Here is a 265609-nt window from a genome sequence, read left to right on the forward strand (position 1 = left end):
TTCCTTGCGTTTTCTATAAATATACGAACTTTTTTGTGTATTAATAACTGCCCTAATTACTAACAAACAAATACATATTTAGGATCACTATAAAAAGCTAATTTTTGTATGTAATGTTATCAATAGTTAGGCTCTTATGCTTTCGTTATTGACAAGGATCGTTATTTACTTCCCGTTCATTATTATGAAGAATTTTTTTGTTACTCCAACCAAATCATATAGAAAAATTCTTAGTGGAAAACTGGAAAGGGGTCACTCAGTCACAAATTAGAACTTATATTTTCCTTATTAAGGATCAAAATCTACTGACAGGCAGCCAACAATGGGGCAACACACATTTTTTCATGGTTTTACCGTATTCTGCTCTCATTCCTTTTTCCTCATAATTACTTTATATTCCCAAATTTCAAGGGGGCCATGGCCTCCCCCTGCCCCTCTGCCAGTGCCCATGTTGAAAATACTCCATTTGGTATGCTAGGCCTATCCCCCGTATTTTGTCCCATAATGAAAAATTGACATGATATCCTATTTGAAAATATATTTTATTATCATCCGACTAATACTAATTCCTATAATTTATGTATTTTATTTCTTTATCCATCTTTTTAAGAGTGAACTATGATATTGTTTTCCTTTTAGGGTGTTCTAATGATTCTATGGACAACATAACCGGAACCAATGATACCGAAGGGAATGCCAGAGTTGATTTTCTCGCACTGATAATGTCAGATACTCTTATCGTGATCCTGAAAGGCATTCTAATGGGAACTATTATAATTGCTAGTGTCTTCGGAAATCTCTTAGTAATTATTAGTGTCAGTCGATACAGAAAGCTGCGCACCATCACTAATTACTTATTAGTATCACTCGCCTTTGCTGACTTCCTTGTTGCTCTGGTAGCAATGGTTTTCAACGCAAGTGTTGTAATTTATGGAAAGTGGCTATTCGGTTTTCGAATGTGTGATGCTTGGAATAGCTTTGATGTATATTTTTCAACTGCTTCCATTCTACATCTGTGTTGCATTAGTGTTGATCGCTATTATGCCATTAGTGAGCCTTTATTATACTTGCAAAGAATAACACGAAAAAAGGTTGTAATTATGGTAATCAACTGTTGGTTATGGCCAGCCGTGATAAGTTTTTTGCCTATTTTTCTGGGCTGGTACACGACTGAAGAACATTTGAAACATAGACTAAGCCATTTAGAGGAATGCGAGTTTGTTGTGAATAGAGTATATGCAATTATTAGTTCTAGTATGAGTTTCTGGATACCTTGTTCAATAATGCTGTTCACTTACTATAGGATTTATAGAATGGCAAATCACCAAGAGAAACTTCTATCAAAGGACGCTGACACAGCCCAAGTATTAAAGAGACAATATGTCAATGACGTTGATAATCTATCACCTGCAAGCTATCCAAAACCACCGCTTGTTAATTCTAAAAAGAATTCCAAAACGTCTGAGGTTGATGGAAGTGACCTCCAATTAATGCCGCTAAAAGATAAACGACTTTCTAAATTAAAACGAGAGCATAAAGCTGCTAAGACTTTGGGTATAATTATGGGAGCGTTTATTTTGTGTTGGCTTCCATTTTTTACGTGGTATATTACAATGTCGCTTTGTGGTCAACAGTGCTTTAGTCCACCTATATTAACGGATGTTTTGTTTTGGATCGGATATTTTAACTCTACATTAAATCCAATCATATATGCCTACTTTCATCGTGATTTCAGAGAAGCCTTTAGACGAACCCTATTGTGTATTTTTTGCGTCGAACGAACACGGGACATTGACCAGAGAAATATTATTAGAATTAACTTTGCTGAAAATAGTGAAATAAGACGCAATAGAAGTTTAAGTGTTGACACAAAAAAGATTGAGTTAATGGTTGAAACATCGAGTTTAAGTCGAGGAATCGATGAAGCTAAACTATGATATTTTAGTGTTAGGGCTTTAAAATGCTGAGAATTATGTAGTTTACTTTTGAAAATTATATACACATGTCAAACTTGAGCCTTTATTGATAATTTACATTATTCTAACCTTTTTTGTCGGTAACCCATTGCTGTTATACTATCTTTATAAGTAAGGAATAGTTGTATATGTATATATTTTTTCTTGAAAACGGTTCGATATTTTTTCGGGAAAATCTGTATCTTTTGTTATATTCTGGCCAAAAAACGATCTATATAGATCAGAAGTTTGAGGAAAGTCGTTAAAAGCCTCAGTTTTGGAAAAAAAGAGTGACGTTATTTTTGTACACCTTAGTATTGCAATGACATTGTCAGACTCATGTAAAAAATTGAAGATTTTTATGCATGGAGAAGTTTACATTAAATTGCTTGAAGAAGAAAAAACTGAAGAAGAAAAAAAGAAGAAAAAAAGTAAATGCAAAAACATTTTTATAAATTTTGACAAGGGATTACAACTATTCAGAAACCTTGAAAAAGTAAACCAAAAGTTTGAAGCTTAGTAGAAATTATTGTTAAAAATCGGAATTGAATCAATAATAAAATATCTTTGAAAAGATTCAGTTCAGTTCAGAGTCACTAAAGTTACTATGAAAACTGCTAAAATATTTACGGTGCCAGAGCAATAATTTTAAAGTTTTAATTTAAAATAGAAAAATACCTGTATATTTTAGAGTTAGTTTGTTTTTTGTTAGATAAAATTGACTCGCTAGGTGATTATACTTACAGGTCTAAAAGCAACCAGTTAAATAATGTCAGTAGGAAGGCATAAAAAACGAAAATTTGGATTTTACAAATGATTCTCTATTTTGAAAAGAAATTAAAGCAATTCAAAAACCTTAAAAGAGAAAACCAAAAGTTTCAAGCTTCGTATATATCGTTGTTAGAAACTTAACTAGCTTCAATAATAAAATATTTTTAAGGAGAATGCAGCATGAAATGACATTGAACTGCGTAAAGAGCAAAAAACTAGTAGTTGAAAAAATACTTAATATATTTTAACATGAGATTACAACAAGTCAATAACCTTAAGAAGGAAAACCAAAAATTGAAGCTTAGTAGACATCGTTGTTAGAAATCGGACTTGCGTTAATAATTAAATATCTTAGAAAAGACCCTTAGCATTAAAAGACAGCGAATTGCCTGCGGTTAAAAGACAAGCGACAGTTAGAATATATACATAGAAGCCAGCCAAGTGCCGGGGCTCGGCAGCTGGTAATTTCGAAAACTTTTTTAATTATTTTAACAAGGGATAACAACAACTTTCACCGAGCTCCCGGTACTTTAATTATATTTGACGTTGAAGTAAATAGAAAAGGACGAACAACGGTTGGTTTTAATTTAATGTTGTTTTTTTTTTGTTTTTTTTTTTACCTCATGGATGGTTGTAAAGAACCAATGGTCCTATAATATTTCTATCCGCCTCATTCGAACGAAAATTGGGAGTTCTTCTGCCCTCTTATAGTAGCCAGAACGAATGGAGTGTAACTAGCCCACCTCCAAGTCCTCTTTTTCCCCAAAGACATGTTGATTCAGAATAATTAGAAGGGCCAATAAATAAGGCCTTGGCATCAACCTCTTAAGTATCTGGAGAACAGGCTGTAAGTTGTGCAATTTGCCTATTGTTCACAAACAGTATTTGATATTGGGAAATATCCGGATTTTCTAGGGGAGAGCAGTTTTTTTGGAGGAGAGAAATTTTCTGCGAGGAGAATTTCCTGCAGGGGAAAGTCCCCAGGTAAAAATTTCACCTAGGGGAAAGTGGGGGCAGGGTATCCTAGCATGATGTGAAAAACGGCCAGAAATTAAATCAAAAAAAGATTTTACGCCGAAAGTGGGGAGCAACACCAAAACCTAAAACAAATGGATAATATTTCTTATATTGGGAGGCAAACCTTAATTTGCACAAAGGCGAACTAAAGTTTATCTTTTGCGGTAATCCACCCCCTCGAATATGGAATATTTTTTTTGTTTTAATGTTGCTCCCTACTTTCAGCTGAAAAAAATTGTTTTTTTTTATTCGGCTATTATTTGGCTTGAGTGTCAAAAACAGTTTTCATCCAAATGCTAGTTCAAGGTGTCAATCTTGAGGTGGAGTATCTGTTTATGGGTAATTTAAATTGCAATGGCACAATATTTTGAACGTAAATGGCTAAATTAAAAGATAACTAAATAAATATAATATAAGTCTGGAACACCCAGAAGATGTCAAATGTGCTGCTAGTTTACGCATTTACTCAAAAAAATATTTTTTTCAGGGGATGGATACGTTTATTGTATAAGTATATTGGCTGTTAAGATATTTTGTTAATCCAAACTGTTGCTAAATTTAACAGCCTTTTTCGGCAAAGCAGTTATTTAGTTATTTGGGTGGTTAGCTTTCTTATTTCAAATGCCTGAATTTTAGTCTTCGGAAAAACTTTCCTTACTTGAGGCGGTTGGAAACAAGTTTTCCTTTTTCTATATGTGGCTAGGCTTGGCAGTTATCATTTTCTTGAACGATTGAAACTTCTCTTAAATTTGAAACTCCGAAAGATAACATCCTGGGGTTCTATACATCTATGGGTCGGAAGATTTGTGCATCTAAGGTATCTTCTGAACGGTTTGAGTATCGCTTTGGCAATTGGAACTTTTGGTGTCCACGTAAAGACCTAGTCTTAGCCTTGAGCAAATATTTGACTCCCCTTTATTTCGGAATAGACTAGGAAAAAAATTGCTTTCCAACTAAAAAACATATATTCAAAATGACTGAGACTTTCCTGATTAAACAATGAAAAAATATACAATTGATGTCTTTTTCAGACAATTTTAAAGCAGTTAATTTTGTAGGATAAACTTTAATGACTTTTCAACGTCAATCAGATACGTAAATTGACAATCAGAAAGTGATTTCGTTCAATCGTTCTTATTTGAATTAAATAAAAAAAAAAGGTTTTTTTTTAATTAAAGTAAGGAGCAATAATAAAACTTAAAACGAACAGAAATTACTCCGTATATGAAAGGGTCTTTTCCTACTCAACACCCCGCTCTTTACGCTAAAGTTTGACTCTTTCTCTCAACTCTACTTTTTAAAACAGTAAGAAACTTTAGCGTGAAGAGCGGGGAGTTGAGGAGGAAAAGCCCCTTTCATATACGGAGTAATTTCTGTTTGTTTTAAGTTTTAATGCTGCTCCTTACTTTAATTTAAAAAAACTTTTTTTTTAAATTTAATATCTGGACGTTTTTGAATTAATGCATGTTTTGATCTTAGCTCTCCGCACATAAATAATTAAAACGAAATTTGCATATTAATTAATTGCAATTAATCGAAAGATTTTGAGAAAAAAGGAGTGAGGGAGGAGGCCTTGTTTTCCTCCAATTTTTGACTACTAAAAAAGGCAACTAGAACTTTTTAACTTTTTGCGAACGTTTTCTTTGGTACAATATATACGTAACTTACGAATTAACTTACGTAACGAACTTCTATATTCGTATGTTTTTATTGCGTATATAAGGGGGTTCACCCCTCGTCGATACCTCGCTCTTTACACTAAAACTTAAATTTTGTCCCAATTCCTTAAGAATGACCTCTAAATCACGAAGGCCGTAGAATAAATATTTGAATTTACTAAAAATACTTTAGCATAAAGAGTGAGGTATTACGAGGAAATAAACCCCTCATATGCATAATAATTTTTGTTGGTTTTAAGTTTTAATGCTGCTCCTTACTTTCAGTAGAAAAAAACTTTTCATATTTATTTTTTCATTGTTTTTTTCAAATAATGCTAGAAAACCCTGCGCCCTCTTCATTGAAATTCTCTTCCCCCATGAGAAGTTCCTCCATGGAAATATCCTCCCACGTAACCCCCTTCAAATATCCCCCCTAAACCAAAAAACCCCCATGAAAATGTCTGTGCACTTCCCAGTAACCATTACTTTATGTAAACACAGGTCAAAGTTTGCAACTTGGAGCCCCTCCCACGGGACTGCGGGGGAGTAAGTCGTCCCCAAAGACATAGTTCTTAAGTTTTTTGAGTATGGTGAACAAAATGGCTATCTCAGAATTTTGATCCGGTGAATTTTGGGAAAAATGAGCGTGGGAGGGGGCTGAGGTGTTCTCCAATTTTTTTGGTCACTTAAAAAGGGCACTAGAACTTTTAATTTTCGTTAGAATGAGCCCTCTCGCGAAATTCTATGACCACTGAGTCGATACGATCACCCCTGAGAAAAAAAACAAACAAAGAAAAAGACAAAAACAATAAACAAATAAACGCGCATCCGTGATCTGTCTTCTGCCAAAAAAAATGCAAAATTCCGCACTTTTGTAGATAGGAGCTTGAAACTTCTACAATAAGGTTCTATGATACGCTGAATCTGATGCTGTGATTTTGTTAACATTGTATGACTTTTAGGGGGTATTTCCCCCTATTTTCTAAAATGAGGCAAATTTTCTCAGGCTCGTAACTTTTGATGGGTAAAACTAATCTTGATGAAACTTACATATTTAAAATCAGCATTAAAAATCGATTCTTTTGATGTAACTATTGGTATCAATTTATTTTCGGCTACTATTGAGCCGGGTCGCTCCTTACTACAGTTCGTTATCATGAACTGTTTGAAAAATTTACCATTTTCGTTTAGCACTGAGCAGTATCGTTGTATCTTACAATACCACATCTCCCTCCTTCGGGAAAGCTATGAAATATTGGACCTCCTATTCTTTGATCGTACTATTCCTTGTCAAAACAACATTTTTTTTGCAACAATAGCTTTGCTACTTCTCTAAACTAGGCTAAGAATAAGTCTCATTACTAAATGGCGTCTTTGTTTGTGAGCCTTTTTAAGGTTTTTCTTAAGACGCTACAAAAAACATGAATATCATTGTTGTGAGATAACCTATGGTTAAACATGGTGGAATTAATGCATATATTTGTAACAGGTAGCAGTTGAAACTAAAATTTATTATTTTAGTCGTTGTATTATTCAATGCAGGTGAATAATGTTTTTATAATGAGCACCCATTGCCAGCTGATATTAAGATTCGTAGCTGGTTGCTAATAACCAGGTATGTAATAAATGTTTAATAGCTTGCACCTAATCTATGTTCAATAATGGAAATTTCCTTTAATGAATAAGCCCTGGGAAGGTAGTCAAGATTAACCCCCCCTAAAATCACTAAAAGACGTGACTCTTGACTGTATAAAGGCAAGTTATAACCTTCTCTATAGATTAAAAAACCCCTTAATGCTCTTCCTCTTAGGATACAGGTTTGATTCCTTCCCACTGATTTAAAACTATATTGTGCCCTTGGGTATTAGTTTCATACTTTATAAATTTTAATCCCTCTAAACCCCAAATTGGGCTCAAAGAGAGCTTATTGTCTTCTGGCCGACTTTAAAGTGATATTCTCAAGTCTATCGACTAAATAAACCACAAGGCGCAAGAAAAGCTACAAAGACCTCGGTTAAAAAAAAAAAAAAAAAAAAAAAAAAAAAAAAAAAAAAAAAAAAATGCAGTAGGTACTAGAGAAATAACTTCATATAAAGAAAAAGAAACATAATTTATAAAGACAAAACAAAGATGTATCAAATATTTTGTTTTGGGACAATTTTTTTAGAAGGGGAGGGGTTTAAAAAATAAACTCCAAAACTGCATCAAAAAGTTGTTTGTATGCCTTTTTTCTGCGTTTTTACAAGTCATCCATAAACTTGGGTGTGTGGGGGGCGGTTTAAACCTGATAAACCTCCATTGTCCTGTGCCTTGTAGATTTCAAACTATTTATCGATACAATTTAATCAAATATAATCAAACAAACAGAAAAGGTTTTTCCACTAAAGTAAGGAGCAAGTTTGAAGCTTAAATAAAATTGAAATTGCTCTTTATATAAGGGGGACTGACCCCTTCTCAGCACCTCGCTTATAAAAGAACAGTTTCTTTTAGTGCTTTGAAAAATCTTTTTTTTCCAATTACAAACTTTCTTTAAAAGTGTGGACAAAAGCCAAACTTCACAGCAAAGAGTAAGAAGCTAAGGAGAAGACAGCTTCTTCATATAAAGAATATCGATTCTTGATGAATTAAATAAAAAAAACAAGTTTTTTAACTGAAAGTAAGGAGCCACATTAAAACTTAAAACGAACAGAAATTTACTTCGTATATGAAAGGGGCTGCTTCCTCACCAACGCCCCCCTCTTTACGCTAAAGTTTGACTCTTTCTCTCAACTCTAATTTTTAAAACAGTAAAAAACGTTAGCGTAAAGAGCGGGGCGTTAATTAGGAAGCAGCCCTTTTCATATACGAAGTAATTTCTGGTCGTTTTAAGTTTTAATGTCGCTCCTTACTTTCAGTTCAAAAAACTTGTTTTTTATTTAATTTCTGAACGTTTTTGAATCAATGCATGTTTTGATTTTGGCTCTCAGCAGATGAATAATTAAAACGAAATTTGCATATTTTTTTTTTTGGGCTAAATGGCTTTCTCATAGTTTTGATAGAATGATTTTGAGAAAAAAAGGAGCGGAAGAGGAGGCCTAGTTGCCCTCCGATTTTTTGGATACTTAAAAAGGCAACTAGAACTTTTAATTTTTTACGAATGTTTTTATTGGTAAAAGATATACGTTACTTACAAATTAGCTTACGTAACGATCTTTTATATTCTCATGTTTTTGTTAAGTATATGAGGGGGTTTACCCCCTCGTCAGTAAATCGCTCTTTACACTAAAGCTTAAATTTTGTCCCAATTCCTTAAGAATGACCTCTGAATCACAAAAGCCGTAGAATAAATAGTTGAAATTACTAAAAATACTTTAGCGTAAAGAGTGAGGTATAAGGAGGAGATGAGCCCTCATATGAGTGAAATTTCTGTTCGTTTTAAGTTTTAATGGTGCTCCTTACTTCCAGTTGAAAAAGCCTTTTCATATTTATTTTTTCATTGTTTTTTTAATAATGCTAGAAAATCCTGCGCTCCCTTCATTGAAATTTTCTTCCCCCATGACGAATTCCTCGATGGAAGGTTTCCCCGACATATTCCCTTCTCCTCAACCCCTCCCCCAACCAACAAATCCCCCTGAAAACGTCTGTACACTTCCAAATAACCATTACTATGTGTAAGCACTGGTCAAAGTTTGTAACTTGTAGCCCCTCCAACGGAGACTCTGGGGGAGTAAGTCGTCCCCAAAGACATTTATAAGGTTTTTTGACTACGATGAATAAAATGGCTATCTCAGAATTTTGATTCGGTGACTTTGGGAAAATAATGAGCGTGGGAGGGGGCCTAGGTGCCATCCAGTTTTTTCGGTTACTTAAAAAGGCCACTAGAAATTTTCATTTCCGTTAGAATGAGCCCTCTCGCAACATTCTACGCAACGCATCCGTAATCTGCCTTCTGGCAAAAAATTCAAAATTCCACATTTTTGTAGATAGGAGCTTGAAACTTCTACAATCGGGTTCTCTGATCATTGAATCTGGTGGTGTGATTTCGTTAGGATTCTATGACTTTTAGGGGGTGTTTCACACTATTTTCTAAAATAAGGCAAATTTTCTCAGGCTCGTAACTTTTCATGGGTAAGACTAAACTTGATGAAACTTATATATTTAAAATCAGCATTAAAATGCGATTATTTGGATGTAGCTATTGGTATCAAAACTCCATTTTTTAGAGTTTTGGTTACTATTTAGCCGGGTCGCTCCTTACTACAGTTTGTTACCACGAACTGTTTGACAGAAAGGGGTCTAAGGTTTATTTTGTCTCTGTTAGCTTTGAAACTTAAAGGGCAAGTAGATAAGGCCTGATAGACCTCGATGGAGTCGTGGTTTTCTTGATTTGTTCGACGTTTAACTTGGCCAGTAGATTTTGTTTTTTCTTGCTTTTCTAATTTTACAGGGGATATTGACAGGGACAAGTAATCTACCTAAATACATGAATTTTTGAAAACGATTTTCTATATTGATTCCTGATGCCTATTATAGGCCCAAATTTGTTTTTGTCTCCGATTGGTTCGAAAAGTACCGAAAAAATGTATTACAAAGGAGAAAACACTTGGGAGAAAGGATGGTATCGATTTATGGCAGCCCAAAATTGGTCTAAGGGTTTTATTAAACCGGAACAAAGGGACTTAAATGAGAACAAATAATTTGGAATAAAAGATTGGTTGAGTCGTTTTTTTCTTTGCTGATCAATATGGAAATTACATGGTTTGTAGCGAAGGCCAAGAGAGAGAAAACAAATAAGGAAACAAGTCTGGCAGTATTGACATGTAATGTCGATCTTTTTTAGACAACAAAACAGGGCCCTTTTTTACAAATCAATTTTAAAGAGTTTTAACAAAATTATTTGTTCAAGTGTAGGTATGGAGCTGCATTTGATCAAAGACGAGCAGAACTGAATTCATATACAAATCTAAACTTAACAAAAAATGTTACCAATGAACAAATGAAGCCCAAACAAATAACAAATTTATATATATATATATATATATATATATATATATATATATATATATATATATATATATATATATATATATATATATATATATATATATATATATATATATATATATATATATATATTAAAAACGAACGTAACAGATACTGCTGTGAACAAATAAATGAATCCTAAAACCAAATGAAAATTGAGACGAATAACGAAGTTATACTTAAAACCAACATAAGTTACCCCAAATAGAATTATGCTATCGTTTCCTGCATTTTCAAAAAGCAAGAGCGTTTGAAGGCCAGAACGTTCCCTAGATATTATGGGCAATGCTGCGAGATGCTAAAAGTTAGAGGGTCCAAGGCCCAGAGTGTCCCCAAGAAGATTGCAGACATGTCATTTTGATAGCAGGGATGCATTGTGTCTTTTAATTTTCTTCCCCTCCCCCTAAATGAAGATATGAGTTTTAATTAAACTTGATTTCCCAGCTGCTCCTGAGACACCGAATAGCCTACTACTACAACTACTACTATTACTACTGCTAACAACTTTGGCAATATGTCATCTTTCACCCGCAGAGCGTAACCTAGCCAGATCAACCTTTCTCTAATTGTAACAATAAAAAGTGGGATTGAACCACACTTTTCTTAATATAGATTAAATAAAAAGCTTTTTCCACAAAATAAATTTTAAAAGAAGAGTAGAGAACTCCATTAAACCAAAAATGAGCAAAATTAGAATGAAATAATCTACCAAGCATAAAACTACCAAAAATCAGCTTCGATAAATAAATGAAATTCAAAACGAACAGAAATTACAATAAATAACCGAGTCACAATCAAAACGAACAGAAACTAAAATGCGTATGGCTCAATACCCCTATGCCTTCCCAAGGTCAGAATATAATTTGCACTTTACTGAATTTTTTTTTTATGTTTTCGGTTTTATAACATTAATAAATGAAATCTTATTAATATTTTAAGGAATAAATATCAGCATATGCATATTAAACTGACAATACACATTCATTTTTATTTTTTCATTAAAGTGCAAATTATATTCTGGCCTTCTTGATTCTATTTTGCTCATTTTTGGTTTAATGGATTTCTTTCTTCTTCTTTGAAAAACTTATTTTGTGGAAAGAATTTTTTTAGTTAATTTCTGTTTGTTTTATATTGACATAGTCTTTTCAGGGAAAAAGAAAATAGTAGCTTATATATTTTCAGTTTTTGTATAAGAATTTATAGGTTGGGTTGCTATTTATATGCTTGAAAAACTTTTTCAACAATTTTCAACAGCAAACCACCCTTTTAAAATCTGGACACAAATAGTAGTGTTGAATTTAGTTTTATATCTCCTCTAGTTGACTTAAGTTATCACGGTTTTTCTTCTGAACGTTCTGATTACCAATCCAATAAGCTTACAACCGTTGCCCTGAGGGCTGTGGGGGGTATTGATCCTCAAAGACATGATTTCCCGGACCTTTCAATTACGCTGAACAAGATGGCTATCTCAAAGTTTTGACCGGATTTGTATGGAGAAATGATGGACGTGGGGGAGGGGGGTAGATTACATCCAATCGCTTCGACTCTTAAAAAGGGCACTAAAACTTCTCATACCAGTCCAATAAGCCCCTCCAAAGCTTATATGACCACTGTTTTATAAAATCTCATATGCTGCCCGGGCATAACTTACCATGCCCCGAGGGCTGTAGGGGAGGGGTTAATCGTCGAAGACATAATTTCCGGATCATTCAACTACGCTGAAAAATATGGCTATCTCAAAAACTGTTGTCGAATAAAGCCTGGTTTTGCTAAACATTGATCAAAACATAAATGTTTACGGTCAATGATTATCGTGCAAGTGGCTTACCACTGACGTCTCACCGGTGGCAGTGCAGAAAAATTTTGCACCCGCCGCCGTTAGCCTTTCCTTATCGGCGCGGGACCGGGGACGGCGCGGGTAATTGTAGTAGTAGCAGCAGGATTGCCAAACATGGTTATTTGTCACTATTACAAGTGATTTTTTTTATGTGGCCAAATGATTTTCTTCTAGCTAGTGATTTATAGTGATTTTTGTTCTAAAACTATTGATTTTTCATAAATATTGTGATAGTTCATGATATAGCGCGTAGATTCATAATTAAATCGAATAAATCATACAAGAAGCTAATTATTTAAACAAAACAAAAAATGGTGGTTCACTACAGTTCCTAATACGTTCCAGATTAGCATTTATGCAATACCACCTTTGAAACTTGAGATTTCCCACCATATTTCCAGCTCATAAATACACCCAGAGCTAGGCAAGTCTAGTTCATCGCAAAATTATAAAAATGTTCTTAACTTCTTATTTTACAAAATTTGTTCTTGTCGAATTTTTGTCATCATATTTTTTCCCTGTAATCTATCAGTTCTGAATTCGATTTTTTTTTCCTTTAAAACCTTTGAAAGTGGAGTGAACGGTAGATATGAATACACTCTCTACATCTGCAAGTATAGAACAGAAATGGAGTAATTCAAAAATAAGAAGGTAGGTATACATTAAATATAATTTTCTAACTAAAATAGAAATCATTGAAATAGAAAATGAGACATAGTGCTGTTTATAATCCGATTTATAATATAACTAGATGGATTGAATCGATTGTAGTTTGATGATTGAAGTCGGTTGGGAGTACTGGGGGAGGATATCTACTCTGGGAATTGTCTAATGACTTATTTTTTATATATATAATCGAAACTCCAATAATTCTCCAAATTCACTTATTTGTAATTGAAACACCTAATAAGCAAAGATAACGTCCTATTTTTTAAGTTTTTTTTATTTATGTGCTAACATGTCAAACAGTTTGTGGTAACGAACTGTAAGAATGGAGCTAAAAGGTTCAATAGTAACCAAAACTCTAGAAACAGAATTTTGATATCAATCGATGCATCATCGGCTTATTATGCTGATTCCAAATATATAAGATTCATTAAGTTTAGTTTTACCCATCGAAGGCTAAGAAACTGTGAAAATTAGTCTGATTTGAAAATAGGGTGGAAACATCCACTAAAAGTAAAAGAATTTTAACTACAATCAAACGTTTGGATTTAGCGTGTCAGAGAACCCTACTGTAGAGATTTCATGCCCCTCTTCACAAACATTTTGAATTTTGTATTATTTACAAAATTCAGAGATGATCTCTGTGAGCTCAGCCAGAGTCGACCCAGCTCTAAATGGGTACCTGGAGAAATCTGGGGAAGGTAAGCAGGAAGGGCGTGTGAAAGCATAGGATGGTTGGCCCCCAGCCCCCCATTGCACTTCCTGGCTGAAGGGCCATTAAACGGAGATCAGGACCGCCAGATTGGACCTTAAGGGTCTAGTGCCGTCTTACTTACTTACTTACTTTGTATTATTTGGCAGAAGAAAAATCCCGGATGTGTGTTAATTTGTTATTTTTTCCTCGGGGGTGATCTTATTGAACTAACGGATCTAGAACTTCGGGAAAGGACTCATTGGAACGGAATCTAGAGTTTCTGGTATCTCATATATTTGACCAAAAAGATTGGACGATTACTAGCGCCCTCTCAAGTCCCTTTTCCCCAAGAAATTGTTTGATCAAAAATTGGATATAGCCATTTTGCTAATCATAGTTGAAAGGCTCCAAAGCTATACCTTTAGGTTTAACTTAACTCATACAGTCCTTAAAGATAGGTCTGGGGACCAAAATATACTAATGATAAGCTGCTAAGGATAATAAGGATATTACACGATCCATGAAAACCAATGTCATAGCCACCAAGACAAATGACGGGTGACAAAAGGCATTGAACTTGTATAACTTGGGCCAAATATTTGCATATTGCAGGGGGGCTTAAGGTTAGGCTATGTACCCCCACACCGCCCTATTGTGCACATATATAGCCCAAATTTTATTACTATATAAGCTAAAGTATCATATTTTTATTATATTTTTACACATTTCATTATGATTAACATAAATTTACTTCTGTGTATGTTCCGCATAATTAATAAGTACCTGTTTTCAGTTGCGTACCACAAAAATCCGGCAATTTTTGGGGAAAACATCTGGCAATTCTTCCTCTGGTTTTCGAAGCGCCCACATTCTAGAACCATACTTGACCACTGGAATTATTATAGCCTCCAATATTCTAATTTTTGTTTGCAGACTTGTTTTCCTATTTATCACTTTTTGCCATTGCCCTTGACTAGTTTCCTTCAAACCCTTCCCGTTTAGCCCTTGACGGTTGGTTGAAAAGGACAATCTTCGCCAATATGTCATCCTTCTTCTACAGAATATTCCCTAGCCATCTCGACCTTTCTCTCGTTATAGCCCTAGAAAGTGGGATTGAACCGCATTTTTCGCAGAGCCTACAGTTTGAAATACGGTTAGTCAGCTGGGTACCCAGAACAATCCGTAGCCAATTTCTCTGGAAAACAATTTTTCTAGCAAATCTTCATCTGCTTTTCGGAGCACCCATGGTTCAGAACCATACTTAAGCTTCTGTCCTCACTATAGCTTCCAACATTCTAATCTTGGTTTGCAGACTTATCTTCCTATTCTTGCACACTTTTTTCAAGTATGAAAACTTTCACAGGCCTTGGTTATTCTGATTTTAAGATCTTCACTGCACCCACCATCTTCACTAACAATGCTACCTAGGTAAGTGAAGTTTAATTTAGCTCTACCCTTTCTCTCAAGCTAAACTTCAACCTCCACTTCCCCCCACCCTTGACATTCACTGAAAGTTCAACTTGGTACCCAGAGCTGTTTCTGACGTTTTGCAGATACTTCATTTTGATAATCTGGCGACACTTAGTGTCTGTTGATTCACCTTGCCGCTTAACTATTTGTAGATTACAGGTCATATAAGGATTTGGAGGATATGGGACATAAGTACACGTCCCCTCTCCTTTCTCCCAAAATAAAGCCTAAAGCTATACTTTAACAACTTTCGACGTTTTCAAACATAGTGACTGTCTCAAAATTTTGATGTTAATTTCATGGGGCCTATAGGGGGTTGGAAAGCAAAAAAGTGCACTGAATGAAGGCTTGTCGCTCTCAAATCAGTTTCTGCTCTTAAAGTGTACTAGAACTTCAAATTTCCCATCGACTGGGTCACCCCCTCTACCATGTTTCTACAACGCGCTCCTTCCAAATGACAGGGGAGAAAAAAAATAATACGTTGAAGGCTTATAACTCTTTATCATGAGTACTACTAGAGCACTTTCGATGATGACCTTGAAATGTATTCATTTCTACAAAAAAAACTTACATATAAGCATATCAAGAAATGATTCTTAACAAAATTTGGGGGTAGCGGTAATGATTGGTCCATAATTGACAGTTTCCGCGTTATGCGGATAGAGATGGCTTCACTCTTATTGAAGACCAGTTGCTATAATAATTTTAACCTATATGAATGAAAATTCCCCTATGCGTCTAACCGAAAATCTATAGTAAAATATTATTAAAAGGCTATTGAAAAAACTTAAGTTTATCAAAAGTTTTCACTGAATCTTCTTCTTTTACCAAAACCTAAGTTAAAATTTAACATCATAATTTTTAAGCAGAAATGTGAAAACCTATAAATATTCCTACAGCTAACCAAAAAAATACTGCTATTTCAATAAAAATAAGCAGCAAATATCTACTTAATAAACCGGATAAAAAAAATCAAATAAAAGTAAAGAGCCATGTTAAAACGTAAAACAAGCAGAAATGCATTAAAGTGATAATTCAAATTTTAGACGAACATAAATCAAAATGAATAAACGAATGAATAATGAAGTTACACATGAATGACCGAAAATTACAACAAAACAAGCTTAGACCTACCATCATCCCCCAGCCTCCAAACCCTCCTTCCAAATTCCAGAGCGTCATTTGCGATTTAACAAAAACAATTTACATTTTAAGCAATTTCTCTATAAACCCTATAGCCTTAGCTCCATTTGAGACTTACGACCAACAAATCAGATTTAAATAGGTTGGCTCTTATCATTATGGCACCGAAAATAAAAATTTGTCAAATCCTCCTAGAATTAACATCCTTATAATTTAAATAATCGGTCGTGTTTTATCAGTCTTGATTGTAATCAATTTTTAATTATGTTTTCTTCTTTAAAAACATTACTTTCAAATGCATAAAACATCAATTGATAAGCCATTTATAGATATTCAGTTCAAAATATTGCTAATGAGCTAAAAACATTGCATCAGAAGTTACCGATGTTCATTTAAACGCTTTATTTAAGCATTAATTTTCTACATGTGTGACCTCAGCTCACACATCAGAATCAAAATCGGAAAGTTCCGATAAAAGGGTGGCCTTTCAAGGTAAAAATTTAGCTGAAAGTCAAATTTGTAGTAATTGTAAAAAAAAATTTCTAAGAATTACTAAGTTATAATTTTGTTTATAATCGTATTTTTTTTCTTTTGATATTGTTGCAGTTTTGACAAATAAGAACCATGTTGTTCAACATTGTTTTCAATAAATTGCAAAATGACAATTATGCCTTTTAGAACAATCTGTCTCAAGAAAATTGTATCTTAAGTTCTTACTGTATTTTATTTACTTGTGATTTGTGTGTTTATAATTGGGACTTAAAAGTGTGTTTTAGGTATCAGATTCCATCTATAGTAAACTAAAATTACCAAGCTTGAGCTAATGTTGCTTTTGCACTGATATAAAATTTATTCGAAACATATTTCAACCACGAATGAGATTTGACCATAATATTGCCTTTTTGTACAGTAAGCAATTGCCTACACTCTCACTTTCTTTTATCTCGAAAAAATTATGTCTCTAATACTTACTTTATTGCTTTTTTTTATTAGCTAATATTTTTGAGTCAGAAATAAGTTTGATTTTGCATCGTTTGTACACTTAGAGAGCGTTGTCACTTAGAGAGCGGTGTCATACGTCATTGCAGGGAAGCCAATAACTCTTGTATGATCGATTTCTCTGGGCTTGAATGTTGATACTAAAACTTGACACAATGATATAACCCTAAGGCACTCTTGAGGATCAATGAACTTTTACGTAACTGATTTCTCTGGCCTCAGAATGTTAGTTGTGCAATAGATACTGATTGTTTTATGACTCCTCCCCGCAATGAATTCTACGAGTGTCATGCATCATTGCGTCGTATGGATAAGAGTGGTGTCATGCATCATTGCAGAGGAGCCAATAAACTCTATTGCACGTAATTGTATGTCATATACCATCTTTCATTTATATAACTCCCCTCCCTACTTGTTATTCTTAAAGTTTTGAATTTAGTCCATGGATTATTTTTGAAGACAACCCTTAACATGATTATCAGTAGAATAGGTGTTATGAGTACGACAGGCTCCATCTCCCCTTAAAATATTTTTAGTGGTTGTGAACAAGAAATGGACAGACACAGTATCGTAATGAATGTGACTGGGTCCCTATCCACCCCCCCCCCATTTAAAAAAATTGTAACCAAGAAAAAACGTCTCGAAATTAAAAAGCTTCACGAAGAAGAAACGTCTTGCACTTAAAACACGTCTTGAAGCAAAAAAACGTCTTGAGGTTAAAAAAAGTCACGAATAAAAACGTCTCAAAGTTAAGAACAACGTCTCGAAGAAAGCATATCTCGAGGTAGAAAATGTCTCGAAATAAAAAAACATCTCAAAGTTAAAACAAAACTTTCAAAGTAAAATAAAAAACATAACGAAGAAAAAAGTCTCAAAATTAAAAAAGAAAAATCTTTAAGTTTTAAAATTGTCACGAAGTTAAAACAAAACGTCTCAAAGTTGAAAAAAAAATCACCAAGAAAAAAATGTCTCGAAGTTGAAAAACAACATCTCAAAGAAAAACGTCACGAAGAAAAAACAGCATTTCGGAGTTGAAAATGTTGCGAAGAAAAAATGTTTGGAAAAGAAAAACGTCTTGAAGAAAAAATGCCTCAAAGTTAAAACAAAAACGTCGTAGAGAAATAAAAACATCCCGAAGTAAAAAAAAATTCTCAAAGCAAAAACGTCTTGAAGTTAGAACACAACGTCTCGAAGTTAAAAAACGTCACGAAGAAAAAAATGTCTCGAAGGTAAAAAACACCTTGAAGTAAAAACGTCTTGAATTAAAGAAAAACGTCTCAAAATTTAAAAATGTCACGAAGAAATAAAAACGTCCGATAAACAACATCTGGAAAAAAAGCGTTTAAAAATTGAAAATCGTCGAAGTCGAAGAAAAAAGCGTCTAAAAAGTCTCAAAGTTTCAAATAGTCACGAAGAAAAAACATCTCGAAGTTAAAAAACGTCTCGAAGAAAAAACGTCACAATGAAAAAAAAATGTCTCAAAGTTAAAAAATGTCTCGAAGAAAATACCGCCTCGAAGGTTGTCTTTTGATGCCACTTCATAGATAGAAAAGCTTGGAAGTATTTAACGATATCATCATTGCAACAATTATGCTCCAAAACCCATAACAGGTGGGTCGCGAGATCCCCTTTCCTATATTCCTCCTCCAAGACCCCCTTAATAAGCTACTCGGTTATGGTACAAATACTAATATATCAAATTAGATTGTTAGAGGTGTGGTTCTGTTAGTACAGCGTTCAACTTCGAATTGGAGTGTCTTGCGTGCGATTCCTGCTTGGTTTTTTTTTATCATGGTTTTCTCCCTTCTATACGATTATTTTCAGTTAATGAGACTTTTTTTTTTAATGTGTTGCACACATTTTTATGAGTGCCAAGTATGTCCAAGGAAGATATTTGGTCAAACGTTTTGATTCAAAAAGGAATAAGGGGCATCCAGTTCATGGTTTGAAATGACACTCTGAGTAGATCACTAAATGCTTAACCCAACAAATTTTGGTAAACCGGGGTCTGGGGGAAAACTGAGGTCTGGGAGGGCAACTCTGCGTCATAGCAAATTACGCCCTTGATCCCAGCTCCTTGCCACTAGGTGGTTGGAGAAGTGCAGTTATGTGGTTCAGGAACCACTCAAAGTTGTATACTAAACGAAGGATTACTTATTGTTATACTTAGCTATTAAAATTATTTATTTGACAATTCCATTGCAATATTCCTTCAATATGTAAGATTGTGCATTAAATAGGAAGAAAGAAAAATAAAAACCGTTCTGTATGAGAATTCAGGTAATTCTTCTCAAAATTTTTGAAATGAAAACAAACTTAGTTTATAGTACCGTCTGTTGTGCCACCACAAAAAATGATCTTTTCTTGAAATTGTCATTCATTTCTGTGTAATAAGTGGCTTTATATTTAGGGAGAGGTCAAATAAATCCCTAAGCCTAAAGGCGCATTTCTGTTAAGCTAGCAAAATTTTCCACAAGTATGTCGATTTACAAAAATGTCCGTTCAGTTAATCTTTTCTGTCGAAGCTACTCTCCTGGAGCTACTTTTTTAAGTATGACTAAATTTAATTTCTAAAAAAGAAGAATTAAACATATATATCTTTTTTAAAAAAAAAAATTCAAGAAGAAACGACCCTATGTTTTTTTCCACTCTAAACCTATTTTTTCTTCAATTCTTGAGTGGCTTCTTAGTTCAGCTCCTTAATGAGGGCTGAAGCGTCTTATCTCCCAAAGATTGGAGGTGATTAGAAATTAAATACAAAAATAAGTTTTTAACTGAAACTAAGATCCATTAAAACTTAAAACGAACAGAAATTATTCCATACAAATAAAAAAGGTCATAGCAGTGTTCGTTTCTAAATTAAATTTTAATCAAAAACCAGCATAGATTAATTAAAAAAACTAAGTTTTTCCGAGGAAAGTAAAGAGTGAAATTGAAACTTAAAACAAGCAAAAATTATTACTTCACAACCTAACATGTATCAATAAACTAATCAAATAAATCAACTGGTGATATTTTCCTATGTTTGTAGGACTGCAGAAAACAAGCGCTTTACTGAAAACACAAAACCCAAGTATAAAAAGTAAGAATATTGATTTAGGAGTCAAATCTATAACGTTTTTCAGAGTCCTACAGGAGGTGCTACATCAGTAACTTTCAGTATACAATTACCTCAAAAACTTATTTAAATAATGAGTTGATTTATCTAGTAACATCTTGGTCTTGATTCGTATTACTAAAAAAAAAAAAAATATTAACCGTAACATGAACTTTGGAAATCTAGTTATTTTTCTTCAAAAAACGGAGAATTTTAAGTAGTGATACATATTCTAAAGCGAGTCTGTAGTCCTAATACTAATTAAATAAAAAACAAGTTTTTTTTAACTGAAAGTAAATAGTGGCATTAAAACTTACAACGAACATAAATCCGTATACAAAAGGGGTCGCCCCCTCCTCACCGCTCGGCTCCTTAAAGGCTTAAGGTTTTAAAAAGTATAATTGTGACAGAGAGACAAACTTTGGCTTAAAGAGCAGAGCGTTGAGGAGGGAACAGCCCCTTTTATTAATAAAATAAAAAAAATTGTTTTTTAAATAAAAAAACTAATTTTTTTTTAACTGAAGGTAAGGAGAGATATTACAACTTAAAATGAATAGAAATTACTCCGTATATGAAAAGGGCTGTTCCCTCCTCAATGCCCAGCTGTTTATGCTAAAGTTTTTTACTATTTTAAAAATAAGAGTTGAGAGAAAGAGTCAAACTTTAGCGTAAAGAGCGAGGCGTTGAGGAGGGAACAGCCCCTTTCATATACGGAGTAATTTCTGTTCGTTTTAAGTTTTTAATATCGCTCCTTGCTTTCACTTAAAAAAAAACTTGTTTTTTTATTTAATTTATATATAGCACTGGTTATTGCTAAGCATACAGACGTTTCCAGTGGGGATTTTTTTCAGGTTGGACCGGGGGGAGGAGGTCATTTGGATTGACTTACGTCGAAGGATCTTTCCATGAAGAAATTTTTCATAGGACAAATCAGAAATTAAATTTTAAAAAAGCAAGTTTTTCAACTGAAAGTAAGGATTAATATTAAAACTTAAAACAAACTAAAACTATTACGTATATGAGGGGGTTTGTTCCCTCGTCAGTACCTTGCTGTTAACGCCAAAGTGTTTTTAGTAATTTCGAAAGAGCTATTTATTCTAATTATACGGCCTTTGTGATTCAGAGATCATTCTTAAAGAATAGGAACAAAATTCGAACTTTTGGATAAAGAGCGAGGTATTAACGAGGGGGATAACTCCTTCATATTATGTATATGAGGAAATTTGCCACCTCGTCAATACCTTGCCCTTTACGCTAGAGTTCGTTTTTTTTTTATAAAATAATGGCAAATGTAAGCAATAACTTGTCTGTGTTATTTCCCTGCCAATCTTAGCATTTAATTTTACCTTAAGCAGATTCATGACTATGATTGTTGTGTGATAATAAACCAAAGATATTGTACGTCTATGGCCTGTGGTTGTTATCAAATGAAAACGCAAGCTTTTTTCTAACTGAAAGTAAGGAGTAACTTTAAACTTAAAACGAACATAAATCATTACATATATTTTTTCAAGATCGTTTTTTCATTCATTTCTGTCATTTGAGAATTACTCAACTTGCGACTCTCATCAAACAGTTCGTGGTAACGAACTGGCTCAATAGTAACCAAAACTCAAAAAAATGGAATTTTGATACCAATACATACATCAAAAGAATCGCATTTTAATGCTGATTTTAAATATATAAGTTTCATCAAGTGTAGTCCTACTGATCAAAAGTTACGAGCCTGAGAAAATTTGCATTATTTTAGAAAATAGGGGGAAACGCCCCCTAGAAGTCATAGAATCTTAACAAAAATCACACCATCAGATCCAGCGTATCAGAGAACCCTACTGTTGAAGTTTGAAGCTCCTATCTACAAAAATGTTGATCCACAAGTCCTAACAGGTCTACAGGAACTTAACAGTCCTAACAAGTCTACAGGAACTTATCCACAAGTCCTAACCTCCGCCTTGGATATGGCCTTAGTGGTCACCATGAATAATATTCAAATATTAAAAATATAATACTACACTTGAAAAACATTATCACCCTCATAGATTTCTCTACAAGCATATGCAGATCAATACCCTGGATCAAGCCAATTTTGTCTCTGCTGTCCAATAATGTCAACAAAACACTTGATAAATTAAGTTTACTATAATCGACTGTATTTTTGAAACAACTCTTTCATCTAACTTTTTAGTTAGTATGGTCTCTTTCTTTATCTTAAGGTCATGATGTGAATCGTAGAAAGAATCAACAGAGGAGATAGTTTCTTTACTTAATCTCAAAAGACAACTATAGTGAGAATAAGAATATTCACACCATCAGAATCACACCATCAGATCCAGCGTATCAGAGAACCCTACTGTAGAAGTTTGAAGCTCCTATCTACAAAAATGTTGAATTTTGTATTTTTTGCCAGAAGGCAGATCACAGATGCGTGTTTATTTGTTTTTTTGTTTTTTGTTGTTTTTTTTTCCCAGGGGTGATCGTATCGACCCAGTTGCCCTAAAATGTTGCAATAATATTAAATAATAGTTGCATTAAAATATTAAAAATATAATACTACACTTGAAAAACATTATCACCCCCATATATTTCTCTACAAGCATATGCAGATCAATACCCTGGATGATGTTCCTGAACTTCATTGCCGCCTTTGACTCTGTCGCTCGCCAGAATTTTTGAAAGATCCTAAAGAATGACGAAATGTCGCTGAAGTTTGTTGAACTGATGAAGGCCTACTATGATGCGTCAGTGAGCTGAGTTAGAGTCTATGGCAAAGAAACCGAAGAATTCCTGGTTGAGTTTGGAGTAAAACAAGGGCGTGTCTTCTCTCCAACTCTGTTCAATTATTGCATCGATTGGGTGCTTGAAAATGCCCTGTTGTCTTATCCAGGAGCACATATTGGACAGAATCTCTCACTGACTGACCTCGATTTTGCGGATGATGTTGGACTCCTATCAGACCCTGTAGAAGCCCAGAACATGCTTGAAAACGTGGTGGCCTGGGCAGACCTGATCGGCTTGAAAGTCAGCACAGAGAAAACGAAATTCATGGCTATTAACCACGACACAGGACCATTCTTACTAACTGTCAACCAAGTTCAGCTGGAAATAATTAACCGTTTCACATACCTAGGCTCCCAAATTTGTACTGACGAATCTTCCGACGCTGATATTCAACAGAGAATAAAGAAAGCGCAGAGACTCTTTGCCTCCCTTCGGAAACCCTTTTGGAATCGCCATGAAGTCAGTGTTCAAACGAAAGTTCGAATCTACATGGCACTAGTCCGCACCGTTCTCCTTTACGGATGCGAAACATGGTCGGTAAAACTACAGCATGAGAAGACACTGAAGGTGTTTGAGCATACTTGTCTGCGAAGAATTCTCAGAGTACAGCTACGTGACCGTATCTCTAACGCAGATATCCGTCGAATGTGCAATATTCAGAGAGATGTTGCGCTCACTATTATTAAATAAAAAAAACAAGTTTTTTTAACTGAAAGTAAGGAGCGACATTAAAACTTAAAACGAACAGAAATTACTTCGTATATGAAAGAGGCTGCTTCCTCATCAACGCCCCGCTCTTTACGCTAAAGTTTGACTCTGTCTATCAATTCTTCTTTTTAAAACAGTAAAAAACTTTAGCGTAAAGAGCGAGGCGTTGATGAGGAAGCAGCCTCTTTCATATACGAAGTAATTTCTGTTCGTTTTAAGTTTTAATGTCGCTCCTTACTTTCAGTTAAAAAAACTTGTTTTTTTTTTTATTTAATTTCTAAACGTTTTTGAATCAATGCATGTTTTGATTTTGGCTCTCCGCAGAAGAATAATTAAAACGAAATTTGCATTTTTTTTTTTTTTTGGCTAAATGGCTTTCTCATAATTTTGATCGAATGATTTTGAGAAAAAAAGAGCGGGAGAGGAAGCCTAGTTGCCCTCCGATTTTTTGGTTAATTAAAAAGGCCACTAGAACTTTTAATTTTTTACGAATATTTTTATTAGTAAGAGATCTACGTAACTTATAAATTAGCTTACGTAAAGAACTTTTGTACTCTCATATTTTTATTACATATATGAGGGGGTTCGCCCCCTTGTCAGATCCTCGCTCTTTACACTAAAGCTTAAATTTTGTCCCAATTCATTAAGAATGACCCCAGAATCACAAAAGCCGTAGAATAAATAGTTGAAATTACTAAAAATACTTTAACGTAAAGAGCGAGGTACTAGGAGGAGGTGAGCCCCTCAAATGGGTAATAATTTCTGTTTGTTTTAAGTTTTAATGCTGTTCCTTACTTCCAGCTGAAAGTACTTTTTCATATTTATTTTTTTATTGTGTTTTTAAATAATGCTAGTAAATCCTGCGCTCCCTTCATGGAGATTTTCATCCCCCATGACAAATTATCGATGGAAAGTTCCCCCAGCATATCCCCCTCTTCTCAACCCCTCCCCCAACCAAAAAAATCCTCCTGAAAACGCCTGTACACTTCCCAATAACCATTACTAGATGTAAGCATTGGTCAAAGTTTGTAACTTGTTGCCCCTCCCATGGGGACTGTGGGGGAGTAAGTCGTCCCTAAAGACATAGTTATAAGGTTTTTCGACTACGTTGAATAAAATGGCTATCTCAGAATTTTGATCCGTTGACATTGGTAAAATAATTAGGGTGGGAGGGGGCCTAGGTGCCCTCCAATTTTTTTGGTCACTTAAAAAGGGCACTAGAACTTTTCATTTCCGTTAGAATGAGCCCTCTTGCAACATTCTAGGACAACTGGGTCGATACGATCACCCCTGGGAAAAAGAAAAAAAAAACAAAAAAAAAAACAAAAAAACAAATAAACACGCATCCGTGATCTGCCTTCTGGCAAAAAATACAAAATTCCACATTTTTGTAGATAGGAGCTTGAAACTTCTACAATAGGGTTCTCTGATACGCTGAATCTGATGGTGTGATTTTCGTTAAGATTCTATGACTTCTAGGGGGCGTTTCCCCCTATTTTCTAAAACAAGGCAAATTTTCTCAGGCTCGTAACTTTTGATGGGTAAGACTAAACTTGATGAAACTTATATATTTAAAGTCAGCATTAAAATGCAATTCTTTTGATGTAGGTATTGGTATCAAAATTCCATTTTTTAGAGTTTTGGTTACTATTGAGCCGTGTCGCTCCTTACTACAGTTCGTTACCACGAACTGTTTGAAAAGAACGCCGTTTGAAATGGTTTGGCCATGTATTATGGGAACCACCAGAGTGCCTGCCTTGCCAAATACTTCTAGTTGAGCCTATTAGCTCCTGAAAGAGACGCCAAGGAGGACAGAGGAAGAACTGGTGGAATCTGGCCAAGTCAGACCTTGAACCTATCGTGGGTTTCAGAAAGTTCGGTCACAGATGGTCAAATCAGTGGCTCACTTTTGCAGAGCAGCTGGCAGAAGATCGAACAACATGGTCCAAAAAGGTCTCCAAGATCATCGATTCCGGGTGAGGTGGAAACGCCTAATTCCCGCCACAAGTACAAGTACAAGTAGTACTGCTGATCAATTATCCAACAAAATAATGGCTACACCTATTACGGCATGAAAGCATTTTAGGCCCTTACTCTCAAACTTTCTATGAGACGCGATTCGTATCGATTGATTTAATACTCAGATGAAGGTGGATTTATCCTTTGACCTTCCTCAATTAGGAAGAATATAAATGTATATGAATATATGATGAAAAGTTCGGAATAGGTGATGAAAAGATCAAAGTTCACCTCTTATTCAGGAGGTGGTAGTTCACATTGGAAAAGCAAATTTCATTTAAATAACTAAATGCACTTAATGAGCTTTTAATCTCGAAGATTTTTTCTGCAAAAGTGTGAAATTTTGGTACAAAGATAGGCCTGTGAGAAGTTGGTGATGTCCTTATATTAAGGATAAACTTTGGTATGGTGTCAAAACCGAACAGAAATAAAATAATTTTTTTATCCAATGAAAGTAACGAGTTACATGGAAACTTGAATGTGTGTATAAGGGAGCCTCGTTTTTTAGCCCCACTCCTTATGACAACATTTTAGAGTGCTCTACTGAAAGCATTTAGGAGTGCAACAAATGTAGTTAATAGGCAAATGTAAGTGTTGGATTTACAAATTGCCTCTTAAACGATTTGAACTTAAAATCCTATCGTAAAGCCAGTGCAATTGAATGAACTCTTCTATTCTTGAAGCATTTTAAAAAACATTTTCCATTCCAACTGCCCTTGCATTTGAGTATTCGTTCTTAAGGTGCTGAGGGGAAGGCAAAAAGACAATTTTTAGCTTAAGGAGTTGTAGCTAAGGAGGGCGAAGTCCCCTCTAATGTAAGAAATAATTTCTGTTTGTTTTAAGTTTTAAAGTTTTTATGGACTTTCATTTGGAAAAAAAATTCTTTTCTTATTTAATTTTAACAGGGACTTATAAAAGTAAAATTTTTATGAAGGAAACAGCTGTTTTCCAGAACTATTTTCAAAAGTCCAAACTTCAAAATGGCAATTATGCTCATATAAATATTGTCATGTAATCTAATATGCAGCTCCAATAATAAAACATCATTGAAAGAATTTAAAAAAGAATGCGGTACACGCACGTGTATTTGCGAACACTAGTGTAAAAAGCCAAAATTTGCAAAACAGTCCAAGCACTGGCAGCCCAAGTGAATAATGCTGCCAACAAATAATTCAAAAATCCATAATTAGGAAGCTCACTTATGAAAAAGATTGTGCTAATTCCTAAATTTTATAATAATAAAAGAATTAACAAAAATTAACAAGCAAAAAAAATAGTTTCGTGCTTCTGCGTGAAAAATTACCTTTTTTAATACCAAAAATGAAAGCTTGAGATGGTCATGACATTAAAGCTGTCTTTTGAATAATTATGATTGAGTAACTTCACGACCACACCAAGCTTTCAATTTGAGTACAAATTTAAATTTGAAAGGTATCCAGAAATTGCAGTTAAAGTAGAATTGCGTATTAAGACTCAGTCAAACCCGTATGTTCTTAATTTGATGCTTCCCACCAGATGAAAATTGCCTGAAAATGAAAACCAGGTACGAACTTTCCTTTTGAGTATTTACAATGTTTGTTTTTTTTTTTACTCATAAAATAATCATCAATACAAATATTTTATCACAAGGTATACAAAATAAATAGTTAGATAGATTTATTATAAGCCAAAAAGGTCATGCAACACAGAATTGGATAATTTAAATTACAAGATAGTAACATAGATCTACCCTCCCTCCCGACAAAAGCTACAACAACAAATATCAACAATTTAAGCTCCTCCCCTGTCCTTGCGACATCAATAACATGCATTCAAATTTATTCATTTTCTATGCATTCTTTTTATTTCTCATCATAAACCGGCGAAGGCCATATAAAACAGTATTCTGTAATAAATCATATACATAAATAATATAAATAAATATTCTAAGAAAATAACATAAATAATAATCACCTCTCCACTCCTTTTCAATAAAAAAAAATGAGTAACTATCCCTTTTTTACCACTTGATTAACATATTTGTATACCTGAGTAATTGTCTTTTTTACAGTCTTCTACTAGATCCCCGGGAACACGAGGGTATCACCTTGAGTTTTTTAATATTAAAAAATAAGTATCTCAAAATGTACAATTTTTTTTCTTGCTCTCATGGAAAATTCAAATATTTGTCTTAGAATAGCTATGAGCCTGACGACTGTCCTGAAAATTAATTCGTGCCATCAGGAAGAACTAAAATTTTCAAGACTAAAATGAAATCTTACGAATGTTATTACACAAGTTTAGCTTTGGAATTTTTATGAAACGTTATAATCACCCAAGGCAGTATCCAGAAGACTAGAGGGTTTAACCGCTCCCCCATAAATGCTTGTCCGTCTCGTATAAACAAAAAAATGCATATAAACAAATTCTTGTTTATATAACTCCCCTCCCTACTTGTTATTCTTAAAGTTTTGAATTTAGTCCATGGGTTATTTTTGAAGACAACCCTTAACATGATTATCAGTAGAATAGGTGCTATGAGTACGACAGGCTCCATCTCCCCTTAAAATATTTTTAGTGGTTGTGAACAAGAAATGGACATACACAGTATCGTAATGAATGTGACTGGGTCCCTATCCACCCCCCCCCCCCCCATTTAAAAAAATTGTATCCAAGAAAAAACGTCTCGAAGTTAAAAAGCTTCACGAAGAAGAAACGTCTTGCACTTAAAACACGTCTTGAAGCAAAAAAACGTCTTGAGGTTAAAAAAAGTCACGAATAAAAACGTCTCAAAGTTAAGAACAACGTCTCGAAGAAAGAATATCTCGAGGTAGAAAATGTCTCGAAATAAAAAAACGTCTCAAAGTTAAAACAAAACTTTCAAAGTAAAATAAAAAACATCACGAAGAAAAAAGTCTCAAAATTAAAACAGAAAAATCTTTAAGTTTTAAAATTGTCACGAAGTTAAAACAAAACGTCTCAAAGTTGAAAAAATATCACCAAGAAAAAAATGTCTCGAAGTTGAAAAACAACATCTCAAAGAAAAATGTCACGAAGAAAAAACAGCATTAAGGAGCTAAAAATTTTGCGAAGAAACAGTGTTTGGAAAAGAAAAACGTCTTGAAAAAAAGGCCTCAAAGTTAAAACAAAAACGTCGTAGAGAAATAAACACATCCCGAAGTAAAAAAATTCTCAAAAAAAACGTCTTGAAGTTAGAACACAACGTCTCGAAGTTAAAAAACGCCACGAAGAAAAAAATGTCTCGAAGGTAAAAAACACCTTGAAGTAAAAACGTCTTGAATTAAAGAAAAACGTCTCAAAGTTAAAAAACGTCATGAAGAAATAAAAACGTCCGATAAAAAACATCTCGAAAAAAAGCGTCTAAAAATTGAAAATCGTCGAAGTCGAAGAAAAAAGCGTCTAAAAAGTCTCAAAGTTTCAAATAGTCACGAAGAAAAAACATCTCGAAGTTAAAAAAACGTCTCGAAGAAAAAACGTCACAATGAAAAAAAAATGTCTCAAAGTTAAAAAAAGTCTCGAAGAAAATACCGCCTCGAAGGTTGTCTTTTGATGCCACTTCATAAATAGAAAAGCTTGGAAGTATTTAACGATATCATCATTGCAACAATTATGCTCCAAAACCCATAACAGGAGGGTCGCAAGATCCCCTTTCCTATATTCCTCCTCCAAGACCCCCTTAATAAGCTACTCGGTTATGGTACAAATACTAATATATCAAATTAGATTGTTAGAGGTGTGGTTCTGTTAGTACAGCGTTCAACTTCGAATTGGAGTGTCTTGCGTGCGATTCCTGCTCTGTTTTTTTTTTATCATGGTTTTCTCCCTTCTATACGATTATTTTCAGTTAATGAGACTTTTTTTTAAGTGTTGCACACATTTTTATGAGTGCCAAGTATGTCCAAGGAAGATATTTGGTCAAACGTTTTGATTCAAAAAGGAAAAAGGGGCATCCAGTTCATGGTTTGAAATGACACTCTGAGTAGATCACTAAATGCTTAACCCAACAAATTTTGGTAAACCGGGGTCTGGAGGAAAACTGAGGTCTGGGTGGGCAACTCTGCGTCATATCAAATTACGCCCTTGATCCCAGCTCCTTGCCACTTGGTGGTTGGAGAAGTGCAGTTATGTGGTTCAAGAACCACTCAAAGTTGTATACTAAACGAAGGATTACTTATTGTTATACTTAGCTATTAAAATTATTTATTTGACAATTCCATTGTAATATTCTTTCAATATGTAAGATTGTGCATCAAATAGGAAGAAAGAAAAATAAAAACCGTTCTGTATGAGAATTCAGGTAATTCTTCTCAAAATTTTTGAAATGAAAACAAACTTAGTTTATAGTACCGTCTGTTGTGCCACCACAAAAAATGATCTTTTCTTGAAATTGTCATTCATTTCTGAGTAATGAGTGGCTTTTTATTTAGGGAGAGGTCAAATAAATCCCTAAGCCTAAAGGCGCATTTCTGTTAAGCTAGCAAAATTTTCCGCAAGTATGTCGATTTACAAACATGTCCGTTCAGTTAATCTTTTCTGTCGAAGCTACTCTCCTGGAGCTACTTTCTTAAGTCTGACTAAATTTAATTTCTAAAAACCAAGAATTAAACATATATATCTTCTTTAAAAAAAAAATTCAAGAAGAAACGACCCTATGTTTTTTTCCACTCTAAACCTATTTTTTCTTCAATTCTTGAGTGGCTTCTTAGTTCAGCTCCTTAATGAGGGCTGAAGCGTCTTATCTCCCAAAGATTGGAGGTGATTAGAAATTAAATACAAAAATAAGTTTTTAACTGAAACTAAGATCCATTAAAACTTAAAACGAACAGAAATTATTCCATACAAATAAAAAAGGTCATAGCAGTGTTCGTTTCTAAATTAAATTTTAATCAAAAACCAGCATAGATTAATTAAAAAACTAAGTTCTTCCGAGGGAAGTAAAGAGTGAAATTGAAACTTAAAACAAGCGAAAATTATTATTTCACAACCTAACATATATCAATAAACTAATCAAATAAATCAAACGGTGATATTTTCCTCTGTTTGTAAGACTGCAGAAAACAAGCGCTTTACTGAAAACAAAAAACCCAAGTATAAAAAGTAAAAATATTGATTTAGGAGTCAAATCTATAACGTTTTTGATAGTCCTAAAGGAGGTGCTACATCAGTAACTTTCAGTATACAATTACCTCAAAAACTTATTAAAATAATGAGTTGATTTATCTAGTAACATCTTGGTCTTGATTCGTATTACTAAAAAAAAAAAAATATTAACCGTAACATGAACTTTGGAAATCTAGTTATTTCTCTTCAAAAAACGGAGAATTTTAAGTAGTGATAAATATTCTAAAGCAAGTCTGTAGTCCTAATACTAATTAAATAAAAAACAAGTTTTTTTTAACTGAAAGTAAATAGTGGCATTAAAACTTACAGCGAACAGAAATTATTCCGTATACAAAAGGGGCCGTCCCCTCCTCACCACTCTGCTCCTTAAAGTTTTAGTGTTTTAAAAAGTATAATTGTGACAGAGAGACAAACTTTAGCGTAAAGAGCAGAGAGTTGAGGAGGGAACAGCCCCTTTTATTAATAAAATAAAAAAAATGTTTTTTTAAATAAAAAAACAAATTTTTTTTAACTGAAGGTAAGGAGCGATATTACAACTTAAAATGAACAGAAATTACTCCGTATATGAAAAGGGCTGTTCCCTCCTCAATGCCCGGCTGTTTATGCTAAAGTTTTTTACTATTTTAAAAATAAGAGTTGAGAGAAAGAGTCAAACTTTAGCGTAAAGAGCGAGGCGTTGAGGAGGGAATAGCCCCTTTCATATACGGAGTAATTTCTGTTCGTTTTAAGTTTTTAATATCGCTCCTTGCTTTCACTTAAAAAAACTTGTTTTTTTATTTAATTTATATGTAGCAGTGGTTATTGCTAAGTATACAGACGTTTCCAGTGGGGATTTTTTCATGTTGGACCGGGGGGGGGGGGGGGGTCATTTGGATTGACTTACGTCGAAGGATCTTTCCATGAAGAAATTTTTCATAGGACAAATCAGAAATTAAATTTTTAAAAAGCAAGTTTTTCAACTGAAAGTAAGGATTAATATTAAAACGTAAAACAAACTAAAACTATTACGTATATGAGGGGGTTTGTTCCCTCGTCAGTGCCTTGCTGTTAACGCCAAAGTGTTTTTAGTAATTTCGAAAGAGCTATTTATTCTAATTAAACGGCCGTTGTGATTCAGAGGTCATTCTTAAAGAATAGGAACAAAATTCGAACTTTTGGATAAAGAGCGAGGTATTAACGAGGGGGATAACTCCTTCATATTATGTATATGAGGAAATTTGCCACCTCGTCAATACCTTGCCCTTTACGCTAGAGTTCGTTTTTTTATAAAATAATGGCAAATGTAAGCAATAACTTGTCTGTGTTATTTCCCTGCCAATCTTAGCATTTAATTTTACCTTAAGCAGATTCATAACTATGATTGTTGTGTGATAATAAACCAAAGATATTGTACGTCTTTGGCCTGTGGTTGTTATCAAATAAAAACGCAAGCTTTTTTCTAACTGAAAGTAAGGAGTAACTTTAAACTTAAAACGAACATAAATCATTACATATATTTTTTCAAGATCGTTTTTTCATTCATTTCTGTCATTTGAGAATTACTCAACTTGTGACTCTCATCAAACAGTTCGTGGTAACGAACTGGCTCAATAGTAACCAAAACTCAAAAAAATGGAATTTTGATACCAATACATACATCAAAAGAATCGCATTTTAATGCTGATTTTAAATATATAAGTTTCATCAATTGTAGTCCTACTGATCAAAAGTTACGAGCCTGAGAAAATTTGTGTTATTTTAGAAAATAGGGGGAAACGCCCCCTAGAAGTCATAGAATCTTAACAAAAATCACACCATCAGATCCAGCGTATCAGAGAATCCTACTGTAGAAGTTTGAAGCTCCTATCTACAAAAATGTTGATCCACAAGTCCTAACAGGTCTACAGGAACTTAACAGTCCTAACAAGTCTACAGGAACTTATCCACAAGTCCTAACCTCCGCCTTGGATATGGCCTTAGTGGTCACCATGAATAATATTCAAATATTAAAAATATAATACTACACTTGAAAAACATTATCACCCTCATAGATTTCTCTACAAGCATATGCAGATCAATACCCTGGATCAAGCCAATTTTGTCCCTGCTGTCCAATAATGTCAACAAAACACTTGATAAATTAAGTTTACTATAATCGACTGTATTTTTGAAACAACTCTTTCATCTAACTTTTTAGTTAGTATGGTCTCTTTCTTTATCTTAAGGTCATGATGTGAATCGTAGAAAGAATCAACAGAGGAGATAGTTTCTTTACTTAATCTCAAAAGACAACTATAGTGAGAATAAGAATATTCACACCATCAGAATCACACCATCAGATCCAGCGTATCAGAGAACCCTACTGTAGAAGTTTGAAGCTCCTATCTACAAAAATGTTGAATTTTGTATTTTTTGCCAGAAGGCAGATCACAGATGCGTGTTTATTTGTTTTTTGTTTTGTTTTTTTTTTTCCCCAGGGGTGATCGTATCGACCCAGTTGCCCTAAAATGTTGCAATAATATTAAATAATAGTTGCATTAAAATATTAAAAATATAATACTACACTTGAAAAACATTATCACCCCCATAGATTTCTCTACAAGCATATGCAGATCAATACCCTGGATCAAGCCAATTTTGTCTCTGCTGTCCAATAATGTCAACAAAACACTTAATAAATTAAGTTTACTATAATCGACTGTATTTTTGAAACAACTCTTTCATCTAACTTTTTAGTTAGTATGGTCTCTTTCTTTATCTTAAGGTCATGATGTGAATCGTAGAAAGAATCAACGGAGGAGATAGTTTCTTTACTTAATCTCAAAAGACAACTATAGTGAGAATAAGAATATTCTCCCCTCCATGTCAATAGATCATACATTTTCATTGTCTAAGAAACGCTGTTTGAGAAAAAGAGAAACCATTATGGCGACCTTTCTTTTGCACTAGGATAACCCCACTCAGAGGCTTAGGCAGAATACTATATACATTTAAAACCCTATTTTATTTAAAAAAAACTTACCTTTTTTCAGTATACCCCCAATCGAGATCCATAGGAAGAAGTTTCTCCGATGACTTTGGTACTATGTTATAAGAAAAACTATCCCTCTCTCATAAATTACCCGTCAACTCCATCCTATTAAACTAGCGAGGCAAGCATTGGGAGCATAAATTTCAAATAATAATTTAATTTATGGGTAAAATCAGGAAGAAAAAGTTGTTTCACTTTTAAACTGCTTTAGTCATGAGCCGACCCCCTTTAATTACTTCCTCGTAGAATTAGGATTTAATATGTGATCTTGACCCTTCATCCCGTCACAATCTATAGCAATCTCTTTGAAGCAAACCCAATATTTTCAACCGGAACGAACAGTCTAGTTATCACCATCAATTAATACTATTGGGCTAAATATATATCTCAATCTTGAAAAAGACTTTTTTGGGGTCATAGTCGAAGTTTGCACACCATTCACTATCCAACCATCACCCGTTGTCTGAAAAATCTCTAAGAATTTCATAACATTTTGACAAATCCCTTGGGCATGACCATTGGCAAAAGATATTGTCTTATTTACCTTGATAAGATTAGAACTCGACACACCGTTATAAATATCCTTCCGTTTTGGTTCACAACACAAAATGACTTTGTCACTCTGTAAAAGGGAATTTCGAACATTTATAATTTTTGAAATAGTTTTTTCACCAGATGTCATCTCTACTAATTGAATACCGTGTCTTTTAAAATGCTTTAACTCGTTATTTAAATTAATTTCATCGTTGAAACCTAAGAGACACGTGGGAAAGTATTAACGTAAAGATTGTTCTTCCCTTCGGGTAAGAGTGTACTTGCACACACACAAATCTACGCATGAAGTCAGAAACAAGTGAACAGAATTGTTAAAAAGTCACACGCACGAACATAATTTACAAAAAGTCAGAAACACGTGAAAATACACAAATTGATTTTTTAAAAGTCAAAACATGCAAAAAAAACTTTTCTGTATATAAAAAAAGTAAAAAAATTAAAGAAGGTCTTATCATGCACGAACAGATTCCTCAAAAAAGAAATAAGTGAATGGATTATCCGAATTTTCAAAAATTACAAATATTCGGACAGTATTTTCAAAAGACTGAAAAGCCTGATCATGCGTAAAGAGATTATTTGACTAAAAAAAGAAAGACATCCAACAGAATCTTCAAAAATCAGAAAGTGGCGAAGAGGATTATCAAAAACTCAGAAACACGTCAAAAACTATGTATATATTTTTCAAATGGATAGAGACAAGCGAACAGACGAACAGAACTTGAAAGTTAAAAACAAAGGAGCAGAACCTTGAAAAGATGAAAAAAAACACTAAAAGAAATTTCAAAAAGTGAGAAACACACAAACAGAGTCAGAAACACGCGACCAGAATTTTAATTAATTAGAAATGTGAAACGAGTTTTCAAAAAGTGAAAAACACGTAAACATGCACGAATAAATCTGAATCTCAAGAAAGTATGGAACACACACACAGAATTTACCAGAGTTCAAAAATACATGAATATACGACAATACATTAAAAAAAAAACATAAACCAGTGAACAAAAAGTATTTCGCTAGTCTCGATAAGCCTCTAAGCCTCGATAAGGGTGGCTGTGTGGATATGCCTCCTGTTTTTATTGCACAAAATGTTTCTTGTATTTATTTTTAAGTTTGATTCACCCAAAATAAGTGATGTGTAAGTGCACATTAAATATATGAAAGAAAGGTGAAGAGCAGATCGCTCAGAGAGTACATTTCAATGCTCAAATGTTCTAATTATCATTGGAACTTCATATAAATATAGAATAAGTTTTGGGGATGGACAGAAAGGTAGACATTGATATATAATCTCTCTTGATGCCTGGGAATATTTTTGGTCTTCACATTTATTATTGGTAATAGGGATGTTTAATAGTATCACTCTCATTGCTACAAAATTTTTCTACTTACTACAAATATTGCATTCACATACCTATTGGAGCAGAGGGGGAAAAGATAGCACACAAGGCTTCATGGGTCTTGCCAAGGAATTCTACGGGATGGGAGGGAGATGACCAGTATTACCAGGAATTTTGTTTTCACATATTTAAATGGCCATTTTTCATCTTTTCCTACATATAATGTTTATGTGTGCTTAAACATATATACACAAGGTATTTCTACATCATAAAACACTATTGTAGAGATCGTGGTAGCTTTGGCAAACCACGTCAAGCAGAACTTCCGCATCGAGCGAAAATACCCATCTCTGTCCACCTAAATTTTCTTGGTAAAATTATTATTAAGAACTTATTCGACAAAACTAATTTTCATTGAGAATTTCGACTACATAATAAAATCTTGTCCCAAATTTTACCTACAATCTAATGTTTGAATTCTCAAGCAGAAAACTCCTTTCTCTGGCAACTGCTTGAAAAGCAGGCTAAATCTACAAAAGAGCCCTGGAATTTTTATTGCCAATTGAATAAGCCCTTCCAAAGTTTATTTGACCATCCTCAGGAATAAAAATCTTATATCTTAATAATTATCATCTTCCAGAGCTTAGAGCCCTTCCCCTGGGGGCTGTAACAGGGTTTAACCAATCCTGATGCATGGTATGCCACCTTTGGACTAATTTTGAAAAATAGCTATCTCAAAATTCTGGTCAAATTAGTTTCGGAAAAATGGTATTGGGGTGGTTTGTTGCCCTCCAGTCTATTTAACTCTTAAAAACAGCACTAGAAATTTCAATTTACAATTTAAAAAGCCCATTTATAAACTTATACTTTCAGCCCTTCCATAAAAAGTGCGTCTTGGAAAAAAAATAATTTTTTTTATTACAATTATGGCAACACTATACGAATGCCTCTGACTTAGACAGGAGAGTAGAATTCGGCATGGTAGAAGGCAATAGCTATTGGCTCATATGCCTTGATAAGATTAGAGCTCGACAATTACCGTAAACAATTACCAGTATCGCTTCACAACAAAAAATGATTTTGTCACTCTGCAGATGCACATTTTTGAAAATTTATAATTTTTGAAACAGTTTTTTTAGCCAGATCAATACCATGTCATTTATAATACCTCAAATGTTTATTTAAATCATTTCGCTGTAGAAACCCGAAAGACAAGTGGGACAGTAGTAAGGTGAATATTGCTTTTCCTTAGCGACAAGAGTCGACTTATATCTGTGATTAGGAAAGAATTACCGTAAAATGTTTTGTCTTTTGCAGGCTCACAGAAGAAACATACCCAGGATTTTACATTGTCAATGGATAGTCCTCTTACGGAATATAGGGCACTCTCCTTATTCTTACGCCGAGTCTTTTTAACCTCAGTGTCATACTTTAAATCTGTTTCCCCAAATGCCAAATGTTATTTTCTCTTCTCGAAAAGACTAATATCCTTCATCTACACTGGATGACTACCATCTAATCCTTTGAGATTTTTTTCAGAATATCTTTACTCCTCCTACGACCCAATTCATTGAGACACTTCATTGAGGCTTCGATGAGCAGCGGATTGTCTGACAAAATTAGAAATGCATATTGTATATACTGTAAAGCTGTATCAAAATTTATGATCTTAATTGCCCCCTGAACATAAACTTTCTATTTGATATTCATAATTTCAATTCTAAATTTTCTACGTACAGAATTACTAATCCACTCCCTCTATTATCGAAACTATTGGTAGTTGTGACTAGTTTATCAATCCATCTCAAGAAATTGTCTTCATTTACATGCATTTGCTTGTGGAATGTCTAACTTTCAGAAGTATGTATAGTAAACTTTTTCCCATTTTTCATTCAAATAGTGTACATTTTGACATATATAGGACCTCATGGAGTCACCCTAAAACTTAATTTCTCGATTTCATGAAGAGGTGCATGTAGTATATTAATAGGATTTGACATACCAATAGCAACGAATTATTTTGACTGTCAATGGTTTGAACCTGAACATAACCTAAAACCAAATTAACTAAATAAAACTGAAATAATCCCTTCACCTGTGGAGACCTTCCATCAAGTTTTTCCGGACTTTTTGAAATTGTTCGAAATGTCAGTCCTTATGAAACTAGAAACAAGGATGATGTGCTAGTGCCATCCACCCCTGCAGTGCGCTCGGACTTTGGTCTGATAGTTGCTGTCGGACGTGCCTGGAATTCCATTCCTGTTGGGATTCGACGGTCCTGTAGCATAGGATCCTTCAAGAAACGGTTGAAGAATTTTTTAATAAAAAAAAAAATAAATTAAATTATAATATTGATCAGTTATTTATATTGTTTAGTTATCAAGATTTAATTTATTCATTTAATTATTTAGATTGAATTTATTTATTTAGATTTGGGTGGTGTGAGTGTTGGATCCTTGATGTATATATATTTTTTTTTTTTTTTTTTTTTTTTTGTAAGTAGGTGGTGCGGAGACCGGTTGTACTCGGGTGAGGATTGGTGAGTAGACTCTAAATATATTTTAAGTGTCAATGTAATTAATAGTTATTTATGTTTTGTTTTGTTGTTCTTTTTCCAAATAACGGGCCATTCAGCCCTTTGGGATATTTTTTGTTTATAAATGGATGGATATTGGTAATAAAAGGAACTTGAACTTGAACCTACAGAATTGAAAATCTTAACTCCTATCTCACCTTGTTTCAGTTACGCATTTTTCTTCTTTCGTTTAATGCTCCGTTCTCCTGGCTAGATGTTGCTATTTAGAGGGCTATCGTGTAATATATACCCCGAAGAACATACCAAACATCAAAAGAAATAAAAGCTAAGAAAAGAAGAAAAAACATCTTAACTTCTATCAAGAATCAACAAATTTCGCAAGACTAAAAGATATCATTATAGTTCGTTTTAACCGTTTTTGAACAAGTGAAGTCGAATAGGGCTACTTCTTGGGAGAGTTGGTTTGTCGCATCGATTAGGGTTTGAGTTAAAATATGAATAGTTGGACTTTTATCATATTTGCTGCAGCAGCTACCACTTAGTAAAGAGTAACAGTGACTGAAAATAAAAATAGTTTTCAAATAAGATTCGAGAGTACTACGCTCATTCGAGAGTAGTAACTATAATCGAAACTAAGGTGATAAGTAAAAAAGTACACATCAAAAATAAACTTTGTCTGAAATGACTCTTTTTATATAGGTAGTCAATAGGTGGAATGAAGATCTTTCAATAATGATAACAGAAAGGCTGCTGTTAGACGGTGACGTTGGATATTACAAGCTTGAGCACATTTCCCTTAGTTAGCAGTTACATTTAAATATTTTATTTTGGGTGTTATCATGGTTGCTACAATAGCTACAGCTTAGCAAATGACAACAGTGACTGAAAATAAAAAAAAATAGTTTTTAAATAGATTTTTAGCATCAATATATCCCTCATTCAAGAATAGTAACTATACTCGGCGCTAAGGTTGAAAATAAAGGTGTGGCTCAAAAATAAATTTTGTCTGTAATGACTTTTTTTTATATCGGTAGGCAATAGGTGTAATGAAGATCTTTCGATAATAATAACCGATCAGATGTTGTAAGGTGGTGAGATAAGATATCAAACTAAATGTAAGCTTGAGCATATTTACATAATTTAACAGTTGCATTTAAATATTGTTGTTTTTTCATACGGTTTTTTTTCCACGCCGTCCTCTATTTGTTGTTGCAGTGGGGCTACTAAATTGACAAATATCAGGCAAAAACATACAAACATCAAAATAAAAAAAGGTTAAAAAAAGATAAACATCTTAATTTTCTATCAGGAATCAACAAATTCGCTATGCTAAAAGACATCTTTATTCTTGGCTTTAACTGTTTGGAACAAATTAAATTGAGTAGGGTTACTCCTTGGGAAAGTCGATTTATCGTATTGATTACAATGAGAACATGAACAGTTGAGTGTTATCATGGTTGCTGCAACAGGTACAACTTAGTAAAAGGCAACAGTGACTGAAAAAAAAATAGTTTCTTTTGCGGTGGATACTGGCTAACGGCCTTAATGTCACGAAGATTCACTGAGCCCTCCAGTTTGACCAAAAGCCATATATGACGACGTTTAATGGTACCTTTTTCAGTCAGCGATCAAAGGCAAAAATAAAGGTCGAAAAAAAACCTTTTAGGTTTCTTTTTAGCTTTAATTTCGGCCTTTGGTAAGATGTACAAGAGTGTGTGCAATAGGAGTCACTGTGACGTTGTGACCAACCCAAAAGAATGTGCCCCAAACATTGCATTACCTAATATGGTCCATTTGCATAGAAAAAAAGAATCGTAGTTTCAAACAAAAACATTACCGCTGGCTGTGCCATCCTGAAAATTTCGAAAAAAATTCATGTTGAAATATTATTGCAATATGTGCAAGCTCTAATGGCCGGGGGAGGAACAAGTTCAAGTTAATTATCTGGGCAGTGATTAATCGTTGTTAAAAGTAAAAACTGATAATTTATTAAGAGATTTGGAAATGGTAAGCACAGTTGCTCTCAAATGGACTATACCAACTGAGAAGAGTCCATTTACCCGAAGCTAGTGAAGTACCAGGCCCCAAATAAGTTGTTGTTTTGAAAATCCAAGTCGGGTAGCAACTTGATGATATCCCACAGTGTACTTACATGTTCAAAGGTATGCTGTGTGTAAACGCACAATGAGAATATCAAGAAAGTCTGCAAGGAGATGCCATTACACTATTTAAAGGAAAGTTTCGGTATGAGTGTTTATAGGGACTGTGTAGAAAATAATTCAATTCCAACAGCGAAGGTCATAGAGATTCACTTCTTAGAATTTACAAACTATACAGTTAGAGTTGAAAAAATGACACGTCGACCATATTGAATAAACTCTATGCATGCACCGGTGGTGTGAAGGTACTACCACACGGTCATTATCTTACTTCTAATCGACACGTAAGTGTAGAGTATAGATGACGTCTCGGTCTGGCGAAAGTTTAATAGTTGGTGGGAGGAAGGTTCGACTAGTATCCAGCTCGGTACTGTGTTTTTTAGTCGTTTTCTAGTTCTTTTTTAATATTTTAATATTTTCTTTATTTATACTCATTTTGTGGAAAGCGGAATCGTTTAATAAGTGCTTGTTATTATGCTATTGTTTTAACATTATCGCACCACCTCGGCGTCTTCCAGTCACCGTTCTTCCCACGTCGCCTTCCAGGCCTGGCCCGGCAGCCCCACCCAGTGACATGTCAAAGTGTTTCTAAATGTAAATATATTCCAGGGCCTACTTAAGTTGTTTTAAAAATGTAATGTGTTTATTTATGTATTAAAAAAACCATGGATTCTATTTTTTTGACTATTTATTTGACTGATTAAGGTTAGGCTCACTCAGTTGTATTTTGACATTGGAGGAGTATGTATCAATTTAAAACGCCATTCAGATCATTTCTTTGCGGACAATCAATGTCTGGCAAAAGAACACTTTTCATGAAATAATACAAAATCGTGATAAAATGTTTTTGAAAAATCCGAAGAATCTAGTATTGCTATAGTGTGTGGCAAGAGTCCTATGACAAAATAAAGATTAGTGCACCCAACATAAAATTTATACAGGGACTTGACGTGTTTAATATTATCTAATCAAACTCATTTTTGATTATTGATGATTTAGCTGAGTCCATTGAAGAATGTTCTCAGGAGATGTTGCAATTATGCAGGGTCCGGTCTCATCTTGAAAAAATTTCCGTAACTGTTGTTCTCCATAATCTCTTTCATCATAGTAAATAAATGAGAACACTTGCATTGAATTTTACTTATTATATCATCTAAGGGTTGCTCGTGATTCAAGTTCTCATGTAACACTAAACAAGTCAAAATATCCCAATGAACCGAAATTTTTACTCTCGGCATACAATCAAGCTACTAATAAACCTTATTGATGCATTCTATTGGGTCTTAACCAAAATACACCCAAAGAGTTACGCGTTGTAACGGATATTTTTGATAATGAAACTACCGTATGTCTACCCGTGAACAGTAAAGAAGGTCATTAGTCGCTATCATAACGCTGAAGAGGCTACATGAAAATAAACATTTATTTTCAATCCTAAGTAATTCAAAACCACAGCTTAGAAAAGCTATACTCAAACATGGCGTTGACGATGAATTCACTAATCTCCAATCTGAGCTTTGTTTAAATTTAACTGAAGGCAATACTCAACTTTCAGAAGGTGCTAGGCAACAAACAAAGCAACATCGTTCATTTGTACGTGCCCTAGCTTGCAAAAAGAAAGGAAAGTATTTTAAAAGAAAACAGCTTGTTCAAGCTGTCGGTAGTTTCTTTTCAATTTACTACCGATAATCGCAGGACTTGTAAATACTATTCTCTTGAAATGGCCAAATCTTACAAATTGACGCCAATTGAATTCACTCGTTCACCAAAAGAGCACTTTGAAGATAACTTTGGTAAATTTGAAAGTTGTTAGCATTAAGAAAAGACTTGTTACTATTAAGAAAAAAGTCTGTTGCTATTAAGAAAATATGCTAATTTTAACAAAACTTGTTTCTATTAACAGAAAACTTGTTACTATTAGGAAAAAATTTTTGTTAATATTGAGATAAATTTTGTTATTCAGAAATTAGGAAAAACATGATATTATTCAGAAAAGCATGTTACTATTAATAAAAGCATGTTGCTATTAAGACAAAGGTTCTTATCAAGAACAAAATGTTATCATTACTCGTTACTGTTAGAAAATAAATTAAGTATTAAGAAAAAATATGCTAATATCAAGAAAGAAAAAAACTTGTTAGTATTAATAAAATTTTTTTACCAAGAACGCAATGTTATCATTATTCGTTACTATTAGAAAAATTTTTGTTAGTATTAAAAAAAAACTACTTTTCAGAAGAAACTTGCTACTATGAGAACAAATTTGTTAGTATTAAGAAAAAACTTGTTGCCATTAAGGAAATAATTGTTATCATTCATCAAAACTTGTTATTATTAAGAAGAATTTTCTTATCAAGAACTAAAAATTATTATTACTCGTTATTATTTAAAAAAAATTAGTATTAAGAATGACATGTTACTATTCTGAACAAACTTATTACTATTAGAACAAAATTTTAGTATTAAGAAAAACTTCTTCCTATTAACGTTAAATTTGTTAGTATTAAGAACAACCTCTTGTTCTTAAGAAAATTTCTTGTTAGTATCAAGAAAAACTTGTTACTAATCAGAAAAAAGTGTCACTATTAGAAAAAAATTGTTAATATAAAGAAAAAACCTTTTGCTATTAAGATAAAACGTTTTATGAAGAATAAAATGTTATTATTACTCCTTACTATAAGAATTTTGTTTAATATTAGGAAAAACGTGTTACTCTTCAGAAGAAACTTAGAAAAAAATTTATTAGTATTTGCAAAAGACTATTGAAACTTGTTGCTAGTAGGAAAGATCTTGTTACTATAAAAAAATTGTTAGTATTAAGAAAAACTGGTTACTATTAAGAGAAATGACTTAATGAAGAATATAATGATATTATTACTCGTAACTATTAGAAAAACGTTTGCTACTATCAAGATGAAAAGTTATTACTATTATGAATAAACTTGTTACTCTGGCAATTGAAAATTAAGGACAAGTGGAAAAAAATTCAAACTGATTGTTCCGCAGACAATCATGAATCAATGACTTTTATTTTCCGATGTTGTGGGTATTCTTACTGTGAATTTCCTAGCATTTATGGTGATAAACCTTGATTGAACGACTTTGTAGTTGAAAATAAGCTTACATACCTGTATAATATAAATTTTAGTGCCCGAAGAATAAAATAATATAAAAATGTCTAAGAATTTGTTTATTAATAAAATTTGTAAGTACAAAAACTCTGTGTCCTTTAGGTTTCTTCTTCCACATATTAGTAACCATCGCTAATGATGAGTGGAGGCAGTTCGTCAGGACTCAACTTGTATTTATCTTGGAAAGCAATGTCAGGGTCACATTTTCTACAGTATAACTTAACTTCGTTTTTGTTATATCTCTTCCTAAAGTCAATAATGCTATTCTGATCCATATTTTAAAATTCATCTGTTTCAATTTGCTTATTTGGATCCATGGCGCACACAAAATTCTCATGAAGAATCATTTTCTGTGATTCTTCATATTCTTCAAGAATCACAACATGCAATAGTGAACATTCTCTATGATGTGCGCCTGATGGCTCCCATGGAATGACGGGAAATGGTGTCTTTGAAAACGAGGGATGTTTTTAAAATCAGGGATAGGGGTGTCTTTAAAAGTATTAGGGGAATACTTTTGACCCTGTAAGCTCAGCCTCAATTGACCAAGATCTAAATGAGTAACTGAAGAAATCCTGGGAAAATAAATATTAAGGTTGTGCGAAATCACAGGATGGCTGGTCCTCTAACCTCTGTTGTACATCTTTGCTGAAGGGCCATGAAACAGAGATTAAAACGTAGGTATTTTAAGTCCAAATCTGTGTTCTTTACCGTACCTTTACCTTGCGAGACTTGATTTGTCGCATCGATCAGGCTTACGGCTAGGTTATCTGTTGTTATGGTTGCTGCAAAAGCTACAACCTAGTAAATAGCAATATTTTCCGAAAAAACATTTTTTAAGCAGTAGAAAACGGCTGACTCAAGAATAGTGACTATATTCGATACTAAGCTTGAAAGTAAAAAGTTGGGAAAAAATTGTGTATCTAGTGAGGCACCGAAACACGATTTTTTTGGTACGGGGGGGGGGAGTGAGTAAGATGATTTTGTAATTTGAATAAGAAGGACGGAAAACTTGAGAAATTAGTATTTGAGGAACACAAACCCCAGGGCTACTTCCCGCTGTGTATGTTAGCGGGAGTTTAACTTTCAACTATGTGTTTTATTACAGCAATAGGCTCCAAATATACTATTGGGGAAACTTTTGATAGTATCGATGAAGCTCTCTGATGCTTAGGGTTTTTGAATGTTAGTCAGTTGGAAAGGTTTGAAATAGGGGATTAACAGGTACCCTCCATTAATTCAGTAGTATCAAACAGATATAGGGATATACAATCCCAAGGGTGCCCGTATGCCGCCAAGGGACACTTCTTTTCTGCAATACAACCTAACAGAGCAGTGGAGCTAAAGTGAAGTAAACTATGGCGTGTTTAACAAAAGTTAGGACTGTGCAAATTTAGTAGGAATGGTTCTTTACGGGGCCAAGAGATATATATAATATTCCATTGCTATAAACCCAATGGGTTCAACACATACATGATTTATTCCATCGCTACGGCCTCTCTATGGACAAGGGATACCTAATTTATTCTGTCGCTAAAGCCTCAATGGGTGCAACAGAGAGAAGACAATAACTACACTATCAAGAGACATGATGAATTACTTTATGGAACAGATTCAAAATGTCCAAAGTTGTTGAATAATATTAATAATGCGTAATATTGTATGTAATATTGTTTCAATAAAAATATTCATTTGTATTTTGGTGTTATGATAGGAATTTTTTTACAGGTTCAAATTAGAATTGCACATGATATGGTGATAATGAGGTTGGCATAGACAATTTGAAATGTGTTTTTCATAGACAATTTGAAATATATTTTAGTTGCAAGCTGACTACCAGAAGTTTAATAAATGCACTTTTGACTACAACAAACTCAGATAGTAGGTACGTTTTGAGTGTCTTAGTTGCTGACTGAGTATAACAAATTTAGTAAAAGCAGTTTTGAGCACAACATACTCAGCTAGTTGGTAAATACCATGTTTTTTAGTTGCTGACTGAGCAGCAAAAATTTAATGAAAGCACTTTTGAGTACAAGAAATTCAACTAATTGATAAACTCCGTGTGCTTTAGTTGCAGGCTTTATATAAAAAAATTTAAATCACTTTTGAGTACAGCAATCTCACCTATAGTCTTTTGGTTACTAACTAGGATTTCAAAAAAATTAGTAAAAACGCTTTTAAGTACATCAAACTCAGCTAATTGGTATTAGCTGGATTGGATAAAAATATTTAATGAAAGCATTTTTTAGTACAACAAAATCAGCATGTTGATAAATTCCGTGTGTCTTAGTGATGACCAACTAACAAAAATTTCATAAAAACACTTTTGAATACAACATTCTTAGCTAGTTGGTAAATTCCGAATCTTTTAGTTACCGACTGGATATCAAAAATTTAATAGAGGCACTTTTGAGAGCAAAAAAACTCAGCTAGTTGGTATATTCCGAGTGTATTAGCTGCTGATTGAGAAACAAAATTTAATATAAGCACTTTTTAAATACAACAATCTCAGCTAGTTTGTAAACTAGAATCTTTTAGTTACCAACTGGATATCAAAAATTTAATAAAGGCGCTTTTGAGTACAGCAAACTCAGCAATTGGTATATTCCGAATATTTTAGTTGCTAGTTGATTAACAAAAACTTAATGGAAACACTGTTCCTTACAATAAACTCATCTAGTTGATAAATTCAGAGTGTTGTAGTTGCTGGCTCAAAAACAGAAATTTAATAAAAGCGCACTTGACTACAGGAAATTCAACTTGTTGATAAATTCCGACTGTTTCCATTGCTGACTGGGCACCTAAAAATCTAATAACACTTAATAGTACCAAAACAAAAAACACTAAAGTACCAAACACTTAATAAAAGAGGTTAAGAGTATAACAGTCTCAGCTAGGTGGTAACTACCGAAAGTCTTAATTACTGACTGAGAATAAAAGCAATTTAATAAAAGCCCTTTTGACTACAGCAAACTAATCTAGTTGATAAATTCAGAATGTTTATGTTACTGACTGGGTGTCAAAAATTTAATAAAAGTAGTATTGAGTGCAATAATTTCAGCTTGTTGATAAATTCTAAGTTTTCTAGTTTATGATTGAGTAGCAAAAATTTAATTATGTCACTTTTTAGTACAGCAAACTTAGCTAGATGATAAATTCCTTGTGTTTTACTTGCTAGCTGAATACAAAAAATTTAACAAAGGTATTTTAGAGCATAATAAACTCGGCTATTTGGTAAATTCGAATTGTTTTTGTTACCGACTGGGGGAAAAAAATAAATAAAAGTGCTTTGAATACATCAAACTCAGTTAGTTGATAAATTCCGAGTGTTTTAGTTGCTGGCTGAGTACCAAAAATTGAACTAAAATTACTTTTAAGTGCAACAAACTCAATTAATTGATAAGTGCCGAATGTTTTACTTGCAGGCTGAGTACCAAAAAATTATTAAAAGCAATTTTGGTAAAACAACCTCAACTAGGTTTTAACTTCCGACTGTCTTGTTTACTGACTGAGTATCAAAAATTTAATAAAAACACTTTTGAGTACATCAAACACAGCTATTTGAAAATTCTGTGTGTTTTAGTTGGAGGCTGACTACCAGACATTTAATAATTGCATTGTTCAGTAGAAAAAATCATTTAGTAACTTCAAAAAATAATGACCAGCATACACATGCCACTTTCTGGATTTTTTCAAATAGCTGAGTCCGTTGTACACAAAAGTGCTTCTATTAAATTTTTGTTACTTGTCCTGTAACTAAAACACACGGAATTTATCAACTAGCTGAGTTTGTTATGCTCAAAAGTGCTTATATTAAATTTTTGATATTCAGTAGGCTGCTAACATACTCGGAATTCAACAACTAGTTGAGTTTGCTGAACCCAAAAGTGCTTTAATTAAATTTTTGGTACTCAGCCAGCAACTAAAACACTCGGAATTTACCAAGTAGCTGAGTTTGTTGTACCCTAAAATGCTTTTATTAAATTTTTATACCCATTCGGTTGCTAAAACATTTGGAAGATGCCAACTAGCTGAGTTTGTTGAACTGAAGGTTTATTTATTAAATTTTGATTCTCAGCAAGCAAGTATAACATATGGAATCCATCAATAAGCTTAATTTTTTGTACTCAAAAGTGCTCTCACTAAATTTTTATTACTCAGTCAGCAACTATAAAACGCGGAATATACAAACTAGCTGAGTTTGTCTTAATCAAAAGTGATTTTATTAAGTTTTTTACCCAGTCGGTAAGAAAAACTCAGTCAGCAGAAAACACTTGGAGGGTATCAACTAACTGGGCTTCCTGTACTCAAAAGTGACTTTTCAATTTTTTTTATATCCAATCGGTAACTAAAACACACAGAAATTATCAACTAGCAGAGTTTTTTGTACTCAAAAAGTCTTTTATTAAATTTGTTAGTCGGCCAGCAACTAAAACACTCAGAATTTACGAGGAAGCTCAGCTTCTTATGCTTAAAAGTTCTTTTGCTAAATTTTCAATATGAATTAAGAAACTAAAACACTCAGAATTTACCAACAATTTGCGTTTGCTGTGCACAAAAGTGCTTTTCATTAAATCTTTGATACTCAGCCAGCAACTAAAACACTCGAAACTCATCAAATAGCTCATCAACTAGTACTCAAAAGTGTTTTTATTTGGTTTTTATGTTCAGCCGGTAACTATAGCACTCGGAATTGACGAGCTAATCGATTTTGCAGTACTCAAAAGTGTTTTTACTAAGCTTTTTATACTCAACCGGTAACTAAAGAACATGGAATCATTCAAGTAGCCGAGTTTGTAGTACTCGAAAGTGCTTTTATCAAATTTTTGATATCCAGTCAGTAACTAAAACATCCGGAATATATCAACTAGATGATTTTGTTCTACTCAAAAGTACATTTATTAAATTTCTGGTACACGGCCTGTAGCTAAGACACACGAAATTTATCCACTAGCTGAGTTTAATGTACTCAATAGTGCTTTTATTAAATTATCGATACTCAGTTTGCAACTAGTACACTCCGAATTTATCAACTAGCTCTGTTGTACTCAAAACTGCTTTCATTACATTTTAATCCTAAGTCGGTAACCAAAGCATTCAGGATTTATCAATGAGCTGATTATGTTTTACTCCAATGTGCATTTAATAAATTTTTGATACTCGGCCTGAAACTAAAACACACGGAACTTATCAGCTAGCTGAGTTGGCTACATTCAAGAGTACTTTTATTAAATTTGATACTTATTTAGCGACTAAAACAATCTTAATATAGCAACTAGGTTAGTTTTGAGTAAAACAAACTCAGCTAGCTGGTAACTTCAGAGTGTCTTAGTTATCGACCGAGGACTAAAAATTAAATAAAAGCACTTTCATTAAATTTTTGGTACTTAGCCAGCAACTAAAACACTCGGAATTCATCAACTATCTTAGTTTGCTGTACCCATAAGTGCTTTTATTAAAATTTTATTACTCAGTCAGCAGCTAAAACACTCGGAATTTACCAACTAGCTGATTTTGTCGTACTCAAAAAGGGTTTTTATACCCAGTCGGTAAGTAAAACACTTGGAACTTACCGACTAGCTGAGTTTATAGTATTCAAAAGTTCTTTTATTAAATTTTCAGTAATCAGTCATTTAGGTAAACATACGGAATTTATCAACTAGCTGAGTTTGTTGTATTCAAGAGTACTTTCATTAAATTTCTAGATACTCAGTTTGTAACTAAAATATTCTAGAGAAAGTGATTTTATTAAACTTTTTATTTTCAGTCAGCATTTAAAACACGCGGAATTTATCTAGTAGCTTGGATTGTTATGCTCAAAAGCTTTTTTCTTAAATTTTTCGCTACTCAGCCAGGAATTAAAACACTCGAAATTTTTCAAGTCTTTAAGTTTGCTGTACTAAAATATTGTTTTATTTAATTTTGTTACTCGGTCAGCGACTAAATCACTCTGAATGTACCAACTTCTGAGTTTTTGCGATTAAAAGTGCTTTTATTAAGTTTTTGCTTCTCAGTCATCAGTTAAAAACTTTCGGAATTTACCAACTAGCTGAGTTTGTTTTACTCGAAAGGTCTTTCATGAATTTTTTTACTTAATCAACAACTAACACAGTCGTAATATACCGAAAAACTGAGTTTGTTGTTCTCAAAGGTGCCTAAGTCGGTAACTAAAAGGTTATGGAATTTAAAGGTTAAAAATACCTAGAACTTATCCACTAGCTGATTTTGTTGTACTCAAAAGTGCTGTCATTATTTTTTTTTACTCAACCAGGAGCTAAAAGACTCGATATATACCAAATAGCTGAGTTTGTTGTACTCAAAAGTTTTTTTTTATTAAATTTTTAGATTTCCTGTCGGTAACTAAAAGGCTCGGAATTTACCAACTAGGTGAGATCATTGTAGTCAAAGGTGCAACAATTCAATTTTTTGTCTGCAACTAAAACACACGGAATTTACCAACTAGCTAAGTTTGTTGTACTCAAAACTGCTTTTACATGATTTCTGATATTCAGACAGCAGCTAAGACACCCAAAACCTGCCTACAAGCTGAGTTTGTTGTAGTCAAAAGAGCATTTAGTAAAATTCTAGTAGTCAGCCTGCAACTAAAACACATCGCAAATTGTCCATGTCAACCTTATTATCACCATATCAAGTCCAATTCTAATATGAATCTGTTGGAAATACCTATCATAACTTCAAAATTCAAAGGAACATTTTGTTGAAACAATGTTACATACAACATTACGCACATTACAGCTGGTTTTTTTTTTCAATCTACCGCACCGGTAGAATAATTGTAATCCAATTTAAATCATACGGAATTTTTACTGTGGTGTCACTTACAGGCTCAATATGCGTTTGAACGTTGGCATTATTGAGTTCATTGACTATATCTGTTGGAAAACGATGAATGGTAATAATAATATTCACATTTGCTTTTTTTCTTCCATTTGTTTTTACATTCCTTGGTGATATTACCTGCCCATACCTTTTTTATTTTGCCTTCAATTTCACTGTCTATTAATTTTTTTTTGGACACAGGTAACAGTTCTAGCACGTAGACAAAATATGGTTTATGATATTGGTGCAGAAGTAGCCCTTTCTTTTTCCCTTTGCTTTCATATGAATACTAATAATAGAAAGGTGGTGATAGGATATATCAAAAGGTAATATGTTAACAAAAGCACTAGCAAAAAGTTGCCTTTCATCATCGACTGTTATTCTTAAGCTGGCATTTGCTTTGAGTGTTGTCATCTCTGGAAATGTCACTCTCGTATATCCACCATCAGCAAAGTTGAATTTCTTGGTGGTCCAATGGAGTCTAATCGCTCACTGTCATGTCAATACACGCAAACGTTTCCTATAGTGTTACCACTATTACTTTTTTCAAAGTTCAAATATTTGTCTTTGTGTAACGCAAGGATAACTTTATCACGTGCATGCACTCTCTTGAAATATTTCACCTTCACTTCTTTTTAAAATATGGTGCAAGTGTTTATCCTTCCAATGTACAAAATACTGATTAAAAACGTGCAATAACCTAGGTAGTGTCGATGACCAGCCATAAAGTACCAAGGGGGCAGCCACATAAAAAAAAAATTCAAGAAACCATGGTCACCAGTCTAAAGAAATCATATAGGTCCCCAAACAATTCTAAAGCCAAATAAGTCTAAGTCCAAAAACCTCTAAGCCCCAAAAAAACTCCAAGTCCAAAAAACTTTAAGTCCAAAAAATTCTTAGGCCAAATAAAATTCCAAGTCCGAAAATGGAGGGTGAAGTTGGGGGAGGGGTATTGGGGTGTCCCTTGGATGTGGGCCATGGATTACCATAAGCTACCTCTAAAAATATCATAGCTAGTGATTCATTGGCGAACATAAGTTCACCGGTTTTCTTTACCCAAGCGCGTGACATAAGAAAAAAGGGGTAGCAGATTTGTCATTTTTGATTAATTAGAATTTGGATCGTATAATAAAATGCACCCAGTTTACTTTACCTTCTTAATCACGTCTAGGTAGGTATATGTAAATGAGATGCCAGATGTATTTTGATAATGATTTAGGTTATTCCGTAATGAGGCTTAGGTTATAATCTTTAGAGCCTCAGGCACCCCTTTTGAAGTGTTGCCCCCATCACTACTGAAGTGACAATATAGAGAACTCGATGCGTTCATCTAGGAGAATGCAATGCAGGCATATGCAGAATATCTGAGACACTAGGGGAAACTTTACAGAAACACAACTGCGATGTTTATATTTTCCCGAATACTTCAATTCTCTTGCAGATCCTTATACACCTATCTGGCAGTTTGTCGTCTGTTGAAAGAATTTTATCTGCCTTGAGAAGATCCAAACCTAGGTTAAGAATTAACCCACGTCCCCGGACTTACTCTTCTTCACCGTTCACTGTCATAAGTGTAGAAAGCATTATTGACTGATTTCCTAATAGTAGAAATAGGAGGCGAAAATTTATTATATAATCTTGATAGTGTTTCTATGAGTGTTTTTATTTATTTATTAGTACATCAAACGGTAAGCAATAATGCTTGTCGCTACATTTATGTGGATAGCTTTACAGAACTGAGAGCTAAATGACGGATAGAAGCAGAGGTATACAACTTTCAATATCGATAAGAAGTTAGGCTTAATTTGGAATGGGAATTTTTCGCAACGGTCAACCACTACGGCTCCTAATATTCTTCATCTGATACTGCCCTTGCCATTAATTCCATATTTCATAAGTTTCAAGTTGATTGTACAGAAATAAAAATTTTAGCGCATTTACGCTTTTTGGAAAAATATTACTTGCGCTTTTAAGATCCTTTGCCGAAGGCTACATGGATTTGGCATTTGAAGTTTTAAGCTGACAGAAAGAAAAATATGTTCATCGAAAAAATTTTGTTCCGTCGAAAATTTCCGGTTTTTGATCGTTTTTTACTGTTTTAAAAAGTAGATTTGAGAGAAAGAGTCAAACTTTAGCGTAAAGAGCGGGACTTTGAGGAGGGAACCGTCCCTTTCATGTACGGAGTAATTTCTGTTCGTTTTAAGTTTTAATGTCACTCCTTACTTTCAGTATAAAAAACATGTTTTTTTTATTTAAGATATACATGCATCCTATTCCAGCACTTCATGAAAACAAAATGAAATGTTAAATTTTGTTGCGATTGCTTGTTTATTTATTAATGCATGCCAGGATTAATTATCAAAGGAACTCTGTTTTATTATTAAAAAAAATGGACATCATGAATCTATACCCTAGAACCAGATGTTTTTGTGTATTTTAATTGAGGGTCCCTTGATACTGAAATTTTATTTGGATTGTCTACATGGCATATATATATATACATATATATATATATATATATATATATATATATATATATATATATATATATATATATATATATATATATATATATATATATATATATATATATATATATATATATATATATATATATATATATATATATATATATATATAACCTGATATTAGATTAAATGGATTTTAGAGCGTAAGATTAAATGGATTTTTTAGCGGTAAAAATTGAAACAAACTAACAGCATGTCAAACAGTTCGTGGTAACGAACTGTAGTAAGGAGCAACCCGGCTCAAAAGTAACCGAAACTCTAAAAAACTGAATTTTTATAACAATAGCTACCCTAAAAGAATCGCTGATTTCAAATATATAAGTTTTATCAAGTTTAGATTTACCCATCAAAAGTTACGAGTTTGAGAAAATGTACCTTATTTTAGAAAATTGGGAGAAACACCCCTTAAAAGTCAGAGAATCTTAACGAAAATTGCACCATCAGATTTAACTTATCAGGGAACCCTAGAGTAGAAGTGTCAAGCTACTATCTACAAAAGTGTGGAATTTTGTAATTTTTGCCACAAGAGAGATCACGGCTGCATGTTTATTTGTTTTTTGTTTTTGTTTTTTTTCCAGGGGTGATGCGCGAGAGGCGGGCTCATTCTAACGGAATTAAAACTTCTAGTGCCCTTTTTAAGTGACCAAACAAATTGGAGGGCCCCAAGGCTCCATCCCACGCTCATTTTTCCCCAAAGTCATCGGATCAAAATTCTGAGATAGCCATTTTATTTAGCATAGTCGAAAAATCTAATAGCTATGTCTTTAGGGACGAGTTACTCCCCTACAGTCCCCGTGGCAGGGGCTGCAAGTTACAAGCTTTGACCAGTGTTTACATATTGTAATGGTTATTGGGAAATGTACAGACGCTTTCAGGGGGATTTTTTTGGTTGAGGGAGGGATTGAGGGGAGGGATTTATGCGGGGGAAATTTTTAATGGAGGAATTTGTCATGGTGGAAGAAAATTTCCATGAAGGTGGTGCAGGATTTTTTAGAATTTATTTAAAAACAATGAAAAATAAATATCAAAAAGTTTTTTCAACTGAAAGTAAGGAGCAGCATTAAATCTTAAAACGAACAGAAATTATTACGCATATGAGGGGTTCACCTAGCCAAAAAAATAAATTAATATGGAAATTTCGTTTTAATTATTCATGTGCGGAGAGCCAAAATCAAAACTTACATTAATTGAAAAACGTTCAGAAATTAAATAAAAAAAAACAAGTTTTTTTAACTGAAAGTAAGGAGCGACATTAAAACTTAAACTGAACAGAAATTGCTCCATATATTAAAGGGGCTGTTCCCTCCTCAACGCCCCGCTATTTACGCTAAAGTTTTTTACTGTTTTAAAGCGTAGAGTTGAGAGAAAGAGTCAAACTTTAGCGTAAAGAGTGGGACGTTGAGGAAAGGTTTTTGGGCCCCTCGGCGGGCTCGTTTGGGGGGAACTAATATTTTTTCTGTTTAATCTTCTACATTGGCATCCTCTCAGCCCAAAGACTTAATGATGTAAGCTTCAAACCAATCAGGAAAAAACCCGGCCCCTTTCCAGGAAAAATTATTTAGCTAGGAGCCGTGCCCAGAACCCTTTTTTCATATATTCTATGCCTCTTGGTCATAAGAATTAATGGCTTTAGGTTTTAAAATGATTAGGGACAAAGTCTTTTGCCCATTTCTGGGCTTCCACCCCCTCCACCACAGAGCCCTTTTAATCCAGAAAAGGATCCTTCATAGTTTCGACACAATCGCATACCCTAAATAACACACGTCACTATTTTCCATTGTAAATCCTTGCCCCAGGGGCCGTGGGGGTCATTTCGTTCCCGGATTCATACTAATTAGACCCTCTTACAAAGTGAGCAGAATGCCTATCTTAAAATGTGATCGGATGTGTTGGGGGAATAAGGGGGCTCGGTAGCAAAAAAAGCTACGAGAGGGTGGCTGGTTATCCTACAATCACTTTTGACTCTAAATAAGGGCACTAGAACTTTCGATTTGGATTCGAATAGCCCCCCTGTCCTCCTCTTCAAATATTCACAGCCATCCCTGCCACACGAGGTAGTGGGGGGGGGGGGGATAAACATTACATTGAAGGCTCATTGCTGTTTAGCTAGGCAAGTGCGCTGCTTCTAATTTTGAAGCACTTTTTTTTATTTAATATGTAAATAAACCGACATTTAAAATTAAGAATACAAAAAGAAACTAATAAAAATCAATATATCAATTATGCATATGAAAAAGCTATAAATACTTTATTTCTTCGGGCGCTATTTTATGATAAACAGCGTTGTTGTTATAATCACTCAGAATTTGTTTTTTTTTTTTATTGGAAAGGAGTGGGGAGGAGTTGTAAATTAATTTATATAATTTGGAAAAATTCTTAACGTAAATTTTGTGTAATTGAAAATTTCAATCTGATTTTGTCTAGTGCTCTGTTTTGTTTTGAATGATAATTTATTCGAAGCACCACAAATTTACAAAAAATAATTTGCAGCAACTACTGGTGTAAGTAAAAATATAATTTAATTTGTCATGTACGATTACATTAGAAAACTGATCCAAATATTACAAACTACAATCGCCGACAATAGCCGAATTTCAAAAGAAAAAAAAATGAAATATGATTTGTAGGGTAAACGACGGTGACTACCTTCATGGGGAAGGTGTATATTTAATTTATTTTTAAGTCCAAGTAGAAATAACAGGTCAGTATGTTTGCCTCTTTGTAATTTTTTGTATTTCTTTTTTTCTCTGTTTACCTAGTCGCCACAAAAATAAACTAATCTTTAAGTCTATTTCTTGCGTTTTGTGCTCTAAACTACTTTAATTAAATTTTAAATTTAGTTCAATACTAAAGCGGAAATATATAAATATTCAATAGGACTTATAAGTAAATTTATTGCATAAACTTACAAGTCTCAAACCTCTGACTGTCAAGCAAGTTTTCTTGAAGACTAAAAATTTATGATATTGCTTTTCCCAGCCCTTATTTGAGCAGATCGAAATCCCTAGTAAAACCAGAGAAGTGAAAAGTTTAACGAGAAACAAAATGAACTGAACTGGAACAACGAGACTGGGATATGACGGGAAATGCTAACCCCAATGCAATCATCTCTTTTCATTTTCCTTAATAGTAGAAGCTCAGACATAATATTTTCATAGTCTTGATGGCTTTTACCGTCTCTAGGCCAGACGTGCTCTATTTCTCATTCTGTCTGTAGTTCTCATATACTCTTTACCATCTATAAGCTATTTATTGGACTAGAGTTTTTTTCCCCAAAAAAATATTCATGTAAGCTAAAAAAAAATAGAGAAAATTTGTGCCACCATTTTAGCTGGATAATATGGCTTTTTCTATTTTTTTCTTTTTTTTGCTCGGATTTTGATATAAGGTAAATGTGTTTTGCATTTTTAAGAAGGTTTCTTGAAGTTTAGTTTTTACGGGCGTTAAATGAATTAAAACCATTAGATGTAAACACCTTAGAATTTCCTCGTTTTACATTTCAGCTGCTATTCTAAGAACAAAAGCAATATCACTCTCAAATGTGATATCCCCTAGAGATGTAATCTTAATTAAAAAAAATTTAAACATTTATTTCAAAATTTAATTTATTCTTATTTCCTCTTTATTATTTACTAAATTATGCAACTTGAATTAATTTCCCTGAATTATTAGGGTTTCAATAAAAGCCCCTGGTTTTCCGAAGGTCCCTTCGAACTTGTTTGAAAGATACTTCTCCTTCAACCCCCCCCCCCCCAAAAAAAAGGCCCAATGGTAAACTTTAATGTGTAACATGGTATTGCCAGTCCAAATCCTTAAGGACCAAAGGAGGGCTAATTTGTAATTAAGCTCAAGGGACACATTTTGTGAGGCATAATAAACTGTGGAAGAAGAATGCAAGCATCATGTTTGCTCCTACAGTGCTATCTAATTATATCAATCAATCTTGCTTTAGATAAGACAAAAATCCTGAGAAAGAAACAAACAATCTTGGGATCTTCCGGGCCACAAAAAAACTAGCAAATTACATTTTTTCTTCGGTTTTCCACCTATTATGCAAAGTTGTAGGGAAAAAATTAATGTGGTAGAGGCAGTGCCTTAGTGTTGCCTAAATAAAGAGCAATCTTTTTAAGGCCAAAGAATATCCTGTTCAAAAAAGAAGAAAAAAACATTGTGACGTGAAAGTATAAAGAAGAAAGTAAATAATCCTAAAAGAAGAATAAAAAGCAGTACAGTAAATTTCGACAAATAGGCCTACATGTTGAGAGAAATAGGGATCAGCAATTTTAATTGGCTGATGCAAGTCATAATTAAAATGAAGGAAAAATACTGAAGTATGGATAAGATTTTTTTGGTGGGCTTTAATGGGCTAAAAAACCTTTTCCCAGATAAATTGTTTATTACGGGCTACCTCCATTCCCGCTGATATCTTATACTTGTAGGCATGAATATTTAATGAATCGAATATGTGATATGAAAATTGCAATTCCGAACGTTAAAACAACAAAAAAACTATTGTTTTTGCATTTTAACTGACGAATTCAGATGTCTTGAACTGGACTTGTTAGAAGTCTCAGAAACCCATATCCCAGATGAAGGCAACATGATATTAAGGTGATAAATGATTTATTTACTCTGGCAGAAAGGATGGGTTGCATATATAGGGAGTAGGTCTCATTATGATTAAGGAAGCTTCTACATCTTGCTTAGGTTGGTATGATATCAACAAAAGAACTATATTTGCTCATTTTACTACTAAAGAATACTATGTGGTCATCGTAGTATATACCCCTGTAGAACAGACAGATGGAAACAATACTGACACGGATAGATTGAACTTACACCTACAGGAGCAAATAGACAGGATCGCTGGTAGACATATAGTATCTATATTAGGGAATTTATATACTCAGCTTGATCGAAATAGGGATATATAGTTTTGGGGTAAATTCAGTGTCGGACAGAAAAATTGCAACGGTTATCGACTGCTGTCCTTTTGTAGGTATAACAGTTAATTTATAACTAATGCATTATTCGGTCACATTTGCCTCATGAGTTAGTCTGGTATACAGATGATGGTAAAAAGTCTAACAATTTTGATTATATTATTATAAATCGAGGACTGGCTAGATCGCTCCAAGATGCTAGGTCAAACAGTTCGTGTTAACGAACTGTAGTAAGGTGCGACCCGGCTCAATAGTAAACGAAACTCTAAAAAACGGAATTTTGATGCTAAAAGATACATCAAAAGAATCAGATTATCATGATGATTTTAAATATATAAGATTCATCAAATTTAGTCTTTGTTATCAAAAGTTACAAGCCTGAGAAAATTTGCATCATTTTGGAAAATAGGGGGAAAAAACCCCAAAAGTCATAGAATCTCAACGAAAATCATACCATCGATTTTGGCGTATCAGAGAACCCTATAGCAAAAATTTCAAGCTCCTATCTACAAAAATGTGGAATTTTGTATTTTTTGCCAGAAGACAGATCACGGGTGCGTGTTTATTTGTTTTTATTGTTTTCGTTTTTTTCCCAGGGGTCATCGTATCGACCAGGTGGTCCTAGAATGTCGCAAGAGGGCTCATTCTAACAGAAATGAAAAGTTCTAGTGCCCTTTCCAAGTGACCAAAAAATTGGAGGGCACCTAGGCCCCCTCTCACTCTCATTTTTTTCCCAAAGTCAACGGATCAAAATTTTGAAATAGCCATTTTGTTCCAAATAGTCGAAAATCATAATAACTATGTCTTTGGGGATGACTTACTCCCCTAGAGTCCTGGGGGGAGGGGCTGCAAGCTACAAGCTTTGACCAGTGTTTACATACAGTAATGGTTGTTGAGAAGCGTAGAGACGTTTTCAGTAGGATTTTTTTGGTTTTTTTTTTTTGGGGGGGGGTTGAGGGGAGGGGGCTATGTGGGAGCATCATTCCTTGGAGGAATATATCATGGGGGAAGAGAAATTCAATGAAAAGGGCGCGGGATTTTCTAGCATTACTATAAAAAAAAACAATGAAAAAATAAACATGAAAAAGTTTTTTCAGTTGAAAGTAAGGAGTAGCATTAAAACTTAAAACGAACAGAGATAATTACGCATGTGAGGGGTTCTAAAAATACTTTAGCATAAAGAGCGAGGTATTTAGGAGAAGATAAATACCTCGCTCTTTATGCTAAAGTATTTTTTAGTAATTTAAACTATTTATTCTACGGCCTTTCTGATTCAAGGGTTATTCTTAAAGAATTGGGACAAAAATTAAGATTGAGTGTAAAGAGCGAGGTATTAACGAGGGGACAAACTCTCTCATATACATAATAAAAATATAAGAATATAAAAGTTTACGTAAGTTAATTCTTAAGTTACGTGTATTTTTTACTAATAAAAACGCTCGTTAAAAATTAAAAGTTTTAGTTGCCTTCTTAAGTAACCGAAAAATTGGAGGGCAGCAGGGCTCCTTCCTTACCCCTTATTTCTGAAAATCGTTTGATCAAAATTAAGAGAAAGCCATTTAGCCAAAAAACGAATTAATATACAAATTTCATTTTAATAATTTATGTGCGGAGAGCCAAAATCAAACATGCATTAATTCAAAAACGTTCAGAAATTAAAAAAAAAACTAGTTTTTTTAACTGAAAGTATGGAGCGACATTAAAACTTAAAACGAACAAAAGTTATATGAAATGGGTTGTCCCCTCCGCAATCCCTCGCTCTTTACGCTAAAGTTTGACTCTTTGCCACAGTTCTACTTTTTAAAACAATTAAAAACTTTAGCGTAAAGAGCGAGGGATTGCGGAAGGGACAACCCATTTCATATACGGAGTAATTTCTGTTCGTTTTAAGTTTTAATGTCGCTCCTTACTTTTAGTTAATAAAAATAGTTTTTTTATTTAATTATATAAAAGTACAGCTATTGATGTTAAAAACAAAGTTCACCGTTTATTAATGACTTGGGTTAATCCAATGCTGAAATTGAAGAAGACTAATAACATTTTGAGAAGTCATGACGTTGGTAAATTCTAGGATGAAAATTTGAGAGGAACTTTTCAGGAGCAATTAGATATTAAACCGCAGAGTCAAAGATTTCACGATATAGAAGAATGATGAAATATTCATAGAAAATAGTTTCTGGAGTAGCAAACGGTGTTTTAGGGAGGAAACTTAGAAATCATCAAGGAATATTAGTGAATACGCTTTAAGTTTGGCAGAAAAGACGAGGGGTTCGTATAAAATTATTTGAGTGATAGATCATATGAGAATAAGAGGAAATTAAGAACAGTAGAGAAAGCAATAAAATACGGATTAGGAAGGAGTTAAGAGTGGGCCAGGGATAAACATCCCGACAATCTGGAAGGTGCAGCCAGATGGCATAATAAGAAAGTATCGTGGTTGCATGGACAACATGGAAGTGAAGGATGATTTATTTTGCGAGGAAGAATTAAAGACAGTACTAAAAGGAATAAGAAATAATAAGGTCTAAGGTGATAATATCATGTTGAATGAGTTTTTGGCAGGTTTTTTGTGATGTCAGAGAATAAGTACAGAAGATTATGAATATGATTATGATTTATGAAAAAGAGAAGTAGTTAGGAATTTTAGGTAAACTTTGAATAAGCTTTTTTATGAAGGAGATGATATGATTAAGTGTTATAATTAAAGAGGCCTTAGCCTGGTTTATGTAGAAGGTAACTAATTACTATGATGACACTTTTTAGACTTAGAGATGCTGTCGATAAACTTTTATATAAGAAAAAGAGGGTCTTAGGAAGGAAAGAGGATGCTTTGACTATCAAGTAGAGTACCGTCCCAATGCGTAAACGACAAATAATCATATCAAACATAAAGATAAAAGATACTTATATAGACGAATAAATAAATCCTTAAAAAGGAAAAAATAATTGAATATACAAGTCAAAATAAAACGAAAAAAATTACAAAAAGCGGGAGTTGGATCACTGCCGCCTTCCCTCTCCCAAAATTACAAAAAGCGGGAGTTGGATCACTGCCGCCTTCCCTCTCCCAATCCACAAAAGTCCTAAGGCCTTTTAAGTCGCTTGCACTGTACTGAAAACAAAACATGTTAAAAAATTTCTACATTTAAAACATTGAAAAATAATAACAAGATACAGCGAAATAAAATCTTAAATTGCTGATCAGGAGTTAATACCATTATATATTAAATGTCCAGTTAATTTGTATCAATCCTCCCCTATTATCTTGATTATGATAGTATATTCAGTTTTTATTTATCGTTGTTTTTTTAACATAGTACGTTCTTCAAAATAGATTTGATTTTCAATAAAACGTAAATACAGTAATAGGCCTTTAAACTTTTACAGTTACGGGAGAGGAAATGGGGCAGTAGTAAAATTCCAATTTGTTGAAATCTTTGTTCAATTGATGTTAGACTTGAAAATTCAATTTAATTTTTACTCGTTTTAAAATTTAAGTACTCCTTTAATAGTAATTTCTAGTCGTTGTTACTTATTATTATCACAGAAATTAATTTCTGCTATTCTGGAGCGATTTGGCACGTTACTTTCCTTAAAAAACATCTTATTACGGACAGTTTTTTCTTCTTAATTAATTATCAAATTATATAAAAATTTCAGGATGAAAGAATGTATGTTCAGCCAGAGCCGAAACGAAAGTTTCAGGAGGCTTCCTTAATTGTAGGGTTTTTCTATTGAGTTGCGATGCTCAATAAATTGTTGGTAAGTTCTACCATTATAGAAATTTCCACAACAACAAGGAATTTTATAGACCCCACTAACTAAATCTCCCCGGATTAAGTCCTTCCCCGAATTAAGAAAACTACCTAATGATCTCACGGATTGGAAACAAGTATCAATGTTTTGTTTAAGCAAAATTATTTTAAGAATCTCCCCCAAATTCGGTACGTAAGGCAAAGAAATGAAACTTTTCGGTATATTTAATTCTGTACACAGCGAAACCCCAATAACTCTATTGTTGTGTTTAACACGTCATTTTTCATTATTTTATTAATGAATACAATCGGGTAACTATTACAAAATAAAATATCCCTCAAATACAACAATTCAAAATCTAAAAACTCCTGGGAACAAATTCTGAAAGCTCTATCAACCAGTGCAATTACAACCCCTCGTTTCACTGAGATAAGGTGGCACGAATGAAAGTTCAAATACCTATCACTGTGTGTAGGCTTTCTATATACTGAGAAAAGTAAATGGAAATCATTTTTAATCAATAGGATATCAAAGAAAGGTAGTTTGTCATTTTCTTCAAACTCCACTGTAAATTTTGCATTTTTATCAAAACTATTTAAATGTTCATGGAAAAGGTCTAAGCACTCTAAACCGTGTTTCTAAATGCAAACCACATCATCCATGAATCTGCCCCAGAAACAAGGGGAGAGCCTAAAACTGTGTATAGCAGAGGTTTCAATAGAGTCCATGAAGAGATTTCCCAACAAAAGAGAGAAAGAGATGCCCCCATAGCCAAACTAAACACCTGATTGTAAAATCCACTTCTAAAACAAAAATAAAGAGAATATTCATTTGCAAGGAAAACCAACTTCATAATTACTTCAATCTTCAAACTAGCCATGGTCACATCTTTTGTCAAATCAAAGTGCTTTTGTAATTTAATCCTTAATATACTTTCGCACTTTTGCACATCACAGTCTGAATACATGGAAACCACATCAAAACTACAGAGAACTGAATTCTCCTCCAATGTGAAATTTTTCAACTTATTAATAGGACCAATGAAATATTTTAAATATGATTTTTGTGTTCCTAAGAGTGAACGCAATACCACCGATAACCACTTTCCTAATTTTGCCACAGGTGATGAGAAAGGTGATACAAAATTATGAGTTTTGAGTAGGTAGTAGATCTTGGGTGCAGAACAACCTCTAAGTTAAAATTTATTATAAAATTGTGGGGTAATGTGAAATTATTTTTCAATTACTCCAATTCCTTTCTTATCGACTTTACATATTTATCCGTAGGATCGATATCCAGTTTTTTGTAAGTAGTGGTATCAGAAATAATTGTATTCATTTTACGATCATAATCATTCTGTTTTCCAACGCCAATTTCTTATTCAAAAGTAATTTCTAAGGTAGAGTCAGGAATTATGGCTTGTATTGATAAAGTCGAGGCTCCTCAGGAGCTTAGAGCTGAAATCGTAAGGAAACTAAACACTTTTAACATGAAACAAATTGAAAATGATATCACAAAAAATGACATTAAAATACTTTCCGATTTGAAAAAGGATAAGGTCCTTACAAATCACTAGGGCAGACAAAGGCAACACTATTGTAATTATGGATACTGACGATTATGATCGTAAAATGAATACAATTATTTCTGATACCACTACTTACAAAAAACTGGATTTCGATCCTAAGGATAAATATGTAAAGTCGATAAGAAAGGAATTGGAGTCACTGAAAAATAATTTACACATTATCCCCACAATTTTATAATAAATTGTATCCAAGAGCTTATTCTGCACCCAAGATCTTTGGACTACCCAAAATTCATAAGACAGGAGTCCCCCTCCGTCCCATTCATCAACTTTCTCATCACCTGTGGCAAAATTAGGAAAGTGGTTGTCGGTGACATTGCGTCCACTCTTAAGAACACAAAAATCATATTTAAAAAATTCCACTGATCTTACTAAAAAGTTGAAAAATTTCACATTAGAGGAAAATTCAATTCTCCGTAGTTTTGATGTGGTTTCCATTTATTCAAACTATAATGTGAAAAAGTACGAAAATATATTAAAGATTAAATTACAAAAGCACTTTGATTTGATGCAAGTTTACCCGACCATGGCTAGTTTGGAGATTGAAGTCATTATGAAGTTGATTATCCTTGCAAATGAATATTCTCTTTATTTTGGTTTTAGAAGTGAATTTTACAAACAGGTGTTTGGTTTGGCTATGGGGGCATCTCTCTCTCCTTTGTTGGCAAATCTATTCACAGACTTCTCCGCTATACACAGTTTTAGGCTCTCCCCTTGTTTCTGGGGAAGATTCAAAGAAGATGTGGTTTGCATTTGGAAACACGGTTTAGAGTCCTTTGACCTTTTCCATAAACATTTAATGATAAAAATGTAAAATTTACAGTGGAGTTTGAAGAAAATGACGAACTACCTTATCTTGATATCCTATTGATTAAAAGTGATTTCCATTTACTTTTCTCAGTAATAGAAAGCCTACACACAGTGATAGGTATTTGAATTTTCATTCGTGCCACCCTGTTTCAGTGAAACGAGGGGTTGTAATTGCACTGGTGGATAGAGCTTTCAGAATTTGTTCCCAGGAGTTTTTAGATTCTGAATTGTTGTATTTGAGGGATATTTTATTTTGTTATAGTTACTCGATTAAATTCATTGATAAAATGACTAAATACTAGACCAAAAAGAGTTGGTTCAATATTAGCTAACAAGAGGATTATTTCGCAACAGAATAGTTAACTTAGTTTCAAGTTTCATAATTTTTCCTCAGTTGCTTTGAAGTTCTCATTGAAGTAACTCTAATAGCTTCTTTTCCCTACGTGGATCAGTAACGACAGTTGTATTTATTATTATTGGTGATTTTTTTTATTTGTTTTTAGTTTAGTGTTTTTGCTTTTTATCTTGTGCAGAGGACGCCTAGTTTAGATACAGGCGAAATATCCGCGTTATTTTAGTCTTTTCTCTCTACTGGCCACAGTCATGTTTGAGTTTCTTTTTGTGGAGTTTTTTGTTATTTGATCTCAAGAATTGATTTGGGTATTAAGTAGGAACTTTCAGAGAATGCTTCAAGGGGAAGATCATCCCACCAAAAGGTAATATGCGCGCACTACTGCTAATACTGCTTTTACTGCTGCATTTACTATTACTATTACTACTACTGCTTTTATTGATACTACTTGTAAGGCTAAGAGTACTGAGAGGAAAATTTGATAACATACAGGTTATCAAATGGACATATCAGCAATGCCATAGCAACGGCTAGTTATTTTAAGTTGATACATCTAGGACTTTATGAAAGAGATGTTCTGCTGATCAAAAGGCAATATCTGAATTCTATTACAAGTAATATCAATTCTACTACCGGACTAATATTACAACTATGCGTAAGGGTGTGCAGGTGAAAATTTCAAAGAATTTTGAGAGGAGAAGGTGAACTGAATCACAACATGCCGTCTGTATGAAAGTTGTCAAAAGGGTGTAACAGCAATATCTTAAGAACAGTATTAGGTTAATGCTTTTGGAGCTAATAGTAACCCTACTTATACTCTTACAACTTAAATAAATAAAAAGAGTGTATGTCTATCCAGGTTGTAAAAGAGCATAGATTGAATTTTGTGGGAAAGATATTAAGTCTCATTTTTCAGGTCAACTTCAGGGGTTATAAAACTAAATTAAATTATACTGTCTGCCAGGATTAAAAATTGTTGAAAAAGTTTCTCCAACATACATATAGCAACCCAAACTATAGATTCTTATAGAAAAAAACTGAAAAAATATAAAATAGTATTTTTTTTTTTCATGAAAAAGACTATGTCAACAAAAAAATGAACAGATATTAATTTAAAAAAAAACAATTTCCACATAGCACATTTTTGAAAGAAAAGTAAAGAGCTCCATTAAGCCAAAAATGAGCGGAAATAAAGTCGAATAATCTTCCAAGTATAAAAATACCACGAATCTTAATCAATAAATTAATAAAACTAAAAAAGAACATAAATTACAATAAATAGCCGGGTCAAACTCAAAACGAGCAAAAATTAACATTAGCATGGCTGATAACCCCTTGTCTTCTCTAGACCAGAACATAATTTGCACTTTGCTGAAAGCAAAACATGTTTTTAATGTTTTTACTTTTTTCTTTTATAAATATAAAAATTATTGAAACTTAAAGAAAAAGTATCATTATATGTTAATTAAGCTGACAATCCATAGTTATTCGGTTTTTTTAATCTTTCAGCAAAGTGCAAATTATGTTCTGGTCTTGAGAAGGCATGAGGGTTATCAGCAGTACTAATGTTAATTTTTGCTCGGTTTAAGTTTGACTCGGTTATTTATTGTAATTTCTGTTTGCTTCGAGTTCCATTTATTTATTGATAGTGGTTTGTGGTAGTTTTACGCTATGAAGATTTTTTTACTTTTTTTTCTGCTCGTTATTGGCTTAATGGGGCTCTACTTTTCTTTGAAAAACTTGTTTTGTGGGACTTTTTTTAATCAATCACTACTAAAAACCATTGCAGTACCGAAGCACTTGAGGCCCATAAAGCTGCAAAAACTTTTTTTGCCTCAGTCTATTGAAACCTTTCCTCCTAACACTCCCTCATGAACTTTCAATTTCCTTTTAAATCCTTCCTAAATTACTTTTTCTAACACCATCCAAAGACAACCAGATGTTAATTCGGCTAAGTATGGATGGCGAAAAGTACAGTCTTTGGCAATTTGATATTCTAAATCGTTAAATGTGGCCTAGCCATCTTAACCTTTATTTCATTATAGCCATGAAAAATGGGGTTGAACTACATTTTGTACAACTTATTGTTTGATATAGGGTCATCCATACCATAAAATATTCTTAGAAAATTCTTTTAGAAAACATTTAACATTTTTTTTTCCTTCTTTTGAAGCATCCACCTTCCACAACCATATTTGAATCCTGTCATCACCCCTGCTTCAAACACTCTAATCTTATCACTTTTCAAATGTGAAAAGACTCCTGACACTTTGCCGAATCTACTTTTTACTTTGATTACGTTTTTGTTACATAACCTCATTACCCTCATTTATTCCAGTAAGTTCGTAACATTAACTTTCAAGCCTATTATTGTGCCCTCAATCATTTCTTAAACCAGACTGCTTTTCCATTTACGAAAAATTGTGAAAAAATGGGTTTTAATTTCAACAAAGCAGTGAACAAAAAATAAAAACAAAAAACTTTAATTTAAAAATAATATATTCCGAATATTTCAGCCTCACCTCAGGGAGCCTTTCTCAACGAAAAAAACAACAACAACGAAACGAACAAAAAAAGTTGTTTTTAAAAACTAACATACAAAAAGCGATAACTAAACAAATAGAAAGAAAAGAAAAAAAAAATAAATATGAACAACTCACATCACAAACAATCTTCCAGCACTGATGTTAAAACATAGGACTAAAACCAAAGCGAATTTCTAACCATGGGTTACTTTCCTTCCATTATTCAGTGCATAAATGGGAATGTATTAAAAGTGAAGACTATATTAACTTGAACAAGCAAAGAAGTTCACCGAACCCTAGGTCAATCACTCCTATTACCCTCATTTATTCCAGTAAGTTCGTAACATTAACTTTCAAGCCTTTTATTGTGCCCTCAATAATTTCTTAAAACAGACTGCTTTTCCATTTACGAAAAATTGTGAAAAAATGGGTTTTAATTTCAACAAAGCAGTGAACAAAAAATAAAAACAAAAAACTTTAATTTAAAAATAATATATTCCGAATATTTCAGCCTCACCTCAGGGAGCCTTTCTCAACGGAAAAAACAACAACAACGAAACGAACAAAAAAAGTTGTTTTTAAAAACTAACATACAAAAAGCGATAACTAAACAAATAGAAAGAAAAGAAAAAAAAATAAATATGAACAACTCACGTCACAAACAATCTTCCAGCACTGATGTTACAACATAAGAATAAAACCAAAGCGAATTTCTAACCATGGGTTACTTTCCTTCCATTATTCAGTACATAAATGGGAAGGTATTAAAAGTGAAGACTATATTAACTTGAACAAGCAAAGAAGTTCACCGAACCCTAGGTCAATCACTCCTATTACCCTCATTTATTCCAGTAAGTTCGTAACATTAACTTTCAAGCCTATTATTGTGCCCTCAATCATTTCTTAAACCAGACTGCTTTTCCATTTACGAAAAATTGTGAAAAAATGGGTTTTAATTTCAACAAAGCAGTGAACAAAAAATAAAAACAAAAAACTTTAATTTAAAAATAATATATTCCGGATATTTCAGCCTCACCTCAGGGAGCCTTTCTCAACGAAAAAAAACAACAACAACGAAACGAACAAAAAAAGTTGTTTTTAAAAACTAACATACAAAAAACGATAACTAAACAAATAGAAAGAAAAGAAAAAAAAAATATGAACAACTCACATCAAAAACGATCTTCCAGCACTGATGTTACAACATAAGAATAAAACCAAAGCGAATTTCTAACCATGGGTTACTTTCCTTCCATTATTCAGTGCATAAATGGGAATGTATTAAAAGTGAAGACTATATTAACTTGAACAAGCAAAGAAGTTCACCAAACCCTAGGTCAATCACTCCTAACTAAATCTCACAGGTTAATAAACAAATTCATGAATTATAAATTAGGTTGATTCTTTTTATTTACTAGTTTAGCTGCATTTTGTTTACTTTTACCTGCTTTGACCTTATTCTGACTTTTTTTCGCAAGGTTCCAGGATAATTATGTAAATCACTACTGGTTGACTATTTAACCTGCTCTCTAGTTAAACTATTATAAATTGAATTTATATTAAAATCCCCTTCTTCTCTATTAATACTAATACCCCCATGGATAATTTTGTTTATTTCTATAATTTATTCTGAAACTTTGCAAAAGGCCTACAGACATAACTATAATTTTTCTTTAATTATATAGTATATTCTGATGAGGAAAGTCAAAAACTTCTTCTGAAACAGCTGATTCAAACGTTTCCGGTTTTTGAGTATGTTTTAGCGAGCAATCTATGTCATTTTTGTGTTGCTGTAGCCTATTTTCTAAATTCCGCTGTGTACTTCCTACACAAAATTTACCACAAGAGCATGGTATTTTGTATATTCCCATTTGTATCTTTCTTAATTCCACTGTTAGCAAATATTTATGTAGAGGACGTAGAAACTTTAGCTACAGAAAGGCATCTTTTAAAATCTAAATTTTGGAGCAGATATATGGATAACACTTTAGTTATTTTGAATTATGAGGAATCGCAAATTAAAGGTTTTCTGAAACATTTAAATAATTTTTTTTTGGGGGGTAGATTAATTCTTACAACTGAAAAAAAGACAGAGAATAAGTTACCGTTTCTGGATATTTTAATTCATATTAATAATAATGAACTAGCTTTTTTAATTTATCGTAAACCGGCTAACAACAACCGTTATTTGTTTTATGCATCAAATCAGCTGATTTAGTTGATACGGTATAAAAATCAGTATCACCAGAATACATGAGTAGTAACTTATTTTTCATTAAGGATATTATAATTGGTAATGGATATTTCGAAAATACGATTTCTCGAATAATTGAAAAAAAAGTTAATGGAAAATGTAAAATTAGAAGAAGATAGGTCAACTCAAAAAACAAATTACACAAATTTGCCTTATATCCGAATGTTGTCAAATAAATCAAGAGGAGAACTAAAAAAACATAATATAAAAACAGCCTTTAAATCAAGCCAAACTATAAGCTTTTTGCTAAATAATGAAAAAGACAAGGTTCCAAGAAAGATACAAAGGGGAGTATACAAAATTCCATGCTCTTGTGGTAAATTTTATGTAGGAAAAACACAGCAGAATTTAGAAAATAGGCTACAGCAACACAAAAATGCCATAGATTGCTTGCTAAAACATAATAAAATAAACGAAACGTTTGAATCAGTTTTGCCAAACACATTTTTGACTTTCCTCATCATAATATCTTATTTGATCAAACAAAAATTGTAAATACGTCTTTAGGGCTTTTGCAAAGTTTCAGAGAAAATTATAGAAATAAAAAAGATTATCTATAGGGGTATTAGTATTAATAGAGATGAAGGTGATTTTAGGATTAAATTTATAATAGTTTAATTAAGGCGGGGGTAAAGTCGTCAACTAGTAGGGATTTACACAATTGTCCTGGAACTAGTGATAACCTTGCGAACCAAATTCAGAATGAGTTCGAAGCTGAAAAAGTCAATGGACTGCAGCTAAACTAGCAAACAAAAAATCCACTTAATTTATAATTCATGAATTTGTCTGTTAACCTGTGAGATTCAGTTAGGGGTGATGGACCAGGGGTTTGTCCATCTTTTTTGTTTGTTTACGTAAGTATAGTCTTCACTTGTAATAGATTCCTATTTATACACGGAGTGCTTAGGGGAGAGTGACCCATGGTTTCACTGAAGACATTTACTTTGGTTTTATTCTTATCTTGTAACATCAGTGCTGAAAGTTTGCTTATAATGTGAGTTGTTCTTATTTATTTTCTTTTCGTGCGTTTAGTTGTCGTTTTTTGTGTGTGTTATTAAAAAAAAAACTTGTTTTTCCTTTCTTTTCGTAGTTTTTTTTTCGTTGAGAAAGGGTCCCGAACGTGGGGCCGAAATATTCGGAATATATTTTTTTTTAATTAAGGTGTTATTTTGTTTTGTTTTTTTCATTGCTTTGTAAAGATTAAAATCCGCATTCTTGTACCCTAAATTCTATCAGTCTCCTAAATTCACTCACTTTGCAAACGTTTTTATCTAGGAAACACAAATCATCTGTAAAATCCAAGTCTAAGTGAGTTTTGCACTTTAAATTTGACTCCATGTTTTCCCAAAGCCTTTTCAGTGTTGTTTAGGACAAAGTCCATAAAAAAATATCTCGTATAAACGGGGTTAGGATACAACCCTGCTTAAAACCTGATTCAGCACCAAACCAAATACTAATATCACTTCCTTCCTTAACTGCTGCAACACCGTTTTCGTATATGTATTATCTTTACATATATGTACTTATCGCATATGTATCATTACTTCAATATACTTATCTGATGTACCACAAAGGGACAAGACCTATAAAATTGTGGACTAAAGCTGTCTGATGATTCAAAAACTTCTCAATTGTTAATCTAAGAGTGAAATTTAGTCGACCCATCCACTTCTTAATTAAACCACAATGTTCTCCTCTTAAAAATTTCTTCATAAAATTTTTTTGTCAAAGAAGTATGATTATACTAAGTAATTGGCTTCCTACAGAAATCCAACAAATACTTCTGAATTTACTTAGCTCAGTCTTTTAACTATCTTATGAAGGGATTTAATTGTAGATTTCCTGAAACTACTAAGAAATTTCCCTTTTCATAAATAATTTTCATAGGCTTCTGCAATTTAGCTCTTATTTAGGAACCCTCATATTTGAAAAACTCATTTACCGCACTATAAGCACCCAAGGCCTTGTTATTTTTGGTCCTTTCAGTACTGCCTCTAAATCTTCTTTGCCAAATAGATCTTCCTTCAAATCCATGTCACTGAAACGAATAAATATTTAAAATAAACATTGTTTTAATTGAAAAAATTCTTTTTATTTTGTCTCAATTTATGCTCTAACTCAATAAATAAAAGATTGATGGTTTCCTGGTAAATAAAAATCAAACGTCTTCCTCCTATCCTGGCTTTTAACATTTTCTCACTGATCTTCCCTGTTCAAAAATTCCTGAGAACGACTACAGTAACATTACTGAAAATCAATTTTTACTTCATAAAATTACTTGTATTTATGAATACAACTTAGTTGCTAGTAAATTTCCTGTCTGTTCGCAATATAAAGCTAAGAAAAAAAAAGTTTAGCAAACAGATGACAAAAAATAATAACCATACTGTTTTGTTTTTTTTATCTTGCTCTGACAAAGCCAAGGAAGGCAGAAACACTCCTTCCTGTACTTAAATGTACATCTGATGAGACAATTTCAAAGGTTCTTGAGAACCTAGTTGTCTATCTTGGTGATTTCATTTTTTCCTCGTTAAATGACACCGGGAGTGAGTACTCTAGGGAGATTACGGTCACAATTACTTTTTCAGTGGGTCATTATGCAGAAACAACAAATGAGGTGAAAAAAAATTCAAGTATTGACCATGAATTATAGTTCCCTTTGAGATTGCAAGAATAACTTTACAAAGACACGACATAACGAACCGAACTTTTTTTTTGACAAATTGTAAATACATAATAAAAAATGTATATAAATTACTTCTATAAAAAATTAATATTAATTTTAGGAAATAAAGAGGTAAAAGGGCAAGTTCTAGACCAACCAAATGTCAAAAGTACGATGATAACATTTTGGAATTATGTAAATGGTTTGCTACAGCAGGCTAAAAAGAAAAGACAATGCCTGTTAAAAAGAAAGTGACATGCCTGTTATTGATGATGCGATGCTGCTTCTATAGTCTTACAACTAAACAAACTCAATCGAAAAATTAACAAGCATATCCAGGCAAATACGAAGAGTGAAAGTGTCCGGCTTTCTTAAACCTCACACACTTCCCGATCAGCTCTAGCGTAATTCGAAACCGCCTATTTATAACGCAGTTTGGAAGAACTGTCCCAACCTCTTTTCGAAACAATAGAGGAAGCAATTTGTAGACCGTATACACACAGTCGCTTCGAAAGATATTGAACAGCTAGAGTACTGAATGGAAAGTTATTGTATGAAGCTAAAATGCTGCCAATTTTATAGCGAAGTATGAGACAGCCCCAGCAAAATATAACTGTGTCCGTGAACTCTCTAGCTTTCATTGTACTCGCTAAAATACTCCAATAGAAATAGATGAGTCCGAGCTCATGACACGTATTGCCTACTGCTCTATAGTATTTCAATTTGGTATGTCTAAGGCTTTTTTTGAGAAGCAGCTCAATTTGCAGGAATTCTGAATAAATCTGTCAAAATAAGCTACGAAAGACTGCCTGCTCAACAGTTCATTTTCATGCCATAAAGGTGTTCTAATTGTGAACAAGCCGGTTACAAAGCTACAGAGTGCGAATATGTTGTTTTGTGTCAATGATGTGGTTCTGTCAAGCATTTCTCATCCCAGGATAACTCGTACTCCACACCTATATTCTGTATTACTTGTAAGGCTTCTAGTCACAGTTATCACAGCGTTAAGTGTACGCCTAAACTAGCTAGCGCAAAAGAGAATTTGTAATGTATCCACATAGATTTTTACCAAACAATATCGAGATGTGATATTTGTTTCATGGTACATAAACAGTAATTTGTTGAATAAAATATGAGCATTGGAAGGTATACCTGCTGCATAACAATTAAATATGTATACAAGAATATTTCTTCACAAATTTTAGTCTTAGCTTATTACAAATGAGTAGGGGACTTCATACCTTTTCCGCTCTTACTATGCTTTTTCATCCCCGAGGTTTTTGATTTCGAGGACTGGCAACTGAAGTGTCAGTAAGTATTCAGTCAAGTTTTTTTTTTTAGTTCTAGTCATACTCTTTTAGCAGTAAGGGTAGGGTATTTTTTAGCAGTAACGTGTATTTACTGTAATTCTTTTGCCGCCTTTGCAAGAATGATGGAACGAAATGATTATTTGCGCAAGCTTGCGAGAAATCGCACTAGTGTATTAGACAGATTAAAAACTTAATTTCCCTTGTGTTGTTGATAGTTAGTTTAATTGTGATAAAATTTTTCTGAATCAGCAGTATCACTTCGTGCTTCTATTCCCCATGGCATTGTCTTCCGATGAGCTGATTGTGCAGACAAAATCTGAAAATTTATATACACTCACGCTTCATGTCATATATCGAATCTCGAATATGTGGTTACCCTCCAAATATCTCTGTTTGAAAACCTTCTAGCTATTGGGCCACCTTCAATAGTAGTGTCTTTTCAATTAGATTTAACACAAACACCTATAAACCAAGATACGCCAAACCTTAATGGAATTTGAAAGATTTACAGGAATGAGATTCATTGGACCTCGAAAAATCCGACCAGCAGTCAATTTTCTGATTGGTCAAAAACACAAGACTCTGTGAAGCTTGCTCCCGTGCGAAGCTTTGATTTTCTATTTGTAAAGATTACGGTAGTCCTAGGTTGGGTGTTTTGAATGATTTTAGGCTCTATACAAAAAAACCTTTTCGCAAGTGAGCTAGTTTGTCACCGTGTAGACATTGTTGGTTCATATTCTCTTAAAATTTCTGCGTCTTCTAATTCCATTTGGAAATCCCTTGCTTCCCAAAACATCATATCTTCAAATGGTCTGCAGGCTTAAGATATCCCCCTATCGGAATTGAAAATTATTTGCTTGAATGAATACACCGCACTAGATTTGATTTTACAGTATAATTATGAATCTGAACTTCAGAAATTTCTATTTGTTCACCCGGAATCTTACTGTATTATTACAATGGAAGCCATAATAAATGCAGTCTTCAAGCTGAAACTGATGAATTTGCTTGGTAGAGATAGCATTAGTGTAATAGATGTTATCCTTGGATCCACCTTGCTCATGTCACATCAAGGCCTGCTCATGCAGATGATTTTTGATAATTTTAGAATATAATCATCTTTATGCTTCGGTGATATCACCCTTATCCCCAAAAAAGGCATATCTAACGTTCAGTTTTAGGCCTATAATAATCTCAACTACATTCTGTGAACTTTTTGACCTGCTTTTTCCTGATGAATCCTAATGGAAGCTGAACTGCCCAGAAAAACTCTTGTTCTAGCAGCACATGATGTTAGACATGTATTTAACTCATTGGTACATCATGCCATTCTCCTTTACACGGTAAAAGTGGGGTTAATTCTTTTATTATTTATACCTTGAAAAACTTATATTCACGGCCTAAAATACGCATTAAAATTCCACATTCACTTCGATTTACCGTTTTCCAATTCATCTAATCTAAAATATGCTCAACAAGACAAGCTACCTTGTCCCAACATCGAATTGAATTACCTGGATAGTTTTGTTTCTGCTTATAAAGGTACACCTCAAGGTGCTATTATTTCGCCGTTTTAATAGTGACATCTTAGACGTTCAATGAAAATGTATATTCTCATGAATTGACATAACAACAAACGTGACACATGTCTACTATGCGGATTATGTCCTTAATCTTAACAGCTCGACAAAGTATATCGAAGAAAATTTTCATATACTTGAGAGTCATAACACCAAACGGAGTAATAGGGAGTAATTCAAAACTATTGAATTGGAGAAATTTAGGCTTCACTCTGTCAGTCCAGCTGGGGCATTTTTTGTAAGGCCAGTTGAGAAATTTGCCTACTTTGGTCTTCCAATTCATCCTTAAAGCTACCCCGGTTGCTGCTGACTTCCCACCTTGAAAAAAGTGTGGTATGTCTTATTCTTCTGTTATCCGAAATAAATAACTTTTTAACCAAATAATCCTTGCTAAATAATATGATTCGAGACCGCTACCACATCTTGTATACACTTTACCATTTTGGAAGATTTTCTCCCTAGCAGATGAACATAAAGATGAACATATTACTGTTTATGATAGATTTTGTGATTAATTTGTTTACCATTCCCGTCTTTCTTTTGTCGCTTTGTCTATTTAAGCCATACAACGTAATTTGCTTCCTACTGAAACCAAGAAAGAGTATGATGTAGGTACCACAGTCTTGTAACCTTTTCTTATAAAATGTTTTAGTTGAAGTTTTCAACAAATAATCGTGAGATGCTTCTGCTTGTTTAAAAATCATATTCATAACTTTGCAGCCACTATATTTCAAAAACTCATTTACCACACTATGAGCAGCTAAGGTCATTTTATTTTTTCATCCTTTTAGTACTGTCACTATCTCTTCTTAAGAAAATAAATCTTCTTTCACTTCCAAATTGGTACAATTTTTTTTATTCTTGTTTATGTTATTTCGGGTAATTAAGAAAAAGCTTTAGTTTTTAACAACTCTTGGACAAAATTTTTAATTTGAGAAGTCGAACCATCAGCTTTGTCCAGTGCTTACAGATTTTTACCGGAAAATATACAACAAATTTCTACTAAAAATAAAAATAAAGTTTATATATTCATTAGAACAAAATAAAAATATATATGACAATTCAGGCTCTTGACTTTAAGTAGAATCAAAGAATGCTACACCTTCGGCCCAGTGAGAGGTTCTATGACGTTTCGATCCATCCATCTAAGGGGCACACGCCCAATGCATTTCCATTGCAGCTTTTCAGATAGTTAATTGTTTCTTTTACCGGTACAAAAACTATTGACTAAATAATAAAAACTAAAAACTATAAAGAAAAAATATCGATTCTTCTCAACCGAACGATCATCCATGTTGAATACAGATAAGTTATACATAAACCCAAAATTTGGGGAAAGAATACATTAAATTATTCCTACAAATCTACGTCAAAGCGCTGGCAAAGATAACTACTTTATAGGTAGCGCTTGAGATGAAACATCCTAATACTTTAGTAAGTTTCAGTGAATCGTCCTTTTACTGTTTTAGATAATTAGTTTTTACAATTCGATAGCTTATTTAACACTAATTTCCCCATCTCTTCAATATGATGCATTCGAATTTAGTAGTGTGACCTATTTTAAATTATTAAAGTCTATATTTAGAAACTTTCTGCACAAAAGGTGGAGAGCAAGGACACCTTCAAAGAGCAAGACTTGTCTGAAATACTCTATCACGCTTGAAAAAATGGAAAGCAAGTCCTTAAATTTAATTTTTAGCTTTTCTGGTGCAGCAAAGACATCCTCAAACAGAAATAGTTGTCTAAAGTACCCCCACCCCCACCCCATATCCTTGAAACATTGAAAGAAATACACGAAGCTTCGGTTTTGACGTGTGTTTTAAAATACAAAATTTTTGCATATTCGCATATTTTTATCTCAAAGACAGGTGATCCCCAGACTATTAAAAATACGATACATGTGTGTGTGTGTGGAAAAGAAAAGTTCAAAGATCAATTTTGCATGCCCCAAAAATATAAAGAGTAAGAAAATACAAATAGAATGTGTGTGTATGTTTTAATTATGGTAAACAAGTCATATGGTGATAATATGCACTTCAGAATCGTTTGGTGTTGGCCCTACTTTTACATGATAATATAACTTTATATATTTTTTTAAACCATGTTTTCTTGTAAAACATTTCAAAACTAGACATCAAATAGTAAAAAAGTACTAAGCACAAAAAAAAATTAAACAGGCAGTTCCTCCTCCAGTTTTTTATTTTCTATAAAAAACGAAATCGCCAGTAAAACGGCAAGAACATCTCAAACTTAAAAAAAGTATAATTTAGCTTATAACTATGAGTGAGGAAATGAGACTTATACAACAGAAATTGCCACCAACAATGCAGTCAAACCTAAAGCATACAGAAATTACTGAAAATAATGTTGGTTTTTCCTAGCAGACTGTGTTCCAATTTATTTGCCAAGAAATTCTTTTCCGTATCAATATGCATGTGAAAATTTATTTGGTTTTATTATTTTGAAGACGGCTTTATTTGTGACTGTTTTCTTTCTTTTAAATTCATTTATTTTAACAATTCATAACAGTCTATTTGAACTGTTTCTTAGCTTTTAAAAATGTGCAACTGACATCCTAACTTTCAAAAGCTAAGCTGAGGGTTAAATAGCTGAGCTCAAGTGTTTAATAACGGTTTGTTATAATTTTGGCTTTATTGTTTATTGTTACGTCTGTTTTTTATAATATAGAACCAATATAATTTATAATTTTAAATAACTTAGTTTTGGCTCATTATAAAATAATCCTTTATTCAAGTTGTGTGTTTTATTTCTCATAATATCGTAAAATAAACACAAATTATTTTAATAAAATCTATTCTTTCAAAAATCTGAATACAAATAGGATATTTTTATTTAGTTTACAGCCCACATTTCCCTGAAAAATACAGCTTAGTATTCCTATTATTTCCCAGGACATTGTATTTATGCTACTTTGACAACTGGGACGCACTTAAACCCTTTTAATTCAGTCCAATAATTATAGCAGAAGTATTATTACAAGGAGCTCTGAAAATTTAAACTTAATGCACTTAGTTGTTGTAACATTGGTAAGACGTCTTATTGACAACCAAATGTACTTAGTACCTCTTGATTTAGCTTTAAAGTAACCGAAATTTTCCCTGAAAGTTTTTACTGTATACCTTATCCAAGTCTTAAGATATCCAGCTAAGATATCTTGACAAGTTGGTCTATTTTGACAACAGGGAAGCGCTTGAAGTATTCTGTGTTAGTTCAATAGCAGCAGTAATTGCAGCAGTAGCAGTAGTGGAAACAGCGGTAAAATTGGTAATAACTTAGGTATTCCTTAAAGTTTCAGCTTACATTAATAGGCGTTGCTGGCATATTGCTAATTCCCCTCTTTGATTACCAACATGTTCATAGTATGTTTCGATTCGTTTCAACAGCCCCCTCAACATTACCTGACAGTTTTACTAGTACTGTTAGGAATTAGCAATAGTGGTGATCATAGTAGCACAAGTAAAAAAAGTAAAAAAAGAGGCTCGGGAGCAGTATTAGTGAAAGCAGTAGTGGTAATAGTAGTTGGAGCAGTAATGGCATTTTCATTGTGACTTTTTGGTCTACTTCAATGTCCCCTCTCTTGTCCTCATAGTTTCAACTCAATAGTTTCGTCTTTTTCTGAGATATTGCTTATTCGAAACTTATGATAACCATTATGAAAAATTGTGTGCTCTGGTTTTGCCTAATTTCCCCTGCAGCTACAGCTTTTAGTACTAGTATGTACATAGTGCATTTTTATTAGTAAAGCATAGAACTCAATATGCTTTACTTAATACTCTAAGCCATTGTTGAGATACTGCTGACAGTCTTTTTCGACAGTACCATTAGTCGCAGTAGTAGTCTGCCTATATTGCTTTTTGGTTAGTCGAACATTCCCCTTCTCTTCCCCTAGAAGTTCCAACTTAATTCCCTATGGAGTCCCTATGATATTGCTGATGTACCCTTTTGACAACTGGTACATCAATAGTGTGTTTATTAGCAGCTATAGCAGCGTAAATATATTGTCTTTTATCATTTGATCACCCCCTCATCATTTCCTGAAAGTTCCAACTTAATTTCTTATGCTGTTCATGAGATACACTTTTTTTGCCAATCTGTCTGCACAGAATGTATTTTGATTTAGTTGAATTTTCCACTCAAACTTTTCTAATCTTTCCACCTTACTATCCCTATAGTACAAGAAGTGATATTAGTAGTAGTATTCTTAATAGAAGTAGAAGTAGTAGTAGTGAGGAAGAAAATTTGTTTCCCTCATGATAAATTCCTCCATAGAAAGATCCTCCCACGTAACCCCTCCCTCTGACCCCCTATCTTTAACGTGAAAAAGTCAGATACGGTGAGCCAAAATCAAAACTTGTATTAATTTAAAAACTTTCAGAAATTAAATAAAAAAAAAAAATTTTTTTTCAACTGTAAGGAAGGAGCAACATTAAAACTTAAAACGAACAGAAATTATTCCCTATATGAAAGGGGCTGTTCCCTCCTCAACGCGTCGCTGTTTACGCTAAAGTTTGACTCTTTCTCAAAACTCTATTTTTTAAAACAATAAAAAACTTTAGCGTAAAGAGCGAGGCGTTAAGGAGGGGCAACCCCTTTCATATACGGAATAATTTCTCTTCGTTTTAATGTCGCTCCTTACTTGCAATTAAAAAACTTGTTTTTTAATTTAATTTCTGAACGTTTTTTCATTAATGCTTGTTTTGATTTTGGCTCGCCGCACGTGAATAACTAAAACGAAATTTGTATATTAATTTCTTTTGGCTAAATGGCTTTGAAATGGTTTCGATCGGACGATTTTGATAAAAAAAAAGGTATGAGGGAGAAGGCCTTGTTGCACTCCAATTTTTGGCTACTTAAAAAGGCATTTAAATAATAACAATAACAATAATTTATTTGTGACCCACTTGAATCAGCGGAGTATAAAAACAAACACACAGAAAAAAAAAACAAAAAAACAAAAAGAAAACAAAAAAACAACTTCTGATAACACATTAAATTACTGTAGAAAACATTTTAGAGTTGGATAGTTTCTGGTGTAGCACTTTGAGTTTATCTAATAAATCTGGAGCCCCGAAATTTGTTACCATTTCACTGTTATTGTACCAGGGAGGGAGATACAACAAAACACGGAGGAAACGAAAATAAGATGACTTGAAAGCCTTAAATCTTTTCTTTTTAAAACAGAATACAATCCAGAAAGATATAAAACCGAGTGATCCCAAAAGCAAGAATAAATTTGTGAAAGGGCTTTGCGGTTGTATTTCCCCCTATTCGCAACAATTTTAGAATAACCCACTTGAAGTTTAACCTTAGCATCAGAAACAATTTTATTACGAAAAGAGACTAAATTGCTTGTAAAGGTAATACCCAACCACCTTAAAGAAGTCACGCAAGGAGTGCTAAATTCACAACAATTATGTCTAGAAGATTGGCTAGGAGAAGGACCAAAATGAAAGAATTCATATTTATCAGGGTTAAGGGTTAGACCTACATTCGAGAAAGCAGTAGAGATAGAACAAACAGAAGCCGAAAGCCCAGATTTAGTTATACTAATGAGAAGAATTTCGTCTGCATAAGCAAGATATGATACATTTGAACTACCTAAAAGGTAAGTTGTTGGAAGACTATTTAAAATATCAGCAATACAAATTTTGAAAATTGATGGAGATAAAACTCCACCTTGTCTCACACCTTGTCTTACAGAGATCTTTAACATAGAAGGATCAGAAGGAGAAGATTTAACATGAAGGATTGAATGACGATACCAAAATTTTAATAAAGAAACAGTAGGAACATTCACTCCACATTTAAGCAAAGAAAAAAGGGCTTGGGAGTGAACTACAGAATCAAAGCCTTAGATAGATCTAAAGAACAAAAATAAAGATCATAGCCCTTCTCGGAAGCATCAGAAAGCAGAGTAGAAAGAACTTTATGGGCATGCTGACATCCCAGACCACGCTGAAAACTGAACTGGTTAACTCCAAAATTTATGTTATCTGTTATAGAATGGAGAAGTAAATACTCAAGGACTTTGCTTAAGGTACAAGAAACAGTGATAGGACGATAAGATGAACATGAAAATGGATCTTTCCCCCTTTTTAAAATAGAAGTAACTGTGCCACACAAGAAGCTGTCCGGCACGACAGAACAACACAAACACATTTGAAAAAGTAGTTGTAAATGCGATATTAAAGGCCGACAATCAGGTTTTAAATGATTCACTGATATTCCATCAGTGTCAACTGACTTAGACTTATACCTTTTAATAGCCAGGTAAATTGAATAAGTGGATATCGGTAATATATCCTGCTGGGATAGAGCAGTTGGTAGCATACGTTTCAAAACAGCCGAAAAACGTGAATGAACTGCATAATTAATCCGGGAAAAAATAGCAGTATAATGTGATTCCCAAGCTGACTTAGAAATATAATTGCCAGGACCATCACTAATGATTCTACTAGAATTTAAAACATTTTTCCAATCACTTGAATTTGATGGAAAATCAAGACCCCGAAACCGGACTGCACGAAGGTATTTCTTATAAGCAGATTTAGTGCGACTTTTAATACTGAAAACAATACCAGAAGCAGGCCTTCCGCATTCTGACCATATACGCAACCATAACTTTGCACGGCTCTGAATCATTATTCCACACAGGTTGACGAGTCCCTAACCTAACTCGTTCACAAGGGAAAGCACAAGACTCAGCGTTTTTCAAACACGAAATAATTTGAGAATGGTACAGGTTAATATCAACAACCACATTTTTCACAGGCACCTGCGTCTGGAGCAAATGAAATGGAATACAAATAGAACTAAATAGTGTAGCAAGTGTCACACTGTAAAGGACAATTGCACGATTCCAATCATACTTGTCGAAACACCGCGAGGGCTTAGGAATAGAGGAATATACAGGAACATCAGATAGGGAAAACGTAAATGACATCGGCATATGATCAATGTCTTCTTCATCCGTAAGGACATGCACTTCAGAAATACTGAGACTTGGCGAACAGATTACATGGTCAATATTTGATACACTTCCTGAATGATGAATGTAAGTATAGGACTGATCCTTTGGCACAATTTTATAATCAGGAACTAAATCTAACAAAAAGTCAGTTCTGGCCGAGTTATCTAAAATATTGCAGTTCAAGTCGCCAGCAATCAGATATGTAAGTTTGGAATCAGCGAATTGCTTCACAGCTGAGCATAACGAGGAGCAAGCTTTAGCGAACCGTGTCATAGAATCAATTCCGTGTGCATTGTGTGGCAAATAAGTGTTAATTATAACAGTATTGCCTAACTGGATGGCAAGAAAATGATCATTCGAGCATAAGCAAGTGGGATTTAGACCACTTAAACTCCGCTTCACAAAACATGCAAGCCCTCCAGAGGGTCTGCCAAAAGTTGTGCGGGCATTTATAAGAAATAACTGATGTGATGTATTTCGTTATAGGAAACTGGAACTGGTGGAAGAAAGCATGTGTTCTTGTAAGCAGACTATATCGTAATCATTTATGAACTCGTCGATCACAGATGCTTTATCCTTAGTGCCATTAATATTAAAAGAGAGTAGAGATATCGAGCGAGCCATCACTTGGCAGCAGATATCACTTTTTTAGGGACTTGACATTTTAGGCTAAACGACACATGCGGACCACCACAATACGCACATTTCGCAGGGAGTTTACAGGGAGAACTTCTTATTTTTTTACGAACGTTTTTATTAGTAATATATATACGTAATTTATGAATTAACTTATGTAGCGAAATGCTATATTTGTATATTTTTATTACGTATATGAGGGGGTTCTCCCCCTCGTCAATACCTCGCTCTTTACACTAAAGCTTAAATTTGGTCCCAATTCTTTAAGAATGACCCTGAATCACAAAGGCCGTAGAATAAATATTTGAAATTACTAAAAATACTTTAGCGTAAAGAGTGAGGTATTGTGGAGAAGACTAATCCCCTTATAAACGTAATAATTTCTGTTCGTCTTAGGTTCTAATAAACCCCCTTACTTCCACCTGAAAAAAATTTAGTTATTTTTTCGCTTTTTTTTTTTTTAATAATGCTAGAAAATCCTGAAGCCCTTTCATGTAAATTTTCTCCCCTTATGATAAATTTCTCCAAGGAAAGATCCTCCCAAGTAAATTTCTCCCTCCGACCCCCCTTTAACGTGAAAAAGTCACCCAGAAAACGTCTGTACACGTCTCAATAACCATTACTATGTGTAAACAATGGTCAAGGTTTGTAACTTGCAGCCCCTCCCATTGGGACTGTGGGGGATTAAGTCGTACTGATAGACATAATTACTTTGTTTTTTGACTACGCTGAACAAAATGGATATCTCAAAATTTTGATCCAGTGACTTTGGGGAAAAAATGAGCGTGGGAGGTGGCCTACGTGCCCTCCAATTTTTTTGGTCAGTTAAAAAGGGTATAAGAACTTTTGATTATCAATAGAATAGGCCCACTCGCAACATTCTAGGGCCACTGGGTCTCCACAGGGAAAAAATCAAATAAACACGCACCCGTCAGCTGCCCTCTGGGAAAGAAACAAAAAACAAAATCCTATATTTTTGTAGATAGGAGCTTGAAACTTCTTCAGTAGGGCTCTCTGATACGCTGAATCTAATAGTGTTATTTTCGTTAAGGTTCATTGACTTTTAGAGGGTATCTGCCCTTATTTTATAAAATAAGGTAAATTTTCTTAGGATCGTAACTTTTGACGGGTAAAACTATACTTGATAAAACTTATATATTTAGCATCAGCATAAAAATTCAATTCTTTGAATGTAACTATTGGTATCAAAATTCCAATTTTAGAGTTTTGGTTACTATTGAGCTGGGTTGCTCCTTACTTACAGTTCGTTACCACAAACAGCTTGAACAATGGTTAAAGTTTGTAAATTCCAGCCCCTCCTCCGGGGACTGTGGGGATTAAGTCGTCCCAAAAACGTAATTATTAGGTTTTTGACTATGCTGAACAAAATGGCTTTCTCAGAATTATGATCCGGTGACTTTGGGAAAAAATATAAGCGTTGGAGGAGGCCTAGGTGTCCTCCAAATTTTTTGGTCCTTAAAAAGAGCACTAGAACTTGTAATTTCCGTTAGAATGAGCCCTCTGGAGACATTCTAGGGCCACTGGGTCGGTATGATCATCCCTGGAGAAACAAATAAACCCGCATCCGTGATGTCTTCTGTGGAAAAATGCAAATTTCCACATTTTTGTAGATAGGAGCTTGAAACTTCAACGATATGGTTCTGTTTGGGTGCAGGATTTTCTGGCATAATTTAAAATCAAAACAATGAGAAAAAATATAACAACTTATTCAGCTGGAAGTAAGGAGCAGCATTAGAACCTAAAACGAAAAGAAATTATTACGTATATAAGGGGGTTCGTCTCCTCCACAATACCTCACTCTTTACGCTAAAGTATTTCTAGTAATTTCAACTATTTATTCTACGGCCTTTGTGATTCAGGGGTCATTCTTAAAGAATTGGGACAAAATTCAAACTTTAGTGTAAAGAGCGAGGTATTGACGAGGGGAAAACCCCCTCATATACGTAATAAAAATACACAAATATAGAATTTCGCTACGCAAGTTAATTCGTAAGTATATTACGAATATAAGTAATATACGTATATTCCGTATTACGCATTATATAAAATCTTTTTATATAATAAAAAGGTTCTTAAAAAAATAACATGTTTAAACAAAATCAAAAAAAAAATAATATGCAAATTTCGTTTTAATTATTCATCTGCGGAGAGCAAAAATCAAAACATGCATTGATTCAAAAACGTTCAGAACATAAATAAAAAAACAAGTTTTTTTTAACTACAAGTAAGGAGCGACATTAAAACGAACAGAAATTATTCCGTATATGAACGCCTCGACATAATGCCTCAACACCTCGCTCTGTACGCTAAAGTTTTTTATTGTTTAAAAAAGTAGAGTTGGGAGAAAGGGTCAAACTTTAGCGTATGAGCAACGCGTTGAAGATGGGACAACTCCTTTCATATACGGAATAATTTCTGGTCGCTTTAAGTTTTAGTGTCGCTCCTTACTTGCAGTTAAAAAAAAACTTTATTTAATTGAAAAGAAGGAATGTCGTTGCTATGACCTGAAGTCAGATGGAGTGGTTTTGGATGTAAAATTGAAAGATAGCACAGCTGCTTGTTTAGCAACAAACCACGACTCTATAGGTTTGCTTCACCAAGAAAATCGTAGTTTTGTTCACCTGGACGAAACCTACGGTCCAGGTCATGGTGGGAACACGGTTTCACCGCAGATCTACCCTAAGAAAACAATTTCTTAATCGTACTGTTTAAATCATAGAAGTAGGATTGATGCCATGTATGCGGAAGGAAAACCACGACTAGAGTGCAGAGAGCGCCACACTTCACTTGCAAATATTCTTAATTTATCTTATTTCATTTTCCATTTTATTTTATTTTTTTTCATTTTTCATTTTTTTTCATTTTTCTATTTTATATTTTCATTTTTTCTATTTTTATAATATTTATATTATATTTTCATTTTTTGCATTATATAATTTTAATTTATCTTACCTAATCTAACTTTAAAATTTTAATTCTTTTTTAATCATGACAAAAGATATGTATCCATATTTGTCCATCAGTTCTCAAGACAATATTAAGGCCCAACATTCCCATATGGGAACGTAGCTCCATGGTTACACCATTGGTGGGAAAAACTTAACTAAGCTATTCATATAAATACGTTCTGAGACCATACTGGGTATGCATGACATATGAAAACAAAGAAAGGAAATAATATTTTATTATTTATTTTATATGATTTTTTAAAATTAAAAGAATAAAAATCAAAAAGGTGAAAAAATGAGAATTTCATCAGCCAGTAGCAAAATATGAAAAACAAGCAAATATTTTCAGAAGGACCTCCACCAAGTCGTCCTCAGTGCTCCAAAAAAAAAGAAAGAGGAAAAAGAAAAAAAGAAACAAAGAAGAAACAACAAAAAAAAAATCTAACCTTCTTAAGTGAACTGTACGAAGGGAAAAAAGACACTGAATGAAACAAAAAGAAAACAACTTGAAATCAATGAAAAAGAAGTTATCAATTAGATTGAATAAGTATCCTTTGCCTTGTAACAGATTTCGCCTCTCTACAATCTTGGTTTTCATTAGATATTCGGACAGGTTGTCTTAAATTAGACTGGACAAAAATATTCATAGAGTCTTTTAATATTAAATTGTTATAAAATGGGCTTAAGGGATCTCCCGCGTCTCTATTTTTAGCCAAATTTCTATTTATGTTTTTTTTTTCTCAGTTGCCTCTTTAAAAGATTGAGGTTGGCCATTTAAGGAAATATTAAAGTTGCCTCTTCAAAAAGAACTAAATGGTCAGGATTTTTGTATATATGCTGGGCCAGAGCTGAATCAAAGTTGTCATTTTTATTTTCTAATCTTAGGGACTTATCTATTGAAATTTTGTGTTCATGCACTCGTTCCCCTAGCTGTTGATGGGTCCTGCCAATGTAAAATTTTCCACATGAACAAGGGATTCTGTAGACACCACTACCTAGTATAGGGTCCGTTTTATCCTTTCCCGAGCTGAAAAAATTCTCAACCTTTTGTTCAGGTTTGAAAGAAATGGAGAAATTATGTTTTTTTTAAATTTTTCAAGTTTGTCGCTGAGTTTCGGGACGTATGGTAAAGTAGTGAAAGTTTTTTTTCTCAATTAACAGTGTAACTGAATCAAGGGGGACGGGCCCCCTATTTTCCTGTTTTACCTCTTTTAATCGCCTATCTATTATATTTTCAATGAGATTGATTGGGTTGCCATTGCAGAATATAATATCTTTAACATAATCTAACTCAGATTTTAGATGATTACGTGAACATATTTTTAAAACCCTGTCGACTTAAAAAATTACTACCCCTCTTTTTACACAAGGAGGGTGATTTGACTAGAAATGTAGATACCGATCATTATGGTTCGGCTTTCTATATATGGAAAATTCAAGGCTAGGAATATTTTTTATGATTAAAACATCCAAGAAAGGGAGCTTCCCGGAATCTTCCAGTTCTATTGTAAATTGAAGATTCGAATCAAAAGAATTCAAATGTGCCAAAAAAATCTTTTAGAGAGTCCTGACCATGTTCCCAAACAGCAAGAATATCATCAATGAAACGAAACCAGAGAGAGGGTTTAAAGGGGAAACTACTCAAAGAAGACTGTTCTATGAAATCCATGTAAAAATTTGCCGAAAAAGGAGACAAAACAGTGCCCATGGGTAGGCCCTTGACCTGAAGGAAAAATTTTTCTCGGAACATAAAATATAAAGAGAACTTGTTGCAAAGACGTACAAGCGTCATTATTGTGTCAATTTCCAAGGTTTTATAATCTGACCAAGCAGAATTTTCCTCTGATTTTCTTTGTAAGGCCTGATCACATATATGGACATCGCATGAAGTGTACATGGAAACTGCGTCAAAACTAGATAAGATTGTTTTTTCTGTTATACTATGATTTTTCAGCTTCTCAACAAGATCTATGGAATTTTTTATATAAGATTTCTGTGTTGTTAGAAGAGACTTGAAAATTGTAGCTAAGAATCTTCCTACGCTTGTAGCTGGAGAACTATAACATGCTATAATAGGACGTAACGGAGTATCCTTCTTATGAATTTTGGTTAGACCATAAAATTTTGGGGCTGAACAACCTTTTGAGTAAATTTTTTTGTACATTTGAAGGGTGATAAGTCCATTGTCTTTTAAAATTTCTAATTCTTGTCTCATCCGCTTGGTGTATTTATCTGTGGGATCAGTTTTTATTTCTTTATAAGTATTTTTGTCCAATAAAAGGGTATTTATTTTATTTTGATAATCAGCTGAATCCATAATCACAGCTGTGTTTCCTTTGTCCGCTCTTGTAAATACTGTATTTTTTATCTTTTTTCAAAGTTTTGAAGAATTTTATTTCTTCCTTTGATTGAATTGTAAGCGACCATGACGGCTTATAATCAAGAAAACTCTTTACTTTTTCTCCTCTTAGTAGGTCTGGATTTTCAACTTCACCATGAGAGCTAAAAATACTGGACTCCACACTCGTAATAGTTCCCGATATATTTACGTGTGTCTCAGCAATTGCAAATTTAGGTCTTTTTGATAGAATACTTAGCTCCTTGGATGTGAAAACCTTGGAGGATAGATTTTCCAAAGGAGGGTCAGGACAAAATCTAGGAAGGAAAATCCGTGCTTGTTGAAAATGTTGAAATTCGAGTTTTGAAATTTTTTCCGATAAGCGAGTTTTCGCTAAATTGAAAACGTGTCGGAAAGACTTATGTGATATATTTAAAATTTGTTGAAAATCTGGAATGGATAAAGTCTGATGTAGCACGATTTGAAATTAAATATTTTATTACTAAGGACATATGTTTTGAGTCTACGGTCTTTTAAAATATGTGTTAGAGTTTTGAAACCCATTCTCTGGCTAAATGGGCCTTCAAATTGTGTACCTAAGTGTAAATTGTAACGTAAAGAAGGAGGAATTTGCAAGTTTCTAAGTAATTGAATTGACAAATAAGATTTGTGTGTTTTTTAACACAGTTTAAAAAATCTAAAACAATATTGGTCTAATGCTCAACGTAAGCTTGACGTAAATACGTTGTGAGACCATACTGCCTATGCATGACGTATGAAAACAAAGAAAGGAAATAATAAATGAAAAGAGAAAAATCAAATAGGTGAAAAACGATGATTTTATCAGCCAGTAGCATAATATGAAAAACAAGTAAATACTTCGACAAGGACCTCCGCCAGGTCGTCCTCAGTGCTAAAAAAAATAAGAAAGAGGAAAAAGAAAAAAAAGAAACAAAGAAGAAACAACAACAAACCAACTTGAAATCAATGAAAGAGAAGTTACCAATTAGATTGAATAAGTATCCTTTGCCTTGCAACAGATTTCACCTACATAAAATTTCTGTTTTCGTTAGATATGCGGACAAATTGTCTTAAATTAGACTGGGCGAAAATATTCATAGAGTCTTTTAATATTAAATTGTTATAAATTGGGCTTAAGAAAATATCTCCCTTGTCTCTATTTGTAGCCAAATTTCTATTCATATGTTGTTGTTTTTTTTTTATCTCAATTGCCTCTTTAAAAGATTGCGGTAGACCATTTACGGTAGATATTAAAGTTTCCTCTTCAAGAAGAACTAAATGGTCAGGATTTTCGTATATATGCTGGGCCAGAGCTGAATCAAAGTTGCCATTTTTATTTTCCAGTCTCAGGGATTTACCTATTGAAATTTTGTGTTCATGCATTCGTTTCCCTAGTTGTTGATGGGTCCTGCCAATGTAAAATTTTCCACATGAATACAGGACTCTGTAGACACCACTACCTAGTATAGGGTCCGTTTTATCCTTTTCCCGAGTTGAAAAAATGTTCAACTTTTTGCTGAGTTTTGAAAGAAACAGAGAGATTATGTGTTAGATTAAACTCTAACATATATTTTGAAAGGCTATAGACTCAAAAGATAGGTCCTTAGTAATTTAAATAAAAAAACAAGTTTTTTAAACTGAATGTAAGGAGTGATTTAAAACTTAAAACGAACAAAAACCACCCCGCTCTTTGCGCTAAAGTTTGACTCTTTTTCTCAACTCTACTTTTTAAAACAGTAAAAAGCTTTAGCGTAAAGAGCGGGGCGTTGATGAGGAAGCAGCCCCTTTCATATTCGAAGTAATTTCTGTTTGTTTTAAGTTTTAATGTCGCTCCTTACTTTCAGTTATAAAAACTTGTTTTTTTATATTTAATTTCTGAACGTTTATGAATCAATGCATGTTTTGATTTTGGCTCTCCACAGAGGAATAATTAAAAAGAAATTTGCATATTTATTTTTTTGGCTATATGGTTTTCTCATAGTTTGGATCGAATGATTTTGAAAAAAAAGGAGATGGGGAGGAAGCCTAGTTGCCCTCCTATTTTTTGAAGACTTAAAAAGGCAACTAGAACTTTTAATTTTTTACGAATGTTTTTATTAGTAAAAGATATACGTAACTTATAAATTTGCTTACGCAACAAGCTTTTGTATTCTTATGTTTTTATTGCATATATGAGGAGGTTCACCCCCTCGTCAGTACCTCGCTCTTTACACTAAAGCTTAAATTTTGTCCCAATTCATTAAGAATTACCCCTGAATCACAAAAGGCGTAGAATAATTAGTTGAAATTACTAAAAATACTTTAGCGAAAAGAGCGAGGAATTAGGAGGAGGTGAATCCCTCATATGCGTAACAATTGATGTTCGTTTTAAATTTTAATGCTGCTCTTTACTTCCAAATGAAAAATTTTTTTCATATTTATTTTTTCATTGTTTTTTCTTTTAATAATGCTAGAAAATCCTGCGCTCCCTTCATGGAAATTTTCTTCCCCCATGATAAATTCCTCGATGGAAAGTAGTATGTAAGCACTGGTCAAATTTTGTAATTTGTAGCCCCTCCCAAAGCGACTTTGGGGCAATAAGTCGTCCCCAAAGACATAGTTATAACGTTTTTCGACTACGCTGAATAAAATGGCTCTCTCAGAATTTTGATCCGTTGACTTTCGGAAAATAATTTGCGTGGGAGGGGGCCTAGGTGTCCTCCAATTTTTTTCACTTAAAAAGGGCACTAGAACTCTTCATTTACGTTGGAATTAGCCCTCCTGCAACATTCTAGGACCACTGGGATGATACGATCACCCCTGGGAAAAGACAAAAGACAAACAAAAAAATTAACACGCCGCCTTCTGGCAAAAAATACAAAATTCCGCATTTTTGTAGATAGGAGCTTGAAACTTCTTTGATGCGGTTCTCTGATGCGCTGAATTTGATGGTGTGATTTCCGTTAAGATCCAACGACTTTTAGGGGGGTTTCCCCCCTGTTTTATAAAATGAGATAATTTTCTCTGGATCTTAGCTTTTGATGGGTAAGACTAAAATTGATGAAACTTATATATTTAAAATCAGCATTAAAATGCAATTCTTTTGAAGTAGCTATTATTACTACAGCTCCTTACTACAGTTCGTTACCATGAAATGTTTGAAAATATCTAATTTCAAATCTTTATTACATCAGACTTTATCCGTTCCAGATTTTCTCCAAATTTTAAATATCTCACAAAGGTCATTCCGACACGTTTTTAGTTTAGTGAAAACTCACTTCTCAGAAAAATTTTCAAAACTCGAATTTCAACATTTCCAACAAACCCGAATTTTCCTTCCTAGATTTTGTCCTGGCTCTCCTTTGGAAAATCTATCCTCCAAGGTTTTCAGACCCAAGGAGCTAAGTATTGTATCAAAAGGACCTAAATTTGCAATGGTTCAGACGCACGTAAATATATCAGAAATTATTAAGAGTGTGGAATCCGGTATTTTTAGCTATCATGGTGTAGTTGAAAATCCAGACCTACTACAAGGAGAAATAGTAAAGAGTATTCTTCATTATAAGCCGCCATGGTTGCTTACAACTCAATCAATGAAAGAAATTAAAATCCTCCAAAATTTTAAAAAAAGATAAAAATACAGTAATTACAAGAGCGGACAAAGGAAATACAGTTGTGATTATGGATTCTGCAGATTATCAAAATAAAATAAATACCCTTTTATTGGATAAAAATACTTAAAAAGAAATAAAAACTGATCCCACAGATAAATACACCAAGCAGTTGAGAAAATAATTAGAAATTTTAAAAGACAACAGACTAATCACCCCTTAAATGTACAGAAAATTTTACCCAAAAGGTTGTTCAGCTCCAAAATTTTATGGTCTACCCAAAATCCATAAGAAGGAAACTCCGTTACGTCCTATTGAAGTATGTTACAGTTCTCCTGCTAAAAGTGCAGGAAGATTCTTAGCTACAATTTTCAAGTCTCTTCTAACAACACAGAAATCTTATATAAAAAGTTCCATAGATCTTGTTGAGAAGCTAAAAAACCATAGTATAACAGAAAAAACTATCTTATCAAGTTTTGATGCAGTTTCCATGTACACTTCATGCGATGTCCATAAATGTGAACAGGCCTTACAAAGAAAACTAGAGGAAAATTCTGCTTGGTCAGATTATGAAACCTCAAAAAATTACACAATAATGATGCCTTTACGTCTTCGCAACGAGTTCTCTTTATATTTTATGCTTCGAGAAAAAAATTTCCTTCAGGCCAAGGGCCTACCCATGGGCACTGTTTTGTCTCCTTTTTTTGCAAATTTTTACACAGATTTCATAGAACCGTCTGATTCGAATAGTTTCCACTTTAAACACTCTCTCTGGTTTCGTTTTGTTGATGATATTCTTGCTGTTTGGAAACATGGCCAGGACTCTCTAAAAGATTTTTTGGCACATTCGAATTCTTTTGATTCGAATCTTCAATTTACAATATAACTGGAAGACAGGCAGGAAAGCTGCCTTTCTTGGATGTTTTAATTATTAAAAATATTCTTAGCCTTGAATTTTCTATATATAGAAAGCCGACCCATAATGACCGGTATCTACTTTTCTCGTCAAATCAACCTCCTTGTGTAAAAAGAGAGGTAGTAATTTCTTTAGTCGACAGGGTTCTAGAAATATGTTGACGTAATCATTTAAAACCCGAGTTAGATGTTAAAAATATTCTATTCTGTAATGGCTACCCAATCAATCTCATTGAATATATAATAGATAGACGATTAAAAGAGGTAAAACAGGAAAATAGGAAGCCGGCCCCCCTCTTAATTCAGTTACACTGGCAATTGAGAAAACAAACTTCACTACTTTACCATACGTCTTGAAACTCAATGACAAACTTGAAAAAAAAACATAATCTGTCTGTTTCTTTCAAAACTGAACAAAAAATTGAACATTTTCTCAACTTGGGAAAGGATAAAACGGACCCTATACTAGGTAGTGGTGTCCACAGAGTCACACGTTCATGTGGAAAATTTTACATTGGCAGGACCCATCAACAACTAGGGGAACGATTACATGAGCATAAAATTCCAATAGATAAGTCCCTGAGATTGGAAAATAGAATTGAAAACTTTGATTCAGCTCTGGCCCAGCATATATACGCAAATCCTGACCATTTAGTTCCTTTTGAAGATGCAACTTTAATATCTACTGTAAATGGCCTACCGCAATCTTTTAAAGAGGCAATTGAGATAAAATAAACATATTAATATAAATTTGGCTATAAATAGAGAAACGGAGATATTTCCTTAAGCCCAATTTAAAATAATTTAATATTAAAAGACTCTATGAATATTTTTGCCCATTCGAATTTAAGACAATCTGTCGGCATATCTAATGAAAACCGAGATTGTAGACAGGCGAAATCTGTTGCAAGGCCAAGGATGTTTATTCAATCTAATCGGTAACTTCTCATTCATTGATTTCAAGTTGGTTTTTGTTGTTTGATTCAGTGTCTTTTTTCTTCTCATAGAGTTCACTTAAAAAGGTTAGATTTTCTTGTTGTTTTTCTTTTTTTTTTCTTTTTCCTCTTTCTTATTTTTTAGAGTACTGAGGACGACTTGTTGGAGGTCCTTCTCGAAATATTTGCTTGTTTTTCATATTTTACTACTGGCTGAAGAAAATGCTCGTTTTCACCTATTTGATTTTTCTCTTTCCATTTATCATTTCCTTTCTTTGTCTTCATACGCTATTCATATAATTATGTTGCTTTTTCTCCAAATTGAGCTTATGTCGCTAAACATGGCATAAGTTTTGGGGGGCCTTAAAAAAACTTCAACTAAAATCTCAAATTGAATACTTTGATCCTATGTCCCCATTCGCGGCACTAGGGTAAAATGACTGTAAAGAAGTCACTGAGGCACCCTCACAATTTTGGTCACAGAGAAATTATTTTCCGTCTTATAATTTTGAAATAAACTGCCCTCCTCCTCTTCTAACTTTCTATAACTTTATTTTCTATTAGACAAAAACTCTAAAAATAAAAATAGGGCTATATTACTCTTTTCCAGTCCTAAGCTTTATTTACTAAGGTAAATAAATAAAAGTAGAAAAAACATGACTCAGAAGAATTTGGGCAAACTTTTTGAAACGTTTAAATTTCCTGGCTCATTTCTTATGTCCGTTAGTGTCAAAACTAGGCAATTTACAATGGTAGTGGGAAAGGATATCAAGAAGGTACTGAATGATATTCGTAACTTTTTAGAGCCTATTCCTGTAGCTCTGTTTTCACAAGCACCCCCTATTAATAGCTATTCAGAAAGAAGGAAGTTTTAAAGAGTCACATAGTTATGCAATTTAGCTTTGCTATAAGGTTTCGCAATAGTGGAATTACATCGGTATCCAAGAGTTATGTCTTCCCCTCTTTTCCTGCCGCACCGCTCCTATCATAGACATAGAGATCAGATTATATAATGACAAAATATTTCTTTTTGCAGGCGATGCATCAAAGAAATCAACCGTTTAAAAAAAAATACCACGATTTCGGGAGCATCCAGAGGTCATGCAAAGTTTATCCACGTACGGTTTCCACAGAAATTCTGACTTGGAGTTATAAATTAGTCAACCCTTCAAGCATAGAGAATTGAAGATGGTCATTGCACAAATAATTTTTAAAGTATTTGATTGCTTTCGTATTAAATGTTCCAAATGAGAAATTTTAATTCACCGGAACCAGTTGTATGACCTGATTACAGTATTTTGTGGATTGGAGTAAGTTTGTAATGCCTGCTGAATTATTATTTTTTTTATATTTTAATGTCTTAGCGCCTGCAAAAAAATATAGTAAACAGCAGCTTTGGCCCAAAAGGAATGAGGGATATTTTCCCATACAGTTCAAGCCCATTTACTCATGTACGTTGATAGTTCAAGCCCATAATTTATCTTAACATTACGTTTTAGTTTTTCGTCCCTTTACCCTCCCTTTACTTCTTAATTTTATGTTGAATCCCTACTAATTGAATATCTATTTTCACTTATTTAGTGAGACAATTTAAATCACCGAATCGAAAATTTCAAAGGTAAAGCTCCGAGGCTTAGAAGCTATTGCGTAAAGAATAATGTAAAAATTACAAGTGTTCTAATACGAGCCATTGTTAATTTGAGCAGGAGAGTGAACTCATTCCTTCTAGGATCCCCTAAATTACATAAGTTTGTTCATTAGAAGTTTTTTCTGTTTCCATAATTTATCTATTTTTCGCAGCTACTGCCCCTCTACTCCCTTAAAAAAATATCAGATATTTTGTCAACCAAATTTGGATATCTTATATACAAATTTAGTTATAGAGAACACACTGTTGTGTATTATAGAGAACATACTGTTGTTCTTGATCTGTTGTAAACCAATTTCTCTGTGCGTACTTAGAGATAATTAGCTTAGCCTGAGTTACCACGGAGATACAATTTAATTTAATATTTAATTATGGAGGCTGGTTAGGTTAGGTATTTAATATAATTAAATACAAAAAAGAACAAGTTTTTTCAACTGAAAGTAAGGAGCAACATTTAAACTTAAAACTAACAGACATTGTTACGTATATGATGGAATTCGCTCCCTCGTCAATACATCGCTCTTTACGCTAAAGTTCAAAATTTGTTCCAATTCTTTAAGAATGAACCCTGAATCACAAAGGGCGTTTAATTAGAATAAATAGCTCTTTTGAAAGTGCTAAGAAAAACTTTAAGTTTTTTTTTTAATGTAGTCGCTATAATACCAAGTACCCAAATTTAACTTTTATTATGTTATTCAATGTATTTTTCCTATTCAATTTTGTATAATAAATTATATTTTGAAAGCAAAATGTATTTGCTTTGAATAAACAAACAGCTGAAAACAAAAATGTATTTTGATCTTTTTTTGAAAGCAAAAGGCTTACTTGTAAAGTTTTTGCAAAGTGGTTTTGATTTTTTTGCGTATGTGTGTGTTTTTTTGCATTTGGTTTTCATTGGTATTTGAGCAGTGTCAAATATGAGTTTCGAAAAAAAGCTAAAGTAGGGTAGACTATGGCATATAGAATTATGTTTTGAGGCATCGGGTTTAAAGCGTGTTTTGAAAGTGTTTGACAAAAATCATTTTCAGGGTATCAATGATCAACCCAGCATAACTTTAAAGATTTTTCATTTTTACGGTTTCCAAGCTTGTTGGACAAGGATTCCTAAGAATTATAACATGCCATAATAGCAGGGTTTAAAATGGGTTCTGAGCAGACGTTCGCCCATGTTCAACACGGCTCAACCCGTGTCAAACTCCGTGTTGGATGAGGTTAGCCTGAAAGCAAGGCTTAGGTTATCTAATGTATTCAGGGGTTTATAATTTTCATTTATGTAGAGGAGAATGACGTCTACTATCTTGTATTTCATTTGAAAAGTTTTGAATTTTCCTAAACTCAAACTAAAACTATGTGTAATGCTTTATAGGGACCCTTTGAGATTGCTATTTTTTGAAGGAAAATCGAGGTTAGTCAACATAAGTAGTCTTATATTGCAGCCGAGTTTTTATAATACAAGTATTATACTTCATATATAATACTGGTGTTCAAGAGGAAAAGCTGCCCCTGTGCACTTTGACGCAGGTATCATTGTCCCAAAACAATAATTTTTCTTATGACAATTAATTTTCGCTTGTAACAGCTATGTACAAAATTAAATTTGTTTATTATTATTATTATATTTGTTAATATTTTTATTGTTATTATTATTACTACTATTATTACTTTTGTATATTATCATTATTATTATTATTATTATTATTATTATTATCATTAATATTATTATTATTATTATTATTATTATTATTATTATTATTATTATTATTATTATTATTATTATTATTATTATTATTGTTATTATTATTTATTATTATTATTATTATTATTATTATTATTATTATTATTATTATTATTATTATTATTATTATTACCATTATTATTATTATAATTATTATTATTATTATTATTATTATTATTATTGTTATTATTATTATTATTATTATTATTATTATTATTATTATTATTATTATTATTATTATTATTATTATTATTCTATTTTTTTTATTGTTATTTTCAATAATTGTTTGGGTTCCATTTCAGCCGGTCAAGTTTCTTACTGAGTTATTAGTAGGAATTCTTACATATCAATGGTATCTGTTCTAATCTTTCTTGTTTTCTCTCTCTCTCTTTTATTTTTTATTTATTGATTACATATTGCAGACAGCGTCGAGCCATTCTAGGGATTAGTGCGTTGAATTAGTCTTATTTTCGTTTTTTCTTGTGAATATATTATATGCCTTATTTTGCTTTATTAATAATCACAAATACTTTGTCATCGTGTATATCTCATCAACTGGAAGTTGATGTAAATAGGTGAATATATCGTGTGTCTCATTTTGCTTTATTAACAATCAGAAGTACTTTTTTTATCGAATATTTTACATCAACTGAAAGTTTAGTTTAATTTCTCCCTTCTATTGATAAATATTATCATGAGCTTACTAATTTTAACTGGTTCTTTTATACCAGAAATACCTAGATTTTAGACCTTTACTTTTGGTTCAAAAGAAAAATCTCAATAGATCTATTGTTTTGTCAAAATCAAGTTTGTCGAAAGAACTAGAAGAATTCATCGTAATGTCTTGGGGCCTTCAAACACGTTTTGGACAATATAAAGATTCAAAGCTATTAGCCTCTTTTTCAAAACTATTATACTGTCTGATAGATAAAATATTTGTGTTTTCTTCTTTGTGTGAATTAGTTAAAAAAAAAATTAAAAGAAAGAAATTCTCATTGGACAAAAAATGTAGTGGAAATTAGAAGCCAGTTGTGAAAAATGTAAGCTACATACTCCGTTTTTCTTTTAGGACGTTTGTATTGTATTATTAGCCTAAATTTTAATAGTTTCTAAAAACGAAAAAAAATCACCGTTTCGAAAAAAAGCAAATAGCAATGCTGAAGCCTAACATAAGGAGAAATAAAATAATACCAGCAACACGCATTCTAATAAGTGTATAGTACAACGTATAATAAGTCGAACTTAGAAAGAACAGAAATCACAATCGAATAGATAAATGAAACCTAAAATAAACAGAAGATAAACACCGATAATCGAAAAAAAGCAAATAGCAATGCTGAAGCCTAACACAAGGAGAAATAAAATAATACCAGCAACACGCATTCTAATACGTGTATAGTACAACGTATAATAAGTCGAACTTAGAAAGAACAGAAATCACAATCGAATAGATAAATGAAACCTAAAATAAACAGAAGTTAAAATGAATTGTCCACTTAAACTTGTCCCTTTAACAACAGATAGTTTTCTATCTCGCATTTGTGTCGCTGGGATCTTAAAGCACCAAGTCTCATTCTTCCAGCGAATCAGCGAAACTCTGCAGCTTGCACTTAGCTCTTACATTTGAGAATAGCTATTTGTTTTTTTCTCAGTGAAAATTGTAGAAAAAAAAAATATACACACTGATCTACAATAGTAACGGGTATAGAACACAACCCAGCTTAACTCACGATTTTATACGAAACCGACTACTAACCTCATTTCCCACCTTAACAGCAACTATTTTAGTCTCGTACACAATCATTTTAGTTTATTTGTCTTGTATCAAACAGTTCGTGGTAACGAACTGTAGTAAGGAGCGACCCGGCTCAATAGTAAACGAAACTCTAAAAAACGGAATTTTGATGCTAAAATATACATCAAAAGAATCAGTTTTTCATGCTGATTTTAAATATATAGGTTTCATCAAATTTAGTTTTTGTCATCAAAAGTTACGAGCCTGAAAAAAATTGGCCTTATTTTAGAAAATAGGGGAAAACGCCCCCTAAAAGTCACAGAATCTTAACGAAAATCACCATCGCATTCGGCGTATCAGAGAACCCTATGGCAAAATTTTAAAGCTCCTATCTACAAAAATGTGGAATTTTGTATTTTTTGCCAAAAGACAAATCGCGGGTGCGTGGTTATTTGTTTGTTTATTTTTCCCAGGGGTCATCGTATCGACCAAGTGGTCCTAGAATGTCACAAGAGGGCTCATTCTAACAGAAATGAAAAGTTCTAGTGCCCTTTTTAAGTGACCAAAAAATTGGAGGGCACCTACGCCCCCTCCCACGCTCACTTTTTCTCCAAAGTCAACAGATCAAAATTTCGAGATAGCCATTTTGTTCCGCATAGTCAAAAACCATAATAACTATGTCTTTGGGAATGACTTACTCCCCCACAGTCCCTGGGGGAGGGGCTGCAAGTTACAAACTTCGACCAGTGTTTACATATAATAATGGTTATTGGCAAGTGTACAGTCGTTTTCAGGGGATTTTTTTTTGGTTTTGGGGGTGGTTTTGAGGGGGGCTATGTGGGAGGATCTTTCCTTGGAGAAATATGTCATGAGGGAACAGAAATTCAATGAAAAGGGCGCAGAATTTTCTAAAATTACTATAAAAAAAAATGAAAAAATAAACATGGAAAAGTTTTTTCAATTGAAAGTAAGGAGTAGCATTGAAACTTAAAAGGAACAGAGATTATTGCGCATATGAGGGGTTCTAAAAATACTTTAGCATAAAGAGTGAGGTATTTAGGAGGAGATAAATACCTCGCTCTTTATGCTATAGTATTTTTAGTAGTTTCAACTATTTATTCTACGGCTTTTCTGATTCAGGTGTCATTCTTAAGGAATTGGGACAAAACTTACGATTTAGTCTAAAGAACGAGGTATTAACGAGGGTACAAACCCCCTCATATACATAATAAAAATAATATTTTTTAAAAATAATATTTTTTAAAAATATTAATATTTTTAAAAAATAATATAGATATGTAACCGAAAAAAATTGCATGGCAACTAGGCCTCCTTCCCCATCTCTTATTTCTCAAAATCGTCTGATCAAAACTAAGAGAAAGCCATTCAGCCAAAAAAGGAATTAATATGCAAATTTCATTTTAATAATTTATGTGTGGAGAGCCAAAATCAAACATGCATTAATTCAAAAATGTTCAGAAATTACATAAAAAATAGTTTTTTTAACTGAAAGTAAGGAGCGACATTAAAACGAACAGAAATTACTCCGTATATGAAATGGGTTGTCCCCACTGTAATCCCTCGCTCTTTACGCTAAAGTTTGACTCTTTGCCACAATTCTGCTTTTTAAAACAATTAAAAGCTTTAGCGTAAAGAGCGAGGGATTGCGGAGGGGAAAACCCATATCATATACGGAGTAATTTCTGTTCGTTTTAAGTTTTAATGTCGCTCCTTACTTTCAGTTATAAAAACTGTTTTTTTATGTAATACCATACAAGGATAGGATCTTCGCTAAAGCTCCTCTATCACGGAATCCAACACTTGCTCATAACCTATCAAACAGTTGGTGGTAACGAACTGTAGTAAGGAGCGACCCGGCTCAACAGGAAACGAAACTCTAAAAAACGGAATTTCGATACTAGTAGATACATCAAAAGAATCGAATTTTTTATGCTGATTTTAAATATATAAGTTTCATCAAATTTAGTCTTTGTCATCAAAGGTTACGAGCCTGAGAAAATTTGCCTTATTTTGGAAAATAGGGGGTAACACCCCTTAAAAGTCATAGGATCTTAACGAAAATTACACCATCGCATTCAGCGTATCAGAGAACCCTATAGAAAAAATTCCAAGGTCCAATCTACAAAAATGCGGAATTTCGTATTTTTTGCCAGAAGACAAATCACGGGTGCGTGTTTATTTGTTTTTTTTTGTTTTGTTTTTTCCCCAGGGGTCATCGTATCGACCAAGTGGTCCTAGAGTGTTGCAAGAGGGCTCATTCTAACGGAAATGAAAAGTTCTAGTGCCCTTTTTAAGTGACCAAAAAATTGGAGGGCACCTAGGCCCCCTCCCACGCTCATCTTTTTCCCAAAGTCGACGGATCAAAATTTTGAGATAGCCATTTTGTTCCGCATAGATGAAAACCATAATAACTATGTCTTTCGGGATGACTTACCCCCCACAGTCCCTGGGGGAGGGGCTGCAAGTTACAAACTTTGACCAATGTTTACATACAGTAATGGTTACTGGGAAGTGTACCGACGTTATCAGGAGGATTTTTTTGGTTTGGATGTGGGGTTCAGGGGAGGGGGCTATATGGGAGGATCTTTCCTTGGAGGAGTATTTCATGGGGGAAGAGAAATTCAATGAAAAGGGTGCCGGACTTTCTAGCATTACTATAAAAAAAACAATGAAAATATAAACATGAAAAAGTTTTTTCAATTGAAAGTAAGGAGAAGCATTAAAACTTAAAACGAACAGAGATTATTATGCATATGAGGGGTTCTAAAAATACTTAAGCATAAAGAGCGAGGTATTTAGGAGGAGATAAATACTTCGCTCTTTATGCTAAAAATTTTTTAAATAATTTCAACTATTTATTCTACGGCCTTTCTGATTCAGGGGTCATTCTTAAAGAATTGGGATAAAACGTAACGTAAGTTACGTAAGTTATGTACGTTTGTTACGTAAGTTAATTCTTAATTTACGTTTTTTTTACTAATAAAAATGTTCGTTAAAAATTAAAAGATCTAGTTGCCTTTTTGAGTAATCGAAAAATTGGAGGGCAACTAGACCTCCTTCCCCACCCCTTATTTCTCAAAATCGTCTGATCAAAACTAAGAGAAAGCCATTTAGCCAAAAAAAGAATTAATATGCAAATTTCATTTTAGTAATTTATGTACGGAGAGCCAAAATCAGACATGCATTAATTCAAAAACTTTCAGAAATTAAATAAAAAAAAACAAGTTTTTTTAAATGAAAGTAAGGAGCGACATTAAAACTTCAAACGAACAGAAATTACTCCGTATATGAAAGGGGCTCTTCCTCCTCGACACCCCGCTCCTTGCGCTAAAGTTTGATTCTTTCTCGCAACTCTACTTTTTAAAACAATAAAAAACTTTAGCGCAAGGAGCGGGGTGTCGAGGAGGAAGAGCCCCTTTCATATACGGAGTAATTTCTGTTCGTTTTAAGTTTTAATGTCGCTCCTTACTTTCATTAAAAAAAACTTGTTTTTTTTTTTATTTAATACAATTAAGGACTAAATATGTTTTGTAAACCAGGCACTTCTTAATCATTAATATAAGAGTGAAAACATGGTTGATGCATCGTCTCCTTTTCCTATAATCACACCATTTTTCTTTTAATACTTAATATACAGCATCTCTAAGTCTAAATGCATCCTCATACGAAGTAATTTGCTTCCTGCAGAAACCAAGCTACTGCAATATAATAACCACGTTCACTTTTATCATCTTTCTTACAGAGGGGTAATTAATGCTTTCTGAAAATCGCCAGGTACTTCCACTTTGTCAAACAATCCTCAATAATCTATCTCTAACTGGTAAATTTATAGCAAACAGTATTACTGGCTTTTGTATAAAGTAAATATACCACTCGATTCCTTTTTTTATATTCTTTACAAATACAAGAATTGCTTCTACCGAAAATTCAGATTTAAGCACTTTTTGACCTCTTAAAAATGACCTAATTATGGGGTATAAAAAAGGCTTAAAACATTGGTCTCAGACTTTAAAACTTTGGACTCAAACTTGCCGTTTCATTATAAATCAATTTTTTTAATGTTATATTTTCCACAAGCACTGATTTTCCACAATTAAGTTGGATAAATAAATTTTATCAATGTTATGGTGTTTTCTTCTTCCTTGTTGCCAAAATTTAAATTAAAGCATGCGTTTTCGGTCGTTTTTTTGCAATATAAGAGGATATTTGAAATTGCAAATCTGTAATAGTTTAGAAACAAATTTGGGCTATATATTTGCACATCAGGGGGGTGGAGATAAAGCATAACATATATTAAATACGTAAACTAACCATTGCTGTATTGAATATAGGTAAATTTATAGCAAACAGTATACCTGGCATTCGTAATAGCCGACTTTCATATTTTCAACCAAAAACGCATGCTTTTATTTAAAATTTGATCTCAATGAAAAAGAAAACATCATAACATTGGAAAAATTAATTTATTCAAGCTAACATTAGAAAATCAGTGCTTGTGGATTATATAATATTAAAAAAATGGATTTATAATGAAACAGTAAGTTTGAGATCAATGTTATAAGGTATTTAAAGTTTGAGACCAATTTTCTTAGCCTTTTTTATAACCCATATTTAGGTTATTTTTAACAGGTCAAAAAGTGCTTAAATCTGAATTTCCGGTAGAAGCAATTATTATATTTGTAAAGAGCATAAAAAAAGGCATCGACTTGTATATTCACTTTATACGAAAGCCAGTAATACTGTTTGCTATAAATTTACTTCATAGCATCCCTATTAAAAACTCATTTTTGAGAGAGAGAGAAAGATGGTTTATTAATATAAATAACAAAACAAAACAAGCAAATGGCCCGAAGCAAAGCTTGTTTGGGCTTACAACCCCAATACACATACAAATAAAAACAATACGAAAAAGAAGAAGAAAATAAAAAAGAAAAGAAAAGGAAAAGAAAAAAGAAAAGAAAAGAAGAAGAAAAAAATGCAATTACCCTGCATTTCAATCGATACGGAACTACACTTCTAAAAAGACAAAACTAAAAGAAACTAAAACCACTTGACCATTATCGCCCAAAACAAAACCAACACCTTGGCGCCACTTGAGGTCCACTCAACTATCAAAACCATAAATATTAAGGCAATAGCTTTAATTCCCGCCAAAATTCAAGAAATGTTTCTCAAAGTCGTAGGTAAACAATTCCATGCATGGGGTCCTAGATGCCGAATATAAAATTGAGATCTACGGGTAATAGCAAGCGGACGACGAATTATATCGGACTGTCTCGTAGAATGCGTATGAATATCACTTCCTAATTCAAACATACTTTTAAAACATATTGATAAACAATTTTGAAAATATTTATACATAAACAGGCTTCGATAAAAAGTAATAAGTCCTGCTAAAGGCAAGATTTTGCAATCTATATACCTCTTTTGTACCGAGTCTTTAAAACCTACACCACATAACACTCGAAGTGCTTTATTCTGCAAAACTCGAATATGATGGAGATGAGAAGGAAATGTACTACCCCAAACATTACAACAATATAGCAGATAAGGACGAATTAAGGAATAATACAGTGCTCTTAAAATATCTCTTGGGAAAATATACTTCAACTTCCTTATTTTATTTCACTATCTGCACCTGGTGCCTTATTGTTTTTAATCCTTTAAGTACTGTCACTAATTTTTCTTTACAAAATAAATCTTCCTTCTCATCCAAACTGTCACAAATATTTGCATTCTTTTCATTATTTTCTCTTGTAAATCTGTCAAGGTTCAGCACATTTTCAAAATGCTCGACCCATCTCTCTTTAAATCATCGTTTGTCACTAATTGTGGTCCCATTGCTATTTTATCTGGGACACGTCTAGATTGACCATTCCCTTTCAATTTACTAGTGTTCCAACACAATATCTTATTTTTATGTTGTCTGGCTGCATCCTCCAGATCTTCGGTAATTTTATCTATGGCTTCCGTTTCACAGCTTCTTAATTTAGATTTTAAAGGTATTTACACTTTCTTTACCTTCTGTTTGTTTTCATCACTATTACACCTTCCATTTTCTATCCCTCAACTGTTTCTTGCACAAGTCCCTCCTTTCTATAAAACATAAGACATCAATAAAAATATTAGCAGTCTCCAAGACACTTTCACCGAGTTCATATACTATTTACCTGAGATTGTTCAACCCATCGTCTACATTATCAAATTTAAGACTCTCCAGTTAAGTATTCAACCATTTTGGAAAGTTTCACTTAAATTCACATCAGGAGTCTACCAACATTATAGATTTTCGGAATGTAGTAACCCATCCAAAATTTTAGCTTTAGATTGACCCTAGACACTACTAGATGGTGATCTTTACTTATAACATCAATAACAGAACTCCTGTATAACAACGCACCTTGTGCCGATCCTTCCAGTCTTCGTTTTACAATAAGATAATCAATAAGATTAATTGTCTTTCAATCATTTGGATACCATGTTAACTTATGGGAGACTTTATGCCCAAACACTGTATTGGTTATAACAATATTGTTATACCTATAATAATGCAACGATCTGTTCTTTAACCATTACTTCTCTTTTTCTACACCAAAATTTACAAGGGCCAGGATACCATCTATATTTATTTTTTTCAGATATGCTTTACCCTGTATTTGAGAAAAATTGCCCATTGAAAGAAATTAATCGAAAGAAAGCTAAACCGATAAAGCCGTGGATTAATGATGACATTTTGAGTTTAATAAGCCAAAGAAATAAATTGTATTGGCAATATCTTGATAACCCATCTGAAATGATTTTAAACGAGTTTAAAGAGTTGAGAAATTATGTAAATAAATCAAAAAGAAATGCAAAGAATGGGTATTATTTAAACCGTTTGAAGAGTAAGGAAGGTAATATAAAAGATACTTGGGGAATTGTCCGCGAAATGATAGGATGTGAAAAAAAGATACAAGTATAACCGATTTAAAAACTAATAATAGAAATATTGATGATAAATTGGAAATAGCAAATTATATTGGTGATTAATTTTCGAATATTGCCGGTGATATACAGAATAAAGTGTCTAGAGGTGGTTAAAGTGTCAACGAGAGGTTCCGTTGACCGCTTCCGAAGTGTCGTAACACCACTGCCGTGCCACCACCAGCCAAGATGTTGGGCATTCCGCTGGCTTTGAATTAATTTGAGCCGATCATTTATTGCGTCAACCGCAATGTTGGAGCTTTTCTTTTCTCGTGTGGATAAGAATTTCAATTTTACTGCTTATAAATCAAGTGCAGTTTTCAAAGTTAAACAAAAACATGCCCACACAAATAGTTAGAAAGAACTCCTTCCTCCGCTAGGATTCTTTTATTAAGCACTAGTTCTTGCAGCATATCCATTGAATAGACAATTGTATCAAGTAAAACGAAATTTCTATATTAATTTTTTTTTAGGTTAAATGGATCTCTCGTAGTTTTGATCGGACGATTTTGATAAAAAATAAGGAGGAGGAGGACGAGGCCTAGTTGCCCTCCAATTATTGGTTACATTAATAGGCAACTAGAACTTTTCTTTTTTATGAACGTTTTTATTTGTAATAAATATACGTAACTTACTATTTAGCTTGCGTAACAAACTTGCATATTTGTATATTTTTATTACGTATATGAAGACAAAGGTTCGGCAATATTTTATTTATAATTATAGAAGACCAGCCAAGGCAAAAGTTAAAGTCCAATTAAAAATTGTATTATACAATGGCACTACTTCTAATTGAGGGTCCATTTGGACGTCACAATATAAAGAAAAGGTTTAAATTGTCTGCGTTTAGAAGACAAGTGACAGTAAGAATCCATATATAGATGCCATACATAGATGCCTATAGGTGCCGAGCGCTGGGACCCGGTGGTGAAACCTCCAGGCCCCGGATACGATATATATATATATATATATATATATATATATATATATATATATATATATATATATATATATATATATATATATATATATATCCCTTTTTCTCGAGACATGGTCAAGCAAAACTACACTCCTGATTCAAAGCGTCAGGATTGAGGGGTCTTCATATTCACGAGACCCTGGGTGTGCTATTATATAGAACAGAAATTAGATACAAAATATTATGTTTTTTTCAAGCTTATCAAATAACGACAATAAAACTTGATTTGAACAGAAATCAATTCGTATATGTGGGAGCTGCTCTTTGCTCAACCCCCCCTACCACTATCTACACTAAAGTTCAACTTCTTGTCATTATTCTATAAGACCAGCTCAAACACAAGCACTGTTGAATTGGAATTTGAAGTATTTTTAAGGCACTATCTAACTTTAACGTAAAGATTGGGTGTTGAGAAGGGGGCAGCCCTCCTTATGTATTGAAAACAATTCCATTCAAGTTTGTTTTTAATGTCACTCTTCACTTTAGTTTGAAAACGTTATTGTTTTAACTGATTCAAAGAAGAATCAATCGGAAAAATAAAACTAATCGCATTTTAAAAAAAAAAGGTGCGAATGAGGAATAACAAGATGAAAGTTTATTGGTTGTCTATTAATTTCCTCAAACCATATCCAGCAGCTCCATTGTTTTAATATTTTTTCTAAATTGGACTCAGGGCAATAAACAAAGTAGGCTAATACCATAGATGGTAGGGACTGTATCTAGGTTAGTTGCTAGTAGGCTTAAATCTCAGGAAGTTCAGGTTTGGCAAGCTGAGAAGACTACCTCGCCGTCCCTTGGGATATATGCGGAGGTCAAGGAGAAATGGGGCGAAGAAATTTTATCTAAAAATGGGATTGACTCCGGATGATTTGAAATGGGTAATGTATGTAAGGGGAAATTTTATGCCTCTTGGAGAACGTAGGAAATATTTAGGGAGAACTACATTGAGGGATGGTCCTTACAGTTGCCCTATGTGTGGAGAGATGGATGAGTCTTTGCAACATTTTTTAGGGGATTGTAGGGAGTTGAGGGATTTGCACTTGGAAATATTTGGTAGGGAGGATGGGGGAGAGATTGTATTTCGGAAATTTTGAGAAGTAGGTGTTACTTAACTATAAATATTATTGGAAAGTTCGCCCGGGTAGGTATGAGGTATCGTGATGTTTTCTCAAATAATTAGTTTAATGTCTTTTCAGTCTATGTTTGTTGCTGTATTTTTTACACTTGTTTTGTGTATGTCACCATGGCCTAATTGGGCTTTTCGTGTGAATAAATCTATCTATCTATCTATCTATCTATCTATCTATCTGAAACTACAAATAATGACATCTCATCAATAAAAAAAATAATTATCAGAGAATTAAAAACCTTTTGACGGAAACCCTGTTAATGGGCCTTTTTTTCTAGCCCTTACCCTATTCCATCACACAAAACAGCCTTTTTAGGATTGTCCTTCGCCGATTAAATTCATTCAGGTATCCCTAGTCTAACCTTTGCACCAACACTTTTTCCTGTTTGGGACATTCTCGATTTGAAATGAAAAGCCCATGGATTTCGTGCGTCATCGGTGAAAATCTAGTTTCAGTTTAAAGGCAGGATAAAGATCTATTATGAAAAGGATTGATGTTCCGTGATAGCAGAGAGAACATCATTAAAAATCTTTCGTAGAATAGAGAGGAGAACGTGCTATGAGAAACATAATTTTACCATTCCTAGACCGATAAAGCTTGCAATTTTAACCGAAATATTATTCAAAACTGTAAAAGATTTCTTAGGAAGAACATATTTTGCACTTTACTGAAAACAAAAACTTTTTAAATATTTTGACTTTGTTAACATTAAGGAATCAAAAATTACTAAGACCTAAAGAAATAAATATCAGTAATATAAAACTGATAATCCACGCTCATTTGTTTTTTTTAGTGAAGTGCAAATTATGCTTTGGTTTTGAGAAGGCACGGGGGTTGTCAGCCCTACTCATATTAACTGCAACTTGGTTTGAGTTTGAATCGGTTATTCATTGTAGTTTCTGTTCATTTTGGGTTTCCTTTATTGATTAATGGTGATTTATGCTAGTTTTTTTGCTCGGAAGATTATTCGACTTTGTTTGTACTCATTTTTGGTTTAATGGAGATCTTTATTATTATTTTTTTTAAGATTTTTTTTGTGGAAAAAATTTATGTTAATTAATCAAAAAATCGCTATGGGTTCTTAGAAGACTTTTATTTTTTATTCCTAAATTCCCAGTACAAGACTTAAATATTTGATTCGCCACTAGCCTTATACATGATCCCATCCTCATGTAAGATTTTAGACGATTGCTGAATCTTACTTTCAAGGAGTCGGCAGAGAAACTTATAAAGATAACGTTAACAAGAATAGCGTTTCAAATCGAAGCACCACGTCAAATGAAGCTGCTTTTCAAGTACTCTGTTCTCGGTGTCTCAATCTTAAACTAACGGAACCGAACTGTATGTCTTCATGCCTATCCAGTTGGTTAGACAGAAAGGGGCAGAATACGAGAAACTGTTAGAGAAGGATGTGAATATATGCACTCGTAGAAACACAGCCATCAACGCTACTTCAAGCCTTCCACTAACAGACTGGAGAGGGTCATGATAAATGACTAAATATACCTTATTATCCCTATTTGCATCTTTGGATAGCATTTGAACTACGTGTTTCGAGCACCAACATACAACAAGCCCCTATGCTCGGGGACGTAACTGATGCAAGACTTTTTAAGTGGGATGATCTAGCTCGATGGAAGAAGATTTCGCAGCGAAAAGTGATCCCCAGCTTTCTTTCACATGCGGCTATTATCCGATCAAGGTAGATTTTACAAGAGAGATAAGTCTAGAATTGTATTCCGAGGAGAGGAATATCGTCAACTTTCTGAATAGTTTGATTTGTGAAGATGAACTTGGGGGCTATGCGTTTCGATCGAGCGCTTCGATGCACTTTCGATCGAGAGATCCACAGCTACTGTGTTTTGACGCACTGAAATTGACCATCCGTGTTTCAGGCCAGTTGTTAATTTCCAAAAGTTCTACCTGTCGGGGCAGGGGAGTCTTTGGCCAGATCTTCATGTTTTGGGATGGCTTCATGTGTTGAGGTGTTGTCAGCAAAGTGATTCAGAGGGCTTGCAAGGTTTTCTCCCATATCATTTATATAGAGAATGAAAAGCAGAAGTCCCATGGCGCTATTCTGGGGCACTCCAGCCCTTATGAGACACTCATAAGTCGTGATCCCACCCAAACCAACCCACAGTGAACGATCAGAAAGGAAGCATTCGATCACTTTTAAAAGGCGTCATTGGACACTACACGTAAAGATTTTTCAGTAGACCGTGATGTCATGCTCCGTTGAAAACTTCTATTGCTTGATGTTATATTTCATATTCATACTCAGTATCAAATAAAATAAATTTGATGTCACATTTTTTTTTCTTGAATTTCTATCTACTCCGATGCCGGCCAAAAAGGTAGTTTAGCGTTGAACATTCCTGGCCGAATTCATATTGGCGGTCGGCTAAGAAAACGAATTGATGAAACTGTTTTATGAGTTGTCTCTGAAGCCGGTTGAAAAGTGTGATTTAAATTGGTTATCTTGCTTCTTATTATATTACTATGTTTTACCAACCCCCAAAACCTTTGTTGGAAAATCGAAAGATGGGATTTAAACTGGAGTAGCCGTTTCTTAGCGTGAAGGTGTCCTTTGGCTACTGATGCAAGAGGTTATCTCTCCTCTACGCATCAATCTTTACGCTAAAGCATGACTCTTTGCCATATATCTACTTTTTAAAGAAGGAAAAACTCTAGCGTAAAGAGCAATGCGTTAAGGAGGGAACAGCCCATTTCATATATGGAATAATTTCGATTCGTTGTAATTTTTAATGTCGCTCCTTAATTTTAGCTAAAAGATTTGTCTTTAATTTAATTTGGGATTTTTTTCGACTAATGAAGGGCTAAATTTGGCTCACCGTACATGAAGAATTAAAACAGAATTTGTATATTATTTTTGGAAGATTTATTCTGTATATGAAAGGTTGCCTCCTCCTCAATACCTTGCGCTTTAAGCCAAAGCTGTTAGCACTTTAAAAACTTCCCATCCTAATTAAATAGCCCCTGTAATTTAGTTAACATTCTTTAAAATTTTGAATAAACAGTCATACATTAGTGTAAAGAGCAATTTATTGACGGGGGGCAACCCTTCACAAATGGAATAATTTTCATGTATTACTCAAGTAGTGCCGGTAAACCTGGCTCACCTTCTATGAAATATACCCAACCCCTCACGGAAAACTCCTCAGTGTAAATTTCATTCAACGTAAATTGCACCCCTCACAAATTCCACCCACCCCTCCCTCAAGATATTTATATTCTTGCTGAGAACCTCCCCCCACCCCTGCAGAATTGCTTACGGCTGATATAACCTGAAAAATTCTCCTTGGCATGACTTCAGCTCAACAAAACTTTAATCTCTGATTGGTTTCTCGATCACTCAAGAAATGACCCTTCCGTGGGAATTATTTTCTGGAAATTGAAAAACGCGGAAAAAAGTCCCTGGAAGATCTTCACATGAAAAATTTGGTTAAGTATATGCAAGACATTGAAAAAGAATATCGTATACTTATTCTATGAAATCCCCCTAGAGTAATATCTCCCCTGGAATATTCACCACCCACCCAGAAACTACCCCTAAAGAAATTCCCCAAGGAAGATTCTCTCTATAGACTTCTACCCCAAGCAAAACCCCCCAAAAAATTTCTGTATACTTCCCAATAACAATATATATACGAAAACAATTGGTGGTCATAACTTACATACCTCTCCCCACGGATTGTGGGGGTCATTTTACCCCTCAGGACATAGTTGTTTGATCTTTCAACTATACTGAACAAAATGAGTATGTCAAAATTTTGATCAGATAATTTTGCGGGAAAATGAGCATGGGAGGGGGCCCAGTTACCCTCCAATATTTTTGTTGAAATTCCCTCCAGGCAGTTTTATCCTTGCCGAGAATCTGCCCTCCCTGTAAAGCTGCTTGCCGAAGAGTCAGCCTAAGAAATCTCCTTAGCCTTCTTTCATTTGAATAAGACTTTAATCTCTAATCGGTTTCTCGTTCACTTCAGAATTGCCCCCTTTCGTGGAAATTATTCTCGGAAATCAAAACACACAGAAAAAAGCCCCTAGATAATTCTCCCGCAATATGTCCACACGAAAAATTTTGCATAGAATGTAATGTAAGACATTACATTAAGCAACATTATATAAGTAATGTATGACAATCCTTTTTCAGACCAAATTGTACCCCTGTTGATTTTGAAATCAGCAGGCTAAACAGGTCGATCATTAATTTACTTTGTAAAATAGTAAAATAGAGAGTTTACTTGTGAAAACTCCTGTAGCTCAAAGCTCAAAACAATGCGTTCTATAGAATAGCTTAAAGTTCCACACAGGAGAGCAAATCAGCTGGAACTTTGCAGACGGCTTTTGCGTCCCTCTAGAAGCAAGGAGTAATGCGATTGGCTTACAAGAACCGACAAAGGCACACACCAACAAAATCATAGCCAGCTATTTGAGGCGAAACTATTGGTAAGCAATGTTTCGGTTTCTCGCTGTAACCATTTTGCTTGAAAATCATTTCCAGCCAAAGTCATTTGAAGTTTTTAGTGTCGATATTTGCTTCCAGAGTTGTACCGTTTCAAAAGAAGAAGATTTCTAAACAAAAGAAAGAAAATAAGAAAGGAAATTAAAAAAAATATATATAAAAAATTTGATAAATTAAAAAAAAGAAACATAAAAAGGGATGAAAATTGAAAAATTAAACTTCGACCGCATATTAGTCAGGCGTCAGTAGACAAAACGACGCTTATTTTTAGTTCGTCATTATACAATTTTCACTGGTGGCCTGAAGGTCTTTCCAGTTCTGTCAAACCTATTTTATTAGAACCCATTTGGATATAAATTCCTCTGAGTTTTGCTTCAACCTCAATAATGATCTTAAAGATCAATTAGTGTGATATAGGTTCTAAAAATATGTGACCTTACTGACATTTCTCTTTCATTGAATTTGAAAGGACTTAATTGTCACATGGAAATCACTGATCAAAAATAGATCTAGGAGTAGAATCCTTGGAATTGGACTTATCCCGACAAAGTAAACTGAAAGATTAAAAAGTGCCTTCCATGAGCATAGATATATTAGTTCATTGAGGCCTCTTTTTTGTACGATTTGAAGGCATCCATAATTTATCGGTTTTAACATCGGAAATCGACGTATTCAGCTATGAACTTGTATAACATTTTGTTGTGTTACCTTAAAATTTGTGTCTAACCCTGAATATCGTAGTGTGTCTGCGACTATAGGTTTAAAAGTCAAGAGTTAAAACTGATTTTTTTTTTTTTTTTTTTTTTTTTTTTTTTTTTTTTTTTTTTTTTTTTTTTTTTAATCTCTCGGCTCCAGTGGGTTCCAAGCTATTTGTGTTTATTTGTATTCATAGTAAATATTGTAGAAGAAATAATATTCTACGATAATCGTTCGAATTTTGTTCCAGTTCCTCTGAATCACATAAGAAGAACTCTGAATCACAAAAGCCGTTTGATTAGAATAAACAGTTCTTTTGAAAGTACTTTAAAAGCTTTAGCGTAAAGAGTGAGGTATCGACGAGGGGGGTAACCCTCTCATATAAATAAAAATTGCTGTTCGTTTTAAGTTTTGATGTTGCTCTTTACTTTCACTTGAAATTTCTTTTAATTTATTGACTGATCGTTTTTTAAGTTAATTAAAAAAAACTTTCCGAAAATAAAGTTTTTTAAAAAAAAGTAAAGGCTATATTGAGCTTAAAATCAGAAGAAATAAAAACCTACAATAACTCAAACTCAAAACAACCAGAAATTACGATTAAAGAATAAATGAAACCCGAAACGAACAGAAATTAAACAAACAGTCATAGCGAAAAAACATAGAGCTTTCTCAAAACGAGTAAAGTTTAAGATGAATATGCGATTCCATCTTAAAACGAAAAAATATATTTTGCTATTGAGGCATAAATGGAATCCAAAAAAAAACTGAAATTAAATTAATAATCATAATAAACAAACCAACTCTAGTTACTAATATAAATGAGCAAATAAATCTTAAAACGAGTGAAGCTTAAAATAACTACTACTACTACTACTACTACTAACAGCTCACCACAGCACCAAACAGCCTGAGGCCAACACAGCTACACAAGCTCCTCCCCCATCCCAGTCTATTAAGAGTCTTCCTCTTCACTACTTCCCAGGAAGTTCCCATTTCCTTTAAATCTTTCTTTATGACATCCTCCCACCCCCGACGTAGACAACCTGCATTCTGTTTAGCCCTAGACGGTTGGCCTAAGAGGATAATCTTCGGCAATCTGTCATCCTTCATCCGCAGAACTTGCCCTAGCCATCTAAAACCTTCTTTTTATTATACCCATGGAATGTGGGACTAAGCCACATTTTTCGTACAACCTACTGTTGAAATACGGTCAGTCAGCCGGGCACCCACAACAATCCTTAGGCAATTTCTCTGGAAAACATCTAGTAAATTTTTATCCGCTTATCGGAGCGCCCATGCTTCAGAGCCATGTTTGACAACTGTCATCACTGTACCTTCGAATATTCAAATCTAGGTTTCCATACTTATAGTTTTATTCTTCCAAAGTTTTTTTTAACTGTTAAGAACCCTGAACTTTTTTACCCTGAGTTTTGGCTATTCTGCTTTTAACATCTTCACTGCTTTCACCGTCTTTAATAAAAATAATTTCTATAGGCAATACTAATTACAATTAAATAAGAAAAACAAGAATTTTTAAGTGAAAGTAAGGAGTGACATTAAAACTTAAGACGATCAGACATTATTCCATATATGAAAGAGGATGTCCTCTCCTCAACGCCTTGCTATTTACGCAAAAGTTTTACCCTTTTTCACAATAAAGCTTTTGCGTCAAGAATGAGGTGTTGAGGAGGCGACAGCTTCTTTCATCTGCGTAATAATTTTGGTTCGTTTTAATTTTTAATATCGCTTCTTACTTTCAATTACATTTTTTTTTTCAATTTAATTTCTGAACGTTTTTCAACTAATCGAGATTCGAATTTGGCTCACAGTAGGCTACGTGAAAAAATAAAATAAGATTTGCATATTAATTTTGGCAGATCTATTCCGTATATGTAGGGTTGCCCCCTCCTCAATATCTTCCTTTATACCCTAAATCTGTTAGCGCCTTAAAAAATAGCTTCCAATTCTAATTAAAGGGCCCCTGTTTTCTAGTAAATACTCTTAAAAAATTGGGACGAGCTTTCAAACCAAAGAGCAAAAAGCAAGGTATTGAGAGGGGACCCTTCATATACAATATAATTTTTGTTCCTTTTTCAAATAATGCTGATAGTTCTGGCTCACCCTCTATAAGATATAGCCCTCCCCCTCGCAGAAAACACCTCCGTGGAAATTTCATCTAACGTAAAGTGCACCACCACGGCCGTCAAATATCCTCCAGGAAGTTCTATCTACGCCGATGATCCATCCTCCCTGTAAAATTGCTTGCGGACGATTCGGCCTGAAAAATTCTCCTTAGCATTCTTTCATTTGAATATGTCTTTCACCTCTAATCCGTTTCTCGATCACTCCAGATATGCCCCATTTCGTGGAAATTAATTCCGGAAAATTGAAACACGTGGAAAAAAGCCCCTGGATAGTTCTCCCAGAATATCACCACAGGAAAAATTTGACAAAGAGAACTTAGGACAATTAAAAAGAATACCGTAAAGTAGTTCTGTCAAATCCCCCAGTTCAACACATCTCCTGGAACCCCCCCCCCCAGAAATTTCCCTTCCCAAGTAAGATTCTCCCTATAGCAATCCAACCCAAGCACACAACCCCCTTCCCTCCCCCCGTAAAATGTCTGTGTACTTCCCAATAAAAAATTCCATTACGTAAACTAAGGATGAATTTCTTGAACTGAACAAAACTAAACTGAACAAAACAATTGGAGGGCAACTTGGCCACCTTCCACGCCGATTTTTTCTCCAAAATTATCTGATCAGAATTTTGAGATAGCCATTTTGTTCAGTAGACCCCCAAAGAAAACTGTGGGAAGAGGCCTGTAAGGTATGAGATTCGTCCATAGTTTACGTAATGAAATTTTGTGTAGTGGTGTTGGCCTCAGGCTTCTTGGTGCTGCGATGAGTTGTTAGTAGTAGCAGTAGTAGTGTTTTAAGTTTCACTCGTTTTAAGAATCATTTGCTCATTCATATTAGTAACTACTGTTGGTTTGTTTACTATGATTGTTTATTTAATTTCTGTTCGCTTTGGATTCCATTTATGCCTCAATAGCAAAATATATTTTTTACGTTTTAAGCTTGATTCGCATATTCATCTTACCCTTCACTCGTTTTGAGATAGTTGTATGTTTTTTAGGTATGATTGTTTATTTGATTTCTCTTCGTTTTGGGTTTCATTTATTCTTTAATAGTGATTTCTGGTTGTTTTGAGTTCGAGTTATCGTGGGTTTTTATTTCTTCTCATTTTAAGTTCAATGTAGCCTTTCCCTTTTCTTAGAAAATTTCACTTCTTTTCGTCTTTTTACTTCTTTCCCGAAACTTCTTTTTTGGATAATGTTTGTTTTTATTTGGAATTGTTTTTTTTTTTTTTTTTTTTTTTTTTTTTTTTTTTTTTTTTTTTTTGTTAATAAACAAACATTCAAATGGTTTTTATTTTTTCTGCTTAAAATAGCAAATTGGCTTGCTATTTATATTGTAGACAAATTTTAATAAATACTTTACTATAAAATTTGGAAGGGATGGGAATGGGGAGATCATTCAAGTAGTTTCAAAATTTGCATAACTTCTGGACTTCCAGAGGGCTGCAGCCATCCTGACCCACAACATACCATAATCCTAGATATATACAAATACTGATTGATACTTTTATTATAAGAATGCTACTGTGTTTTATTTTATTTAATTGTTCTTTTTAAATAAACAGTCTTTTGCAAGAAGAATCAATAGGTCCACATTTATCTTCTAAAATTTATTGTCATTTGTAAGTTCCCCATGGTCCCTCCAAGTTAAAACTTAAAGTCTACTTGACATTACCTCCTCATATAATCCCTCGAAGTCTTAGAGGGGTCCATTAGGCCGTTAATTCCTATCAATCTACTTAACGAGAAGATTAGTTAGGAACGCAATATGACGAAAAAACGATTGAGATGACTAGAGGGCACTTTCTATTGCTGACTCTAGGTGGGAGCAGGGGGCAAACTAAAGCTGGAAATTTGGGTGATGGGGGTAGAGTTCTAAGAAACGAAGCTTGACCCTCCATCCTAGGTAGCATAAAAAAGCTATCAGCGCACCTCAACCCAGCAAAGGAGTGTAAACATCGCTAAGCTTTGCACTGAGCAGGGTGATGGTGGGTGTTATCGGGTTGAAAAGCCTTTTCCTAGCTAATTTGTCTACTATGGGCTGCCTACCCCTTGTAGAATAAGTGTAAGCACTAACTTCTAATGCATTGGAGGTAACAGGCTTGAGATTGCCTGTGCAGGATTTCGACTCCTGTTTGTAGAATAGGATGACCATGTGCTGGAAGTCCTGTTATGACCGAAATGGGCCCATAAATTCACAAAGCCTCCATTGAATAAACGTCGAGGAATATACAATAGGTGTTATTTTTCAGGCAATTGATTCTAGATTTAAAAATACAGATTGTATGAAACGTAAACTTTTGGGACAAAATAAAATATTACTAGTTTACCTACATGGCGCAATTTAAGGCAACAATTAACTAGGGGTCCTTCTCAAAACCAGACCATAATTTGCACTTTACTGGAAAAATAACTCAACAAATATGACCGTGAAATATCAGTTTGATATACATACAGAGAAATTTATTCCTTAATATTTAATAATTTTTTATTTGTTAATGTAAAAAAAGTGAAAAAATTAAAATATATTTTGTTTTCTGTAAAGTACAAATTATGTTCTGGTATTAATATGGCATGGGTTTTATCACCCCTACATATGCTAATTTTTGCTAGTATTGAGTTTGACCCGGTCATTTACTGTAATTTCTGATTTTTGTTGTTTTTTTTTCATTTATTTATTAATGGCGATTTGTGGTAGTTTTAGGCTCGGGAGATTATTTGACTTTATTTCTTCTTATTTCTGTCTTAACAGAGCTCTTTACTTTTCTTTGAAAAATCATTTCTTGTGGAAATAGTTTTCAATTAATTTCTGTTCGTTTGTTAATGACGTAGTCTTTTTCATGGGAGAAAAACCAATGTTTTATGTCTTTTTATTTTTTCCCCTGTACGATACCGCAGATTCGCTTGGTATTTGTCTGTGGAGAAACAATTTTTAATCTTGACACAAATAGTATTGTTTAATTTAACCTTATATCTCCTCAAGTTGACCTGAAAAATACTACTTAATGTAATTCCCAGAATATTCTGTCAATTTTCTTTTACAACTTGAACAAGCTTGAATTCTTTTCATTCATTTAGTTTGTAAGAGAGGAAGTAGTAATAGTAGTAGCTTAGATAGTTTCAACTTATTACCTAAGATTAAATAAAAAAAACAAGTTTTTTTTAACTGAAAGTAAGGAGTGACATTAAAACTTAAAACGAACAGAAATTACTTCGTATATGAAAGGGGATGTTTCCTCCTCAACGCCCCACTCTTTACGCTAAAGTTTGACTCTTTATCTCAACTCTTTTTTTTAAAACAGTAAAAAACTTTAGCGTAAAGAGCGGGGCGTTGATGAGGAAGCAGCCCCTTTCATATACGAAGTAATTTCTGTTCGTTTTAAGTTTTAATGTCGCTCCTTACTTTCAGTTAAAAAAAACTTGTTTTTTTTTATATTTAATTTCTGAACGTTTTTGAATCAATGCATGTTTTGACTTTGGCTCTCCGCAGAGGAATAATTAAAACGAAATTTGTATATTTTTTTGGCTAAACGGCTTTCTCATATAGCCCTCCGCCCTCTGCCCAGCCTAGTTGCCCTCCGATTTTTTGGTTACTTAAAAGGCAACTAGAACTTTTAATTTCTTACGAATGTTTTATTAGCAAAAGATATACGTAACTTATAAATTAGCTTAAGTAACGAACTTTTGTATTCTCATGTTTTTATTACATATATGAGGGGTTCACCCCTCGTCAGTACCTCGCTCTTTACACTAAAGCTTAAATTTTGTCCCAATTCATTAAGAATGACCCCTGAATCACAAAAGCCGTAGAATAAATAGTTGAAATTACTAAAAATACTTTAGCGTAAAGAGCGAGGTATTAGGAGGAGGTGAGCCCCTCATATACGTAATAATTTCTGTTCGTTTTAAGTTTTAATGCTGCTCCTTACTTCCAGTTGAAAAGACTTTTGCATATTTATTTTTTCATTGTTTTTTTTTAATAATGCTAGAAAATCCTGCGCTCCCTTCATTGAAATTTTCTTCTCCCATGACGAATTCCTCGATGTAAAGTTCCCCCAACATATCCCCCTCTTCTCAACCCCTCCCCCAAACCAAAAAATCCCCCTGAAAACGTCTGTACACTTCCCAATAACCATTACTATATGTAAGCATCGGTCAAAGTTTGTAACTTGTAGCCTCTCCCACGGGGACTGTGGGGGAGTAACTCATCCCCAAAGACACGTGTATAAGGTTTTTCGACTACGATGAATAAAATGGCAATCTCACAATTTTGATCTGTTGACTTTGGGAAAATGATTAGCGTGGGAGGGGGCCTAGGTGCCCTCCAATTTTTTTGGTCACTTAAAAAGGGCACTAGAACTTTTCATTTCCGTTAGAATGATCCCTCTCGCAACATTCTAGGACCACTGGGTCGATACTATCACCCCTTGGAAAAAAAAGACAAAAAACAAACAAATAAACACGCATCCGTGATCTGCCTTCTGGCAAAAAATACAAAATTCTACATTTTTGTAGATAGGAGCTTGAAACTTCTAAATAGAGTTTTCTGATACGCTGAATCTGATGGTGTGATTTTCGTTATGAGTCGATGACGTTTAGGGGGTGTTTCCCCCTATTTTCTAAAATAAGGCAAATTTTCTCAGGCTTGTAACTTTTGATGGTTACAACCGATCTTGATGAAACTTATATATTTAAAATCAGCATTAAAATTCGATTCTTTTGATGTAACTATTGGTATTATTAGAGTTTCGGTTACTATTGAGCCGGGTTGCTCCTTACTACAGTTCGTTACCACGAACTGTTTGATAGTTTCAACTTATGATGTTTCCTATAAACAACTACACAACTTTCTTTCAAACAGTTCGTGGTAACGAGCTGAAAGTAAGGAGTGACCCGGCTCAATAGTAAACCAAAATCTAAGAAAAGGAGTTTTAATTCCAACAAACACAACAAAAGAATTAGAATCTTTTGCTGGTTTCAAATATATAGGTTTCATTAAATTTAGTGTTACCCATCAAAGGTTACGAGCCTGTGAGAATTTGCATAAGGTTTGAAAAAAGGGATAAACAGTAGTAAGGGCCTTTCAGTTTACACCGGGGACCACGTTTTCAACAAGATGTTCAAACTTCTTCAAGATGTAGGTGCCTGTTACGTAATAGGACTTGTTGGAGTTCAGGATCCTTCAATTAAGATGCAAAAGTAGGCGTTTCATCGTAGTTTTTTCATTGATTGTATAAAAAACCTTCAAAGACCAGGGAAAAACCCAAAGGGTCCTCCCAAGTAGGAACACAGACCATGTTCATCGTAGCCGATTTGAATAGTTTTTTTTTCTACTTTACACGCAAGGCTTTTGTTTTTACTGTTGATTGCAGACAAAGAATTTTCCCGTTATTTCAATGAACAAAAGGCGCGGCGTTATCAAATCCTGTATTGATTTTTCAAGAACAAAGACGATCCGTTATGCAATGGTTTGTTTACTCTCATGGTAGGATCGGGTAATTTTTTTGTTCTCTGGGGACTATAAAACCTGGTGCTACAGGGAGAATTTTATCAGTCTTACATTTGACATGGAATGCACACTTATAAATTTTAAAAGGGATAACCCGAGTTTATATTCAGGTAAGCCTTTATGTGTACTAAGGATATCCCCCCACCAAAAAAGGGTGAGATTATACTCAAATAAAAACTAATGGAACTAACAACTAAGACCCCGTTCCCCCTACCTTTGCACGGCTTTCTAAACAATAAATTAATCTTATTTCCTCGCATATTTTACTATAAAATTCCTATCCCCTATTAAAACGCTTTGAAGCATATGTCAACAGCTTGGTAGAAAAAGATAAACAGATATTTGCACTAACCCTTAATGACATTTACCGACGGACTTTAAAAAGTGTCACTTTTTAGGCAATATCTGCCATTACATTAATGGATAAGGGTTCATTCTTGGCAGCCGGTAAATTTGAATGCTCTTATAGTACGCTCGATTTGTAATTTGAAAATATTTTACTGATCAAATTGACTAATTATGGTTAAACATAATCTTTAATTGGTGAGAGGGGGTGGCTTATTTTCTTAATCAAACTATGAGTAGCTCCACTCTAGCCGGTAAGGGGGGAGCAAACATAACTTATTGCATGCTAGTTAATTGCCAAAATGGGACGCTTTTATAACACCTTTATAGTATGGTGAATTCTTTTTCCAAGAAAATTGTTTCTTTGCGTTAAATGGTTATGTAAAAGTAGCTTATATTTACGCATTAAATGAAGAGGCTGAGAATATTTTTTTCCATATGGTAAATAAAAACAGGTAGACATGTTTCTTTTTGGGTATAATAATAAATTCTCGTATAAGGCCCCTACTCCCTGATAAGCATGAGGGGGAATATGCAGTCATTTTGAAGCCATATTTTTTTATTATGCATGGCTTATTAAACTTGAATTTGAAAAGAGGTGCCATGATGAAACTAGGAGAACTAGAAATTTGTTCTTGCATTCAGAATGTTCTTCTATTGAATTGAAACGCTTTTGTATAAAACTTTTGTAGCTCAAAAACGGTGTTGTATGAAATTTTTGAACCTCAAGTGCAAAATAGGTATAATGAGTAGAATTTTTTTCTTTACTATAACATATTATAGAAAGAAATACAAACATAAAGGCAAAGAAAATATTTGCAGTTAGCGATATTTGTTGATTTAGGTTTTATTGTCAAATATTCCATTTTTGCCGTATCCCCTTACTAAGGTTGAGGAGGAATCCCCTTTAGTCTCTATTAAAGTTTAAATCCCACTTAGACCATTGGTGTTAACCATCATTTGCTAATGTTTGCCTCCCCCCCCCACAGTCTTGGATTATTAACGTATTCTTCCTACCTGTGGTCCCATTGAGGTGGGTAGGGACCATTGGGGGGATTAGCTATTTCTGAAAACTAAATTCCTCGTTTCTTCAATGTTCACATATTTCTATGAAAGTAAGATGTATTTTAGCCATATGCGTCCTTTTTATGAAAACTAAATTTAAAATTTCTTAAATAATCAAGTGTTTCTAATGAAATGAAATGTAATTTTAGCCCTTTTGTTACATGAACAACTAAATTTCATCTTTATTTCAAGTAAACCCCGACAAGGAAGAGATTCCTGTTCCAAAAAAGTGCAAATGTGTGTGATGAAGGGGCAACAATCCAAAGCGAGAATGCTACCCTCTCAGTACCTTTGATAAGCAAGCATGGTGAAGACTCCGGCCCTTCAAGATCTGTCCCCCATGTCAGTGAAGTTATGGGGCCTTCTCCACAAGGTGCCACTGATACTGCCTGTCTTCAAGTATGCGTAAATTATTTAACACATCAGAGACATTTCTTGAAAAGCTTAATGTTTTAGTAGTTAAATCGAAATATTTTTAGCATGGTGAGATCATTCTATTTGAGATTTACTCTACCTTTTGAAGAGAAGATGTTCTTAAATTCACCTAGAGATATTTTGTATGCCAGTTGTATCTAGGGCTAACTTGAAATTTCACCCATTTTTATTTTAAGAAAGCCTAACTATATGAACAGTAATTTAGTAGCGTTTTTTTTAGTATTTTAGTATTTTAGTTTTACTGTTCAAGGGAAATATTGGTCGAAGAAGGAAATTTTAGGACGTTGCCCTAGGTTTTTCATCCCAGTGAAAATGTCACATTCTTTTTTAAAAAGAAAATATTTACGTCAACTCAGGGGCAAGGACCATTGAGCTTAATAATGTGTTCTTTTTTACAAATTAAAATCATAAGGTGTTTCATGTGAATAATAAATTTTTCTTCTATTTCAGAATCCCGAAAACAACCATCCAACATGGATCGATCAGCCACTAACCGATGATGATTAATGGCTATTGGTGGTACCTCTCTAAAAAAAAAATGCCTTAACCTTAGCGGTTCAAACTTAGCTGTTAACGTTTCAACTATGTTTATTCAAATTTAATATGTAGGCCTACATACTTAGAACAATTTTTTGAATTTTCTTAAATGAAAATTCTTGAGACATTAATTTGGGAATCGTTTACCGTTTTTATGGCACTTGGAATTAACCAAGTGACATATAGCAATCGTAATTTCTGGCGGTCTGTCTGTCTGTCAGTCTGTCTGGCTGTCGGTCCCGGTTTTGCTATTTTAGGCACTTCCAGGTAAGCTAGGACGATGAAATTTGGCAGGCCTATCAGTGACCGGACTAAATTAAATTAGAAATAGTTTTTTTTCCCGATTTGACTGTTTTTTGGGGGGTGGGGGAGAGTGGAGGGCCCGTTAATTCGGAAAAAAATAGAAAAATTGAAGTATTTTTAACTTACGAACGGTTGATCAGAACTTGATAAAATTTAAAATTAATTAATTGATTTAAAATTAATTCTGAAAAACTAGAAATAATGAGGTATTTTTAACTTAAGAACGGGTGATCGGATCTCAATGAAATTTGATATTTAGAAGGATATCGTGTCTCAAGGCTCTTGTTTTAAATCTCGGCTGGATCTGGTGACATTTGGGGGGGGGGGAGTTGGGAGGGGGAAACCAAAAATCTTGGAAAACACTTAGAGTGGAGGGATCGGGACAAAACTTGGTGGGAAAACTAAGCAAAAGTCCTAGATACATGATTGACATAACCGGAACGGATCCGCTCTCTTTGGGGTAGTCGGGGGGGACTAATTCTGAAAAATTAGAAAAAATCAGGTATTTTTAAATTACGAACGGGTGATCGGATCTCAATGAAATATGATATTTAGAAGGATATCGTGTCTCAAGGCCCTCATTTTAAATCCCAACCGGATCTGGTGACATTGGGGGGAGTTTGGGGTGGGGAACCTAAAATCATGGAAAACGCTTAGACTGGAGGGATAGGGATGAAACTTGGTGGGAAAAATAACCAGAAATCTTAGATACGTGATTGACATAATTGGAACGGATACGCTCCATTGGGGGGGGGGGGGTAATTAAAAAATGATAATTAAAAATACGTCATAAAAATGACGTATTTTTAACTTACGAAAGAATGATCGGACCTTCATGAAACTTCATATTTAGAAGGACCTCGTACTCAGATCTCTTATTTTAAATCTCAACCAGATCCAGCGTCATTGGGGGGGGGGGGGGGCGTTGGGGGGACCGGGAATGTTAGAAAATACTTAAAGCGGAGAGATTAGGATGAAACTGGATGGTAAGAATAAAAACCTGTCTAAGATATGTGACTGACATAACCGAATCGGATCTGCTCTCTTTGGTGGAGTTGGGGGGTAGTTTTGAAAATTGAGGTATTTGTAAATAACGAAAGGGTGACCCGATCTTAATGAAATTTGATATTAGGAAGGATCTTGTGCTTTAAAGCTCTAATTTTAATTTCCGACTAGATCCTGTGACATTGGGGGGAGTTGGAGGGAGAAACTGGAATTCTTTGAAAACGTGAAAACTGGGGTATTTTTATCTTAGGAATAGGTGATCGGATCTTAATGAAATTTGATATTTAGAAGGAATTCATGTCTCAGAGCTCTTATTTCAAATCCCGACCAGATCTTTTGATATTGGGGGGAGTTGAAGGGGGAAATCTTGCAAAAAACTTGGAGTGGAGGAATCGGGATGAAGCTTGGTGGATAGAATAAGCAAATGTCCTTGATACGTGATTTATGTAACCGTACTGAATTCGCTCTCTTTGGGGGAGTTGTGGGGAGGGGTTCAGTAATTTGATGAGTTTGGTGCTTCTGGACGTACTAGGACGATGAAAATTGGTAGGCGTGTCACGGAGCTGCACAAATTGACTTGATAAAGTCGTTTTCCCAGATTCATCTGGGGGGCTAAAGGGGGAGGAAAAATTAGAAAAAATTAGGTATTTATAACTTACGAGTGGGTAATTGGATCTCAATGAATTTTGATATTTAGAAGGACATCGTGACTCAGAGCTCTTATTCTAAATCCTAACCGGCATTAAGCCTCTGATTTTCCTTTTAAATCAATCTATTGATTCCTTTTAAATCAATCTATTGATTCTTAGAATTTTGTTATTGCTCATACAATATGAGCTCTTGGCTCTTAGCTCTTCTTGCCTCTTCACAAGTGCCATATGAGCTTTTAGCTCTTGTTTAATTCTTGAGATACACTCTTTTGACAACTTGCACGCACGAACAATAAAATTAGCTTCCTCTAAAGCTTGTTTGCCCCCGGGGCATAACTTAAAACCCTTCCTACAGACTCTAAGGGGGGGTGTGTCAACCCCGAAGGTCGCCAACCTGCCTAAGACCATAGGTAAGCGTCCCTTGTTTACCTCTCATTCCAGGCAATCTAATGGTCCTATGTCAATTTTAAATTCTTGGTCAACCTGCCTGAGGCCTTAGGCATACGTGACTTTCTAAAAGATTTTTCTAAAATTTTGATATTTAGAAGGACATCGTGACTCAGAGCTCTTATTTTAAATCCTGACCGGCATTAAGCCTCTGATTTTCCTTTTAAATCAATCTATTGATTCTTAGAATTTTGTTAGAGCTCATACTATATGAGCTCTTGGCTCTTAGCCTTTCTTGCCTCTTCACAAGTGCCATAGGAGCTCTTAGCTCTTGTTTAATTCTTGAGATAAACTCTTTGACAACGTGCATGCACGAACAATAAAATTAGCTTCCTCTAAAGCTTGTTTGCTCCTGGGGCATAACTTAAAACCTTTCATTCAGACTCTAAGGGGGGGGGTGGCAACCCCGAAGGTCGTCAACCTGCCTAAGACCATAGGTAAGCGTCCCTTGTTTACCTCTCATTCCGGGCAATCTAATGGTCCTATGTCAATTTTAAATTCTTGGTCAACCTGCCTGAGGCCTTAGGCATACGTGACTTTCTAAAAGATAGCAAACCATGCATTGGTCCAATAAGAGACGCATCTGCATACTTTCACCGTTTGACCAAGCCAAATTAACCAAACACTTAGAAAACTATAGGCTCTATCACTATCTTAGCTCTATGACTATCTACCTTGGTTCTACTGCCCTAGCAATGATGCATGGACGGATAATAGACAGATATATCTATTAAGAAATGAACTAACCTCTTATTTATACAATCCTAAAAAGGGGGGGGGTGTAATGCCAAGTTTGCTTCTCACTCAATTGGACTATCTGTCTTGGCTTTTTCTACAATTAGCCATGATTTAATGCCCACAACTATTCTACTTTAAATCAAAATGGCAACTCTAAAGTTGCCCTCCAATCATTTTAACGTTTAAAAAGGGCGCTAGAATTTCTAATTTTCAATTCCAATGAGCCTTCTCCAAAATTTATGCTACCACCCTTCCCATTTAAACTTTATATGTTCCCGGAACATAATGTTCAACCCTTGCCATAAGGGTTTTTTTGGGGTGGGGGCCATCCCCAAAGACATAGTTAATCGAGCTTTCAAATATGCTTACAAAATGACTATCTCAAAATTTTTAGATTGGTTTGGGGAAAAGATGGGCAGGAGCGGGTTTGTTGCCCTTCAATCACTTTTGACTGTAAAAAAGGGCACTAGGCCTATCAATTTCTGATCCAATGAAACCCCTCTAAAATTTATGTGAACACCCTTTCCATAAAAATCTTATATGCCGCGGAGGCATAATTGTTAACCCTTGCTTTGAGGGCTTTGGGGAAGATTAACCTTCAAAGACACGATCACGAGACCTTTCATCTATGCTGAACAGATTGGCTATCTCAAATTTTGATTGGGTGCATTTAGAAAAAGATAGACGTAAAGGCGGGAGGGGGAGGGTATATTCCAATCCAATGAGTTACCTCTGAAGCGTATGTGACTACCCTTTTGCTAAAAATTTTGTATGTTCTCGGGGTTAAAACCCTTACCCTAAGGGCCCTTGGGGGAGAGGATGGGGTCTTAATATTCAAAGATACAGTTACTGTGCCTTTCAAATATGGTGAACCCATTGTCTATCTAAAAACTTGATTGGATGTATTTGAGGAAAAGACGGGCATGGGGTGTTAGCTGCCCTCTGATCCTTGTGACTGCTAAAAAGGAACTAGAAATTCTTATTACAGGTCCAGTGAGCCCCCTCTGAAGTTAATAGGACCACCCCTTTCTATAAAGACCTTAAATGCCTCCATGGTATAACTTACAACCCTTTCCCTGAGGGCTGTGGGGGTTGTCATCATCAAAGACGTAATATCCGGGTCTTTCACGTACGTTCCACAAAATAGCTATCTCAATTTTGATTGGATGTGTTTGGAAAAAATGATGGGTGTGGGGGGAGGGACTTTTTGCCCTCTTATCACTTTAGACTATTACAAAGGGCACTAATTCTTTCAAATTCTAATCGAATAGACCCCACTCGATGTTTCTACGACAACTCCTTCAATATGAAGTGCCTTGATCTGAAAAAATACATTGTGCCCACATCGGTCTTTACTTAGGCAGCGCTATTGCGCTGCCTGTGATATGAAATAGCAGATTTGAGCAATTTTTATAGGACAAGTTTACGCAGCTAATTAGCTTTAGATATATTAGCATGCTTAAGCACATTCACTCTAATACTAAAATTTTCTTATTTTTATTTGAGCAGTAATGTATGGTTTGCGAGATCGGGTTTTTTAAATTTGAGACAATGTCAATGACAGTAACAATCATCAATGTCATCTCGTTTGGAGTTTTCTATAACAATATCGTTTTCTATAACAATATCGTTATAATCTCGTTTTCTCATTTTCTATAAAGTCTCGTTTTCTATAACAATATCGGTTCAATTTCGCCAAGAAGTAAGAAATGAGTGTGAGAAATTTGCCTTGTTTTAAAAGAAGTGGAAGATACCTTCTGAAGTGGAGTCATCTTGGGAAAATAACACCATCACATTCAGGATATTAGAAAACCCTCGAACAAAAACTTTGAATTATTACCTATAATGATGTTTCTTTGTTCCATGATAGCCAGGCAGTTTTCATCGGCTATATAAGATTTAAAATAGAAAGAACCATTATTAGAGATGGGTCGATTAGGGAATACAGAAAAAGTACGATTAAAGCTCTAAATAGACTTAATTATTAAATTAAATAAAAAATTTATTTTTTAAAAATTATTAAATATATTTGAGGAGGTTGCCTCCTCTTCAACAAAACACTCTTAACGCTAAATTTTTTAAGTACTTTTGAACAAAGCTTCTTATTGTTTCAATTAAATGAACATAATGCTTCAGAAATCATTCTTAAAGAATTGACACAAATTCCTAACTTTAGCGTAAAGAGCAAGGTGTTGAGGAGGAGGTGGACCCCTTCATATATATAATAATCTCTGTTAGTTTTAAGTTTTAATGTTACTCCTTGCTTTCAGTTGGAAAACTTGTTTTTATATTTTTAATCGTTTTTTTTTTAATAATCCCAATAAATTTAGTTCCACCTCCACGAAGAAATATTCTCAGAATGGATGTATCATCTAGAAAATTCAGTCCCGGTAAAAATTCACCCCTGACAATTACCCTTAGTAACACCGCGCATAAAATTGAGACGGAAAAGAGAAAGCAAGAAATATATAAAGAATGTTATATAGGAATTCTCGCAAATTCCCCCAGTGTATATTTTCCTTTGACAAGTTATCCCCTGGAAACTTACCTCCCCTTGAAAATTCCCCACCCCGTTAAAAAACAGCAGCAGAAAAGTCGTTTTCCCACCCTAAAATGTATGCATGCTTCCCAATAACAAATACTATGCGTAAGAAATGGACACTTTTTATAACTTGGTGACCATTCCCCTGGGGATGTGGGGGAGCGGGTATTATATGTCCAAAGGCATAGTTTTTTGGGCCTTTCAACTTCGATGAACGAAATGGCTATCTCAAAAATTAAACCAGGTGATTTTAAGAAAAAAGGGTGGGGGAGGGGACCTAGTTGCATTGTCATCTTTTTGGTCACTTCAAAAGGGCATTAAAACTTTTAATTTCCTTTCATATGAGTCCCATCACAATGTTTTAGGACCAATCGGTTTATATGATCACCCTGAAAAAAAAAACTAAACAAACATGCATCCATGATCTCTCTTCTGGAGAAAAATTAGAAATTTCCACATTTTTGCAGATAGAAGCTTGAAAGCTCTACCAAACAGGTTCTCTAATACGCTGAAACTGAGGGTGTGATTTTCATTAATCACACCGTCAGGGGCGCTTCCCCCTTTTTTCGAAAACAAGACAAATTTTCTCAGGCTCGTAACCTTTGATGGGTAGATTAAACTTAATCAAACTTTTATATTTGAAATCAAAATAACAGTTCGATTCTTTTTATATAACTACTGGTGTCAGAATTCCGTTTTTTAGAGTTTCGGTCGCTCTTGATCTTGTTCGATTCTTTTGATATATCTACTGGTGTCAAAATTCAGTTTTTTAGAGTTTCGATCGCTACTGTTGATCTTGGTCGTTCCTACCATACAGTTCGTTACCACGGACTGTTTGAAAACGAAAATGGCAGCTTTCCCCTAAATGGGTTTACAGAACTGGTGAGTTATTGAAAGTGTGCATATTAGAGCACATCATTTTCAAGGGTATAATGTCCATTCGTTTTAGTATATTTTTATCTTTTAAATTAAGGGAATTACAGAATGAAATCTATTTTAGATGATTACCATGCCTTACTAAGAAATTACTGGCATTCGGGAATTTTCAGAGGACAAAATAGGCTCTATTATGCGATTGCTGGAGGGAAGAATAAGGTTTTTGCGATTATTCAGGGTTTTGGATTCGTTTATTAATTTTTAAATATTGTACTAATCTTTTAGCTTTGTATTTTGGGGCGACAAGTACCAGCCCAAGTCTAATTCCCACTCCTGTTTACGTGTCTTCTCCAGTCGATGCATTAACGCCCAGATTTTAATATCATCACAAAAATTGACGTATGAATAAAAGTTCAATAAGGAAAACACTTTTATTAGACAGTGACCCACAATAAAATAATCACTGGATATTTCGATCACAGGCAAATAAGAGCTTCTTGGGAGGGGGGAGGTACAGAGGGTGACTTTGAATGGATTTTGATAGAGAAGGAGAGTATTTAGCTGTGTTGGGGTCGGGCGGCTTGATGCTGCAGTGAGTTATTGTTAGTTGTAGTAGTACTGGTGATGTCAATTTTGAATAGGTTAACAAGTGATTTTTTTTCTTTCGAATGGCGTAAAAATCATGTTTGTCGGTCCTTGTTCAAATTCTACTCCTTTTTTGTTATATTTTTGTTGTGTTAATTTTGTATTTAAGTAGTTAATTAACAGTCTTTAGGCAGGCTCTTTCAGGGCTCTTAGCCAGTCTACTACATAACGGCTACTGTTAATGTGACGTAAACATTTAGAGATTATTTTGTTGTGGTTGACTGTCTAATCAAAGGATTTTCCCCATTAACTTGTTATTTATACAGTATGGAAAAGCAGTGTGTTCTTCGAAAACACCTATTACAAAAATTGTATTGCCCATTCCGCTTAGCACATCAAGCACGTCAGATACGTCGCTAGTCTTTTACCTAGTTATATTGCTAGGTCTATTATCACCTTAACATTTGCTTGGGGAAATTTCCACCCTAGCTGGACGTTTCTAAGCTTTTATTTTCAAAGAAACAAGGGGAATGAATTTTTCATTCCTCTCGAATTCTTTTTCGAATTCTTTCATTCTTTTTGAAAAAATCAAGATTTTTTTTTTAATATCAGCAGTAATGAAAGCAGTGTTTCCTGGAACCTCAATAATACTAGAATAGAAAACGTCATTTTCTTAATGAACTATTAATTTGAGCAGGGTAAATGTTGATGAAATTAGCATGAACATTCACTTGTTTACTAGGGCAAAATACATTGCAAATCAAAAGGGCTTGTTACATTTCCGTCTACGACACAAGTGCCAGGAAACGGAAAGGGGGAATTGTAATCAATCTTAGTGACAAACAGATGGATTGACCCTTAAATATATTGGAGATCTTTCAGAAACTCCTTTGATTGGATGATCAGCAATCAGGATGTCTTTGCGATTGGGTCCGTCAGCGATCAAATTATTTCAAATCATAAAACAACATATAAAGGTAAAAAATAGCAATAATATAACATGTTGTGAAGCATATATCTATTATCGTTTGCTTTTATTAATTAAAATTAGTTTTATTTCTCGGCTTTTCCTCCTTGGTCTTTTGATTGATTACTTTCTAATAAACATTTTTATCCATCCCTAAAAATGATCGTTAATATTTTCTTACAGCGAGATCTCGGGTATTCCTGCGTAACCCCCCCTTTCTCGCCCTCCCAAGAAAATTTAAATATTTTTTAACACCCAAGATACATTTTTATCCCGATAAAAACACCAATCCAAATTCTATAGAAAAATACATGACTAATTATGATTAACCTTTCAAGAAAAAGCAAAAATGCTTATAGAGCAGTGTAGCTCATAGTTAACTTAATTTTTGTATTAACTTTCATTTAATTTTATTTACTTCTAATCCCTCTTTTTCTTTTAAGGATAAAAACTGATGGGTAAATAAACCGATAACTGTCATAGTTAGAAGGAAAAAAATAGTAATAATAATAATAAAAAAACAAGGCAGACTGAGCATCTGGCTCAATTAATGGGAACTACTTTCCTACCAAATTTGAGTGAGTGAATCTTTACGAAGATTAAACTATCAAAATTTACATTTTGCATTTTATTCAAACCCGCATTTGCATTTTATTCGTCCCTAAACATGCTTATAGTCCATATGAATAAATGGTTAACATAGACACTCCTTCAAAGCTTTATTTAACCAAGTCAATTCATTTCAGGCTTCGTAAAACTGTCCAAATAGAATTGTACGCTGACGAATCAGCAAGTACGGGGTAGGTCTAAAAAGATGTTTTTTTAATATTTCAGTATTGTAGCTTTCAATGAGACTTAAGATAAATATAGAAGGAGGGTTGGGGAAGATAAGATTAAAGATTTAATCCTTAATATCACTTCAATCCTAGAAATATATTTGGGAGCCTTTAATATGGATGCAGTGGGATGATATATTCCCTTTTATAGATGAAATACTTCATGTGGAAAATAAAGGATTGCATTCAAATGGTTTCGAGTACAAAAGGGGAAATGGTGGAGGAGTCTTTGATTATGAAGCCTTCATTTTCCCTTACGTTTAAGAATGCCTTAGATCAAAGATTTAACAGCAACAAACTGTAGGAAAAGAGCCATCCTTTTCATTAGAAAACAAAGTTCTAAGAAGTAAATTTCACATTGCAAAATATGAAACAAAATATTTAGTCACGTTTTTTGGTCCAAAATTCGCGAAATTTGCTTATTTTAAAAGCCACTCGTCAAAAGCTATTTCAATAGAAAAATTTTAAACTTAAAGAGAACTGGATCAAACTCTCTGTGAACAGAAAAAGATCTTAATAAAAATTACGCATGAAGCTTCACATGTATGAAAGACCCAATGCCACCATGTACAAAATATAAAATGTCTTATTTTTCTAAAGAAGGATGGTCATACATGTGTGTTGAAATTTGTCCAGGGGTAATATTATTGAACAAGTAGAAAAAAATTCTTGAAAGTGGGTTCACATGAACAAAAATTAAAGTATTTTGTGACCTTTTTAAGCAATTGAAAGGAAAATCCACAGAAAATTACCAAATTCTTCCATTTTGGCCTGTAGAACAGAAGCGGAAGCTAAGACGTTGCCAACATATTTGTGATCAAAATAATTGAAACCATTGAAAGACATTAAAATAGCCTCCTAGTCTCTGAGGTCATAACGGCGTGCAATAGCCCCACGCATAATTGCGTAATCTTTAATCATAGTTGCGTAGTCTTTGAATATACATGCTGTCTATAAAAAAAAAAATTACCTGCCCATAAAAAGTATTTATTTGATAGAGCTAATGGCTGTTTCATAGTACAACAGTGTACAATATTTAATAGGATACAGGAATAAAATTTTTTTTGTATAAAGCCTCTACAAAAACCGTAGCTACATATTCACAAACTTTACATAAGATTTACCTCCTATAAGGAAAATTGAATAAAATCTTCAGGTGATTGCTGATTCATTAGGAAGAATTTATTTAAGAACCAAAGTTTTTCTGAGGGAAGTAAAGAGCTAAGTTGAAACTTAAACAAACAAGAATTATTGAACAAAAAGAATTACTTAACAGCCTATCTAATATATTCCAATAAAACTAGTGGAAATAAACCAACTCGTGATACTTCCCTATGTTTGTTGGAATACAAAATTAGTGCTTTCTTGAAAACACAAAAACCAAAATATTGATTTAAGAGTTAAAGTGAGTGCATAGCTTCACAACAGTAAACAAATCTATAACGTTCTTCATAGTTTTACACGAGCAGTAACATCAGGAACTTTCAGTATACAATTAAGATTACCTTAAAAACTTAGTTATAAAGACAAATATTATCTTCAGAAGTGGGAAGTCATTAAACAGCATACAAAGATAATTAGTTATAAAGACAAATATTATCTTCAGAAGTGGGAAGTCATTAAACAGCATACAAAGATAATGGATTGATTTATCAGGTAACATCTTGGTCTCATCTAGTATTACTCGGAATGAAGAACAAATAAATCATAATATAAGTTCCGGAAATCCGGCTATTTTGCAGAATAGAGAATCTTAAGCAATGATAAAAATTCTGAAGCGAGTTTTGAGTCCTAATACAATTAAGATTGGTTCACATCGAGCTTCTCTACAAAATAATTATCTAGTATCCTTTTCAGATACAAAACGACCGTCAATAATTGGCCTGAGCTCATTGTGCAGAAGTGATGCCAAATTAAAAAAAAAGAAACAATCCGAAAATTCTTTATTTTTATACTGTTAAAAGTGTGCTTAAATTGTTTACTTTTACTGTGAAAAATATCCTGTAGGCCTATTATTTTGTGTCTTCAGTAAAGCACTAGTTTTCTATAATTCGACATTTACAAGGAAATATCACCATTTGCTATATCAAACAGTTCGGGGTAACGAACTGTAAGTAAGGAGGGCCCCGCCTCAATAGTAACCGAAACTCTAAAAGCGGAGTTTTTATACCAGTACATATATCAAAAGAATTGTATTTTTTTATGCTGATTTTATGTATGCATAAGTTTTGTTAAGTTTAATCTTATACATCAAAGGTTGAGAGCCTGGAAAGTTTGCCTGATTTATGAAAAAAAAAGAGAAACAACCCTTAAAACTCGCAAAATTATTAGGAAAATCACACCATCAGATTCAGCGTATCAGAAAATCCCTCTATAGGGTTTCAAGCTCCTATCTTTAAACATGTGGAATTTTGTAATTTTGCCAGAAAAAAGGTCACCGATGCGACTTTATTTGCTTATTTGTTTTTTTCTGCGGGTGATAGTATTGACCCAGTGGGCCTAGAAAATCGAGAGAGTGCTCATTTCAATGGAGCACTCTCCTCCAATACCACTTTTTTTCCAAAATTATCTGATCAAAATTCTGGCATTTCAATTTTGTTCAGGATAGTTGAAAGGCCTAATAACTATGTCTTTGGAGATAACTTGACCCAACATAGCCCCTGGTGAAAGGTTTTTAAGTTATTAAATTTTTCCGTTGTTTACATATAGTATTTATTATTAGAAAGCATGCACTCATTATTCGGATGGGGAGAGGATGACGAATTTTTGCTCAATGGAAAAATTTTCCATTGAGAGGGAGTTTTCAAAGGGTTGAACTTTTCAGGGGAAATTATATACTGGGGGAAATAATAATCTCTATTCATTTTAAAATTTAATGTTGCCCTTTACTTTCAGTTGAAAAATTTGTATTTCATTTAATTTGCACTAGTTCTATTGAAATGTATTAGATGGGCTGTGAAGTAATAATTTTTGTTTGTTTTAAGTGTCAACTTTGTTCTTTAGCTCCCTCGAAAAAACTATTTTGAAATAAATCTTTGCTAGTTATAAATTAAAAAAAATTGTTAATTAGAAATTTCATTCGCCCAGTTGTTCGCAAATCCTGTGGACATGGTCGATCATTAATCTTTGAATCTTTGAATTTTCGCTCCAATTGCTCTGTCCAATGGGATCAAACAGTTCGTGGTAACGAACTGTAGTAAGGAGCGACCCGGCTCAATAGAAACCAAAACTCTAAAAAATGGAATTTTGATACCAATAGCTACATCAAAAGAATCGCATTTTAATGTTGATTTTAAATATATAAGTTTCATCAAGTTTAGTCTTACGCACCGAAAGTTACGAGCCTGAGAAAATTTGTGTGATTTTAGAAAATAGGAGGAAACACCCCCTAAAAGTCATAGAATCTTAACAAAAATTACACCATCAGATTCAGCGTATCAGAGAACCCTACTGTAAAAGTTTCAAGCTCCTATCTACAAAAATGTGGAATTTTGTATTTTTTTTTGCCAGAAGGCAGATCACGGATGCGTGTTTATTTGTTTTTTTTTTTTTTTTTTTTTCCCAGGGGTGATCGTATCGACCCAGTTGTCCTAGAATGTTGCGAGAGGCCTCATTCTAACGGAAATGAAAAGTTCTAGTGCCCTTTTTAAGTGACCAAAAAAATTGGAGGGCACCTAGGCCCCCTCCCACGCTAATTATTTTCCCAAATCAACGGATCAAAATTCTGAGATAGCCATTTTATTCAGCATAGTCGAAAAACCTTATAACTGTGTCTTTGGGGACGACTTACTCCTCCAAAGTCCCCGTGGGAGGGGCTACAAGTTACAAACTTTGACCAGTGCTTACATATAGTAATGGTTATTGGGAAGTGTACAGGTGTTTTCAGGAGGTTTTTTGGCTGGGGATAGGGGTTGAAAAGAGGGGGATATACTGGGGGAACTCTCCATCGAGGAATTTGTCATGGGGGAAGAAAATTTACATGAAGGGAGCGCAGGATTCACTAGCATTATTTAAAAAAAAAAAACAATGAAAAAATAAATATGAAAAAGTTTTTTTTCAGCTGGAAGTAAGGAGCAGCATTAAAACTTAAAACGAACAGAAATTATTACCCATATGAGGGGCTCACCTCCTCCTAATACCTCGCTCTTTACGCTAAAGTATTTTTGGTAATGTCAACTATTTATTCTACGGCTTTTGTGATTCAGGGGTCATTCTTAATGAATTGGGCCAAAATTTAAAATTTAGTGTAATAAGAGAGGTACTGACGAGGGGGCGAACCCTCTCATATGTGTAATAAAAACATGAGAATAAAAAATTCTTTACGTAAGCTAGTTTATAAGTTACGTATATCTTTTACTAATAAAAAGATTCGTAAAAAATTAAAAGTTCTAGTTGCCTTTTTTATTAACCAAAAAATTGGAGGGCAACTAGGCTTCCTCCCCCGCTCTTTTTTCTCAAAATCATTCGATCAAAATTATGGAAAAGCCATTTAGACCCCCCCCCCCAAAAAAAAATGCAAATTTCGTTACAATTATTTCTCTGCGGAGAGCCAAAATCAAAACATGCATTGATTCAAAAACGTTCAGAAATTAAATGAAAAAAAACAATTTTTTTCAACTGAAAGTAAGGAGCGACATTAAAACTTAAAAAGAATGGAAATTACTTCGTATATGGAAGGGGCTGCTTCCTCATCAACGCCGCGCTCTTTACGCTAAAGTTTTTACTGTTTTAAAAAGAAGAGTTGAGAGAAAGAGTCAAACTTTAGTGTAAAGAGCGGGGCGCTAATGAGGAAGCAGCCCCTTTCATATACGAAGTACTTCCTGTTCGTTTTAAGTTTTAATGTCGCTCCTTACTTTCAGTTGAAAAAACTTGTTTTTTTATTTAATCTATCATAAGGTCTTGTGAAATTATATCGTATAACTTGACTTCGAAACAGAGAAGCTTATTTCATGTATTTTTAATGGGCTACCAGCATATCTTTGGACGTTCATCGTCTTCATCATTCAATTCTGACTTCTGGGTCCGAATTTACCTTCTCGTTACCACAAAATGCAACAATACGAGGGACATTCCAAAATACATGAAAGTTTTGTCTGCAAATAGACTTTTGTACTATGATTGCTCTATTGGCTACACATTACAAAAAGTTCTACACTATGTACTAAATAGTGAAAATAAGTAAATAATTTGAATAAGTGAACATTTGCAATAGCTAATCATGCTTTTAGTATACAACTTTGTGTGGTTCCAGAATCACAAGACTAAATTTCTACAACCCCTAAGTGAAAAGGTGTTGGGATCAAGGACGTAATTTGCCATGGGGAAAAGTGCCAGACCTCAGTCCCCCCAGAACTCACTTTTCCCCTCCCCCTCCTAGTTGAAATTAGTTTCTCCAAAAATCTTGTCAAAACTAAAATAAGCCTGTATAATTCAAGCATTCACAGGAACGGTTCAGTTTTCTTTAGCACATCTTTATCTTTTTTATCACTATATGGCTCATTTTTCAGTTTTGACTGTCGTTTCCAATTGATTTGGGGAAATCGGCTCTAACTTTGCCCCCCTTCCAGAATTTTGACAAAAATCTACCACTGGCTGGGATGGATTTAGTGATCTAACAGAAATATAGGTGCAAACCATGAACTGGATGACCTCTATTCCCTTTTGAATCAAAACGCTTGACAAATTTAAGAAATAAGCGCATCACACTTACAAGATGTAGTGAATTGTCTGAAAAATAATCGTATAGAAGGGATTGAAAAAAAATCTGATTGAAAGTTCATGATTGAAAAAAATACCCAAGTAAGAATTGAACACTTGATACTCTGTTTTGAAGTCCAATGATCTACTAATACAGCCAAGGCAGTAAAAATCGAGCTTGATCTGATGGTATTTGAATTTTCGTGGTTTTGTAGTCAAACAGTTCGTGGTAACGAACTGTAGTAAGGAGCGACCCGGCTCAATAGTAACCAAAACTCTAAAAAATGGAATTTTGATACCAATAGCTACATCAAAAGAATCGCATTTTAATGCTGGTTTTAAATATATAAGTTTCATCAAGTTTAGTCTTACCCATCAAAAGTTACGAGCCTGAGAAAATTTGCGTTATTTTAGAAAATAGGGGGAAACACCCCTAAAAGTCATAGAATCTTAACGAAAATCACACCATCAGATTCAGCGTATCGGAGAACCCTACTGTAGAAGTTTCGAGCTCCTATCTACAAAAATGTGGAATTTTGCATTTTTTGCCAGAAGGCAGATCACGGATGCGTGTTTATTTGTTTTTTTGTTTTTTTGTTTTTTTTTTGTTTTTTTGTTGTTTTTTTTTTCTTTTTCCCAGGGGTGATTGTATCGACCCAGTTGTCCTAGAATGTTGCAAGAGGGCTCATTCTAACGGAAATGAAAAGTTCTAGTGCCCTTTTTAAGTGACCAAAAAAATTGGAGGGCACCTAGGCCCCCTCCCACGCTAGTTATTTTCTCAAAGTCAACGGATCAAAATCCTGAGATAGCCATTTTATTCAACGTAGTCGAAAAACCTTATATCTATGTCTTTGGGGACGACTTACTTCCCCCCAGTCCCCGTGGGAGGGGTAACAAGTTACAAACTTTGACATGTGCTTACATATAGTAATGGTTATTGGGAAGTATACAGGCGTTTTCAGGAGGATTTTTTTGGTTTGGGGGAGGGGTTGAGAAGAGGGGGATATGCTGGGGGAACTTTCCTTCGAGAATTTGTAATGGGAGAAGAAAATTCCCATGAAGGGAGAGCAGGATTTACTAGCATTATTTAAAAAAAAACAATTAAAAAATAAAAGTGAAAAAGCTTTTTCAGCTGGAAGTAAGGAACAGCAATAAAACTTAAAACAAACAGAAATTATTACCCATATGAGGGGCTCACCTCCTTCTAATACTTCGCTCTTTACGCTAAAGTATTTTCAGTAATTTCAACTACTTATTCTACGGCTTTTGTGATTCAGGGGGTCATTCTTAATGAATTGGGATAAAATTTAAGCTTTAGTGTAAAGAGCGAGGTACTGACGATGGGGCGAATCCCCTCATATATGTAATAAAAACATGAGAATACAAAAGTTCTTTACGTAAGCTAATTTATAAGTTACGTAAATCTTATACCAATAAAAAGATTCGTAAAAAATTAAAAGTTCTAGTTGCCTTTTTAATTAACCAAAAAATCGGGGGGCAACTAGGCTTCGTCCCCCGCTCTTTTTTTCTCAAAATCATTCGATCAAAATTATGAGAAAGCCATTGAGCCAAAAAAAAAAAAAAAATATGCAAATTTCGTTTTGATTATTCCTCTGCGGAGAGCCAAAATCAAAACATGCATTTAATACAAAAACGTTCAGAAATTAAATAAAAAAAAACAAGTTTTTTTAACTGAAAGTAAGGAGCGACATTAAAACTTAAAACGCACAGAAATTACTTCGTATATGAAAGAGGCTGCTTCCTCATCAACGCCCCGCTCTTTACGCTAAAGTTTTTTACTGTTTTAAAAAGAAGAATTGAGAGAAAGAGTCAAACTTTAGCGTAAAGAGCGGGGCGTTGATGTCTGATTTTGGCTCTCCGTACATAAATTATTAAAATGAAATTTGCATATTAATTCTTTTTTTGGCTAAATGGCTTTCTCTTAGTTTTGATCAGACGATTTTGAGAAATAAGGGGTGGGGAAGTAGGCCTAGTTGTCCTCCAATTTTTCGGTTACTTAAAAAGGAAACTAGATCTTTTAATTTTTAACGAACGTTTTTATTAGTAAAAAAATACGCAACTTAAGAATTAACTTACGTAACAAACTTTTATATTCTTATATTTTTGATTATATATATGAGGGGGTTGGCCCCCTCGTTAATACCTCGCTCTTCACACTAAATCTTGTTTTGTCCCAATTCTTTAAGAATGACCCCTGAATCAAAAAGGCCGTAGAATAAATAGTTGAAATTACTTAAAAAATTTTTAGCATAAAGAGTGAAGTATTTATCTCCTACTAAATACCTCGCTCTTTATGCTAAAGTATTTTTAGAACCCCTAATATGCGTAATAATCTTTGTTCGTTTTAAGTTTTGATGCTTCTCGTTACTTTCAACTGAAAAAAGTTTTTCATGTTTATATTTTCATTGTTTGTTTTTTTATGGTAATGCTAGAAAGTCCTGCGCCCTTTTGATTGAATTTCTCTTCCCCCATGAAATATTCCTCCAAGAAAAGATCCTCCCATATAGCCCCCTCCCCTGAACAAAAAACCAAAACCAAAAAAATCCCCCTGATAACGTCGGTACACTTCCCAGTAACCATTACTGTATGTAAACATTGGCCAAAGTTTGTAACTTGCAGCCCCTCTCCTAGGGACTGTGGGGGGTAAGTCATCCCCAAAGACATAGGTTTTTATGGTTTTAGACTATGCGGAACAAAATAGCTATCTCAAAATTTTGATCCGTTGAATATCGTAAAAAAATGAGCGTGGGAGGGGGCCTAGGTGCCCTCCAATTTTTTGGTCACTTAAAAAGGGCACTAGAAATTTTCATTTCCGTTAGAATGAGTCCTCTTGCGACATCCTAGGACCACTTGGTCGATACGATGACCCCTGGGGAAAAAAAAAACAAATAAACACGCACCCGTGATTTGTCTTCTGGCAAAAAATACGAAATTCCACATTTTTGTAGATTGGACCTTGAAATTTTTTCTATAGGGTTGTCCGATACGCTGAATCCGATGGTGCGATTTTCGTTAAGATCCTATGACTTTTAGGGGGTGTTACCCCCTATTTTCTAAAATAAGGCAAATTTTCTCAGGCTCGTAACTTCTGATGCCAAAGACTAAATTTGATGAAACTTATATATTTAAAATCAACATAAAAATTTGATTCTTTTGATATATCTTTTAGCATCGAAATTCCGTTTTTTAGAGTTTCGTTTACTATTGAGCCGGGTCGCTCCTTACTACAGTTCGTTACCACGAACTGTTTGACAAGAATAAGACAAACAAAGTACTCCGTACTTTATGTTTTTTATACTTTTACGGGTAATAAAGTTCATTCATTCATTCAAAGTGAAATAATAGTTACCTTTCCTGAACCAGTGTCAGAGGGAAATGTTTTTCACTATACAGTTTTTTTTCTAAACCCTTTTTTTACCTTCGGTTACTATGGGCCGTGGTTGGGCTCTTTACTAGGTTTAGGATACACATAGATACATCGAATAATAAACGTTGAAACATGTAGTACAAGTGCTGAGGAACAAAAAAATTACCTTATACTGCTGAGGCAATAGTTTGTTTGAATATTATGCCAATTCAAGTAACGTATACTTTTAAAATATATCGTAAAAATAACAGTTTGATTGGGACAAATACTTTTATTTGTCAGTAAAAGAAAAGAAAATTATCTGAATATTTCGGTCACATATACGGTCGCCGTCATCAGCAAATAAAGCATGTTTTATCTGCTGATGGAAGGCACTGTAAATGTGACCGATATATCAAGAATTTTTTTTCTATCAAGTAAATTTATTTGTCCCCATTGAAGTGTTATTTGTTCGTCATGGGAAACCAGTGTGGTCTTCCAAAATACCTACGTCAATTTTACCAAAGCTTATTTTGAAAATTATGCCTTGTTTTCAAAATCAAATGAACCTAATTAGTTCTTTCTAACAAAGGCCATTACTATAAAAGTTAAACTTTGTAAAAAAGAGTGTGTTATTAGGAGGTGATAACCCATCTTACATTTAAGGTGGCTCCAGATATGGTATTAAAAACTAAAAAGAATACAAATCCTTTTTCTTCTGAAAAAAGTACAGATTTTTTTCTTCAAAAGGAAGTGAAGAGGGACATTAAAACCTAAGAAAACATACCCTACTCCGTCAGTGGTTTTCATCCTCCCTATTCTCTCTTTGCTAAATTTTTACTTGTTGCGCGCAAAGCTTTATGGGCGTCTACTCTGACAGAGAGGAAAAATGGAATAGAACAAAAAGTATTGCTCAGAATACTTCAAGAATGGAACCGCAAAGTGATGCACGATTGCTTGAAATAATAATTTTCAGTTTAAAGTTTTTTTTCGAGAGAATTATGAATAAAACTTTTGCAACTATCAATTCAATTAAAAAGCTTCACTTTTTACATTCTAAGATTCTTAAAAAGATCACTATAGGAATTACCGCGAAAAGGGAGGAGGGGTGAGGAGGGGGAAACTTTGTGCAAATTTCTGTTTGTTTTAAGTCTTATCGTCTCTCTTCATTCATTAAATAAATAAAAAACTTCAAATGAAAGTAAAGGCCAAGATTAAAAATTAATATTAACATACAAAATCACCTACCCCCTCGTCAACGCTTTATTTTTTTAAGCTGAATATATGTTTTGGCTTTGGAAATGCTGCTATTCCAAATTCAATGGCTTTTGTGGTGGAGGAATATCTCTTAAAGAGCCTGGGCGAAAACTCAGACCTTAATGTAAAAAGTGGGAGGTTTAGATGAAGACAGCCATCCCCCTCATAGACAGAATTATCACTGTTGACTTTAAGTTTTTGCCAGGATTATTTTTTTCCATTTTTTCAATTAAAATATTTACAAATAATTACTTCGAGTCATACGCTTTTCTGATAAATGCTTCAGCACCAAAATTAGGGGGTAGGGGGTTTGAACAACACCCCTCAATATTTGACCGACTCGTAAAAAAAGAAACAAAATGAGTGTAATCAAATTTTCGATGTGTTTTTAAGATTTTACTTTTTAATCCCCTCCCCCGAAGAAATCCACCATACGTTCTTTCAAGACCCCCCAGAGCCCTTAGGGAAAAGGCTGTAACTTTAGCAACTTATCCATTGCATACAAATAGTACTTGTTATTTAAAAAAATAAAGACATTTTCATGGGGAAGTTTTCTGTTGGAGGGTGGAATTTCCCGGAGAGAACTTTCCATCGTAAAGATTTTCTGAGAGGGTATTCTCAACGGGGTTGGGGAATTTATAGGGGGCAATTTCATATTTGGAGGGAATTTTCTGCGGTGTCTTTTCTGAAAATTTTTCAGAGGTTGTGTTCCGTGGGGGAGGGGGGTTTAACGTCTAAACCCTAACAAAATGTTTTCATAGAGCATTTATTTAAAAGAACTAATTTTCTGTTGCATATGACAACGCTACACAACATCTACTAGGATATAAGACTAACTTTTTTCTTTTGTGGAGGGGGTATATATAAAGCCTCTGGAAGAACCTTTGCTGAAAATTTTCAAACTTAATATAAGATTTGCTTCTTATAAGGTAAATTAAACAAAACTATTTTTTTCAACTGAGAGTAAGGAGTAAGATTAAAACTTAAAGCAGAGAGAAATTATTCCATGCACGAGGAGGCCTACTTTCTCTTCAATACCCCCTGTCTTCGAATTAAAGCTTTTACGAGTTTTAAAAAAGTTATTTATTCTAATTAAATGATCGTTGTGTTTCAGGAGTCGTTCTTTAAGAATTAGAACAAAATTTCGAACTTGTTTTCTTTAATTTAACATCTGGTTGTTTTTCAAACGATGCCGGGAAACCAGCCTCCCCCTCAATGAAAATTTTACCAACGATGAAACATTCCTCCATGGAAAGTTACAGCACATAAAAAAGTCTCTCCACAAAATTACCCACGGACTTTTTCATTGTTTTTTGTATTCATACCGTAAATCTTTCCTAAGTTGAAAATTTCCCCCTTGTAAAATAAAAAAACCCCGTAAGAGATTCATCTTCTTCAAAAATGTATGAATACTCCCTGATAACTATTAGGCCTACTATATTTGGACATAAGGCGAATTTTTTAACTTGATGCCCGTTCTTCGAGGGATATGGGAGGTCATCCCCTTAGACATAGTGATTGGATCTTTCAACTGTGTTGGATAGAATTGCTATCTTAAGATTTTGATCGACTGACTTTGTGGAAAAAAAAAGGCATGCGAGGGGAATATTTGCCAATCTTTTTGGTCATTTATAAACACCAGTAGAAATTATAATTTTCTTTCATATGAACTCTCTTTCAATATGCTAGGACCGTTGGTTCGGTACAATCACCACTAGGAAGAAGAAGAAAAAAAATGAACATGCATCCGCGATCTTTTTTTCTGGCCAAATTAAAAATTCCATATTTTCTGCAGACTGGAGCTTGAAAAATCTACAATGCAGTTCTCTGATGCGACTAGTCATAATGGTGCAATTTTCAAAAAGATACATTTTAGGGGGTGGTTTTCTCCATTTCCAAAATATAGGCAATTTTTTTGAAGATTGCAGCTTTTGATGGTTGACACTAAACTTAATGAATTTTACATATTTGAAATCATTATAAAAAGCTCTTTTTATTGATTTATTAGTTATGAAACTTCCATTTTTTTATGATTTTTGCTGCCAGTGAGCCAAACCACCCCTTACTTATTGTTTATTACCATGAACTGTTTGATAATTAACATACAATAAACTACTTAGTTAATAACCTTTAAATAAACATCGGTACAGGTTAATCAATGTTATTATTAATTATTGTTGTATATTTATTATTACAGTTATATTTTAGCTTATTAGTACTGTATTATATATTAGTTTTATTCTTTTGGAGGATGTCTTCCCGCCTTTTTAAGAATAAATAAAAATTTCTCATCCTCGTAACTTTTTATGGCTAACACTAAACTTAATGAATCATATATATTTGGAACCAGCATAAAAAGCTAATTCTTTCGATGTACCTGTTGTTGTTAAAATTACTTTTTTTTTGTTTTTTCCTTTTATTTCGGTTACTATTTGGCCGGGTCATTTCTTACTTGTAGTTCTTTAACACAATCTGTTGGATTGAATAGAATATTCAAATGACGCCCGATCTCCTCTCATTACTAAGAATAGATACGTAGAATAGATACATCGAGACATCAACGGTGGAACATGTAGTCCAGCATGCCCTCCAACGTTGGAGCAACGTTAGAGCAACGTTGGAGCATGACTACTGAGGGGCAAAACTTCTTCTTATATTGTTGAGGCGATGGTGTTTATTTTGAAAATTATACCTTGCAAGAAATGTATACCTTGTAAAAATTCCCATCTATGCATTCACTTCATTTGTCACATTTTTAAATTCTTTCAACAAAATAATCTAAGATCTACCGCGATGACGAGGGGGTGTGAAGTGGGGTAAATCCTACTTGAATTTCTTTCGTTTTAAGTCTTATCGTCGTTCTCAACTTTCATTTAATAAAAAAAGAAGTTTCCTAATAAAAGTAAAGGACAAGATTAAACCTGAATAAGAATATATAAGAGCGGCGGCCCCCTCCTCAAAGCTCCATTCCTTAAGCTATAGTTCTGTTTAGGTTTTTGAAAATACTGCTTATAGAAATTAATTGTCTATTATGGAGGTTGAATCATTGTTAAGGACATGGGAAAAGCTTCATATTCTAACTAAACGGCCCTTGTGTTTCAGGATTCATTCTTAAGAAATTACAACGAGAAGTCAAACTTTAAGCATACAGAGCAAGTTATTGAGGAAGATGCAGTGTCTCTTCTGTTCCTTCTAAGTTAAAATGGTGTTGCTTACTTTCAGATAAAAAATATTTTTTATTTAGTGTTTGATCATTTTTCAAATAATACTGGCCCTCTGGCTTTCCCCCATGAAAAATTCACTCCTCCATGGAAAAATCCTCTACGGTTTGTTCCTCCTACGTAAAATCCTCTGGTCTATTCCCCGCGGGTGAATCCAATTCTCGCTGAAAATTCCTATCAAAAAATTTCTTGTGGACGGTACTCCCTGAAAAATTCTGCTTAGCACTATTTTATAAAAAAGACTGTTTTTTCTCTTGTGGAGATTCTCCCATTGAAAATTTCTCTCGCATAAATATTTCCCAGGGAGATTTTCCGCAGAAAATCCCCCAACGGAAAAATCCTTCAAACGATTCTATTCCTGCTCAAAAATTCCCCCGAACAATTCCCCCGAGCTTTTTAATACATAAAATTGATTCGGCAAAGAGAAAGTAAGACACATAAAAGTGATTTTGTATAGAAATTCTGGAGAATTTCCCCAGTGTTAAACTTCCCCTTTAAAGTTCATCCCCAGAAACTCCCCTATAGAAAATATGCCACGATGAAAATGAAAGACATAGGATGGGTTAACTTGTCCTCCCATCATTTTCTAAATTAAAAAGGGTGTTAAACATTAATTTTTAAATAAAGACATATCCATGATCTTTCTTTGGGCCACAAATACGAAAATTCAACATTCTTACAGACAGGAGCTTGAAACCGCAGAGTTCTTTGATACGATTTTCATTAGGATTCTCTTTGGGATCTGTATCTCCCCTTTTTCAAAATTTAGGCAAATTTTTTTTTGCTTGTAGATTTCAATGGTTAACACTAAACTTAGTGAATTTTATACATTTGAAATCATTATAAAAAAATATTTTATGCATCTTTTAACATCAAACTTAGGTTTGTACAGTTTCAATTGCTAGTGAGTCGAATCACTCCTTACTTAAAGTTTGTTACCATAAACTGCTACCATTACTATATAATAAACTACTTGAACTATTAAGTTTAATAACTATTAAATTAATATGATTACTGATTAATAAGCGTTATTATTTACTATTGTCGTCTATTAAGTATTAGTATTACATTTTAGGATCATTATTCATACCCTATTTACTAAAATTAATTAATGTTATTACTGTTTGTTCTCATTACTAAGGATTTACGTGATTACTCAAAGTATGTAGGATAATCATCAATAAATAACAATGATTAAATGTCATATTTCACAAAAAATTCTACCTGTCTAAATACTCACTTGTACTCAATAATAAGCATTAAGACGTCGACGGTTTGTAAAAGGTTTGTGTGGTTACATTGTACCAGTTTAAAAATCTAGTTCTGGAGGAGGAAAATGGCAGGTCTAGCTGAACAAACTCGTAAATTGGTATCATTAGAGATCATTTAGGGAAGAAGTTTTGAACGAGAAAGGGCTTATAGATGGCTTATTGATAAAAGGTAATAAGCCCCCAAGAGGGAAGAGATTAAGCCTCAGTATAAAGAGAGAAAAATGCTGTAAAAGGATCAAAAGACTGGACTTTCTTATTATATGCCTGTTATCTAGACTCTCTCTCTGGATAAGACATATTTAAATGCGTAAATACAACTTTCATGATAGTGAAAGTTAGTAAACATACAATTTATGTCCCAAATTAAATAAGACTTGGCTAAGATAAAAGCTATTCCCCATACAAACTTGGATCTAAAATTTTAACTAAAAATATGAATTACTGTAATATAATCACAGTGTTTTACATTTGCCAACTGATAAATCCAATTACAAAAATTTAGCATCCAACTTTCCACATAACTTTCCTTGAAAAACTAAAAAACGAGAATTTGTGCTTACGTACTATTCCCACTTATATGGGTTATTTTGATGGACCCCGTCCTAAGGAATACTGCAATTGCTATGGAAGAATCTGGCTTCAAATGGTAGATAAAATTTTCTTCGCTTTCAAATGTAACCTGTGTGTCCTGCTTAAAATTATAAACTGAATGTGTTTATGCAGTATTTTATAGTTCAGGGGGATGGGAATAGGTTTGAGAATTAAAGTTTTTGCGACTAGGCTGCTAAAACTATGAATAAATAAAAATAAACATAAGATTTTTGTAACAAAAAAAATCTATCGAGTGGATAGCCTCAATAGCTTGGGTTGCATTAATAGCACAACTGGTGGACATTAAGAAAAATTGCAGTTAGTTATGACAAATAAGAACACACACACGGTTAAGGCACATCCACTATATTAAAAATATTTTGATGATTTAACTATGTGTGATCTTATTTGTCAGAACTAAAAACCCAAGTTTCTTAGGCATTTTCACTAAGACCTCTCAGAAGTAACTCTTAAAATGGGTTAAGTTTACCTCTAATAGCAACACACAACCAGTTAAAATTGCTTGCTAGTGCCTCCCCCTCTTCCAATAGAGTTGCTTGCTAGGGGGGCTGCTGGGATTGGTTTCTAGGGCTCCGCTGTAATTGGGTGTTAGGGCCCCCCACTGTAATTGCTTGCTAGTGTCCCCACCTTTCTTTAATTCATGGCTCTTTTGCTTGAATTTTACCCTTTATAAGTTTTTTTCACCTTCTGTTTTTTCGTTTGTTATGTTTTAACCCATTTTACTGTGCTTTAATAGTGCTTGTAAATTTGTTTTTAGTAATAAAACCTGTTTCTACTATAAAAAGATACAAGAATTGTTTATTTAACAAAAATATTCACTTTTTAATGATCTTTACATTAACAAAAACCTCAAAGAATAGGACAAGAGAGTCTTTTAAACCCTGTAAAGCTGCGTTTGAATTATTGCAGCCATGTGGGAACACTCAATCTATTTAATAATTCGAGTATGTGAGATTGTGAATTCCTCGATGAGGACCTTGTTATGGAGAAATGATTACCCGAATCAGGATATTAAAAAGCGTTTCATAGCTCAACTGGTTAGCGCTCCATTCCTTTGAGGGGGAATTCCTTTCGAATCCTAATGTGGACCTAAAATCTTTGGAATGTAAGGGTTCCCTGACAAAAACACCTTGAAATAAAATGAAATCTCAAAACGAAAAAAAAAGCCGTAAAAGAAAATGAAAGCCTGAAGACAAAAAACGCCTTGAAAGAATAAAAGGAATCCCGAAGAATAATAATATCTTGAAGTGTTATGTAACACCAATTTGTGAACTGTCATTACATACCATCCCACGTGCGCTCCGTCATTACGTAACATCCCATATATGTCTCCCGTCATCAGGGCCTGGACCCCTAGAGTCTAGCAAGACACGGGAGATTGCATCTTCTTTAACATAAGTAAACATTCCCCCATTACATAAAAACCAAAGAAATCTTGAACAACATCTTGTGAAAAATGTCTTAAAAGGTGTCTTGAAATGTCTTCAAACGTCTTGAAAACGTCTTCAAAAAAAATATTTAATAAAATCCCCCTGCTTGACTAGTCGACTCTAACACGTCCTATTACGTAACATTTGCTTAACTAAACATTCCCGATGATGTAACATAAACCTGCATGGTTTATGAAGCATTCCCAATTACGTAGCATGCACCTGCATCGTCCAGAAAACGTTCCCTATGACGTAACATGCACCTACTGGCTGCCGTCGGAATGACCAGATAGGGATGCGTTTGAAAATAGGGATAGGGACGTGTTTAAAACGAGGGATGTGTTTAAAAGAAGGGATAGGGATGTGTTTAAGATACATCCTGTTAGGGGCAGCATGGCGCCACTGCTCACAATAACAGAAAATGAAGACAATATTAACTTTGACTCTCTTCCCCCTAATAAAATGCTGGAACGACGTCCCTGTATCCAGTTACTCAAAAGACAAGAACAACACAGATAACTTCCTTTAATTGTACTTCACAGAAAGCGAAATACACTTGTTTATCGTTTGAAAGTCTTACATATTTAACTCGCATTTTATTCAACAGTCTTATGGCTTTTAAAGTTTTAATTTTCTAGCTTTTACACTTTTTCTAGTTTTTCAATGTTACGGTTTCAGTTTTTGATTTTTAGATTTAACATTTACCGTCGAACACTTAGTGTTATTAAATAAAAAAAAATAGTTTTGCTAACTGCAAGTAAGGAGCGACATTAAAACTACAAACGAACAGAAATTAGTTCGTATATGAAAGGGGTTGTCCTTTCCACAACCCTTCGCTCTTTACGCTAAAGTTTGACTCTTTCTCACAACTTTGCTTTTTAACACTTAAACCGAACAGAAATTATTCCGTATATAAAAGGGGTCGTCCCCTCCTCGACGCCTCGCTCTTTACGCTAAAGTTTGACTCTTTGTCACAACTCCACTTTATAAAATAATAAAAAAACTTCAGCGTAAAGAGTGAGGGGTTGAGGAGGGGACAACCCCTTTCATATTTGGAATAATTTTTGTTCGTTTTAAGTTTTAATGTCGCTCTTTACTTGCAGTTAAAACACTTTTTTTACTATTTAATAACACTAAGAGTTTGACGTTTTTTTGTTTAATTTCTGAACATTTTTGAATTAATAAATGTTTTGATTTTGACTCACTGCACGTGAATAATTAAAACAAATTAGCATATTAATGTTTTTTTGGCTAAATGGCTTTCTTAGAGTTTTGATCGAATGATTTTGATAAAAAAGGGTGGGGGGAGTAGGCATAGTTTCCCTCCAATTTTTGGTTACTTAAAAATGCAAAGAGATTTTTAATTTTTTTACGAAAGATTTTTTAGTAATAAATATACTTAACTTGCAATTTAAATTACGCAACAAACTTTCATATTTGCTTATTTTTATTATTTATATGAGAGGCTTCACCCCCTCGTCAATACCTCGCTCTTTACACTAAAGCTTGAATTTTGTCCCAATTCCTTAAGAACGACCCCTGAATCACACAGGCCGTAGAATAAATAATTGAAATTACTAAAAATACTTTAGCGTAAAGAGCAAAGTATTGTGGAGGAGACGAATCCCCTTAAATGCTTAATATTTTCTGTTCATATTAAATTTTAATGCTGCTCTTTGGTTCCAATTGAAAAAAAAATTATTTATTTTCTCATTGTTTTTTTTAGTAATGCTAGAGAATCCTGCACCCCCTTCATGGAAATTCTCTTCCCTCATGATAAATACCTCAATGGAAAGATCCTTCTATATAACCCACTTCCCCCGATCCACCCCAACTGCCACCCCACCACCCACAGCACCACAACACCCCAGAAGTCAAACGCCCAACAGTCACTTTTTGAAATTTTTCCTATTCCAATTTACTAAATTTTTAACCGGTTATTTCTGAATATTAAGATTTGGTTATTTTTTAAGGGAAGTGATTATATCCCTCTATTGGGCCTGGAGAAGCTCAATATTATGTAATATCAATGTTTATAAAATCAAGCAAAACCCAAAACCCTCAACTTTGGTCTTAAGATTTTAACCAGATTGCCCATAAACTTGAATGACTCTTCTTAAATCCTTCACTCCTGATACACAATAATGATAAGAAAATGTACATTTTACTATTTTAACTACTTAAGTCCTTTAGCTTTCCAAACCCAAAGGAGCCATAAATCATGATTTTTGAACAGCTAAACAACTCCTTTCTTTCTTTAGTATTCCAAGATTTTGAGAGGGCTTCCCCAAGGACTCTATTTAATCCACTTTTGGACCACAAATTCTGTTTGATTTTCTTATTTGCTGGTTATTAGACTTCTTTTTTTTTACAAATTCGTACAATGCTGCAAAACCACAATGAAAAAATCATAATTTTATTGCTTGTTTTTTAATAACTCATTTCTCTCTTTGTCTTTTCAGGCCTAGAGGAGCCCTTTGGATGACTTTTGAACCGCAAAACAAGTCCTGTCTTTCTTTCAAGAATAGGCAGAGGTGGTCTCGTGTTAGTAGTAAGGGACTCTCTACAGTACAAGGTGCGTGATGATCTTGAGATTTGGCTAGAGGGTGAGTTTGAAAGTTTTTCTGTTGAAGTTAAATTTGAAGAAAAAAATTTTTAGTATTATTTTTGGACCACCGAGTGCTATGTTTTATCGTATTATAGCTAGTTTTGATGATTTAAGGCTGAAATTAAGAAATTCAGGTTTGGAATTTATGATAATGGGTGATTTTAATTATGATTTAAAAATACTAGCTCGTATGAATCTTGATTTTTTAAATTTCATGTCATCTCACGATTCTTTACCCTGGGATCACAGTTCCTACTAGGATCACCGAGCATTCTGCGACCTTGATTGACAACATATTTGTTTAGTTACGTAAAGTAGCAACTACATTCGCAGACGTTATAATTTCTCCTATCTCTGATCACCTGCCAGTCCTAGCTAATTTAGAACTTCGCATAAGAAAACAAGTACTGAAGCGTAATATACAAATCCGAGATCTGAAGCCAGCGAACGCTAAAAAATTTTCAGAAGAGCTGGGTGCTGCAAATTGGGAGAGTTTTAGGGAGGGGAACCCAACTGTGGCTTTTGTGAAGTTCAACACCACGCTACTAAGTATTTATGACTCAAAATGCCCACTGAAAAAGTATGAAAATATGGACAAAAAGCAGCGAGAAAACTGTAGGTTGATGATGACCTTCTTCGAATGATTGATGTAAGAAATGCTTTGTATTCAGCACATATTAATGTACCAAATGAGTTTAGTTACGCACAGTTCAAGGATCAGCGTATTCTAATTAGTTATACTAGACGAAATAAAATGAGTGATTTTTATGGCGAAAAATTCAAGAAAAATGCATCAAACTGTAAAGCCACTTGGAAAATTACTTATGAAGTGTTTAGAGGTAGTCCTGCTCCACAACGCTATAGTCTAAATGCTGGTGGCAAAATAGCTCGAGATCTTGACAGTGCATGTGATTTGTTTGCTCATCATTTCTCGAAGATTGGTGAAACTGTTCAGAGTGAAGCAGCAGTGAACAAGGAGTTGCTGACAGAAGAATCTACTTTTGAAGACCTAAGAGGTCAAGATTTTGAAAGGAAATTAGAACCCTGCAATTCTGAAGAAATAAAGAAGATTGTTTCTTCAATAAAATCAAACAGTGCTGGGACCAATGGTCTCAACCTCCCAACTCTTAATCAGTGTTTCTGAATATTCTTCCAGTACTAGTATTTTGATAAATCTGTCAATGTCTAAGGGTCAATTTCCCCATTCGCTGAAGATGGCCAAAGTCATCCCGCTTCCAAAGTTTGGGGTTCTAAGTGACCTTTCAATTTGAAGATCTGTATCAATACTACCCCTCATTTCAAAGATATATGAAAAAAAGTGCAGGAAAGACTATATGAGCATCTAACGAATTGCGGATTTCCATCTGAAACTCAATTTGGTCTTTGAAAAAGACATGGAACTGTGCATGCCGCTTTAAATTTTAATGATAAAGTAAACAGTGCTCTTGAAAATAATTATTTTTGCAAGACAATTTTTATTGATTTTAAGAAAGCTTTCGACTGTTGATTTTTGAATTTTGTTGGATAGATTGTCGAAGTTAGATATTAGGAATAAGTTTTTTTGTTGGTTTGAGTCGAAATTGAGGGGTAGAAGTTTAAAGGTTGCAATAAATAATACACTTCACAGGTTTACCCACTGAATTGCGGAGTGCCGCAAGGTTCTGTCATAGGTCCTCTACTATCTCTAACTTATGTTGATAATATGAGATTTCTTACCCCTGGTTATTTAATGTCTTTCGCCGACGACATTGCCACTACTGCCAAATCATTGCTGGACTTGATAGACCGACCAAACAGTGCTTTAAAGGGACTTCTTGTGTTTGTTACACTCAGTAAACGTGGTGTGAATGCTTCAAAAACAAATTACATGGTTGTTAGGAGGACCGTTTAGCCCCAAGAATTACCTTAGATATTAAGTATAGTGGTGTTACCTTTAAACAAGTCCGAGAAATGCGTTACCTCAGGTATCTTCTTGACTTTAAACTGAGTTGGAAGGTTGACAGTGACCTAGTTTCCTGCAAAGTGTCAAAAGGAGTCGGAATGCTGCGGTTTCTAAAAAATCTGCTTCCTTTGAAAGTACTTTACCATCCTTTAATGTCGTCGTATATAATTTATGGTTGTTTAATCTGGGCTAGTAACTTTCAGTCTAATTATAGGAGAGTTCAAATGTAGCAGAATAAGGCAATTACAATTTTAGAAAATTATGATCGTGGAAGCACTAGCACTGTATCTATTTATAAGAAGTTTGATATTTTAGATGCAAGAGACATGCACATTGGTATTTTAGTATATCAGTGTCTACATAATTTAGGGCCTAATATATTTAATAAACTTTTTAACTTAGGCTCTTCTTATCATTGTTATGACATAAGAAATTCAAATAATCTTGTTCATAAGCTTTGGAATACTTCTCGGCTGGCTTACGTCATCAGATACATGAGACCGACCGTCTAGAATCCATTCCCAAAGCAAGTTTCATTTTGCCAGTCACTAGATTTCTTTTTTCATAAATTCGTACGCTCCTGCACCGCCAAAATGAAAAAAACAGACTTCAATTGTTTTTATTGAACAACTCATGTCCTTCTTTGACTTTCCAGACCTTAAGGAGCCCTTCACCGTGACTTTTAGACCTACAGGGACCTTCCCCGAACACTCTATTTTAGGCACTTTTAGATTCTTTCTAACCGGTAGGCCCCTCATTTCAAGGGGTTACTCTCTGCATAGAGTAATCTCCGTTTTCACTCTCAGCCTTACTTTTTTAGGCAAGATTGCGTCCCGGAGTCGTTTTGACTACGGGAACACTAGTCGATTTGCCTGTACTTTAATAGATAAGGACCATGCTAGCCATTTAAGCTATTGAAAGATAAATATGGGCAATACTACCTGTTTAGCTTACTAGTCGTTTAGACTTGTTTACGAAGTTAGACGCCCGACCGTCAGTTTTTAAGATTTTTTCTATTTCCACTTGATTTGATTTTAAGCAATTTTTATTCTGAAGATTAATATTTGTCTTTTTTAATGGGAAGTGACTATATCCTTTTCTTAGGCATGAGGAGCCGCTTTATTCTTTTGTTTTTATAAGTGTTTAAAAATCAACCAGAACCGATGAGCCTCGACTTTAACCGTCTTGCTCTAACCGGCTTTCCCATAAACTTGAATGACCCTTCTCAAAACGGCGTGAAAAATGGCAGGGAATTTATTGAATAAAGAGGATATTCAATGCCCTCAGCAATTTACCTTCTAGCAGTGGCTATGTTGGTTCAATTTTTTTTGTGAAATAATAAAAATAAAGAAGTCATTCAGTCATTTCTCACAGTTAAGTTCATACACTTTTACTGGAAAATTCCAATAGGTGGAAGAAAAACAAGCAGGATGTGTGCTCCCGAACCCCAAAAACACCCACGATTCGTTCACATTCTTCCCTACCATTCAAAAAAATAACTTAACACTTAAAGTGTGAGAGAGGTTATCAAGTAAAGTTGACCCTGAAACTTTGGGATAAAGTTGAAAAAAAAAGAAACAAAATTAATGTCTAGATTTGCAAAAATTAGAAATAAAACACTTGGTTCTTAAAAAAAATAATGCTAATTTTGAAAACAAACAAAATTTTTCACTTAATGCCTTTAAAAAATGAAATAATTATTTCTTTAAAAAGGCCTAGCTGTAGGTGTGGAACCAAGGCTAACTAGGAGGTTATAGAGAGTTTCCCATAAGAAAAAACTGAATCTTAAAGTAAATAATAATAACAGAAAATAATCTGTTAAGACACTTTGTAGAGAGTAACCCCCATGAGTTTGAAATTTGAACTAACAAAACAAACTCTATCATAAAAATCTTAGAACTATAACTTCAAAACTAAATTTAAAGGTAAGGCTTTAATACTAAAACTTTGAAAGTAAAATTTTAAACCTAGAAGCTTAAAAATAAAACAGTAATAAACTAAAAATCTTAGAAGTATAAAAGTTGAAAAATTGAAAAGTAAAACTTTAGGAGTAAAAATCATTAAGTATAAACTTCAGAAATCCCCTGAAATGCGCTCGGAAAGCTACACCATAAAAGGGATTGCACTTGCTGGCCCCTTATCTATCTTTCTATAGGCTAAACGGCTTGTTTGCTATTATCCGTCTTTCTATAGCCTAAATGGCTAGTATGGCTTTATCTGTCTTTTTATAGCTTAAACGCCTAGTAGGCCCGTATCTACCTTTCTATGGCCAGAGGGTAGTTTGCCCCTTAACTATCTTGCTATATGTAAAGCGGATAGTATTCCCATAGTCAAAATGGCCCCGGGATGCAATTCTGCCAAAAAAATATGCCTGAGAGTGAAAATATACTTTACGCTATGCAGAGGGTAGCCCCCCCCCTCCAAAAAAGTTGAGCACAAGGGTCAGAGGCAATACAAAAAATGTATGAAATACAGTGTTTGGGACGAGGGGGATGTTTCCGAGGTAGAGCTTTTTTGGGGGGTATCTTCCCAGCCGCTTAGGTTTAAATCGTGGTGAGTGTGCTCGCCGTGTATTCAAGACACCTGATGTCACCTTATTTTTAAAGAAAATTTATGTAAAAGATAATTTTATATCATTTGCTTGCCATTATATTGCCCATGTTTAAATTGTACGAATCGCCGAGGTGTTTGTAATATGCTACTTAAAATTAGACTCTTACAGTTGACGGATAATGAGATCCCACGTTGGAAAGAAAAAGCTATGATTGTATGACGAAACATGAAATGAACGTTAAAATTTTTGAATCACAGAAAAATCGAATTTCAAAAGTGAGTAAATAAGTAGGATTCATTTGTGAATATATTCTTTCTGAAAGAAAAATACTAGATATTGTTGAGGTAGTAAAAAGATTTATCAAACAGTTCGTGGTAACGAACTGTAGTAAGGAGCGACCCGGCTCAATAGTAACCAAAACTCTAAAAAACAGAATTTTTATAACAATAGTTACATCAAAAGAATTGCATTTTAATGCTGATTTTGAATATATAAGTTTCATTACGTTTAGACTTACACATCAAAAGTTAAGAGCCTAAGAAAATTTGCCTATTTTAGAAAATAGGGGGAAAGACCTTAGTCAGGGCGCCAGATTTTGTATCGTGCACCCACCCATGCCGGAAGGTACAAAAATGCTGAGGACAGATCCTAGGGTAGTCAACCATGCTGAAAACGAACATCATAGGGCGCACGTTCGCCGTTGAGGCGTTTCTGAGATATAGGCAAAAACGCCAAATTTAGCCCTATAACTAAGTGTGACGATTCAGGATTTTTTTGCGACTTATTGGGTTGAGGAATCCGGCGTAATTTTATATCAATCAAGAGATCTAGATCTACAAGAGTATGATTTTTAAATTGAAAAAAAAAACACTATTTTTTCTCTATTTACTGCGGTTTCAAAATAAGTGCTGTAAAATTCGACAAATATCTCAAAGAAAGGCTAAAAACTCGAATTTTCTTCAAGGTAACAAACTTTTTTTCATATTCGAAAAGAAAGTTCATTCATTTCCGTACAATTTGAGCTAAAAAATATAAACTATTTTTATTTTTAAAAGGTCTGCGATTTTTTTTTTTTGCAGTGTCACTGAAATGATCACTAGCCGTATCATGAAAAGGGACATAATTTTTTTTTATTCAAAGCGTAGGAATACTTCAAACTTCCTAACTGTTTATAATTTTTAACTTTTACTTTAAAATAAAAATAAGTTTTAAAATGTTGACTATAAAAAGTGTTCTTTATAGAATGGACGACTATGTAAGGCGTCTGCAATTACCTTTTTGGGACTGATTTGCCACTGATACGACTGAGCTATTTACTACATAAAATGACATAGAAAACTGCATAAAACCTTTTGTAATTAAAAGTAAAAGGTATCAAATAAAACTTTCAAAATATTCCTCATTTTTTTCTTCCTAGAATTCAGATGGGGCAAGGTCAGACTCCCTGCATGCCCTCCTCGTTCCGCGGCAGGAGCATAAGCTGCAGCATCCCTTCATTTTGAGCAGCTACAGTCTTTCCTGCATCTTCCACTTTTGCATCTGCAGTAAGCTTCCAGGCTTGATAATTCTTTACAGCTTGAGACGACCGCATCTCCTCTCCCTTTAGCCATCTTCCATCCATGGAGGAGTGGATCTGGAATGCTCGGTCGAGCCTATACTGACGACAAGATTATCCATTTAGCGAATATGGCTCTTCGTATGCATGGCTTGAAGGTGTCATCAGAAGGTGGCAGTCTTCTCACATCTTGTTTCTGGCACCAAATGTAAGCCCTTACACTGGCCAGTGAATTGAATTCGGCCTGTTTACCGTACATTTAAATGACCAGGGACTTTGATAGGTCGTAAACTTCTTTAAACGCGTCGACTGAAAGCTACCCTTCTGCATCCTTGATACGCTCCGTCACAGACACCATTTTTGAGGCAAAAGTTGGAGACGCCGCGGTGTTTAAGAAAGAAGCTTTCCCGACGCCGAAGAAAAAGTTTGTTGTGTCAAACCCTGACAGACAGTGCACAAACGGTAACATAATCTGCTCCTCTTTGAACAAGCGGACTCCATCCACTAGCTCGTGTACTGGGATAATGTAAATCAGGACCTTCAAGAAAAGTTCGCCCAGTCCTTCAGCTTGAAGCTCTTCAAAAAATGAATGCAGGCTACTGCCATGTCTGTGTCGTTGGCATGCACAACTATGCTACAAGCGCAAAAGCTAGTGTACATGGCAGGTGTCAAAGCCGTTAGTCAGTCTCTTCGTGGCTGGAGGACAAGCATTCCTCGTAGTCACAATGTCTGGTAAAGTTGGACTGCAGCCGGGCTTGACCAGAGACACTTTGAATCTCTCCCTGAATCTTCCTGAGAGAAAAAGGTTGAGTGCGTTCGGAAGCTGATAAACCATCTGCTTCCTGGTTTTATACAAAATTTCGAGGAACCGGCCTTTAGACGCTGAGCTTGCAAGTACGGCATTCCCGAATTGTGCAAGGAGAGGAAATCTGGAGGTTTTTCCCTTTCCCTCGTCGGATTCTGCATGCTGATTTCACGGAGATTGACTCTCCGGTGTCCTTGAGCTTCCCAAACAACCCGTCATACCAATCTACGACAATGTGGACTTCATAATAGCCATTGGAAGATCATTCAGCAACGATAGAAGCAATCCTTCCGCGAAAGATTTGACGTTTTCAAACCTGTCAGGCCGATATGACCTCATCTTGGACATTAGGTCAATGATGTGTGCTGTAGCTGATGTTGTTTCTCTGGACTTCAGAGTCACTGGCCAAGCTGGAACTCCTCCTTTTTTTTCTTAGCCAGTTCAACAACACAGCTTGTTACCCGTCTTCATTTTCCAGCCAGAGGATGTCTTGGTTGATTGTTGTCAAAGATGTTCAAAATGGATGGAGGGAAAGGAAGAATCTCTTTTGTAACGATCTTTGCAACTGCTTTTTCCTTTTATTCGCCGTAACTCAACTGAGCAGTAATGATTTTCTTCAAGGCTGTTACTTCAGAGCTCAGGAGATCGGTTCTAGGGACACCCTGAAGGTGTCCCTCTCTGAAGGAGTTTTTCTCTCTGAAGGGAAAGTTCGGAGTGCGACCTTTTTCACATCGTCTTTCCTGTTGAACAGAAAGACCTGAACCACCTCTTTTACTTTTGTGGCTACGCAAGTAATATCAGAAACAATCTTGTCATCGTTCACAACTTCCGATGTCACAATATTCACTAGGTCGAAGTCCACTCTGCTGAATAGATTGCCACATGTAGTGATAATGTCTCGAACTCTACCTCGCGAAAGTTGTAATCGCGTCGTCGTCGACTGATTGTCTTCGTGATGTTTCAGTGTCTCTGCGGATACGTTGACTACTTGCAGGAAACCATTGCTGATGGCAGTGGAAATCGGTAAGGTAAGAATCCAAGCTTCAGTCTGTCTCTCATCCCTTTGTTCTCCTATTATTCTAGCCGTCGTCTTTGCATCCTTGTTCACTGTACATTCCAGTATCTGATAGGACCGGGTGGCCATGAACCCGGTGTGCGTTCTCTTCACTGCGAAGTATTGAATGATACATAAAGAAAGGTTTGTGGTAAACTTTGCATGTCTGATAGGTACTGTATGAGACATCTTATACTCAGTTATACTGAGGTATACCGAGGATGGTCAGCCACCGCCAAGCATGGCAACATCCGAGAAGCTGCTGTCAAATGAGACTCCTAGTCACAGTCTCGTTCAGCATGAATGAATTGCATCGCTATTTCAAGTATTTGCAAGAACTGCCGCAAGAATGCAAACGAGGGCGTAGCATTTCGCAGGGTGTCGAAGGCATTCATTATGTTGAGCAGGAGGTGGAAGCCTCCCATCCGTAGGATTACGTTTTTGAAGTCATCCGGGTATTTACTTTTCAATCCCTGTGCAGGCTGATAAATGAAGAGATCTTGCGTGATCCACCGTATCGTCACATCCGACAGCCTTACTTATTGCCATGAACGTTCGCAGAGATGTTTTGACTGTTGCATGGTTGTTTGGTGCTTCACGAAGGAAAGGCAATTGAAACACGTTGCTCTAGGAAACATTTTCCTTTGAGACTTTACTGCAAATCGTTCGATAGCTCTTTCAAATTCTTATTTTTTTTTATCTTCCAAATTTGAGTTATATTCCTCATTATCATCCATCAGCAAATCAGTATTTTGCGTCAGAATCACATGTTGAATCAACCTGAAGTAACTATTTTCTTTTATCTTGTCCCACCTAACTCACCTTTGTTTTTCATCTTTCTCCTCATCAATTTCTTCTGCTTAGCTTATCAATCAACTTCCCGCTTGGTAGCAGGTTACTAAACAAAATTCCTATTATCGGGTACACTCGCTAAAAAAGTTGCAGACACCCCCAGATACAATAATTTAAACTTTTTTCTTAGCTCAATGTGTTTGAAATTAAATGGGCTTTCAATTTTAATATAAAAAATATTTTGTCTTGAAAAAAATTCGAGTTTTTAGCTTTTCTGTTAGAAATTTGTTGACAAAAATCTGATTTTTTTTTAAAAACTGCAGTAAAAAGTGTACTTTTTTTTACAGACGAAAATCATATTCGTGTAGCCCCAAGTCTCTTTTTTCTATTGATGTAAGAGTACGCTGGATTTGACCAATCTTATCTGTAAAAAAAAATTAGAATCTTCGAAACCCATTATAGGCCAAATTCAGTGTTTTTCGCCTATATCTTGGAAACGCCCCAACAGCGAACAAGCGCCCTACGATATTCGTTTTCAGCATTGTCGACTACCATAGGCTCCACCCTTAACATTTATGTACCTTCCGGCATGGGTACTAATCGAAATAAGCGAGATACAGAATCTGGCGCTCTGACTACCTCTTAAAAGTCATAGAGTCTTAACGAAAATAATTACCATCAAATTCAGCGTAACAGGTAACCCTACAGTAAGAGTTTGAAGCTCCTATCTACAAAAATGCGGAATTTTGTATTTTTTGCCACAAGACAGAACACGGATGCGTGTTAATTTTTTTTCCAGGGGTGATCGTATCGATCCAGTTGTCCTAAAATGTCGTGAGAGGGCTCATTCTAATGAAAATTGAAAGTTCTAGTGCCCTTTTTAAGTGACCAAAAAATTGGAGGGTAGCTAGGCCCCCTTCAGGCTTGTTTTTTCCCAAAGTCACCGGATCAAAATTATAAGATTGCCATTTTATTCAGCATAGTCGAAAAACCTAATAACTATGTCTTTGGTGACGACTTACTCCCCCAGAGTCCCCGTAGGAGGGGCTGCAAGTTACAAACCTTGACCAGTGTTTACATATAGTAATGGTTATTGGGAAGTGTACAAACGCTTTCAGGGGGATTTTTTTGGCTTGGGGAGGGGTTGAAGGGAGGGGGTTATGCGGGGGAACTTTTCATGGAGGAATTGGTCATGGGGAAAGAAAATTTCCATGAAGGGGGGCAGGATTTTTTTGCAGTTTTTAAAGAACAATGAAAAAATAAATATGAAAAAGTTTTTCAACTGAAAGTAAGGAACAGCATTAAAACTTAAAACTAACAGCTCTTACGCAAATGAGGGGCTCACCTCCTCAAGATACCTCGCTCTTTGCGCTGAAGTGATTTTATTAATTTCAACTATTTATTCTACGGCCTTTGTGATCCAGGGGTCATTCTTAAGGAATTGGGACAAAATTTAAGCTTTAGTGTAAAGAGCGAGGTATTCACGAGGTGGGAACCCCCTCATATACGTGATAAAAACATACGAATATAGAAGTTCGTTGCGTAAGTTAATTCGTACATTACGTATATTTTACTAGTAAAAACGTTCGTAAAAAGTTAGAAGTTTTAGTTGCCTTTTAAATATCCAAAAAATTTCTCGCTCCTTTTTTCTCGAAATCGTCCGGTCAAAACCAAGAGAAAGCACTTTAGCAATAAAAATAATTTATTATTCAAATTTTGTTTTAATTATCTATGTGCGGGGAGCCAAAATCAAAGCATGCATTAATTCAAAAACGTTCAGAAACTAAACAAAAAAAAAGTTTTTTAACTGAAAGTAAGGAGCGATATTAAAACTCAAAACGAACAGAAATTACTCCATATATGAAAGGGGCTGTTCCCTCCTCAACCCCCGCTCTTTACGTTAAAGTGTTTTACTGTTTCAAACAGTTCGTGGTAACGAAGTGTAGTAAGGAGCGACCCGGCTCAATAGTAACCAAAACTCTAAAAAATTGAATTTTGATATCAATAGCTACATCAAAAGAATCGCATTTTAATGCTGATTTTAAATATATAAGTTTCATCAAGTTTAGTCTTACCCATCAAAAGTTACGAGCCTGAGAAAATTTGCCTTATTTAGGAAAATAGGGGGAAACACCCCCTAAATGTCGTAGGATCTTAACGAAAATGACACCATCAGATTCAGCATATCAGAGAACCCTACTGTAGAAGTTTCAAGCTCCTATCTACAAAAATGTGGAATTTTGTATTTTTTGCCAGAAGACAAATCACGGGTGCGTGTTTGTTTGTTTTTTTTTTTTGTTTTTTTTTTCTTTTCCCCAGGGGTCATCGTATCGACCAAGTGGTCCTAGAATGTCGCAAGAGGGCTCATTCTAACGGAAATGAAAAGTTCTAGTGCCCTTTTTAAGTGACCAAAAAAATTGGAGGGCACCTAGGCCCCCTCCCACGCTCATTTTTTCTCCAAAGTCAACAGATCAAAATTTTGAGATAGCCATTTTGTTCCGCATAGTCAAAAACCATAATAACTATGTCTTTGGGAATGACTTACTCCCCCAAAGTCCCTGGGGGTGGGGCTGCAACTTACAAACTTCGACCAGTGTTTACATATAATAATGGTTATTGGGAAGTGTACAGTCGGTTTCAGGGGATTTTTTTTGGTTTTGGGGGTGGGGTTGAGGGGAGGGGGCTATGTGGGAGGATATTTCCATGGAGAAATGTGTCATGGGGGAACAGAAATTCAATGAAAAGGGCGCAGGATTTTCTAAAATTACTATAAAAAAAACAATGAAAAAGTAAACATGGAAAAATTTTTTTCATTTGAAAGTAAAGAGTAGCATTGAAACTTAAAACGAACAGAGATTATTACGCATGTGAGGGGTTCTAAAAATACTTTAGCATAAAGAGCGAGGCATTTAGGAGGAGATAAATACCTCGCTCTTTATGCTATAGTATTTTTAGTAATTTCAACTATTCATTCTACGGCCTTTCTGATTCAGGGGTCATTCTTAAAGAATTGGGACAAAACTTGCGATTTAGTGTAAAGAACGAGGTATTAACGAGGGTACAAACCCTCTCATATACATAATAAAAATTAAAGAATATAAAAGTTTGTTACGTAAGATAATTCTTAAGTTACGTATATTTTTTACTAATAGAAAAATTCGTTAAAAATAAAAATTTATAGTTGCCTTTTTATGTAACCGAAAAATTGCATGGCAACTAGGCCTCCTTTCCCATCCCTTATTTCTCAAAATCGTCTGATCAAAACTAAGAGAAAGCCATTTAGCCAAAAAAGGAATTAATATGCGAATTTTATTTTAATAATTTAGGTGTGGAGAGCCAAAATCAAACATGCATTAGTAAAAAAACGTTCAGAAATTACATAAAAAAAAGCTAGTTTTTTTTAACTGAAAGTAAGGAGCGACATTAAAACTTAAAACGAACAGAAATTACTCCGTATATGAAATGGGTTGTCCCCTCCGCAATCCCTCGCTCTTTACGCTAAAGTTTGACTCTTTGCCACAATTCTGCTTTTTAATACAATTAAAAGCTTTAGCGTAAAGAGCGAGGGATTGCGGAGGGGACAACCCATTTCATATACGGAGTAATTTCTGTTCGTTTTAAGTTTTAATGTCGCTCCTTACTTTCAGTTAAAAAAAACTAGTTTTTTTTTATGTAATTAAAAAGTAGAGTTGAGAGAAAGAGTCAAACCTTAGCGTAAAGAACGAGGTGTTGAGGAGGGAACAGCCCCTTTCATATACGGAGTAATTTCTGTTCGTCTTAAGTTTTAATATCACTCCTTACTTTCAGTTAGAAAACTTTTTTTTTTTTTTTTATTTAATTGAATAAAAAAGAATTGACACTACATAGGCCTATTGTTAAAAAATAGACTTTACTAGTCCATTGCGTGTAAAAAATAATCATATAATGATAGAAGGGGAGGAATTTCTGTTTGAAACGGGGACAGAAAAATCCTCTATGAAGATAATATATGGTTCACTCATAATTGGCATCACAGTTGTGTAAATTCACTTTTTGTTTGAAATGGGAGGGAGAGAGGAATTCTCCCTCCCTTCCCCTTATCTGGTTCACCCATATTTGGTGCCACAGTTACTATATATGCACTTTCTGTTTAAAATGGTGGGGAAAATTCTCTATGAAGATAATGTTTGGTCATCTCAGATTTGGTGCCACAGTTTCTATAAATTCATTTTTTGGACAACTTTTTATAAATTCGCTATTGTCTTCAGATGTTGGTTCTCTCAAAATATGCATATTAGATACTTGAATTTTAACAGAGAAATTTTTTTTTTTTAGTTTCACCTAACTTCTAATCAAATATTGAATAAAAAGACTATTGAATAAAATGCAAGTTTAATATGTGAGACTTTGAACTGATAAACAAGTAGGCCTACTTTTCACTCTCTATGAGGTAAAATTAAATGAGTTCAATGCGTTGTTTTTGTCTTCTGAATAATTGGATGTATGGGGGGTCTGTATTGTGAAGTGTTCGAACCGGTTTGGAAACATTCTATCTTCTGAAAAATACTGAAAGAAAAGTAAGAATGTTTTTAGGGTTGATGTTTAAATTATTTTGTCTGGGGGGTCTGCAACTTTTTTAGCGAGTGTACCCGATAATAGGAATTTTGTTTAGTAACCTGCTCCCAAGCGGGAAGTTGATTGATAAGCTAAGCAGAAGAAATTGAACAGGAGAAGATGAAAAGAAAAGTGAGTCAGGTAGGACAAGATAAAAGAAAACAGTTACTTCAGGTTGATTCAACATATGATTCTGACGCAAAATACTGGTTTGCTGATGGATGATAATGAAGAATATGACACAAATTTGGAAGATCAAAAAAACAAAAAAAAAAAGAATTTGAAAGAGCTATCGAACGATTTGCAGTAAAGTCTCAAAGGAAAATGTTTCCTAAAGCAACGTCAACCATGCGGTTTGGAAACTCTTCTTCTCCATGGTTCTATCTATCTATCTATCTATCTATCTATCTATCTATCTATCTATCTATCTATCTATCTATCTATCTATCTATGGTTCTAATATAAATTTATATTAGATAGATGATTCTATATATCCATAAGATAGAACCGCATGGTTCTATCTTATTGGTTCTATCTATCTTCTGAAAAATACTAAAAGAAAAGTAAGAATGTTTTTAGGGTTGATGATAGTAGTGTTGATTTTGTGTCTTGAATATTGCGATAATTTTTGCTGGCTAGTTTCTTGGAAATTTCTAACAGATTGGAAAATAATCGGGAAATTTTTGGAATATTGTCCTTTTATTATCAGGGTAAATGAAATTTTCTGATTGAATAGTATCTCGATAACTTTCAAAGATAAGTGGGCTTTATGATTGTAAATAAATTGGATTAAAGAAATATTCACATGGTGTTATTTTTTAATGTACTTTTTTTATAAATGACTATGGAGCTTTTGGAAGATACCTTTTATCAGTGGAATTTAAAATATTATATGTTTGATTATAATACGTGGGGATAAACACTAATTTGTATGAACCATGATTCTCCCGTGTAATAAGAATGGAAAAGATCTTAATAGTGTTCAAGATAAAGTGAGAGAAATATGCATTTTTTGGGGGGATTAGAGCTCCGTACCTAAAGAGTAATATATCCAAAGATAATTTTCAATTGAAAAGTGCGAGGGAAGTATTTCCTCTTTTGAATTTAGAAAACTTTGCCTGTCCTAGGTATCCACATAGACCAAAAAGAAAGTAAAAGTCAACCTATAGCATGGGCTCATCGCTTGTGGATGACCAATTGTTAGTATTAAGTATTGTTTTTATGTAAATAATTGATTTTGTATTAATAAACAAATTGATTACAAGAATGCTATGTTCTTGGGCCATTAGTATACATGCTTAGAAATGGCCTTTCTATGGGGTAGGATCAAGGAGAGAATTATATGTATGGCACATTAAAACAAGAAAAATGGTGCATAGTGGGCCTCAACATGCGACAAAGGCAGCTACACCATACCGATAAAGGTAAAGACCCCTAAAATACGATGTAAAAGGCACTCCAAAAAGTGATTGGGGGGTGCTAAATAGTGATTTGTTATATAAATAATCGTGTTGATTCCTGCTAATGTCCAATCCTATGAGCTTTTTCCGGAATTATTACGACCAGGAGTTATACGACAATGGGTAGCTTGTACAGCTTAAAACCCTTCAACTCAGAGGGCTGTAGGGGCTTCTAATAAGGCACAGTTAAATAACTTTTAAACTACTTTCAACATAAAAGCTATCAAACAATTTTTATCGGATATATTTGGAAGAGAGGGGGCGGGGTTGGCTAGTTACCCTCCAATTACTTTTGACTCTAAAAAAGGGAACTAATACTTCCAATTTCCAATCGAATGCGCCTTTTCCAAAGTTTTTGAACATGATCTTTTGTTATATGACCTTTGGACTCTTTTGAGCAAAATGGCTTTCTCAAAATTTTGATGGGATAGATTTGTAAAAAGAGGATTTGTGGGTTTAGTTGCCCTCTGATCACTTTTGTCTCTTAAAAAAGGCACTTGGACTTATAACATCCAATTGAATGAGCCCCCTCCGAAGTTTATACCACAACTCCTTCCATAAAATTTTATGTGTTAGCAATGGGTGACTAGCATAACTTATAGCCCTTACTCTGAGGTATGTAAGAGGGGGGTTGAAATCCCCTAAAACGTATTTACTAGATCTTTCATCTATGCTGAAAGAGTTTCCTACCTCAAAATTATTGTTGGTTCGGATTGAGTAATTGAGGGGCTTGGGAGGGTGTTAGTTACTCTCTAATCACTTTTGACACTTAAAAAGGGCACTGGAATTTTCAACTAATTTTCTTGTGTAAGTTTTTAAATTTTCCTTTACTTTTACTTCCTAAAATACCTTTTTCAAACATTTTTCATATTGACATTAGACTTTAATGCACGTTAAACTAAATTGCATAATCATCATTAAGATCACTCATCTTTTTCTGCATTCATTCAATTTTTCATCAGCTAATAGTATGTGTAAAACACATTTTACATGGATTTCGTATATCTAGAATTATACTCAATATAGAATCAGTTAATGCATTATATCGCAAACAAAAATCCAGTTTTAGAAGTTTGGGTTTATTTCTCACAAGGGTCGCTTTTTCCTTACAGTAACCCATTTGTGAACATTTTGATCAAAGGTTCTCTATTGTATGCAGGAGGCTACTAATTCCTACTTCCAGACAATAATTACCATCCCTAAAACAGAGCATTACTTCGAATACTTTAAAGAGAATGGTGGGCTAAAATACAGAAACAGAGTTTCAAGGTAATCTGTTCCACAATTCTTAAAGCGAGTAGAATGTAGGCTTGTGTTTTGAATACGATCAAAGTCTGCCTTAAATAACAGGGAATTTATCATCCCGCAACACTCGGGGTGATGAATTCCGCAGTATTGCGGGTTTAGTCCAAATTTATTCCTCTGGGATAATTAGAGGATCTGTAACCTCGCGACATTCCGTCCTATGGATTTAGTCTAAATGATTCCTCTAAATGAAGAATGATTGATGGATTCAATCCCTTCCCTTGTTCTATATTAATCTAATGACTCAATGAATGATATAAATTTAGAGCATAAGAACTACACTTTTAAAATATCATGTGAGCCCCCCCCCCACCACCATAAAAATATTTGCCGATCCTCATCCATAATAAATATGCAATCATAAGCTACAGTAAATGATGTTATTGAACCTTAAATGAATCAACTTAGTTAAATAAAGATTTAAAATAACTATCTATACTATTGGTTCCATCTTAGTTAGCCTACCTCCCACTTACCAGAAAAAAATGTTACTCAGCTGCAACCAACCATATTACTTCTCTGGAAATTACCCCCGCCTCTTCCGTGGATTGCTCAAGCATCCAACAAGGGTTGTTGGTGCCAACTTTGGTACGTTATTAAATCGATATGTTATTTCAGAGTTTGTACTCGGTACTAATTTAGACTTTTTCGGGCCCCAATTTCTGTTTTAAGTCACAAAATAGTGAACGTCATTTAAACGGCACAATCTCTTGAGCCTTTTGAAAAGAGGAGTGTGACCTTCAATTTTATATCACATTACACATATCTCATATATTGACGGACCCTTGGCTCAATGTGGTTGCCCATGAGAAAAAATACCAATAAAAACAAAATAAAAGAGAAACAAAGCGAATAAACACGTTTCCGCTATCATTATTTTGGAATGACTATGGTATGCATAACCAAGGTTATGAATAGCTATTTGGTCTTAGAAATTATTTATTCTTGTCGGATATTTAAAGAAAAAACTAGTTTTTTTAACTAAAAATAAGGGGCAAGATTAAAACTCAAAACGAAAACAAATTAGTCCGTACAGGAAGAGGTGCCTCCCTCTTTAATACCTTGCTATTCACTCTAAAGTTTTCAGCACTTATAAAAACCCTTCGTATTCTAATCAAACGGCCCTTGTGCTTTAGGAATCGTTCTTAAAAAATTTGGACAAAAAGTCAAACTTTAGCGTAAAGAGAATGGTATTAAGGGGGGGGGCACCTCTTCATATATGGAATAATGTCTGTTTGTTTTGAGTTTTAATGTTGCTCCTTACTTTCAGTTAAAGAAACTCCTTTTGTTGGTTTAATCTCTTATTATTTTTTAAGTAATGCCGGTAAATCTGGCTCACCCTCCATGAAACCCCCATTACTAGAAACTTCCCAGTAGAAAGTTCCTCCCGCGTAAATAACGCCCTGGGAAAATTCCTACGGGATAATTTCTTCCTCGTGGAAAATCCCCCCCCTCCGTAAAATGTCTTGCAAATGATTCATCCCGAAAAATGCTCATTCATTTTAAAAAGACTTCAAATTGTAATCGTTTTTTTATCACTCCGGAAACCCCCTTTCCGTGCCAATTTTTTTCCAGGAATCAAAACATGCCGAAAACTTCCCGTGGACAATTCCCCCAAAACATTTCCATATGCAATGTGCAAAATTGGGTTACCAAACAGAAAGCAAGACAAATCAAAATAATTTTGCATAGAAATTCTGTCATATCTCTCATGTGTAAAATTTCACCAGGAAAGTTTATCTCCAGAAATTTCCTCCCCACTGAAAATTATCCCCATAGAAACCCTCCCCAAACACAAATCCCACCCAAAAATGTCTGTATACTTCCCAATAACAAATACTTTACGTAAACAAAGAGCAACTTTTATAACTTAGAAGCCTATCCCCATAGATTGTGGGAAGGAGGTAAAGAAATTTCCAAATTTATAGTTTTTGGATCTTTCAACTGCTGAACAAAATGGCTACCTCAAACTTTTGACCTGATGAATTTGGGGGTTAAAGGTGTAGAAGAGGGATTACTTGCCCTCCAATCGTTTTGCTTCCTTAAATAGAGCACTGGAGCCTTTAGTTTCTATTCAAATGAGCCCTCTCCTGATGATGTAGGATCGTTGGTTCGATACGATTACACCTGAAAATAAAAAAATAAACACATATCCGTGATTATTATTCTGGCAAAAATACAAAATTCTACAATTTCGCATATAGTAGCTTGAAAACCCTACAGTAGGGTTCTCTGATACACTGCATCTGATGGTGTAATTCTTAGGCTTTCAGAGGGTGTTTCCACCTTTTTAAAAAATCAAGTACATTTTCTCAGGCTAGTAGCCTTTATGGGTAACACTAATCTTAATGGGTCTTACATATTTCGAACGAGCATAGTATGTCGAGTATTATGATATATCTACTGATATCAAAAGTCTGTTTTATAGAGTTTCGGCTGCTATTGAGCCGAGTCACTCTTTGCTTAAAATTTATAACCACGAACTGTTTGATAATGAAAAATTTCGCATTTTCCTATATAGGGTATTGAAACTTCTGCAAAAGAACTTTCTGATAAGCAAACTTCGGTAGTATGATTTCTTCAAGCTCCTTCTTCTTTTTGGGATCTTTTTTCCCATTCTCAATAAACTAGGCAAATTAGCTCAGGCTCATAATTGTTGATGGATAGCCTTAGACTTAATTGTATAACATATTTGGAAAGAACAAAAACGTCAATTCTTTTGATGTACATTGTGTTGTCAAAATTTCTGTTCTTTTGAGTTTCAAGTACAATAATCAAAAGTTGCTTTAAGCCTTGAGTCTGTTACTGTAAACTATTTGTCATAGATTGGACCTGTAATAAATCTTCATGAATATCCAATTGCTCACTTATAATGTTTCTAATTTTTTCTTTAATTTCAAATAAGTGCGGAAACAAAGAGACTGCCAAGTTTTATTAAAAAGGAAAGGAAACATCGCCCGATTAAGAATCGACCTTTGGACATTATCCCTTATTGGTAGAGCAAAGAATTGAGTGATTCAAAGATCCACAGAAAATATTCTTTACAAATTTTCTTTTTCCTCTTCCATACCTTTTCCCTTAGCAGTTTAGAGTCGTTTGTTATCTTTAATAATTTTGCTTCCGTCATAGATTCAAAAAACGATACTCCTGGGGAATATAATTTCGGTTCTTAGAATGTATGTAAAGGTGACACTAACCGCATGAATTTTTTTCTGGCATGAATTCAATTCCCCTCTCCTGTTTATCCTTCACTGAAGCCAAAATGACATCATCCTTTTAGAAAGTGGTTAAGATATTCAGGCGTCAATTCATTTTCCTCTTTCTATATATCTTTGCAGACACTAAAACAACACTACTTCATTCTAGTGTGAAAATCAGCCATTTCAATTGCATTGAGTAATTTTTGTGCAAATTCTATTCCCTCTTCCTGTTAACGCTTTACGGACTCGCACACGCTAAACCAACACCTTCATTCATTCCATTATAATTTTACTTTGTTATCTAACGGCAGATTTTGTTGTGCAACGTTTTCCTTTGCAATTCAAAGTGATTTTTGCTGATTCTTTTTCTATGCCTTTTTCTTTTGCTGTCCAGAATCTAGAGCAATACGATCACTCCTGGGGGGGGAGTGATGTAATTTATGCTTGAAATGTAATCATAAATATGAGGTCGCTCTATCTAGGTCGTTTTTTCAGGCCTGTAAATACCAGGGTGCCGAATAAAAAAACATATATATGATGATGCTTTCAAGAAAAAGAGTTATGCATACATACAGAGTTAAAGCTCTTAGTCTTAAAAAATGGAGAATACAATCATAAATCAACAGAAATTATATAAGAAACCTGTTATTTTTCAAATGAAATTATAAAGCGATATTAAATTTTAAAACGAACAGAAGTTATTTTGTATGTAAGGGGGTGCCCTCATCAACCCCTGCCTTTTATGTTGAAGTTTGATTTTTTGTTCCAATCCCATAGGAACGGTGGCTGAAAAACAATGGCCGTGAGAAGGTAATTTGAAGTTTTTCAAAGCACTATAAAACTTAAAGGTAAAATCTGGGGGTTGATGAATGGGTAGACCCCCTCCCATAACAAATTAGTTCTATTCGTTTTCAGCTGCAATGTCATCCTTTACTTTCACTCGTAACAAAAAATATAGAATAATGAAAAGAGTATATTAATTCCTTTCTTCTTTGCACAGCTCATTTTAATGGATGCGAGATAGTATCATCAAGGTTTACAAAAAAAAGATGTAACAATTATAGATAAATCCCAAAAGGAAATACAATTATAGCTTGTTGACACTACAACAAATATGCACTTGAATTCTGGCCCATCCTTAGCTGAATACTCAGCATCGACTAATACATCAAAACCTCTGTGTTTTAGGGGTCACCCTTAAGGAATTGGGACAAAAAGTCGAACTTCGGAGAAAAGAAAGGGGGGTTGATAAGAAAGTAGCCCCTCGATAACGGAATAATATCTGTTGATTTTCAGTTTTAATGTTACTCTTGTTTTTAGTTGAAAATAAACCTTACATAAAATCGTGAAGAAATAGTATAATAATTCCTTTCTTCTTTGCGCAGCTCATTTTAATGCCTGTAATATATTAATGTCAACAAAACTTAGATTATTTTAATAGTCATAGATAAATTCAAAAAAGGAAAATAATATTTCCTTTATCGATGCTATATCGAACATGTGCTTGAATGTGGGCACACTGAAAGTTGAATGCCCAGTACCAAGGAAGCAGCCAAAAAGCAAAATACTATTTGCGGCATTGCCAAAGGCCAAGCCATTTGGGGATTAATAATAGGCTATAATGGATGATATTTTCTTAAAGAGAACTAGATCTACGTTGCATGGTGTGAGGTGTGCATGGTACGTTGTATGGTGTGCAACGTGAGGTGTTGCGGCAACATTTGTTCGGATTTACCAAGTAAAGTATTGCACGAGCAACACTTTACGTTTCCTCGCTTCGATTAAACGCTGAAGTTGTCAATATGTAATACAACAACAAAAGAGAGAATAATGAGGACTTTTTTCCCAAAACAGTGAACAAACAAAACCTATTTGAATATTTAGGCCCTATATCCAAGGGCCGTCTTTAGCAAAGAAAAAAAAACAATAAAACACTTACAATAAAAGTTCTCAGTTAAAAATCCATTTTTTATTTTAAAATAGCCTTTACAGTTGTCAATCTGTAAGGATCTTAAAATAAATACTAGGTAAACCAAATCGCAAAAATTGTGAACCCTCATTGCAACTAGTAAAAGTTGCAAACCTCTCATAGCTGAAGATGATTGTAGCCTTACAGCTGATTATTACTTACAAGTCCCCTACATGTCTTACCACTGGAACCTTACCTTTTGTTTCCTCGCTTCGATTAAACACTGAAGTTGTCAATCTGTAAGGATCTTAAAATAAATACTAGGTAAACCAAATCGCAAAAGTTGTGAACCCTCATTGCAACTCCAGTAAAAGTTGCAAACCTCTCATAGCTGAAGATGATTGTAGCCTTACAGCTGATTATTACTTACAAGTCTCCTACATGTCTTACCACTGGAACCAAATTGGTCTTAATATCAAATACGCCGGATACAAATAGTAGGTGCACCAACTAGCAAAAGCTGCGAACCCCTTATTGCCGAAGATGATTATGAGCTAACAGCCGACTGTTGCTTAGAACTCCCCTATTGTCTCACAATCGGTATCGGCCTATTTTTGGTTTCAGTGTGTAACTTACTACTGAAGTTGTCAACCCCTTTAAACTTTCAATCTAGCATATCTCATGAAGAAATTTCTCTACCAAAAAACGGATGACACATACTTTGATCAGCTCATCAAGAGCTATTGACTGCCGTCAAAAGAAAAATCTATCTGTCTTAGTTCAAAAGTTGATTTTTTTTAATTTTTTTTTTACCGTAGGCCAAGCTTCTAACGTTATCACTTAGAAAGGAGCAAAGAATAAACTCTAATTTTAAAGTCTACTTTTAAAGTTTAAGAGGCTTATCTGATAGCATTTTTCTACCGCAGTCCTAAGTACGAAAAACCGAATGATATACTCAGCTGAAATCACGAACAGAAATGGGTAAAAACAGTAGATGGCTGCACTTTCCTACTCGTTGGAAAATGCCACTTTTTGTTTCTATAAATTTTTCTATTTATGACTCAAAGAAGATATATTGGCTGTGGGGCCGGGAAACTGCTGCATATATTTAATACTTACAGATTTTAGTCCATCTTCAGTTTGAAAATGGTGCCTGCCTGCTTGCCTGCTAGAATGGAGCTTTCCACTCGAAAGCAGAAACATGGTTTGATGAAACGAAAGCTTGACTGTATAGCTACAGATAGTTCTCTCTGACATAGGCTATAAGACTCCACCTAACTTCACACACTGAAGACTCTGGCTCAAGGACAAGCAAAAACCATCGTTTCTTAGCCCCAGGCAAGAGTTTAATGAAGCTTTCCAAAATGCAAAGTCAAATTCATCAATCTGGCCTAAGTCCACACTTTCCGTAAAAAACCGCAGAGGTTAGACCCTTACCACTTTCTAGAAATAAGCTGAAACAGGGGTGCTAAGAACTAAAGAAAAAAAAAGCCAAAACCAATGTGTTGCTCTCACAACACAATTACTAAATTTCTTATGTTTTTTTTTTGTAAAATTTGGAACTTAATTGTACACCAGCCAATGCTTTACTCTGCCAGTAAGGGCTAATGCCCAAAGTTTGATTTTCAGTTGGGCGATGTTTCCTTTTTAATAAACTTGGCAGTCTCTTTGTTTCCGCACCTGTTTGAAATTAAGGAAAAGATAAGAAACATTATCAGTAGGTGTTTGGAGATTCATAAAGGCTTATTACAGGATTATTCTACAGCAAACAGTTCACTGTAACGGACTCAAGGCTAAAAGCAACTCGTGGTTACTCTACTCGAAACCCTAAAGGACAGGAATTTGACCAAAAATATAAAATGAAAAATTGAGAAGGAAATTGCCTAGAAACAAATGTATAAAATCATTAAGTGTTACGCAATCCATCAACAGTTTTGAGTCTAAAATATTTTGTTTAGTTTTTTCAAGAATGGAGAAAAAAAAAATCTAAAGAAGCTTGAAAAAATCTAGCTTGAAGAAACCGTGCCATCAAATTTCGATTATTATAAAGTCATTTTGCAGAAACTTAAAGACACTATATACAAAAATGGAAAATTTTGCATTTTGGACGAGGAGAATTAACTTTTTTTTACACCCAACTAGCTATGCATGACCTAGGCTGTGTATACCGTGGTCATTCCGAGGAGAATGGTAACGGATGCGTTTTTTTTCTTTTTTCCCCCAATGGTTATGCCCATTAAGCCAAATGTATGTAAATATCCGAAAAAAAGCTGATATGATATAAAATTGAAAGTTCCATTGCTATTTTTGAAAGGCATAATATATTTTACTGTTTAAATGACGTTTACCATTTCGTCGCTTAAAACAGCAGCTTGGGCCCAAAACAGTCCAAAATACTAACGAGTAAAAACTCTGAAATAGTAAATTGATTAACTATCGAAAAATTATAATAGCCTTTTTTGTTTCTATGGGCTGTAATGGTTAACTTAGGCTCTGAATGATTAATATAGTCGAGCGATTTCCAAAGTAGGCAGAAACAACCCTTTTTGGACACCCGAGCAATCCGTAGAAAGGAGGGTGGTTTCAGAGAGAGCAGCTCGCAAATGGGTATCTGTAAGGACAATGTAACCCTCGTAGAAATAAAAGCAAAATTCCTAAAAACCAAATTTTTGTTTGCAATATTTGCAGTAAATGAATCCACATTGAATTTAATTCTAGATACGCAAAATGCAATGAGAGTGTATTCATAAATATTGTTAACAGATGAAAATTTACTGAATGCAGAAAAAGATGTGTGATCATGATGATTACGCATATAATTCAATATGGAGAGCTTTAATACCAATACCTACAAAATAAGATAAAAAGATTTTTGGAAATGAAAATAAAAGAAGATTTAAAAATTTAGAATAATAAATTAATTGAAAGTTCTGGTGCCCTTCTTAAGAGTCTAAAGTAAATGGAGGGCAACTAGCCCTCCTCTCATGCTCACCTTTTCCTCAAACCCATCAAATCGTAATTTGAGAAGGCCATATTGTCCAGCATAGTTGAAAGGTCTTGTGATTATGTCTTTTGGGATGTCAACCTTCCCACAGCCCTTAGGGTAAGGGCAATAAGTTATGCTAGTTGCCCATTGTTATCGTATAGGGTTTTTATGGAAGGAGCTGTCGTAGAATCCAGTTTTAGTTCTCATTCAGTGAACATCTAAAACGCGGAATATATATATAAGACTGAAATTGTGAAATACTTGATCCAGCATTCAATTAGTTTGACTTGTGAAATATAAATCCCGCAGAATTTGTCGAGAAATTAATTATCTTTGGATTTTGCTGAGAAGTTCACGCGGACTAGCTAAATGCACGCTTTGAGTCAGCGTGGATGAATAATTAACTCTTTAACAGGTACGCCTTTATATTTTCAGTAGCTAGTAATTACCGTCAAGATGGCCGAACCAACAGAAGTCCAGCTAAAGATTCTAAAGAAATTAAGCGAAATGTCAATAAAGCTTAAAAAACTTGATCCCCTGTGCGAAAAGATACAAAAATTGTCTTTGGAATTTTCTTCAATTTCGGAATTTCTAAAAAAAAAATTGTGAAGTGGAAAAAAGGTCGGAAAATAAAGTGGCGGAAGTTTGTGAGTTGAAATCGGAAGTTGCAAAGAATAAAAAGATAATGAATAGAATTGAGGCGGATCAAAAAAGGTGCAATGTGATACTCTACAATTTTGACCCAAAGATAAGGGGTTCTAGTCTAAAAGAGGACATTCTTAGATGCTTAAATGAAATTGTAAGAGGCACCAGGTTTATGCAGACAGATATCAAAGATGTTTTTCGTTTACCTTCAAACCAGAAAGTCAGACCAGTGGTAATTAGTATCTATGGAATTAAAAAAATCCCTATTTACTTCAGCTGCAGTTTTCAAAAGATTCCATTTGTCAGTAGCCCCAGATTACACTTCTTCAGATTTATTGCGCAGTATGTTGATACCAATTTTGGAAGCCGCGCATACGGAAGGCCATTCATATGCAAAGCTAAAGGGTGTGAGGCTTTTCGTGGGAGATAAGATTTTTGCATACGGTAGTGAATTGGGTAAAGTGAAAGAAATTGGTCGAGAATAACGAAAGGTTATAACAGTAAAGGAAATGAGGAACCACGACCATCAGAATTTTTACTTAAATCTTAACATGCACAGGGGCAATGAAGCAATAGACATGGCAAGTTTACTCAGTAAAGGAGGATCAAGATCAGTCAAGAATGGGACAGTTATTGAATCTCAGGCAAGGAAATGTAAGCATGATGAGATGGCTAGCCCCTACAATGATTTTAATGAACCTGGGACGTCTTATGCCCCTGCAAATCAGAGTAATCAGATTATTTCGCATGAGAGAAGCGGATCAATAAATTCTGCTATTATTGGGCAAAGTTTTTGATGTGCTGCTTCTGTATTTAGTGCAGAAGACGGGGACCGGGCCATTGTTGTTGGTGGGCAGTATCATACCCCCGTTAGCCAAGAACATGCGGTGGATTTAGGTCAGCTGAGTTTGAGGCAGGGCAAAAGAAATAGTGAGAATATTAGCCCTTTGGAGGGGGATAAAGGCGCGAAAGAAAATGCTCGAGAAAGGGAGGCGATTCAGGATTACGAATCATTTACGTCTCGTCAGATAGTGAAAACCCCGTTTTTTTATTAGGAGCATCCTACTTGCGGGGATATAGTAGTGCCTAGGAACCAGTCAAAATTGCCTGAATAGGGAACACAAGGCCATAGTGAATCGTGCTTACGTTTTGTAGTTTGGAATTTGCAAGGTTATAGTAGGGAAAAGTTAGAAAATCTATTAGAGTCAAGTACTTCAGCCGGTTGTGAAAGTTGGGATGTTGTTTGCCTTGTTGAGACATGGAATTCTCTAAACCTTTTTTCGTCATGTGAAGATTTTGATGTTTTCGAGTGTAGGAGAAAAGTTTTGCAAATGGTAGATGCTATGGAAGAGGTTCGGCTCTTGTAAAGAAGGGTGTATTTAGTTTATTTTGTTGGCTAGAAAGTTAGCCTGAAAATTTACTATGGTTGATATTATCAGTTAAAAACTTCCACCTTGTTGTGTGCGTTGCTTATTTGCCTCCGAATAATAGTTGTTACAGCCGTGAAGATACATGTAAATTGATTGAAAATGAAACACACATAGCATATACTAGTGAAGAGGACGAGTTGCAGGTTGTGAACCCCTTGTAAATGAACCACGTCAGAAGGTCTGTTTGGACAATGAATGTGATCATATTTTCCCAATTAGGAAAAATAAGGTTAAGTCTCAGAAAATAAATAGATGGGGAATTAATTAATGAATTTTTGTAAAAAAGGAAGAGTTACTAATTATGACGGAAGGTTGGGAGGAGATTCCGGTATGGGTGATTTTATGTGTTATAGTGGGTTTAGCTCGGGTTCAAATTGATTATATTTTATGTAATTTATCTCTCTGGCCCCGGGCGGTAGACCTCAGGGTCCTGAAGTTGGTCGGGGTGACCATTTGCCAGTTAGTATTAAGCTGAGAGCGTTTATTCGACGGTTAGAAACGGTAAAGAAATGTCTACGTGTGTGGAAAGGATCCGTAAACCAGTTTGGATAGCAAAGGAGAATGAAGAATTGGTTAAAATGGGAACTAGAAAGTGAGACATTTCAGAATGATTGCCATTTGGTTTTGAATTTTTTAGAACCAGGTGAATTGGACCAAGCTGCTTCGGTAATTACAGATAGAATTTATGAGAAAATAAAGCCTTTACCCCAGGATAGGAAACATACGACCAGAAAAGATGAGGGTTTTTTCGATGAGGAATGTAGGCAGAAAAACGAAGAGGAGATTAAGGTTTTCAGGCTACTTAAAGCAACAATCCCATTGGATTGGGAAACGAATTTGCGCAAGCTAGCTGAATATAGGAAAGTAAGGTCAGATTATACTAGGGCTAAAAGAGTTAAAAAGAAAGAGGCAGGTGAAGATTAATGAGGAAATTAAGAAAGCTTATGGTATGAATAACCCTAAAGAGTTTTGGTCGGTATTTAAATGTTCAATCAAGGGCCCAGGAATGAGAGAGGATGTCCCACAAGTTGAGGCATGGACAGATTATTTGAAAAAGGGGAGTCAGAATATATCAGGGCGAAGGAGTCAAATAGGTTAAAGGATACAGAGTTAGGTCTAGGGACGGAAAAATATCCTTTAAGACAGAATGATTACGATTTAATTAGACCTGTGTCTCAACAAGAAATTTGAGAACCGTTGAAAAAGATGAATGGTAATTCGTGTCCGGGAACAGATGGCATATCTACAAAGGCCTTGAGGTTAGGAAGGATAACTTTGATACCCATGTTGGCCGCAATTTTCTCGTTTGTAGCGGAGAAGGCTTGTTGGCTTCGCTCATGGGACACTTCGGTAGCAGTGCCTCTTTTTAAGAGAGGTAATAGGAAGTTACATGAAAATTTTAGGTCTTTCTTTATAGGAAATGTGGTAAGTAAACTGTTTAGTAAAGTTCTGGATTTTAGGCTAAGAGATTGGTTAGATGAGGAGGAAATACTTAGCCCCATCCAAGTGGGATTCAGATCGACATTCAGCACTGTTGACCATATTTTTACTTAGGATATACTGAGAAGGAAATATGCTAGAGGGAAAAATAGTCAGCTATTCGTAGCCCTTTTATACCTGAAAAGTGCGGTTGACTCGATAAATAGGAGATTGTTAATAGAAAGTCTGTTAGAAATAGGCTTGCCGTCTTGTTTTGTAGCAATAATAGCAGATATGTATTGGAGGGTGAAATTTGTTGTGAAGTTTAAGGGAATTTTTTTTTAGACTGATTATGGCTCATATGGGTGTGAAACAAGGATGTCCTTTATCTCCCAAGGTTTTCTCCCTGTTTGTTAATGATTTAGATAGTCTTATGAAAAGTAATGGAGCCCCTTATGTATCTTTTAATTGATTTAGGCTATCATGTATGTTATTCGCGGATGACATAGCTCTAATGGCGGATATTAGAGATAATTTCCGGAGACAATTTAATAAAAAATAAAAAAAAAAATTATTTAGAAAAGAAGATCCTACATTTGAACGTTAAGAAGTCAGTAGTTTTAGTATTTAAGGGGCAAAGGGGCTGTTGACTCTGAGGTTCATTTTAATGTTGGAGGAATGATGTTAGAGGTTAAAGGAGAATTTGTTTAATTGGGTGTTAAGTTTAGCGCATTAAGTGGATGTCTAGGCAGGTAGATGATTTAATAAAAAAAACAAGTTTGTTTAACTGAAAGTAAGGAGCGATATCAGAACTTAAAACGAACAGAAATTACTCCGTATATGAAAGGGGCTGTTCCTTCCTCAACGCCTCGCTCTTTACGCTAAAGTTTGACTCTTTCTCTCAATTGTACTTTTTAAAACAGTAAAAAACCTTAGCGTAAAGAGCGGGGCGTTGAGGAAGGAACAGCCCCTTTCATATACGGAGTAATTTCTGTTCGTTCTAAGTTTTAATATCGCTCTATACTTTCAGTTAAAAAAAACTTGTTTTTTTATTTAATTTCTGAACGTTTTTGAATTAATGCATGTTTTGATTTTGGCTCTCCGCACATGGATAATTAAAACGAAATCTGCATATCATTTTATTTTTATGGCTTTCTCATAGCTTTGATCGGACGATTTTGAGAAAAAAGAAGTGGGGGAGTAGGTCTAGTTACCATCCAATTTTTGGCTATTTAAGAAGGCAACTAGAACTTTTAATTTTTTACGAACGTTTTTATTAGTAAAAATATACATTACTTAAGAATTAACTTACGAAACGAACTTCTACATTCGTATTTTTTATTACTTATATGAGGGGGGGGGTCACGCTTTCGTCAATACCTCGCTCTTTACGCTAAAGCATAAATTTTGTCCTAATTCCTTAAGAATGACCCCTGAATCACAAAGGACGAAGAATAAATAGTTAAAATTAATAAAATTACAATGGCTTAAAGAGCGAGGCATTAGGAGGAAGTGAACCCCTCACATGTGTAATAATTTCTGTTCGTTTTAAGTTTTAATGCTGCTCTCTACTTTCAGTTGAAAAAACTTTTTCATTTATTAAATTATTTTTATTTTTTCATTGTTCTTTAAAAAATGCTAAAAAATCTTGCACCCCTTTTATGAAAATTTTCTTCCCCCGTAACAAATTCCTCCACGGAGATCTCCCCCTGAATAACCCCCTACCCTCAACCCCCCCCCCCACCACCACCAAAAAAATCCACCTGAAAGCGTCTGTACACTTCCCAATAACCATTACTATGTGTAAACACTGGTCAAAGTTTGTAACTTTTAGCCCCTCCCACGGGTACTGTGGGGGAGTAAGTTATCCTGAAAGACATAATTATTAGACTTTTCGACTATGCTGAATAAAATGTCTATCTCAGAATTTTGATCCGGTGATTTTGGGGAAAAATGAGCGAGGGAGGGGGCTTAGGTGCTCTCCAATTTTTTGGTCACTTAAAAAAAGGTCACTAGAAAATTTAATTTCCGTTAGAATGAGCCCTTAAACGACATTCTAGGATCACTGGGTCGATACGATATCCCCTGGGGAAAAAAACAAACAAACAAATAAACACACATCCGTGATCCGTCTTGTGGCAAAAAATGCAAAATTCCACATTTTTGTAGATAGGAGCTTGAAACTGCCATTGTAGGGTTCCCTATACGCTGAATCTCATGTGAGATTTTCGTTAAGATTCTATGACTTTTAAGGGGTGTTTTCCCCTATTTTCTAAAATAAGGCAAATTATCTCAGGCTCGTAACTTTTGATGGGTAAGTCTAAACTTAATTAAACTTATATATACAATATCAGCATTAAAATGCAATCCTTTTGATGTAACTATTGTTATAAAAATTCCATTTTTTAGAGTTTCGGTTACTATTGAGTCGGGTCGCCCCTTACTACAGTTCGTTACCACGAACTGTTTGATTGTAATTTTAGAGGTAATAGGCTAATGAATATGCTTTTAAGAAGTCATTTAGGTCAGCCAGCTGACCTGAAGATCCAGAAAAGAGTTTTCAAGACAGAAGTAGCTTCTCGTCTACATTGGGGTTCTGAGGTTTGGGGCTTTCCTAAAACAGCTAAGCTAGAAATAGTTCAGCTAAGATATTTTTAGAGATTCTTATACTTGAAGGATTCATTTAGTTCAGTGGTACTGAAAGAAGACTTAGGACTTTTTACCTTAAGGACTGTTAGATTGGTTAGAATGGTGAAATTCCGGGAGAAGATAATACGACTACCAAGAGTTCGGCTTCTTAAGGCAGCTTATTTGTAGAGCTTGAAGGACGGTAGACGTGATTCGTGGCCAAATCAAGTCAAGAAAATACTGGAGCTTTGTGGCCTTTCGGAGATGTGGAAGGAAGGAAAAAGCCCAATGGGTGAAAGCGTCTCAGTATGGAAGGAAGTCTAGTAAACCTTAAATGACCCAAAAACCCAAGATTGGCAAGCTCATAAAGACCAATCTATGTCTTAGAGGTTCTACTCCCAAGCTAAAAATTGGGGGGGGATGTTTATTTCAAATTTGGGTTGAATAAAGAGGATTTGAAAAATGTTTTGTTGGTAAGGGAGGATAGTTTCGATTCAGGTGAGAGAAGGTAAGTTTTGCCAAAGGTTAGGATGACGGCTGGCCCCTACTTTTGCCCTATGTGTGGAAGTTGTAATGGAAACTTATTTCATTTTGTATCCGAGTGTAAAGAGCTTTCTGAGTTACGGAATGGACTTTTGAACAAGCGTTTGGCTGAGAGGAACGCATGTGCTATTAAACAGTTGTACAATTTTCTTCGCTTATGGATTAAACCTAGGGAATCATGTTTGAGGGGATAGCTTGTTAGTGTTTTTATGATTGGTGTTTGCAGGCAATCATGTTGAACCCGTGCGTTTTTTCTCCTCCTTAAGTTGTATTTTGTTCCTGAGCTTCGTTTGTAGACTGTATTCTGTGTTCCAATGGCCTGCAGGCTTTTTTGCAATAAATCTTATCTTATAAACTTTCAAGGAGGCTCATTTGATTGGAAATTCAAAGCTCCAATTCCCCTTTTAAGAGTCATAAGTGACAGAAAGGTATCTAGACCTCCCCCCAACGCCCTGTTTTTTTTTTCAAATGTATCTAATCGAAATTTTGCGATAGCCATTTTGTGCAAAACAGCCCCAAAGATCATTTAAAAATGCCTCCAGTTAAAAAAAAAACAAAGACAGGGGGCAAGGCTGGTAAGTTACGCTTCGGGTGCATATGAGGTTCTTATGGTAGGTGTAGTCGTGTAAACTTTGAAAGAGAAACAATTGATTGGAAACTGAAAGTTCTCCAACGCCCTGTTCTTTTTTTTCAAATGTATCTAATCGAAATTTTGCGATAGCCATTTTGTTCAAAATAGTCCCAAAGATCATTTAAAAATGGCTCCAGTTTGAAAAAATCTCAATTAATTGGATATAGACAGTTCTAGCTCTTTTCTTAAGAGTTTTAAGTGATCAAAGATCATATAAAAATGCCTCCGAAGTTTACATAACTCCCCAAAGCCCAAGGGCAAGTGTAGTAAGTTCGGCCCCGAGGGCATATAAGGTTTTTATTGAAAGGTGGTCCTATACACTTTGGAGGGGGGATCATTCGATTGGAAATCGAAAGTTCTAGTTCCATTTTTAAGACTAAAAAAAAATTGGAGGGCAACTAGCCCCCCATATCTTCTTTTTCCCAAATGCATTTGATCAAAGTTTTAGATAGCCATTTTGTCGAAAATAGCTCAAAGATCAAATAACTATACCTCCTTGGTTAGCAACCCTCCTCAACCCTCAGGGCGAGGGCTATAAGTTGTGCTAGTTTCTCACTGTTAACATGTACGGATTTAATGGAAGGGATGGTCATAGAAACTTCGGATGAGGCTCATTCATTTGGAAATATATGATTTTAGTTCCCTTTTTAAGACTTAATAGTAATCGGAATGTAACCTTCCTCTCTCACCCTTTTCTCCCAAATGCTTCTGATCAAGATTTTGAGCTAGCCATTTTGTTCAAAATTGTCGAAACGCCAAGTGACTAAGGTTCTGTGTTCGATAATCCTCCCCCGTCCTCCAGGCAAGGGCAAAAAGTTGCCCATGGTTAAAATATGAGGTTGTAAGTTTGGTCGTGGAAATTTTGGAGGGGGCTAATTTTATTAAAAAATCGAGATATAGTGCCCTTTTTAAGTGTCGAAAGTTTAAGGAGGGTAACCAGTCCCCCCCCCCTCTCACACCCTTTTCCACAAGTGCATGCGTTGAAAACTTTAAGATAACCATCTTGTTCAGAATAGTCTGAGGGTCAAATAATTATAACTCAGGGGTTTTAAAATCTCTCCAGCACCCAAGGCAAGGGCTGTAACTTATGCGACTTTCCATTGTTAAATGCCATATAAAGTTTTGTTGAGGGGTTGTTCGTATAAGCTAGACTTTGGAGGGGGTGTTTCGATTGGCAATCGAAAGTTCTAGTTTCATTTTTAAGAGTCCAAAGTGATTAAAGGGCAACCCCTCCCCATCACCCTTTTCCCCAAAACGTATTAGGTCAAAATTTTTATACAGCCATGAAGGAAGCCTTGAGGGCAGCTAGCCCCACTCCCACACCATTTTATCTGCCAAAATCGTACGATCAAAATTCTGAGATAGCTATTTTGTTCAGCATAGTTGAATGACCCAACAACAATATCTTTTGAGTTAACAGGGCCCCCCACAGACCTGGGGAAGGTCTTTAAGTTATAAAGCCTACCCATAAATTGTACAGGTGGGGAGGACTAATTTTCTGCTGGGAAGATTTTTCACGAGAATTTTCCATAGAGAAGGAAGTTTTCAGGAGGTGAACTCTTCAGGGGAAGATTTTACACTAGGGAAATTTGCCAGAATTCCTATACGAAATTTCTTTATATGTCTTACTTTCTCTTTACAGACTCAATTTTACGCGTGGAGGTGTTAAGGGTAATTGTTCGGGGTATATTTTCACCAGAATTTAAGATCCAGAGGATATTTCGGTGGGGAGCGGGATTTTTCCGTGGGGATGGAGCCAAATTTCCTGGAGTTACTTTAAGAACGATCAGAAATTAAATAAGAAAACAATTTTTTCAACAAACAATTTTTTTTCAACCTTACTTTCAGTTAAAAAAGAACTGTTGTTTTTTTATCGTTGGAAAAGAAGACATGTTTGATCAAGGGTAACCTAGCCCCAGGGCAAGGCTTTTACTTTATGTAGTTTTCCCATTGCTTACATGAAGGGGTTGTCAATAGGAAAAGGGGAAATGTTTGATTCTGGGTGTATCTGGAAAGGGTAAGGGTGTTAAGGTAAAATCTTGGAAAATGTTGAGGGGTATGTTATACTAAATCCAAAGTACTACGTGCATCCAGTTTATCAAAGAGGAGGATCTGCAATATTTGCAGAAAATTACATGATTGTTTATTTGTTTACATTAATTGTACATGAATTAAATGAAGGGTTTGTCAATAGGAAAACTGGAAATATTTGATTCTGGAAGGATCTGGACAGGGAAAAGGTATTAAAGTGAATCCTTGGAAAATGTTGAGGGGTATCTCATACTAAATCAAAAGGCACAACATGCATCCAATTTATCAAAAAAGAGGATTTGCAATATTCTAAGATAAACTTAGAGGAGTGTAAAAATACTGAAAAATAAAATAAAAATGGAAACAATAAACAAGGAAAAACGCATAAAAAACAAACAACATCTCAGATATTGAAGCAACACAGTTTAGCAAAACAATTAAGCGGAAAGTCGACAATATTTTCTCGACCCTTGTGGAACTTATCTCCAAACTGGTCCATTTTTGAGGAAATATTGAAAACGCCATATCTACTCGAAAAGTACTGGTTGCGAGTCCAAAGTGGAAGTTGCAGAAGATATTTGCAAAAACGGAAGAATAAAGATATAATTTTCTCCCACTCAGATATTGTGAAAAAACTCCACAAAGGGACCAAGAAGAAGATAAGCGGTGCAAAAAAAGCGTTGTAAAGCCTGTCCGGGTTTATTTTGTTAAACTGACCTTTAACTCGAGCAAGCAGCCCATACAATTTTCTAAGCTTTTCTTTAAACGCCGAGATAACGAGTGTTTTAGTATTTTGAACATTTGGTCCGAACGGGGGACCCAAAAAATTTAGTTGCAAAAGTAGTTTCTGGGCAAAAAATGATAGTAACGGAAGGTTGTTGAGACAAACCGTAGACGAGAAGCTCAGTTTTAGAGAAGGCGACTTGAAGAATAATCTCATTAAGACCAGAGCAAACTGTATGAACTGTATTTTTGGGAACCTGGAGACCATCTGATAATAAAAGGATATCGTCGTCGTAACAGAGGTGGCTGACATTAACATGGGGCTCAATTAGAAATGGAGGGACATTTTTAATAACGGCTCAGATTATATTATTGAAAAGAGTTGGACTAAGCACAGAGCCTTGTTCTACACCTTTCTGAACACAAATGTATTTGCGTCAGCTGGCTACCTTGCCGCACCCTTATGGACGTATTACCATACCAACTCCATAAGAGACGGCAGAGAAAAGGGTTTATTCCACTTCTCAATAGAGAAAAATAGCATGTGAATGGATAATGGAATCGAACGCCTTTGAAATACCGATTGCACACACATACACATTCTTTTTCAATATCCTTTAGCGGTCTAAAATAGCAAAAAAGCTGTGTGTGCGTTTTGGACACCCAAGCTTTCCAAAAAAGCATTTCAAAAAGCCTACTAATTATGGAGCAAATAGTGGTTGGTCTGTACGATTCACAAACCTTTGGGTTTTTCCCCTTCTTTAAGACACAGGTACCAAGACCTTCCGAAAAAGCTGTTGAAGTGTATCTTTGAGAAATACAAGTCCGAAATAATAGTGATAAATACTGTATAAGAAGTGGGGTAGCGTATAGAAGCTGCTCAGTTTGCACCCCTTTGAATCCTGGGCTACATCAGGTTTTTTTTTTAAGACAGTCGAATTCAATTCAATGAATATTTCGGCTCTATGTCCAAGGGTCATTTTTAGCACAACACCAGAAATATATATATATATATATATATATATATATATATATATATATATATATATATATATATATATATATATATATATATATATATATATATATATGTTTCTGGGGTTTTTCTAAAGACAGCCCTTATACATGACCGGAATATTCTCTGAATTGAACTCCACTGTCTTAAAAAAAAAAAAAAAAAAAAAAAAAAAAAAAAAAAAAAAAAAAAAAAAAAAATCGTTATTGCTTCTAAGTTGTGTTTGTTTGATATGGGATGGCGGTTTCGTCTTCTTCACTATTTAAGGTGTAACAATGACGAAGTTCCTCCGGTGTTCAAGCTTTTAAATATGGTGGAGGAGGCCTTTTTTATAAGTAGCTTCAACCGGAGGAGGATCATCACAGAAAAGCGAAGAAATATGTCTTTCCCTTGAAGCGACATCGATAGGATTGGATTGCAAGGAGGAACTTGATATAAGCTTTGAAAGCCTCCTCCAAAGCTGCTGGGGATCGTTTTTTATATCTCACATGTTGCTGTCAAATCCTGAGAAATTTCCCCTGTGGATAATTTCCCCTGATAAGTTCACCCCCTAGAAACTACCCTCCTCACGAAAAATTCCTCCGTGGAAAAACTCCCAGTAGAAAATTCGTCTCCTTCCCCCATACGAAAATGTACACATTTTTCCCAAAAACAAATACTATGCTGAAACAATGGAGAAATTATATAACCCTAAGGACTTTTCCCTTGGGGTTGTGGTGGGTCTTGTTACATCCAAAGGCACGGCTACTAAGCCTCTCAATTATGATGAACGAAATGGCTCCTGGAACAAAATGGAACAAAAACAAGGGGGTTTTCCCCTTTTTTCGAAAATAAGGCAAATTTTCTCAGGCTCGTAGCCCTTAATGTATAAGACTAAACTTAATGAAACCTATATATTTGAAATCATTATAACAAGCCAATTTTTTTTATATATCTATTAATATAAAAATTCCATATTTTACAGTTTTGGTTATTCTTGAGCCAGGTTGATCCTTACTTATAGTTTGTTACCAAGAACTGTTTGATGATCAGTTTTAATGGACTAAAAACTATTTCCACGATACCATAAACATGGAATGGCTTATTACTACAAATTCACTTTAAACAAAACAAAACTTTCCATGCAAATTTCTTTTTAAAGAGATCGACAAGTAAAACGCTTAATATGATCCCTAGGTGTGATTTTGTACTCAAAATTACTTGTGATAAATCACTAGCAAATTTCACGTCCTAAAGAACATGAAGTAAAGAAGGGAGAATCCATTTTCAGATACATAATTATTTGTGTTCACTTTAAGTTTTAATGTTGCTCATTAGCCACGGTAGAGAATCCTTTATTTTTTATTTAATATTTAAAAGCCTCATTTTTTCAAATGGGGCAAGTAATTACGCCATTCCTTTTGAACCTCTATTCAATTATGAAGTAATAAACCTTTTAAAATGTACATTTATAATTAAGATACTTAGATGCTTAGAGAGTATCCAAAAGCACCAGTGACAAAAGTGCGGAGGTCAAACTTGAGTTTCAAGTTTAGAAATTTCTCAAAAACGGTTATTGCATGGCTATTCTGCACATTTATATCTGAATTTAAAAAAAGACCAATAGTTCATAGACGAAATTTTGCATAACATAGCAAATATTGATATGTTTGCAAGATTATAAGCTTTATAAGTACCTTATAAGCACCAAACACTTTAAAGTTGTGTACCTAAGTATCAAACGATAAGTACCCGTACAAAAAAAGTGCGCAGGTATTACTTGAGTTTCAAGTTTTCCAATTTTTGCAAAAAACCTACAGTACATGATGATTCTGCATATTCATTTCTGAACTTGAGGGTTGATTACCAAATCTTGTGTATAAATAGCTACCAATGTTCAGTGACAAAATTTTGCGTAACAAACCAAATGATAATACTTTTTTTTAGATTATAAGTTTGTTTTCGTACTTTGTTATGAGATTTATGTGTTCCACAGAATCATTTTCATTGAGTGAACCTTGGAGAAAAGAATAAAATAAGGTATATATTATCTTTTACTATGTTGAATTTATACCCAGAAATTTTTTTCTTTGTTTGTTTATGTTTAACTTTGACAAAGGATATAGTGACAAGACCATCTGAATGTTTCTTAAGGGTTTGTATTCAAAATGTCAATTTTGTATAAGATCCGAGACTACAAAACCTCATAAACACCCCTGTATAAAAAAAATTGTATTCAAGCGCAATTTACAATTGATTTCATCCTATTGGCTTTAAACATAAAAAAACGTCTTATCGTTATTTTAATTTCTATTTTTTCAACTGCGAGGATAACGTGCAAAGAGGTGATGTCTTGTAGATGATTTATAAAATTTTCATTTTTATCTTGCTATTAAGTAGCCAAGAATTTCCCCAAAGGTTCCCTTTTTTATCGCCTGCCTACTAAATTTTCCCTAATGGAAGAAAAGATTATTCAACCACAGGAAAAGTGATATTTTTTTCCCGGATGGGTGAGTCGCTACTTACTAATGCTACGGAAAAAGAAAATCCCCAAAAAAAGGTCACGTTATCGCTTTGCTTACTGTTTGTCTTTGAGAAACATCTATGCTATGTTAGGCAATATTCGAAAATTGGTCTTTTGCCATCTTCAACTTGTGAAAAGGTTAGGCTATCAAGTAGTGTGTGCTTACAATCTGTAAACAAGAAGAGACTATGGGCTTATAGTAACCAAAACTTTAAGAAAAAAGGGTTTGGATAAGAATATACACAAGAACCAATCTTCCATGATGATTCTAGATATTCAAATTTCATCGAGTTTAATAATTACTCACCATAAGCTACGATCTTGAGAAAATATGCTTTTGAAAATTATATTTTCAAAAAAGGGAAGCACCCCCACGAAGGCAAGTGATCTCGATGAAAATTTCACTGTCAAACCTAGCACATAGCTAAGCCATTTAATTAATGGGGGGAGGGGGATTCGAGGTTTCATGTAAAAAAATGTGTTGTTTTACGTTTACTTCTTTTGACGAAAGAACATCAAGGATATGTGTTTGTTCATATTTTTCCATTAGGTGAGCAAGTCGAACCATTAATGCCTGAAAATCAAGAGACGGCTCATTCTACCAAAAATTAAAAATTATAATCCAATGTTTGAGCAACCAATAATATTAATTTGCAGCAAAGTGACGTTTTCTTCTTTTTTTACAAAAAACAACAACTTTCAAACAAACAACAACGTCTACGTCTTTGCCTAAAATCCCTATGGAAAGGGCTGTAAGTTATGTGATTTGTCCATTGTTTGCATGTAGTTGTTTATTCGGAAATACACGAATATTATTTTGGAGGAATTTTTCTTCCGTGGGTGGATTTTTCCACTAACAACATTTTCCATGGGAAGAAAAGTTTGCAGAGAGAATTTTCCAGGAAAAATTTCACATTAAGGGGGGTATTTCCTTGCATAATTTGAAAAAAGGACTGAACCTAGATTTTATTAGATGTTTTTTCAGTTGAAAATAAGGAGCAACATCCCTTGGTTCTTACGCTAAAGTTTGACTTTTCGTTAGAATCAACACTGCTTAAACATATTGAATTCGATTGAGAAGTATCTTTTAAGAACTTTTAAACTTTCACATATAGAGCAAGGGTTGAGGAAGGAGCAACCCTCCTCATATACGGAATATTAACTGTTGTTTCAAGTCTTAATGTTTTTGTTGTTTTAACTTGTTTAAAAATAACATTTTAATTTTTTTGTTTAATAAAAACTTCAAATTAACATAAATTATTCCTTATACGAGGGTGGCTGCCTCCTTCATAGCCCCTCACTCTTTACGCAAAAGTTTGATTTTGCTTTAAGTAAAATATTATTCGGAAACAACGGCCCGTGTGTTTGAGGAGTTTCTCTTAAATAATTAGAATACAAAGTCAAACATCCGTGTAAAGAGTGAGAAGTTGATGAAGCAACACCCATCCTCGTATACAGAATAATTATGTTCTTTTTATTGTTTAATGCCACTCTTTCCTGACAATTTAAAAAGGTCATTTCTTTAATTTTAATTTCTATATGTTTTTAATAGCATACTCAGGATTATTTTAAATAATAGGAGAGATACGTGTCCCTCAAAAAGGAATCTTTAAATCAAAATTTAGCATTCATACGACACCTCAATATGAAAATCCTATTTGTTATATTTACTTTTCAAAATAAAGTTTAATCATCCAAAACCAACAATCATGTCAGCATTTATATAAATAAATAAAAAAAAATCTAAAACAGAAGTTTTTCACAGACGTTTGAATAGCCATATTACACTTAGGACAAGCGGAAATAAATTTCTATGATAATTGTAACTTGAAACGACCAGAAATTACTTTTAAAGAAAAAATAGACACCCAAAACAAACAGAAATCAAATAAACAATCATAGCAAGCATAGAGACAACAGCTAATAATCTATAAAAATAAATAAATCTTACAACAAGTAAAATTAAACAGGATATTTAGTTAAAACTTAAAACGAACAATAAACAGAGGCTTAATGCCGGTCGGGTTTTCAAACAGTTCGTGGTAACGAACTGTAGTAAGGAGCGACCCGGCTCAATAGTAACCAAAACTCTAAAAAATGGAATTTTGATACCAATAGCTACATCAAAAGGATCGCATTTTAATGCTGGTTTTAAATATATAAGTTTCATCAAGTTTAGTCCTACCCATCAAAAGTTACGAGCCTGAGAAAATTTGCGCTATTTTAGAAAATAGGGGGAAACGCCCCCTAAAAGTCATAGAATCTTAACGAAAATCACACCATCAGATTCAGCGTATCAGAGAACCCTACTGTAGAAGTTTCGAGCTCCTATCTACAAAAATGTGGAATTTTGCATTTTTTGCCAGAAGGCAGATCACGGATGCGTGTTTATTTGTTTTTTTTTTTTTTTTGTTTTTTTTTTTTTTCCCCAGGGGTGATCGTATCGACCCAGTTGTCCTAGAATGTTGCAAGAGGGCTCATTCTAACGGAAATGAAAAGTTCTAGTGCCCTTTTTAAGTGACCAAAAAAATTGGAGGGCACCTAGGCCCCCTCCCACGCTAATTATTTTCCCAAAGTCAACGGATCAAAATTCTGAGATAGCCATTTTATTCAGCGTAGTCGAAAAACCTTATAACTATGTCTTTGGGGACGACTTACTCCCCCACAGTCCCCGTGGGAGGGGCAACAAGTTACAAACTTTGACCTGTGCTTACATATAGTAATGGTTATTGGGAAGTATACATGCGTTTTCAGGAGGATTTTTTTGGTTTGGGGGAGGGGTTGAGAAGAGGGGGATATGCTGGGGGAACTTTCCTTCGAGAATTTGTAATGGGAGAAGAAAATTTCCATGAAGGGAGAGCAGGATTTACTAGCATTATTAAAAAAAAACAATTAAAAAATAAAAGTGAAAAAGCTTTTTCAGCTGGAAGTAAGGAACAGCAATAAAACTTAAAACAAACAGAAATTATTACCCATATGAGGGGCTCACCTCCTTCTAATACCTCGCTCTTTACGCTAAAGTATTTTCGGTAATTTCAACTACTTATTCTACGGCTTTTGTGATTCAGGGGGTCATTCTTAATGAATTGGGATAAAATTTAAGCTTTAGTGTAAAGAGCGAGGTACTGACGATGGGGCGAATCCCCTCATATATGTAATAAAAACATGAGAATACAAAAGTTCTTTACGTAAGCTAATTTATAAGTTACGTAAATCTTTTACCAATAAAAAGATTCGTACAAAATTAAAAGTTCTAGTTGCCTTTTTAATTAACCAAAAATTCGGGGGGCAACTAGGCTTCGTCCCCCGCTCTTTTTTTCTCAAAATCATTCGATCAAAATTATGAGAAAGCCATTGAGCCAAAAAAAAAATATGCAAATTTCGTTTTGATCATTCCTCTGCGGAGAGCCAAAATCAAAACATGCATTGATTCAAAAACGTTCAGAAATTAAAAAAAAAAAATAAGTTTTTTCAACTGAAAGTAAGGAGTGACATCAAAACTTAAAACGCACAGAAATTACTTCGTATATGAAAGAGGCTGCTTCCTCATCAACGCCCCGCTCCTTACGCTAAAGTTTTTTACTGTTTTAGAAAGAAGAATTGAGAGAAAGAGTCAAACTTTAGCGTAAAGAGCGGGGCGTTGATGAGGAAGCAGCCTCTTTCATATACGAAGTAATTTCTGTGCGTTTTAAGTTTTGATGTCACTCCTTACTTTCAGTTGAAAAAACTTGTTTTTTTTATTTAATTTTAAAATAAGTCCAGTTACGTCAATCAAGTTTCTACGATATTTGCTTATTCTACCCAACAAGTTTCATCCCAATCTCTCGATTCTAGGTGTTTTCCAAGATTTCTGGTTTCCCCATCCAGCTCCCCCAATGTCACCAGATCTGTTCGGGATTTAAAATAAGAGCTCTGAATCATGAGTTCCTTCTAAATATCAAATTTCATTAAGATCTGGTCACCCGTTCTTAAGTTAAAAATACCTCAATTTTTTCTAATTTTTCCGACTAAACACCTCCCAACTCCCTCAAAGAGAACGGATCTGTTACAATTATGTCAGTCGCGTATATTAGACTTGTGCCTATTCTTCCCACCAAGTTTCATTCTGATCTTTCCACTCTAACCCTTTTCCAAGATTTCTGGTCCCCCCCAACTCCCTCCAATAACACTGGATCCATTCGGGATTTGAAACAAGAGATTTGAGTTACGAGTTCCTTCTTAATAAGAAATTACCCTCCCCCCAACTCCCCCAAAGAGAGCGGATCAGTTGTTATGTCAATGATGTATCTAGAACTTGTGCTTATTTTTTCCACCAAGTTTCATCCCGACCCCTCCAATCTAAGTGTTTTCCAAAATTTTAGGTTTCCCCCTCCAACTCCCCCCAATGTCACCAGATTCGGTCGTGATTAGAAATAAGAGCTCTGAGACACGATATCCTTCTAAATATCGAATTTTACTAAGATCTGATCACCATTTCGTAAGTTAAAAACACCTCATTTTTTCTAATTTTTCCACATTAACTGCCCCCCACTCCCCCTCCCCGTTGGTCGAATCGGGGAACGGAGATTTCTAATTTAATCTGGTCTGGTCTCTGATACGCCTGCAAAATTTCATCGTCTTAGCTTATCTAGAAGTGCCTAAACTATCAAAACCAGGACCGACAGACAGACAGACATACTGAAAGACCGACAGAATTTGCGATCGCTATATGTCACTTGGTTAATGCCAAGTGCCATAAAAATTACACTGAAAGAAATCTTTAACCATAAGTTACAATTCAAGAATAAGTGAAGCGCAAAACGAGTAGAGCACAATTGATGGAAAATACTTTAGAATTTTACGGTTAGGGGACGGGAGGGAGGCATTGGCTAAACTCCTGTATGTAGTGATTTATCCTCGTTTTAACTTTGAACTGAACATTCAATTTTTTTTTTTTGTTTTAAGAATTACTTATTCATCCACACTTAATACTTGTTATCTCTACGTTTGCTACGATTGTTTATTTAGTGTCTACTCATTTTGGGTCTCATTTAATTCGAAAAACCGATGTGTTTCACCGCTTGATAATTCATAGCTATAGAAAATAAAGCTTTTCAAAGTGAACAAAAAGATGAATACAATCCTTCTGGCAAAAAATAAGAAATAAAGTAAAATACAAAAGAAAAACACATCCTTTATAGGGAAAATTGAACATTTCTTATTATAGTGTCCTCATATATCGGCTCATGCATGCTTAATTTAACGGTATATTTTTTTTTCTAAATTGCCCCTTTTAAAGCTGCTTTCATTCTTTTTCTTTAATTATGTAAAAAAATTATGTACTGTAACTCGGGATGTTTTAGTTTCAAACTCGAAGCGAATATATATTTTGTTGTATTTACTAGTGTTTCCATTATTATATATTATATATTCTGGTGTCCCCCCTGGAAAATTTTCCGCGGGTACCCTTGGATTTCGCTAATATTCATATCTGTATTTCTAAATTTCCTCGTTAAGGCACCCTAGCTCAATCTCAAACTATTATGCTACACAAAACTTTATGCTCACAAACCTTAAAAACTATTTGAATAACTAAATACTTTTCACGGAAAACTATTTATTCATTCTACCAAGGCACGACTAAAGTATCATTTTCATAAATACCACAAATTAAAGGCTTAAAAAATCAGGTCAAACAAAGCATAGAGCGAAGGAGAGTACAGAGCTTAAAACTAACATATTATAAAAAATTTAGAAATCTGAAATAACTGTATTATCCCTTCACACAGTTGCATTGGGACCAGAAAACGTGTGTTTTAATTCCATTTTATTTTTTCTCTTAGTCTGGAACTGAAGAAATGGGCTATTTGGTAGTATATTGATAACCAATACCTGGTTTATTATTTGCTCTAAGGATGGAAAAAGGATATCCGAAATCTTTTGATTGCATGATGTTAGTGTCGCATTTAATAGATGGGAAAGAAAATGATTTGTAGATTCAGAACTCAATAAAGAATAGGGATTGTAAGGCGTCTTTAGTATTGTCTCATTGCCTATTTGGATTTTCGCCAAGAAAGACTGTTTAAGCAACTCATTTGTCTTGATATATAAGTAGGGGAAACAATCGGACATCGATGAGGTGTAATCACTTCTTTTCTTTTTGTGAGTCAAATAGTACGCAAATGAAGGCATTGTTGAAATTATTTTTCGAATGAAGGCTGGGTACATTTATGAATCTTTCCTACGATATGTGACTACCATCTGATCAGAAAAAAGAATAGCCTTGTTCAGCTGTTCTGGAAAACCGATTGTATTATATTATGGCTTAGGAAAGAAACCACTTGCTTTAGGGATATATTTTCCCTTTGTCCTGTTTTTCAAGGAACAGTAGGATCTTATATCAGAATCACACACTAGCTTTGTAGTTAAGCGTCATGTAACTCCCATCCGTTTTTTGCCCCTGATCGGTTTGTATGGAAGTTGTGTTTGTATAAATTAGGGAGGAGACCCATTCATTTGCAAATTGGGAGTTCTGCTGTCCTTTTTAAGAGCCAAAACTGACTGAAGGACAACCAAACTCCCTCCCATACCTTTTTGCAGGGCACGCGTGTAAACCCAAAGGGTATCGAATATAAATTCTTAGATGACCACTTGATTCAGAAAAGTTGAAAAGTCTAATAAGTACACTTCCGGAGTTTATAAAACCTTTAAAAGCCTAAGGGGTTGAAAGCGCTGTATTATATAATAGCCCATTGTTCGCAAAGAGGTATTAGTAGCGAAGTTGGGCATGTTTCAATCTTTTTTACCTGATTAGTCTTGGGCTTTTAGAAATCGTTCACTCCGTTAAGATATTCTAGAATGTCCCATGATTATACTCGCTGAAAGGACACACTTACCTGGGTGTGCCCAGTTTAGCTAATACTTCTATATAAAGCACATATTTGTTATTTATTTATAGTTATTAGTATTTGTATTCCTGTTCAGTTTCTAATAGATACCATTGGTAAAGCAAAGTACTTTATCAATTAGAAGATAAGTACTCAGGCGATATGATACATTTACATTTGAAACCGTTAGTTCCTTTATCCATTGGTGATAATTAGGCCATCAATCATAGATGACTAGGGAAGACTTTTATAATTAAAGTTGATTTATTATCTTTCATTTAGTTTCAAGAGCTTGGAGTCTGTTTGACATTTTTTTCTATGGAATTGCATTCCGTTAAATATCAATAACTAGCCTAATGAAAAAAAAATACTGTATCTAATATTATATATAACAGTAAAAAGTAGACACAATTCAGATAAACAGACTAATAGCAAACGAATAGCAATGAAAGAAAACGAACCAACAAAGTCTTTTAGAAATCATGCGCAGGAAATCACTAAATCGAAAACCTGCTTTGCCAAGGAATCATCTACAGGTACTGTGATGGCCAGGAAGACAGAGTAAGACAACATAAAAAAAAAAATAATAATAATAATAATCTCTGTGACTGTTAAATATTAAAGACAAGACAGTAACTTCGAAAATTATCCGTGAAAATTTATAAGTCTTAAATGTTAATTGCATTCTTATCTAACGGTGGATTAAATCACAAGGGCACCTACAAGTGAGGTTATGAGAAGCAGTTTCCCGTCCCTTTTTGCGGCTGAAATACCTTATAAAATCTTATTAAATAAAAAAAAAGAATCCGTAAAAAATTCTTGAAATTAAAGATTCAATCTCTCCAGCTCCAAAGAATTACGCAAATGCTTTTAAGACGTAGTGGAATAATACATCAATTCATCACTAATGGCACATTGGATTAACTGTCACTTTTTTTTTCTTTTCTCTGACCAGTCTCAGGAAGCCCTAATAAATCCAAAGAATAAATAGGTGATACTGAATTAGTGGAATAAATGCACCGAAAGATCAACATTAGTGACTAATTTCAAATGTAATATTTCTCCCTGCCTAGTTTCTGAAGTGAAGGACAAAATAAACGTCCTCCCTTCCCCTCATTCATCCTAATAAAAAAAATCTTTGAGGTGTTTTGACTTTGTGACTGAACTTAACCAGTTCAAGTGTTAAGTTCATTGTTAAGTTTAATAACTGAAGTTCAGCCAAATAATCAAAGGATAAATTAAACAGAGCGTGACAAAGAAACGCTCGTAAGGTTTTTTTCTTTTTCAGGGAGAAAGGGGCAAAAGGATAGGTCTTTATTCGCTTTCAAACTTAACGTTTTCTGCAAATTTCTTAGCCTTAGGTTTTCACTTGTTTGGCGTGTGAGTCCCAGCAAATTCAGTCCCAGATTTTGCTTACAAGTCCAGTGGACATTGTCCGTGACGCATCAACCCAAAATCAATCCAATTCTGTCATCCCTTAGTTCCGTGACTATCTACCTTGGTTCTGCCCTAGGAATGCCGTTCCTGAACAACCTGACTTCCCGGAAGTCAAATTTTACAGCTTTACAGCTATTATATCTGTTAATTGGCCTGCATCTATTTCTTTAGATTTTTTTACGACTCAACAAAAAAACTTGCCAGTAAGTCCGGAAAGTAACCACAATAAAGTAATAAAGCGCCGAGATTTTTTTATAAAACTATTTCATTTGGTGCAGTAACAAACCATTTCATTGAATGCTGACACTTAAAAAAAATACTGTATCTAATACTGTATCACACATAGAATATTCATTTCAATATGCATGCTCTGTGTAAACTGTCCAGGACCTAGTGGCTTCCACAGTGACTTCAGAACTGTCTAAACCTCCTGTAGCTCCCTTGACCAAGAATGATGTTTGTCAGATTGCTTGTTCTGAGCATCAGCACTTTGAAAGATGCTTGAATATTATTGCATATGGAATGAAATAGAAACTATTTCATTTGGTGCAGTAACAAACCATTTCATTGAATGCTGACACTTACTTGCACATACTGGCCAAACTTAACCAGTTAAGTAACTGGTTAAGTAACAAGTGTCAACCACTGAACTTGTTCAGAATGTAAAACTACGAAGTTTTGCGCGATTTCTTTTTCCTGTCTTGTTTCAGAGGAAAAGTAGAAGTGGCTTCACCCCTCTCTCTAGTATCATGGATTCCGCCGAAACTATGTGCTCAGTGCAATAATTACGTCGAAAAATAAGCATTGGTAAAAACTGTTAATTGTGACATCTTTTCCCCTCGTCTAGTTCCCGAGGCGCAGGACAGAGTAAAAGCGGCAAAGCTCAATCTCTTGAAAAATGCTACTCTTACTTTCTGGAGTCCTTTTCCCACTCCTTAAGTAACCCGCAGAACTTTGATATGTGCGAAAGATGGATGTAAACAAAGATATAGGTTATTAGTGATACGAGGACGGAGTTCGGTAAAGCCTTCTCTGAGTTCTTATTTTGCTAGTTCAAAAGTAAACACTGTAAAAGCTTGAGAAGTTGACGTATATAGTCTCAAGACCTGTATGAGGGATATGATCTTACGTCTTAAATTCCAGGTGTGAATAAACAATGTTCCACAAGAATTTTAAAAATTAGATTTTGGATGCTGCTTCTCAGATCTGCTGCTGCCATCTGGTTCACAGGGTAACTGTGGCAATTGAAGAGACATGCGTAGCACATTTTTTCCGGTTTTCTTAAACTGAAATTTATTAATAACATAATTTGTTTTCGCCCATATAAGTTGCTTTTTTAGATCGATTAGGTCGATTGATTGTTCCAAATGCAATTTATATTTATTTCTCAATAGCAAATCTGTTGTGGGATTTCCATATCTAATTTTTTTCATTTTGCCTAGAATACCTAAAAAACATTACTTGTTGTGGGAATTGTTTAAATAAAATACAAAATTAAATTGTTAATTAAACACTAAAAAATGTAAAAGAAGTGTCTTTCTTAACACTTTCCAACTTCAAGTAAATTTTGTAATAAATTGATCACTTAGAATTACCATTGCCAGCAAACAGGTGTCTCTTCCTATAAACCTTGAAGGTTGTAGGGCTACATACCCTTCCAATAGCTACCTAACGTTTTCTGACGATAAGACTAAAATTATCCACCACTCCGTGTCTAATAAGAAGCTTTTTTGCACAGTTCACTTTCAATATGAAGAGTATATGGGCTACTATATGTTCCACTGACTCTTCACTGTCTTAATCAGTAGTTTTTTTTTTCACATCTTTTGAAGCTTTATTTGAAGGAAATAACAAATAAGTATATGAGGTACTGTTTTGACAGTAACACCCTCAGAAATTCAGCTTCAGATCAAGTATAATAACAGAAACAAGCCTTTCTTTAAATATTCTTATCAATGCCTTTTCGCTTAATAATCGAATCTTCGATTATTCATCTTCGTCCGTCTTAGTTTTTTATTCTTGGTAATTAATGGTAAACAAGAAGAAGATAAGTGGATCCACTCGTAAACAATAATCTTTGGCAGCACATCAAACTTTGGCTTTGAAGGTAGCAGTTGGTCTTGGGTGGTTTTGCATTCTACCCTAATAGCCTGATTTTGGATTCCTTGAAAATCCTGCTAAATGAGTCTTAAGAGCGACAGCGTATAATAAAGACCCTTTTTTGGCAACTAATCTTATGCAGGATTCTTATTAAAGCAGGATCGATCTGGATCGAATATGACTTCTGAAGAGTAAAAGTCAAAATCCTTCCGTTTAAGTATATTAAAACTGACTAAAGGCATAAATAAGATGTATTCATGGTTTGGAAAAAGGAATACACGGATTGTTTTCCATTGAATCATAAGCCAAGCGGAGTTTAGCGGTGATAACTGAGCCGGAGGATTTTGAAATACTAACAATCTGAGAAATACGAAGATTACTAAGATGATGAATATTTTAGTCGGTATAGGCCGTATGCATTGTATACGTGAAGGAAAAAAAACCCTCTTAACCCTTGTCATCAAGGTTTGAGAGTTCAGGAAGAGCTTTACTTAGAATCTAGCCTTTGGCTCTTCTCTGGGTTGTGAGTAGAACATGTCTCCATCTCTGTCTCCATCTCTGGGTTGATGGAGACCGAAGAGTTTAACTACCAACGATGGTAATAACCTAATAACCCTTCCTAACCGTTTTGACAAGGTGCACTAAAGACTGAAGGTGAAGGTGTACATTGAAGGTGCACTTGACAACCGATACATCAAAAGATCTGGATTTTTATGCTTATTAAATTTATTAAGTTTAATATTACCCTTCAAAAGCTACGACCCAGACAAAATTTTAGTTTTAACCTACTTATTTTTTACAAAGTTTACATCTCCCCTTCTACTTTCAAAAGAATCGTTTTCGTGGACATGAGTCCAATATTACCATTTGAAACGGGATAAGTATGTTAGTGTAAATCCTCTCGTCTACATTTGGTCTTCGAATTAACTGCTATGTCCTAGCCTCCCCCCATCCTTTCCCGATGGATCTATGAATAACAGAATCTGGAAGCACGTACTTGCTTATTTCTCAGAATTATTCAACTTCGTGAACTAAACCAGTGTTAGAGATCGGGAAAGCAAAATCATATTATAGAACGTGGAAAACCTATCTCAGAAATTTAGGATGTCTTAGAATTAAAAAGTGCGAATTTCCAGATTCAGCAATTACTCGGATCTTGCGTGGTACACCAATTAATTCAGTTTATGCTAAATTTTTTTCGCAGACTCCAATGTGCCTGCTATGCAAACACGTCGAATGCTAGTTCGATCCGGGCTGAGAGAGCCTATAATTTCTCTCTGAATCAAATTTTGAGTGTCCACAAAAAATGGTCCTAATTTACAAGTTCCCTTACTGACGGAATTTATATGCTATATTTAAAAAAGACAAAAACTATTTTTTATCTAATTAAGAATTTTGATGCTCACTCCAGGATCAAAATATCTTTTGTATCTGCATTTTTATTGAGTTGTTACCTTTTTTTTAATCTTTTCAGTGTTTGTGTCCATAAGATAGGCTACTTCGCTTGATTTTTCATTTTTTTTTCTTTTCGCTTTATTCCTATTTTGCTCTAGCAGATTTCTATGAAGCATGTATGTAGCTAATGGGGGGGGGGTCAAACTACACAAAAGCAAGAAATGTTTCAGAATCATAGAAAAATCTAGATTACCCATGAGTTATCTAAGAATTTTGGTACCGAGGCCCTTGCTCACAAGCCTAACCCTTTTTACATGGGTTCTCCCTGTTAAAACAGCAAAATTTTGCAAGGTTTTCAGTTTTATGTATTGTAATAAAATTTAAAACTTTAGGTACGGTTTTCCTTATTCACAAACAGGGGAAAATATAGCGCTGCACTTACAAGCGCTGCACTTGCGAAAAACGGACGTTTTTGCTATCGTGCAGCATACGATACTGAACAGTTTCTTCAACTCTAATACAATAATAAATAAAAAAAAAAACAGATAAAGGGAAGAAAACGAAAGAGAGAAACAAAACAGTCGAAAAACTTCCTCTCCGTTACTATTTATGTTGATGGCTATAATGATGGCTATAATTTTATTTTGGAGGCTTATCCAGTGCTAAAAAAATTAATGTGCTCATAGGCCTCTAGCTAAAGATAATCCTTGGGGAGCATGGTAGCTCATAACAGTATTTCACTGTAAAGGAATGCATGTAGGGCAATAAAAAAGATTTTTATTCGGGGGGTTGTTTTACACAAGGATTTTACTTTTTTTTGGGGGGGGGGAAGTTACACAAAAAACTTAAAAAACGCTACAAAATTTCTTTAAATCCATTTTTTTAACGTTCTTAAAAGTCAGACAAATCTTTTTTTTGGGGGGGGGGGGTCAAACCCCCTAAAAAAGGGTTAGTGCAGGTTATACTGACAAATATGTGTCAGCTAAAAGAGCAAATAGTTGTTGCTGATAATTTTTAGTGATATTATACAAAAAATAGATATTTTATTGGAGAAAATCGTTGGTAAATCTTGGTTTTGAAATTCAAAAAGTTCGAAAAAACATCAACTTTTGCTAATTATTCTCGTGAAGAGTTTTGAAAATTCGTGTATTTTACTGATTTTCACTTGTCTTATTTGCTTGTATCGGAATATGATGAAAGTTTATCCATATTCAGCACTTTCCTAAATGCAGGAAAGGCTGCTATCCCTTCAAACACGACTCTTTAAATAAAACAGTAACTGCGTAAACAGTAATGCTCCGAGAAAAGAAAGTTCATTTAGTGCATTTATTTTCGGAAGAAATTACAGTCGATACTAATATTCTTATGCATATAAAGTATAGAATATTTAAATTAGCACATTTAAATTAGCATATAAATAAGATTGTTCTGGCAAGTAAATAGCTAAATCAAAAATATTTTTTTACAGTTCTAGTTTCTACTGACAAGAGTTGCTCTTTACTAACCCTTCTTCACCATGAATGGTTAAAAAATTGTCGGTAGCAACTGCTGGTGATGATTGAGGTGATGGAACAAACCTATTTTTAGAAAAGTTAGATCTGAACTACTATCAGGCCCCTTTGTCGGTATTAAGTCGTGCATGTCTAAATTCCATTCTGATAATCCTGAGCGGCAAAATTATATTTAAAGAATGTTGTAGTGAGGAATGTTTTTCGTTGGGGTGTCAACTTTTATCACTTGGTCAGTTTTCATGTTTCTTTGGCATGTCATCGTTGTAATAGAATTGAGACAAGGTTTACTAATGACAAATGTTTCATAAACATTTACATAACTGTAAAGGGGAGTATTAATCCGCGAAATATAGGAAGAGATGGGGTATTGCGATGACAATTAAAAAGATATGATACTTCATTGTTAGCTGGTATGCATTCGAGAATTGAAGTTAGGTTAATCACAATGAAACACACCGAAATATGATGAAAATATAATAGTTCAGTAACAAGATTATGGAAACTACAACAAAGAATTAAGGAAGCATGGCCGCCCAGAACACATTATATTAGATACTTATCCTAACATAATATAAAGCAACCAAAATACCATAAAAATATATCTACAACGTAGATTTCAATTGAGACTAAGCCAACTGTCTCCAAAAACTTGAACATATAGGGGAGACATATCCCTTCCCTGCCCCCCTGCATCATCATCACTGACAGTAAATAGCGCAGTATTACTTTTAATGTGAAATTGCTAGCCCCGAGGACCACTTAAGCCATAAAACAGTAATTGGAAGAGTTGGGAATTTTAGAAGTTACCCCTAATCCCACTTGGGAGTAAAGAAAAAATGTATGTATCACACCCCTAAATATAGAGTATTTCGTTATTGTTGCATTGCCTTTCAGGGTATTTTTAGGTATTAGATTGACTCTTGTAATGGTTATCGTTTGTTTATGTTATTTTTTTTCTGTTATTTATTACTAAAAGATGATCTAGAATTGTTAATTTTCGTTTGTTTATTGATTTCAAAGCCTTTCATACAGAATATAGAAGACGAAGCAACACTAAAAAAACTAAAAACAAAAATTATAGGAAATAAATAAACACTTAAAAATATATCACAACTTGAACAAATTAGTGAGTCAGTACCAATGCTCTAAGATGGGTCAGCTTTGAAAGACGGGAATTATACACAGCAAATTACTATTGCGCGGTGATAATGGGTCATCGACATTAAACATTCTTATGAAACAAGAGATGCGGGTCACAGACTTTCTTTTTACACCGTCCCAGGAAGTTCTCAGTCCCCTTAAATCTTTCCTTACGATATTTTCCCTCCCCTAACATAAGTCGACTTGCTTTTCGTTTAGCCCTAGACGATTGGCCGACCAGGACGAGCCCCCTTTGATACCGTGACCTCTCGTTGCTTTCACTGTGCTGCTTAAGACAAAGTCCATCAAATTGATCTTTATAAATGGGGATTGAACACAACGCTACTTAACTTTTGATTCAATACGATACCAGATACTAACCTTATTTCTTACCTTAACCACAGCAGTGTCACTCTGATGCATAGCGCTATCATTTTATTGTATTTGTCTGGTACCAAACAGTTCGTGGTAACGAACTGTAATTAAGGAGCGACGCGGCTATCTAGTGATCGAAATTAAAAAAAAACAGAGTTCTGATAATAATAGACATATCTAAAGAATCGAACTTTTATAATAGGGAATAAATTTAAGAAACAAATTTATGTTTGATTTGGTTTGAATTAATATTGTTATATGTTTAATCATAAGTTGAATAATGAGGGTAGGGCGACATCCCTAGATGCTAGGCTTGAGCACGTTTATTTATTTATTTTTAATTGTTGTGCTTTTGTGATGGTGGGAGATGGTTTGGACATGGATTTGAATTTCGAGGACGAAGTGGTAAGTAAAAATAACACAAAATAATTTAATTGGATTTCTTTTTTTAAGAAGAAATTCTTTATTTGGTATTTGTTTTTGTTTTAACCCTATGTAACGGGCCATGGAGCCTTGTAGGGGTAGAGAGTTATTGTTGTCCATCTATATATATATATATATATATATATATATATATATATATATATATATATATATATATATATATATATATATATATATATATATATATATATATATATATATATATATATATATATATATATATATATATATATATATATATATCTCCCCGTTCGCCTGCAAGGACAGGAGACTTGTTGGTCATGTCTCAATCCTAAAACACGGTAGCCCGCCTGAGTTTATACTCGAGGAATTTACCTCAGTTCCTATAAAAAATTCTTTTTAATTGTTGTACTTTATCTTTGCTGACTAAATTTAACATTTGGAGATGTACCGGGGATAATTTTCAGCGGGGTTGGAATTTTCTGGAGGATTTTTGCATGGAAGACGGGGATTTCTGCGGGAAAAATCCTTTGTGGGAAAATTTTTCGCGTGAGCAACTTTCCTCTGGGGATGGAGGAATTTTCGGAAAAATTTCCACGGAGGGAGATATCTGACATGATTTGAGAAAAGATCAGAAATTGAAGTCTTTTCAAATGAAAGTTTGCCAAGGAGAATATATTCGGCAGAATCGCCCGCGAGAAATTTTCCTTGATGATTTTCAGCGACGATGGAATTGCTAGGGCGTATTTTCTAGGTGGTGGTGGGGGAGGGCGCTTTAAAGGGGATGAGCTTTAATCTGAGGAATTTTCTGTGGTTGAGGGAATCTTCCTTGCAGGGAAGCTTGATTTCCCGGAATTTTGAAATGCCGGGAAATTCATTCATTTTTCAAAATGATCAACAAGTAAATTAAAAAACAAGTTTTTTCAACTGAAAGTAGGGAGCAACAATAAAACTTAAAACGAACAAGAATTATTCGGTATATTAGAAGGGAGCGGGTTCCCCTCCTCTATACCTTGCTCTTTATGCTAAAATTTGAATTTCTGTCCCGATTCTTTAAGAACAACTCTTGAAACAGAATTTAATAGAGTAAGTAGTTCTTTTTAAAACACAAAGAATGTTTACCTTGAGGAACGAGGGATTGAGGAGGGGGAGCGCCCCTAATATACAGAATAATTTCTGTTCGTATTAAGTTTTGTTGTTGATCTTTATTATCAGTTGAAAAACTTGTTTTTCTAATTTATCTCGTACAAGAATAAAACGTTTCACTAAATTTCTTCTATCGACTGAATCAAACGCATACTCATAATTTGTAAAACTGAGGACTTTAGGTGTTTGCTGACTCAGGAACTTTTCAGTTGTTAATCTAAGAGTGAAAACTTAACAAAGTTTTTACTTATTTGAGTTTGTAAATAATGTCCCAAGAAAGGTGCAATTGACAGATAGTACGGTAAGGCAGCGGATTTAAAAGAAGATGGCGGATAAACTCCGCCATCTTCCGAAACTCCTGCTAGGAGTTTAACTCCTGGCAGGAGTTATTTTTTAAATAACTCCTGGCAGGAGTTATTTAAAATTAACTGGGCGACTAGCGTTGCCCAGTTATTTTTGTTTGGATCACACACCAAAAGAAAATTAAGAAGCCGTTTCCACGGAGTAATGTTTAGGGGTAATAATTTCTTAGGAGTATCCTAGATAGCTGCCAAGGTTTCGTTGCATTTCCGTTTTCTGTTTTTTACCCAAATCTCTTGGTCTCATTGCCCTTTGAAAAAAAGTTTTTTTTTCTAGCTGTTTTCATTCTTTTCCAGTCTTTTATTATTGGAAAACACTGGACTCTCAGCTTATGTCTCAATCTATTCTTTTTTTTTACCTTTTAATACCGAGTTTTTGTATATAAAGATGATTCAGAATTAGCCATTGCTCTTACAAAGATTATATTGTATTTTTTGTCTTTCTGGAAATTTTCTCTCACGAACACTTCAAGATCTTGTAAACAACACGTTTTAGAATGCTTGTATAAAATGAGCTAACCTTCAATGCAAGAACTAGACGGTTTGTTGATTCGTATTACAGAGGTTTACGGTGTAAATTTGAACTTTTTTCTTTGGCAATATTTTTAAACAAACTTTGAAAGATAAACCTGATTAATATGATGGTTAAATTTACCATTTGAAATTTTATTTCTAAAGATTTAATTGCAGTATTTAGATTAAAATGAAGGTATCCAGGCAATTATTTATTTTTGAAAAAAATAGGTATTTTTGTTGACCTTTCAATTTGCACTTTCTGTCTTTTTTTTTCTTTTCTTTTTTTTTAATTCCCCTTGTGCTAGGGGTGAATTTACTTTCGAAACATTCATGGAAACTACATTTTCAACAAGTCATTTAGGTTACGGTAGTAACGTTTACTTGAAGCCGACAATATTTTAAGAACCTTTCCATCAAACAGTTCGTGATAACGAACTGCATTAAGGAGCGACTCGGCTAAATAGCAAACTGAAACTCTAAAAAACGGAATTTTGATACTTTTAGTTACGTCGTATTTTTACGCTGATTCTAAATATATAAGATTTATCAAGTTTAATTTTATCCATAAAAAGTTATGAGCCTGAGAAAATTTGTCTTATTTTAGAAAATAGGGGGAAGTCAACGAATCTTAACAAAAATCACATCATCAGATTCAGCATATTAGAGAACCCTACTGTAGAAGTTTCAAGCTCCTATCTACAAAAATAAAGAATTTTGTATTTTTTTCCCAGAAGACAGATCACGGATGCGTGTTTATTTTTTTTATTTTTTTTTTTTCTTCTTTCTTTTTCCCGGGGTGACCGTATCGACCCAGTGGTCCTAATATGTCGTGCGAGGACTCATTCTAATAGAAATTAAAAGTTTTAGTGCACTTTTTAAGTGACCAAAAATATTAAAGGGCACCTAGGCCCCCTCCCACGCTCATTTTTTCCCAAAGTCACTGGACCAAAATTTAGATACCAATTTTGTTCAGCATAGTTGAAAAACCTAATAATTATGTCTTTCAGGACGAATTACTCCCCCACAGTCCCCGGGGGAGGGGCTGCAAGTTACAAACTTTGACCATTGTTTACATATAGTAATGGTTATTGGGATGTGTATAGACGTTTTCAGGGGGACTTTTTCACGTTGAAGGGGGTTCAGCAGTTTACTTGGAGAATCTTTCTTTGGAGGAATTTATCATGAGGGAAGAAAATTTTCATGAAGGGGCCTCAGGGTTTTTCAAGCATTATTTAAAACAAAAATGAGAAAATAATAAAAAAAAAAGTTTTTTCAGTTGGAAGTAAGGAGCAGCATTAGAACCTAAAACGAACAGAAATTATTACGTATATAAAGGGGTTCCACAATACCCCACTCGATACGCTAAAGTATTTTTAGTAATTTCAACTATTTATTCTAAGGTCTTTGCGATTCAGTGGTCATTCTTATAAAATAGGGACCAAATTGAAGCTTTAGTGTAAGGAACGAGGTATCGACGAGGAGAACAACCTCATATACACGATAAAAACATACAAATATAGAATTTCGTTACGTAAGTTAATTCGTAAGCTACGTATATTCATCAAACAGTTCGTGGTAACGAACTGTAGTAAGGAGCGACCCGGCTCAATAGTAACCAAAACTCTAAAAAATGGAATTTGATGCCAATAGTTACATCAAAAGAATTGCATTTTAATGCTGATTTTAAATATATAAATTTCCCCAAGATTCGTCTTACCCGTCAAAAGTTACGAACCTTAGAAAATTTACCTCATTTAGAAAATAGGGGGAAATACCCCTTAAAAGTCATACTACCTTAACGAAAATCACACCATCAGATTCAGCGTATCAGAGAACTTTATTGTAGAAGTTTCAAGCCCTTATCGTCAAAAATGTGGAATTTCGCATTTTTTGCCAGAAGAGAAATCACGGATGCGTGTTTATTTGTTTGTTTTTTTCCCAGGGGTGATCTTATCGACTCAGTGGTCCTAGAATGTCGCAAAAGGGCTCATTCTAACGGAAATTAAAAGTTCTAGTGCCCTTTTTAAGTGACCAAAAAATTGGAGGGCACCTAGGCCCCCTCCCACGCTCATTTTTCCCAAAGTCACCGGATCAAAATTCTGCGATAGCCATTTTATTCACTATAGTCGAAAAACCTAAAAACTTTGTCTTTGGTGACGACTCACTCCCCCGCAGTCCCCGTGGGAGGGGCTGCAAGTTACAAAATTTGACCTGTGTTTACATATAGTAATGGTTACTGGGAAGTGTACAGACGTTTTCAGGGGATTTTTTTTGGTTTGGGGGGAGAGTTGAGGGGGAGGGTTACGTGGGAGGGTCTTTCCATGGAGGAACTTCTCATGGGGGAAGAGACTTTCAATGGAGGCGGCGCAGGATTTTCTAGCATTATTTAAAAAAACAATGAAAAAATAAATATGAAAAGTTTTTTTTACTGAAAGTGAGGAGCAGCATTAATACTTAAAACGAGCAGAAATTATTACGCAGATGAGGGGTTTACCTCCTCGTAATACCTAGCTCTTTACGCTAAATTATTTTTAGTAATTTCAGCTATTTATTCTACGGCCTTTGTGATTCAGGGGTCATTCTTAAGGAATTGGGACAAAATTTAAGCTTTAGTGTAAAGAACGAGGTATCGACGAGGGGTGAGTCCCCTCATATACGCAATAAAACACACGAATATAGAAGTTCGCTACGTAAGTTAATTCTTAAGTTACGTATATTTTTTACTTATGAAAACGTTAGTAAAAAATTAAAAGTTATAGTTGCCTTCTTATGTAATCAAAAAATTGGAGGGCAACTAGGCCTCCTCTCTCGCTCCTTTTTTCTCAAAATCATCCAATTATAACTATGAAAAACCCATTTAACCCAAAACTATTAATATACAAATTTCGTTTTAATTATTTCTACGCGGAGAGCCAAGATAAAAAAAATGCATTAATTTAAAAACGTCCAGAAATTAAACAAAAAAAAAACAAGTTTTTTTAAATGAAAGTAAGGAGCGACATTAAAACTTAAAACGAACAGAAATTACTCCGTATATGAAAGGGGCTTTTCGTCCTCAACGCCTCGCTCTTTACGCTAAAGTTTTTTTAAATTTTTAAGAAGTCGAGTTAAGAGAAAGAGTCAAACTTTAGCGTAAAGAGCGAGGCGTTGAGGACGAAAAGCCCCTTTCATATACGGAGTAATTTCTGTTCGTTTTAAGTTTTAATGTCGCTCCTTACTTTCATTTAAAAAAAAACTTGTTTTTTTTTGTTTAATTACCAATAAAAACGCTAAGAAAAAAAAAGTTCTAGTTGCCTTTTTAAGTAACCAAAAATTTAGAGTGCAACTAGGCCTCCTCCGTTACCCCTTTTTTTTTTATCAAAATCATCCGATCAAAACTATGAGAAAACCATTTAGCAAAAAAAAAAAAAAAAAAAAAAAAAAAAAAAAAAAAAAAAAAAAAAAAAAAAAGATATGCAAATTTCGATTTAATTATTCATGTGCGGTGAGTCAAAATCAAAAGATGCTTTAATTAACAACGTTCAGAAATTAAATAACAAATTAACAAGTTTCCCCACCCCCACCCCCCCCCCCCAAAAAAAAAAAAATTGGTGCAAATCGTAAAAAAGTAACAAAAATGAATATAAACAACTTTTTGATGCGTTTTTTCACTTATTTGTACCCCTTCCCTTCCCCAAAAATATACATTTACCCCCCACTCCCACCCTCCCGTTTGGAAAAATTCTGGGTACGGCCCTCCGTCCATGGTATTTTAAACAGAAGTTAAATTTGAAAAGTAAGGGGGAAAACAGGAAAATATTGATATTGCATAGGCTCATGCCCAAGAAGCTTCACCACGTGCAAGTGTGCCTGATCAGTAGCAAATGACATGTAACGATGTTGTCGAACAGTTCGTGGTAACGAATTGTAGTAGGGAGCGACCCGACTCAATAGTAACCGAAACTCTAAAAAATGGAATTTTGATACCAATAGTTGCATCAAAAGAATCGCATTTTAATGCTGAGTTTAAATATGTAAGTTTCATCAAGATTAGTTGTACCCATCAAAATTTACGAGCCTGAGAAAATTTGCCTTATTTTAGAAAATAGGGGGAAACACCCTCTAAAAGTCATACGATCTTAACGAAAATCACACTATCACGTTCAGCGTATCAGAGAAACTTATTGTAGAAGTTTCAAGCCCCTATCTACAAAAATGTGAAATTTCGTATTTTTTTGCCAGAAGACAAATCACGGATGCGTGTTTTTTTTTTTTTTTTCCAGTGGCGATCATATCGACTCAGTGGTCCTAGAATGTCGTGAAAGGGCTAATTCTAACGGATATTAAAAGTTCTAGTGCCCTTTTTAGGTGACAAAAAATTTGGAGGGCACCTAGGCCCCCTCCCACGCTCATTTTTCCCCAAAGTCACCGGATCAAAATTCTGAGATAGCCATTTTATTCACCATAGTTGAAAAACTTAATAACTATGTCTTTGGGGACGACTTACTCCCCCGCAGTCCCCGTGGGAGGGGCTGCAAGTTGCAAACTTTCACCTGTGTTTACATATAGTAATGGTTACTGGGAAGTGTACAGACGTTTTCAGGGGGATTTTTTTGGTTTGGGGGGAGATTTGAGGGGGGTTTTACGTGGGAGGATCTTTCCATGGGGGAAGAGACTTTCAATGGAGGGGGCGCAGGATTTTCTAGCCTTATTTAAAAAAACAATGAAAAAATAAATATGAAAAAGTTTTTCTACTGAAAGTGAGAAGCAGCATTAAAACTTAAAACGAACAGAAATTATTACGCATATGAGGGGTTTACCTCCTTGTCATACCTCGCTCTTTACGCTAAAGTATTTTTATTAGTTTCAACTATTTATTCTACGGTCTTTGTGATTCAGGGGTCATTCTTAAGGAATTGGGACAAAATCTAAGCTTTAATATAATGAGCGAGGTATCGACGAGGGGTGCGCCCCCTCATATACGCAATATAAACATACGAATATAGAAGTTCGCTACGTAATTTAATTTGTAAGTTACGTATATTTTTTACTTATGAAAACGTTCGGAAAAATTATAATTTATAGTTGCCTTTTTAAATAATCAAAAAATTGGAGGGCGACTAGGCCTCCTCCCTCGCTCCTTTTTTCTCAAAATCTTCCAATTAAAACTATGAAAAAGCCATTTAGCCCCAAAAAATTAATATGCAAATTTCGTTTTAATTATTTATGTGCGGAGAGCCAAGATGAAAACATGCATTAATTCAAAAGACAAATCACATTCAAAAGACAGATCATTCAAAAGACAGAAATTACTCCGTATATGAAAGAGGCTTTTCCTCCTCAACGCCCCGCTCTTTAGGCTAAAGTTTTTTACTGTTTTAAAATGCAGAGTTAAGAGAAAGAGTTAAACTTTAGCGTAAAGAGCGTGGCGTTGAGGAGGAAAAGCCCATTTCATATACGGAGTGATTTCCTTTCGTTTTAATTTTTAATGTCGCTCCTTACTTTCATTTAAAAAAAAAATTGGTTTTTATTTGTTTAATTACAATTTGAAATCTACTTGGCATCCTATAAGCAACCATAAACTTAATGAAGACTTGACTTTGAAAGTAAAATAATATATGTTACAAAATCATAGAAAGGCTAAGCTTATTAGATAAATATTGGTGATTAATTAGTGTGTCATGGTGGCTATTGACAGCTACTTCTTGCAAGGATGAAAAGTTTTGATATAAAAAGGTCATGGGCGCCCCATATTTTAAATAGTAAAAAATTACCTGTCATGCAAATTGGAAAAATGGGCGGAGATTTATCTGTCGCTTACTTCAGTTCTATAGTTTGCATCAAACATCTAAGGCATCTAACGCATCAATGTGCATAAGAACCTTTTCTTAATAAAATCTAGACGCTCAGATGTTACATAAAAGTCTCACCTTTTGCTTTACTTAATCGGACACTATTAAAGTCATTTTTAAGAAGGACCTAAGAATTTACTCAGGTAAAAAATGAGCATTTAAAAGAAGTGCAAGGGGGCGGGCAGATGAAAACACTAAAAACAAGTAACTCTCAATTGTAAACAATCTTAAAGCTTAGGGATGATGGTTTTAATTCTTTCAACATTTCTATAGTATAGTAACCTGAGAAACTGTCATATATTTTCATTTCCGCTCCAAATATTTTTTTTTTAATACTCTGTTTTGAAGATGCAAATTTTTATGCATATATGAATTAAAGGACGCCAAAGTAACTTTAGATTTTTATAATATGTTTTGCGACCTTAACAAAATTTGCTTAAAGTTGTCTTAAACATGGGCCCCAGTATGGGGGGGCATGCCCTCCCTTGAAATTTGGGACTATGGTGTAATTATAAAGAAACTAAAGGGATAAGAGCAGAATAGAAAAAAAAACTGGAGAAAATGTGTGTTGCCACATTGTCAACTGCCTGCCAATAGATTTCGACCATTAACGAGGATAATAAAAATTCTAATCTCTGACTGAGTGACCCTTTTCGAGTTTTCCACGAACATTTTTCTATATGATTTGGTTGGAGCAACAAAAAATTCAAATTCTTCATAGTAATGAATGGTAAGTAAATAACGATCCTTGTCAATAGTGAAAATATATGAGCCTAACTATTGATAATATTGAATAAAAGAATCAGCTTTTGTGGTGATTCTAAATATGTATTTGTTTATTAGTAATTTGTGCAGTTATTAGGACAAAAGAAAGTTCGTATAATTATAGAAAACACAAGGAAAACAGCTTAATAAAGGATAATTTAATAAGGGATAATAAGGAAGATTTTGAGCCTTAAAAAGGAAAATATGAGTTCCAATTTGTGACTGAGTGACTTTCCGGTTTTCTGCAATCATTTCTTCTATATAATTTGGTTGGAAAAAAAAAATCAAGCTCTTCATAGCAATGAATCTTAAAGTAAATAATGATCCCTGTCAATAAGAAAATTATAAGAGTCTAACAATGGATAACATTAAATCAAAGAATCAGCTTTTTATGATGATTCTAAACATGCATTTTTGTTTATTAGTTATTATTGCAGTTATTAGTACACAAGAAAGTCCGTATAATTGTAGAAAACATAAGGAAAACAACTTAATAAGGGGTGTTTTGGTAAGAATATGCCGTCAACCTTTGCATGCATTGCAAGAGCACCCATGAGCTGATGTATAAAGCTACTAAATTCAGAAATGTTTCCCCTGAAAAGAATGCTGGGAATCTCTGTATTCTTCCCCTGAACGGATGCGTTTTTTATGTTTTATTATAATCCTTTTTTCCAGGAGTTTTACAGTCATGAAGCTAAGGGTCTCAAAAATACTGGTTTTTGCTATTCAAAATAAAAATGAAAATATTGAATTAAAATATTTATTGGATTGTCTTAATCTTAGTTTCAATGTTTTACTTTGAACAAACTACTTTGATAATCCGTTACTTTTATCAACACTGAGTCTAAAGGCAATATATACTTTGGTGTTTGAAAACAAAGTTCAAAACTGTCGATATTGTTAAAAAATATCCGTCCAACGCTTCCGCAATAGAACTGACACAGAACATCATGCTCAACAGAACTGAATCCTAGTTTTTGTAAGTAGGCCATTGTTTTGTGTATTTTTATAATTATTTACATTTTCCATTTTTACATACTTTCTCCATTGCCTTTAGCAAAATGCTTGTCTCTAGGCTTCATTAAATAAAAAAACAACAAGTTTTTTTAACTGAAAGTAAAGGGCGACATGTATGAGGGGGGTTGCCTCCTACTGAACATTTCGCTATTCACGCTACAGTTTTTTTTACATTTAAAAAAAGTTACTTATTGTTTTAATTAAACACCCCTTGTGTTTCAGGAGTCAGTTTTAAAGGATTGGGACAAAATTTAAGCTTTAGCGTAAACAGCGAGGAGTTGAGGATGGGGCAAACCCCTTGATAACGTAATAATTTCTGTTCGTTTTAAGTTCAATGTTACTCCTTACTTGCAGTTGAAAAAACTTACTTCTTATATTTAATTTCTGATTTTTTTTTTAATGACAACAGGATATCTGGATCAACCCCACAGAAAAATCCCTCCCCCCAAAAAAACAGAAAAAAAATACAATTATTGTTTCTATAGATGGAAATTCTGTGAGACTTTTGATCTTCTGCCTAACTGAAGCCATCACAAACTATACACTAAGATTTTCTTATCGATAAATACATTATGAACATTTGTTTAAATACATTGAAGTGCTTCATATAAATAGAAAAAGAAAAGTATTACCATTAAAAATTATTACCATTACAATATTACCATTTAAAATTGCCGAAAACTAAGTTCCTAACAGTATTTGCCACCCCAAAGAAATTTCCTGATGGGGCTGATGATGGTGTGCCTTGCCTTTTCCACCTCTCTGCTGGTAAATATGGGAATGAAACATTTTAGCTGTATAGAGAAACATTTTAATTATTCCTGCTCCCCCCTACCTCTTTCAACATTTATCTGAAGCCTAATGAAGAGTAAGCAGCTTCTTCATTAAAATGTACTTTATTCGGAATCTACCCTACCCCAACCAAAACATTGACTCCAACCCCCCCCTCATTATATATGATACGCAATTACAGATCACCAAACGAAGCTTAATTTCATTACAAATAGAGTGTATCAACTTGATTGAATCCAGTAATTCCAACGTGTGGCGTTACTTATTTTGCAATTGGGAAGCCTAAAATATAGTTATTGATATTTTTAAACGATTAGCTTCTCAGAATTTTAAATTGATTGTAAATTCGTACTCTTTGGGGTAAAGTCGTTGTTTTTACCTTAAATCGCACTGGCCGGCGAATAAGGTTGGGTGAACATCCTGTAGATTCGCCGGGTTCCCTAAAATGGTGGAGAGCAAGACTTTCCCCTGGCCCAACCTTTACGGTCACTCAATAAAGAGCTTTAAATTTACGTTTGAATGGGATCCCTCCCAATTATCTTAGATCTTCAGTTTGATACAATCACCCCTGGGGAAAAAAAGGGAAATTCTACAATTTGAAGATTGGAGCCAAACCTCTACGGTAGGATTCTCTAATATGATGTATCTAATAAAGAGATTTTCAACAAGATCACTTACTTTTTTTGGGGCGTTTCCCTTTTTTTTAAATATTAGACATATTTTCTGAGATTTTGGTTTTGGGTGGATAACAATATACTGCAAGAATTATATATATATATATATATATATATATATATATATATATATATATATATATATATATATATATATATATATATATATATATATATATATAAAAGCCAATACTGCTGGTCTAGCAACTGTCATGAGATTTCTATTTTGAGTTTTGGTGAATATTGGCCCAAGCCACTTTTTACTTTTAGTTTTTTATCACAAACTTTTAATTTTTTTTTGAACCTGTTCGGTTTATTTAGTTGAATAGAACAATAAAAAGAAAGAGCGTCAATTTGACAGTTGGATAGTAAGTTTAACTTCTGTTTTTTTTTTTTTTCGCTATTCTATTTTTTTTAATGTCAAAATATATAAGGGATTTAATTTCGAGGGGGACAAATGTCTTGCTAAGAAAGAGGTACATTTTACAAGGCCTTTATAAAATCAAAACGTGGTATCTATGCAGGCAGGATGCTTTTTTAGTATCTCTACTCCTTCTGTAAACTATTCTAAGGCGTAGAAAATTGCATAAAGACCAGTCTACATCTGTTATAACCTACGAAAGCAATAAATCTTCCTGTAATTTTGGTTTGAGTTTAATGTTCTTTCAAGATTAAATACATAATAATTAAACATGTTCTTGATTAAATAAAATGATCCATTTGCCAGAAATCTTTGTCGTTTAAAATTTACTGTATTTTGTTTCATTTTGCATGCGATTTAATTACTCTTTAATTTGAGAGTTTTTTCCTAAAAGCATTTAAAAATAAAGTTATTCATACAAAAAAATGTCCTGAAATATATTCACTGTCACCCAACCACCACTGCTATTTCGACGTCTGCCACCCCCCTGGAAAATTTTCTGCCGGTGCCCTTGGTCTTAAGTGTAGCTGATGTTCTTATTTTGAATCCTATTACTTCTTATGGAAGAAAAAAAAACAGACAAAATTTAATTTACAAAAAGAATTGTTTTTCCAACGGACAGCAGCAATAGACATTAAAGCTAATGACGGATTAAGTTGGTTATTGGAAAAAGGATTTCACCTTTCAGGCGCGTGCTATTTATGACAAAGTTTGCCTCTTTACTCGAAGCAGTGTAAATTTTTCGAATATCAAATAGTTCAAGGTACCGAACTGTAAGTAAGGATCGACGCGACTCAATAGGGACCTAAACGTAGTGGTACCAATAGACATAATCAAAAGAACTGGCTTATTATATGGATTCCAAATCTATAGGTATCATCACCTGCAAGCCTGACAAATTTGCAGGATTTTCGGAAAAAGGGTAAAACACCCTCTAAAGTTCAAAGAATCTTCTTAAAAGACACACATCCTCAGATTCAGCGTATCGCATAATTTTACTGTAGATGCTTCAATCTACAAAAATGTGATATTTTTTGCTAGAAGAAAGATCACGGATGTGTTTTTTTCCAGGGAATTATCATGTCGATCCAGAGGTGCTAGAATAACTGTAGCGGGTTCATTCAAAACCAATTTAAAAGCTCTAGTGTCTTATTAAGGGACCAAAAATTGGAGTGCAGCTATACCCCTTCCCACTTCTCCTTCCCTTTTTTCGATAACGCGAGGATAACATGGGATAACGTGGGATAATTTGACCCCCCCCCCTCCGCAGCCACTGGAGAAAGGTCTTTAAGTTATAATATGTTTCTATTATTTACGTTTAATATTTGTTATTGGGAAGGATGCATACATTGTTCTGGTGAGAGAGGTGAATGTTTCTCACAGGGGGCTTTTCCAAGAGGAAAATTTTCCATGAAGGGGGGGGGGTAGTTCTAAGGAGGCGAGATTCTTAGGGCTGTTTTAAACTGGATAAATATGACAAAACTCCTTTATGAAATTATTTTTATATGTCAAGCTTTCCCTTTGCTGACTAAATTTTACGTGTGCAGTTTAAGGTAATTATCCGAGGTAAATTTTCACCGATATTGAACTGTATAAAGGATATTTTCGTGGGGAGGTGGATTTTTCCATTGATGTGGAGCCAGATTTCTTGACATTATTTTAAAGAGGTAAGAAATTGGATTAGAAAAGCAAGTTTTTTCAACTGGAAGTAAGCAGCAATATCAAAACTTAAAACGAACAGAAATTATTACGTATATGAGGGGGGTGGCACCCTCCTCAGCAACTCTCTCCTTGTGTCAAAGTCTAAGTTTTGTCCCAGTTCTTTAAGAATGACTCTTCAAACACAAGCACCAGTTGATTAGAATAATAAGAAGCTTTTTGAAAAGTACTAAAAACTAAAAAGTGAAGAGCGAGGTGTAAAGGAGGGGGCAAAACCCTTCATATACGTAATAATTTTTGTTCGCTGCTTATTTTCAATGTTGCTTCTTACTTTCAGTTAAAAAAAATGTTTATTTTTCTTATTAAATTTCTTGAAAGATAGGACTAAATAGGATATTATGTCTAAATTTATTGCAAGGAAACATTTAAACAAAATGCTCATAATCGACCGATTTTAATTGTTTCATATTTTTAGATTATCTATAAAATACAGGTAAAATTTCAGCGCAAAAACCAGTATACCAGGCCTTGACAATCAAGGAGTCTGAAGGCCCCTCATATGAAGAGTATTATCTCCTAATTTTCAGTTTTAATGTAACCTTTAATTTAATTAAGAACAATTGTTATTTAAGCACTTAATCAGTGCCTGTTTTTATTTCTTTTTTCTTTTTGTAAAAATTACATTATAGACAACATAATAAATTACTTAAGAACAAAACTCACCGTAGTTAAGTCAATAACCTAAATAACACAAGTAGTTGTTGCAATCGAAGTTGCAGGCAATTGCAGTTGCAGTTCCAAGTAGTCACTGTCGCCGTCACTAATAGTTGGAGTTTCAGTCACAAGAAGACGAGTCACGACTAGTCACAGTCACAAGTATTCAAAGTTCACGCTCAGCCGCTCCTGAGATGTTCCTTATACGCCCTTTTGACAACCTGTATGCATAAAGTGCGTTTTGGTTTTGTTCAATATACATCTCACATCCTCTGAAAGTTTCACCTTAATTTCCTTAGCCATCCCACATATATTGCAGGTCAGCCCTGGCAACATCCACATATAGTTAATAATCCCCCTAAGCAAATCCTAAAAGTTTGAACCTAATACCCATATCAGTTCTTAAGAAGTTACAAATAAGCTATGTCAAACTCGAATGGACTTAACTTCTTATGTCCATCGAATATCCGAAATAACTTGCTCTGAAAGTTCAAACATAATATCCTTGTTTGTTCCTGAAATATTGCACAAACGTCCTTTAGACAGTGTGGATACACGTAGCACCTTTTGATTTAGTTTTAACACCCCCCTCTCAACTTTCCCGGTGAAATAAAAGCTTTTACCCTTTTCTGCTTCTGAGAAATTGTATCTAAGCCATTTCGAGGGCCTGGATACACTTTAAACCAATTGATTTAGTTCAATAGTAGTAAAAGCAGTAGTAGCAGTAGCAGTGACAGTAATAATTTTAGTAAACCCTGAAAGTTCTAACTTTTAACCCTCAGGTGTTCTTTAGATATTGCTGAGCAATCTTTTGACAACCAACATGAATATAGCGCTTTTTGATTAGTTTTATTGTAATATAAACTTTCCTTGAGAAGTTATATTTTTACCTTGTTCCTTTCCTAAGAATCTCTATGCTGTTGTGACATCCTGGAAGCGCTAAGACAATTTAGATTTAGTTCAATAGTAACAGTAGTAATAGCAGCAATAGTATTCGAAGTAGTAGCAATTATGTTAGTAATTTCGTAGCTCTTGAATTTTAGCTTAATATCTTAAGGCACTGCTGGGAAATTGGTGGTACACCCCTTTGCTAACCTGCATATACATTCTGGGTTCTAATTTAGCTCAACATCCCCCTCAAAATGTCACGAAACCTTCAGCTTCTTAAAGTGAGCAGTTCCTGAAATACTGCTAGTACACCCGTTAGACAATCGGCATGCACATAACGTGTTTTGATTTAGTTCAAGATCCCTTCAATATTCCTTGAAATTTTCACCTTAGTATTTATTCTTGGCTTTAGTATTAGTAGCAGTAGCAATAGTAGAAGCAGTAGAAGTAGCAGTAGTACAATGTATATATTGCCTCTTCATTTAGTTCGATATCTCCCCCAGAGTGTCCTGAAAGTTTAAACTTAATGCCCTAAGCTTTTTTTAAGATCTTACTGATATACCCTCTTTTCAATTTTCATGAATAAAATATATATTTTTTTAGCTCGACTTACCCCTCGTCATTCCTTGAAACTTTATCCTTAATACCCTTAACTATAGTATTAGTAGTAGTTGGAGCTTTAGTCGTTGTAATAGTAGTTACTATAGTAGTAGTGGTAGTAGTACCAGCAGCGGTAGAAGTAAATAACGACGAAGACCATACTGCCTTTCCATCACAAACACCAAAAACAAGAAGAACAATAGGGAATTTTTTTAGACAGTGGGAAACAAATTAGAATGAATATTTCGGCCCTATGTCCAAGGGCCGTCCTCAGCAATACAAATAAGAAAAAACAACTTACGAGAGGATAAAATCAATAAAACTAAAATGAACCATTTTTCAAAACAGTCCCAGCATCTTTACCTCAGCGAAGTTCAATCAGGACTGAAAAATAAATTGTTATGAAACGAGGCAATTCAATGAAATGAAAGAAAATGATTTAAAAATAGGTTTTTAATGCCAGCCTAGCTTTTTTTGCTGCTGATCTTATAGGTCTATTTGTGACAGGTTCTGTGTTAATATCTATTGGTTTTTTAAAATATTTTGCAAGGTCATTTTTAATTAAATTTGTGTATAAAGCATTCAGTGAATATTCTCCTAAATCCCTATTTAAGGAAATATTATTACTAATCTTAAGTCTGATTTCAATTGCTTCTCGAACTACTTGCTTTATGCCTAGATCATTGCTAATAATGGCGGATTCTTCAAAAAGTATTTTGTGGCTAGGATTTTCGAAAACATGCCTACTTAAAGCAGAATCAAAAGAAACAGAAGTAATATTATTAGAATTCAGCCTCCCATTCATTTTACCTCATTTTACCTCCCATATATCCCAAAAATCACTAGAAATCTTAAAAAAGTATGCACACAAAATAATCTGTTTGTTGTATTTACCAATAATTTGAAAATCATAAATCTCCTAAATTCTGGTAAAGATAAGACTCTAGTTACTCGCCAAAGAGGTGTCTATCAAATACCATGCGACTGTGGCAAATTCTATGTAAGGAGAACCCACAAGAATTTCGAGAAACGCTTACAACAACATTAAGATGATATCACCAAAGCTCTGAATTCTAATAATATTACTTCTGTTTCTTTTGATTCTGCTTTAAGTAGCCATGTTTTCGAAAATCCTAGCCACAAAATACTTTTTGAAGAATCCGCCATTATTAGCAATGATCTAGGCATAAAGCAAGTAGTTCGAGAAGCAATTGAAATCAGACTTAAGATTAGTAATAATATTTCCTTAAATAGGGATTTAGGAGAATATTCACTGAATGCTTTATACACAAATTTAATTAAAAATGACCTTGCAAAATATTTTAAAAAACCAATAGATATTAACACAGAACCTGTCACAAATAGACCTATAAGATCAGCAGCGAAAAAAGCTAGGCTGGCATTAAAAACCTGTTTTTAAATCATTTTCTTTCATTTCATTGAATTGCCTCGTTTGGAATCCGAAGAAATTGGCTTATTATGCTGATTCCAAATGTATAAGATTCATTAAGTTCAGTTTTAAAATCGAAGGCTACGAGTCTACAAAAATTCGCCTGATTTTAAAAAAAGGGGGTACAACCTCTAAAAGTCAGTAAGTCTTAATGAAAATCAGACATCCAGTTTCAGCGCATCAGAGAACCCTACAACAAAGGATTCAAGCTACCACCTTCAAAAATGTGGAATTTGCATTTTTTGTCGTAAGAAATATCTCGTTTGCGTGTTTATTTGTTTTTTTCCCATGAATGTTTGTGTCGAGCCAGCGGTCCTAGAATATTGGTAAAGGGCTCATTCGAATGGAAATTAAAAGTTCTAGTGTCATTTTTAAGTTACCAAAAAGATTGGAGGGCAGCCCTTCCTCTAATCTTTCGATCAGTATTCTGAGACACTTATTTTTCTCAGTATAGTTGAAAAGTCCAATAACTATGCCTTTAGAAAAAACATAGCCCCCCACAACCCCTGGATAAAGATCTAGGCTATGTAATGTACCCATTATTTACGTGTAATATCAGTTATTGGGAAGTATGCATACGTTTTTCGGGCGGGGGGAGGGCGAATCTTTTAGTCGGGAGATTTTTTCAATGGGGAGTGAAGTGTCCGGGGGTGTGGAATTTCCCAGATAAATTTTGCACCGTGGAATTTGCCCGAATTCCTATACGAAATACTTTTTATTTGTCTTACTTTTTCTTTGCAGACACAATTTTACATTTGGAGACATTAATGGTAGCTCTCCGAGGAAATTTACCAAGGAAATAAGCTAGATTTCCCGGCATTCTTTAAAAAAATAAACAGAAATTAAATTAAGAAACAAGTTTTTGCATATGAAAGTAAGGAACAACATTGTGCCTTCCTCAAGGCCTTGCTTTTCACGCTAAAGTTTGATTTTTTGTCCAAGTTCTTCCAGAATGACTCCAGACGAATATGGGTCGGTTAGTTAAAGCAATAAGAAGCTTTAAAAAAAACGAAAATACTTTAGCATGGAAAGTGAGGTCTTGAGGGGGGGGGGGTAATTTCTGTTTAATTTTTAATGTTGCTCCTTACATTGACTTGAAAAACTTGTTTTTTATTTAATAGCATATAGAACCCACTTCGTTCTTTAATTAGGCAGTGCTATTGCGCTCCCTATGATACTCAGTTCAGCAATATTGCACTTTCTCAACAGATATGACTTGCAGGCCCATGAATGAGAACGGAGAAGAAATTTTTGAAAACAGAAGAAAACAAACTGTAGGAAAGTTTTCAAAAAAAAGAAGGGAAGTTTTCAAAATTGGTAAACATTTTCCACAACGGTGCAAAATACAAATAAAGCGGAAGAGCTAGCAAAACGAAAAGGTTCGAAAGATAAGACAACGGTATAATCGTGGCCTATTTATGACAAATGATACATAGGAAATCCCAACTCACGTTTGATATGAGCAAATATTTGTAAGTATTTTCCTAAGAAGCTTTCACTACTTCTAATAGTTACTCTGTCTTTATATTCATGGTGGTTATTGTTCTCCGTTTTATTTTGTTTCTTACTGTTTAATCTCCAATTTATGATTGAGCTCAAAATCTTTTTTTCACATTCGTTCACTATTATGGGAACTGATGAATCCTCAGCAAGAAAAGTATCAACTCTCTTCTATCGTTATGGTTAAGGGAGTTCGATTCTCTTTAATTAATTAAATTTTCCTTTTATTCTCTTTTTCATATTGGAACCGATATTATCTTCGACATATCAGGCATGTTTTACGTTTCTACTTCCGTCTATGCATCGAAGTAATACAAATGAACAGGTACTCCTAAATGAACAGCCTATCCCAAGTTATATCAAAGGCCCATTCAAACTGAGATTTTACTAATATCACAATTTGTTAGCTCTAATATGAGCCAAATAGATGTTTCTTAGCATTTTCTGATTGGCTGAAAAAATTTCTGATTTGCCCAATTTAACAAAGCTAAATCTCGGTTAGTGAAATATTATTGGGAATGAAACTTTAGCCTGTTGAGGCTAAACTTTGGTTAAAATAAAAAATCTAGCATTTCTATTAAACGCGTTTTTTTGTCGATCAACCTGTGATTAGTAAGTTTTGTTATTTTAGCTGTATTCATCATTCATTTCTTAGCTATATTTCCGAAAATAGGCGAGGCATATGTCTAGACATAGGCACATAAAAATAAGTTTATTTTGGTAGGTTTAACCTGACTTTGGGCAGAGAAAAGAGCAGCTTAAGGTACACAAATATTGAAGAAGAAATTTTAAAAAAATTGCCTACGGAAAATGCAGGATTTTGTAGATTTCAACAAAGAGACAATGACTTCTACAAAATCTCTTTTCAAACCTTAGACCCCCCCCCCTCCATGTAGTTTTTTTTAAACATTAACATCTCCCCTCTTGTTTTAAACAATTCTGCGCACGAAAAATACCAAACATTTTGTAGATTTAAGCAAAGAGACAATGTTTCTGGAAAAAAAAATTTCAAACCTTTAGCTCCCCATATAGTTTGTTTTTAATATTAGCCTCTCCCTGTTGTTTTAAAAAATTCTGTGAGTTTTCTCGGCCAAACATTTAGTGCTGGAAAATTGAACGATGCCTCAACGATTAAAACTAAGCCAAAAAGGAAGTTTCAATTGTAAGCATCTTCGTAGAAGTTGAAATTCATTAAATACAGAAATCCATTAAACTGCAGGATTTTGTTGATTTCACCAAAGAGACAGTGTTTTCTACAAAAAAAAATATTTTCCAACCTTTACCTCCCCACATTTTTTTTAACATTATTCTCTCCCCTGTCGTTTTAAAAAAAAATTTGCGAGTTTCACCGACCAAAATTGATCGTTGCTCTACGAGGAAAACTAAGCCAACAAGGAAATTTCGATTGTACACATCTTCTAGTTGATATTCATGAAATACAGAAATCCATTCAACTCTTACGATAATGAAATAAAAAAAGAAGTTTTCTTAACGAAAAGTGAGGAGCGACATTAAAACTTAAAACGAACAGAAATTAATTCGTATGCGAAAGAAATTGCTTCCTCATCAACGCCCTGCTCTTTACGTTAGAGTTTGACTCTTTCTTTTAACTCTTTTTTTAAAACAGTAAAAAACTTTAGCGTAAAAAGTGGGGCGTTGATGAGGAAGCAACCTCTTTCACATACGAAATAATTTCTGTTCGTTTTAAGTTTTAGTGTCGCTCCTTACTTTCCGTTAAAAAAACTTGTTTTTTTTATTTAATTAAACAAAAATACTTTAGCGTAAAAATTAAATTACTAAAAATACTTTAGCGTAAAGAGCGAGATATTAAGAGGAGGTGAGGCACTCATATGTGTAATTTTTTCTGTTCATTATAAGTTTTAATGCTGCTCCTTACTTCCAGTTGAAAAAACTTTTTCCTTTTTATTTTTTCATTGTTTTTATTTTAAATTATGCAAGAAAATCCTGCACTGCCTTCATGGAAATTTTCTTCCCCCATGACAAATTCCTCGATGGAAAGTTCCCCTAACATATTCCCCTCTCCTCAACCCCTCCCCCAACCTAAAAATCCCCCTGAAATGTCTGTACACTTCCCAATAATCATTACTATATGTAAGCACTGTTCAAAGTTTGTAACTTGTAGCCCCTCCCACGTGGAACGTGGGTGAGTAACTCGTCCCCAAAAACATAGTAATAAGGTTTTTTGACTGTGATGAATAAGATGGCTTCATTTCCGTTCGAATGGGCCCTCTCGCAAAATTATAGGACCACTGGGTCGATACGATCACCCCTGGGAAAAAGAAAAAAAAAGACAAAGAAACAAATAAATACGCATCTGTTATTTGTCTTTTTGCAAAAAATACAAAATTCCATATTTTGTATTTTTATTGGAACTTGTACAGTAGGTATCTGTAATACGCTGAATCTGATGGTATGATTTTTGTTAAGATTCTATGACTTTTAGGGGTATATCCCCCAATTTTCTAAAACAGGGCAAATTTTCTCAGGCTCGTAACTTTTGTTGGGTAAAACTAAATTTGATTAAACTTATATATTTAAAATCAGCATTAAAATGCAATTGTTTTGATGTAACTATTGGTGTCGAAACTTCGTTTTATAGAGTTTTGGTTACTATTGAGCCGGGTTGCTCCTTACTACAGTTCGTTACCACGAACTGTTTGATTTCTGAAAGTTGTTGAATCAATGCATGTTTTGATTTTGGCTCTCCGCAGATGAATACTTAAAACGAAATTTGCATATTTTTTTTGGCTAAATGGCTTTCTCATAGTTTTGATCGAATGATTTTGAGACAAAAAGGAGTGGGGGAGGAGGCCTAGTTGCCCTCTGGTGTTTGGTTACTTATAAAGGCAACTAGAACTTTTAATTTTTACGGATGTTTTTATTAGTAAAAAGTATACGTAACTTATACATTAGCTTACGTAAAGAACTTCTCTATTCTCATGTTTTTATTACGTATATGAGGGGGTTCAAGTACCTCGCTCTTTACACTAAAGCTTAAATATTGTCCCAATTTCTTAAGAATGACCCCTGAATCATAAAAGCCGTATTATAAATAGTTGAAATTACTAAAAATAATTTAGGATAAAGAGTGAGGTGTTAGGAGGAGGTGATCCCATCATATGCGTAACAATTTCTGTTTGTTTTAAGTTTTAATTCTGCTCCTTACTTTCAGTTGAAGAAACTTTTTCATATTTAATTTTTCATTGTATTTTTTTAAATAATGCTGGAAAACCCTGCGCTCCCTATATGGAAATTTTCTTCCCCCATGATAAATTCCTCCAAGGAAAGTTCCCCCAACATATCCCTATCTTCTCAACACCCCCTCCACCAACCAAAAAATCCCCCTGAAAACGTCAGTACACTTCCAAATAACCATTACTATATGTAAGCACTGGTCAAAGTTTGTAACTTGTAGCCCTCCCACGGAGACTTTGGGGGAGTAAGTCGTCCCAAAGACATAGTTGTAAGGTTTTTCGACTACGTTGAATAAAATGGCTATCTTAGAATTTTGATCCGATGACTTTGGGAAAACCATTAGCGTGGGAGGGGGCCTAGGTGCCCTCCAATTTTTTTGGTCACTTAAAAAGGGCAATAGAACTTTTCATTTCCGTTAAAATGAGCCCTCTTGCAAGATTCTAGGACTATTAGGTTGATACGATCACCCCTAGGAAAAAAAAACAAAAAAAAAACAAACAAACAAAGAAACACGCGTGAAAAGGATCTGCCTTCTGGCAAAAAATGACAAATTTCGCATTTTTGTAGATAGGAGCTTCAAACGTCTAAAATAGGGTTCTCTGATGCGCTGAATCTGATCAACTAAACTTGATGAAACTTATATAATTAAATTCATCATTAAAATGCAATTTTTTTGATATAGCTATTTGTATCAAAACGCGATTTTTTAGAGTTTTGGTTACTATTGAGCCGGGTCGCTCATCACTATAGCTCGTTACCATGAACTGTTTGAAAAGTAAATAAAAAAAACTAATTTTTTAGCTGAAAGTAAGGAGCGACATTAAAACTTAAAACGAACAGAAATTACTCCGTATATAAAATGGGTTGTCCCCTCCGCAATCCCTCGCTCTTTACGATAAAGCTTTTAATTGTTTTAAAAAGTAGACTTGTGGCAAAGAGTCAAACTTTAGCGTAAAGAGCGAGGGATTGCGGAGGGGACAACCCCTTTTATATACGGAGTAAAATCTATTCGTTTTAAGTTTTAATGTCGCTCCTTACTTTCAGCTAAAAAATTAGTTTTTTTTTATTTAATTTCTGAACGTTTTTGAATTAATGCATGTTTGGTTTTGGCTCTCCGCACATAAATTATTAAAATGAAATTTGTTTATTAATTCTTTTTTTTTGGTTAAATGGCTTTCTCTTAGTTTTGATCAGACGATTTTGAGAAATAAGGGGTGGAGAAGGAGGCCTGGTTGCCCTCCATTTTTTCGGTTGCTTAAAAAGGTGACTAGAACTTTTAATTTTTAATGAACGTTTTTATTTGTAGAAAATATACGTAACTTATAAATTAGCAACTTACGTAACAAACTTTCATAATCTTATATTTTTATTATGTGTACGAGGGGGTTTGTATCCTCTTTAATACCTCGCTCTTTACATTAAATCTTAAGTTTTGTCCAATTCTTTAAGAATGACCCCTAAATCAGAAAGACCGTGGAATAAATAGTTTAAATTACTAAAAATACTTTAGCATAAAGAGCGAGGTATTTATCTCCTCCTAAATACTTCGCTCTTTATGCTAAAGTATTTTTAGAACCCCTCATATGCGTAATAATCTCTGTTCGTTTTAAGTTTCAATGTTACTTCTTCCTTTCTTTTGAAAAAACGTTTTCATGTTTATTGTTCATTGTTTTCTTATAGTAATGCTAGAAAATCATGCCCCCTTTTCCATGAATTTTTCTTCCCCCATGACAGATTCCTCCAAGGAAAGATCCTCCAACATAGCCCCCTCCCCTCAGCCCCACCCCCCAAACAAAATAAAATCCCCCTGAAAACGCATGTACACTTCCCAATAACCATTACTATATGTAAACACTGGTCAAAGTTTGTAACTTGCAGCCCCTCCCCCATTGATTGTGGGGGAGTAAATCATCCCCAAATACATAGTTATTATGGTTTTCGACTATGCTGAACAAAATGGCTATCTCAAAATTTTGATCCGTTGACTTTGGGAAAAAATGAGCGTGGGAGGGGGCCTAGATGCCCTCCAAATTTTTGGTCACTTAAAAAGGGCACTAGAACTTTTCATTTCCGTTAGAATGAGCCCTCTTGCGGCATTCTAGTACCACTTGGTCGATACTATAACCCCTGGGAAAAAGAAAAAAGAAACAAAAAAACAAAACAAAACAAAAACAAACAAACAAATAAACACGCACCCGTGATTTGTCTTTTGGCAAAAAATACAAAATTCCACATTTTTGTAGATAGGAGCTTGAAACTTCTAAAGTATGGTTCTCTGATACGCTGAATCTGATGGTGTCATTTTCGTTAAGATTCTACGACCTTTAGGGGGTGTTTCCCCCTATTTTCTTAATTAAGGCAAATTTTCTCAGGCTCGTAACTTTTGATGGGTAAGACTAAACTTGATGAAACTTATATATTTAAAATCAGCATTAAAATGCGATTCTTTTGATTTAGCTATTGATATCAAAATTCAATTTTTTAGAGTTTTGGTTACTATTGAGCCGGGTCGCTCCTTACTAGAGTTCGTTACCAAGAACTGTTTGAAAAAGAAGCAATAAGCGGAAATGAGGTTTTTGCTGTCCAGCGGATGTTATCTTTTAGTTACTCTGTTCAATGATCAACGCCTAGAAGCTTATATTTAGCCATACCAGTCCGTATAGATTATTACAAAATATAAATTAGTCCATTCGAGCCACCAAGCTCCGTGGGATTTGTTTTAATATCAGTATTTTTGTTCAAGAATGAATGAATATCAAGTTAACTTCGGTTTCCCTTTGCCAACTTGACAACATTCTTTTTCTATGTCAGCCGTCATGTTACATCAAATTATAATTGAAACTGTCAAATACTTATAACGGCTCAACTGAATTGTTAGAAAATCTGTTCTTCAGCCTCTGATTTACGTCATAGAAATCCCTCCGTAGACAATGTACTCAGTGTAAAATCAGCTCTCCCACTTATAAGAAACATTTGTAGTTCTTAAGGATAGAAATATCATAAACTTGATTATTTAAGCAAAGCACTCTTAACACTTTAGGTACTATTTGTAGGCAATTTAATACAAAGAAAGAAAAAAAGGCTGGAGCAGATAAAATATTTTGGTTCAACTGTGATGACATTCGTGTTTTTATTCATGCGCGTAATTTCTATGGCAGTAACAGAGCTTGTTAGACAGCTTCTTTTTGGAATTAATTGATAAATAATTATGATTCTGACGACAGCCTTGTAGACAGTCCATGATACCTATTCAGACACGTACATATACCTGTATTTACGGAGATAAATATGAAAGACAGCAAAAACAGCAAGTTGTGCGTTTTTAATCCTGTTACAATGAACAAAGCACTGCTGCAGCTATAAGCAACCAAGGCTATCAGATAATATGAAGACAATACTCTACTTTTACTAGTATTTTTCATTACTTGGAAATGTGTCTAGCCTATCCCACTGGCGATGAGGTAATCATATGAGCAAAAAAACAAAAAACTAATCCGTTAAACAGGTAAGTGTATAAAGTGGTGGCCCAATGATTATTTCTCATGTCTTTGCATGTAATTTATAGCACCTTTGTTTTCATTCGTACTTTTTTCAAAATGCTGTTACCCATCTATAATATATTTAAGTGCACTTTTTGATTTATAAGGTATACCCCCTTTCTCCGCCAACATAATGAATCAGTGGCTCCTCTCCTTGATAGCTAATGCGCAACTATACATCACTGTACAATAATTTTGTCATAACATCAAGTGAATCTATTTAGTTAAATAAAAGTTGAAAAAAAGACCTATCTATCTATTAACCATTTATTTTGTATGGACTACGAGACTTTTTAAAAGCGAATGTACTACTGCATGGCATTTGTGTTTCTGAAGATGGACCTCTTTGGGACTAAATCGTCGCTTTCGTACTGACAGAAATATCCACTTAGCAGTAGCACAATCTTTTCACACCTTGAAAAGACACAGTGAACTGATTATATCCGTTGAAATGATCTTTTCCCCCCATATCTGGAACTGATGGTTCGATTTTTATCACTCCTGGTGAAAACAAAACAAACATAAAAATTTGCGGCCAATAATCTTGCTTCTAAAAAAAGAAGCGAAATTCTCCATTTTTGTAAATAGGAGCTTGATAACTTGTTACTAGGGTTCCATAGTATGCTTAGTTTGATGATACAATTTTCATCACAAGCTTTTACTCTGTTCAAGGTGTTTCGCCCCTTTTTTAAAAATCAGGCAACTTTTCTCAGTTCTTAAATTTTTGATGGGTATCTTTGAAACTTTTGAATCCTCTATATTTGGAATCTATGAAAATTGGATTTGTCTGATGTGTATATTATTATCAAGAACCTATTTTTTAGAATTTTGAAAACTATTAGCAGGTTGAACTCTTTGCTGAAAGTTTGTTACCACGAACTGTTTCACAGGCCAGGGCAAAATTTATATTCCCTCAAAGAACGTGTACGGAGGAATTTAATACACATGGGACCAGGCTGTGCAGATATTGTGAGCACTGTCAATAATCACCACCTACGGGACATTATTAGATGCCACTTTAATATTGTATGAAACTAACTAAGTCTCCATGAGGTGAAAAATCTATTAATTTTTTATGCAGTCGGTTTAAATTGTTTTTGACCATCTTTTATTGGTAAAGATTGACTATTTAATCTCTAAAGTTTATAATTACCCTTTAAATATTTCTTTTAGATTCTATATATAGTCCTGAGAGATCCAAGGAATACTATTCAAATACCGGATGAAATCTAATCTATGTTTTTTTTGAAAATTCACAATCAGTATCCTTGTGAGTAAGGCCTAATTCGTTTTTGCCTTTAAGTGAATTTGCTAATTTATGTCCCAATCTTTTAGAATCAAAATTCTTCATAAATAACTAATAAATGGTTTGCATTTATTATTACCATCTCGTTATGACTCTTACTAAGAGGATACATTACTCCTCTTTCCTAAATAATGAATTTCGGTAGACAATTTAACAATCGGACAATAACAACCTTAGGTTTCCTTGACAATAGTTTCTTAATTGATTCTTGGAAAGTTTGTTATCTGAAAGTCCTTAGGAAACCAATATAACGAATTGTACGTGACGTCGTTTAAAATCAAATGTCCCACTCCTTTATCAACGAGAGAAATGAAATTAGGCAACCAAAGAAGAAAAGAAGAATTGAATACTCCTATAAATAGACCTGTCTCTTGAAAGACATTGCAAGAGGCTTTAGGAGCAAAATAAATTTTAGCAGACGGTACTTTGAAGTTGGTCTCTTGGTATGTTTTATGTATGGCAAAAAACCTATATAGGCCTAGCGTAATTAAGTCATAACATTTATTGCGCGTATACTGATTTGTAGAGAGGAAAAATTGAATAACTTAAAGATGGGCTCTCTATTTATAGACAAAACTTGAATTTTTGAAGGGTTTTCAAGCTTTTTGTTCTTTTTTGTCATAAGCAAAAATCAAATTTTGTTTAATGGGCTTATAGAGCAATATGGAAACATTAGCGTTGTAGGATTATGGATATTTATTTGAAGCCTAGAATGAATTCTCACCTCAAATCTCACCAGCCATGGTTGCTAATTTTTATTACAGTCTAATTGACAATTCACTTCGTTTACCGCTTTTGTCCTTAGGTTGAATTAACGAAAAAACAAGTTTTTTCAATTGAAAGTAAGGAGCAACGTTAAAAATTTAAAAATAACAGAAATTATAACGTACATGAGGGGTATCGCGCCCTCAGCACTACCTTGCTCTTTACGCTAAAGTTTGGATTTCGTCCCAATTCTTAAAAAGGACTAACAAATCACAAAGACCGTATAAATATAATAAATAGCTCTTTTATAAGTAATAAAAAAATTGTGTAAAGAGCGAGGTATTGACGAAAGGTGACTCCCCTCATATACGTAATAATTTCTGTTCGTTTTGAATTTTATTGTTGCTTCTAACTTTCAGTTGAAAAAACTTGTTATGTTTTTTTTTTAATTTCTGATCGCTTTTTAAATATGCCGGGAAATCCCACTCCTCCTTCCTCGAAATTTCTCTTCCCCTATGAAAAAATCCTCCGTGGAAGCATCCTCCCACGACACATCCCTCTTGTAAAAAGGTAAAAAGGAGCTTGAAACCTCTACATGAGGTTTCTTTGGTATGCTGAATCTGATGGAGCGGTTTTCATTAAAATCACTTGATATTTTGAGGGTGTTTCCACCTTTTTTAAAAATTGGGCAAATTTTATCAGGCTCGTAACTTTGATGGGCACCATTAAGTTTGATGAATCTTGCTTATTTTGAAAAAGCATCAAAATTCGATCGTTTGTTGTGTCTATTGTTATCAAGACCCTTTTTTTTATTGTTTTGGTTACCATTGAGCCGCATCTCTCCTTACTTAAAGTTCATGACTCAGTTTTCTTTTTCTTCTGAATATCCTAATTCATTACTTTCATCAAAAAATCCATAGGTTAAAAATCCTTTGATATTTTATGCATCAAGGATGATGATCATGTTGAGTTACAATCATTATCTTCTTTTGAATCTCCAATTATTAGTAAAGCTGAATTATTATCCTTGGTTTCACCTCGAATTGCATTACGCAAAACATTTTTTTTTTCAACTGAAAGTAGGGAGCAACAAAGAAACTTAAAACGAAAAAACTTTACTATATAAGGCTGGCTTCCCCCTCCTTAATCCCTCAATCTTCAGGCTAAAGTCTTCGAGTTCTTTAAAAGATACCATCAAAAGCCAATGGACCAAAAAGTTGCTGGGACCCGGAAATAGTTATTTTCGTGTATAGTTTGTTTTAGTTTTAATACTTTAGTTACTCTACTGATGATGATGATTGACTATGACATCGAGATATCCAGATCTTTAGTATATGTTTGTCACTGCTAATAAAGGATCTATCTCTATTAGAACTCTTATTTGTTTTGTCATATAAAAGCAGTGTGAGATTGAAAAAAATACTGTTCTGTATATATGGAGATAATACACCAATTATGAAGTCAAGAACATTTCGTTTGCAATTAGAAGAAAAGAGGATTGTATCCCCTTCATTAGAAATCCAACAGTAGTGACGACCCTCTGCTTTTAGGCACACGCATAGGGGGTACACAATTGGAGCTACTAGCCCCTAAGGACGTTGTTACGTACACCTGGAGCCTACGTAGTGCTATAGCGCACCTAAAACGGTGGAGTAAACCTGTACGGTACGTAATAGGGTTTGTTTACTTTTGCTTCTTATATAATAGAGAGTGTTTACTCTTGGTTGTAATGTCGTAGGGAATGTCTTCTAAAAGACGCAGGTGTCAATTAGGTACTAAGAAGTGTTTTTCTTTGATTGAACCTTAATAGGAAATGTTTCCTGTGTTAAGGATTACGCAATCTCACGCGACTTGTTAAAGGTCAGTGCGCCCGTGGATAATCGCTGTTTGTAGCTGAAGGGGACACACAATTGTTGTTACGCAATAGCTGCACATACGTGGGTATTACGTGATAACGGGAGGGGGATACACGTGGAAGGCTACTAAATGAAAGTGCATATGTGAGGTGTTACATAATGACAGCGCACAATTGGGTCTTAGGTCATGGCTGTACACACGTGATATGTTATGCAATGATAGTACACACGTTGGGTATAATGACGGTGAACACAAGGGTGTTACAAGATACTTTAAGAGACTTCTTTTCTTTTTAGGATTTCATTTTTCTTTCAAGGCGTTTTTTTCTTCAGGATTTCATTTTCTTCTAAGACGTCTTTTTTTCAGTTTTTTCTTTTTTCTTAAATAACTTTTATAATCTAAAGATTTTTGTCCGAAATAGGAATTGAAAGAGATTTCCATCCAATTGAATGGAGTTCTAGACGGCTGGACTATTAAAACCTTTCTAATATTAACATTCAGCTAACACTTTCCCCGTTATAACCTGTTGTACGCAAGGAGAAGCCCTTTCCCACTTACTAGGATGATTAAATGGATTGTGTCTTTTCTGTACATGCAATAATTGACATGCAGGGGAGAAAATAAATTACTAGAAATTGGTCACATTTGATGTGCATCTTCTTACTAAGTACTGCTTTAGTGGTTATTATCAGATATTGGGGATTGATCATAGTGCATGTTTTAGTAATACAATATTTTAATTGATTAGAAATTGAATGTTCTATCAGAGATGAACTAAAAGTGTCACAAACTCTCTGAAATCATGATATCACAGAAAAGCTGTTAAAACACAACAAACAGAAAAACAAAACGTGAAACATTTTATAAGAGATAAAATATAAGCAAAAAACATGAATTAAAGAAAGCTAGGAACCCTAGCAACCAATTCCAGGGGGAAGATTGCTATTACAGGTAAATATAAGTCATATGAAGAGATGTTTCTGAAATGTTTTAATGAAAATGCCACGTTTCTTTGAGCCAAGACTATGCATATTCAAGCCACCTGAATAATATGTGGCGGGCCCACCCAAGAAAGCAATTTCAAGGGGGAGGGTTGTTATCGGAGGTATATTTAAGCCACATTAAGAGATATTTGTGAGAGGTCGTAATTAAAATGCATTGTTTCTATTTGTCTATTAGATGCACCTGCAAGAGAAGAGAGGTATTATTTGATTATTTTTATCTTTGAGTGGTTTTAATGAAAATGCTACGTTTTTTGAGCCAACACTATGCAAATTCAAGCCATTGTGACAATATGTGGGTTGCATTTTCTATTAGATTTAAATTTTCAAGGGTTTATTATTAGAGGTAAATTCTAGCCATATTAACAGGTCTTTCTCAGAGGCCACAATGAAAATGCATCGTTTCTATTCCTCCTTTAGACGCAGTCTGCAAGAAAGAGAGACGTATTTTTGTATTCGGTTATTTCTGAGAGGTTTTGATGAAAATACAGCGTTTCTTTGAGCCAAGCCACCGTGACAACTAGCGGCTGGCCACTCTAGCAAGTGATTCCAGGTGATAGGTTTAATATTAAAGATAAATTTAAGCCACATTAAGAGATATTTTTAAAATGCCTCAATAAAATTGCACCGTCTCTATTGCTCAATTAAACGCAAATGGATCTTTGAGGCATGTCTGTGGCTTGTTCACCCTAACAATTACTTCCAGGCAGGAGGGATGTTATTAGAGGTGAATCTAAGCCAAATTAAGAGGTATTTCTGAGAGTTTTTAATGAAAATGAATCGTTTCCTTTGCTCTATTAGACGCGCCGGAAGGAAAGTGAAACATGTTCACTTTCAGAAATAAAACATCATTTCTGAGAGGTTTTAATGAAAATGACAGTGTTTTTGAGCCAAGACCATGCATATTCACACCATTTTGACAATATATAACTGGCCCAATCTAGCAAGCAATTACTGTAGGTTTATTATTAGAGGTAAATTTCAGGCCGTAATTAGAGATATTTCTGAGAGATTCAAATGAAAATGCCTCGTTTCTTTAAATGGGAGTTAGATATTGGTCCCAATCCGGAAAAATTCTTTTTACGTTTTCAAGTTTAACTTTAAGCTGTAGAAAATGTTACTCCAAGCAAATCACGTCACCAAGGCAAACTATGGATGGTACACGGCATCTCTTGGCATCCTTCATAACTCCGAAGGCATATTTCAGATATTTTTATGAAAAAAACCTGCTTTAAATCCAATGGTTTGTGTTTTGGGAATCCACCCCTAACGTGATATCCCCATGGCAATTCACTCTAACATGCCAATATATGGATGGTGCAAGACACCCTCAGCCATATCTCCTCATCCCCATGGCATTTTTCAGGCATGTTCATAATGCAAAATATGCTTTGATTCCAATGGATCATGTTCTTGCAAGCCATCCTCAACGTGATACATCATGTAAATTCACGTAACTCTGCCACACTATAGATGGCACACGTTACCCTCTGGCACATCTAATTATTTCTTTGGCATTTTCATGTATTTTCTTCTTAAAAATCATGCTTTAAATCCATTGATTCGTGTTTTCACAAGCCATCCTAAACGATATACACTCTGACAATTCACTCAACCTTGCCACACTATGACTGGCCCTCTGGCATCCTTAATTATTCCTAACGCATTTTAAAGTTTTTCGTTGTTAAAAATAATGCTTTAAATACATTGGTTGCTGTTTTCGCAAGTATTCCTAAGCGAGATTCACCAAGACAAATTCACTCCACCGCGCCACACATTCGCACTATGACTGGTCCTCTGTCATCTTCTGGCATCCCTCGTCATTCCCTTGACATTTACCAGATAATTTCTTGCTAAATCCAGTAATTCCATGCTTTGAAACCATTGGCTCATTTTTTTACAAGCCACCCTGAACTTGACACACTACGTCAATTCATGTTACTCTCCCACAGCATGAATCCTTCTGGCGAACATTACCACACCATAGGTGTTTTTAACCTTTATTATAAAAAACAACTTTACAAACTACAAATGACCATTGTTTTTCTTTAAACAGTTGTAACTTGCCATTTCATTGTTAGATTGCAATTTTCCATGGCAGCCCCTAGTGTGGGGCACTCAATGGCTGGCATATGACACCCTCTGGCATGTAATATCACACCTGAGCTATATTCAAAAATTTTATTATTGTATTTTCATTCAAAAATTACCGTTTAAACTAGAGACAATCTTCTAAACTTTAAGTAGAATTCCAAACAGCGTTTCGTCTGAAACGCTGTTTGTCTGAAACGCTGATTTGTGTGCGTGTGTGCGTGCAATTCTCTGAGTTCTATTTTTATTAATAATCCTAACTTGACTGTCATGTTGATAATTTCTTCGTGAAACCTGATGTAAGTTGATTTTTCTCTTCGTGAAACTGGTTGTATGTTGATTTTTTGTTTATGAAACTTGTTTTATGCTGATTTTTTTTCGTGAAAATTTAATATCATTTTGATTTTGACAAAAAACGATGTCTGTTGGTTTTTGGTCGTAAAACTTGGTGCATGCTGATTCTTTGTTCGTGAAACATAATATATATAAAAATTTTCCCCGTGAAACCTGTTGTGTGTCAATTTTTTTCTTTCTGAAACTACTTGTATGTTCATTTTTGTTTACGAAATGTGTTGCATGTTGAGTATTTCTTTGTGAAACTGTTACATATTTTTTCCTTGCAAAACTTGTTTTACTTTTAGTTTTTCGTCGTGAAACATGTTATGCTTTGATTTTTTCATACACTAAACTTAATTTAACTTGATATTTTCCTTCGTGAATCATGTTGCATTTTGGTTTTTATTCATGAAACTTGTTGTATTCTGATATATTGTTCGTGAAACACGATGTATGTTGATTTTTTTTTCGTGAAAATTGTTGTCGGTTCTTTTTTCTTCCTAAGGCTTGTTACAAACAAATACAACGTAGAGACAATAGGGAAAATTTCAAGACAGTGGAAATTATTTCTGTAGATATTTCGGCCCTATGTCCAAGGGCCGTCTTCAGCACAATACAAGAATAAGAGAGAAACTATATATATATATATATATATATATATATATATATATATATATATATATATATATATATATATACTAGCTGTTGGGGTGGCGCGAAGCCCTAGCATCCTTACTTCAACGAAGTTCAACCAGGACTGGCCAAAAGAATGAAATGAGAATATAAGCTCATTCAAACTGAACAGAATAAAATGATTAGATGCAATTTCTTAAAGCTAATCTTGCTTGTTTAGCAGCCTGTCTCAAAGGTCTTTTCGTAGATGGTTCAGTACTATTATAAATCGGTTTAGTAAAATATTTTGTTAGATCATTTTTAATTAAATTTGAGGATAAAGAATTTAGTGAGTATTCCCCCAAGTCACTGTTCAAAGAAATATTATTATTTATTTTCATATTAATTTCGATTGATTCTCGAACCACCTGTTTTATTCCCAAATCATTACTAATGAGTGAAGAGTTTTGACGTCAAAATTTGTTCTATTTTTATTTTTTCTTCATGAAATTAATTGTATGGTAATTTTTCTTCGTGAAAGTTGTTGTATATTGATTTATTCTTTCATGAAACTTAGTTTATCTAGATATTTATTCCATGTTGGTTTTTTCTTCGTGAAACTTGAGGCATACTGATTTTTTGCTCGTGACACTTGATGTATTTGAAATTTTTTCTTTAAGAAACTTAATACATTTTGATTTATGTTTCCGAGAATTATGTTATATTTTTATTTCTTCTTCATGAAGCCTGTTGAATGCTGATTTTTCTTTGTGAAATTTGTAGGCCTTAAACTAACATGCTACTAGGTTAGGTTAACTTAACCAACCTAATCTATACATAATACGTTAGGCTAGGCTAGATGGCACACGATCTATCCTAAGTTTTTGAAGAAAAAATTAAAGTCCAAAAAGATTCAAGAAGAAAAAATCAACATATAATAATTTTCACAAAGAGAAAATTGACGTACATATGTTTCATGGTCAAAGAATAAGCATGCAACAAGTTTCACGACCTAAACCCAACAGGCATCATTTTTGACGGAGCAAAAATGTATATTACATTTTACGAAGAAAAAACAATCAATATACAACAAATTTCAAGAACAATTAAATCAAAATAGAACCAGTCTCATGAAGTGCAAAATCAACTTAAAACTAGTTTCACGAAAAAAAATCAGCATGATAGTTAAGTTAAGTTCACTATTAAAAATAGAACTTGGTAATATATATATATATATATATATATATATATATATATATATATATATATATATATATATATATATATATATATATATTTATTTATATATATAAATATATATATATATATATATATATATATATATATATATATATATATATATATATATATATATATATATATATATATATATATATATATATATCATGAAAAGAGAAATCACCAATGCAACAGCACAAACACAAAAAAAAGAGACAGAAGGAGAAAAGGAAGACTGTTTTCCTAAATTAGTGATTAATATAGACCAGCACTTGAATGAGGCCTTAACCCTACTCATCCATACAATCACATAGGTCAAACAGCATAGCCACACACATTTCGTATGTGTCATAAGTGAAGTCACAAGTGAAGATTCCCTACGGGGGTCCTGAACTCTAACAAGTCACGCGCGATTATGTCATTTTTAACACAGGTAAACATTTTCTATTACGTAGCAATAAAAGAAAAACAATCCTTATTCCGTAATTAAAACAAGCTTTGTTTAGAAAACATTCCGAAATATGTAATTGACATCTGCATCTTTTTAGAAAACTTTCCTTATTATGCAACAACCAAGAGTAAACAGTCCCTATTATGTAAAAAGCCAAAGTAAACAAACACTATTACGTAAAATACATGTGTACTAAACTGTTACAGGTGCGCTATTATTATGTTAGACCTAGATGCAGGTAATAAAGCCTTGAGGGGCTAGTAGCTCCAATTGTGCACCCCCTATGTATGTTCCAGAAAGTAGAGGCTTATGACTTCTTTCGAAGTAAGTTTAGGCAGCATTAACGAACTCAATATTTTAAATGAGCCCAGTTATAATGAACCCTCTGAACAGAAAACTTACTGTTACTTGAACGTTATTGTTTTGCTCTGTATAAATATAGTTTGTTTAATTTTAAAACTTTTGTTTCTCTACTGAATATGATGACTGACTATGTGATTGAAATATCTAGAGCTTTTGTATATATTTTTCACTATCGAATAAAAGGACCTGTCCCCATTGGAGCACTTATTTGTTACTTCTCAGCCATAGTTATTGGATCTTTCAAAGATACTGAATCAAATGGCTATAGCTAAAACATTTCATCTGTGTTTGAACGAGTCCTCTCGTGATTCCCTTGGACCATTGGTTTGATACGATCACCTCAGGGAGGAAAGAAACAAATAGATAAATACACGTCTTTGATCTTTTTCTGGCAAAAAATACAAAATTTCACATTTTGTAGATAGGAGCTTGAAAAATCTACAGTAGGGCTCCCTGATATTAAAAACCGTAAAAATTCAAATTTCACCCTCAGCAATATGGCATGAAGTGTATTATCTTATTTGAAATTTTTATTCTCTACCTAGTTGTGTTTGAAATTTCTTAATGCCAAGCTTCAAATGGCGTATGAAACTCTACCTGACAATAAAAGATAGTGCAATATTAATAATAATTTATTTTAACCCTCTACATATGTAGAAGTGCACTGAGAAGGGCATGGAGTAAAAGAAACATACATAATAAACCACTTATCTAGCACTAAATGCTAAACGCAAACACTAAAAAATGTACTAACAATGATTCAAAAACGATTAATAAAATCCAACAGAAAACATACGACTGATCGAGATCGCTGTCTGAATCTGCTTTCTCATACTACATATCTAAAACATAACGTCGTAAAGTTTGGAGATATAGCTGTTTTGAGACCAAATAGGAACACAGAAAAAACAAAATTTGAAAAAGATAGACCTAATTTATTGGCGTTCTGGCGTGGTAAAAACTTCGATAATGGCATCATAAAAAACCCACAGGGAGCGAAAAACCAGTTATTAAACCGACCAATTTTTCGTTATCAAAACGAATGCCTCTGTCAAGATTATGTTTTATTTTTAACCATTTTCGCCCAATGTGTAGAACTAAGTATTTAAAGTAAAAATGTTGTCCATGCTTTTATTTCACTATCTCAGGTTTCTCGCACAAGGTAAACTTCTAACTCCCAAGCCTCTTTCTCCAGTGGTGTAGTCAGGAGGCAATGAAGAACGCTCATCTTGTCCACATCATTTGTTGTGGCTCTATTTAGATGACGTGGAAGTCTCTTCCACGACAAGAAGGTGTAATTTATTTTTTCTTAATTTTATCGTATTTTGTTCTTTCCAAAGGAAGACGGGCCAAACAAATTTAAGGCAATTAAGTCTTGAAAGCTGCTTCGTGTCAAAGAACTAAATACCCACATTTTGAAAACGTGAATTGAATTTCTATTGACTGATTTACTTATGCACTATTTTAATGAGCCTCATTAAAATATTAAAATTTATGATACAAGAATTTTCTAAGATTAAAAACACCCGTGCATAGGAATTTTCATTTTATTATCAATGAGAAATCGGAATTTTATGCAAATAAAAAAGACTGACCAGATGTTCTTGGTGGCGAATAAAGTAAGAAATTGCAAAGTAGTAGTTAATTCAATCAAATTAATTTGTCGACGAGAGAGCACACAAGAAATCACGTAAACCCACAAAAAGCTAAGGGGGGGGTGACTGTTTCTCGAAGTTTTGTGATTTTTTCAGCGATATTAACACATAGAAAAAGAATATACATAAAAAAAAGGTGTAACAAGGTATTTAAAAAATCTATGGGGTAAGAAGCTTAGGGGACAATTATCTTCCTCCTGTCTCGCAGTTGGCTACATATAACAGGGACATTTTGTTAATTCCGTGTCAAGTTTGTATATATGAGTTTTGGCACTTCAAAATGGCCAGGCATAGTTAAGGCAGAAAGAATGGAACAACATGTTTATCTAAATACTGATCTTAAATATAGAGTATTTTGTGGTCGATCAAATTATAGATACATTTCCGCCATAGCTTATCTTCCATGATTTAAACTTGTTTTCCGTAAGATATTAAATAGCCTAATGTCACATAAACAAAAATACACTTTGAAACAGTGATTGAACATAGGTATTGAGGCCTTTTTAGCCAATTCCCCCTAAAATCTGAAGAATTTATTTCTATATTGTATGTATTTTCTAAGCTTGTTCGTATTACGAATTGTATTTGTGTGCTCCCCCTTATCTTAAAAAAATATCAGACCCTCAAAAAAATTCAAAGCGTACGTCGTAAGAGCTATGAGTTGGATTGAAAGACACTCTAAAGAACAAGAAATTAAGATAAATGCTCTTTTGTTTTTTGTTTCCCATGACTTTTGGATGACTTCAAGAAGCTTAGCACTCTACTTTGTCTAAAACATACATAGAAGGTTGTCGAGACAGCCATGCGTTAATTAACATGTATCTACACGTTAACGTAGATACATATTAAGATTATGTTAGTCAGGATCAAAACTTATAGTTTTGCCCATTTTTCTAAGTTTGAAGAAAGAGTTGTAACACGACTTCAATTTTATTAGGAATCCCCATTGATCATCACTAACAAAAAACATGTTTTGACCTAAAAAAAAGAAACAAAACAATGTAACAATGCAATAGTGGCATGATGCAAGCCTTGATTTCAAAATGAAATGAGTTACAATTGCATTTTAGGAATATTTATTTGAGAAAGACCTTCGTCTTCTCGTCTTTAATCAATCTTGATTATAATAAAATATAAGCGCAATAAATCAATCCAAATAGGAATTTAGTTAAATTGGAGTAGATCTTTTAAATAAGATGTGTCAATCTATAATAATAGCTTTTTTGTGTTTTGTAGACTTTTTATGGCAAAAGATGCTAACTGTATCGTTATGAACTAGATAAATAAAGTTATTTTTTCAGGGGTCAGCAAAGCAGTGACATGGAAAATTCGTCTACACCAAATCTGGGTCTAGGAAGTTCTGAGCCCTGCTGTGATATCTTCCCACTTGATGGAAGATCATCAAGCGAGCATTTGGTAGAAGGAAGCATTGTGGCCGTGAAAGCAATCATAATGGGAACAATCATATTAGCAAGTATATTTGGCAATCTCCTTGTTATCATCAGCGTGGTCAGATTCCGGAAATTAAGGAACATAACTAATTTCCTGCTAGTTTCATTGGCATTTGCAGATTTTCTAGTTGCTTTTGTGGCAATGGCTTTTAATGCCAGTGTGGTTCTATATGGAAAATGGTTGTTCGGGTATAGAATGTGTGATGCCTGGAATAGTTTTGATGTTTATTTTTCCACGGCTTCCATTCTTCATTTGTGTTGTATCAGTGTTGACAGATACTATGCTATCAGTGAACCCCTATTGTATCCACAAAAAATAACACAGAAAACAATTGCAATTATGATAATTAATTGCTGGTTATGGCCTGGTGTAATTAGTTTTCTTCCCATTTTTCTTGGGTGGTATACAACTGAAGAGCATTTACAATTTAGAAGATCACATCCTGAAGAATGTGAATTTGTTGTAAATAAAGTTTACGCCATTATCAGCTCAAGTATGAGTTTTTGGATTCCTTGCTCGATTATGTTATTTACTTACTATAGAATTTACAATATGGCAACGCAGCAGCAACGCGTTTTGTTAAACGGTTCTAATGAAATGCTAACACTGGATAAACAATATGGTTTTAGACGCTCTATCAAAAATAAAAAGCACAGCATTCCAGATGATAGCGATCCAGACAATCAGTTGCGGAGAAACTACTCTAGGCCTGTACGCTCCGTTACTTACGCCCCCGAATTAGGGCTACCACCATTGAAAGACAAACGAGTTTTAAAGTTTAAAAGGGAGCACAAGGCTGCAAAGACCCTTGGTATAATTATGGGAGCATTTATTCTGTGCTGGCTTCCATTTTTTACGTGGTATCTTACTCTCTCTCTTTGTGGGAGCAAATGTCGCAGTCCTGATATTTTAACAGATGTTTTGTTTTGGATAGGATATTTTAATTCAACTTTAAATCCCATCATTTATGCTTATTTTCATAGAGATTTTTGTGAGGCATTTAAAAAGATTATTTTGTGCTTTGTTTGTTCAAAAAGAGCAGCTACTTTCGCTTCAGAGAATATTGTTCGGTTTAAGTTTGCACAAAGGACTAATTCAAAAATTGAAAGAGGTGGCAAAAATCAATCTTTAAATTTGCCTTCAAGATCACCTTCTTGTTCTTTTACAGCGACCCAAGTTTAGAGTGACAACAATTGTGTACGGAAGATGGTGTCCTATAAAAGTGATATTTAATTGTATTTTTATTATTTTTAATTTGGTATGATCTTAACGAAAACTAGTTAAAAGATTTATACGAACAGCTGTATTTTGACAAAACAAAATAAAAATGTATATATTCTTGTATGCTTTATATATAACAAGTATTATATGAATTTCAAGTTCAAATAACATTCAATCACATTCATATGTTTTCCTGGTTCACTATTGCTAGTTAGTGTCGACGCAAATGTGGTTTTGTTCCAAAATGAAACATAATTAGTAAATCAGGACATGTATTATGTTCCATCCTTGATCAATAGGAGATTACTTGTTCTTTACAAAGGGCTTATCAATAGATTTTTAGCGTATATATTCTCTTCATAGTTTCCTTACAATATTGTCGGGGAGAAGTCTAAAGTTTGTAAACTCTTCGAAGAATGGGATGAGAATTCTTTTTTTTTCAGAATTTCGTAATATTCAGGCTTAGATGTAATATTGATTTTTTCAGTTTTGGCTTAAATTATCCTTCAAAAATAAACATTTTACCTAATAAATTGGTTTACAGTGTTATCAGCTACTAACGAAAAAACAAAATAACTCACAACCTATTGCTACGACTGTTAATGCAAAGAAGTCTCAATACTTTCCCATCAAACTACTTTAATTGGTTTTGCTGTTTTATCAATTCCATATCCAGGGGGAGGGGGTTACTGGGTTTTAAACCTCCTTTTGTCTGGCTCGTAAATACGTAACAAAAATGCGTATAAACGAATTTTGATGCATTTTTTTAAAGTTTTAATGGGTAAATCATCCTAAAACTGCTCTCTGAAAAATTGACCTCCCCCTCCTCGCCCCCGAAAAACTTGGATGTGCCCTTGTGTCTTATAAAACCTTGAAAATAAAATTGGCACATTGGCTTTGACGAGGGCAACGATAAAACATGCCAAACAAAAGTGATTTTACATCTCAATTTAATTCTTGCTATTTGTTTTGCTGTCTTATAAAATTATGGAAATAGAATTAATAAATTTGGCTTTGAGGACAACGATATAACTTGCCAAATAAAACTTGATTTTACAGTCCAGTATATTTCTTGCTATGATAGTTATGGTTTCGTTTACTGGAAATGTATAAAACGCAGCATCTTTTTCTTTTTATAAAACTTTGTCCTATTGTTTTTCATCTTGTACTTTTTAAGACGAAATTTCCGACCAAAACACATTAATAAGTTAGTTTCCTGTTTCAAAGTAGAATTTTTTGACTAAGAAATACATGTTACAATTACCATAAATGACCATCTCGGGACCAATTAGTCCATCCAATTTACCGCATTTTCTTCGGAAAAGCAAACACCCACATAAAAACAAGAGGAAACAATTGAAATTTATCGAAAATTGTCATGCCTAAAAGTATCTTTATCTTCTCTCTTGTTAAAAGGGTCTCTGTGACATTACAACCTAGAAAGTAGGATTTAAAAGAAATGTAGATGTCAATTGATGAGAATTTATCATTCTCTTTCAAACAGTTCGTGGTAACGAACTGTAGTAAGGAGCGACCCGGCTCAATAGTAACCAAAACTCTAAAAAATGGAATTTTGATACCAATAGCTACATCAAAAGAATCGCATTTTAATGCTCGTTTTAAATATATAAGTTTCATCAAGTTTAGTCTTACCCATCAAAAGTTACGAGCCTGAGAAAATTTGCGTTATTTTAGAAAATAGGGGGAAACGCCCCCTAAAAGTCATAGAATCTTAACGAAAATCACACCATCAGATTCAGCGTATCAGAGAACCCTACTGTAGAAGTTTCAAGCTCCTATCTACAAAAATGTGGAATTTTGCATTTTTTGCCAGAAGGCAGATCACGGATGCGTGTTTATTTGTTTTTTTTTTTTTTTTTTTTTTTTTTTTTTTCCAGGTGTGATCGTATCGACCCAGTTGTCCTAGAATGTTGCAAGAGGGCTCATTCTAACGGAAATGAAAAGTTCTAGTGCCCTTTTTAAGCGACCAAAAAAATTGGAGGGCACATAGGCCCCCTCCCACGCTAATTATTTTCCCAAAGTCAACGGATCAAAATTCTGAGATAGCCATTTTATTCAGCGTAGTCGAAAAACCTTATAACTATGTCTTTGGGGACGACTTACTCCCCCACAGTCCCCGTGGGAGGGGCAACAAGTTACAAACTTTGACCTGTGCTTACATATAGTAATGGTTATTGGGAAGTGTACAGGCGTTTTCAGGAGGATTTTTTTGGTTTGGGGGAGGGGTTGAGAAGAGGGGGATATGCTGGGGGAACTTTCCTTCGAGAATTTGTAATGGGAGAAGAAAATTTCCATGAAGGGAGAGCAGGATTTACTAGCATTATTTAAAAAAAAAACAATTAAAAAATAAAAGTGAAAAAGCTTTTTCAGCTGGAAGTAAGGAACAGCAATAAAACTTAAAACAAACAGAAATTATTACCCATATGAGGGGCTCACCTCCTTCTAATACCTCGCTCTTTACGCTAAAGTATTTCCGGTAATTTCAACTACTTATTCTACGGCTTTTGTGATTCAGGGGGTCATTCTTAATGAATTGGGATAAAATTTAAGCTTTAGTGTAAAGAGCGAGGTACTGATGATGGGGCGAATCCCCTCATATATGTAATAAAAACATGAGAATACAAAAGTTCTTTACGTGAGCTAATTTATAAGTTACGTAAATCTTTTACCAACAAAAATATTCGTAAAAAATTAAAAGTTTTAGTTGTTTTTTTAATTAACCAAAAAATTGGGGGGCAACTAGGCTTCGTCCCCCGCTCTTTTTTTCTCAAAATCATTCGATCAAATTTATGAGAAAGCCATTGAGCCAAACAAAAAAAATATGCAAATTTCGTTTTGATTATTCCTCTGCGGAGAGCCAAAATCAAAACATGCATTGATTCAAAAACGATCAGAAATTAAATAAAAAAAACAAGTTTTTTCAACTGGAAGTAAGGAGTGACATCAAAACTTAAAAAGCACAGAAATTATTTCTTATATGAAAGAGGCTTCTTCCTCATAAACGCCCCGCTCTTTACGCTAAAGTTTTTTACTGTTTTAGAAAGAAGAATTGAGAGAAAGAGTCAAACTTTAGCGTAAAGAGCGGGGCGTTTATGAGGAAGCAGCCTCTTTCATATACGAAGTAATTTCTGTGCGTTTTAAGTTTTGATGTCACTCCTTACTTTCAGTTGAAAAAACTTGTTTTTTTTATTTAATTGTTTAATTAAATGAGCCACAAAATATAGTATCTTTTGGAAGGAAGGGCTTCTTCAGCCGTAGTTTTCCTCATTCGAAATAAGCTTGAAGAGAAAATTTTTCGCACATTTCATATTTAGAGCTCGGTCTAAACAACTTAGCCTTTCGATGACTTCTGGGCGTGGATGACTTTGTGGGCGATTAATATGTGTATGTTATGGGCTACGTTTCTGTTAGTTTCTACATCTTTTCTCTGTTCAAGTAAAAAATTTTGTATCTCAAGCTGACCGTACTATACTGTGATGCCGCATCACATGGCGAATAAAAACTTGTAGAGGTAAAGTCTTTGACAATTTAACATGGAAAGATAAAGATTAAAGACTGCTAGCACTAGTGCCATTCTTTCACCTGGTTATAAAATTATAATTAAATGAAAAAACAAGTTGTTTTTAACTGAAAGTAAGGAGCGACATGAAAACTTAAAACGAACAGAAATTACTCCGTATAGGGATTTTCCTCCTCAAAGCCCCGCTCGTTTAAGTCTTTCTCTTAAGTCTACTTTTAAAACAGTAAAAAAAAAAACTTTAGCCTAAAGAGTGGGGCGTTGAGGAGGAAAATCCCGTTCCATATACGGAGTAATTTCTGTTCGTTTTAAGATTTAATGTCGCTCCTTACTTTCAGTTAAAAAGACATGTTTTTTTTTTATTTGATTTCTGAGCGTTTTTGAATTAATGCTAGTTTTGATTTTGACTCTCCGAACATAAATAATTAAAACAAAATTTGCATATTAATTTTTTTCTTGGGCTAAATGGCTTTCTCATAATTTTAATCGGAAGATTTTGAAAACAAAGGAGCGGAGGAGGAGGCCTAGTTGCCCTCCAATTTTTTGATTACTTAAAAAGGCAACTAGAACTTTTAATTTCTTACGAACGTTTTCATTAGTAAAAAATATACGAAACTTGAAAATTAACTTCCGTAACGAACTTCTATATTCGTAAGTTTTTATTATGTATATGTAGGGGTTCACCACCTCGTCAATACCTTGGTCTTTATACTAAAACTTGTATTTTGTCACACTTCGTTAAATCAAAAGACGTAAAATAGTCTTTTGAATCACAAAGGCCGTAGAATAAATAGTTGAAATTACTAAAAATACTTTAGCGTAAAGAGCAAGGTATTACGAGGTGGTGAACCCCTCATATGTGTAATAATTTATGTTCGTTTTAAGTTTTAATGCTGCTCCTAACTTTCAGTTGAAAAAACTTTTCATATTTATTTTTTCATTGTTTTTTAAATAATGCTGGGAAGCCCTGCACCCCCTTCATTGAAAATCTCTTCCCCAATGACAAATTCCTACCACATAACCCCCCTAAAATTCTCCCCCTCCGCAAACCAAAAAAATCCCCCTGAAAACGTCTGTACACTTCCCAATAGCCATTAGTATATGTAAACAACGGTCAAAGTTTGTAACTTGTAGCCCCTCCTACGGGGACTGTGGGGGAGTAAGTCGTCCCCAAAGACATAGTTATTAGGTTTTTCAACTATGTTGAATAAAATGGCTGTCTCAAAATTTTGATTCGGTGGTTTTGGGGGGAAAATGATTGTGGGAGGGGGCCTAGGTGCCCTCCATTTTTTTCGGTCACTTAAAAAGGGCACTAGAACTTTTAATTTTCGTTAGAATTAGCCCTCTTACGACATTCTAAAACCACTGAGTCGATACGATCACCCCTAGAAAAAAAAATAAAAAAATAAACACACATCCGTGATCTGTCTTCTGGCAAAAAATGCTAAATTCCACATTTTTGTAGAGAGGACCTTAAAGCTTCTATAGTTGGTTTCTCTGATACGCTTGAATCTGATGGTTTGATTTTTGTTAAGATTGTATCACTTTTAAGAGGTGTTTCCCCATGTTTCCTAAAATAAGGCAAATTTTCTTAGGCTCGTAACTTTTTATGGGTAAGATTAAATTTGATGAAACTTATATATTTAAAATCAGCATTAAAATGCAATTCTTTTGATGTAACTATTGGTATCAAAATAGGTTGTCCCCTCCGCAATCCCTCGCTCTTTACGCTAAAGTTTAACTCTTTGCCACAATTCTGCTTTTTAAAACAATTAAAAACTTTAGCGTAAAGAGCGAGGGATTGCGGAGGGGACAACCCATTTCATATACGGAGTAATTTCTGTTCGTTTTAAGTTTTAATGTCGCTCCTTACTTTCAGTAAAAAAACTAGTTTTTTTTATTTAATCTATTAACAAATCAACTAACATCATTTCTCTACAATCCTAATAAGGGGGGATTAATGTCAGAATTCCCTCTCACTCAATTGGACTATCTGTCTTGCTTTTTCTACAATTAGCCATGACTTGATGCCCACAACATTACATTTTAACTCAAAGTTATAGGCGCTATTGCACTGCCTATGATTTTTGATCATTTTTTGCTCGAAATATTAGGGGAATGTATTTCTGATGGTCCTAAGTCTAACATAGCCTTTTTCTGTTGAAATTTATTTTTCGAAATTTTTTTTTATTAATTAGCAAAATAACTATTTTACGTCTTTTGATTTTGTAAGAAAATGATTGGAAATATATCCACTGAATAATCGTAAGACCTGTTATTGGATTATTATGATTTATTTATTTTTCGGTGGAGCCATAACAAAGCTTCTTGAGTTCAAAATTAGTGTTAAGAAAATACACATTTTTTTATTATTTAAATTCAGTTATAGCCTTGTTTCATTGAAGAAAATGGGAGGACTGTCTCGAAAACTCTTGTGCACAAACTAGAGGGATGCTTTTGTCATTAATGGTTAACGTTATCATAGCTTGGATGCCTCTGACCTAAATGTGAATTTAAATAGTATTAATTATTTTCAGTTTAAAGAACGAGGACATTGTTAAATAAATTTTTTTTTTAATATAATTGTTTAATGCTATTTAGTGAACAATAGATAAAGCTCAAACGCTCCAAAGCTAATTAAATTATCATTAGTTCATTTAACCGGAAATTAAAAAAAAAATTCTTTTTAATTTCCGGTTTTATTTCTGAAAAAAGCTTTTAAATATGATTTAAAGTTTTTTTTGTTTTATTTCCGAATATATTTGTTAACCCAATTGTTTATTGTTATTTAGTGAAGAATATGGATTCTCATTGTTACTTGTGTTCTAACTGCAGACAGTGCTGGGTCCCGGCGGCTTCGCCAACGGGCCCAAGCATGGCACAGGGCAGGCTGCTATATATGGATTCTCATTGTCCCTTGTGTTCTAACCGCAGTCAGTGCTTGTCCCGGTGGCTTCGCCACTCGGCCCCATCATGGCACGTGGTAGGCGTGGATATATATGGATTCTCCTTATCCCTTGTAGTCTAACCACAGACAGTGCTGGATCCCGGTAGCTTTGCCACCGGTCCCCGCGGGTGGATTCTCATTGTCCCTTTTGTTCTAACCGAAGACAGTGCTGGGTCTCAATAAACATTGTTACATTATTTAAATAAACATTATTGTTTGACTCGATCTTGAACAAATTTTCAATCTTTGTGTTAACGATTTTTACTGTTTGCCCTTTATACCAAGACCACGTCTATCCTTTTTTTGAAAAATTTCCTACAGGAGGCCTTGTGCAGGTCAGAAAATCCTATTGAAAGCACATGAGGTGTTTGAAAAATAATTAAAAATTCAACTTTCGTGGTAACGAAATTTTTTTCGTTGGTAATTTAATTTTTAAAAGAAATTTTTTCATGGTAACGAAATTTTCATGAACTGCTAGTGCTTTATACTGGGACCACGCCTATCTTTCTTTCAAAGCTACTATTACCATAGGAACCCAGAACCCATTTTTTCAACTTTCAGTACAAATATGTTTTTTCAGTCCCAACATCAGTACACATCACTTTTTTCAGTCCCAACATTACTTTTCGACTTTATGCATACCCAAAAACCAAAAAAGAACTTTTCAAAAGACTTTATTATACCTTTTTGGAAAAAGTTCTTTTCTTAATTTTCCTCCTTAAGCCGTTTTTTCAACTTTGAGTACACACCTTTTTTCACTGCTAAAACTACTATGTACACTTTAGCCTATGTGTACGCAATCACCAGACAATACATTTAAAAAGCCTTCATTATATCGTTTCAGATCAAGTTATTTTCTTTTTTCTCTACCTAAAACCCATTTTGCAACTTGGAGTACACATAAGTTTTTTCAGTCCCAACATGAGTACACATCTCTTGTTTCTGTACCAACATTACTTTTCGAGTTTAGGCACATCCGAACTCCAAAAAAAAAAAATTTCCAAAAGACTTTATTGTACCACTTTGGAACAACTTCTTTTTTTAATTTTCCTTCAAAAGCCGTGTTTTAAACTTGGAGTCCACGCCTTTTTTCACTGCCAATCTTACTATGTACACTTTTTGTGTACCCAATCATCAGACAATACATTTAAAAAGCCTTTATTATATCATTTCAGATCACGTTGTTTTCTTTTTACTCAACCCAAAACCCATTTTTTCAGTCCCAACATAATTAAAACATCTCATTTTTCAGTCCAAATATTACTTTTCGAGTTTATGCATACCCAAACACCAAAATAAAAACATTTCGAAAGACTTGATTGTACCATTTCGGAACAAGCTCTTTTCTTAATTTTCCTCCAAAAGCCGTTTTTTAAACTTGGAGTACACACCTTTTTTCACTGTCAAAATTACCATGTACGCTTTATGTGTACCCCATCTCCAGACAAGACTTTTAAAAAGCCTTTATTATATTTTTTTCAGATCAAGTTATTTTCTTTTTATTAAATCCAAAACCCATTTTTTCCACTTGGACTAGACATATATTTTTTTTAGTCCCAATATTACTTTTCAACTTTATACATACCCAAATACTAAAAAAAAATCAAAAAATTTATTGTATAATTTCAGAACAAGTTCTTTTCTTGATATTCCTTCCAAAAAAATATTTTTTCAACATTGAGTAAACGTCTTTTTTTCAGTCCCAACAATACTTTTTAGACTTTATTTACAATCCAACACCAAACAATATATTTTAAAAATCCTTTATTATATCATTTTAATCAAGCCATTTTCTTTTTATTCCTCCCCAATCCCATTTTTCCAAATTGAGTACACATATCTTTTTTCAGTCCCAACATGACTTTTCGACTCTATGAATACCCCAACACAAAGCAATACTTTTCAAAGGGCCTAATTGTTTTAATTTCAGAACAAGCTCTTTTCCTAATATTCTTTTCAAACCCCATCTTTTCGACTTGGATTAAACATTTTTTTCACTCTCAACATTACTTTTCGACCTGATGCATACCACTAAGTAATACTTCTGAAAGTGTTTATTATTTTCATTTTAGAAAAAGTTTTTTTCCTAATTTTAATCCCAAACCCGTTTTTCATCTTGGAGTACATATCTGTTCTCACTCCCAACATTGCTTATAGACTTTATGTATATCCAAAATACCAAGAAATGCTTTTCAAAAGACTTTACTATACTATTTAAGAACAAGTTCTTTTCTTAATATTCCTACCAAAAACCCTCTTTTTCAACGTGGAGTAAATGTCTTTTCTTTTTCAACCCCAACATTAAATTTTCAACTTTGTACATACCTCCAAGCAATACTTACTTTTCAGTGCCCGGTTATTTGCAGCTAATCCTAAGGTAATAGTATTTTTGAATTTCCCTATTGCAAGGCCTTGACGACGACAACAAAGGGAATGGTCGATTAGCAATCACCATCAACAAAGCTCAAGGGCAATCATTAGAATCATGAGGTATAGATCTGAATACGAATTGTTTATCCATGGAACATTATATGTTGCATGTTCAAGAGTCGGTAAACCTGACAATCTATTTATATGCACAGACAATGGGACAGCAAAGAATTTTGTATATTCGCAAGTTTTACGTAGTTAAAAACATATATATATATATATATATATATATATATATATATATATATATATATATATATATATATATATATATATATATATATATATATATATATATATATATATATATTCACAGGTGGGGCATAGGGACACAACTACAATGGCGCGTAACTAATATGGCGCGTAACGTCATTTGGAAACATGGATTATATTTTCTGTTGTTTAACTAAAAACGTTTAGATTTTGACGTAGTTCCAGTAAGCAAAGTCTTCAATGATTCTGATGGTGCACCCTGTTGAGGAAGTTTAACTTTTCCTGAGGGGCAACACATTCCCATTGTTTCACCATTAAATTTCAAGGCCTTGCAATAGGGACAAATTTTAGATATAGTCCCGATTTGAACACATCTACTCAAGCTATAATCATCGACTGGGCTGTACCTGAATGCCAGGTGATAATTTTCAGGTTGTTCTTGTGATTCATCCGCATGCTTTTATTTGGCATTATCTCTTTGAGCCTCAAGCCTTTTTTCACGTTGTTCATGTGATTCCTTTGCGAGCTTTCTTTTGGTAATTTCTCTTTGAGCCGCTAGCCTGTTTTCACGTTGTTCTTGTGATTCCTCGGCACGATGTTTTTCCGTAATTTCTCATTGAGACGCAAGCCTGTTTTCACGCTGTTCTTGTGATTCTTCGGCACGCTTTCTTTTCTTACTTTCTGTTTAGCAGCAAGCCTTTTGGCATTAGCTCTTTGAGCAGCTTCTTCGGCTGTTTCTTCTGCCATTGTAGGATTTATACTAAAATTTCTCTTTGAATTAACGCTTTGAGCAGCTTCCTTGGCACATGGAAGCTTGGTGCTACTCACCACAGCACCAAGCCACCTGACACAGGCTGGTAATAATAACATGAAATATCATATAAAAGACTGTACATAAATATAAACACCTTGTGATGGTAAAGTGGGTCTTACCTTGTTGTAAGCGCATGGGCATTCAAGTTCACATCTTACCGTTGTAAGGAAATTGTGGGATATATATATATATCATATTATATATATATATATATATATATATATATATATATATATATATATATATATATATATATATATATATATATATATATATATATATATATATACTAGCTGTTGGGGTAAGTCGTTACGCGCCATATTAGTTACGCGCCATTGTAGTTGTGTCCCTGTATCCCACCTGTGAATATAGATAGATTTATATATGTGTTTCAAACTACGTAAAAATTGCGAATATACAGCATTCTTGGCTTTCCCACTACTGGGAGCTTTCCGTTTCCAATTGCCAGCAATTGATCTGAAAATGTTTGACCGGAGTCATCGTTTTGCAATCGGACACGCATATTTGTAGTTAATTTTAATATTTTTACGTGTGCCCATAAATTAGAATTTTTCAGGCAAGCATTCATTTCGTCTGCAGGAGTTAAACTACGTAAAAATTGCGAAAATACAACATTCTTGGCTTTCCCATTGTCTGTGCATATACAAAGCCGTATGTGCTAATAATGACGTCATATGCAAACGCTCTTTTTACAAACAAACAAAGATGCATACACACAACTCGTTTTTATATATATAGATAGATAGATAGATACAATACAAATTAACCGAGAAAGCTGCTCAAAAAACTAATTCAAAGAGAAATTTTAGTATACATCCTACAATGGCAGAAAAAACAGCCGAAGAAGCTACTCAAAGAGCTAAGGCCAAAAGGCTTGCTGCTAACCAGAAAGTAAGAAAAGAAAGCGTGCCGAAGAATCACAAGAACAGCGTGAAAACAGGCTTGCGTCTCAATGAGAAATTACGAAAAAAATCGTGCCGAGGAATCACAAGAACAACGTGAAAACAGGCTAGCGGCTCAAAGAGAAATTACCAAAAGAAAGCTTGCCAAGGAATCACATGAACAACGTGAAAAAAGGCTTGAGGCTCAAAGAGATAATGCCAAATAAAAGCATGCGGATGAATCACAAGAACAACCTGAAAATTATCACCTGGCATTCAGGTACAGCCCAGTCGATGATTATAGCTTGAGTAGATGTGTTCAAATCGAGACTATATCTAAAATTTGTCCCTATTGCAAGGCCTTGAAATTTAATGGTGAAACAATGGGAATGTGTTGCCCCTCAGGAAAAGTTAAACTTCCTCAACAGGGTGCACCATCAGAATCATTGAAGACTTTGCTTACTGGAGCTACGTCAGAATCTAAACGTTTTTAGTTAAACATCAGAAAATATAATCCATGTTTCCAAATAACGTCGTTGGTTCCCAAATCAAAAACCAAGATCAATTTATGACTACAAAGTAAATATATATACATCTATCTATATATGATACGACATATATATACCCACAATTTCCTTACGACGGTAAGATTTGAACCTGAATGCCCATGCGCTTACAACAAGGTCTGATCCAATTTACCATCACAAGGTATTTATATTTATGTACAATCTTTTATATGATATTTCAAGTTATTATTACCAGCCTGCGTCAGGTGGCTTGGTGCTGTGGTGAGTAGCACCAAGCTTCTATATGCCGTGGAAGCTGCTCAAAGCGTTAATTCAAAGAGAAATTTTAGTATAAATCCTACAATGGCAGAAGAAACAGCCGAAGAAGCTGCTCAAAGAGCTAATGCCAAAAGGCTTGCTGCTAAACAGAAAGTAAGAAAAGAAAGCGTGCCGAAGAATCACAAGAACAGCGTGAAAACAGGCTTGCGTCTCAATGAGAAATTACGAAAAAAATCGTGCCGAGGAATCACAAGAACAACGTGAAAACAGGCTAGCGGCTCAAAGAGAAATTACCAAAAGAAAGCTTGCCAAGGAATCACATGAACAACGTGAAAAAAGGCTTGAGGCTCAAAGAGATAATGCCAAATAAAAGCATGCGGATGAATCACAAGAACAACCTGAAAATTATCACCTGGCATTCAGGTACAGCCCAGTCGATGATTATAGCTTGAGTAGATGTGTTCAAATCGGGACTATATCTAAAATTTGTCCCTATTGCAAGGCCTTGAAATTTAATGGTGAAACAATGGGAATGTGTTGCCCCTCAGGAAAAGTTAAACTTCCTCAACAGGGTGCACCATCAGAATCATTGAAGACTTTGCTTACTGGAGCTACGTCAGAATCTAAACGTTTTTAGTTAAACATCAGAAAATATAATCCATGTTTCCAAATGACGTCGTTGGTGCCCAAATCAAAAACCAAGATCAATTTATGACTACAAAGTAAATATATATACATCTATCAATATATGATACGACATATATATACCCACAATTTCCTTACGACGGTAAGATTTGAACCTGAATGCCCATGCGCTTACAACAAGGTCAGATCCAATTTACCATCACAAGGTACTTATATTTATGTACAATCTTTTATATGATATTTCAAGTTATTATTACCAGCCTGCGTCAGGTGGCTTGGTGCTGTGGTGAGTAGCACCAAGCTTCTATATGCCGAGGAAGCTGCTCAAAGAGTTAATTCAAAGAGAAATTTTAGTATAAATCCTACAATGGCAGAAGAAAAAGCCGAAGAAGCTGCTCAAAGAGCTAATGCCAAAAGGCTTGCTGCTAAACAGAAAGTAAGAAAAGAAAGCGTGCCGAAGAATCACAAGAACAGCGTGAAAACAGGCTTGCGGGTCAATGAGAAATTACGAAAAAAATCGTGCCGAGGAATCACAAGAACCATGTGAAAACAGGCTAGTGGCTCAAAGAGAAATTACCAAAAGAAAGCGTGCCGAGGAATCAACTGAACAATGTGAAAAAAGGCTTGAGGCTCAAAGAGATAATGCCAAAGAAAAGCGTGCGGAGGAATCACAAGAACAACCTGAAAATTATCGCCTGGCTTTCAGGTACAGCCCAGTCGATGATTATAGCTTGAGTAGATATGTTCAAATCGGGACTATATCTAAAATTTGTCCCTATTGCAAGGCCTTGAAATTTAATGGTGAAACAATGGGAATGTGTTGCCCCTCAGGAAAAGTTAAACTTCCTCAACAGGGTGCACCATCAGAATCATTGAAGACTTTGCTTACTGGAACTACGTCAGAATCTAAACGTTTTTAGTTAAACAACAGAAATTATAATCCATGTTTCCAAATGACGTTACGCGCCATATTAGTTACGCGCTATTGTAGTTGTGTCCCTATGCCCCACCTGTGAATATATATATATATATATATATATATATATATATATATATATATATATATATATATATATATATATATATATATATATATATATATATATATATATCTATATATATAAAAATAAGTTGTCTGTCCGTTACGTTGCTTGAATAATCAAATATCTTTGAAAAGACCACAGTATTAAAAGAGATTGAATTTCTTAAAGAGTAAAAAACTGGGAACTTCAAAAATCTATCTATCTATATCTATATATATAAAAATAAGTTGTCTGTGTGTGGATCTGTGGATCAGGTGACGTCATGTTTGTTCGCATATGACGTCTGAATTATTTCACACTAATACAAAAGAAGAAAAAATTTAAAAAAGGTAAAAACTACAAAAAAAACTAAAAAGAAAAAAAAACTAAAAAAGCTAAAAAACTAAAAAAAACTAAAAAAAGGTAAAAATCTAATAACTAAAAAAAACTGAAAAAAAATAAAAAAGGCAAAAACTACAAAAAAAATAAAAACTAATAAAAAAACTAAAAAAGCTAAAAAACTAAAAAAACTAAAAAAAACTAAAAAAAGGTAAAAAACTAAAAAAAAACTAAAAACTAAAAAAGAAAAAAACTAAAAAAAAGGAAAAAACTGAAAAATAAAAGAGAAAAAGAAAACTAAAAAAATATGAATAAATATATATAAAAATAAGTTGTTTGTGGGTTATGTCTGTCTGTCTGTCTGTCGAGTGACGTCGTGTTTGTCCGCATATGACGTCTGAATTATTTCACGCTAATACAAAAGAAGAAAAAAAACTAAAAAAGGTAAAAACTACAAAAAAAACTAAAAAGAAAAAAAAACTAAAAAAGCTAAAAAACTAAAAAAGGTAAAAAACTAAAAACTAAAAAAAACTGAAAAAACTAAAAAAAGGCAAAAACTAAAAAAAAAACTAAAAACTAATAAAAAAAACTAAAAAAGCTAAAAAACTAAAAAAAACTAAAAAAACTAAAAAAAGGTAAAAAACAAAAAAAAAACTAAAAACTAAAAAAGAAAAAACTAAAAAAAAGGAAAAACCTGAAAAATAAGAGAAAAAGAAAACTAAAAAAATATTAATAAATATAAAAAATATAAATATAAATATAATTTAAATTAGCAATCAACAAAGCACCGAGACACAAATGACGACCGGGACACAGGGAGTATAAATGACGACCAGGACATAAGTAAAAAAAAAAAAACTAAAAAAACTAAAAAAATGGTAAAAACTACAAAAAAACTAAAAACTAATAAAAAAACTAAAAAATCTAAAAATCTAAATAAACTAAAAAAGAAAAAAAAGAAAAAAAGAAAAAATTAAAGGAGAAAAACAAAACTAAAAAACGAATGTATATACAGACCGGGACACCGGGATACAAATGACGACCGGGACACAGGGAATATAAATGACGACCGGGACACAGGGACACAACTACAATGGGGACGCCGGGGGCACAGGGGGATATAAATGACGACCGGGACACCGGGACACAAGGAATATAAATGACGCCCGGGACACTCAAAGAGAAATCACAGACTGGAACACCGAGACACAAATGACGACCGGGACACAGGGAATATAAATGACGACCGGGACACAGGAACATAACTACATATGGGACGCCGGGGTGCACAGGGGGATATATAAATGACGATGGCGACTCAGGGAATGGTCGATTAGCAATCACCATCAACAAAGCTCAAGGGCAATCATTAGAATCATGAGGTATACATCTGAATACGGATTGTTTTCCCATGGACCATTATATGTTGTATGTTCAAGAGTCGGTAAACCTGACAATCTATTTGTATGCACAGACAATGGGACAGCAAAGAATGTTGTATATTCGCAAGTTTTACGTAGTTAAAAACATATATATATATATATATATATATATATATATATATATATATATATATATATATATATATATATATATATATATATATATATATTCACAGGTGGGACATAGGGACACAACTACAATGGCGCGTAACTAATATAGCGCGTAACGACTTACGCGCGCGGGGGGGCTTGGGGGGGTGCGCGAAGCGCCCCCACCAACTAGGTGTTGGGGTGGCGTGAAGCGCCACCCCAACAGCTAGTATATATATATATATATATATATATATATATATATATATATATATATATATATATATATATATATATATATATATATATATATATATATATATATAAATAAGTTGTTTGTGGGTTATGTCTGTCTGTCTGTCTGTCTGTCTGTCCGCATATGACGTCTGAATTATTTCATCATATACCAATTCAAAAACGAAAGTATACAAGCTGATGTAGCTGAGCTGGTAACGCGGTATGTTCCAGGTTCTAGGTTCGAGAGGTTCCAGGCTCAAACCTTACAAAAACTACAAATAAAACAATAAAAAATAAAAAAGCTAAAAAAAGTAAAAAAAGGGTAAAAAACTAAAACATAAAAAAGAAAAAAACTAAAAACTAATAAAAATAACTAAAAAAAGGTAAAAACTACAAAACAAACCAAAAACTAAAAAAAAACTAAAAAAAGGTAAAAAACTAAAAAAAACTAAAAACTAAAAAAGAAAAAAAACTAAAAAAGGAAAAAACTGAAAAATAAAGGAGAAAAAGAAAACTAAAATTAAGAATAAAATTAAAAAACTAAAAAAAGGGTAAAAACGACAAAAAAAAAACTAAAAAGAAAAAAAACTAAAAAAGCAAAAAAAGGTAAAAACCAAAAAAAAGGCACAGGGGGATATATAAATGACGACGGGGACACAGAGAGGGTCCGAGGTTCGAATGTTGGCTTTAGCATTAATACAAAAGAAGAAAAAAAACTAAAAAAGAAAAAAAACTAAAAAAAAGGTAAAAAGAAAAAAAATAAAAACTAATAAAAAACAAAAAACTGAAAAAGAAAAAAACTAAAAAAAGGAAAAAAACTGACAATTAAAGGAGAAAAAGAAAACTAAAAAAATAAAAATAAAAAAACTAAAAAAGGGAAAAACTACAAAAAAAAACTAAAAAGAAAAAAGAAAAAAAAGACGACCGGGAAACTCGAAGAGAAATTACAGACTGGGACACCGGGATACAAATGACGACTGGGACGTGTGTGTCGACTGATGTCATGTTTGTGTGTCGACTGACGTCATGTTTGTCGACTATAAATGACGACTGGGACACAGGGACACAACTACAACGGGGACGCCGGTGGGGGCACAGGGGGATATATAAATGACGATGGAGACACAGGGAATGTTTGATTAGCAATCACCATCAACAAAACTCAAGTGCAATCATTAGAATAATGAGGTATAGATCTGAATACGGATTGTTGTTCCCATGGACAATTATATGTTGCATGTTCAAGAGTCGGTAAACCTGTAGTGGGACACAGGGACACAACTACAATGGCACGTAACTAATATGGCGCGTAACAACTTACGCTCGCGGGGGGGCTTATATATATATATATATATCTACATATATATATATATATATATATATATATAAATAAGTTGTCTGTCTGTTTGTCTGTCTGTCAGGTGACGTCATGTTTCTGTGTCGACTGACGTCATGAAGTTAGTTGTCGTCATTTTTGCTATGAAGGTGACGTCATTAATGGTATTTAAGACATGCGTTCACGGAAAAATGTTTAATTGTAAAGTGACTGAAGAACCTACAATGGCAACAGCCGAGGAAGCTGCTCAAAGAGTCTATGCCAAAAAACTTGCTGCTGATAGAGAAAGTAAGAAAAGAAAGCGTGCCGAGGAATCACAAGAACAGCAAGAAAACAGGCTTGCAGCTGATAGAGAAAGTAAGAAAAGAAAGCGTGCCGAGGAATCACAAGAACAGCAAGAAAACAGGCTTGCGGCTAAAGAACGCAAAACCGCGAAGTTAGATGAAAATCCACCTGGAAAGCGAGAGTCAAAACATATCAAAACTGAAAATGATAGCGATGATGATTGGGTTTGGGATTTTGACTTGGATAAGGTCATCAATGCCTACCAGATTTAAGTTAAAAAACAAAGGTTCGGCGATATGCACTTCATAGTGACGCTGAAAAATAAAGAAGAAAAAAAACTGAAAAAATGTAAAAAACTAAAAAAAAAACTAAAAAGAAAAAACACTCAAAGATAAATTACAGACCGGGACACAAATGACGACCGACACAGAGGGAATATAAATGACGACCAGGAACCTCAAAGAAAAATTACAGACTGGGACACCCGGACACAAATCACGACCGGGAATATAAATGACGACCGGGACGCAGGGACACAACTACAACGGGGACGCCGGGGGCACAGGCGAGATATATAATTGACGACTGAGACACAGGGATTGTGTGAATAGAAATTACAGACCGGGACACCGGGACACAAATGACGACCGGGACACTGGGACAAAGGGAATATAAATGACGACCGGGACACTCAAAGAGAAAATACAAACTGGGACATCAGGACACAAATGACGACCGGGACACAGGGAATATAAATGCTATTTATATGCACAGACAATGGGACAGCGAAGAATGTTGTATATTCGCATGTTTTACGTAGTAAAAAATATATATTTATATCTATCTCTATTCAAAGGTGGGACACAGCTACAATGGCGCGTAACTAATATGGCGCGTAACGACTTACGCGCGCGGGGGGGCTTGGGGGGGCGCGAAGCGCACCACCAACTAGGTGTTGGGTGGCGCGAAGCGCCACCCCAACAGCTAGTATATATATATATATATATATATATATATATATATATATATATATATATATATATATATATATATATATATATATATATATATATATATATATATATATATATATATATATATATATATATATATGTTTTTAACTACGTAAAACTTGCGAATATACAAAATTCTTTGCTGTCCCATTGTCTGTGCATATAAATAGATTGTCAGGTTTACCGACTCTTGAACATGCAACATATAATGTTCCAAGGATAAACAATTTGTATTCAGATCTATACCTCATGATTCTAATGATTGCCCTTGAGCTTTGTTGATGGTGATTGCTAATCGACCATTCCCTTTGTTGTCGTCGTCAAGGCCTTGCAATAGGGAAATTCAAAAATACTATTACCTTAGGATTAGCTGCAAATAACCGGGCACTGAAAAGTAAGTATTGCTTGGAGGTATGTACAAAGTTGAAAATTTAATGTTGGGGTTGAAAAAGAAAAGACATTTACTCCACGTTGAAAAAGAGGGTTTTTGGTAGGAATATTAAGAAAAGAACTTGTTCTTAAATAGTATAGTAAAGTCTTTTGAGAAGCATTTCTTGGTATTTTGGATATACATAAAGTCTATAAGCAATGTTGGGAGTGAGAACAGATATGTACTCCAAGATGAAAAACGGGTTTGGGATTAAAATTAGGAAAAAAACTTTTTCTAAAATGAAAATAATAAACACTTTCAGAAGTATTACTTAGTGGTATGCATCAGGTCGAAATGTCTGTCCGCATATGACGTCTGTATTATTTCATCATATACCAATTCAAAAACGAAAGTATACAAGCTTTTGTAGCTGAGTTGGTAACGCAGTATGTTCCAGGTTCTAGGTTCGAGAGGTTCCAGGTTCAAACCTTACAAAAACTAAAAAAAAAACAAATAAATAAAAAAGGTAAAAAAAGTAAAAAAAGGTAAAAAACTAAAAACAAATAAAAAATGTTGGCTTTAGCATTAATACAAAAGAAGAAAAAATGCAACATATAATGGTCCATGGGAAAACAATCTGTATTCAGATCTATACCTCATGATTCTAATGATTGCCCTTGAGCTTTGTTGATGGTGATTGCTAATCGACCATTCCCTGTCCCGGTGTTCCGGTCGTCATTTATATCCCCCTGTTTCCCCCGGTGTCCCCGTTGTAGTTGTGTCCCTGTGTCCCGGTCGTCATTTATATTCCCTGTGTCCCGGTCGTCATTTGTATCCCGGTGTCCCGGTCTGTATATACATTCGTTTTTTAGTTTTGTTTTTCTCCTTTATTTTTTTCCTTTTTTTTTCTTTTTTAGCTTATTTAGATTTTTAGATTTTTTAGTTTTTTTATTAGTTTTTAGTTTTTTTTTTCTTTTTAGTTTTTTTGTCCCGGTCGTCATTTATATCCCCCTGTTTCCCCCGGTGTCCCCGTTGTAGTTGTGTCCCTGTGTCCCGGTCGTCATTTATATTCCCTGTGTCCCGGTCGTCATTTGTATCCCGGTGTACCGGTCTGTATATACATTCGTTTTTTAGTTTTGTTTTTCTCCTTTATTTTTTTCCTTTTTTTTCTTTTTTAGTTTATTTAGATTTTTAGCTTTTTTAGTTTTTTTATTAGTTTTTAGTTTTTTTTTAGTTTTTGCCTTTTTTTAGTTTTTTCAGTTTTTTTTAGTTTTTAGCTTTTTACCTTTTTTTAGTTTTTTTTAGTTTTTTAGCTTTTTTAGTTTTTTTCTTTTTAGTTTTTTTTGTAGTTTTTACCTTTTTTAGTTTTTTTTCTTCTTTTGTATTAGTGTGAAATAATTCAGACGTCATATGCGGACAAACACGACGTCACTCGACAGACAGACAGACAGACATAACCCACAAACAACTTATTTTTATATATATTTATTCATATTTTTCTCTTTTATCTCTTTTTCTCTTTTATTTTTCAGTTTTTTCCTTTTTTTAGTTTTTTTCTTTTTTAGTTTTTAATTTTTTTAGTTTTTTACCTTTTTTTAGTTTTTTTTAGTCTTTTTAGTTTTTTAGCTTTTTTAGTTTTTTTATTAGTTTTTATTTTTTTTGTAGTTTTTGCCTTTTTTTATTTTTTTCAGTTTTTTTAGTTATTAGATTTTTACCTTTTTTTTAGTTTTTTTAGTTTTTTAGCTTTTTTAGTTTTTTTTTTCTTTTTAGTTTTTTTTGTAGTTTTTACCTTTTTTAGTTTTTCTCTTCTTTTGTATTAGTGTGAAATAATTCAGACGTCATATGCGGACAAACATGACGTCACCTGATCGACAGATCCACACACAGACAACTTATTTTTATGTATATATATATATATATATATATATATATATATATATATATATATATATATATATATATATATATATATATATATATATATATATATATATATATATATATATATATATATATATATATATATATATATATATATATATATATATATATGTATATATATATATATATATATATATATATATATATATATATATATATATATATATATATATATATATATTTATATATCTATATATATAAAAATAAGTTGTCTGTGGATGGATGGATGGATGTGTCAGGTGACGTCACCTGAAAAAACTGGATCAGGTGACGTCAAAACTGAAAAAACTAAAAAAAGGCAAAAACTACAAAAAAAACTAAAAACTAATAAAAAAAATAAAAAAGCTAAAAAACTAAAAAAACTATAAAGGTAAAAACCAATAAAAAACTAAAAAAAAAAACTGAAAAAACTAAAAAAAGGCAAAACTACAAAAAAAAACTAAAAACTAATAAAAAAAGTAAAAAAGCTAAAAAACTAAAAAAACTAAAAAAACTAAAAAAAGGTAAAAAACTAAAAAAAATAAAAATAAAAAAAACTAAAAAAAGGAAAAAACTGAAAAATAAGCTAAAATAAAGGTAAAAACCAATAAAAAACTAAAAAGAAAAAAAGGAAAAAACTAATAAATGACGACACTCAAAGAGAAAGCGACCAGGACAAAAGGAATGTTCGATTAGCAATCAACAAAGCACCGGGACACAGGGAGTATAAATGACGACCAGGACATAAGTAAAAAAAAAAACTATCTATATATATAAAAATAAGTTGTCTGTGGATCTGTGGATCGTGGATCAGGTGACGTCACCTGAAAAAACTGGATCAGGTGACGTCAAAACTGAAAAAACTAAAAAAAGGCAAAAACTACAAAAAAAAACTAAAAACTAATAAAAAAAATAAAAAAGCTAAAAAACTAAAAAAACTAAAAAAAGGCAAAAACTACAAAAAAAACTAAAAAACTAATAAAAAAGCTAAAAAACTAAAAAAACTAAAAAAAAGGCAAAAACTACAAAAAAACTAAAAACTAATAAAAAAAATAAAAAAGCTAAAAAACTAAAAAAACTAAAAAAACTAAAAAAAGGTAAAAAACTAAAAAAACTAAAAACTAAAAAAAAAACTAAAAAAGGTAAAAACTAAAAGAACTAAAAAAGAAAAAAATAAATGACGACACTCAAAGAGAAAGCGACCAGGACAAAAGGAATGTTCGATTAGCAATCAACAAAGCACCGGGACACAGGGAGTATAAATGACGACCAGGAAACAAGTAAAAAAAAAATTAACAAAACTAAAAAGAAGGTAAAAACTACAAAAAAACTAAAAAGAAAAAAAAACTAAAAACTAATAAAAAAACTAAAATAAAAAAAAAATTAACAAAACTAAAAAGAAGGTAAAAACTACAAAAAAACTAAAAAGAAAAAAAAACTAAAAACTAATAAAAAAACTAAAAAATCTAAAAATCTAAATAAACTAAAAAAGAAAAAAAAAGGAAAAAAATAAAGGAGAAAAACAAAACTAAAAAACGAATGTATATACAGACCGGTACACCGGGATACAAATGACGACGGGACACAGGGAATATAAATAACGACCGGGACACAGGGACACAACTACAACGGGGACACCGGGGGAAACAGGGGGATATAAATGACGACCGGGACAAAAAAAACTAAAAAGAAATAAAAACTAAAAACTAATAAAAAAAACTAAAAAATCTAAAAATCTAAATAAGCTAAAAAAGAAAAAAAAGGAAAAAAATAAAGGAGAAAAACAAAACTAAAAAACGAATGTATACACAGACCGGACACCGGGATACAAATGATGACCGGGACCCGGGACACAGGGAATATAAATGACGACCGGGACACAGGGACAACA

The 265609-nt window shown here is 34.1% G+C and overlaps 2 protein-coding genes across 20 annotated transcripts in view; both read left to right on the forward strand.

Moving 5' to 3' along the window:
- The window catches only part of LOC136025271 (octopamine receptor beta-2R-like), a 148674-nt gene extending 146659 nt beyond the window's left edge, over window positions 1-2015 (forward strand). For all 8 annotated transcript variants that reach the window (XM_065701138.1, XM_065701133.1, XM_065701140.1 and 5 more), the window contains one exon: window positions 640-2015. In XM_065701138.1, the coding sequence (XP_065557210.1) occupies window positions 657-1937 (1281 nt within the window). In that variant the 5' untranslated portion in view covers window positions 640-656 and the 3' untranslated portion in view covers window positions 1938-2015. The remainder of the gene's footprint in view (window positions 1-639) is intronic.
- Window positions 2016-97496: 95481 nt separating this feature from the next.
- On the forward strand, window positions 97497-243513 carry LOC136025274 (octopamine receptor beta-2R-like). 12 transcript variants are annotated; one of them, XM_065701145.1, is made up of 5 exons: window positions 97498-97652; window positions 111728-111907; window positions 150917-151060; window positions 222069-222318; window positions 242019-243513. In XM_065701145.1, exons 4-5 carry the CDS (start codon window positions 222272-222274, stop codon window positions 243349-243351), a joined length of 1380 nt encoding a protein of 459 aa, XP_065557217.1. In that variant the 5' UTR covers window positions 97498-97652; window positions 111728-111907; window positions 150917-151060; window positions 222069-222271; the 3' UTR covers window positions 243352-243513. The 12 variants fall into 12 exon arrangements, with proteins under 12 accessions (XP_065557225.1, XP_065557217.1, XP_065557218.1 ...); XM_065701146.1 differs by having other exon boundaries at window positions 111772-111907; XM_065701143.1 differs by lacking the exon at window positions 111728-111907 and adding an exon at window positions 188209-188301.
- Window positions 243514-265609: the final 22096 nt, after the last annotated feature.

The sequence above is a fragment of the Artemia franciscana genome, chromosome 3 (assembly GCF_032884065.1).
Source record: "Artemia franciscana chromosome 3, ASM3288406v1, whole genome shotgun sequence".
In the NCBI taxonomy this organism is placed as follows: domain Eukaryota; kingdom Metazoa; phylum Arthropoda; class Branchiopoda; order Anostraca; family Artemiidae; genus Artemia; species Artemia franciscana.

Bases quoted from the DNA above. Each gene is read 5' to 3' on its own strand.
- LOC136025274 (XM_065701145.1), top strand. From the start codon at position 222,272: ATGATACATAGGAAATCCCAACTCACGTTTGATATGAGCAAATATTT. The intron at 222,319-242,018 runs GTAAGTATTTTC...TTATTTTTTCAG, and splicing joins TTTGATATGAGCAAATATTT to GGGTCAGCAAAGCAGTGACA.